This window comes from Pelobates fuscus, chromosome 1 (assembly GCF_036172605.1).
Source record: "Pelobates fuscus isolate aPelFus1 chromosome 1, aPelFus1.pri, whole genome shotgun sequence".
Lineage (NCBI taxonomy): Eukaryota > Metazoa > Chordata > Amphibia > Anura > Pelobatidae > Pelobates > Pelobates fuscus.
Genome location: NC_086317.1, coordinates 406,476,601 through 406,764,958, shown reverse-complemented (window position 1 = coordinate 406,764,958; position 288,358 = coordinate 406,476,601). Strand labels below are relative to the sequence as shown.

At 41.7% G+C, this 288,358-nt stretch overlaps 3 protein-coding genes across 6 annotated transcripts; 2 read left to right on the top strand and 1 right to left on the bottom strand.

Annotated features, from left to right (window-relative positions):
* Positions 1–70,690: 70,690 nt before the first annotated feature.
* On the bottom strand, positions 70,691–94,293 carry LOC134596788 (sentrin-specific protease 1-like). 2 transcript variants are annotated; one of them, XM_063444790.1, is made up of 18 exons: positions 94,198–94,293; positions 91,526–91,574; positions 91,198–91,301; positions 83,755–83,827; positions 80,308–80,485; positions 78,767–78,929; positions 77,993–78,090; positions 77,652–77,905; positions 76,756–76,813; positions 76,276–76,314; positions 76,109–76,193; positions 75,390–75,524; positions 73,220–73,351; positions 72,840–73,040; positions 72,590–72,669; positions 72,068–72,152; positions 71,897–71,992; positions 70,691–71,302 (listed from the first exon to the last, which is right to left on the bottom strand). In XM_063444790.1, exons 2-18 carry the CDS (start codon positions 91,527–91,529, stop codon positions 71,240–71,242), a joined length of 1,848 nt encoding a protein of 615 aa, XP_063300860.1. In that variant the 5' UTR covers positions 91,530–91,574; positions 94,198–94,293; the 3' UTR covers positions 70,691–71,239. The 2 variants fall into 2 exon arrangements, with proteins under 2 accessions (XP_063300860.1, XP_063300861.1); XM_063444791.1 differs by having other exon boundaries at positions 91,198–91,298.
* A 21,201-nt stretch (positions 94,294–115,494) lies between these two features.
* Positions 115,495–218,916, top strand: PFKM (phosphofructokinase, muscle). 2 transcript variants are annotated; one of them, XM_063428165.1, is made up of 24 exons: positions 115,495–115,630; positions 131,073–131,126; positions 149,676–149,774; positions 163,081–163,154; positions 163,259–163,336; positions 175,059–175,248; positions 176,955–177,120; positions 181,369–181,413; positions 182,107–182,215; positions 182,622–182,717; positions 184,037–184,129; positions 186,051–186,176; positions 188,814–188,878; positions 191,748–191,811; positions 193,496–193,642; positions 199,920–199,990; positions 200,395–200,482; positions 201,602–201,754; positions 203,136–203,300; positions 206,616–206,677; positions 206,941–207,052; positions 216,263–216,362; positions 216,450–216,555; positions 218,140–218,916. In XM_063428165.1, exons 1-24 carry the CDS (start codon positions 115,507–115,509, stop codon positions 218,282–218,284), a joined length of 2,532 nt encoding a protein of 843 aa, XP_063284235.1. In that variant the 5' UTR covers positions 115,495–115,506; the 3' UTR covers positions 218,285–218,916. The 2 variants fall into 2 exon arrangements, with proteins under 2 accessions (XP_063284235.1, XP_063284237.1); XM_063428167.1 differs by lacking the exon at positions 115,495–115,630 and adding an exon at positions 129,062–129,169.
* A 32,156-nt stretch (positions 218,917–251,072) lies between these two features.
* Positions 251,073–282,584, top strand: LARP4 (La ribonucleoprotein 4). 2 transcript variants are annotated; one of them, XM_063428143.1, is made up of 16 exons: positions 251,073–251,282; positions 256,430–256,574; positions 260,889–261,050; positions 262,785–262,872; positions 264,163–264,299; positions 266,473–266,576; positions 267,117–267,227; positions 268,031–268,084; positions 268,656–268,868; positions 271,007–271,110; positions 276,184–276,411; positions 276,847–276,895; positions 277,311–277,469; positions 278,928–279,052; positions 279,598–279,763; positions 281,786–282,584. In XM_063428143.1, the coding sequence occupies exons 1-16, from the start codon at positions 251,265–251,267 to the stop codon at positions 282,119–282,121; spliced, it is 2,199 nt and encodes a 732-aa protein (XP_063284213.1). In that variant the 5' UTR covers positions 251,073–251,264; the 3' UTR covers positions 282,122–282,584. The 2 variants fall into 2 exon arrangements, with proteins under 2 accessions (XP_063284213.1, XP_063284220.1); XM_063428150.1 differs by lacking the exon at positions 251,073–251,282 and adding an exon at positions 256,143–256,195.
* Positions 282,585–288,358: the final 5,774 nt, after the last annotated feature.

The window sequence follows — 288,358 nt, the reverse complement described above, 5'->3', positions numbered from 1 at the left end:
AGCGTGGGAAAATTCCAAAGAACTTTCCCACGCTTGTAAAATGACAAAGATCACTCTGATTGGCTTAAACCCACCAATCAGAGTGTTCTTAGGCTAATTGCAGGGCGGGGCAAGGCTTTATAAGCCTTGCCCCGCCCTGCGGAGCTCAGTCTGCGCGGAGCCCTCCATGGGAATGAGGGGAAACCTACTGTCCTCCCCTCAGGTAATTTTACTTTACAGGTTAGCAATTTTATTCCCCCCTCACTATTTTTTAGGGTGAGGGGGGTAGGTAGGGGCATTTTTTATTTGGGTGGGGGGTGGGTGACTAGGGGCTTGGGCACCCCTAGTCACCATGATGGGGGGGGGGGAATTTACTTAGTGCCCCCACCCGCCGCCCAGGGGTGGGGGCCGGGGGGGCAGTAGGTCTCCCCCCCCTTATTACTATGATGGCCCCCACCCGCCGCCCAGGGGTGGGGGCCGGGGGGGGGAGGACAGTAGGTCCCCCCCCCTCTTATTACTATGATGGCCCCCACCCGCCGCCCAGGGGTGGGGGCCGGGGGGGAGGACAGTAGGTCCCCCCCCTACTACTATTATGGCCCCCACCCGCCGCCCAGGGGTGGGGGCCTGGGGGGAGAGGACAGTAGGTCCCCCCCCCCAATTACTATTATGTCCCCCACCCGCCGGCCAGGGGTGGGGGACGGGGGGGGAGGACAGTAGGTCCCCCCCCCACTACTATTATGGCCCCCACCCGCCGCCCAGGGATGGGGGCCGGGGGGGGAGGACAGTAGGTCCCCCCCCTCTTATTACCATTATGGCCCCCACCCGCCGGCCAGGGGTGGGGGCCGGGGGGGAGGACAGTAGGTCCCCCCCCCCTACTACTATTATGGGCCCCACCCGCCGCCCAGGGGTGGGGGCCGGGGGGGAGGACAGTAGGTCCCCCCCCTTTATTACCATTATGGCCCCCACCCGCCGCCCAGGGGTGGGGGCCGGGGGGGAGGACAGTAGGTCCCCCCCCTCATTATCTTTATGGACCCCACCCACCGCTCAGGGGTGGGGGCCGGGAGGGGGGACAATAGGTCTCCCTCCCTTATTTTACTTTACGGCCCCCACCCGCCATTTAGGGGTGGGGGGCAATATTTTTTATTTAATTTTCCCACGCTTGTAAAATGACACAGAGCACTGTGATTGGATGGCTTGAAATCCATCCAATCACAGTGCTCTGTGTCATTTTACAAGCGTGGGAAAGTTCTTTGGAATTTTCCCACGCTTGTAAAATGACACAGAGCACTGTGATTGGATGGCTTGAAATCCATCCAATCACAGTGCTCTGTGTCATTTTACAAGCGTGGGAAAGTTCTTTGGAATTTTCCCACGCTTGTAAAATGACACAGAGCACTGTGATTGGATGGATTTCAAGCCATCCAATCACAGTGCTCTGTGTCATTTTACAAGCGTGGGAAAGTTCTTTGGAATTTTCCCACGCTTATAAAATGACACAGAGCACTGTGATTGGATGGCTTGAAATCCATCCAATCACAGTGCTCTGTGTCATTTTACAAGCGTGGGAAAATTCCAAAGAACTTTCCCACGCTTGTAAAATGACACAGAACACTGTGATTGGATGGATTTCAAGCCATCCAATCACAGTGCTCTGTGTCATTTTACAAGCGTGGGAAAATTCCAAAGAACTTTCCCACGCTTGTAAAATGACACAGAGCCCTGTGATTGGATGGCTTGAAATCCATCCAATCACAGTGCTCTGTGTCATTTTACAAGCGTGGGAAAATTCCAAAGAACTTTCCCACGCTTGTAAAATGACACAGAGCACTGTGATTGGATGGATTTCAAGCCATCCAATCACAGTGCTCTGTGTCATTTTACAAGCGTGGGAAAATTCCAAAGAACTTTCCCACGCTTGTAAAATGACACAGAGCACTGTGATTGGATGGATTTCAAGCCATCCAATCACAGTGCTCTGTGTCATTTTACAAGCGTGGGAAAATTCCAAAGAACTTTCCCACGCTTGTAAAATGACAAAGATCACTCTGATTGGCTTAAACCCACCAATCAGAGTGTTCTTAGGCTAATTGCAGGGCGGGGCAAGGCTTTATAAGCCTTGCCCCGCCCTGCGGAGCTCAGTCTGCGCGGAGCCCTCCATGGGTGAAGATGGATTATTTTTTTGTGCGCTCGGGTTTTTTCTTTTTCGTCTGGTTTTTTTTTTTTTGCGCTCGGGTTTTTTATTTAATTTTAGTTCGACGGCTATGATGGTTTTTTATTTGGCCTTTTTTGGGGCTGAAAAATGAAGATTTTAGAAAAAAGAAGACGTCGAATGGTAAGTTTAATTTTACTTTACAGGTTAGCAATTTTATTCCCCCCTCACTATTTTTTAGGGTGAGGGGGGTAGGTAGGGGCATTTTTTATTTGGGTGGGGGGTGGGTGACTAGGGGCTTGGGCACCCCTAGTCACCATGATGGGGGGGGGGGAATTTACTTAGTGCCCCCACCCGCCGCCCAGGGGTGGGGGCCGGGGGGGCAGTAGGTCTCCCCCCCTTATTACTATGATGGCCCCCACCCGCCGCCCAGGGGTGGGGGCCGGGGGGGGAGGACAGTAGGTCCCCCCCCCTCTTATTACTATGATGGCCCCCACCCGCCGCCCAGGGGTGGGGGCCGGGGGGGAGGACAGTAGGTCCCCCCCCCTACTACTATTATGGCCCCCACCCGCCGCCCAGGGGTGGGGGCCTGGGGGGAGAGGACAGTAGGTCCCCCCCCCCAATTACTATTATGTCCCCCACCCGCCGGCCAGGGGTGGGGGACGGGGGGGGAGGACAGTAGGTCCCCCCCCCACTACTATTATGGCCCCCACCCGCCGCCCAGGGATGGGGGCCGGGGGGGGAGGACAGTAGGTCCCCCCCCTCTTATTACCATTATGGCCCCCACCCGCCGGCCAGGGGTGGGGGCCGGGGGGGAGGACAGTAGGTCCCCCCCCCCACTACTATTATGGGCCCCACCCGCCGCCCAGGGGTGGGGGCCGGGGGGGAGGACAGTAGGTCCCCCCCCCTTTATTACCATTATGGCCCCCACCCGCCGCCCAGGGGTGGGGGCCGGGGGGGAGGACAGTAGGTCCCCCCCCTCATTATCTTTATGGACCCCACCCACCGCTCAGGGGTGGGGGCCGGGAGGGGGGACAATAGGTCTCCCTCCCTTATTTTACTTTACGGCCCCCACCCGCCATTTAGGGGTGGGGGGCAATATTTTTTATTTTTTTTTCTACAGTGAGCAGCCACAGGCTGCTCACTGCTTACTAGACATGCCCCTACTCGCGGTATAGCGAGTAGGGGCATATTATTTACTAATACCAAGTCATTTTTACTTGGTGTTAGTAAATTTGGCTGAAAGACCAATTTAGGTCTTTCAGCCTTTTAGTAGATAGCTCCCTGATACCGTGGGAATTAGGGAGTTATCTACTAAGCGGCTGTAAGATGCAGCCACAGCAATGAATAGGATCGGAGTTTCATTCATTTGAATGAAATTCCGATCCGAACAAAGTACCGAATTGCATCCTAACACCAATGGAGAAACAGTGCTCATTCTGTTAGGATGCAATTCGGCAGTTTTGCCGGCGTTCTGTCTAAGTGACAGGACGTTCGGCAATACTGACAGCAGGGGCGTATTAGCCGCGAGGCAAACAAGGCATTTGCCTTGGGCGGCATTTTCCAGGGGGCGGCAAAAAACGCCGCCCCCAAATGCCCAGGGCAAATGCCTTGTTAGCCTTGCGGCTAACTGGGCTGCCGGTCGGGCTGCTGGGCTGGTTGCTGGGCAGGCGGCTGGCGAGGGAGCTCTTCCTCTGAGCTGTCTGCTCAGCTCCCTCGCGCGCCGCACAGTGAGGCTGGGAGGCGGAGCCGGAATATGACGTCATCTTCCGGCTCCCAGCCTCACTCTGCGGCGCGCGAGGGAGCTGAGCAGACAGCTCAGAGGAAGAGCTCCCTCGCCAGCCGCCTGCCCAGCAACCAGCCCAGCAGCCCGACCGGCAGCCCCACTAGACCCCAGGGAGGTAAAGAAACCCCCCCCCAGCATTCCCAAAGGTAAGGAGGCTGGGGGGGTAGATTAAATTAATTATATTATATATATTATATATATATATTATTATTATATATATATATATTATATTATTATATATTTATTATTATATATTATATATATATATATATTATATTATATATATATATATTATATTATATATATATATTATATTATATATTATATATTATATTATATATTATATATATTATATATATTATATTATTTATATATTATTTATTATTATTATATATTATATATTATATTATTATTATATATATATATATATATATTATATTATATATATTATATTATTTATATATTATTTATTATTATATATATATTATATTATATTATATATTATATATATTATATTATTTATATATTATTTATTATTATATATTATTATTATATTATATATATTTATTATATTATTTATATTATATTATTTATATATTATTTATTATTATATTATATATTTTATATTATATTATATATTATTATTATATTATATAATATTATTATTAAATATTTATATATTACATTATATTATACATTACATTATATTATATTATATTATATATTATATTATATATTATATTATATATCAGAGAGTGTGTGTGTCTGACAGAGAGTGTGTGTGTCTGACAGAGAGTGTGTGTGTCTGCTAGTGAGTGTGTATGTGTCTGCTAGTGAGTGTGTATGTGTCTGCTAGTGAGTGTGTGTGTCTGTTAGCTAGTGTATGCGTATCTGTCAGTGAATTTGTGTGTGTATTTAGAAGACGGGGGGAGGGGAAGTGTTGGGTGGGGGTGTCGCGCGGGGGAGGGGGCGCCTGAGTTTTGTCCTGCCTAGGGCAGCACAAAACCAGGATACACCACTGACTGACAGGAAGCATTGTGGGAACAGGGAGGAAAGCTAGGGATCATGGGAAAATTGCTCTGACCAGCGGAAATGAAGCACACTTTGCTCCTCCGCTGGTCAGAGCTGGTCAAGCGGAGGAATCCTCCATAAGACAGAGTCCCTACTTTGTCTTATGATTTTAAAGAAAACTAAAGAAGACAGGAAGAAAAGAATAACAGATCCCGAGAGAGGGGGAGGAGAGGAAGAGATTGAGGAAAGGTAAGTTCGGCATGACAGTGCCGCTTTAATTCTGTCAAGAGCAATAATTCATTTTCAGGAATAATTTATTAACAAAGACTTGAAGGGCATGAGTACACAATGTTATTTATTTAACAATGATATGGCCTACACAGATTATTTGTTCTATCTGTAACTCTGTTGAGATTTGTTTCATTTGAATACTTTCCTTCTCTTAATTCTTCATTCGAAAATAAAACATTTAGTACTAAATATATCAATTTAATAAACATGATGAACAAACCTTACTACAAAAACTGCATATAGTAAGGAAACTTAAAACTCGGCATGGCTGTTAATGCCGCTTCATAAATCAAAGGGTAAATGTTTATACTGTCCATATTATTGGACTGTTACCTGTGCATTCCAGATTGATTCTTCATTTGCCATTCCGTTTGAATCCATCATTTTGCCTTGAATTTTAAGATTTTTTCTCTACACATGGAATTGAAATACATTTTCAGTATTTACCAATAGTAATACAAGACAATATGTTTTATTAAGAAGAAAACACAGACAGGGTTTTGCACTGAAATGAGAATTCAAAGTGAATATCAAGTTTAATTCCAAGGTAGCCGAAGTAGAAGCATAGCTGACTTAGAGAATAGTTTCCATGTCAGTTAGTTTGGCCGTACACTTGAAATTCACTTTGAATTCTCACTTTAGTAAGTAACTCTGTGTTTCACATTTCTCTATAAGAGAAAAGAGACTTCAAAATGTTGAAACTTATACCTTCAAATTGCTGTGAATCTGTCTAAATGTCCCTTAGACTTGACCAGGAACGATTTTATAACAGTACTGAATATTTTGGAAACCTTATTATATCAAGGACTCTGCTATCTATCATAAAAGCACACTATTATGCACTGTTTAATCTAATTAACTACATTATTTAAACCAGGGCTCAATTAATCTCTGGTTTTAACCCCTTAATGACACAACTTCTGGAATAAAAGGGAATCATGACGGAATATATCCGTCGTCTGTCCTTAAGGGGTTAAGCTCTGATAGTGACGTTGTTTATGTTATCCTTTTGATTCTGCCCTCCTAGACTGAACACAGTGATCTGTGCATGGTCCCACCCCACTAAAAAAAAAACAGTAAATTTCAGGAAGGAGAGAAGAGAGGACTGGAGCCAGAATGGCCAATTCATAAATGCATGACATATATACAAAACCAGAATGTGTGTATGTATGTGTGTGTGTGTGTGTGTGTGTGTGTGTGTGTGTACATATAAACAATTTGTGCTATATTTAACAAGTCAAGTCGTTTTTTTTTTTTTTTTTTTTGGAATGAGGAAGGGTTGGGGGTTGCTTGAGAATTCTGTGCCTACAGGTGTAATTCTGTCAAGAGCAATAATTCCTTTTCAGGAATGATTTATTAATAAAGACTTGAAGGGCATGAGTATACAATGTTATTTATGTTACAATTGTATGGCCTACACAGATTATTTGTTTTATCTTTATCTCTGTTGAGATTTGTTTCATTTGAATACTTTCCTTCTCTAAATTCTTCATTTCGAAAATAAAACATTTAGTACTAAATATATCAATTTAATAAACATGATGAAGAAACCTTACTACAAAAACTGCATGTAGTAAGGAAACTTAAAACTCAGCATGCCTGTTAATGCCGCTTCATAAATCAAAGGGTAAATGTTTATACTTTCCATATTATTAGACTATTACCTTTACTGCCTCAATTAATTCTTCGTACAGCCTTTGTTTCGGATTCATCATTTTGTTTTGAATTCCAAAATCGGCTGCCTACACATGAAATTGAAATACATTTTCAGGATATGTCAATAGTAATACAAGACAATATTTGTAATAAGTAGAAAACACAGACAGGGTTTTTAACTGAAATGAGAAATCAAAGTGAATATCAAGTTTAAGTCCAAAGTAGCCAAAGTAGAAGCATAGCTGACTTAGAGAATTGTTTCCATGTCAGTTAGTTTGGCCGTACACTTGAAATTCACATTGAATTCTCACTTTAGTAAGTAAATCTGACCGTGTTTCACATTTCTCTATATGAGAAAAGAGACTTTAAAATGTTAAAACTTCTATCCCCAAGTTGCTGTGAATCTGTGTAAATGTCCGTTAGACATGGCCAGGAACGTTTTTATAACGGTACTGAATATTTTGGAAACCTTATTATATCAAGGACTGTGACATCCATTATAAAATAACCGTATTCCGAATCTTTAATCTAATTAACTATATTATTTTAACCAGGGCTCAATTAATCTCTGGTTTTAAGCTCTGATAGTGATGTAGTCTACGTTATCTTTTTGATTCTGCACTCCTAGACTGAACACAGCAATCTGTGCATGGTCCCACCCCCCCCTAACAAAACACAGTGATTTCCAGGAAGGAAAGAAGAGAAGACTGGAGCCAGAATGGCCAATTCATAAATGCATGACAGATATAAAAAAACAGAATGTGTGTATGTGTGTGTGTTTGTGTGTGTATACATTTAAACAATGTTTGTGATATTTAACAAGTCAAGTCTTTTTTTTTTTTTTTTTTTGGAACATGGGAGGGTTGGGGGTTGCTTGGAAATTCTGTGCCTACAGGTGCTCTTCCAGTTAATTCTGTCTAGAGCAGTAATTCATTTTCAGGAATAATTTATTAACAAAGACTTGAAGGGCATGAGAATACAATGCTATTTATATTACAATTATATGGCCTACACAGATTATTTGTTCTATCTGTATTTCTGTTGAGATTTGTTTCATTTGAATACTTTCCTTCTCTAAATTCTTCATTCGAAAATAAAACATTTAGTACTAAATATATCAATTTAATAAACATGATGAACAAACCTTACTACAAAAACTGCATGTAGTAAGGAAACTTAAAACTCTGCATGGCTGTTAATGCCGCTTCATAAATCAAAGGGTAAATGTTTATACTTTCCATATTATTAGACTGTTACCTGTGCATTCCAGATTGATTCTTTATTTGCCATTCCGTTTGAATCCATCATTTTGCCTTGAATTTTAAGATTTTTTCTCTACACATGGAATTGAAACACATTTTCAGTATTTTCCAATAGTAATACAAGACAATATGTTTTATTAAGAAGAAAACACAGACAGGGTTTTGCACTGAAATTAGAATTCAAAGTGAATATCAAGTTTAATTCCAAAGTAGCCGAAGTAGAAGCATTGCTGACTTAGAGAATAGTTTCCATGTCAGTTAGTTTGGCCGTACACTTGAAATTCACTTTGAATTCTCACTTTAGTAAGTAACTCTGCGTGTGTTTCACATTTCTCTATAAGAGAAAAGAGACTTCAAAATGTTGAAACGTATGCCTTCAAATTGCTGTGAATCTGTCTAAATGTCCCTTAGACTTGACCAGGAACGATTTTATAACAGTACTGAATATTTTGGAAACCTTATTATATCAAGGACTCTGCTATCTATCATAAAAGCACACTATTATGCACTGTTTAATCTAATTAACTACATTATTTAAACCAGGGCTCAATTAATCTCTGGTTTTAAGCTCTGATAGTGACGTTGTTTACGTTATCCTTTTGATTCTGCCCTCCTAGACTGAACACAGTGATCTGTGCATGGTCCCACCCCCACTAAAAAAAACCAGTAAATTTCAGGAAGGAGAGAAGAGAGGACTGGAGCCAGAATGGCCAATTCATAAATGCATGACATATATACAAAACCAGAATGTGTGTATGTACCGTATATACTCGAGTATAAGCCGACCCGAATATAAGCCAAGGCCCCTAATTTTACCCCCAAAAATTGGGAAAACGTATTGACTCGAGTATAAGACTAGGGTGGGAAATGAAGCAGCTACTGGTAAATTTCTAAATAAAATTAGATCCTAAAAAAATTATATTAACTGAATATTTATTTACAGCGTGTGTATATAATGAATGCAGTGTGTATATGAATGCAGTGTGTACGAGTGCAGTGTGTATATAATGAATGGAGTGCAGTGTGTGTATATGAGTGCAGTGTGTGTATAATGAATGCAGTGCAGTGTGTGTATGAGTGCAGTGTGTGTATGAATGCAGTGTATGTATGAGTGCAGTGTGTATGTATGAGTGCAGTGTGTGTATATGAGTGCAGTGTGTGTATATGAGTGCAGTGTGTGTGTGTGTATGAATGCAGTGTGTGTATGAATGCAGTGTGTATATAATGAATGCAGTGCAGTGTGTGTATGAGTGCAGTGTGTATGCAGTGTGTGTATGAGTGTAGTGTGTGTATATGAGTGCAGTGTGTATATGAGTGTGTATAATGAATGCAGTGCAGTGTGTGTATATGAGTGCAGTGTGTGTATATGAGTGCAGTGTGTATATGAGTGCAGTGTGTATATGAGTGCAGTGTGTATATAATGAATGATGAATGCAGTGTGTATGTGTGAGTGCAGTGTGTGTGTATGAGTGCAGTGTGTATGCAGTGTGTGTATAATGAATGCAGTGCAGTGTGTGTATGAGTGCAGTGTGTATGAATGCAGTGTGTATATAATGAATGCAGTGCAGTGTGTGTGTATGAATGCAGTGTGTGTATGGGTGAGTGCAGTGTGTGTGTGTGTGTGTGTGTGTGTGTGTGTGTGTGTGCAGAGCATTGGTGGGGGTTGGGCATTTTATTAATTATTATTTAATTATTATCTTAATATTTTTTTTTTTGTTATTTTTTTTTAGGTAATTATTTTTTTATTTTATTATTAATTGTATTATTTTTTTTAGTTATTATTATTTTAATATTTTTTTTCTTATTATTTGTTTTATTAATATTTTTATTTTTTCGTCCCCCCTCCCTGCCTGTTAGCTGGCCAGGGAGGGGGGCTCTCACTCCCTGGTGGTCCAGTGGATGGGCTGTAGGAGGGGGGCTGGCAGGAAGCTGTAACTTACCTTCACCGCAGCTCCTGTCAGCTCCCTTCTCTCTCCTCCGTCCGTGCAGCTCCCAGGTCAGCTTCCTCTGCAACTCTCGCGGCCGCGCGGAGCGTTGCCACGGTAACCCGTGGCAACGCTCTGACCCCGCGGCTCTCGCGAGAGTTGCAGAGGAAGCCGACCTGGGAGCTGCACGGACGGAGGAGAGAGAAGGGAGCTGACAGGAGCTGCGGTGTAAGTTACAGCTCTGCCAGCACCCCTCTCCCCCCAGTCCTTATTATGGCAATGAAAATTGCCATAATACAGACACTCACTCGAGTATAAGACGAGTGGGAGTTTTTCAGCACAAAAAATGTGCTGAAAAACTCGTCTTATACTCGAGTATATACGGTATGTGTGTGTGTACATATAAACAATTTGTGCTATATTTAACAAGTCAAGTCTTTTTTTTTTTTTTTGGAATGAGGAAGGGTTGGGGGTTGCTTGAGAATTCTGTGCCTACAGGTGGTAATTCTGTCAAGAGCAATAATTCCTTTTCAGGAATGATTTATTATTAAAGACTTGAAGGGCATGAGTATACAATGTTATTTATGTTACAATTGTATGGCCTACACAGATTATTTGTTTTATCTGTATCTCTGTTGAGATTTGTTTCATTTGAATACTTTCCTTCTCTAAATTCTTCATTTCGAAAATAAAACATTTAGTACTAAATATATCAATTTAATAAACATGATGAAGAAACCTTACTACAAAAACTGCATGTAGTAAGGAAACTTAAAACTCAGCATGCCTGTTAATGCCGCTTCATAAATTAAAGGGTAAATGTTTATACTTTCCATTTTATTAGACTATTACCTTTACTGCCTCAATTAATTCTTCGTACAGCCTTTGTTTCGGATTCATCATTTTGTTTTGAATTCCAAAATCGGCTGCCTACACATGGAATTGAAATACATTTTCAGGATATGTCAATAGTAATACAAGACAATATTTGTAATAAGTAGAAAACACAGACAGGGTTTTTAACTGAAATGAGAAATCAAAGTGAATATCAAGTTTAAGTCCAAAGTAGCCAAAGTAGAAGCATAGCTGACATAGAGAATAGTTACCATGTCAGTTAGTTTGGCCGTACACTTGAAATTCACTTGGATTTCTCACTATAATATATTACCCTTAAGGGTGCTTCACACTTATATATAAATGAGAGAAGAGATGTTAGAAAGTTGAAACTTCTAACCTCCAAACCCAACATTCACTTTCCAAAGAAGTCAGGGACGCTAATATAAAAGAATGTAGGCCTCAATTACCTTTTAACATCTACACTATGATTACAGTGTTATCTAATTCCAATTAATAAATAACGGTAACTCCATGAAACAAACACTCCAAGCATCATTCAGATTTGTTTCATTTGAATCCTTTCCTTCTCTAACTTCTTCATTTGAAGATAAAAATATTTAGTATTAAATATATCAAGTTAATAAAGAGGATGAACTGCATGTAGAAAGAAAAGGCAAAACTCGGCATTGCTGTTAATGCCGCTGTGTAAATCAAAGGGTAAATGTTTATACTGTCCATATTATTAGACTGTTACCTGTGCATTCCAAATTGATTCTTCACTTGCCATTCCTCTTGGATCCATCATTTTGTCCTGATATCCAAGATATTTTCTCTACAAATGGAATCGAAATACATTATCAGGATATTCCAATAGTAATACAAGACAATATTTGTATTAAGTAGAAAACACAGACAGGGTTTTTCACTGAAATGAGAATTCAAAGTGAATATCAAGTTTAATTCCAAAGTAGCCGAAGTAGAAGCATAGCTGACTTAGAGAATAGTTTCCATGTCAGTTAGTTTGGCCGTACACTTGAAATTCACATTGAATTCTCACTTTAGTAAGTAACTCTGACTGTGTTTCACATTTCTCTATATGAGAAAAAAAGACTTTAAAATGTTGAAACTTCTATCCTCAAGTTGCTGTGAATCTGTGTAAATGTCCATTAGACATGACCAGGAACGTTTTTATAACGGTACTGAATATTTTGGAAATCTTATTATATCAAGGACTGTGCCATTCATAATAAAATCACCGTATTCCGAACCATTTAATCTAATTACCGTATATACTCGAGTATAAGCCGACCCGAATATAAGCCGAGGCCCCTAATTTTACCCCCCAAAACTGGGAAAACTTATTGACTCGAGTATAAGACTAGGGTGGGAAATGCAGCAGCTACTGGTAAATTTCTAAATAAAATTAGATCATAAAAAAAATACCGTATATTAATAGAATATTTATTTACAGTGTGTGTATATAATGAATGCAGTGTGTGCGTATGAGTGCAGTGTGTGCGTATGAGTGCAGTGTGTGTATGAATGCAGTGTGTGTGCGTATGAGTGCAGTGCGTGCGTATGAGTGCAGTGCGTGTGTGTATGAGTGCAGTGTGTGTATGAGTGCAGTGTGTGTATGAATGCAGTGTGTGTATGAGTGCAGTGTGTGTATGAGTGCAGTGTGTGTATGAATGCAGTGGGTGTATGAATGCAGTGTGTGTATGAATGCAGTGTGTGTGTATGAGTGCAGTGTGTGTATGAATTCAGTGTGTGTGTGAGTGCAGTGTGTGTATGAATGCAGTGTGTGTGTATGAGTGCAGTGTGTGTATGAGTGCAGTGTGTGTATGAGTGCAGTGTGAGTGTGTGTGATGCAGTGTGTGTTTGTGTATGTGTTGGGGGGTGGGCATTTTGATTATTGTTATTTTATTATTTTAATCTTTTTTTTGTTATATTATTTATTTTATTAATTATTATTTTTTTGTTAGATTGTTATTTTTTTTTATTATAATTTTTTTATTTTATTATTATAATATATTTTTTTTTTTCGTCCCCCCTCCCTGCTTGCTACATGGCAGGGAGGGGGGCTCTCCTTCCCTGGTGGTCCAGCATTGGTAGTTCAGTGGGGGGGGAGAGGGGGGCTGGCAGAGAGCTTACTTACCTCTCCTGCAGCTTCTGTCAGCTCTATCCTCCTCCGCGCCATCCGGTCAGCTCTTCTGTCAGCTCCCACTGTAAGTCTCGCGAGAGCCGCGGCTCTCGCGAGATTTACACTGGGAGCTGACCGAGGTGCTGAACGGACGGCGCGGAGGAGGAGAGAGCTGACAGGAGCTGCAGGACAGGTAAGTTACAGCTCTGCCAGCCCCCACAGCCCCCAGTCTGTATTATGGCAATGCAAATTGCCATAATACAGACTATTGACTCGAGTATAAGCCGAGTTATTTTTTTTCAGCACAAAAAATGTGCTGAAAAACTCGGCTTATACTCGAGTATATACGGTAACTACATTATTTAAACCAGGGCTCAATTTATCTCTGGTTTTCAGCTCTGATAGTGATGTTGTCTACTTTATCCTTTTGATTCTGCCCTCCTAGACTGAACACAACGATCTGTGCATGGTCGTCCCCCCCCCTCCCCCTAACAAAACACAGTGATTTCCAGGAAGGAAAGAAGATAAGACTGGAGCCAGAATGGCCAATTCATAAAAGCATGACAGATTTACAAAACCAGAATGTGTGTGTGTTTGTGTGTGTATACATTTAAACTATTTTTGTTATATTTAACAGGTCAAGTCTTTATTTTATTTTATTTTTTTGGAATGAGGGAGGGTTGGGGGTTGTTAGAGAATTCTGTGCCTACAGGTGCTCTGCCAGTTAATTCTGTCAAGAACAATAATTCATTTTCAGGAATAATTTATTAATAAAGACTAGAAGGGCATGAGTACACAATGTTATTTATATTACAATTATATGGCCTACACAGAGTATTTGTTCTGTCTGTATCTCTGTTGAGATTTGTTTCATTTGAATACTTTCCTTCTCTAAATTCTTCATTCGAAAATAAAACATTTAGTACTAAATATATCAATTTAATAAACATGATGAAGAAACCTTACTCCAAAAACTGCATGTAGTAAGGAAACTTAAAACTCGGCATGGCTGTTAATGCCGCTTCATAAATCAAAGGGTAAATGTTTATACTGTCCATATTATTAGACTGTTACCTGTGCATTCCAGATTGATTCTTCATTTGCCATTCCGTTTGAATCCATCATTTTGTCTTGATTTCTAAGATTTTTTCTCTACACATGGAATTGAAATAATTTCAGTAAATTCCATTAGTAATACAAGACAATATGTTTTATTAAGAAGAAAACACAGACAGGGTTTTTCAATGAAATTAGAATTCAAAGTGAATATCAAGTTTAATTCCAAAGTAGCCGAGGTAGAAGCATAGCTGACGTAGAGAATAGTTTCCATGTCAGTTAGTTTGGCCGTACACTTGAAATTCACTTTGAATTCTCACTTTAGTAAGTAACTCTGCGTGTGTTTCACATTTCACTATAAGAGAAAAGAGACTTCAAAATGTTGAAACTTTTACCCTCACGTTGCTGTGAACCGGTCTAAATGTCCGTTAGACATGCCCAGGAACATTTTTATAACAGTACTGAATATTTTGGAAACCTTATTATATCAAGGACTCTGCCATCTATCATGACAAAGCACTCTATTACGCACCGTTTAATCTAATTTACTACATTATTTAAACCAGGGCTCAATTAATCTCTGGTTTTCAGCTCCGATAGTGACGTTGTCTAGGTTATCTTTTTGATTCTACCCTCCTAGACTGAACACAGCAATCTGTGCATGGTCCCACTCCCCCTAACAAAACACAGTAAATTTAAGGGAAGGAGAGAAGAGAGGACAGGAGCCAGAATGGCCAATTCATAAATGCATGACATATATACAAAACCAGAATGTTTGTGTGTGTGTGTGTGTGTGTGTGTATACATTTAAACAATTTTTGTTATATTTAACAAGTCAAGTCTTTATTTATTTTTTAGTTTGGAATGAGGGAGGGTTGGGGTTGATTGAGAATTCTGTGTCTACAGGTGCTCTGCAGTTAATTCTGTCAAGAGCAGTCATTCATTTTCAGGAATAAATTATTAATAAAGACTTGAAGGGCATGAGTACACAATGTTATTTATATTAAAATTATATGGCCTACACAGATTATTTGTTCTATCTGGGTCTCTGTAGAGATTTGTTTCATTTGAATACTTTCCTTCTTTAAATTCTTCATTCGAGAATAAAACATTTAGTACTAAATATATCAATTTAATAAACATGATGAACAAACCTTACTACAAAAACTGCATGTAGTAAGGAAACTTAAAACTCGGCATGGCTGTTAATGCCGCTTCATAAATCAAAGGGTAAATGTTTATACTGTCCATATTATTAGACTGTTACCCGTGCATTCCAGATTGATTCTTCATTTGCCATTCCTTTTGAATCCTTCATTTTGTCTTCATTTCTAAGATTTTTTCTCTACACATGGAATTGAAATACATTTTCAGTATTTACCAATAGTAATACAAGACAACATGTTTTATTAAGAAGAAAACACAGACAGGGTTTTTCTCTGAAATTAAAATTCAAAGTGAATATCAAGTTTAATTCCAAAGTAGCCGAAGTAGAAGCATAGCTGACTTAGAGAATAGTTTCCATGTCACTTAGTTTGGCCGTACACTTGAAATTCACTTTGAATTCTCACTTTAGTAAGTAACTCTGCGTGTGTTTCACATTTCACTATAAGAGAAAAGAGACTTCAAAATGTTGAAACTTATACCCTCAAGTTGCTGTGAATCTGTCTAAATGTCCGTTAGACATGGCCAGGAACATTTTTATTACGGTACTGAATATTTTGGAAACTTTATTATATGGACTCTGCCATCTATCATGACAAAGCCCCCTATTACGCACCGTTTAATCTAATTTACTACATTATTTAAACCAGGGCTCAATTAATCTCTGGTTTTAAGCTCTGATAGTGACGTTGCCTACGTTTTCCTTTTGATTCTGCCTTCCTAGACTGAACACAGCAATCTGTGCATGGTCCCACTCCCCACTAACAAAACACAATAATTTCCAGGAAGGAGAGAAGAGAGGACTGGAGCCAGAATGGCCAATTCATAAATGCATGACATATATACAAAACCAGAATGTGTGTATGTGCGTGTGTATACATTTAAACAATTTTGTTATGTTTGTCAAGTCTTTATTTTTTTTTTAGTTTGGAATGAGGGAGGGTTGGGGATTGCTAGAGAATTCTGTTCATACAGGTGCTCTTCCAGTTAATTCTGTCAAGAGCAATAATTCATTTTCAGGAATAATTTATTAACAAAGACTTGAGGGCATGAGTACACAATGTTATGTTTTTAACAATTATATGGCCTACACAGATTATTTGTTCTATCTGTAACTCTGTTGAGATTTGTTTCATTTGAATACTTTCCTTCTCTAAATTCTTCATTCAAAAATAAAACATTTAGTACTAAATATATAAATTTAATAAACATGATGAACAAACCTTACTCCAAAAACTGCATATAGTAAGGAAACTTAAAACTCGGCATGGCTGTTAATGCCGCTTCATAAATCAAAGGGTAAATGTTTATACTGTCCATATTATTAGACTGTTACCTGTGCATTCCAGATTGATTCTTCATTTGCAATTCCTTTTGAATCCATCATTTTGTCTTGATTTCTAAGATTTTTTCTCTACACATGGAATTGAAATAGTTTTAGTAAATTCCATTAGTAATACAAGACAATACGTTTTATTAAGAATAAAACACAGACAGGGTTTTTCAATGAAATTAGAATTCAAAGTGAATATCAAGTTTAATTCCAAAGTAGCCGAGGTAGAAGCATAGCTGACGTAGAGAATAGTTTCCATGTCAGTTAGTTTGGCCGTACACTTGAAATTCACTTTGAATTCTCACTTTAGTAAGTAACTCTGCGTGTGTTTCTCATTTCACTATAAGAGAAAAGAGACTTCAAAATGTTGAAACTTTTACCCTCACGTTGCTGTGAATCTGTCTAAATGTCCGTTAGACATGGCCAGGAACATTTTTATAACAGTACTGAATATTTTGGAAACCTTATTATATCAAGGACTCTGCCATCTATCATGACAAAGCACTCTATTACGCACCGTTTAATCTAATTTACTACATTATTTAAACCAGGGCTCAATTAATCTCTGGTTTTCAGCTCCGATAGTGACGTTGTCTAGGTTATCTTTTTGATTCTACCCTCCTAGACTGAACACAGCAATCTGTGCATGGTCCCACTCCCCCTAACAAAACACAGTAAATTTAAGGGAAGGAGAGAAGAGAGGACTGGAGCCAGAATGGCCAATTCATAAATGCATGACATATATACAAAACCAGAATGTTTGTATGTGTGTGTGTATACATTTAAACAATTTTGTTATGTTTGTCAAGTCTTTATTTTTTTTTAGTTTGGAATGAGGGAGGGTTGGGGATTGCTAGAGAATTCTGTTCATACAGGTGCTCTTCCAGTTAATTCTGTCAAGAGCAATAATTCATTTTCAGGAATAATTTATTAACAAAGACTTGAAGGGCATGAGTACACAATGTTATGTTTTTAACAATTATATGGCCTACACAGATTATTTGTTCTATCTGTATCTCTGTTGAGATTTGTTTCATTTTAATACTTTCCTTCTCTTAATTCTTCATTCAGAAATAAAACATTTAGTACTAAATATATCAATTTAATTAACATGATGAACAAACCTTACTACAAAAACTGCATATAGTAAGGAAACTTAAAACTCGGCATGGCTGTTAATGCCGCTTCATAAATCAAAGGGTAAATGTTTATACTGTCCATATTATTAGACTGTTACCTGTGCATTCCAGATTGATTCTTTATTTGCCATTCCTTTTGAATCCATCATTTTGTAATGATTTCTAAGATTTTTTCTCTACACATGGAATTGAAATACATTTTCAGGATATTCCAATAGTAATACAAGACAATATGTTTTATTAAGAAGAAAACACAGACAGGGTTTTTCACTGAAATGAGAATTCAAAGTGAATATCAAGTTTAATTCCAAAGTAGCCGAAGTAGAAGCATAGCTGACTTAGAGAATAGTTTCCATGTCAGTTAGTTTGGCCGTACACTTGATATTCACTTTGAATTCTCACTTTAGTAAGTAACTCTGCGTGTGTTTCACATTTCACTATAAGAGAAAAGAGACTTCAAAATGTTGAAACGTATGCCTTCAAATTGCTGTGAATCTGTCTAAATGTCCCTTAGACTTGACCAGGAACGATTTTATAACAGTACTGAATATTTTGGAAACCTTATTATATCAAGGACTCTGCTATCTAATCTAAAAGCACACTATTATGCACTGTTTAATCTAATTAACTACATTATTTAAACCAGGGCTCAATTAATCTCTGGTTTTAAGCTCTGATAGTGACGTTGTTTACGTTATCCTTTTGATTCTGCCCTCCTAGACTGAACACAGTGATCTGTGCATGGTCCCACCCCCACTAACAAAAACCAGTAAATTTCAGTAAGGAGAGAAGAGAGGACTGGAGCCAGAATGGCCAAGTCATAAATGCATGACAGATATACAAAACCAGAATGTGTGTATGTATGTGTGTGTGTGTGTGTACATATAAACAATTTGTGCTATATTTAACAAGTCAAGTCTTTTTTATTTTATTTTTGGAATGAGGAAGGGTTGGGGGTTGCTTGAGAATTCTGTGCCTACAGGTGGTAATTCTGTCAAGAGCAATAATTCCTTTTCAGGAATAATTTATTAATAAAGACTTGAAGGGCATGAGTATACAATGTTATCTATGTTACAATTGTATGGCCTACACAGATTATTTGTTCTATCTGTATCTCTGTTGAGATTTGTTTCATTTGAATACTTTCCTTCTCTAAATTCTTCATTTCGAAAATAAAACATTTAGTACTAAATATATCAATTTAATAAACATGATGAAGAAACCTTACTACAAAAACTGCATGTAGTAAGGATACTTAAAACTCAGCATGCCTGTTAATGCCGCTTCATAAATCAAAGGGTAAATGTTTATACTTTCCATATTATTAGACTATTACCTTTACTGCCTCAATTAATTCTTCGTGCAGCCTTTGTTTCGGATTCATCATTTTGTTTTGAATTCCAAAATCGGCTGCCTACACATGGAATCGAAATACATTATCAGGATATTCCAATAGTAATACAGGACAATATTTTTTATTAAGAAGAAAACACAGACAGGGTTTTTCACTGAAATGAGAAATCAAAGTGAATATCAAGTTTAATTCCAAAGTAGCCGAAGTAGAAGCATAGCTGACTTAGAGAATTGTTTCCATGTCACTTAGTTTGGCCGTACACTTGAAATTCACTTTGAATTCTCACTATAATATATTACCCTTAAGGGTGCTTCACATATATATGAGAGAAGAGATGTTAGAAAGTTGAAACTTCTAACCGCCAAACTCAACATTCACTTTCCAAAGAAGTCAGGGACGCTAATATAAAAGGATCTAGGCCTCAATTACCTTTTAACATCTACACTATGATTACAGTGTTATCTAATTCCAATTAATAAATAACGGTAACTCCATGAAACAAACACTCCAAGCATCATTCAGATTTGTTTAATGTGAATCCTTTCCTTCTCTAACTTCTACATTTGAAGATAAAAACATTTAGTATTAAATATATCAAGTTAATAAAGATGATGAAGAAGTCTTACTACAAGAACTGCATTTAGAAAGAAAATGTAAAACTCGGCATGGCTGTTAATGCCGCTTCATAAATCAAAGGGTAAATGTTTATACTGTCCATATTATTAGACTGTTACCTGTGCATTCCAGATTGATTCTTTATTTGCCATTCCTTTTGAATCCATCATTTCGTAATGATTTCTAAGATTTTTTCTCTACACATGGAATTGAAATACATTTTCAGTATATTCCAATAGTAATACAAGCCAATTTCTTTTATTAAGAAAAAAACACAGACAGGGTTTTTCACTGGAATGAGAATTCAAAGTGAATATCAAATTTAATTCCAAAGTAGCCGAAGTAGAAGCATAGCTGACTTAGAGAATAGTTTCCATGTCAGTTAGTTTGGCCGTACACTTGAAATTCACTTTGAATTCTCACTTTAGTAAGTAACTCTGAGTGTGTTTCACATTTTTCTATAAGAGAAAAGAGACTTTAAAATGTAGAAACTTTTACCCTCACGTTGCTGTGAATCTGTCTAAATGTCCGTTAGACATGGCCAGGAACATTTTTATAACAGTACTGAATATTTTGGAAACCTTATTATATGGACTCTGCTATCTATCATGACAAAGCACTCTATTACGCACCGTTTAATCTAATTTACTACATTATTTAAACCAGGACTCAATTAATCTCTGGTTTTCAGCTCTGATAGTGATGTAGTCTACGTTATCCTTTTGATTCTGCCCTCCTAGACTGGACACAACGATCTGTGCATGGTCCTGCCTCCCCTAACAAACACAGTGATTTCCAGGAAGGAAAGAAGAGAAGACTGGAGCCAGAAGAGCCAATTCATAAATGCATGACAGATATAAAAAAAAACAGAATGTGTGTATGTGTGTATGTGTGTGTGTGCGTATACATTTAAACAATTTTTGTGATATTTAACAAGTCAAGTCTTTTTGGGGTTTTTTTGGAACATGGGAGGGTAGGGGTTGCTTGGAAATTCTGTGCCTACAGGTGCTCTTCCAGTTAATTCTGTCTAGAGCAGTAATTCATTTTCAGGAATAATTTATTAATAAAGACTTGAAGGGCATGAGTACACAATGTTATTTATATTACAATTATATGGCCTACACCGATTATTTGTTCTATCCATATATCGGTTGAGATTTGTTACATTTGAATCCTTTCTTTCTTTTAATTTCTTTATTCGAAAATAAAACATTTAGTATTAAATATATCAATTTAATAAAGATTATCAAGAAACCTTACTACAAGAACTGCCTGTAGAAAGAAAACATAAATCTCGGCATGGCTGTTAATGCCGCTTTGTAAATCAAAGGGTAAATGTTTATACTTCCCATATTATTAAACTATTACCTTTACTGACTCAATTAATTCTTCGTGTAGCTTTTGTTTCGGATTCTTCATTTTGCCTTGAATTATGAAATTGGCTACCTACACATGGAATTGAAATACATTTTCAGGAAATGTCAATAGTAATACAAGACAATATTTGTAATAAGTAGAAAACATTTTGATTAACTGAAATGAGAAATCAAAGTGAATATCAAGTTTAATTCCAAAGTAGCCAAAGTAAAAGCATAGCTGACTTAGAGAATTGTTTCCATGTCACTTAGTTTGATCTTACACTTGAAATTCACTTTTAATTCTCACTATAATAAATAACCCTTAAAGCGGCACTGTCATGCCAAATTCCGTTTTTTTTTTAACCCCCCTCCCGCCTCAACTACATCCAATCGACCCCCTAGTCACCCACAAATGCCCCTATGCCCCCACATTACCTATTTTTTATTCTTTATTTTCTGCCCCGATCTATATTCAGGGCGCCGCCATCTTTGTGTGGGTAGGTGAAGTCCCTGTGGGACACGTCATCTACCCACACTAGATAGCTCTGAGATTCCCGCACATGCCCAGTGAAACACCTGGACATGCGAACGGGAATTTCATCTATTCATTCATTCATCAGACAGACGAATGAATGAATAGAAAAAATCAGACGAACAAACTAACACTGTGTATCAGTGTTCGTTTGTTTGTTCGGTTTATTACAAGGAGGGAGCTACCGGCACGCAGATCCCTCCTTGCAATATGTAAAGACAGAAGCGGCAGGGAGCAGTGCTCCCCACCACTTCATAAGCCCCCCAGGTCCCCTCCTCACTCTATGGGGGTCAATATGACCCCCATAATAGCACAAGGGAGATTAAAATCTCCCCAATGCCCCTACTCGCTATATCGCGAGTAGGGGCTTGTCCACTAAACAGTGAGCAGCCTGTGGCTGCTCACTGTAAAAAAAAAAAAGGGTAATAAGGGGGGGACGGGGGACCTACTGTCCTCCCCCGCCGGCCCCCACCCCTAGACGGCGGGTGGGGGCCATAATGGGAATGAGGGGAAACCTACTGTCCTCCCCTCAGGCCCCCACCCCTGGGCGGCGGGTGGGGGCCATAATAGTAATAGGGGGGGGGGACCTACTGTCCTCCACCCCCCGGCCCCCACCCCTGGGCGGCGGGTGGGGGCCATAATAGTAATAGGGGGGGACCTACTGTCCTCCCCCCCGGCCCCCACCCCTGGGCGGCGGGTGGGGGCCATAACAGTAATAAGGGGGGGGACCTATTGTCCTCCAGCCCCCGACCCCCACCCCTGGGCGGTGGGTGGGGGCCCTAATGGTAAAAGGGGGGGGACCTACTGTCCTCCCCCCCGGCCCCCACCCCTGGGCGGCGGGTGGGGGCCATAATAGTAATAAGGGGGGGGACCTACTGTCCTCCAGCCCCCGACCCCCACCCCTGGGCGGCGGGTGGGGGCCCTAATGGTAAAAGGGGGGGGGACCTACTGTCCTCCCCCCGGCCCCCACCCCTGGGCGGCGGGTGGGGGCCATAACGATAATGGGGGGGACCTACTGTCCTCCCCCCGCCCCCACCCCTGGGCGGTGGGTGGGGGCACTAAGTAAATTCCCCCCCCCCATCAAGGTGACTAGGGGTGCCCAAGCCCCTAGTCCCCCACCCCCCACCCAAATAAAAAATGCCCCTACCTACCCCCCTCACCCTAAAAAATTGTGAGGGGGGAATAAAATTGCTAACCTGTAAAGTAAAATTAAACTTACCATTCGACGTCTTCTTTTTTCTAAAATCTTCATTTTCAGCCCCAAAAAAGGCCAAATAAAAAACCATCATAGCCGTCGAACTAAAAATAAAATAAAAAACCCGAGCGCAAAAAAAAAAAACAGACGAAAAAAAAAAAAAATCCCGAGCGCACAAAAAAATAATCCATCTTCACCCATGGAGGGCTCCGCGCAGACTGAGCTCCGCAGGGCGGGGCAAGGCTTATAAAGCCTTGCCCCGCCCTGCAATTAGCCTAAGAACACTCTGATTGGTGGGTTTAAGCCAATCAGAGTGCTCTTTGTCATTTTACAAGCGTGGGAAAGTTCTTTGGAATTTTCCCACGCTTGTAAAATGACACAGAGCACTGTGATTGGATGGCCTGAAATCCATCCAATCACAGTGCTCTGTGTCATTTTACAAGCGTGGGAAAGTTCTTTGGAATTTTGGGGGCCGGGGGGGGGGAGGACAGTAGGTCCCCCCCTACTACTATTATGGCCCCCACCCACCCCCCAGGGGTGGGGGCCGGGGGGGGGAGGACAGTAGGTCCCCCCCCCTCTTATTACCATTATGGCCCCCACCCGCCGGCCAGGGGTGGGGGCCGGGGGGGAGGACAGTAGGTCCCCCCCTACTACTATTATGGCCCCCACCCGCCGCCCAGGGGTGGGGGCCGGGGGGGGAGGACAGTAGGTTCCCCCCCCCTTTATTACCATTATGGCCCCCACCCGCCGCCCAGGGGTGGGGGCCGGGGGGGAGGACAGTAGGTCGTCCCCCCCTCATTATCTTTATGGCCCCCACCCACCGCTCAGAGGTGGGGGCCGGGGGGTGGGACAATAGGTCTCCCTCCCTTATTTTACTTTACAGCCCCCACCCGTCGTTTAGGGGTGGGGGGCAATATTTTTTTTATTTTTACAGTGAGCAGCCACAGGCTGCTCACTGCTTACTAGACATGCCCCTACTCGCGGTATAGCGAGTAGGGGCATATTATTTACTAATACTAATACTACCAATTTAGGTCTTTCAGCCTTTTAGTAGATAGCTCCCTGATACCGTGGGAATTAGGGAGTTATCTACTAAGCGGCTGCAAGATGCAGCCACAGCAATGAATAGGATCGGAGTTTCATTCATTTGAATGAAATTCCGATCCGAACAAAGTACCGAATTGCATCCTAACACCAATGGAGAAACAGTGCTCATTCTGTTAGGATGCAATTCGGCAGTTTTGCCGGCGTTCTGTCTAAGTGACAGGACGTTCGGCAATACTGACACGAAGCATTGTGGGAACTGGGAGGAAAGCTAGGGATCATGGGAAAATTGGTCTGACCAGCGGAAATGAAGCACACTTTGCTCCTCCGCTGGTCAGAGCTGGTCAAGCGGAGGAATCCTCCATAAGACAGAGTCCCAACTTTGTCTTATGATTTTAAAGAAAACTAAAGAAGACAGGAAGAAAAGAATAACAGATCCCGAGAGAGGGGGAGAAGAGGAAGAGATTGAGGAAAGGTAAGTTCGGCATGACAGTGCCGCTTTAAGGGTGCTTCACATTTATATGAGAGAAGAGATGTTAGAAAGTTGAAACTTCTAACCTCCAAACCCAACATACACTTTCCAAAGAAGTCAGGGACGCTAATATAAAAGGATCTAGGCCTCAATTACCTTTTAACATCTACACTATGATTACAGTGTTATCTAATTCCAATTAATAAATAACGGTAACTCCATGAAACAAACACTCCAAGCATCATTCAGATTTGTTTCATTTGAATCCTTTCCTTCTCTAACTTCTTCATTTGAAGATAAAAACATTTAGTATTAAATATATCAAGTTAATAAAGAGGATGAAGAAGTCTTACTACAAGAATTGCATTTAGAAATAAAATGTAAAACTCGGCATGGCTGTTAATGCCACTTCATAAATCAAAGGGTAAATGTTTATACTGTCCATATTATTAGACTGTTACCTGTGTATTCCAAAATGATTCTTCACTTGGCGTTCCTTTTGGATCCACCATTTTGTCCTGATATCCAATATATTTTCTCTACACATGGAATTGAAATACATTTTCAGGATATTCCAATAGTAATACAAGACAATATGTTTTATTAAGAAGAAAACACAGACAGGGTTTTTCACTGAAATTAGAAATCAAAGTGAATATCAAGTTTATTCCAAAGTAGCCGAAGTAGAAGCATAGCTGACTTAGAGAATTGTTTCCATGTCAGTTAGTTTGGCCGTACACTTGAAATTCACTTTGAATTCTCACTTTAGTAAGTAACTCTGAGTGTGTTTCACATTTCTCTATAAGAGAAAATAGACTTCAAAATGTTAAAACTTCTATCCCCAAGTTGCTGTGAATCTGTGTAAATGTCCATTAGACATGGCCAGGAACGTTTTTATAACGGTACTGAATATTTTGGAAACCTTCTTATATCAAGGACTCTGCCATCCATCATAAAAGCACCCTATTACGCAACGTTTACTCTAATTAACTACATTATTTAAACCAGGGCTCAATTAATCTCTGGTTTTCAGCTGATAGTGATGTTGTCTAGGTTATCTTTTTGATTCTGCCCTCCTAGACTGAACACAGCAATCTGTGCATGGTCCTGCCCCCCCTAGCAAAACACAGTGATTTCCGGGAAGGAGAGAAGAGAGGACTGGAGCCAGAAGATCCAATTCATAAATGCATGACAGAGATACAAAACCAGAATGTGTGTGTGTGTGTGTGTGTTTGTGTGTGTGTATATGCATTTAAACATTTTTTGTTATATTTAACAAGTCAAGTCTTTTTTTTTTTTGAATGAGGAAGGGTTGGGGGTTGCTTGAGAATTCTGTGCCTACAGGTGCTCTTCCAGTTAATTCTGTATAGAGCAGTAATTCATTTTCAGGATAATTTATTAATAAAGACTTGAAGGGCATGAGAATACAATGCTATTTATATTACAATTATATGGCCTACACAGATTATTTGTTCTATCTGTATCTCTGTTGAGATTTGTTTCATTTGAATACTTTCCTTCTCTTAATTCTTCATTCGAACATAAAACATTTAGTACTAAATATATAAATTTAATAAACATGATGAACAAACCTTACTACAAAAACTGCATGTAGTAAGGAAACATAAAACTCGGCATGGCTGTTAATGCCACTTCATAAATCAAAGGGTAAATGTTTATACTGTCCATCTTATTAGACTGTTACCTGTGCATTCCAGATTGATTCTTCATTTGCCATTCCGTTTGAATCCATCATTTTGTCTTGATTGCTAAGATTTTTTCTCTACACATGGAATTGAAATAATTTCAGTAAATTCCAATAGTAATACAAGACAATACGTTTTATTAAGAAGAAAACACAGACAGGGTTTTTCAATGAAATGAGAATTCAAAGTGAATATCAAGTTTAATTCCAAAGTAGCCGAAGTAGAAGCATAGCTGACTTAGAGAATAGTTTCCATGCCAGTTAGTTTGGCCGTACACTTGAAATTCACTTTGAATTCTCACTTTAGTAAGTAACTCTGCGTGTGTTTCACATTTTTCTATAAGAGAAAAGAGACTTCAAAATGTTGAAACTTTTACCCTCACGTTGCTGTGAATCTGTCTAAATGTCCGTTAGACATGGCCAGGAACATTTTTATAACAGTACTGAATATTTTGGAAACCTTATTATATCAAGGACTCTGCCATCTATCATGACAAAGCACTCTATTACGCACCGTTTAATCTAATTAACTACATTATTTAAACCAGGACTCAATTAATCTCCGGTTTTCAGCTCCGATAGTGACGTTGTCTAGGTAATCTTTTTGATTCTGCCCTCCTAGACTGAACACAGCAATCTGTGCATGGTCCCACTCCCCCTAACAAAACACAGTAAATTTAAGGGAAGGAGAGAAGAGAGGACTGGAGCCAGAATGGCCAATTCATAAATGCATGACATATATACAAAACCAGAATGTGTGTGTATACATTTAAACAATTGTTGTTATATTTAACAAGTCAAATCTTTATTTATTTTTTAGTTTGGAATGAGGAGGGTTGGGGTTGATTGAGAAATCTGTGCCTACAGGTGCTCTTCCAGTTAATTCTGTCAAGAGCAGCCATTCATTTTCAGGAATAATTTATTAATAAAGACTTGAAGGGCATGAGTGCACAATGTTATTTATATTAAAATTATATGGCCTACGCAGATTATTTGTTCTATCTGTATCTCTGTAGAGATTTGTTTCATTTGAATACTTTCCTTCTTTAAATTCTTCATTCGAGAATAAAACATTAGTACTAAATATATCAATTTAATAAACATGATGAACAAACCTTACTACAAAAACTGCATGTAGTAAGGAAACTTAAAACTTAAAACTTCACAGAGGGGGAAAAGGGGGATACACACAGGGGGAATGAACTGCACAGGGGGGGGGGATTCACACAGGGGGAGGGGGCTGCACATAGAGAATGAAAGGGGGCTGCACAGAGAGGGGGAAGGGGGCTGCACAGAGGGGGGAAATGGGGATTCACACGGGGGAATTAACTGCACAGAGGAGGGAAATGGGGATTCACACAGGGGGAGGGTGCTGCATACAGAGGGGGCTGCACAAAGGGTGGATTAACTGCACAGAGGGGGGGAAACATGAATTCACACAGGGGGGGATGAACTGCACAGAGGAGGGAAAGGGGGAAATTAACTGCACACAGGGGGGGAAGGGGGCTGCACAGAGAGGGGAAAGGGGGCTGCACAGAGAGGGGAAAGGGGGCTGCAAAAAGGGGGGAGTGGACTGCACAAAGGGGTGACTGAACTGCACAGAGGGGGGAAAGGGGAATTCACACAGGGGGAGGGGGCTGCACACAGAGAGGGAAAGGGGCTGCACGGAGAGGGAAAAGGGGGGTACACAGAGGGGGTAAGGGGCTGAAAACAGGAGGAAGGGGTTGCACAAAGAGGGATGGGCAGCACACAAGAGTGCCAAGGGGACAAGAGTGCCAAGTGTATTTTGAGATTAAGATTAATACATTGTTTTATCTGCATTTTCTGCTTTGGGGGCTGTCTTACATCTGCTGAAGCCTGCTGCTGAAGCCTGCTATTCCGGCTATGTGATGGCGATGTCATCGAGATCACATGATTTTCTAGGACCTGGGATGTCAGGCAAGTTCCCTCCTACACGACCTTAAGGACAGCATTGAACACCCGCCGTCCTTAAGGAGTTAATAGAGACTTAAGGAACATAGGTATGCAATATTAGATTTTTTATTACAGATTTCTTTTTTTCTATCTGTACCTCTGAATTTGTTTTCATTTGCATCCTTTCCTCCTCTAACTTTTTCATCTGAAAATAAAAACATTTAGTATGAACCCCTCTATGCCGTCCCCATTTAAATGGGCTTTAAAGCCGTTGCGGTGGCATGGAACGCCTTAACGACTTTCAGCCCCAGGAGGTAAGATTTACTTACCTCCGCCGCAATCCTCTTCGGCAGGACTGCCTGACAGTCCAGGCAGCCCTCCCACGGCAAATCATGGCCCCCTATAGCTGGCTGTGGATCTGGCAGCAGGGGGACTGTCTGAGCTGTCAGACAGTCCCCGTGCTGGTGGGAAGTATAACATAAATTAATTAAACATGTTTAAAATTAGTTAAAAGTATTTATATATATATATATATATATAAAATACATATATATTATATCTTATATCTTACATATATGTAACGTCATACGTAGTGTATTTTAATGTTAATATAAGCACATATATTGGTATTAAAATACACTTAGAATGAAGTTACATATATATAAGATATATATTATATATATAAAATACATATATATATATTTTATATCTATATATATATATCTATATATAAAATACAAATAACCGCAAATATATATATATATATATATATATATAGATAAATATATATATAATTACATACATGATTACATAAGTATACACGTAGAATTTAAATGCATATATATGTATATATATTAGAATTCTAAGTGTATATTTAAGTAATCTTTTAACATAATTGTGATTTAATTAATTCAAATTTGATTGACGTGTCTGACTACCCAGGCAGAAAGTGCAGAGAATGTAATTCGCAATAACTATATTTAACCCTGTAACTTTCCAAGACACCATAAAACCTGTACATGGGGGGTACTGTTTTACTCGGGAGACTTTGCTTAACACAAATGTTTGTGTTTCAAAATGATAAATTGTATTACAATGATGATATTTTCAGTAAAAGTGACATTTTTTGCATTTTTCACACACAAACGGCACTTTTACTGACAATATTATTGTTGTAATATGTTTTACTGTTTTGAAACACTGTTGTTTGTGTTCAGTGAAGTCTCCCAAGTATAACAGTACCCCCCATGTACAGGGTTTTATGGTGTTTTGGAAAGTTAGAGAGTTAAATATAAGGCTTGTATTTCATTTTTTTCACATTAAAATTTGCCAGTTTGGTAATGTTGCCATTGAGACCATATGGTAGCCCAGGAATGAGAATTACCTGCATGATTGCATACCATTTGCAAAAGTAGACAACCTAAAGTATTGCAAATGGGGTATGTCCAGTAATTTTTAGTAGCCACTTTAGTAGTCACAAACACTGGTCAAATATTAGTTTTTTGCTTTTTACACACAAAAACAAATATGAACGCTAACTTTGGCCAGTGTTTGTGACTAAGTGGCTACTAAAAAGACTGGACATACCCCACTTGCAATACCTTGGGTTGTGTACTTTTGTAAATGGTATGCTATCATGGGGTAATTCTCATTCCTGGGCTACCACATGGTCTCAAAGGCAACATTACTAATCTGACAAATTTTAATGTGAAAAAAAAGAAAAATTGAATGTGCTATATTTGGCCCTGTAACATTCCAAAACACCATAAAACCTGATAATGGGGGGTACTGTTCTACTCGTAAGACATTGCTGAATACAAATATGTGCATTTTATTGCAGTAAAAGCGAATTGGATCATGACATTTACCGCTAAAATGTCAGACGGACCTACAGGTTTTTTTTTCAAATCTTAATTTCTCACCGTTTTTTTTCTTATTTTATTCATGATAAAATGTGTTTCATATATGAATAGTTCATGAGAAATTAAAGCCCTGGTTCTCCTGAACAAAATGATATATAATAAGTGTGGGTGCACTTAATGTGAAAGAGGTGAATTACGGTTAAACAGACATATTGACTCTATTGACTCCGTCCTGAAGGGGTTAAATATATTAATTTAATAAAAATGATCAAGAAACTGCGTGTAGTAAGAAAACTTAAAACTCGGCATGGCTGTTAATGCCGCTTCATAAATCAAAGGGTAAATGTTTACACTTTGCACATTATTAAACTGTTACCTTTATTTTCAACATTAGTTCTTCATGTAGCGTTGGATTGCAAGCCATCGTTTTGTCCTGATTTGCAGATTTTTTTCCCTACACATGGAAATGAAATACATTTTCAGGATATGCCTATAGTAATACAAGACAATAGTTTTTATTACAAAGAAAACAGACAAGGTCAAGTTAAGGGGGTTGGCCTCCTCAAACGTGTTTCTTAACATGATAGTGTCAAGAATACACATTTGTATTCCTGACACTATATTGGTCTTTTAATAAATCTGCTCACTCCCTTGCCACTTGACTTTATTCTTATTTATCTTTTCTTCCTAGTGTCTGATCTCAAAACATTTTCTTCTGCTCTGCCCATGATGTATGTGGGATCGATTTTCCTCATGGATTTTAGGTAAATTTGAATGGCAACTGAAACAGAACCTTAATTTAAGCTCTGGCCTATGGTTTAGTAAATTTTGATATCTTACAATGGCCCCAATTTAATATTTTAAGATTTTCAAATGATTTTTGTAAATATATATATAAGTATCCAATATATATTATATATAAAAATATATATATAAGTATATATAAAACATATTTATAGATAGTATAGAAAGAAAGTAGAGAGAGTGTTTCAGGTCGCTGAGGGATTGTGGGGTTGTGGGGGGGTAACCCCTAAACGTAAAAGTACAAGGATGCCAAAAGGGGGAGATGAAAGTATCTAGCTAAGGTCCCCTTAAGGTTCTGGTACTATTAGAGCAACCCTATGTAGTCTTAGTAGATAATAAAATAAAATATAACTTTTTATTTGATTTGTTAAAATTACTTTATGTGAAAAGATACTAAAAAAGAGGGGAACGAAAAAAGGAGAAAATGATTGCTTAGGCCGTGTTACCCCTGTTGGGTGGTAGCACCCGTAGCACAGGGATTTAGGGGGTACAAATATAGAGAAGCTAAAGAGAATGGTATCAATTTACCCAATAATCCCTCAACTCCCATCACCCTGTGCCACCATGCCGTGGCAGCAAAAACTCCTTCCCCTCTACAGAGAAAACAGTAGCCGACCTGTCTAGGTGGCTACCTATCTAAATGTTTGTAAAATCATAAAGCAGGGTGGCTACACTTGTACTTTTTCCTTTTTCTTTAGTTTAAAAATATTTATGTTAAAATAATCATGGTAAAAATATTAAACCATTAAACCATTTAAAATATTAAACCATCAGCTTATCAAAAATATTAAATATGATCAAAAACACCGTACTGGTCATTGCCAACTTTTATAGTCTTGACTACTATATAGTCATATATATATGGAAGATACATGTGATATCTTCCATATATATATATATATATATATATATATATATATATATATATATATATATATATATATACTACTTCTGCTCATTACTTTTTAAGAATAATTTATTTTCCTGACACCCAATCCACTTTAATAATTACATTACATTTTTAAATATCAATCATCAAGTTTGAGTTCATAAATAAAATAAGTCTACTTACTTTCAGGAATTTCAATACAAAACAGGAAAATGAAAATATTCAAGTTATTCGAATTAAATTCTGCACCAGTGAGTAGAGAACTTTTCTCAAAGCCTCCAAATACACTAGTAAAGGCATTTGGTTTGAGCTGTGAATATGTATGCAAGGTTGGTGACATCACAAATGCAGCATGACATCACTAGATAATTAGATATCCCTACACCTTAGCCTCAATTTAATATGCTTTACAAATGATTCAATAAATACTGTTAGAAAAACTCTCCAAATGTTGTATCTAGGAAAATTAAACTCGCTCAAACTCTCATCACTCCTGGGTGCCAGCAATGACCATAGTACACATCAATCCCAATACAAAGAAAGAAGTTACTTGCACTCTTCCCAAATCCCTATGCATATTTAAACAAATAGAGGTTATTTAGTTTCTCCTATGGCCATGAGAGACTTTAGCCCACCTGCCACGTAAAAAAAAATACCCCTTTCTGTCTCATTAGATATTTCTTTGCCAGAAGCTCAATGAAAAGGCAAGGTGAAAGGTTAGCGTAGGACCCACCTGAGAGGTTCACCTTGACTTCTTTCTTTGTATTGGGATTGATGTGTACTATGGTCATTGCTGGCGCCCAGGAGTGATGAGAGTTTGAGCATGTTTAATTATTCATGTTTGACAGTTTTATTATTGCTTTTCAGCATTTGGCTACGTTTTTAGGTAGGCAGATATTTGACAAACTGTGATCATAGTTGGAATTAGTTATGATAACACATTTTTTGATATCATATTTGATTGCCATTTGTATGGTCTTATTTACGGCACAGAGTTCGGCTGACTGCTTTTGGGACCAATATTGTATCCTATAGATACATTAGTGTAATCACCTATCCAGGCGATTCCGATACCTGCAACTAATTTCCGTTCATTAGCAACGGTGTGGTGATATGAACAACCATCAATGTATACCCAGGGTAGTGGTCGACAGTATTCTTTGTCATAAACTTTATAAGGGGATAGCAATTGCTGTTCTAGGAAATCATTTCCCGTGCCATTAAAATCTAGAGATGGAGCAATACAGTCATGTAAGTCTGCTAAACCTTGGGCAACTGGGCTCACTCAAAACTTGCGACATCTGTGGCATTGTGCTGTGTGCTAAAACTGCACATTTTAGAGTGTCCTTTTATTGTGGCCAGCCTCAGGCACACCTTCGCAATATCATGCTGTCTAATCAGCATCTTGATATGCCACACCTGTGAGGTGGATGGATTATCTCAGCAAACGAGAAGTGCTCACTAACACAGATTTAGACAGATTTGTGAACAATATTTGAGAGAAATGGGCCTTTTGTGTACCTAGAAAAAGTCTTAGATGTTTAAGTTGAGCACATGAAAAATGGGGGCAAGAAAGTGTTGCATTTAAAATTTTGTTCAGTGTATTTATAACGTACTTCTAGCGGCAATCCCTGTAAGGATAGAGTACATGCAGTAATCCGACTTTCACTCTGCAAATATTGTACAGGTTGTTGAGCAGTTTTAACAATAATTTTCTCACCTTGGATGTAGCTACAAAAATGTTGTATTGCCCAAACAGTCGACAATAATGCTTTCTCACACGTGTTGATTTTAACTTCAACAGTTGCCAAAGTTTTTCTAGCATATGCAATAACTTTGTTTAGACTGTCCTGCTTCTGATACAGAACAGCACTTATGCTCAAATTAGTACATACTGTCTCCAGAAAGAAGGGTTTACCCCCATCTGGGTATGTTAAACAGGGTGCCTGAGTGAGCTTCCTCCTCAGTTCACTTACTGCTTGGTACTGAGGCTCCCCCAAGTTGTTTCCTTTTTAAGCAGGTGTTTAAGCAAGTGATTTTGTTATTTCTGCATAGTTATCTATGAATTTACGGGAATAGTTAGTCATGCCAAGGAATGAGCTTAATTCCTTGGTATTAGTTGGTGTTTTAGCTTTCAGTACAGCTTCAACATTCTTCTAATGCAGATTTAATCCTTTAGAAGTTACATCATGTCCAAGGAAATTGACTCTGGTATGACACCATTGTGCCTTCTGTTAAGACAATTTAATCCCTGCCTGCCTTAACTGAGTGAGAACATGTCTAATTTCTATGATATGCTTAGCAAGACATCGTCTACATATGATAAAGTTCCTCTCTCGAATGCATCAGGCATTGCTTTATGCATGAACCCTGCAAATTCATGACCAGAGTTTATTTAACCCAAAGACATACGGGTCCAGGTACACTGCTGTTTTCCAAATGTGAAGGCCAGTTTGTATTGGTGTTGTACTGGTACAACAAAGGGGCTGGGGAAAGAAAGAGATACACCAGGGGGATTAAAAGAGACACAAGATGGTGCAAGACATACTAAAGTGGGGATAAACTACACTAAAGAGGGTAAGAAAATCAAAAGGGGGGGTTACAAGACACAGGTAAAGACGCATTTATTTTTGCTAACGGGGGGAAGGGCGGCAAAATGTATCTTTGCCTGTGTAGCCAAAAATCCTTGCACCAGCCCTGAGTATGTCTGTGTGTGTGTCAGTATGTCTGTGTGTGTGTGTGTGTGTGTATGTGTGTCAGTATGCCTGTAACGGTGTGTCTGCAGAGAGTGTGTGCGTATGCCTGTCAGTGAGTGTGTGTTTGTCAGTGTGTGTCAAATCAGCAAGTGTGTGTGTACCTGTCAGTGAGTGTGTCTGTTTAGGTGACTGCCCCCCCCCCTTTAAATCACATGGGAAAGGTGTTTTTACTCTCCTTTTGGTGCAATGGGCCACTTGACTGGATTTGCCCCCCAGGCCTAAGGCTGCCAGCCCTCCCCTGGACTCCGGTTATCTTTACACTTTAGGTTCTAAAGATCTTTTTAGCAAAAGTAATTGTTTAAAATGTTCCAAACTCCATAATTATCTTAAATTTAATTTTTGACCAAGACATTAATTGCATGCTTTAGAGACCTTATAGGTAAATACTACACATTGAATCAAATGTCCATGTAATTTTAACTCACGGAGTTTAACCCACGGAGTTTAACTCACGGAGTTAAGAGGTAATGAAGTCAGCAGCGAAGTAATAGCGGGTGGAGGAGTTTGAACCTTGCGGCAACAGAAGGAAAGAGGAGTGTGCCTCGCGGCGAAGCCAATACGCTGTGAAATAAATACTTCTAATAACAAGGCGACGCGAGGTCAGAAAATTAAACAAACAGGAGGAGGCGACTGATCCGCGGAATTGTAAGTTTGCGATTTCCTCTGGGAGAAACTCTGCCAGAGTGTAAAGTCTCTGGTACCCTTATCATTAAGGTGTACATTTCGAAATAACAAATATAGGAAGCAAAAGCAAAGAAAAAGAAAAAGAAAAGAAAACAGACTATATAGATACCTGGAAAAATCGTCACAAGGCTTAAGGGTTAAATGTTAAAGTTGAAGTAACATTGATATAAAAAGGAAAACGAAAAGGGGGAGAAAAGGGGAAAAAAAAGAAAGGAGAAGATGTAAGGAAAATGGAAAGAAAGGCAAGAAAGAGAGAAGAGAAGAAAAAAGCGGGAAGAAGAGAAAAAACAGAACCAATTAACAAATGGCTACTAAAAAAAACAAACAAAAAACAAGAATTTAAAACAACTGCAAAAAAAGACAAAAAAGAACAAAAACAAGATAAAAGTCTCTCAATATATTTTTCATCAAAAATTTTTAAAGAAAAAGCAAATGTATCTACTAGAGAATATCTTTCGAAGATGTTGCAGAAATAGAAATGAGAAAAGAAAAAGAAGTAATGGTTGATCTACTAAATGCTAGTTTACAAGATATATTACTGGAGATCAAAAATAAATCTCTACTAATACAGCAGAAATTAAACAAGAAATTAAAAGTGAAAGCAATCAATTATCAAACAAAATTCAGCATGTGGAAGAACAACATAGAGATCTGGAATTTCAATTCAAATCCATAAAAGAAGAAAATTTAAAGTTGACAAAGAAGCTATCCTATATGGACTCCAAAATAAATGACTTAAAAGATCGCTCCAGAAGGAGCAATTTAAGATTTCGTAAACGTGAAAAAAATCTAAACAAGAAGATTTAAGATGGATTATGAAAGAATATGTTACAGCATTGGGCATACCTTTTAATGATAAAGAAGTATTAATAGAAAGATGCCACAGAATTCACAAACCACAAAGTATTGCAACGGAACAGCCCAAAGGCGTTATTGCAAGTTTTTATTCTTATGAAGTTAAAGAAAGTATACTCAAGGCTAACAGAGATAAAATCATTAAAGAAGGACGATATTCAACGATAATTGTTCTTCCAGATGTTCTATTTAGTACTAGAAAAAGAACTTTTGCACCAATTATTTCGATTCTAAAAAAACACAATTTGAAATTTAAATGTGGTTTCCCATTTTAGAAGATAATCATCCACGATGGTCCCTTGAATTCCTTTGAATCAACCGAACAAGCAGAAGAATGGTTAAATACCAATAATTATACTTAGACTCTGCATCTCAACAAATGAAGAAAGGAAGAAGATGAGTGAAGGGGAGAGAGGAGAGAAAATAATGTTAAGAGTAAATATAAGTTTTTCTTTTATAGGGGAAAATGGTTAGTTATACTGGAATAAATACGTTTTTTTTTCTATACTATTATACATATTCCGACTACTAAATGATATAAAGCTGTATATCTATACTGCCTAATAGTGACAGCTAGATTCTGTTTACCTTAGGTAAACACAGATGCCCTCGAAGGCACAGATCAGTTAAATACCAGCAGCAGTATAAATTTTTACTCTGGTAGGTAAACGGGAATTTAGGATTTTGATAATGAGACAGCTATCTCTACCTCTATAGACTCAGTATAAGAGTCTTAGGATATACTGTTCAGACCTCAGACTGATTTTACCTACTGATCCCCTACCACTGATTCACCTACCTTTCTTAACACATTAGTGCATTTCTCTTGTCTATTTATACCTCTCAGTACTTTTTTAGGACTCTATTGTACATATCTCGAGTAGCCATTCATAGAGCTTGAGCACTGTTTAGCTGAGGGCTTCCCCCGGCACTCATCACAACTGGGATAATACGGTATAACTTATTTTTATAGTGACACCCTTTCCTTACATTGTTGCAACTCAGCTCTAGTGCTACTACTATTTGTATTTGTATTTCTTCTGGCTTATAATATTGTTCACTGTATATATGTATATATTGTGTGATTTTTTTTTACTTAGCAATATGTAGACGGATTTTTTCATTTGTTCTAGTGCCGTTATATTGCCACCTTCTGGCCATATGATAACCTATTTTACAGACTGCTTTAATAAAAGTTACGCTTTATCTATATACTTATAGGCTAAGATACTCTGTTCCTTTCCCCTTAAGTTAATTACTCTTGGGTTCATGCCCTACCCTCTTAGCCTACAGAACTCATTCTGATTCTCCCACTCCCTCTCTCTTTCTTTTTGATTGAAATATTGAGATTGAGATTATATATCAAGACGTCGACATTGAAACTAGGTTATCTGATTGTTGTATGTAAGACCGAGAATATTGTATATACTTTTATATTTACCTGCCAAATAGAAATCCTATGGCCCTATTCTTAAAAATAATGGAAAGAGTTCAAAAAATAAGTAGAGGTACATTCATTATAGCCGGGGATTTTAAAACATCCCAAACACTTCCAACAATGGAGAAATATGTTATCAAACGATCAATTAAGTTAAATATTATTTGTAGAAGGTTCATATTATTTGATGCTTGGCGAACCATACATCCAGAAGGTAGAGATTATATGTGTGACGAACTGAGCCTCGTCATGTGTGCTTGGAGGGGCCTGCTGGCCAACCTCTTACCAAAAGACTATGGGCCCTTTAAAAACTATGTGAACAGACTTGGTTTGTGGGATTTTATATTTGGTTCGGAAACTGAACAGCCACACAAGACCATGCTGGAGCTTGTTAAGCCTTATTGCTACTTTGCAGCAATTTCCACTGCAGTGTTCTAAGTGTTTGTCTGGGTGGCCGCAATTCCTATGGAGGCCATCTTGTTCGCATGAAAGCAGGCAGCGGTGTTTGGGCATGAATCTCATGGTACTGAAAACGGACACAGAAACTCCCGAACAACACTGGACTTCCAGCATCGCCTGCGTTCGGTTCTACAACACTTAGAAAGGCGCTGTTCGGTGGAAACGTTCCCACAAACAAGGGGATCAGGCTCCAGGGTAAGACTATTGACTCTGTTTGGTAGTTTGTTCATTTTTAAACTACCGAACGCAAGCCCTGATTCTCTGAAACTGTTTTGGGCATGGGACCATGTGGGCAGTCGGTCAAATTATGACTTCCAGAAAATTCCTGAACCCCTAGACTGATCTCGGTGATTTTGTGTGTTTTAAGGTATTTGGGTTTTTTTGTAAAAATGTGTGGTTTTTGTGCCTGGAGATAATTGAGTTTAATTCAGTGCTTGACTCAATTATCTCCCAGGCATAGGGGAGGGATTGACCTATTTTGTATGGGAGTGTCCTGGACCTGAGAGCCAATGTAATTGTGTATATGTTTTTACTGTAGTCTACTTTCAGGTCCAGGGGGGAGAGTCCCTTGCATGGGGACCTGCATACAAGGCCAGTTGTGGCTGCCATTAAACAAATTAGTTTTACCCTTCATGAAGTCTAGGCTAATGTTTGGGGGATTGGAGAGCCATATTCACTCTGGGGATTGATATAATCACTATACTCCCTTGGTTTACGATTGCTCTTGTAAGAGCAGCCTGCTTTGCTTTCTGGACTAGGAGAGGTCTACCCACTGGTCTTGGGTCCAGGGTGGGTGGAGGACAGCGAGACCCCAACCAAGCTGTGGCGGTTTATGGCATTTACGGTCGTTATGGTGTTCAGTGTGGTGCTTATGGTACTCAAAGATTACTAGGAAGCGGCGATTGACAGAGGTACCCAGTCGGGGTGCCAGGTGGTCCGTTACAATACGCATCTGTCCAAGGTGCATAGCTCATATTCAAGAATTGATATGTGTTTGGTTAAGGCAAAAGATATTTGCAATATTCATAATATCCAAATTAAAGATAATACATGGTTTGATCATAGTTATATTATAGTGGAAATAGGCAAACCTCCAGTAGTGGGTAGATTTACATGGAGGTTAGATGATGCAATAATCAAAATAAAAAAAAATAAAAAAGAGGAATTGATCATTGAAGATGAAAACACTACACCTGATTTAGCTGATTCCACAATTGGCAGTTGATGAAGCCCTGTGTTGGCGAAACGCGTTTTGGTAGTTTTTAATATTCTTTAATGTATATTATTAAAGGAATATTGGCCCCTTAATTTCTCATATGCATTTACCTTTTGTGATATTATTTTTTATATTATTTTTATTTTTTCATTTTTTACTTTATTTTATTATTTTAACCTGGTCATCAAGAATATAAGAGTATTCACTCACAAAAGAATCCTAGGTGGCGATTATACCACCCATGCTATCATAGTGAGCAGTACATCCTGCTCACCTAAATTTGAGTACAATACCTTTTATATCTAACCCTTATATTAATTTCATACAGAGAGCACTATTTCTGTTTTACTTCTCTCTCTATGCCGAGAAACCTTCACTTCTAGTAACTTATCATCAATTACCACCTATATCCTACCAGTTGGGGATCAATGCCACTGAATGCCAGTTACACCTTAGCTTGTACTAGCTCTCCAATAGGTGAGTAGGAATACTACTGCTGTTAAGTTCCCTTTTGCTTGCCTGATACAAATTACACTATTGGAGTTTCTTCTTTCATTTGCATGCTTAAACCGGACCTAGAAAATCCCCCTACCTCAGGACTCTTATAAATACAGATCCATATCATACCTAAGTACCTCAAACAAGTTGGACTTTCATTTATATGTCTTAAACTTGGACTATTGTATATCTCAATTTGACTTCTGTATGTAAGTATATTATTGGTATTATACTATTTTATTGTTTTTACTGTGGCACAACCTAATTTTACTTTTTATTGTCTACCATTTCCTTTGACGGTCTGTGAGGGAACCCTTAGGTTGCTGCCTACTCTCATCTTATCTTATCTTCTAGTTGGCCACTAAGGGCTGATCCATCAGTTGTTTGTCCACTCTAATCCTTGCTCTACTTTCTTTTTCTCATATATCTATCTAAAAATGTTTTGTCCCCTTTTTTTACTGATTGCGCTATTTTCTCTTCTGTGTGTGATTTGGAAGCTCCCTTAACTTGCTAAGTCTATTTCTTCCTAAACTTATAGATCTGTCTATCTTCCTAACTCTGGGCTTTTTTTTTTTTTTTTTTTTAAATCTTTATTTTTGCAATGGCAGATCGTATGGTAAAGTAACATTTTTAGGCTTATGCAAAAGCCATATGATAGTACATATGTCAATTATAACTCTGGGCTTTTTTTATAATTACTAAATGCTAGCTTTTTTTTTTTACTATTTTGGCCACATCTGCAGAGTACTGTGGCGGAACCAGCCACCTATTTGGATTATGTACTGTTCTTTTAAATCAGGGACTTATCTGGTTCAACAATTGGGGTCCACTGAACAAGTTATAGCTATATTGTTCGTATACCGAACAAACTCCCGTTGGACCACGCAGGGCAGTCGTGTGCTGCCAATTGATCCTATTCACCTTCTTCACACTTAGAAACCGCAAGGTTCTAGGCGGTTGGCAGGGTGGCCGTTGTTCGCATGACCGAACACGTGGCGGTGGCCATCTTTAGCCATGACCATATACAGTTCTGTTTGTTTGTTGAGTGCATGGAACTATAATCAGACACTCGATGGCGCAAACTCTGCTGGTTCTTCCACCTCTACGTGTGTTCGGTTCCATTCACCTGAGTAGAGCGGCATTTGTGGAGAACAAACTTCCGAACGAGGGGCACACAATCAACTGATATACAAACTGTTACATTCATTATTTTATTGTGTTTCGTACTCCCGAAAGAGACCGGCCGTACAGCCTGATTTCATGGAACTCTTTTGGGCAGGCACCTTGTGTGCAGTCGGTCTAAACTATAACCCAGTGGCGTTTCGGCTACGTTCGTGGGATCTAAGTGCTTTCGGGATATGCTGGGCACTCAGATCTAGGCTACCTGGGGATATAGCACTTGAGGGGGTACCATTTTGTTAAAGGGGTGTTTTGGGGTGTTTATTAATGTACTTGTACTGGACCTGAGAGGTAATGTAATTATGTTGTGTACTTTGTTACTGTCCCCTCTCAGGTCCAGTGGGGAATGCCCCTGGAATGTGTTACAGTAAACCCCTTACATGGGCACACACATAAAAGGCTGTGTGTGGCTCCCATTAAACAGTTGACTCCCAGAACTGTGCTGAACTGCACTTTCTTTGATGGTTTACAGACTACCAGCGGAGATATCGGTTTTTAGTATTGAAGCTCCTCTACCAGTAGCACAGTGGTTTCTTAAATGTTATGCTTTTACTGACAAGCCGAAAGCAATTTTATGTTGCCCTACAGTAGTGCAACTTTTAAATAATCCCATTTCTCCCGGACTCCATTTAAACTGCTCAAGTCTGATAATGACTCCTTTACACATACAGGAATATCCCGCTTAACGCTGTAGACAGGTTCCAACCGCTATGAGTTCTAAGCAAAACAGCACTAAACGGGGCAGTTTAACACGGGGAAGATAGGGATAAGGAAACGACTTTGAAAAAATGACACAACACCAATAGAATTTAAAAAAAAATTTACTTGCTGTGAGATGCTGTGCTGTCTTTCGCCACTTAATTTTCTCTCTGTTAATTAGCGCTTACTCTTTTTTTCTGTTGTACATGAATAGCAATGCCTCCAAATTACTCTGTGAAATATAATTTCAACTAATGATCTCAGTAGTCTGCCTCCAAATTGTGTAAAAATAATATTTTTGAATTTGTTTTCAAAATTAACTTGTTTTTATTAATATCAGAAATCTATATTTTGGGACTTTTCCCCCTTGATTGATTTAAAGCGAAGAATTACCCACTATTTTAACTCTTCTAGACCCTGGAGTATGTTTATTAGTGGATTTGTATTTCACACATTAATCACAAACGATTATAAAAATATAATTTATTGTGGGGCAGAGCCAGCCATTGAACGAAGCAGATGTCGCACATGTCAGGAGCTCCCGAGAAATATTTGACTTTTCGCAGCCTAATTGCTACTAAAAAGCTTCTGACCCCCTTGCGAACTATATTACCACTATGGGGAAGAAATCCAAACTCCGCAGGAATGAAGCGACTCCCACCTCTCAAGCTATCGGGGCCCTGCTCCGCGTTACAACTTCGCAGAGGCCTGCTAAGATGGCGCCCGCACGGGAAGACTCGGACCTCGCCTCGGAAGACAGTGATCACGATGATTCCAGTTACTACGCTGATCGAGGGGAGCTCAGTAAAAGTTCACCCCTCCGTGACCGCGATTCGAAGCCCGCGAGGCGAGTAAAGTTGCCCAACTAGACCACGCTCCCGCCAGTAAAGCGGATATTCAAAACATGATGGCAGAGTTGAAGGCCTACTTCTCAGCCGATATAGCGCTGGTGTGAGAAGATATGGGAGTCATGACAGCGCGCTTGCGGGCGCTAGAGGAGGCTGACGCTGCCACGACAAGCAAACAGGAGGCTCTGCAAGCTGAGGTGGACACACTGAAGCAAGCCAACCATACTATGGAAGGATGGCTTTGTGTGCTGGAGGATGCTAGGCGGAAACGTAATATGCGGGTCCGTGGCATCCCCGAGAACATCGGGGAGGACGAAGTACCTCATTATCTCCGCAGAATGTGGAGCTCTATGCTCCCAACAGCTAAAGCCAAGACCATACACCTGGACTACCTGTTCCGAGTCCCGAAATCACCTAAAGCTCCAGCTGGGGTTCCAAGGGATTTACTGTTGTGTTTTCAATCGCTCCAATGTAAGCAGCTTATCTCAGCCACGACAAGAACTGCAGCCACTTACCATTTTGAAGGCTCGGACCTGGCCTTCTTCGCAGACCTTTCAAGGTCCACAATGACCTGGAGGCACTCACTACAACCAGCAACCAGTGACTAAGCTGTTAAGAGAGAAGGAGAAGGTACCGCTGGGGACCGGGTCGCAAACTGACCATATTACACGCGGAGAAGAGATTGCAGTTAACACACCTCTCGGAAGCTGGACGCATCTTCAGGGAACTGGACTTACCAGCACCAGATCTCACCCAGAGGTCAGTGGCAATAGCCTCACGGGCGTCCTCCGCTCCAGCATGGGACGTTAATACCATCCAGCCCTTCTACCCCAAGCCGAATCGGGTAGCGCGGACGCAGATGTCTTCAGGCACTTGAACACTGCAAGGCGCTAAAGCGAAAACCTTAGACTTTATACTGTTGTTGTAGTCTATAACAGCAATGTAGAATTTAGCCACTAAACTATATGTCAGGTTTGATTTTTATTTTATTTATTTTATTTTTATGCTCTCCCTGCTGATTTAGGCTAGATGACATGGCCTTACCCCTATTGGAAGCCGTGACACACATCCGCACAGTTGCCCATTAAGCCTTAGCATTATTGTTAAAGTTTTTTGTTTTTTTTGTTATGTGTTTCTTGATTTACATAGTTACATAGCTGAAAAGAGACTTGCGTCCATCAAGTTCAGACTTCCTCACATATGTTTTTTGCTGTTGATTTGCGTTCCTGCAGTTGAGCACTGACGGTAATTGTTAAATACTAGGCTGTTTATCACTGTACTTAAAAGCACTCTCTCGAGAATCCAACACCCCCCAGAAGGCAACGATTGTAGATCACTAGTTAAAGCTGATATATACTAAAAAGTGCAAGTAGCCTTCAACAAGCTCAGCCAGACGGGAATTTCTATATAAATGTATAAGCACAAACGTTCTAAATGAGTCTGCCATTATTCATGCATGCACTTTGAAAATGTAGCTCAATATGCTTTATTTCTCTGTATAATTATATGTATGCTACAATAAAAAATATAATAAAAAATAAAATTAAAATAAAAAATATAATTTATTGTGACAAGTAATTCATAATAATAATATGTAATATGCATGACAATAATCAGTGAATTATTTATTTATTTATAAAATATTTTACCAGGAAAGATACATTGAGATTTCTCTCGTTTTCAAGTATGTCCTGGGTCCACAAATATTAAGGTATAACAGTAGTCTAAAATATAACAATAATTTTGGCAACAATAACCACAATAAAGATAATTCCTAGAAAACTCTTAGATATTATCCACCAGTAGGGTTAATATCTTAGCAAATATTAGTACAGATTTTCAAGACACATGATAATCAATAGCTTAATAGCAACATAAAGTTAGATTAATATCCAAAGGAGTTACATGCAAAAGTTACAGATAATTACTCTAGAATTTAATCAACAGTTATTTTAACAATCATACATAAAAACATAGAATGTGATGGCAGATAAGAACTATTCGGCCCATCTAGTCTGCCCAATTTTCTAAATACTCTCATTAGTCCCAGGCCTTATTTTATAACTAGGATAGCCTTATGCCTATCCCATGCATGCTTAAACTCCTTCACTGTGTAAACCTCTGCCACTTCAGCTGAAAGGCTATTCCATGCATCCACTACCCTCCCAGTAAATTAACCCATTCAGGACCATCAGCGGTAAAACGTGCGTTTGGACCGCTGACGGTCCTGAACCGTCATAGCGAAAAACTGGCTGCGGGAAGCGATCAAAGATCGCTCCTGCCGGTATAATCCTGTAACTATCTGCCAGACATCCCAGGCAGATAGTAACCACCAATTGCGGCGTGTGAGCGATCCGCGATCGCTCACAATTGGCTGCTGTTAAAGTGGGTGTTACAAACACTCACTTTGACAGTGATCTCTGCCCCTCTCTCCTCTGTAGCGTTTTGTGAGGCGAGAGAGACAGAGATCATGATAGTTTGTTGCAGCAGTGTTCAGTAACCATCAGAAAGTATCAGTATTTTATTAAAAAAATCACCTTTTTACCCCTTCCCTGCCAGATCTGTTACAGCAGAGCATTTGTACTGTCTGTATTTTTTTTTTTGCCCTTAAAAAGTTAAATTCGTTTTAAAAATCTGTGTCTTGGTCTGTCTTGGTCTGTCTTAGTCAGTCAGTTTCCTTCCTCCAAATCTCCATTAGAGTTTTGTGACAGGAGTTAGTTTAGGGATTGCTGTTTAGCCTGTTTTAGTAAAAAAAAGGCATATGCCTTCTTGGCGTCAGACTCTGACGCCACTGACACTGCGTCAGATTTTGACCCAGGTCAGTTTTCTGACACGTCTAATCAAGACGACATGTCATTTGTGTGTGAGCCGGTGTTCTATCAGATCTCTATACCTTGTCAGAATGGTATACCGGAAGTGACGCAGCCGCACCGGAAGTGACGAGGCCGCACCGGAATTGACGTTTCGGAGCTGGAGGAGGAGGAGCGCCTGCGCAGAAAAACAGGTAGGTGAAAATTTCACACAGATCGGGAGCGAAGGACACCTAATGCGCATGCGCGAAACCCACACTGCGCCTGCGCAAGTAGCTACAAGGGAGGGGGGATGGAGGGGATTTAACGTGCCAGTGCGCACGCGCGCCGAAGTACTCCCGCCGGGCACAGACAGCGCACCAGCGGGCAGGGAGATCGATTCAGCCGAACATTCATCCGATCTCCCTGCCCCACACTGCGCACGCGCCCACCAAGCCAGGACAGCCTCGGACACCGCGCATGCGCACTAAGGGGGTATAGAAATCTGATGGCCATATCTTCTAAGAAATCTCCTACCCCCTGAGTGCGCATGCGCGGTGTCTGCACTGTATCCTGACATCTCTCAGGTAAGCCTCGCTCACAACACTCTCAGCCATCAGGGGGGACTGTGCTGTATGGAGGGGGTGTATGTACAGTATTGGGGGGGGTCTGTACAGTGGTGGGGGGGGTCTGTACAGTGGTGGGGGGGGTCTTTACAGTGTGGGGGGGTCTGGACAGTATGGGGGGGTCTGGACAGTATGGGGGGGTCTGGACAGTATGGGGGGGTCTGGACAGTATTGGGGGGGTCTGGACAGTATTTGGGGGGTTCTGTACTGTATGGGGGGTCTGGACAGTATGAGGGGGGTCTGGACAGTATGGGGGGGGGGTCTGGACAGTATGGGGGGGTTCTGTACTGTATGGGGGGTCTGGACAGTATTGGGGGGGTCTGGACAGTATTGGGGGGTCTGGACAGTATTGGCGGGGTCTGGACAGTATTGGCGGGGTCTGTACAGTATGGGGGGGACTGTACAGTATGGGGGGGTCTGGACAGTATGGGGGGGGTCTGGACAGTATGGGGGGGTCTGGACAGTATTGGCGGGGTCTGTACAGTATGGGGGGGACTGTACAGTATGAGGGGGGTCTGGACAGTATGGGGGGGTTCTGTACTGTATGGGGGGGTCTGGACAGTATTGGGGGGGTCTGGACAGTATTGGGGGGTCTGGACAGTATTGGCGGGGTCTGGACAGTATTGGCGGGGTCTGTACAGTATGGGGGGGACTGTACAGTATGGGGGGGTCTGGACAGTATGGGGGGGGTCTGGACAGTATGGGGGGGTCTGGACAGTATTGGCGGGGTCTGTACAGTATGGGGGGGACTGTACAGTATGAGCGGGGTCTGGACAGTATGGGGGGGGTCTGGACAGTATGGGGGGGTTCTGTACTGTATGGGGGGGTCTGGACAGTATTGGGGGGGTCTGGACAGTATTGGGGGGGTTCTGTACTGTATGGGGGGGTCTGGACAGTATGAGGGGGGTCTGGACAGTATGGGTGGGGTCTGGACAGTATTGGGGGGTCTGGACAGTATTGGCGGGGTCTGGACAGTATTGGCGGGGTCTGTACAGTATGGGGGGGGGTCTGGACAGTATGGGGGGGGGGTCTGGACAGTATGGGGGGGTCTGGACAGTATTGGCGGGGTCTGTACAGTATGGGGGGGACTGTACAGTATGGGGGGGGTCTGGACAGTATGTGCAGTATTGGGCGGTCTGTGATGTATATTGGGGCGGTCTGTGCTGTGTATTAGGGGGCTGTGCGTTAGATGTGGGAGGCAGTGTATTAGGGTGCTGTGTGTTAGATGTGGGGATTGTGCGTTAGATGTGGGGGGTGGGCAGTATGTGGGGCCTGTGTGTTAGATGTGTACAGCCCTGGTTTGACTACCAAATATTTTGTTTCAGAGATCTCAGACGCCATGGCCTGCTTTTTGCTACGAAAGCCCAGCCATCTAGTCACTCACCAGGGGTGGATGAGAAACTGCACCCCAGCCAGAGGGACTGCCCCACATCTGCAACCAAATCCGTCTGTCACTGAATTCTGTAATCTCCGTGTCTTTGTGCATGTATAGTACTCCCAATTCTTATATTTAATACGGTGTGTCTCTCACAATCTTTGTGTCTGTCTGCTGTAAATATGTGGCACGCAAGTCTGCATGCACTGTGTCTGTTTTGCCATTTTACTCTAACCATTATATTTTTGTGTGTGTCACAACTCTGACAAGCATGTTCTCCTATGGGGCACGAAGTACATAAAGAGGAATGAAGAAGTCCCCGTTTGAGGCTCGCGTCCAGGGTGGATTATTGAAGTGCCATCTGACACGTGACAAGTTTCTCCTGTTTGCACGGCGACTTCAACACTGTGTACTGTGATCAGAGGTAGGTAACCTTAGACAGTTCAGATGCTGTGAATTACATCTTTGCCAGCAGGTGTAGTCCAAAACATCTGGAATACCGAATGCGTATGAATGAAAAGTATGGTGTGTGTGTGTGTGTGTGTGTGTGAATGGTCAGTAACAAGGGTTGAAGCCTTGACGTGGCGTTACTGCTCACATGTGTATTCATGTGCCAATTCAACCAATGTGAGTCACTGTAATACTGATAAGGTAACCAAAAGTACTGTGATTGTGGAGAATTAAACGCCTGTATCACCTACACACCGCTTACACTGTGACCTTATCTCCTAAACACGGCTTACACTGTGACCGTATCTCCTATACACTGCTTACACTGTGACCGTATCTCCTATACACTGCTTACACTGTGACCGTATCTCCTATACACTGCTTACACTGTGACTGTATCTCCTATACACTGCTTACACTGTGACCGTATCCCATAAACACTGCTTACACTGTGAATGTTATTTTTTCAAGTTAGTTTTAGTGTTTGCGGTTTCATATATTTGTTAACCTCTGTCCTCAATCTTCTGTTCTGTGTTTTCTTACATTTGTGGGAAGAACAAGGTGATCCTCTCCATTTTACACTCCTTTACTGATGGTTCCAGTTCCAGAGACAAACCCACCACCATTAACCTCCACCTGCTCAAACAGAAGAGATTACCTTCTTCTATAGAAAACTTCCATATGGCTGCTTCGGAACGCATGCTGCAGACATGATGTAACCTTCATTTTCCAGTGGACCGTCCAGGGAAAGAGACCATTATATTATTAAGATACTGCCTTCCTAATGCCATACAGCCTTTCTTTACATGTGATTGAACTTTCTCCTTCTTGGATACCACAGTGTGACTTTTCTTAACCAGTTTCCAAATTTGACTTTTTATGTTTTCCACTATACATATAAAGTGTAAACTGCATATTAACTTTGAATAAATAAAGTATTTTGCTGACACCTTAACATGTAATTTGTGTTACTTAGCTACAAATAATACCAGCACTTGCTGCGTTCCATTGTAGGTTTCTCAGAAACTGCAATATTTAACATTGCAGGGTTAAGGGGACATTGGCACTGCACCCAAACCATTTAACCCCTTAAGGACACCTGACATATGTGACATGTCATGATTCCCTTTTATTCCAGAAGTTTGGTCCTTAAGGGGTTAAACGAGATGACGTGGGCTTTTAAAGAGCAACTTCTTACTATGCTTATTGCTATCTTTTGAAAGTCATCACATTTATAAGCAAACCTATGCATTGGCACAGTGACAAGAGGACCTATATGCACCATAAATTATCAAATGTTGTTACAAAGCCATATTTCCTAACAGTCCTGGATTGTTTGGTAGAGTCCCAGTTTCGGTTTTCTCTCCACTGTCCCACAATAATTAACAGGTTAACGTTATTACAGACAAATTACTGTAGATTTAAAAAATAAGAGTTTTAATCTTTTTAAAAGTGGCAATATAAAAAAAGTCAAACAATATTTAATTTCTAATTGAACAAAATTGAAAAAGTATGTTGTCCATTATTTACATAATAATTGCACATGTGGCCTAATATCAGATATTGTTATTGTCACCCCCCTGTCACCCCCCTCTCACCCTGTCAGACCCCCACACCCTGTCATCTCACCTCATCACCCCTTGTCACCCCCCTCTTACGGTCACCTCACCATAACCCCCTCACTCTGTCACCCTCCTCACACTATGTCACCCATCCTTACTCTGTCACCCATACTCTCACATTACATCACCCCCCCTCTTACTCTGTCATTTCCCCCCTCATCTCATCACCCTCACACTATGTCACCCTCCCCACACGGCCACCACTCCCCGTACACACGAGCACCACTCTCCACACTCTGGCACCTCCCTCCATACACACTGTCAACCATCAACACGCTGGCACCCTCCTGCTCTTTTACACTCACCCTGCCACAGTTACCCCTTTACTCACCCTGTCACCCCCCCAAAGGCAATCATTATACACACACCGTCATAAAACTTAGCTTCGCCATAAACTCAGTGCCAAAGGCCAGTCAGTACACAAACATACACATGCTCAGAGAAACATACATACAGATACAAGGATACTCACTGTCAGACACACACTCAGGTAGACAATGAAACGATGTTTACAGAGACTAGCTCTGTGTATCCAGTGCTGAAAGCTCCCCCATCAATATATCTACAGCTCCTTATACACAAAGTCAACTGCTATTTATTCTTCAATAATGGTGTTCTTCGTGGGGTCTCATGTATGAGTTTTGCCCAAGGCCTCGCCAAGTCTAGAGCCGACACTGCAGTACAGCCCTTCAGTATCCAATAGTCTCTTGTGCAGGGACTCCTCAAAGCGGTTTGCTCCTTCCCTCTGGAACTGTAAAAATAAAAAATATAGTTACAACTCACCAAATCGTAACCAGAAAGCATAATACTTATTTTATATTATTACAAACGACAATTTCAATGTTGGAGATTGGAGGCGTAGAATAGAAAGAATGGTTGAGCGCTTTCAATTTTGAATAAAAGCATGTCTGTGCTTAAAGTATGAGCAGTGTTTAGGAGATACGGTCACAGTGTAAGCAGTGTTTAGGTGATACGGTCACAGTGTAAGCAGTGTTTCGGTGATACGGTCACAGTGTAAGCAGTGTTTAGGTGATACGGTCATAGTGTAAGCAGTGTATAGGACATACGGTCACAGTGTAAGCAGTGTGTAGGTGATACAGGCGTTTAATTCTCCACAATCACAGTACTTTTGGTTACCTTATCAGTATTACAGTGACTCACATTGGTTGAATTGGCACATGAATACACATGTGAGCAGTAACGCCACGTCAAGGCTTCAACCCTTGTTACTGACCATTCACACACACACACACACACACACACCATACTTTTCATTCATACGCATTCGGTATTCCAGATGTTTTGGACTACACCTGCTGGCAAAGATGTAATTCACAGCATCTGAACTGTCTAAGGTTACCTACCTCTGATCACAGTACACAGTGTTGAAGTCGCCGTGCAAACAGGAGAAACTTGTCACGTGTCAGATGGCACTTCAATAATCCACCCTGGACGCGAGCCTCAAACGGGGACTTCTTCATTCCTCTTTATGTACTTCGTGCCCCATAGGAGAACATGCTTGTCAGAGTTGTGACACACACAAAAATATAATGGTTAGAGTAAAATGGCAAAACAGACACAGTGCATGCAGACTTGCGTGCCACATATTTACAGCAGACAGACACAAAGATTGTGAGAGACACACCGTATTAAATATAAGAATTGGGAGTACTATACATGCACAAAGACACGGAGATTACAGAATTCAGTGACAGACGGATTTGGTTGCAGATGTGGGGCAGTCCCTCTGGCTGGGGTGCAGTTTCTCATCCACCCCTGGTGAGTGACTAGATGGCTGGGCTTTCGTAGCAAAAAGCAGGCCATGGCGTCTGAGATCTCTGAAACAAAATATTTGGTAGTCAAACCAGGGCTGTACACATCTAACACACAGGCCCCACATACTGCCCACCCCCCACATCTAACGCACAATCCCCACATCTAACACACAGCACCCTAATACACTGCCTCCCACATCTAACGCACAGCCCCCTAATACACAGCACAGACCGCCCCAATATACATCACAGACCGCCCAATACTGCACATACTGTCCAGACCCCCCCATACTGTACAGTCCCCCACATACTGTACAGACCCCGCCAATACTGTCCAGACCCCCCCATACTGTCCAGACCCCCCCCCCCCATACTGTCCAGACCCCCCCCCATACTGTACAGACCCCGCCAATACTGTCCAGACCCCGCCAATACTGTCCAGACCCCCCAATACTGTCCAGACCCCACCCATACTGTCCAGACCCCCCTCATACTGTCCAGACCCCCCCATACAGTACAGAACCCCCCCAATACTGTCCAGACCCCCCCAATACTGTCCAGACCCCCCCATACAGTACAGAACCCCCCCATACTGTCCAGACCCCCCCATACTGTCCAGACCCCCCTCATACTGTACAGTCCCCCCCATACTGTACAGACCCCGCCAATACTGTCCAGACCCCCCCATACTGTCCAGACCCCCCCCATACTGTCCAGACCCCCCCATACTGTACAGTCCCCCCCATACTGTACAGACCCCGCCAATACTGTCCAGACCCCGCCAATACTGTCCAGACCCCCCAATACTGTCCAGACCCCCCCAATACTGTCCAGACCCCCCCATACAGTACAGAACCCCCCCATACTGTCCAGACCCCCCCCCCCCCCATACTGTCCAGACCCCCCATACAGTACAGAACCCCCCAAATACTGTCCAGACCCCCCCAATACTGTCCAGACCCCCCCATACTGTCCAGACCCCCCCATACTGTCCAGACCCCCCCATACTGTACAGACCCCCCCACACTGTACAGACCCCCCCCACCACTGTACAGACCCCCCCCACCACTGTACAGACCCCCCCCCCCAATACTGTACATACACCCCCTCCATACAGCACAGTCCCCCCTGATGGCTGAGAGTGTTGTGAGCGAGGCTTACCTGAGAGATGTCAGGATACAGTGCAGACACCGCGCATGCGCACTCAGGGGGTAGGAGATTTCTTAGAAGATATGGCCATCAGATTTCTATACCCCCTTAGTGCGCATGCGCGGTGTCCGAGGCTGTCCTGGCTTGGTGGGCGCGTGCGCAGTGTGGGGCAGGGAGATCGGATGAATGTTCGGCTGAATCGATCTCCCTGCCCGCTGGTGCGCTGTCTGTGCCCGGCGGGAGTACTTCGGCGCGCGTGCGCACTGGCACGTTAAATCCCCTCCATCCCCCCTCCCTTGTAGCTACTTGCGCAGGCGCAGTGTGGGTTTCGCGCATGCGCATTAGGTGTCCTTCGCTCCCGATCTGTGTGAAATTTTCACCTACCTGTTTTTCTGCGCAGGCGCTCCTCCTCCTCCAGCTCCGAAACGTCAATTCCGGTGCGGCCTCGTCACTTCCGGTGCGGCTGCGCCACTTCCGGTATACCATTCTGACAAGGTATAGAGATCTGATAGAACACCGGCTGAAGAAAGAAGCTGTGCTACCTCTGCTACGCCAAATGTGGAGGAGGACTGGGTACCTCCACAGTTAGCCGAGCCCAACTCGGATGGCTTCTCCCCAATGCAGTATGTAGAACTATTTTTAGGGGATGCCATCTGGAGGAGATTGCTTCCCAGACTAACTTGTATGCTACCCAATTTATTGATAACAATCCAGGTAGCTATACAGTCAGGGAGCATGACTGGCATCCCACAGATGTCCCAGATCTTAACAAATTCTGGGCTCTTACAATGCTCATGGGGATTATAAAGAAGCCATCGATTCGCTCATACTGGAGCACCAACCCAATAATATCTAGTCCAGTATTCTCCCAAACCATGCCTAGAGCCAGATACGAGTTACTGCTCAGATTTTTACATTTCAGTGACAATACCCTCTGTCACCCTAGAGATCACCCCCAATACGATAGGCTTCATAAAATACACCCACTGCTAGACCATTTTCAGGACAAATTTTCAGATGTTTATACCCCCCAACAAAATTTATCAATAGATGAATCGCTAATGAAATAGAAAGGGAGATTAGGGTTCGGACAATACATCCCCTCAAAGCGCTCTAGGTATGGCATAAAACTGTACAAACTGTGCGAGAGCGAAAGTGGATACACATTTGCCTTTCGTGTATATGAGGGGAAAGATGGTCAACTGGACCCTCCTGGCTGTCCTGACTCCCTGGGGACAAGTGGGAAACTTGTATGGGACCTACTAAACCCCTTGTTTAATAAAGGTTACCACCTTTATGTGGATAATTTTTATAGTAGTGTCCGTCTGTTTAAAACACTTTATGGTTTACAGACACTGGCCTGCGGCACTGCCAGAAAAAATTCCAAAGACTTTCCACGATCTCTCATAGAGGCAAAATTAAAAAAAGGCGAATGTAAAGCACTTCGCAAAGCTGAAGTGCTTGCACTAAAATTTAGGGACAGGAAGGATGTCAACATGCTAACCAGGGCCGGACTGGGAGAAATTTTTTTTTATCCCAGCGGCCCACTAAGAAGGGGGCGGGTCAGAGGAGGTGTGTTTTGTCATCACTAATGACAAGCACGCCCCCTCTCAAAGTGAGCATGTTGGTTCAATGCTCTTCCAGGGCAGACCATGCGCAGAGCTCTGCTGAAGAGCTCTAGCATGAGAAAAAAAAAACTGTATTTGTTCTGCACAGTGCAAGCAAATTTAATAACATGCTTGCACTGTGTTTCCTTGCAACTTGTCTCTGGTGTCTCTATAACTGGATACCAGGAGACAAAAATGCCAGGAAAGAGTATTGTGCATGTGTTTGGAGTCTGCTTGTGGTATTGCGTGTGTGTAGAGTGAGCTGATTGTGGTGTGGTATTGTGTAATAAGGTTAGTTTTAGACATGTTGTGCCTGTGGTGTAATGTGATGCATATGTGGCTAGGGGCTGTAGAGAATGTATGTAAAGGGGATGTAGCATGTGTGCAAACAGGCTATAGAGTGTGTGTATAGGTGATGTAGTGTTTGTAGAAAGTGTGTGTTTAGGGGTGTAGTATGTGTTTGCTTACAAGGAATCGTGTGTGTGTGTGTGTGTGTGTGTATAGGGGATTCAGAGTGTGTATGTTAAGAGTGTAGTGTGTGTGTGTGTGTGTGTATGTGTATAGGAGTCTAGTGTGTGTTTGAAGGACCCAGAATGTGTAGGAGATCTAGTGAGTGTGTGTTTTATAACGGATTCAGAGTGTATATAGGGATCTAGTGTTTATATGTGTGTAGATGATCCAGAGTTGGGTAAGGGATCTAGTGTGTGTCTGGAATGTAATGTGTTTAGGGGTGCAGTATGTGTGAGGGGTGCTGTGTGTGTGTGTGTGTGTATGTATATATATGTGTGTGTTTGGAACTATTGTGTATGTGTGTGGTGCAGTGTGTTGGGGGGGTTCTGTGTGTATGTGAGGGGTGCAGTATGTGTGCGTGATGGATGCTGTGTGTGATGGATGCTGTGTGTGAGGGTGTGGTATGTGAGGGTGCGGTAAGTGGTATGTGAGGGTGCGGTAAGTGGTGTGTGTGAGAATGCTGTGTGTGATGTGTGTAAGAATGTGGTGTGTGAGAGTGCTGTGTGTGATGTGTGTGACAGTGCTGTTTGTAATGTGTGTGAGAGTGCTGTGTATGATAGTGCTGTGTATGATGGGTGTGAGAGTGCTGTGTGTGATGGGTGTGAGAGTGCTGTGTGTGATGGGTTAGAGAGTGCTGTGTGTGAGAGTGCTGTGTGTGAGAATGCTGTGTGTGATAGTTGTGAGAGTGCTGTGTGTTATGTGGGTGAGAGTGCTGAGTGTGAGTGCTGAGTGTGATGGGTGTGAGTGCTGAGTGTGATGTGTGAGAGTGCTGTGTGTGATGGGTGTGAGAGTGCTGTGTGTGATGGGTGTGAGAGTGCCGAGTGTGATAGTGCTGTGTGTGAGAGTGCTGAATGTGATGTGTGTAAGAGTACTGTGTACGATGTGTGTGAGAGTGCTGTGTGTGATGGGTGTGAGAGTGCTGTGTATGATGTGTGAGAGTGATGTGTGTGAGAATGCTTTGTGTGATGGGTGTGAGAGTGCTGTGTGTGATGGGTTAGAGAGTGCTGTGTGTGAGTGCTGTGTGTGAGAGTGCTGTGTGTGAGAATGCTGTGTGTGATAGTTGTGAGAGTGCTGTGTGTTATGTGGGTGAGAGTGCTGAGTGTGAGAGTGCTGAGTGTGATGGGTGTGTGAGTGCTGTGTGTGAGAGTGCTGTGTGTAATGGGTGTGAGAGTGCTGTGTGTGATGGGTGTGAGAGTGCTGTGTGTGATGGGTGTGAGTGCTGTGTGTGAGAGTGCTGTGTGTGATGGGTGTGAGAGTGCTGTGTGTGATGGGTGTGAGAGTGCTGTGTGTGATGGGTGTGAGAGTGCCGAGTGTGATAGTGCTGTGTGTGAGAGTGCTGAATGTGCTGTGTGTGAGAGTGCTGAGTGTGATGTGTGTAAGAGTACTGTGTACGATGTGTGTGAGAGTGCTGTGTGTGTGTGAGAGTGCTGTGTGTGATGGGTCTGAGAGTGCTGTGTATGATGTGTGTGAGAGTGATGTGTGTGAGAATGCTTTGTGTGATGGGTGTGAGAGTGCTGTGTGATGGGTTAGAGAGTGCTGTGTGATGGGTTAGAGAGTGCTGTGTGTGAGAGTGCTGTGTGTGAGAATGCTGTGTGTGATAGTTGTGAGAGTGCTGTGTGTTATGTGGGTGAGAGTGCTGAGTGTGTGAGTGCTGAGTGTGATGGGTGTGAGAGTGCTGAGTGTGATGGGTGTGAGAGTGCTGAGTGTGCTGGGTGTGAGAGTGATGAGTGTGATGGGTGTGAGAGTGCTGAGTGTGCTGGGTGTGAGAGTGCTGAGTGTGATGGGTGTGAGAGTGCTGAGTGTGATGGGTGTGAGAGTGCTGAGTGTGAGAGTGCTGAGTGTGGTGGGTGTGAGTGCTGAGTGTGATGGGTGTGAGAGTGCTGTGTGTGCTGGGGGTGAGAGTGCTGTGGGTGAGAGTGCTGGGGGTGATGGGTGTGAGAGTGCTGGGTGTGAGAGTGCTGAGTGTGATGGGTGTGAGAGTGCTGAGTGTGATGGGTGTGAGTGATGGGTGTGAGAGTGCTGAGTGTGATGGGTGTGAGTGATGTATAAATGTTAGAATGTATTTTGTGTGTAGGGGGGGGTAAACAAATAAAATAACAGGCATTATGTCCCCCCCTCCCTTCTTACCTTTAGCCTCGGAGGGGGGGACTGGTACCTGGGACTGGGAGGCAGAGTGGCAGTGTTCCCTGGTGGTCCTCGTGGTGAGTGAACTCTAGCCTGCGGGCTAGAGCTCACTCTCGCGAGATCCGGTCGTTGCCATGGCAACGCTCCGGATCTCGCGAGAGGAACCCGGCGGAGCTGCAAGGTAGAGCTCTGCCGGTCCTCTCTCCGTGCAGGCTGTCTCCCTCCCTCTCTCTCCCCGCCGGCGGCCGCATTGGATAGCATGTGGGCCGGTGAGGGAGATCTTTGATCTCCCCACCGGCCTGACATGGAATACAGCGGGGCCGGCGCTCGGATAGTGCCGGCCCTGCATAAACCGGCAGGGGAAGTCCTGGGACCTTCCCCTGCCGGCCTCTGCCCCACGGCCATCGCGGCCCACCGGGCATTTGCCCGGTGTGCCCGATGGCCAGTCCGGGCCTGATGCTAACCACCATCCATGACGAACGCATGTCAGATATCTCTGTCCGGGGCAGAGTAGAGTCCAAACCGGTTTGCATCAGGGCGTATAATAAGTACATGGGGGTGTTGATTTGGCTGATCAGCTGATGCAGCCGTGTCTTATTTTACAAAAAACCAAAGCATGGTATAAAAAGGTGGCTATCTGATGCAAATAGCAACCCACAACTCATTTTTGCTTCTTTTTTTTTTTTTAAATAATCCAGGGAAAACCACCTTTCTCCAATTTCAGTTGCAAATAATTTCTTTAACAATTTATGGAGATGGACAAGTTCCAACAACAGTGCAAGCTGAGTCCAGGCATTTTATTTTTAAGTTACCGCCAAGTGCTAGAAAAAAACAAACCCCAGAAACGTTGCCGGGTCTGTTTTAAAAACGGGAAAAGGACAGACACCCCTTTTCACTGTCCTGACTGCCCTTCGAAACCAGGACTGTGTGTAGGAACATGTTTCAAGCTGTACCACACAGAACAGTTGTAAGAAGTGTTCCTGAATTTTTATTTTATTTTTTGTTTCTTTGGAAGGCAGCCATTTTTTGTTAGTCCGTTTCCTTCCCCCAAATCTCCAGTTAGATTCTATTTGCAGGAGTCAGTTTAAAGATTGCTGATAAATGTACATTTGCTACCTGCATATTTGGTCTAATAAGTTTTCTAGCAGTAACACATAACCAGCTGGCCAAAACCAGATGACGTGTGCATAAAAAACAGAATTAAAAAATTACCATTACACTTTCTCTGTTTTTTGGGGGGCAAAATGGTTGGGGGAAAGAAGTCAAAACACCCCATCTTGGGGGGGCGGGGCCTGACCTGCAAACAGAGCAGTCGCATGGTGGACGAGCTCCCACCACACAGGCTGTTTACAGGGAAATACCAGCAGATCTCATGCCTGGATTAAAGCCGGGGTGTGCTACCCATACTGGGGGCGCCCCGGTGAATTATCCGATACCGCACTCGAATGTTTCCCACAAGCGAGAACCCCAGGTGGCAGGCTGCGGCCCACGATGGACGGGGCAGGGGGGAGACGGCCGCTCCCCTCGCCTCAACACCAGGGGCATGGAGCCGCCGATTACCCGCTCCCCCCCCTCAGGACCGGTGGGGGTGATCCCGGTCCAGGCCGCAGGGCTTAAGCGCAAGTTGACAGCAGAGCATACAGGGCAGCCCCATGCTACACGAGCACTTAAAATGGCGGACGCCACGTGCATTCAACATTACCACACGGACAAGCATAGCATCATGGACAAACTCGAAGCCATACTCGACGCCTTCTGGGCACGAATGATGTGCAAGGAGCGACACAATGCAGTTCCAGTGAGTACACCCGTTAAAAGACCCGTACATGCCCACCGCAACCACATAGGCCCCCGCCTGATGGGCCCTAAGAGTTGGCGCCGAAGACGGAGATCCCGCCTGCCTAAACACAAACAGGCAGGATGAAGGCATACTGCGACCCTGGCCCGACTTGGCACACAAGCTCACCCCAAATCCCGCATGTGGCGGATACCCAAACCGCAACCAGCAACAAGCAAGCTACAACCACAGCTCCGATCCTGGAGAGCTATGGAGAGCTCCAGAGCACCAAACGGAGAACACACTTACCCGCAATGTCCACACCGGTTCCCGCGGTGACGAGCAGATGAGACAGCAACTGGAACCCACGACGCAGCACATTGCAGAGCCTCAGCAGGACCTTCAAACACTCCCAACACCCTTCAATGCGCTGGGTATCGGCTGACCGAGCACTCCCAGACCGGGACGCACAGCGGTATAAGTCTAGGGCCTCTACTACAATAGACGCTATCTATACCACAGTGACACCCCCTGAGCAGAGTTTTTGTACTCCTTAAAATGTATCCTGGCCTTTAACACATCACTCATTTGCTAAAGATTATTTACAATAACCTTAATAGACAGCACTGGGATTACTCAGCTTGTTTTAGTTTCTCTTGTTCTTTTCTTACTTGTCTAGATCTTCTCCTAGGCTAGCTAAGTGTTATATGCTCATTCACTCTAGACATGACTAAACAGCATGTTATATTTAACATTTACTTAATTAGCAAGCTAATGTACCGACAGTTTATATATTTATTTTGTGATTTAAGCCTCAGTCCATAACCTGTGTGCAAAGCTCGTCATTCTTATTCATTACTATTAAGTGTACCACAAGACCTGCAAATCACATTATAAGCATTAATGTACTTTTTCATGTTACTCAAAGTTTTACGCATATGTAACCTAGCATGTCATAGTATACTAAAAACAAAAATGTGCAAAGATAATATAGTCCTTTAATCTTAATGTCAGTATGCTGAGCCGATTTTTATAGTTGTTTGTATGCTTTTCCTGACAATGTTTTTTACCCACAGTCAAGCTTGTTTATATAAAAATTTGTGCAGACTTAATCTATGCCATATATCTGTCAACCACGAATGGCCGGTATCTGCTATTGTGGCACTACCAGCATATATGTCTAATTCTTCATGCACTCAAAAATAAAGAATTTAAAAAAAAAACAAAACAAAAAAAAAAACCTATCTTCTATAACCTTTGATGTCTACTTTATAAAAAATATATACTATATATACTTTCATTATGGTAACATTAACTGGGGGGTGCAAAAATATGTCAAACTGTAGATAGATCAAGCATACCTATATATCAAGTTGAAAAACTGACATGTACAAGTTCTGATTGTTGCCTTTTGACCCCCAAACAACCCAGCAACCCTATACATGGGGGGTATCACTGTACTCGGGAGATGTTGCTGAACATATTGGGGTGTTGTCTGGCAGTAACACATAACAGGATCTGTTAATTCATGCCTAAAGTGTGTGTGTGTGTGTGTGTGACAAAGAAACAAAAAAAGATTACTACCTAAAAGTTTGGCAAAGGCTGGTGGTAGAATTCAGTGCATGAAAAGTGTTAAAATACCACCATTTAAAATACCCTTGGTTGTCTACTTTTCAAAAATATATGGTTTGATGGGGGTAAAATACATTGGCTCAAATGGGACATGGGCGCAGGTTGATTACATGTCAAAATTCCAAGTTGGGAAACTGATAAGCGCACCTGCCAAACGTGACCTTTTAGCCCCCAAAGAACCCGACAGGCCTATGCATGGGGGGTATCCCTGTACTCAAGAGATGTTGCTGAACACATATTGGGGTTTTGTTTGGCAGTGACACATAACAGGATCTGTTAATTCATGCCTAAAGTACAATGTGTGTGAAAAAAACAGAAACAAATTTACTAACTCAATGTTTGACAAAGCCCGGTGGTAGAATTAGTGCATGGAAAGTGTTAAAATACCACCATGTGAAATACCCTAGGGTGTCTACTTTTCAAAAATATCTGTTTTGATGGGGGTGAAATACATTGGCCGGCTTCAAAAATGTCCCAAATAGGACATGCATGCAGGTTGACTACATGTCAAAATTCCAAGCTGGGAAACTGATATGCACACTTGCCAAATGTGGCCTTTTAGCCCCCCAACAACCCGACACACCTATACATGGGGGGTATCCCTGTACTCGTGAGATGTTGCTGAACACATATTGGGGTGTTGTTTGGTAGTGACACCTAACAGAATCTGTGAATTTATACCTGAATTGCAATGTATGTGAAAAAAAAAAAAAAAAAAAAAAAAAACTACCTATGCAAGGTTTGGCAAAGGTTTGTGGTAAAATGGCTGCATATAAAGTATCAAAATATTCTTAGATGAATACCTTGGGTTATCTAGTTTAAGAAAAATATATACATGTGGGGTGTTTTTTTTGAGATTTATGACATAACAGTGTTAACAATGTCACTATTGATACATTTGAAAAAGGTACATTTTGAAACAGCCCTATAACTTGCAAATAAAAGCAAAAAAACACGTAAACATTGGGTGTTTTTAAACTCAGGACAAAATTTTGAATCTATTTAGCAGTTTGTTTCATTCGATTTTGTAGATCAGTAAAAGATTTTTTAAGTCAAAACACGTGTTTTTTTTTAATTTTTCACCATATTTTATTATTATTTTTTTAAATTAAATTATATGACATGATAAAAATAATAATATGTAAAGAAAGCCCTTTTTGTCCTGAAAAAACCCCAATCTATAATTTGTATCGGAACAGTAAATGAGAGAGCGGAAAATTACAGCTAGACAAAAACACCACAAAAGTGTTAAAATAGCTCTGGTCCTTAACGTACAAACATCTCAAAAACAGTCCGGTCCTGAAGGGGTTAATACTTCCTGATATTATTTTTAAACCTTGTTGTGGTAGTTTTTCTTCTTTTAAATATAGTCTCCTCCGTAACTGTGTTGACTCCCTTTATGTATTTAAATGTTTCTATCATATCCCCCCGTCTCGTCTTTCCTCAAAGCTATACATGTTTAGATCTTTTAACCTTTCCTTGTGAGTTTTATCCTGTAATCCACGAACAGGATTAGTAGCACTTCTCTGAATTCTTTCCAAAGTATTACAGATACTTACAGATCTGTAAGTTACATATTTCTCCTAAACTTGGTGCTTTGGAGCTCCTAAGAAGAAATGCAGATTTTTGCAGCCTACTCAAGCCAGGAGCTCAGTGGACGGCCGCTGCTTCTTTCTCGTGCCTGAATGCAGAGCAGGGGCTATTTGAATACCATCTCTCTGGTCCCATTCCTCCTCTATGGACCAGTGGGGGTTATCCCAGTCCCCGCTGGAAGACTCTGAAGCTGTCCTCAAAGGGGCCTGTGAGTAGCTCACCGAAGCAGGTTATCCAAAATGGCCGACTCCACACCATCAGCTTCACCAATTAGTCGACGGAAGGGCACCATGAAGAGGGCTCATTACAGATCCTGCTACCGATTCTGACCCAAGCTGTCCCATGACAAAACTGAACAACCGAGGTCTGTGTCTAGGTCCTGCATCTGCCTACCTGGACCACAAGCTCCCAGGAGAGGGCTCGCCAGTGAGAGGTGAGCCTCTTTGGGAATACCGATTGCGACTTGAGGACCGGATCCGAAGGCATTGGATGCTGACGAGCTCTGGGGCTGGTGGAGCAGTCTTAGCAGTACATACCTCTAAGCTGGGACTTTGCCAACTTACACATCAGAGGCACTGAAGGTCAGAATGGGAAGAGAGAATCTCCTGAGAGGCTATTATCATGATCAATTTAACTTATGCTATTACACACATACATTGTAGACTCTCTGCTCAAACTGACTATACTAAGCAAGATCGAGGCTCTAAGCTTCTTGGAGCTCCAGTGGTTTCTGTATTTTTTGTTATCTTGACTCATTACTACTAAGATTTAAAGGATCACTATAGGGTCAGGCAAACATGTATTTCTAACCCTATGGTGTTAAAATCACCATCTAGCCCCCCTGGGCCCCTCATGCCTCCATAAATATAGCAAAATCTTACTGTATTCAAGCCAGGAGCTGTAACTTTGCATGCTGTTTGTCTATAATAATTTTTTTTTTTTTTTTTTTTTTAAAGCAGGCTGCTGACATCATCAGAAGTGGTAGCCTGATCCAATCACAGTGCTTCCCCATAGGATTGGCTGAGACTGACAAAGAGGCAGAGCCAGCATGATTCAAACACAACCGTGGCCAATCAGCATATCCTCATAGAGATGAATTGTATCAATGAGGAAAGTTCAGTGTCTGCATGCAGAGGGAGGAGACACTGAATGTGTGGATACATTTTAGGCAGCCAATTACCCAGGAAGGATCTCTAGCAGCCATCTGAGTGGCTAGGGAAGTTATCACTAGGCTGTAAAAGAGTGTTTACAGTAAAAAGCCTGCAGGTAATGATTCTAGTCCCCAGAACAAATTTAATAAGCTGTAGTTGTTCTGGTGACTATAGTGTCCCTTTAACATGGTTTTGTTTCTTTTTAGTTTTCATTATCACCTACCGATTTACTATACCCTCCAGTCTTATTGACTGGTACCTGCCCAGAAACTCAGACTAAGCATGAGGCAAGTAGCCTATGCCTCTGATTATCTGCTTTTAGTTCTCGGTGATGATATGCTTACTAGCAATGCTTGCTAACCTTGTTTGTATCATATTCTGAGCTGGATATTAACTTATGTGGCTTCAAATATTGTAACTGATATCCATGCAGTCTCGATGCACAACAAAAAAAAATAATTTTTATTTTTTTTAAAACACAGCTCAAAGCCTACAATAAATGTTATCCCAACGTTTACAAAAACAACTCATAACATCAAATGCCAACTCATGCTTTGGCATGATAGAACCTTTGCACGCAGATCTGTTTTTATTCCATTGTTTCTTCTTGTGATCTTCAGATAAAGATTTCTTCCCATCAGCCATTTGTTTACATAACTCATCAAGCCAAAATCCAAAAAGTGTTTCCTGTTTGAATAGTAAGTTACACAGGGAGTTCTTGAAGGCAGTGTGTTTCGACCAATTCCTCAGCCATATAGCCCTTCTGGCCACATTAGACAGGCCCTTAGCTTTTGCTAAGAGTTTTAGGGAAGAATCTGCACCCCACTCCCCCCCCACCCCCCGAAGGTTTCCATAAGGCTCTGGATTTCTCTTATGAGCCTGTCCTCATGTGAGGAAGCACTGGAGTCTTCAGAGGCAGAATTTTCATATGAAGAGTACAAACTTGAATCTGAAACTTCAAAAAGCTTAAGTTTTTTGTCTCAAAGGAGATTTGATAGATGGTTCTGACATAGTAACATGTCTGAGCAGACTGTATGGCCACTGACCTTATGTCCATAAAAGGTCTTGTACAAACTACTTTGAAACCAAATCAATAAAGAGCAGAATATTTTCTTAAAGCCATCAGGCAGAGGGCAGCCGATCAAAACGTGTTGTGCAAGCCCACAAGAGTGTTATAAGGGGGGAACTCATAAAATTGGCAGCTAATCAAAAACGGAAAAGGGAGGCCCTTATCAAGATACTAATCAGGGACATAAAACATCTAGAAGACAAACACACCACTGACTGCCACCTCGCGACCTACACTAATCTTGTAGCCAAACGAACCGAACTAAACACCTTATTGCAACTACACTCAAAGAGGAAGATACAATTGACTAAACACTCCTACTACTCTCAAGGAGGCAAATGTTGTAAGATGCTGGTACAATCCCTCAAGCCAGAGAGACAAACGACCTTTATACAGGGCCTACAAAAACAAGACGGGACGCTCACAAACGTTACCCGAAATTACCGCAGAATTTCAAAAATTCTACACACAACTCTATAACCTTAGGGACGCCCCACCCTCTCATGATGAGGTGCAGACATTTTACAAAAGTTACAAAAACAACTTCACACAGCGATTCCCCACAACCTCAAAACCTTTTCTGGACGATCCAATCACACACGACGAATTTATTCACACTGTTAAACATATTCCGCTAGGTAAGAGCCCAGGTCCTGATGGCTTAACCATTAAATACTATAAACTGTAAGCCCCTGTTCTAGCCACACCTTTTCTCAATGCCTTTAATTCTCTATCCCAAGGCTGGCCACTCCCCACACAAACTTTGGAGGCGACAATAGCACTCATCCCGAAGCCCGGAAAAGACCCGCTACACTGCGGTAGCTACAGACCTATTTCATTGATAAACATAGATGTCAAAATATTCACCAAAATTTTTGCATCCCGACTTAAAAACCTTCTCCCAAACATAATTTATTTAGACCAATCCGGTTTCGTTCCAGGTCGGGAAGCAAAAAATAACACTACAAAAATTTTGAATCTTGTACACTGGGCACAATGACTAGACACTCCAAGCGCTCTCCTAGCTATAGATGCCGAAAAGGCTTTCGATAGGGTAGACTGGGCATTTATGTTAACGACAATTAAGGCATTGGGATTTGGACCTAGATAGTTAGATTGGCTGGCAGCAATATACTCTACACCAACAGCTAGATTAAGGATAAACGGGCACTTATCTACACCAATCACGATAACCAATGGTACTAGACAAGGCTGTCCACTCTCTCCTCTGCTCTTCATCTTGTCTCTAGAGCCCTTTTTACAAGGAATTCGTGACAATCCAGAAATACAGGGGATAAAAATTAAAGACTCAGAATATAAAGTATCGGCCTTTGCTGATGATGTCCTCTTTTCTGTCATAAATCCCATCCAGTCCACCCCATATATAATTCAAGAAATGCAGGACTACGGGGTATTCTCCAACTTTAAAGCCAATCTCACGAAATGCGAAATACTTCCCATCCACACCACACGAGACGTAGACACTCAGCTCAGGAAAAAATGTCACTTCGTTTGGGCTCCGACCTCGATAAAATACTTAGGGATACACATCCCATGCCAGCTATCTCAAACATACCATCTCAACTTCCTTCCTCTACTAACAACTAGAAATAAAGACCTGACAAAATGGCGCAAACCACAATATGGTTGCTTGGTAGACTGAACATCTTAAAAATGAACATACTCCCACGCATTTTATATTTGCTACAAACCTTACCTATACTCATCCCTAAAAAAATTTTTGATAACCTAAAAACAATCACATCGGGGGGCGGAGCTTAGCTGCCGAGCGAGCCAGACGTCTATGGCGAGAGCTCCCGCATCTGAAGCCCTGATTCTGGGCATTACGCCCGACCACCAGATCGTGCCGGCTGCGAATCACTACCCTCCAGCTCAGGAGAGGATGCTGAACCTGGGGATACCTGACACGGGGCTCCCCGCCGCTAAAACTACCACACCGCAATCTGCGGCCTACATGGGTGGGAGTCGCGGAGAGACGGCCGCTCTCCCTGTTCTCAAGCTGAAGAGGGGACACTCGCAAATCGTTTCCCCCCCCTGCATGAACCGGAGGGGGTTATCCCGGTCCACACCAACAAGAGAGGCCAGAAACTCAGACGAACTAGCAGATGCTGGTGCACACTCCAGCAGCACAGAAAATACAAGGCCCAAAATGGCAGACAGGCCTGGTTTCACTACACGCGGTCTGAATCAACCGCAACCTAATGCAGAAAGCCCCACAGCACAACTGACAAAGCTGGAGACACAGGCACAACCTGCAACAGGCAGCACCCTTGCCACCCCACCCAGGCACACCCAAGAGTTCTTCCATCAGCTCTGCACCAACCTTTGGACAAAGTTCCGAGGCAAGGACTGGCCCTTCAGGCTAGCGGTGCAGGCGGCAGCAGCGTGGATCCGCCCGGTCACCCGACGCCAACTATGTGAGTACACACCGCGAGCCCCCAAGGCACCCTCCCGTTGGAGATGACCCCAGAGATCTAATTGGCGGGCAACGGTGACATGCCTTGCGGGCGCTAACACCCACAAGCTCACATATCAGTGCAAGATCGCTGGGCAAGCACGACCTATCCATCACTCAGCAATGCCAGAGACCACCGACCAGCGAGGCACCACCCGGCAATCAAGAACCCACGCTGGGGGCCCTGTGGCTAACCGGGATGCAGCGAAGTACCCGGCACACAATAGACACACGCAAAGAGCCGCCTCAGAGACGCCAACCCTGCTACTATCCATGGCCTACCTGTCAGTCGGTATCGGCGGATCAAAAGCGGGCTAAAACGCTCCTGACTCCACAAGCAGACCAGCTCCATCTGACAGCGATTGGATCCAGAGGCACGCTATGCATCTCCAAGCTGCAGGACTGTAGGGCTCCTCTGGCAGGCATCGGCTGAGTGAACTCTCGGACTGAGCAAGGGGGAACTTAACCCCCACCAGCTTCTCATGTACACATCGATCACAGGGAGAGCAACGCAAGTTAACTTTTTGTCTCTTATTTTATCCAGCGCTATTTCATTTGCCCTTAACTAGTTTAATTTATGACCATGTGGAAGCCTCCTGGGGACTATTACCTAATTCTTGCTTACACCGCTTTAGTGACCCAGCCTGTCTTTTACTGCTCGAATCTAAACAAATATATAGTCAGTTTATAAGCAAAGTATACCATGTTCAGCCACCCATTTGACTAGTTTGTCTCTCGTCATTTAAAATATAATCACCTTCCATGGAAGCCTCTCCCTCATGCATAATCTGCTGTTTAACCCATCTTGACATGTAATTAAACCTATAGTAATTTGTTTGTAGCTTAAGATGTTGATAAAACCTGAATTGATCTCATGTTGAGAAATATGTTAAGCCTGCCTACCATAACACTTTAAATTGTGCCATTTGTCTTAGCATGTTATACCAATTACCACAAATCGATGATGCCTTAGAGCTTGTTAAATCTATATGTGAAATGCTATGACGATGCTTGCAGCAGCTGTTGTGGCTCTGCATGTTTACTGTTACTCCACGCACAAATAAAATAAAGAATTACAAAAACAATCACATCAGCATACCTCTGGTCAGACTCCCATCCCAGAATAGCTTATTCTCTTCTCACGAATTCTAGACAAGACGGGGGTATTGGACTCACCGATATAGAGACTTACCATAAGGCTATCCACTTAATGAGAATATACGAATGGACAAGACACAAACTGACTCCACAATGGGCCTCCATAGAAGAAGCCTCCATGACGGTTCCCATCTCCACAATCCCATGGCACAAAGATGGACGTGTTCATCTATCACACAAACAACATCCAACAATCACAGCCACACTCAAAATATGGTCTAACGAAGGCATCCGGCAACGCTTACCACCATATCCCTCTCCCTTATACCCACTAACACAATCCTCTACTTCAAATAAGTATTCCACATTGGACAAAACAGCTAACCAAGACTTCCTCCTACCTACAACTACGGGACGTCACTCAAGGAGACACGATTAGGGACATAAAGACCCTCCTCCCAAACTCCACCCCTTTAAGCACCCACTATCTGTTTCTCAACCAAATTGATCACTTTGGGGACCTTGTGAGAAAAGAGACTCATATATTGGACTTTTTAAACCCACGAGTGGTATTTTATGTATAGATATATTTTATATTATTATTCTTTTTTATTCATGTGATACAATAAATTTCTTAAATATTTTTCATACCACTTGTGGCATCTCCTGCTATTTTTTTACAAAGAAGGTTTGTAGTCCTGAACTACATACGCCCTCAGACCAGAGCCGATGTGGAAGGCTCTGGGTTTGTAAGTACAAATTTTATTTTGTTTTACACCACCACTGGAACCTACAATACTGCACCATAGATGTCTGTGTTTTAATTTAGAGAAACCAGCAACAAAGGAACGACTGCCAAGAAGGGATAGGGTCGCCTTTACAGACCCTACAGGCGATTACAGTGAGCTATAATCGTTAGCTCCTGAAAGTGTGAGTGGGCATATTTTCCCTTCTTTTATACACCACGTATTCATATTAATGGTATACACTATGTGTGGTTATTTTGCCTTTTGTTTTTAAGGTACAGCATACCTCCATTAGGACAACTGTATAAAATATTCCAAGGTAGAGGTATTGCTATATATTCCGCACTGTATATCACAAATTGTATATATTAGCGCTTCACCGTCACCCTTTTATACTTCACCTTAAGATAAGTTTTTGGTGTTATAGCAGCTATTTTGCGGTGTTATACAACAATTATCCACCCATCCAAAAATAGCGCCAGTACACTCCTATTTCTTTGCAAATTGATCACTTTATCCGTGCTCTTTCATTGCTCCCGAGGGAAGCGAGAGATCTTACATCATTTGAACAACTGTGTCAGTCACACATACACTAAAGAAAAAATCTCTATCAACGATGTATCAAATTCTCCAAAAGAACCCAACCCAATCCCTCCGGCCTTCATAAACAAATGGTCGACAGAATTACCAATATCGCTCTCCAACCCCCAGTGGCAACGCATCATCACTAGAACACACACTACGTCACCGACATTAACAACACAGGAGAGTAACTACAAGAGACTAACTCGCTGGCACTATACCCCGACGAAACTTAGTCAGATGCATAAGAATTTTAAAGACGAATGCTGGCGCTGCAAACAACAACCAGCTCACTCATCACACATGTGGTGGTCCTGTCCGATTATAGCCAACTTTTGGACACGTATCCCCACTTTAACACAAACTATAATTGGCTCACAATATCCATTCGCCCCAGAATACATGCTGTTCCTTCTGCCCCTTCCGAAAAGCTCACAAAGCCCAAAAAATCTGAACCTTTCTTTGCTTACACACCTCTTAATAGCGGCCAATATCCTTATTCCACTACATTGGAAACACCCTAGAGCGCCCTCCATCAGGGAATGGATCCAAAAAGTAGAAAATATCAGACAAATGGAAGAGATTACCTCCTCTAAATCTAAAACCATGGTAAAAAACACACACACGGTTACAATGGACAACATTCATGGCTCACAGAGGCACCACTTCGACACAGTAACACGCACGGACGACCAACTTAACCACACATATGCCGACCACATTCCTAGGGTTGCTCGTTGTACATGAATGGTTGTGGACAGACACCCGATAATAGATACTTGACTCTCCTGCGTTACGTATCTGCCTTCTATGCATTAATTATTATGTATTGGTTCTCCATCTACTCACGTTTAATATGAGGAGTAGTTCACTCCACTACGATAAGGTTACCTAATCAATAAAATATTATTTATACTGTTAATGTTACTACTAATATTATTTCTATTATTATTATTTTTATTATTATGTGTCACTTCCCAAAGACCGCAAAATACTATTCCTCGCAATTGCTTCGGCACCGTGTAACACGTTGTTATTATAGTCATTTCTAATCGATTGTCAATCTGAGTGTACTCATTTGATTGTACTGTATATCACTTTTGTACCAATAAAGAAAAATTTTAAAACCCCCCCAAAAAATGTTGTGCTGTTAGTAAACTCTTTATTATTCATTTGTGCTTTTTTATCTGATGTAGCGCTTTAGATTTTTTTTTATTTATTTGCTGCATTAATGTCGTTATTCTTGCCTTTATTTCTGAGTCTTGACCTTTGACAACTGAAAGACTGTAAAGGGAGATCTGGAGCAGCATTGATACACCTTTTACATGCTTATATAGCCAGACGAAATTGTGAGTTATCAATTGTCTCCTATGGTCATTTTATACGTAGCTGTGGATCAAAATGATTAAGCAGTTTTATTATATATTCTTTATATTGGTTCTCTATATTGCACCCCTATCAGTTTTTTCTGGGATTACATCTGTTGTGATTGCCCTTAAAGTTTGAGAGTGAATTCTTCAGTACGAACAAGAAGTCATTGTGGAAAGAATGATTAAGTATTAATCGTAAATCAACATCAAGTGCACAAATGTTTTACATTTTATTTAAATAGAAAATAGGCAAGTGAATAACATGAAAAAAAGCTTCACTGTACACAATTTTGTATAGAAAAACTACATTAAATATTTCTTGAAAAGCAAAAGCAGAAAAAAAAGCAATTAGAAAAATATTTTTCTCCCCAAATATATTATTTCGCCTTTCATTTCTTTACTCTGTCAGTCTTGCTGGTCAAGTGATTGCTACAGTCAAACATCTCAGGCCACTAAATTGTGATAATTAGCAAATCAGTTAATATCCACCGCTGTCATGAGTAGTTAAAGGAAAACCATCATTAAAACGTTTGCTTTTTACATATATGAAATCATTTTTTACTGCAGCAGATGCAATTTCCACTCAATGAATGCACTTTTAACATGACGCAGACACCTGTGGTTGCGAAGCATTTAGTAAGTAGAAAGATTGAGGTTATCACGGCTATACAGAGGTGAGCTTCCCATTTCCCTGCCATCAATGATAACTTTGGAAGCTAAGTCAGAGCGAATTTCATTCATGGAGTAATCCTGAGTCAGTCAAGTGGCACATCTAACAAAGGATCACACTAAATAAACAGAGGGGGGAGGACACACACAGACCGACCAGTTTGTTGCAGTAAAAGTAGATTTTCCTTAAGAAGGGATACAAGGGAAATTACATAATATTATATTGTAATGAGTTTTCCTTTAAACCGAATTGAGGTAGGCTTAAACCATTGATAAAAAAAAAAAAAAAAAAAAAAAGCACAACCATATTAAAGAAGTACTCTTATATTACAATTATGCACTAGTACTTCAAATCTTATCCCCACCTAACCCCCCCCCCCCTACCCCAAAAAAAAAAATTCCACTATAGAAAAGACAGAAATCAGAAAGTGGTTTGTTATATCACACTTAAGTACACACTTTATAAAACAGTAGCTGGAAATATATATATTCTATTATACAAGTACAAACAGTGAATGCTCATTATCAGAGCAAATAGTGCTGGAACTTATTAACATACACCTTTGCAGTTAATGTGACTGAACTTTATAGGCGTGTCTGAAGAGAATTTACGGTTAGAATCACAGCTCAAAATGCAAATATATTTTACTCAATGAAAATCCCATCTGAAAAATTACATAAGTAGGCATTTATGTTAAATAGGTCTATTTTTAGACAGAATTTAATGTAGGAAATTACAAAAAAAAATAAAAAAAAAGTCAAAGGTTTGGCAATATAATTAACAAATATGGCAGGAAGCCATAACAGTTTTTACCATTTACATTAGTAAACGTGTTGTGTTATAAAAAAAAAAAAGCTGATGTTCCTTGGTCCATGTTCTGCTCAGTGAACGGTGATACATTTGTCACCGGTTACTTTTTGAATTCTCTTAATTCCAGAGAAATTTCAAAGCAATTTCTGATGAAGAATTTCCCAAACCATTTTCTTTCTGAAGTATGGCATGTGACGCTGCAATCAAAAAGAAAAACGGGGGGTGAATCTAATTATCTTAGCAATTATAAACTTGTTAAGAATAATGTCTTTGTCAACAGGGGTCCTCTGAAACACTGCTTGGATACAGAATATCTAACTGAACCCAGTATTATATCTGCTTTTTAGTGCCAATTATGTGGAAAAAAGCATTACATTCTAGGATGGGACATTGTCTTAAGGGAATTGACAGGAACTGAAGATGGATGCTAGGAGAAAGATGGCGAAACAAGTAAGGGAAAGCTTTAAGTAAGCAAAGACCCTTGAATGACTAGTGACATTTGGTGAAGTCAATAACACACAAAACATTTTAATAAAATAGCATTATTGGAGTGGGGATAAACATAGAAAACTGAAAATCTGTTAGACTGTATTGAAGTATTTTCATATTTGTTTTGCTGGATAATTTCCCAAAGACCAACAGGTTGGATGAAGAGAGTTAAATAGAATGGACTATACAGATACATTACTTTAATATCTATTAAGAAAAAGCAGAGTGAACAAAAAAAATAAAAACCCACACACAGCACTATAACAAAAATGGGATGACAGCAAGCAATGCTTTGGAATTACCTGGGTAAAGGTGATTGGCTTATCTTTGGTAATGTAGTCTGCATACTTGCAGGCAAACATTCCACAGTCACTCCCATTCATTTGTTGTGGGATTTCCTAAAAATGAATATTTAAGCATTTAATTTAAGCAAGCCTAAAAAAGACACAGGTATAAATGTCACAAAAGCATACCTGATTGTTCTTGCAGGACAGAGTCCAATCATTTGTGTCAAAACATACTCCCTTTTTATCTAGGCTCTCTTGTTTTAGGTAATGTCTGTATGGAGAAAAAAAAAATTGATAAACTTGCTTGAACTACACACACACACACACACTTATATAATACTTAAGGGTTTGTAGACTAATCTCCAAACTGCAAAGGATGAAAACATGCATTGCAAATTTGTTGACTATAACAGAGTGGGAGAATTTTTCTTAATTATCTATTGTTGACTACATTTTGCCTTCAACTCACTACAATTCAGAGTTTAGTAAATAAATCCAATAACCAAGCAGAAGGCCAGAATTTCACTATAGGAGATTGCAGAATTTGAAGTAGCAACTGAAAACTGGCAAGATGGAAGATTTCTACAAATCGATTTCTGGAATCATTAATAATTGCAATGTTCTATGAAAAACTTTTATTAAAAACAAAGTGAATGTAATAAGTACTTGGTTAAAATAAACAAATGTTTATAAATCAGGAGTACTTACAATAATATTCTGCAAGCTTCATTATTTAAACCACCCATGGAGTCATAATATGTGATGGACTTTTTCCTAAAATCTATCACCTGAAAGGGAAGAGAAAAATAAAATCAAAACAAAAACAAAAATGTTTGATTTCCTCCTATAGATTAGACAAACACAATTAGAAAAAGTGATATACTGAATCAATATAGAACAGTTTAACAACTAGAACGCAATATACTTTTCATTTAAATGGGTGCATCTCTTTACTTACTGCTAAACACCAATGAACTCCAAGGTGAACTGGAACCAATATAATGTTCATTGAGAATATGTCCACCTTTTTTGTCCATCTTTTAACAGCTTGATAGCCATTTTTCAACTTGGGATAAAAGAATGTGTTGAATGCATGGACCGTGGGAAAACACTTTTTCTTGCTTCTTTCAACCAAAAGATTCATATAAAAATTTATAATCTGAATGTAGAGAGTGAAAAGTGACAGATTGTACTTTATAACACTTAAACAAATTGAAAGATATAAAGCAATATAAAGAGCTGTTTAAATTAGAAAAATTTAAGCTTAGGATTTTAATTTTAGTTTGACCCCTCCCCCCAAAAACACAAAACACACTACTACACAGTTAAAATACATACCTCATCATTTAGCCAGTTCAGATTATTCAGTGTCATAATGTCCTTACGGGTAATTGCTAAACGAAAGGCTTCACTTAAAGTTTGATCTTGGCTGCCACCAAAAAATGCACGTTTTATTTCTCGATCCATTTCCTAATAAACAAAATAAGTGGTTATGGCTAAAACAGCTTTAAAAAATGGTTACATTGAATATGCCTACACACACACATCTGTTCAGAACAGTGGGAGAGGGATCTAGGCGAGGAACTGGAGGGAATAGAGTGGCAGGAGATATGGGAGGCCAACCACACAGCCTCTATATGCGTTACATTACAGGAACAAGCTGTTAAATCAATGCTAGGGTGGTACACAACTGCGGTCAAGATATACCACATGAAAGACACCAACAGATGTGTACTGAAGAGGGTGCAGTATGAAGGGAACGTATGTCCACATGTGGTGGGCATGCCCACAGATAGCACAATTGTGGCAAAAGGTTAGAGACTTGGTAACTCAGGTACTAGCCAGGGCCCCTCCCCTGGACCCGTGGATATACCTCCTAAGTAGGACCAGACAAGTGAACTAGAAACGAACAGAAACTTATACACAAAATAACCCTCGCATCTAGGAAAGCGATGGCCTCCGATTGTCTTAAACCTACCACACCATCAATAGCGGGGGTCCTTAACAGAATACGGGAAGTCCACCTAATGGACGACCTCACAGCAAGACTTAAGGGGACCCAAAAAACATTTCAGAAAATATGGGCACCATGGGAGGATAGCCCCCTGTGCTGAGGGACATCGATTTCCCCACCCCCCCACCACCCATCCTCACAAGACAGAATAACAGAGCACAATTCCCCAGCAGCCTTTTGTACCACCACCACCACCACCACCTCTCTTATCTTTCTCTATCTCACTTTTCTATTACTGTTCTTCTCCTCAAGGTTAACAAATTCAGGGGGCGGAACCAACTGAGTACTGGTATAAGAAAGAGAATAAGGAAAGAGACGCGGAATCTCAAAGTCTATGACAAATATCGCATGACACAGATCAAACAGGGACATAACCAGTGGGAAACACATCTACGTTGATGTACCGTCTCATTTCACTTGATCAGAATATAAGAAGCGCTGTTAATCTCTTAGAAAGGACAAAAATGTTGACAAGAGGTAACTTGATTGTGTAAATAACACGGACAGGAGGAATGACCCTAGCAGAGCACATTAATCAGGAGCACTCAGACATAAATCAGGGTAAATTGAAGCGTTAAAAGGTGCTGCAAGTGTTACTTTTTATCATGCTTATAATGATATAAAATATGTTTATTTTCACATATGTTCTGTACATGTAACCTCTGTCGATGAAAAATAAAGAATTAAAAAAAAAAAAGGTTACATTAAAAACCATATATTTCAAAATGACCGATACCACCAATAAACGTGAGATAACTTTGAAGATTGCTTTACAACCTAGAGTACAGTGACTAATTCAAGTAGGATTGGGCTGCGGTGAGAGTTTTGTTCTGCACTGGATGTATAAAGTGAGATTGAGATAGATACATTTTAAAGGGGGCCTGTAATCTAAAGAAGAAAACAAACAAATTCCTTTCAAGATTACCATATAGCAGCATCACAATGAGAACGTCCTCTCGCTTTGCATGTGGAAATGCAGCGTCAAGCAAAACCCCAAAGGCAGGCGCAGAGGTAACTCAGCGCTGGAATCAGGTAAGTGTTCAAAGGATTGTAATCCTTTTAAGGATGGAGCGGGGGAGGGAGGGCAAGGGACACTAAACTGTTAGGAATACATCTTCAAAGCAGAGGACACATACAGACAGAGCAATGTTTTTCTATAAAAAGGATTAGCTGCATTCAGCATCATGCTGTGTGTGATAACACTAAACATTATCGAACATTCAAGGATCTGAAGAAGGAAGTGCCTCTAGTGAACTTGACAGTCAGAGGCATGTTTTTGACAAACTGTAAATTTTGCCATTTCTCAGAAATGCAAATTTACATTTTCAGTCAAAAGTTGTCGAAGTAGAGGTTTTGGTGCTTAGAGGCACTGTAAAAGGCAAATACTAACCATGTCTTATAGCTTATTAAATACAGTAGCTGGTATATTTTCGCCACATTAGTGTGTTTAGTGCACACTGCAAATTAAGTAGGTATCTTGTTTAATAAACGTACCTCTGTTAATTCAGGAAATTCATTCTCCTCTTCCTGTATTTCTTTTTTTGGAAGCAAAGTCACAGGTATTTCCTTTTCAAGAGGCACCCTTAGGTGCAAGTCTACAGATTCTTGAACCGAATGGTCCCGCAATCGCTATGTAGATTAGAATGCAAAAACATAATTAAAATAAATATTACATTTACAGCTGCACTAAAATAAGTCCTTAGTAAAGCAATTCTGAGCCATAGAAGTCCCTGCATTCTCTAGCTGCCATGTATAAAGAGCTTTGAAAACCTGCTGCAATAGCCACTTGTATAGCTCCAGGTTTTCATTAACCCCTTAAGGACCACATTTCTGGAATTAAAGGGAATCATGACATGTCACACATGTCATGTGTCCTTAAGAGGTTAAAATACATAAATGGAGGAAATTAGTAATGTGACTAAACTCTGCAAATTGTGTGTGTGCAAAAACTTTACATATTTGCATATTTTAAAACACTATCTACTTAACATGGGTTAGTTTTAGTATCCCATGTTTCCTTAAAGCATATGAACATAGATTTTCCTGCACCATAAAGATAAGCATTTACTAAAGAGGATCATACATTAGAGTCTTTGAATTTCAGTCAAAATACTCAACCTCTTGCAAGAACTAACCCAAATTAACATTTTGCTCTGTATGCAATTAACATTCTTCCCTACTGCCTATTGTTTAGCCCCCTACACATACATTACCTCTTTCTGTAACTGTAAAGCACGTGCTTTTTCTTTTTCTATTTGTCTGCTTCTTTCTCTTGCTCTTGAATCATAGGTGCTAGAGCTAATAAACATGGAATGAACATTAGTAAGCAAAAAGAATGAGTCATCAATTTAAGAAAAGAAAAAAAAAAAGTGTTACTTACATTTCTTTTATCCAGAGTAATGCCTGGAAAATTGATTGACTAAAAAAAAGAAAAAGAAAAGAAAGAAAGAAACGTAGAATTATAAGGATATTCATTGAAAGAAAAAAAAAATGAAAAAAAAAAAAAAATGAAAGCACACAAACTTGCTTGGGGCTACCATTATATAACATGGGTCAGATTAGCACTATAAGTAATTCTTATCCAAATATACCCTTTTATATTTACACATTTAAGATTGCCATTTTAATCTTAAATTTTGCAAACATGTTATAGAGAGTTATAAAAAATAAAAAAAGGACTCCTCCACCCCTCTAGAATAGCTTTTAATACAAACTAATGCCCAGCAATATAGACGTGGTCTATTTATTTAACATAGACAATGTCTATATTGCTGGGCATTAGTATGTATTAAGAGCTAAAGTGTCAACTTTCTCTTGCACTTAAAATATACCAACGTCAGAATAAGTACTGAAAACTCACCTAGTAGATTTTTGTTCTTTGGGTACAGCATCTTCAAGGACTAAATCTGAACTTGAACCTGAAAAGTGTACAAACCAGCTTGTTTCAGACATCGTAAAAAGTAAAGAATGTACAAGCCTGAATAACTGTATGACATGGTCATGCGAGTTGATTTTAAAATTTGAAACATCAGAACGTAACTTAGTGTAACATTACAACAGTGCTTAGACTTTGTAGTCAAGACGCGTAGCCACCACATACATACCACATGCGAGGTCACCCGTCATAGGATCCCATACCGAACATGAACATCCATGAGCGACAAGGAGAGCTCATAGACGCTGTCTACTACAAACAGAGTACATACTATACCTTACACATGACGATGGGACGAAAATAAAAGATAATTCACAACACTGCTAATCTACCTACAGAGAATCATAAGGCGTAAACATGTCCTTAAACTATGTTTGTTACTACTAAAGGCCTGCGAGCATAACTTTCCTGTTATATTTTCCATAGTTGTATTATTTCAAAGGGGGGGGGAAGGAAAAAAAAAAAAAGAGGGGAAATGAAACATATTGCAACATAGTTATGGAGCTCTGCTACATGGAATGATGTTTTAGGTTCAAAATGTCCGACACCACACTTGTCTGTCGATTGTTTTTCATGACGGCCTGCGAGCCGAATTGTCATGTTATCCTACAACCAACAAATAAAGAGATTTACCAAAAAATAAAGAATTTGTAGTCAAATGGCTTTTGGAAATTGTGAGCCCTGATTACAATACAAAAAAAAAAAGTGTGTGTGTACGGTCATCTTTCAAAGAAAAAGGGGAGAGGAAAATTTAAAAACAAAGCATGTTTAAAATTTTGCATGTTCCAAAAAATAAAAAAAATAAAATAAAAACTACGTACCTTCAGATTGTGACGGACTTGTGTGATTTTGTTCCTTGCAGAGCTGTTTATTAATAGGGATTCTAGCCTCACTGTTAAGTTTAATTTCAGATGTGTTATTAAACAATGGTTCAAGAACATGAGTCGATGGCTGTATAAAACTTAGAGAGGGCTTGTATGACGTTTCTAAATCAAGGCTATAAGGTTCCAGGGAACTGAGGCTTGAAGCACCAGGTTGTTCTGAAATACTGTTGCTTGAACTCAAACACCGAGATCTGCCAAAAAAACAATACTGTTTCAATAAACATGCAATAAACATACGTTTACAAAATATGCAAGTTCTAAAGATGATTGCAACTTACGTTTCAGGAGGAAAGATAGAGGTTGTGGACAGATACGTTTTCCCAGTCACTACCTGTAGTAGTTGCCTATAAATCTCTTTTTCTTCCTCACGTACAGTCTGAAAAACAAAGACCGGAAACAAAAAAGGTGATTATGGGAATCTGTGTTTTAAAAAAATAAAAAAAAATAAAAATAAAAAAAAATCTCTTCTGTTTTTAGAGGTAGTCATATTTTTTTTTTTATCTAAGAAATGCTGCACACAAATATTTGTACGTTTGTGCCAGAGGTTGCACACCTGGCACACATGACAGCAGCAGCCCCAAATTGCATTCGGGAGTCATAGTGTGAATTCTGTACAAAAATGACATCACTCCTCAGCACGCCCTGCATGCTGGAGACAGACATTATGAGCTTCTACATTTGCAGGCAGCACTGGGATCACACCTGCAAGGGAAAGCTTCAAAGTCTCCCCCCCCTCCCCATTTAGTAACATTTGCCTTTTATATTTTTAGAATATATTTAAAACCCTCCCTTTTGTCCAACCCTAACTCCCTGCCTCCCTTCCCACACCTGGTTAAAGCTAGTGCATGCACTCTGTATTTTAAAGTTTAAAAAAAAAAAAAAAAGAAAGAAAAAAGTTAAGTGTAATACATCTGACAGGAGATAAACATGTTTGCTTAAAATGTTTACAAATCAATATTTCATGTCTTTACTCAGATGTAACCAATCCAATAGACAATTGGAAGCAAAAAGGTATTTTTAAAAATTGGACACATCACATTTTACCCATTTACCTCTTCTACGGTACTGAGATACCGTCTTTGAACTTTCTTTGGACTACGTCGACATGTGCCACTTCTTGAGGATGAACCTGCAGCGCTCTTAATAGGAAACGATTTTTCAAAAGCAGAGGAGAGACCAGAATTTGTTTTTGGAAAAACCGAGTTTGAAGGCCCACTAATAAAATAAAAATGCTTAAATTACCATAAAAAACAGACATTAAACGAACCCTGAAGTTACAGGTGTACCAGAAATGCAGTTCTTAAAAATACACCAATATTTAGTTTACCTTTACCATGAAAGTTTAGGTATTAACTGTCAGAACACAATCTACATTTTGCTTTATTATTTGACGGTCGTCAGATTGTCTACAAGTAAAGAAATGGTGAAAACATTGACTTCTGTATGACATGTATCTGAGGTTAATGTACTAGATTAGAACATAATGATTAAAGGGACACTGTACGCTCTGCACAATTACCTCAAGCGTCAGATTTTTCCGATAGGAAAGCATTGAATAATGCTTTCCTATGGGGAGGTCTAAGGCGCATGGCCATTCCCGAGCATGCGCGTTAGGTCTCCCCTGGCGGTTGAAGTTGGCGGGGGAGGAGCGTGGGCGGAGCCTGACCCAGAGTCGAGGGACATTGGCGCTTGATTCAGGTAAGTGGCTGAAGGGGTTTTAACCCCTTCAGCCCCGTGGGAGAGGGGGACCTTAAAAACCCTATAGTGCTAGGAAAAGTTTTGTTTTCCTGGTCCTACAAGATCTCTTTAAGAACAAATATTGGCCAGAAAGCACATATGGCAACTTAAAGAGTACTCAATGAATAAATTAAAATATATAAATAAAAATAGTGGAATATCAGTTAAAAGGTAAACTATAGTGTACAGATTCAAGTAAAGCTTTACTTAATCTTTCTCCAGCCACCTGACCCATATTTTTAACCTGCAAGAATGCAGACATCTACAGACTACTTTTCATCCCAATGCTTCTTATAGAGAAGCATTATGTATAACAAGTGCATGAGAAGGGTCAGCCAATCAATGAATGCAATGTTTCTTTATGAGAAGCAAAGATAAATTTGACATCTTGATGCAATGTGTAAGGACACAAAATGTCAACTACACAGTTTGACTCTGTTCTCACTCCAGAAGCACCATGTAGTGACAGCCAGTTAATATAACAGCCAGTAGAGGTTTATTTAGCCCCACAATCTAACATTGCCGCACTTCCCAAATGGCAATGTATTACACTGTGGAAGCAAAACGCATGGGGCACTACACAGAGACCACTTCATAGACATGAAGTAGTCTGGGTGCTTATAGTATCTACCAACCAAGTAAAATCTTGAGATACATGGGTGGCAGTTGCAAAGTTTGTCACCAAGCAAAAACAGTGTAGAGAATACAAATTTGAATGTGTAACTATGAGCAATTACACATAATTCCCCCCAAAAGTATCCATCACGTCTTTACCATTAGGCATAGCATGTCTAGAAAGACATGTCAAAAAGGTACAGCCACTAAACCATTCTATACAAACTGCGCATGCTTTTACCTCATAGTTTTGGCATCTGGATGGATACATCGAACTGCTCTTGGTTTCTGATTGACAGAGATTTGTGCTGGAAATATCGAAGAGCGACCATTGCCATTTTGCTTTGCTTTAACAATGTCAAATGACGGTGTGAACATTGTTGTGTCCACAGTCATCGGCTTCCCAGTTTTTGACATTTCTGAGAGGGAGACACAAAAAAGCAATATAAAAGAAAAAAATACAAAAAATATATCACAATTTAAATTCACATTAAAATGTATTCTTTTTTTCTTGCAGGTAAATATACAGTCAAAGTTCTGTTGCAAGCTGTCATTTGGTTGAACTATTTGGCAATGAATTTCACTGTAGCAGTGCGATTTGTTTGAAATTACCAGGGACCCAATTTGCTCAATTCAGTTATTTGGTTTAGTGAATAGTAACCACTAAAAGTATTTTAACAGTCAAATGCAGGAGAACCCTCGAGGTTGTAAGTTCCTGTGCCTGTAAGTTTTTGTAATTGTCCCATTTATTGTTTAATATCCCCCTCCAATAATATACTACGGAATTTGTTGGCGCTATATAAATGCCAATAATAACTAAAACATTAAGTCAGCTGAGTCTGTAAAATAACGTTGTTTGCTGAATAGACCCCTCTAACCCCTTAATGACCGGCGACGGTTCAGGACCGTCATCGGAAAAATCCCCTTGAGGACCGGTGACTGTCCTGAACCGTCACAACAGTATTATTTGCTTACCTGATCGCCGCGGTTGCCCCGGCGGCGATCGCCATTGCTCCCGGTGTGGGGAGACTGCCTGACAGCCCAGGCAGTCTCCCCTCGGCGAATTAGGACCCTAAAGCCATGTGATCACTCAGAGCGGTCACATGGCCACAATAGGTGTCCAGGTATCTGCCTGCAGGGGGACTGCCTGCAATGGGGCGAGTTGGACTCATGTAAGACTACTGAGAAGCAGATTGCAGTAGTCATGGCGAGAGAGGACAATGGCATGGACCAGCACCTGGGCCGCATCTGATGTAAAGTAGGGGCGGATGCGCGCAATGTTTTTAAGATGGAAGCGGCAGGATTTGGCAATCGACTGGACATGAGGGGTATAGGAGAGGTCGGAGTCAAAGAGAACACCTAGGCAGAAAGCCTGCATGGTGGAGCTGATGGTAGCACCATTAATGTGGAGTGAGACAAACAGGGGTAGCAACACTTGAGAAATTCTGTTTTGGATAAGTTGAACTTAAGGAAGAGGGCAGCTATCTAGTTCCAAATAGCAGAGAGGCAGTCAGAGATACTAGTCAACAGGGGCGGACAGATAGATTTGCGTGTCATTCGCATAGAAGTGATATTGGAAGTCAAAAGGAGCTGAGGCAGTATAGATTGAGAACAGTAGTGGACCAAGGACTTAACCTTGAGGGACACCAACAGAGAGGTTGGGAAGAAGAGGCAGAGAAAGAAACACTAAAAGAGTGCTGGGTGAGGTGCGAGGAGCACCAGGAGAGAGCAATAACTTGTAGACCAAGATTACGGAGGATGAGAAGAAGCGGTTTATGATCAACAGTATCAAAAGCAGCAGAAAGGTCAAGGAGAATTAGGATAGAGAAGTGACCATGATATTTTGCAGCGAGTAGATCGTTTAATACTTTGGTCGGGCCATTTCCACAGAGTGCTGAGTGCAGAAACCAGACTGATGTGGGTCGAGCAAGTCTGTCAATCTCACATACACAAGTCTTTCAAGGATCTTGGACGCAAAAGGCAGTAGGGAGATAGGCGGTAGTTGGACAAGGAGTTAGGGTCAAGGCTGGGCTTGTTTTTGGAATCGGGGTTACAGTCGCATGTTTGAAGGGTAATGGAAATATGCCAGAAGAGAGGAAGAGATTGAGAATTTTAGTGAGATGCAAAGCAAGAGAAGGAGACAGAGTACGGATGAGATGTGAGGGAATAGGATGAAGGGAGCAGGTGGTGGGGCGGGAGAACTGGAGCAGATCAGAAATCTCCTCCGCTGTAGCGGCAGAAGGAGTGAGGTTGGGGGAAATATTGTAAGAGGAGGAATAAAAATGAGAGATCTCTTCCCTGATTGTAAAGATCTTATCAATGAAGTGAGTTGAAAAGTTTGTGGCGTTTAAGTCGGTAGGAGGAGGAGCAGCAACAGGGCGAAGAAGAGAGTTAAAAGTGTGATATAGCCGTTTGGGTTGGCAGGAGCGCGTGGTTATGAGGGTATTGAAGTAATTTACTTTTGCAGAGGAAAGAGCCAAGCTGAGATGCTGTTTTTTTTTTTTTTTAATGTAGTTTTTAAAACAAACCTACTTTATGAAAATTTAAGGGTTTTTTTTTTGCGGCCCACAAACTTAAACCTTGTATATTTGGCCCGGGCTAGCCTTTGAGTTTGACATGCTTGCTTTAAGACATTTGCATACAACTAGCATTATACATATATTACTAAGTTGATGGTCACAGAAGTATAAGCTTGTGTGTGAACTACAGTTATGCCAGTTATTTGCTTGAAGTGCACATGATACTCGTATTCCCCCTCTAATCCAGCCATGGAAATAGAACTAGCTTCTTCCAGCTATGAACCAATGAATAGATAGCAATGACGTGGAGGTATGCAGTTGCATAGCAAAGCATGTTTCAAGGATATAAACAGATACAACTGTAATATGAAACACATGACTCTGGATGTCCAGGTCACAATACACCCAATTAGAAGATGTGCACTCTTAATTGACCACTCAATGCTAGCATTGAATCGGTTCCTTTTAACAGACTATAGCAAAACAACAACATTTTCACAGAAGTAGTTGCGGCCCCTTTTCCCAAGAATTTAAGATCTAGTCACACACACAAACACACACACACGCCTAAATAAAAATCAAATGCAGTCTTAAAAATATCCAGTAGTTAAAAAGTTATTGCTTTGAGTAAGTGTGCACAGTTCAATGGGGTTTGGAACTATATCCAAGGTGTCATCCCTCAATTTTGAAAGTTCTTCATAAAACATACATACAAGAACAAAAGGAGAGTACACCCCCAAAACAGGGGGGCAGGTATGTTAAAAAAAGGAAAGAAAATTTATATTGTCAGTAAAATAACTTGCTTAGAGATAAGCCTAGTGTGGTAAATAAACCTAAAACCCACAGCTAGATTGTACAAAATGTATCCAAAATACAAATACTTTATTGAATCAAAAGGATAAATTGGAGTAAAGATGGGGAGTCAGAATAGTTTTAGTGTGTATAGCAATACTAGATCCCAACCTTATTTATTGGACGCAGAAAATAGCTAAATACAATATGGCTGAGAAAAAGCCCTTGTAGTTACTGCTGAGATCAGAGGACAAAACAAAAAAAAAAAAAAAAAGGGAAAACATTTTTTTCCCCATTTCAGCATGTAACAAAAACAGCATCATCAATAATGTCACAGAGAACAGATATTCACAGAAATTCAAAAAATATAAACTTACCTTTATAGAAATTTGATTTTGGAAGGGAAGTCATTACCGGTCTCTCCAAGGGTTTATGTAGAAATGTAGTGAACTGGATAAGAAGGAAAAACAATAAAAAAATAAAAGTTTTAAATTGCCAATTTACAACAACTTTAAGCAACAGGTCTGCACAATGTAACATGTAGAAATTGAACGAAAACATATCAAAGATTATGCACACACAAATTTTTGTAGTCATTAGCAAATGAAAAGCATGGGAAGAATGTATCCTGTAAGATTACCGATATAAACACATAAATAATATCCTGGATTAAGACAATTTAAACTCTTAGCTTACTCTAGAAACTACACAGGGTTTTCCACAACTATTCTAAAAATATTTTTTAGAAATCTAGCAGAGTGGAAGCCTGATGTAAAGTAAAGTGATAGGGCAGTGAAGGGGTTAACCCTGAATAGAATATGGTAAGAAAAAGGAGGAGAGACGCTGCCGTAAAAAAAATAATGATAATTTAAAATATTACTTTTAATAGTGAAAAGATACAAGGTGATCATTATACAAAATTACTCTCAATAGACCTAAATGTACAGAAAGGAAATAGAGAGAATCTGTAAAATTTAAAAACGTATTAAATTAGAAAATGTCAGTTGGAATGTCTAGGTAGACAGATATAATGAAAAATTAGATGTCTAGCTCTAAACAGAGAGTACTGAAACTGTTGAATGAAATTAGTCACTAAAACAGTGTAACAAATGAAGATTACTATCGAATGTTGCAATTTATCAAGAGTTACAACCTAATAGTCATCAGAGCATGTAGGACCACACAGCAAAGTGTAAAAACACCAGCGAAAATAGTATACTCTGTAAAGTGCCTGTAAATATAGGCAGAGCTTTAAGACAAAAGTTTTATATAATCTCTTATTTGCAGACATTTTACTTTTTATCTAAGAGATATGAAAAATCAATAATGCTGTTCAGCAAGCTGAAAGAAAATTTAGAATAAAGGGAAAGGGATATAACAATCTATGCCTACAAGGACACCTTTCACTGAATAATTATGACACCTGCAGAAATGAAGTTAGTAATAAATGACTACTACAAGGATATATATAAGTCTCTGTGCCTTCAGGGGCACCTATCAGGTATAAGAACTAACCATGGTATTCTAAAAATAAAGAACGTCAAAAGATGGATTTAGTACTAAGGCAATGCTGCAATCATAACCAAATAGGTAAATAAAACGAACTCTCAGAAAATTATTAAAAAGGAACAGAGTTGTATTCAAAACAGCACTGTCACGCCAAAGTTATCTTTCTCCTATTGTTGCCTCTTCTCTTCCGCTCTCAGAATCTGTTCTTTTCTTTAAAACAAAAGACAAATTAGGGATTACTTTGTCTTATGTATTTTTCTTACATTTTTACCAAAGTAGGAGCTTAAGTCCGTTCCATTTCCTGTGTCAAGGAGAAGGGTGAGTACTTTCTTTGACACAGGAAGTTCAGCTAATTTAAGTTCCTCCTTTGGCAAAAAAAAAAATTCAAGTGTAGGAAAAATACATATGACAAAGTAGTCCCAACTTTGTCTTATGTTTTAAAGAAAACTAGATCAGAAATAAAGAAGAGGAACATATTCTGAGAGAGGAAGAGAAGAGGAAACAATATGAGAAAGGCGAGTACAACAGTGTGACAGTGCAGCTTTAACCCTGCAGTGTTGGCATTACTGTATCTACTAAACAGCAATGTTTTACATTACAGTGATAAAATTACATGACCATTGCACCTAGAAACCACTTCCTTAGAGATGAAGTGAAGTGGTCCAGGTGACTTTGAAATAGTACATTGCTTTTTTGTTTACCAAAGATCTAAATACACGAATCTGGGCGATATTCAATACTATAGCAAACCCTCCTAGACAGGATGCTGCAGATTCCATGTGCCAATATCGACACATTGTAAGAAATGAAAATACAATTGAATTTACAACTTGCACTTACCAACCATTTCTTCATTCTGTAACCTTGCAATACTTAGAAAGTACCTGAGCTTCTGCGTAAGCCTAAGTGTCATTTTCAATACCATACTACACCTCATTTTATGAAAAATAAAAAAAATTCAGAATTTAAAAAAAAAATTCTGAATTTACAAAAAAAAAAAATCAAGACGCAATAAGCACTAGAAGGTCGATACAGAGTATATAATATGATGGGATGTAGAGCAAACTATGTACAATCATAAATGGCATCGTAACCCACAAGATGGACTACACCGATAACGAATCGACCCACATTGTTGCTGTACATATTAATAATTATAATTGAATCCGACATAACACTGTTAACCCCTTAACGCCGTTCTATGCCGTCCCACATTAAAAAGGGCTTTAAAACCGTTGCAGCGGCATAGAACGCCGTAACGGCTTGCAGCCCCTGGAGCTCCAATTTACTTACCTCCGCTGCGATCCTCTTCTGGAGGGCTGCCTGACAGCCCAGGCAGCCTTCTCCCGGCATATGAGGCCCCCAGGGGCCATGTGATCGCTCTCAAAGAGCAATCACATGGCCCCCTATAGCTGGCTGTGGATTTGCCAGCAGGGGGACTGTCTGAAATGTCAGACAGTCCCCCTGCTGGTGGGAATAATAATAAAAAAAAAAAAAATTGAAACAATTTAATATAAAATATATATATATATATATATATATATATATATATATATATATATATATATATATATATATATATATATATATATATATATATATATATATATATATATATATATATATATATATATATATATATATATATATATATATATACATACATATACAAAATCCAGAGAACCCCTGCACTCCAACTTCAATAAGAGAAAATTTTTTACCTGGTGCTCTGGTGGCAAAACAATACAGGATACAAAATTACCGGCACTCAAGGATTGAAAGTTGCTTAAATCTTCATTTATTTCGAAGGGAACAAAATCGACGTTTCAGCTCCTCACAGGAGCTTTCATCAGGACATGTGTCCTGTGAGGAGCTGAAACGTCGATTTTGTTCCCTTCGAAATAAATGAAGATTTAAGCAACTTTCAATCCTTGAGTGCCGGTAATTTTGAGACAGACAGACAGACAGACAGACAGACAGACAGACACACACACACAGTCACACACACACACAGTCACACACACACACAGTCACACACACACACAGTCACACACACACACACAGTCACACACACACACACAGTCACACACACACACACAGTCACACACACACACACAGTCACACACACACACACAGTCACACACACACACACAGTCACACACACACACACACAGTCACACACACACACACACAGTCACACACACACACACACAGTCACACACACACACACACAGTCACACACACACACACAGTCACACACACACACACAGTCACACACACACACAGTCACACACACACACAGTCACACACACACACACAGTCACACACACACACACAGTCACACACACACACACAGTCACACACACACACACAGTCACACACACAGTCACACACACACACAGTCACACACACACACACACAGTCACACACACACACACACAGTCACACACACACACACAGTCACACACACACACACACACAGTCACACACACACACACAGTCACACACACACACACAGTCACACACACACACACACAGTCACACACACACACACAGTCACACACACACACACAGTCACACACACACACACAGTCACACACACACACACAGTCACACACACACACACAGTCACACACACACACACAGTCACACACACACACAGTCACACACACACACAGTCACACACACACACAGTCACACACACACAGTCACACACACACAGTCACACACACACAGTCACACACACACAGTCACACACACACACACAGTCACACACACACACACAGTCACACACACACACACAGTCACACACACACACACAGTCACACACACACACACAGTCACACACACACACACAGTCACACACACACACACAGTCACACACACACACACAGTCACACACACACAGTCACACACACACAGTCACACACACACACAGTCACACACACACACAGTCACACACACACACAGTCACACACACACACACAGTCACACACACACACAGTCACACACACACACACAGTCACACACACACACACAGTCACACACACACACACAGTCACACACACACACACAGTCACACACACACAGTCACACACACACACAGTCACACACACACACAGTCACACACACACACAGTCACACACACACACAGTCACACACACAGTCACACACACAGTCACACACACACAGTCACACACACACACAGTCACACACACAGTCACACACACACACAGTCACACACACACACACACGATTACATTAGTATACACGTAGAATTTAAATACCCATAAATACATATATATTAAAATACTACATGTATATTTAAGTAATCTTAACATAATTATGTGATTTGATTAATTAAAATTTGATTGACATGCCTGACACAGGGAGAAAGTGCAGAGAAGTTAATTCGCAAGCACTATACTTGGCCCTGTAACTCTCCAAGACACCATAAAACCTGTACACAAGGGTTACTGTTTTACTCGGGAGACTTCGCTAATCTCAAATATTAGTGTAAGTTGTATTACAACGATGATATTTTAAGTAAAAGTGACGTTTTTTACAGACGAACTGCACTTTTATGGACTATATTATTGTTGTAAAATATTTTACTGTTTTAAAACATTAATATTTGTGTTTAGTGAAGTCTCCCGAGAATAACAGTACCCCCCATGTACAGGTTTTATGGTGTTTTGGAAAGTTAGAGAGTCACATATAAGGCTTGCATTTCATTTTTTTGACATTGAAATTTGCCAGATTGGTAATGTTGCCATTGAGACCGTATGGTAGCCCAGGAATGAGAATTACCCCCATGATGGCATACCATTTGCAAAAGTAAAACAACCAAAGGTATTGCAAGTGGGGTATGTCCAGTCCTTCTTAGTAGCCACTTAGTCACAAACACTGGGCAAATATTAGTTTTTTGCTTTTTTCACACAAAAATAAATATGAACGCTAACTTTGGCCGGTGTTTGTGACTAAGTGGCTACTAAAAAAAATAAAAAAATAAAAAATAGACTAAACATACCCCACTTTCAATACCTTGGGTTGTCTACTTTTTCAAATGGTATGCCTCATTCCTGGGCTACCACACCGTCTCAAAGGTAACATTACTAATCTGGAAAATTTCAATTTGAAAATGGAATGTTCTATATTTGACCCTGTAAAACTTTCCAAAACACCATAAAATCTGTTAATGGGGGGTCCTGTTGTACTCTAGGGACATCGCAGATTACAAATATGTAACAGTACAGTATTATGACATTCACAGCTAAAATGTCAGAGGGAAATACAAATTAAAAAAAAAAAAACTTAATTTTCTCAAATTTTTTTACAATTTTAGTCATAATAAATTTTCCATATATGAATAGTTAATGATAAATTAAAGCCCTGTTTCTCCTGAACAAAATTATATATAATAAGTGTGGGTGCACTTAATATGACAGCGGTGAATTACGATTGAACAGACATAGCGCAAATTCCAGTTTTTGTTTACGTTTTGATCAGAACGTGCACTATTTACTCCGTCCTGAAGGGGTTAAGCATGTATTGTATTATGTTGGCCTGTCTTGGAAAAATAAAGAATAAAAAAAATTTAAAAAAAAATAGTACACTGTTCAAAAAATTTAAAAAGGAACACAAAAATAACATCCTAGATCTGAATGAATTAAATATTCTTCTGAAATACTTTGTTCTTTACATAGTTGAAAGTGCGGACAACAAAAATCACAAAAATAAAAAAATGGAAATCAAATTTTTCAACCCATGGAGGTCTGGATTTAGAGTCACACTCAAAATTAAAGTAGAAAAACACACTACAGGCTGATCCAACTTTGACGTAATGTCCTTAAAACAAGTCAAAATGAGGCTCAGTAGTGTGTGTGTGGCCTCCACGTGCCTGTATGACCTCCCTACAACGCCTGTGCATGCTCCTGATGAGGTGGCGGATGGTCTCCTGAGGGATCTCCTCCCAGACCTGGACTAAAGCATCTGCCAACTCCTGGACAGTCTGTGGTGCAATGTGACGTTGGTGGATGGAGCGAGACATGATCTCCCAGATGTGCTCAATTGGATTCAGGTCTGAGGAACCGGCGGGCCAGTCCATAGCATCAATGCCTTTGTCTTGCAGGAACTGCTGACACATTCCAGCCACATGAGGTCTAGCATTAGGAGGGACCCAGGGTAAACCACACAAGCATATGGTTTCACAAGGGGTCTGAGGATCTCATCTCGGAACCTACTGGCAGTCAGGCTACATCTGGCGAGCACATGGAAGGCTGTGCGGCCCCCCAAAGAAATGCCACCTCACACCATTACTGACCCACTGACAAGCCGGTCATGCAGGAGGATGTTGCAGGCAGCAGAACGTTCTCCACGGCGTCTCCAGACTCGTGTCACATGTGCTCAGTCTGAACCTGCTTTCATCTGTGCCAGTGGCGAATTTGCCAATCTTGGTGTTCTCTGGCAAATGCCAAACGTCCTGCACGGTGTTGGGCTGTAAGCACAACCCCCACCTGTGGACGTCGGGCCCTCATGGTGTGTTTCTGACCGTTTGAGCAAACACATGCACATTTGTGGCCTGCTGGAGGTCATTTTGCAGGGCTCTGGCAGTGCTCTTCCTGTTCCTCCTTGCACAAAGGCGGAAGTAGCGGTCCTGCTGGGTTGTTGCCCTCCTACGGCCTCCTCCACGTCTCCTGATGTACTGGCCTGTCTCCTGGTAGCGCCTCCATGCTCTGGACACTACGCTGACAGACACCTCAAACCTTCTTGCCACAGCTCGCATTGATGTGCCATCCTGGATGAGCTGCACTACCTGAGCCACTTGTGTGGGTTGTAGACTCCATCTCATGCTACCACTCGAGTGAAAGCACCACCAGCATTCAAAAGTGACCAAAACATCAGCCAGGAAGCATAGGAACTGAGAAGTGGTCTGTGGTCACCACCTGCAGAACCACTCCTTTATTGGGGGTGTCTTGCCAATTGCCTATAATTTCCACCTGTTGTCTATCCCATTTGCACAACAGCATGTGAAATTGATTGTCACTCAGTGTTGCTTCCTAAGTGGACAGTTTGATTTCACAGAAGTGTGATTGACTTGGAGTTACATTGTGTTGTTTAAGTGTTCCCTTTATTTTTTTGAGCAGTGTATTTTTATAGCACCAACATTTTCATCAGATTACGGTAAAAAGGCAAGTTGTGTATATTTATTTATTTAAGCCACAGAGCCTCTATATGTTTCTCAAGCTATCACAAACAGAAGCTAGATACATGTAAAAATTAAAGCAGGTTTAAAAGAAAAGTATTCAAACCTGGATAGCATAGGTGCAGGAAGAATCTTGTGCAGGATCTTTACAAGGTGCTTTAAATGTGGAATTTTGTTCACTTTCCCATACCATTTCTCGTATATCATCTGCTGCGGGGAAAAAAAATAAAGAATAAATGTCGACATTTTGAGAAATATATCTATGCCAGTACTAAAAACAAATACAATTATAATTAAATAAATCTGGAAAAGTAAACAATCCACAAACATAGAAAATAACTATTGCTTAACCACTTAATGACAAAAAGCATACATATGCAAGTATGTGTGTAAGCTATTCAGTTAAGGTTTAATTCTATAAAATACGAACTTACCCATATTATGCTCGTCACAACCACTGCATTACCAATATAGTTCTAAAGCCTACAATGGAGAAAAGAAAAAATTGTGTGAAAAAATAAGAAATTGCTAACACTATTTTTTTATTCATTAACATGTGCACCAATAGAGCAAGACTCTCTCCCTTTAAACACACCCCCTTATACTCCAGACTGAGTCAATCAAGTTCTCATGTCCTCTATTAAGAAAAGAGGAAATGTCAACTACTTTTTTCCTCCAACAAATACATGTGCAAAGTAAAGATAAAATTGCATTCATAGTAAAAACTACTTTCACTTCATTCAGGTCCACATCACTTCAATGAGCTGAAGTGGTTATTTGGTTTATCTTGCCAGACAGCAAAGGAACTGGGTTTTTTGTTAGAAGAGCCCCAGTTTCTGTCAAACTGCTCAAATAGTTGCTGCACTGACCAACAGTGTTATTTTATATAATTTATAGGACCACTATTGTTAATACAAATGTATTCCTACTGCTACAGTGTCAAACATTTAAAATATTGTCCTTTATTTTAAGGACATAGCTGCACTGGAAAACATCTCCAAGTGAGCTATGCTTTCTTTTGGACTACTCTAAACCTTAAATCTAAAATTCATTTTGAATTCACACTTTAGTGAATAATCCTTTACAAAAATGCAAATACACTCAACTCACAAGGTTAAAATGGAGAAACTCCAGATAGTGAGCAAACACGGATACTTAATTTCAGCATTGTGTAATAAAACGACATACAAGTATTCTAGACACATTAAAGGGTTACTCCAAGCACTATGACTACTTTGGTGATTTCAAATGGTCACGGTACTTGGGAGTCTGTATGTGCTGAGCTTTTTACCATGAAACATTGGCAAACAGAGAAAATACTCTTAATTGTTGGTTTAACCCCACCTCTAAGAACTCTAATGTTGCTCACAGATGGGGTCTGTCATAATCACAAACAGCAGTCCATCCTATCCAAAGACACTGGCAGAAGGAGTTTTTTTTTTCTACTTTTCTTTTTTGGTGGGGGAGACTCATGCTAGTATGAATCACGCTATCCACTAAAACACTGTTTTTAGTTGGAATAACCCTTATATGATGAAAATCAAAACTTACTCATGTTGTGTTCCAAACACAGAAGGCATGTTTTGAATGCTGAATAATTATGTTTGCAAAACCATTTTGTCATGGTTTCACAAAAACGTGAATGCCATGCATGCGCTTTAGCCACCCCCACAGAGTGGCGTCAGAGGAAGCGGAGGGCAGTCCATGAAGGAGAGAAATGCAGAGGTAGCTATAGTGCAAGTAATAAAACTTTTTATTCCTTACACTATAAAATCCCTTTAACATACCATCATGGGACATTATTAGTTTGTTGAAAGCGGCAGCGTCAGATTTACCATAATAGCTCAGAACGTAGTGATTAGAAGCAGCAGACACAGACAGGCATCTCAAATGGTTTCACAGCTTAACGTCACAAGACTGGACAACCAGCATTATACCCAATTCAGCACTCTGTAGTGTTATGTTGTCCTATTGGTTATTAAAAATATATATATATATATATATATATATATATATATATATATATATATATATATATATACACACCTCACTAGTGCCAGATGAAAGAGTAGTACAACACTTACATCAAATGACCTCTCCAATGATCCTTACAGCATTGCAAGCTCATTTAAGTGGTATCCTCATTAACCTATCATTCTTAAAATTTCTATTAGTTTGTTTCATTTGTTATTAAAGTCCCCTTCAAGGGGCACTATAATGAAAAAAAAATCTTATTAAAATTGGTTAAAGTGCCTGGAGTCCCCGGTGCACTGTCCATCCAATCATTGTTAAATCATTTTAGACCAGTTTAACACTGAATGAGAGCCCCTGGCTACCCACTGGATGTATGGCTTAGGCAGAGCTTTTACCAAGTCATAACTAATTTCTCTGAAAGAGGCTGAATGACTGACACTCAGCCAATCACAGACACCCATTGCTGCTCAGGCTAATACTTTCTCATTAGTTCAAGCAGCAGAGGCCGAGAACTCTCGTTTAGCATAAGAAAAAAAAGACAGTTTAATGCAGACAGTAAAGATGGTTCCAGGGGACTCCAGACACCATAACCACTTAATGGAGAAGAAGCATCATCATGACACCTACAGTGCCCCTATACTAATACAGGAAAGCACCTGGGAATAAGTTGTCACTATATCCATGCCAATAAAAATCAGATCTGATATGGCTCGCATAGCCGCACAGCATTGTGGGAGTTTCAGAGCAGCAGCTGGTGGTGGTGGTGGTGTACCCACATTCTCCCATTCCTGTCGCCATGGTGACCAGTCAGACGGTAACTATAGCACCCCTCCCGCTGCTTTTCCCATGATGCTCCGCCGGTCAGAGAGCCAGCTGGGAGTCTGGGAAGTGTAGTATTACAGCCATGGCGCCAAAGTCCAGCCCGTAGCCCGCAGCGATAGTTACTGGTCCTCCTGGCTCCCAGTCAGTGACCCGGGTACCGGCCCCAGTCACTTAGTGTGAGAGTACAGCTCCATGCTACCTACACCCCAATTACTCTCTGACTGGACTCCCCACACACAGCTTTCCGCAGCGCGCGCGTCACGGGGGGGGGGGGGAGGAACCGCGGGGGAGCTCGGGTAATAGCTCGTACCTGGCCGATATCCCTGGCGAACTTCTTCGGTGACCCGGTTCCGTTGCGTCCAAAGCCTTGGCCCGCTCTGAGGGGGTGTGGGGGGGGGGGGTCGGCAGTGGGTCCTTTAGCTATTGGCACATGCGCAGCCGGGTCAGAACTTACGGCGCATGCGCGCATCGACCAATCAGACGCGTGCGTACATTCCTACCGTCCCCTTGCGCGACACACTCGCGCGATTTAAACAAATCTTCTGGGCTGGGACGCGCGTGCGCGGCCTGAGAAAGGCGGGTTTTTTTTCCGAGGCGCTGCTTCGCCACGCCCCCCAGCCGTGACGAAGCGTGGGAAACACTGCGCGTGCGCGCTCTGTTTCCGTATGGAGTCTGCGCTTGCTTTGAGACTGTCGAACACAGGGGGGCGCTGTGAGAGCGGCCGTGTCACGTGTTGCTGTCTGGACGTGGAGTTGTAGCTCTAACGGGACCTCGCTAAATGAGACAGGGTTATTCATTGAATAATGGGTTAATGGGGGGGAGAGGGTTCAAATTTTAGATCAAAATAGTTAGATTATGGCGTATACATTTTTCATTAGACCTGCACCAGACCGGATGGTGAAATATTATTTTGATTTGATTTCATTAATAAATATACCAACTTTTTAAGACACATATGATATTATAATTTTACTACTGTTATATATCACTACCAACTTCACGCCACAAACTTTGCAACTCACTTTAACGAGAAGATTTCCACTCCATTCACTACGAACATTTCTCCTAACCACTCTCCCTTCGCTGTCCTGTGCTCATTTGCACCCACTACAACAGAATAGTTTTTTTTCTATGCCCCACCACCTGTTCCCTCGATCTTATTCCCTTGTGTCTCATACACATTTTGTCTCCTTCTCTTGCTCTGTCTCTCACCGTTCAGACATGCAACCGTAACCCCGATTCTGAAAAAGCCCAACCTTGACCCTAATTTCCCGTCCAACTACCGCCTTGCCTCGCTACTGCCGTTTGCCTCCAAGATCCTTCGGAAAGTTGTGTATGCAAGATTGACAGACTTCCTCAAACCCAACCCTCTGCTTCACCCGCTTCGATCTGGACTCTGTTAAAACAGCTTCTTCTCATCATAGTGCTCCTCCTACCTCTCTCAAGGCTCTTTCAGTATTTCTTTCTCTGGCTCTGCTTCTTATTATTATTATTGCCATTTATATAGCGCCAACAGATTCCGTAGAGCTTTACAATATTATGAGAGGGGATTTAACTATAAATAGGACAATTACAAATAAACTTACAGGAACAATAGGTTGAAGAGGACCCTGCTCAATCGAGCTTACATCTATAGGAGGTAGGGTGTAAAACACATTAGGACAGGAATTTGCAATCAAATAAGGTGGGCTGCCCTTTAGGAGAGGGCAAGAGACAGGTATCTGAGGTAGGGGTTAGTATTGGAGGCCATAAGCTTTCCTAAAGAGATGAGTTTTAAGGCACTTCTTAAAAGATGCAAGACTAGGGGAGAGTCTGATGGCGGTAGGCAGGCTATTCCATAGGAAGGGAGCCGCCCGCGAGAAGTCCTGCAAGCGCGAGTTGGCTGTACGGGTGCGGACAACGGACAGGAGGTGGTCACGGGCAGAGCAAAGAGACCGAGAAGGGACATACCTATGGCTCTGTGAGGAGATATAAGAGGGGCTAGAGTTGTTCAGTGCTTTATAGGTGTGAGTTAGTACCTTGAATTGACTCCTATAGCATACAGGAAGCCAATGTAAGGACTGGCAGATGGGTGAGGTGTGAGAGAAACGACTAGAGAGGAAAATCAATCTAGCAGCAGCGTTCATTACGGACTGTAGAGGTGCAGTACGGCTATTGGGAAGACCAATCAGGAGAGGGTTACAATAATCCATGCGGGAAATTACTAGAGCATGGAAAAGCTCCTTGGTAGTATCTGGTGCAAGAAAGGGGCGGATGCGGGCTATGTTTTTAAGATGGAATCTACAGGATTTGGCAACATGCTTGATGTGAGGCTCAAAGGTGAGACCAGAGTCAAGTATGACACCAAGACAGCGCGCTTGCAAGGATGGACTGATGTTGGTACCACAAACTTGAAGGGAGAGCGAAAGAGGAGGATCAGTATTAGGAGGAGGAAAGACAAGGAGCTCAGTTTTTGAGAGATTGAGTTTCAGAAAGCGGGAGGACATCCAGTCAGAGATGGAAGAAAGGCAAGCAGTGACACGATGCAGGACGGCAGGGGTGAGGTCCGGGGAGGAGAGATATAGCTGGGTGTCATCGGAGTACAGGTGGTAGTGGAATCCAAAAGAGGTAATAAGTTTGCCAAGAGAGGCAGTATAAAGAGAAAATAGAAGGGGACCAAGGACGGAGCCTTGGGGGACTACAACCGAGACAGGACAAGGGGAGGAGGTATCATTAGAAAAAGAGACACTGAATGAGCGTTGGGAGAGATAAGAGGAAAACCACGAGAGGACAGAGTCACAGAGACCAAGCGATTGAGGAGTTTGAAGAAGGAGAGCATGATCAATGGTGTCAAAGGCCGCTGAGAGGTCAATCCCTCTCTGTTGGTGTTCACCAAGGGTCTGTCCTTGGTCCCCTATTGTTCTCAATCTATACTGCCTCTCTTGGTAAACTCATCAGCTCCTTCGGCTTCCAGTATCATTTCTATGCAGAAGACACGCAAATTTACCTGTCCTCCCCTGATTTCTCACTACCCCTCTTGACTCTCTGACTGCCTCTCTGCTGTTTTTAACTGGATGGCTGCTCATTTCCTTAACCTGCCCAAAACAGACTTTCTGGCCTTCCCTCCCTCGAGTGTTGCTACTCCCTTGTCTGTTTACCTCCAAGTCAATGGCGCTACCATCAGCTCTATCTCGCAGGCTCGCTGCCTATGTGTTCTCTTTGACTCCAGCCTCCCTTTCCTCTGCTCATGTCCAATTAATTGCCAAATCCTGCCGCTTCCATTTCAAAAGCATAACACAGATCTGCCCCTTATTTAACGCCTGATACAACTAAGGTGCTTGTCCATGCCACTGTCCTCTCTCGCCTTGACTACTGTAATCCGCATCTAAGTGGTCTTTAGTGTTCCCAACTTGCCCCGTTACAGTCTATAATGAATGCGGCAGCAAGACTCATCTTTCTGTCCGCCAGCACCTTCCACACCACCCACCTCCATCAGTCCCTACATTGACTTCCCGTAAGATATAGGGCTCAATTTAAGATCCTGGTACTGCTTACAAATCTCTACACAATGCAGCTCTGACCTACCTATCCTCACTAATACACAAATATGTCCCGTCTAGGCCCATACGTTCTGCCAAAGGCCTATGTCTAACCTGTGTTCCTACTCCCACCTCTGATGCTTGCCTTTAAGACTTCTCTAGGGCTGCACCATTCCTACAGAATCCCCCTCCCTCTCTATTAGACTTTCAGTTAGTCTCCACTCCTTTAAAAAATGTTTGAAAACGTACTTCATCAGGAAAGCATATCAATTAAACTATCAACAGCTTTCCCTCCCCGAACCCTACATAGAAAAACATAAAAAAAACGTAATTCCTCTCCTGTAACTGTCATCAAAACACACTAAGCACTCAGTGAATACTACCATAGCAACCTATTTTTCTATCCTTACCTTTTGTGTCACTATACCCCACTTACTCTAGCATGTAAGTTCATTAAGCAGGGCTCCTCTGTTCCTGTGTGTCCAACTCGTCTGGTTACAACTACATTACTGTTAGTCCACCCACTGTATAGCGCTGCGGAATTTGTTGGCTCTTTATAAATAATATTAACATTATAGTACTGCTTTAATATACACTTAAAATATATTATTGGATGATAGTTATGCATTGTATCCCCCCATTTGTTTGTTATAATATTTTTCTCTTCTTATTGTTATTGAAAAATGTATTTAAAAAAAACTATTTCAACTATATTGGGTGATAATACTCCATGTTAGCTATGCATATTTGTTTGACTATCTGCACTAAAATGTGAAATTCACAGTTCATTCCTGATACTTCACATTATAAAGAATACGCCTCTTGTATTTTATTCTCTTTAAAGGAACACTCAATGCATCACTATAGAGCTTCTATATGGCTTTTTATCTGGGGTGCACATGGCGCTGGTCCCTAAGAGATGGAAGTTCCTGCTAGGAGCTTGTATTAAAGGGACAGTTTAGGCACCATAACAACATCATCTAAAGTAAGTTGTTTTGGTGCCAGGCGGCCCCAGGCAAACTCTTACGTCAAGGGGTTAAACCGTCATTGGTATCCAGAGTCAAGCAAAATCCCAAAAGGGAAAACATTGATTCAGGAATCGGCTAAGTAATAAAAAGTTTTGTTTTTTTATCGATTTAGCTGCTGGAGCGGGCAGAGGGACACATTATTGTATTCCTAACATGAAAGTGTTCATTTAAAAACTAAAACAAAAACGTTTATTACCCCCCTTCCCCTCTAAGGGCACAAACAAAACCCTATATTTTTATATTTAATGTGTGTATTTACCATATATTTAATGTTCATAAAACACACACACAGATTAGCCTCAACATTTAAACCACCTGTCTAATATTGTGTACTTCCCCCTTGTGATGCCAGAACACATCTGATGCATCATGGCATTGACTCCACAAGACCTCTGAATGTGTCCTGTGGTATCTAAAACTCCAAGATATTAGCAGAAGATCCTATAAAGTGGCACTGTCACTGTCTGGGAAATTTGCAAGACCCCCAACAGTGACATAGCCTCTGGGGGTCCGGTGGCTGGCGAGACACGTAAATGTGAGATTTACCTACCAGAACCTGTCCCTCATGAGTGCCGACATCTTCCTCCATCTGCTCCTCTTCAGCTGCTGGTCCTAAGTGTCAGAAGCCAACGTCACTGCTGTACTCTCACACATGTGTGGGAGGACAGCATTGGGGTCTATGGAGGATTCTGCATCCACCATAGCAAGCAATTTCCTGCGCCATGAGAAAACAAGGCGGAGAAAATGTACAAAGACAAAGTAGTCCCTACTTTGGGCTGTCAGGCTAACAATGCTGCCTTTAGCTTAGCAACTAGCGATGTGGGGTGTTGAAAGAGGCCACTGCCATAAGGGTAAACCATTGCCACGAAGGAGTGTATGCAGGGCAGATTCTAGGTCACAGACGCCTGGTGCAAGAATACTTTATGCCCCCCCAGATGGCCGTGCCTGTCTAATTAATTCCTCCTTTTTATAAGCATAACACTTTTCACTGCAGGGGCAGTAGAGGCAGAGTTTAAGGAGTTAGGGGCTGTAATAGGGCATAGGGGCTGGTATTTGGGGGATAGAAGCTGCAGTAGGGCATAGTGGCTCCGATTGGGGGTTTAAGGGCTGTATTAGGGCATATGGGCGGAAATTATGAGGTAAGGGATTTAGGAGGTGTAGTACAGAATAGGGGCTGCAATTGTGCGTTTAGGGGCTGTAGTGTGGCATAAAGGCTGCACTTGGGGGTTAGGGGCTGTAGTAAAGCATGGAGCTGCAATTGGGAGGTAGGGGCTGTAGTACGTGGGGTAGGGGATGTAATAGGGGGAGGGTAGAGGCTGTAGTAGGACATAAGGGCTGCACTTGGGGTAATATGGGCTATAATAGGATATAGAGGCTGCAACAGGGGGGTAGGTGGTTTAGGGGCTGTAGTAGGGCATATGGGCTGCCACTAGGTGGTTAGAAGCTGAGTAAAGCATTCAGGATGCAATTGGGGGGTAGGGGTTCTAGTAGGGAGGATAGTGGCTGTAGTAGGGCATAGGGGCTTTAATTTGAGGGTTATGGTCTGTAATAGGGCATAGGGGCTGTGATTGGAGGGTTAAAGTCTGTAATCGGGCATAGGGGCTGCAACTGGTGGTAGGGTCTGTTGTAGGGCATATGGGCTGCAATTGGGGGGTTAGGAGCTGTAGTGGAGGTAGGGGCTGTAGTAGGATATGGGGCTAGCACTTCAGGGTTAAGGGCTACAGTAGGGCCTAGGGACTTAAATTGGGATGTTAGAGTTGTAGTAGGGGGTTGGGGCTGTAGTAAACGGGTAGGGACTGTAGTAGGGCATAGGGGCTTCAATTGGAGTTTTAGGGGCTGTAGTAAAGCATGGGAGCTGTAATTGGGGAGGGGGTAGAGGCTGTTGTAGTGGGGTTAGGGGCTGTATTGGGGAATAGGGAGTGCAATTGGGTAGTTAGGGGCTGTAATTGGGTATAGGAGCTGCAATTGGGGCTTTAGTAGGGTGTAAAGGCTGTACTTGGGGGTTAGGGTCTCTAGAAGAGCATAGGGGCTGCAATTGTGAGGATAGGGGTTATAGTAGGCAAAGGGGCTTTAATTTGGAGGTTGGAGGCTGTAGTAAGGAGGTTAGGGGCTGTACTAGGGCAAAGGGGCTGCACTTGGGGGGATAGGGGCAAATTGAGGGTTAAGGGCTGTAGTAGGGTAAATGGACTTCAACTGGCGTGTTAGGGACTCTAGTAGGGCATAGACACTGCAATTAGGGGGTGTAAAAAACCCACTAGTTTATTTCCCCCTCCCTAAAGTTTACCTTGGGCCAGGGAGGGAGGAATCCTGTTCCCTTGTGGGATATGGGCTGCTTTGTCCCAGACGCCGATTGTGAGGAACAGGGCCTAACACAGGGTGGGGCCTAACACAGGGTGGAGCCTAGTGCTGCACTCCCCACCGATATGTCTCTATTTACAGAGCACCTGGGCACTGGGAACCCTGTTCACCCGCCTGGGATGGGCTCTGGGTGTTCGTGGTCTGCAACAATCTCTAGGTAGGTGGTACGTGTCAAAGTAACATCCACACAAATGCCAGAACATCGTTTCCCAGCAGAATATTGCCCAGTGCATAATATTGCCTCCACCAGCCTGCCTTCTTCCCATAGGGTATCCTGCTGCCATCTCTTTCCCAGGTAAATGGTGTACACGCAGCCAGTCATCAACCTAATATAAAAGGCAATGTGATTCATGAGACCAGGCAACCATCTTTCATTGGTCCATGATGCTCACATCCCCATTGACGGCGGTGTGCCTTATTAGTGAATTTTCTTTCACTAGGGGTTAACCTCCACTCAGGAGAAGAGTTATTTGGTGCTTTGTCTCTTTTGGACTTAATTGTATACACAATTCAATAACTGTTCATAGAGAGTGATCAATATATCTACTAGATGTATCACTCTTGTTGGTAATTGTAGCAGTTATTGTAAAGATACAGTTAAACCGTAGTGGTGCAATGCAAGTCTTCATACTTGTCCACGTTGTCTTACAACTGCAGTTCTATAATCAAATGGATCTTGGAAAAATCGAACAAAAGCGCCCACCGCAATTAAACACTCTTTAGTTACTGTTATTGCTGCTTTATTTAGGGCTATGAATTAATTTCAGGTTGTTTTTTTTTTTTTTAACCATTGCTAGTAGAATGGTGTTTAAATTGTTTCAACCTGGTAATTTCATCATGTAGTGATTAATGTTGGAGATGACATTTCTGTTTTTTTTTTACTTTGAAGCAGCTATCACAACAAAGTTAGGACTAATTTAACTTGTGGTCAAAACCTGAAGCTGTCAAAAGGCACAGCCTCTGCCATTAAGTTTAGACACTTCCCAGCATTCATTGCTAGTGATAGTTGTGGGAAATCTTGCATGTTGCAAAATGTGTTCTATGGAGGATCCCAGGGCATCTTACACAAACCTCTGCACTGTACTCAAACGTGTACAACTGTGATGCAGAGTCCTGGAGCATAGAATGCCAGTAGTTGAATACTGGTGCCACAAGAAACCTTGAGGGAGTCCTTCACAGAATACAATGTAAATGTAAACCCAGAGTCACTCAAAGTGTTCTGTGCATGTCCTCAATAGAAGAAACAGGGCGTGTGTTCGTACTGATACACAAAGACATTATTGGAATGGCATAGTAAGTGATTGACTGTGTTGTTATTTATTTTGACTGGTAATGGCTGCAGTTTGACGTTCTAAATCAGAACACAGACTGGGAGGGGTAGTTGGGTACACCATGCAGTATGTGCACTCATCCAGAGTTAACATCCAGTGGGATCTGCCTTTCTCCATGCACAATGCTGCTGAATCTTACTTCCTGGTTCAACTTCCATAGCTCGTGATTGGCCAGAAACTTTGAGGGACGCTGCCTAATGACATCAGATGATTGCCAGGTGAATGAGAGAGAGAGGATGAAGCCTAACTGCTGTGCAACACACAAAGATCCTACACACAGGATGGCTGATGGTATGTGAACATATAAACCTAATAAATTAGTGTTTTAAAAACAAATAAGCACACAATGATCCTAAACATAATAACTGTCTGAAAATATATAATGTAAGCATATTTAGAAGAAGTTTATGAACTATTTTATGACTAGCAGGTAAAGGGTTAACAAGGGATCAATTTGCATCAAAGTATCATGTAAATATTCAAGTTCTTGTGAGGCTTTAACCCCTTAAGGACCAAACTTCTGGAATAAAATGGAATCATGACATGTCACACATGTCATGTGTCCTTAACATGGACAATATTTGCATGTGATGAGTAAGTACTTTGACTGATCTATTGATTCTGTAGGATGACTGATTTATCATTGCAACATTGAATTACAAGTGAAATTTGGGAGTTGAAAAAGTTCCAAATGGGCTGACTTGCTTAACAACTAACTGTACTAAATTGGAAACCAAAATGCTAAACTAGGTCTGAAAGAATGGGAACAATGCTGTAATTATGGTCTATTTATAACTTGACCGTTTTTGTAGTTCCATTTACAGTTGACTATAACTATTTAGTGAATAAACCTCATTGTATAGTTGATTTTTTTTTTCTTTCTGTTTGCACTTAAATATATAATCAATATACAACAGCAGTTCTAATTTACTTGTTCCCCAAATCATATCATATTCTCTGATACACAGATGCACAATTAGGGAATTGTGAAGAATAGATAAGGAAATTAATTGAGATTTTCTTAAAACACAAATGTAAAAAGCTTTTGAATGACATTTGAACTCCTTCGCAAGCTTCAAACGCAAAAATCCAACAGGCATCACAGTGTGGTGCAGTTTGTAGAAAGTTTATTAGGATTAGAAGAACAAAAGCATATACAACGCTTCTGCAGAAAGGTTCTATACAGTTTTTGTTCTAATGATCCTAAAACCTCTACAAATTGTTCCACACTGTGATACCTGTGGATTTTTTTATTTTGAAAAATTCTAATTGACTGTGATTCCTTTCCACAGTGCTGGAGTAGTGGCAGCAGTCACTACTTGTTCACCGGAGTCCAATACTGCCTTTGGAATTGAGCCTTCACAAGCTCATGATAAATGTATTTGAGAATCACATTTCCTGAACTTGGCTACTGCTATTTGTGAGATGTCAACTTGCTATGCACTTCCTCTGGTCCATGGTCAAATGTCTTTTCTTTTCTATTTACATAAATCCCATGGTTGTATTAAATGGCACCCTAGAATGCTATTGGTAGAAACTGCTCACTTCTTATGTGTTTTTCTTTGACACTATAATCTAATGATTTGGTCAAAATGCTATGAGTTGAGTCTATGTATGTGTACTAGGGGTTTCCATCATAACTGGATGACAACCATATCTCATCTGAATGGATCACTACACATGTTTAATCTTCCTGGTATTCATTGCCCTATTTTGTTTTGTAGCACTAGTGTGTTACTCCTGTTTTTGTAATGCCTGACCTGGCTAAGATTACATTAAAGGAAAACTCCAGTGCCAGGAAAACAATCCGTTTCAGTGACTTACCTAAGGCAGCGACGATTTGCCTCGTCGCTGCTTCCTCCTCCGCGCCGCTCCTCCTTCTGACTCCGTCGGCCGGTGGGCGAGACTGATCCCGCCCACCGGCTGTGGAGACCTAATGCACATGCGCGGCAATGCAGCGCATGCGCATTAGCGCTCCCCATAGGAAAGCATTGAAAAAGATTTTCAATGCTTTCCAATGGGGAAATGAGCGACGCTGGAGGTCCTCACACAGCGTGAGGACGTCCAGCGACGCTCTAGCACAGGTTTTCTGTGGTATGATGCAGGAAGTGCCCTCTAGTGGCTGTCTAGTAGACAGTCATTAGAGGTGTAGTTAACCCTTCAAGGTAATTTATTGCAGTTTATAAAAAAAAATGCAATAATTACACTTGCAGGGTTAGGAGTAGTGGAAGTTGGCACCCAGACCACTCCAATGGGCAGTAGTGGTCTGGGTGCCTGGAGTGTCCCTTTAAGCTCAATCGTTCTAGACTACATACACTTTGACAGCGTTTTCCTAGATTTAGGTTTTTTTCTATATATATTCCTATACTGAACTGTACTTTACCTCTTGGATTGGTTCTTGTTTCTGAGGCTTGCTCCATAACCCTTACTCAACTTTATAAATGTTTGTCTAAATGCCAAAAGTCCTATGTATTTTCCTTTGTCGTGTCCTTTATGCCTCCTTAATCCTCATTCCAGCATTAATTGTTTCCTGATTAGTTTCTTAGCTATATATACATTTCAGTGATTCAGCCCTTATCCCAAATGCCTTTTGTCACTGGATTTTTAGGTGACAAGCTGCCCTTTTCCCCTGGCTGTTGGAGGAGCCTGATTGCCACCTCCTGCCTCATGACTATGGCCCTGGGTTGTATGGTCCTTTACAAACATTATTTTGGCTAATGGGTTTATATTGTGCTGCTGCTGGCCCTTTAAGAACTGCATTGTGGCTTATGGACTTGTATTGGACCATGCTGGCCCTTTAAGAACCGTCTGGGAACATATTGAGACTTTGTGTGACAATGCCCCTTTAAGACGGTGTCCCCAGTGTCCCCAAACTTAGTTAAAATATTTTGTTCATTGCTATTTTCCACTTGGTTCAGTAAATGGGGCTTACTGAACCAAGTACCACACAGGCGGACCACCCAGAAGTGGAAGCTGCAGGCAATTTACCTCCCAGGCTGGGAGCCTGCTGTAGGTAAATTGCCAACCGCTGGGTGGACGCAGTTAGTGCAAACCAACACGTGGCTGCGGCCATCTTTGTTCATTCGAACGAGGTCAGCGGTATGTGTAGCCAAATTCATGGAACTGAAATCGGCTACACATTTCACCGAACACCGCTGACCCTTACCTTCTCCTACACTGAATTTTCAGCTGCAGAGACTGTCCCGTTCGGCAGTTCAAACGCTTGTTCGAATGGGACTTAGTAATTTTTCTGCATAAAATTGACCGGCCGCACAGCCCTCATCTATGGAACTGTTTTGGGCAGGAAAATGTGCTTGCGATCGGTCATAAAGGACTTCCACCTAACTTTTTATGTACTGGAGGGATTTGTCTGATTTTTGGTTATGTTTATATTTAAAGTATGCTGATTCTGAATATGATGCATATTTTTAAAGTTACAGTATATGTATAAAAAGTGTATTTTTCCTGTCTGTGATAATTACTTCAACCCATTGTGTTCAGTAATTATATCACAGGCAGAGGGGAGGGATTGTATGTTTGTGCTGGGTGTCTTTTACAGTTTTCCTGTAAATGATTGGTTGTACTGTGTCCCACCCTGTGGGATGTCCCCTTGCATGGGGACTTGCATAAAAGCCAGTGTGTGGTCATTAAAAGTTCAGATCATCGGGGGCGGGGCTGGACCGCCAAGATGGACGGTCGCAGGAACGATCAGCTCCTGCAAATCATCATCTATGAAGCTAATACTCCATGCCTTCGGACAAATTTACCTACCTGTAGCTGCGACCCTCAATGAACAGGGGCTGCCGGATCCGAGGTGAGGCTTGCTCCCGGAGTTTAAATCCTTCGGAGGAGAGATCACTGCTGACTCCGGCGGGTCCTTCTCCGGCGGTGAGTGGGGCAGACGGCCGCTGCCCCACTATCCCGCCTAACGTGGCCCGACAGACACTCTAGATCGGGCGGATCTGGTCCTGTTACCCCCCCCTCTGGACCGGGGGGGATATCCCGGTCCCCACGGGTGACAGCCTGAACTGCCATAAAGCCCAACTACCAACCCAGCAGTGCAAGGCAAACAAAGCAGCACAAGACAAGATGGCCGATAACGCGCAGCCACGTGTGCAAGTACAAGGCGAGACGACCAAGAACAATCGGGAGCCCACGCCATAGACCCTGAACAGGTCCCTGAGCTCCCCCCAGGACAAGACAGTGGATGAGAGCAGGTGGGTGGCGGGCGGAGAGCGGATCTCCCCTGGGCACCCTCTACACTACAGCACTTATACCCACACGACGGGCCCACCAGGGCTGAAGGCCACCAGGGACATACTCCCGAAGCATCGGCCACCGGCACGGTGGACCCCACGCCAAGAACGGCGGCTTCACACCGGGACACACTGCAGCCTTCCGCAAGGACAAGACCCGGCCTCCCATAGGAGATACCCGGTCCGTGGCCAGACGATGCAGGCTTTCAAGACGGCCCAGGGCGTTGGGGAGAGCTAGCCCGAGCCCTGCCTTCCGATCACACTCTGCCCTCCAGCCCTACTGTCGAACCGAGGCAAGCGGTTCAGGGACTCCCACACCAACCTGATATGCTGGACTGTTCATGCACCCGTTAGCACACACAGCCCCGCAAGTGACTACACACACACCTGACAACATGGCAACCCCACTCGCAGGCACATCCAGCACGACGCACCATAAGGCAGATACATACTACACAAACCCCTGGCACAGCAACCCACACGGCTCCGACTGCACACAAGCACGCACGCCATCAGACTCGGGGAAACAGCACCAAATCCTAGAACACATTAGGCCCTGGAACCCGTGGCAATTTTAGCCTTCAGACAAAAGCCGACACACAGACATCCATAAAGCGATTACACACTCATACAACTATAGCCTGACCACTTAGACATCATAACGTTTAAGCTGTATGTCTGTACTCACTCATTTAACCCCTTAAGGACCAACCCTTCTGGAATAAAAGGGAATCATGACATGTCACACATGTCATGTGTCCTTAAGGGGTTAAAAGAAAAATGTGCAAGTTATATCTATGCTCCCAATGCTGTACAAAAATGCGCTTGAGGACTGCTGTTGGGGCACCACAAGTTTATGTGATACAATCAAATATGCACAATAAAAATATTAAATATAAAAAAGTTCAGATCATCTTGGACCTTCATGAAGTTTCGGCTCATGTTTGGGGGATTGGAGAACTACACTCTGGGGATTGCTATAATCATTATACTCCCCAGGGTATAATCACTAAGCTCTGCTAGGAGCTTGTTCCTGCTCTCTGGAATTCGGAGAGGTCCACCTACTGGAAGCTGGACCCTAGTCTTGGGTCCAGAGTGGGTGGAGACGGCGAGACCCCAACCAAGCTGCAGCGGTTTGTGGGGTCTGCAGTGGTTATGGTGTCAGGCAGAGTGCTTGGAGTCCTTGGAAAGCTCTAGAGCATCCATCAGCGGAAGGTACCCGGTCAGGGTGCCAGCGGTTCCGTTACAATATATATATGTATACATGGCAGATATTGAACCACTAAATTGCAAACAAAATTGCAAAGAAGTTTACACTTCTGGGGAAAAAATTAAAAAAAAAGGGTAGGGGTCAGCAAAATAGGAAAAAGAAAACTAAAGAATAGCTGGACGCATTGCATGTCCATTAACAAATATCATCAGGAGATTCTGCATTAATGACTTCTTCATCAGGAAAACCAAAGCGTTAATTTATACGCAACACATCCAGCTAGTGTTTCGTTTTCTTTTCCTTTTTTCCCTCCTTTTCCATTTTTCCACGAGTGTTATCCTTCGTGTAATTTTGCTTGCACTGCTTTTTATAAACACCTACAGAAATATTAACCCTTAGCATGGAACACATGGGTTGTACTATAACATCGGCGTGTAATATAAAGTCAAATACAAAATTGAGCCCTCCGCTCAAACTCCCACTACTCCTTGACGTGGCTTACACTTGAATGGCCATTGGAGTATTACTAAAAAAAACTCCAATAACATTTTTCTGTGTTTTTTTTTTTTATTGTATTTGAGCTGATGTGTGCTATAGTCTATGCTGGCACCCAGGAGTAGTGAGACTTTGAGGGCAGGGCTTAATTTTGTATGTTTGTATTTGCTTTTCTATTACACTGCCATATTACAGTGCTGCCGATAACCCAATCATTCCCTATTAGGGTTAATAAGTGTGTAGGGTTTCAGAAAATCTTTTTTCTTTTTCTTTTTTTTTGTATGCATTGGGGCTGATGTGTACAATAGTCGCTGCTGCCCACGAGTAATGGGAGTTTGAGCGCAGGACTTCATTTTGTGTTTTTAAATTATCTTATATTGTCTATTATCTTTTGGGGTAGCAGCACCGTTGATTTTATTTTGATTGGTGGAGCCTTTGTCTGATCAGAGAGAGAGCTGTCTGCTTTTAAATGTAAATATCTGTTTTTCTTTTACATATTTTTTTTTTTCAATTTGACAATTTTTATTATTTTCTTTAGCATGTTGCAAAGGTTTCTCAGGGGTACAGAAGAGAAATGGGATGGGACATAAATTTTTGAGTGTTTACATTCGTATCACATTATATGTACAAATATTCAAGTTATACATTGCATTATACGTATACATTGTTCATATCATGGAAGCCAGGAGAGAGGGTTGCAAACGGGGGGTTGTGAGTACCTTTGCATATCCCTCTTGACTTTTTGTTAGCCTCTCCCTTCTCCAAGGGGTACCTTTTGTTTAAGGTACTTGGCTTCATTATTAAGGCTCCCACAGGTATTTTACCCTCTGGAACTTTCAATGGTTAGCATGCCCGTATACACCCAGAGGTGTTTCTTACGAATGTATTTTGTACCTCATTGGTGATTGGGAAGGGGGGGGGGGGGGGGGGAGTTTAAAGGTGGATGAGTGGGGAGGGGGTCGGGGTGTAACTTATATACAAGTGGGTTATATATCAAGACTTCACAGCGTTATCAGCACGGTGTTGTGAGTGCTGCAGGTACCATCTAGGGTTCTAGTCTGCCAAGTGATACGATGACTTTGGATGGATGAAGAAGAAGGAGTACTTTGACCTCGATCCATAGGTCCTTTGATCACGCTAAAGCATGTTTCGACATTTTATATCCCTTTACATATCTGTACATCACTATATTTCATCCAGCTCCCGGTGCTCCTATCCTCTCTGGTGATTACTCTACCCCATCAACCGTAAGTTTCATCTTTTCCCAATAGTTATCCCATATGCTACGCGCTTCCACTGTCACCCCCTTTATCCCCATTTGTCGATAGGCCATCGATTCATATTCCCAGTTTGTCTGGATTTGCCTAAGCAGTGCAGATTTTGTGGGGGTCGTTTGTTTTTTCCATGTTCTAGCTATGAGAATGCAAGCGGCCACTATTGTATGAAATAGTAGTTTTGTATGTGCCCTGGTTAGATCTTCTGGCCATATGTACAGGAGACAGATTTCTGGTGTTAGTCTCATAGGTGCAGGCAATAGGTGCGTGAGTATTTCGCTCACCATGGTCCAATAGGGTTGGACACGTTGACAGGACCACCACATGTGAAGTAGTGAGCCCTTGTCTGCCTCGCATCTCCAACAGCGAGAGGAGGTGCCAGGGTATAAGTGTGCAAGTCTCGTTGGTACTAAGTACCATCGGTACTGTAGTTTCCGTACTTGTTCGAAGTGTATGATACAGGATGTGTTACCCTTGTGGATCGTGAAAGCCCTAGCCCATTGGTCCTCGGTGAAAGTGTATCCTAAATCTTCGTGCCAAGCATGTTTAAAGTTGTCTACCGTAAGTTTTTTGCTTTCCAACAGTGCTGCGTACACTAAGGAAAATATTTTTTTGTGTGGTGTCCCCTTGAAACACCAGGCGTCGAATCTGGATATTGTTGGCGCCTGGAGGTTGGCTGTGGTCGTTTGCAAAAGGGATTTGAGCTGTAAGTATGGGAAAATTGCTCTATTTGGTAGATTGAATTGCTCCTGTAGGTCTGGGAATTGTTTTAGGGAAGTTCCGTTATAAAGGTGGTATACCTGTGTGCATCCCGCTTTCTCCCATATGCTATGATCAAATGTCTGGTTTCTCAAATGGATGCTATACATTGTTGTGGCTAGGGATGGTATCAGTGGGCCGCTAAGGTGTACTCGGTGTGTATCCCACGTATTTAGTAGCAGCTTGGTCTGTTCTAATATGTATGGTGTGTCAGGCCGTAGTCTTTTTGGTACCCAGAACAGGTGGTGCAGTCCCGCTTTGCACGCCCAATGTGATTCTATAGTTACCCATTGGGGTATTGAAGCAGTCTTGTGTGTGGTTGCTACTGTGGAGAGGAGTGCGGCCTTGTAGTATAAATTTATGTCAGGGAGATTCATTCCCCCTTGTTGTATTGGCTTCTTGAGTACTTGGAGTGCCACTCTGGGTTTTTTATTTGCCCAGATGAATCTTGTGACGTGTTTCTGTAGGGCTAGTGTGTATTGTTTGGGGATGGGAATCTGTAGTGTTCGAAACAGATATTGCAATTTGGGGAGTAGCGACATTTTGAATGCCGCTATTCGCCCGTGCCAGGAGTGGAAGTCACTTCCCCATTGGTGAAGTGTTTGTATTATTTCATTAGGTGTGTTGACCTAGCCACCTTAATACCTAGAAACGTTATATAATCATCCCTCCAGTCGAAGTTGAAGGAGTCTTTTAGGGTCTGCAAGAGTTGACCCGGAAGATCGATGCCCAGCGCCTGTGTTTTCATTAGGTTAAGCTTGTAGTATGATACTCTATTATAGTCTTGTATACACATTAATAAGTTTGGTAGAGAAATTTGTGGTTGCGTCAACGTTAGAAGTATGTCGTCCGCAAAGAGGTTAAGGGTATATTCCCTGTCCCCTACTCGCACTCCATGAATGGATGGGTGTGCCCTTATAGCCGACGCCAAGGGCTTCAGTGCCATCACATACAACAGCGGCGAGAGGGGGCACCCCTGCCTTGTCCCATTAGTTATTTTGATTTTGTTAGATACAAACCCTGAATTTAGGACTTGGGCCGCTGGTGCCGAGTACAAGGCCCTGACCGCCGAGATGAAGCCCCCCGGGAGTCCGAAACCTACGCAGGGTCGCCTCCAGGAACCCCCATCCCAGCCGGTCAAAAGCCTTTTCTGCGTCCAAGGACAACAACACCCCCCCTCCAGAATTTGTCGCCCTGAGGCTGTACATGAGGCTAAGGACCTTTCTTGTATTATCTGCTCCCTGTCGGCCCCTCACAAACCCCACCTGGTCGTCATGTATAATATGGGGTAGTATGGGACCCAGTCTCAGTGCAAATAGTTTGGCGAGGAGTTTGACGTCCGTGTTGAGGAGCGAGATTGGTCTGAAGTTCTGTGGGCATGTCGGTTGTTTGCCTGGTTTGGGAAGAGTGATAATATGGGCAACCTGCATCTCTCCAGGTAGTGCCCCTGTTTGTACTGCTTCGTTGAACACCGCCGCTAAGTGTGGTGCTAGAACCTCCCCAAACTTATGATAATAGGAATTTGCGAAGCCGTCCGGGCCCGGGGCTTTAGCTCTCGGTAGGGTCTTAATTGTGTCTCTAACCTCCTCTGCGGTAATCGGCTTCGCCAGTGTGTCTTGTTGTTGAGCTGTCAGAGTGGGGAGCTGTACACTATCCAGATAAGCTGAAATCTCTGTATCCAATGGATTGTGTGTGGACGGGTCATGTTTGAGATTATAAAGGCCTGAGTGCCTATTGTGCAAACTCATTTCCGATGTCTATGGGGGTTAGAACTTTCCCTCCTGATCTGGTGTTTAAGTACGCTATTTTCTGTGCCAGCTGTTGTTTTTTTAACCTCGATGCCAATAGCCTCCCTGCTCTATTCCCCTGGGAGTATTGCGTTGCCCTCATTCTTCTTAAATTGTATCCCACTTTGTCAAGCGCATGTTGGCGCAGGTTGTGTCGTATCTGGGATATTTGATTTTTCAGCTGTGTGGTCGGGTTAATCTGGTTTTGGACCGTCAGGGAGTACATCTCTTTTTGCCACTCTAGCACTTTAGTATGTATTTTGCGTTTTATATGTGATGCTTGTTTTATGAGCATTCCCCTTGCTACCGCTTTATGAGCCTGCCATATAGTGTGGTGTGACAGCGAGGGGCTTGCGTTTTCCCTAAAATAGGTTTCAAGAGAGTTGTGCATCGTATTTGAAAAGGTGGTATCTGTGAGGAGGGTTTCGTTTAGGCGCCAGGGGCTTTTGTGTTTAAAATCATATTTGTCTTTTAGAATTAATTCCACGGGGGCATGGTCAGACCATACTATCTGTCCCACCTTGCTGTCTATTATCCGCTCTAAGTCCGCCCCCCCCACCAGAAACCCATCAATTCTGGAGTATGTATTATGGACTGACGAATGATAGGTATATTCTCTGTCTTCAGCATGTTTTACTCGCCATGCATCGTAATAGTGGTGCAGGTCAGTAATTTTACCAGGGCTGCACATTGTCTTTTTAGTGGCCTATATCGAGGGCTATGCTGGGAAAGGGTAGTGTCGAGAGTTGGGTTCAGGACGTGGTTTAGGTCCCCACAGATAATTGTCGTTCCCTGCTGTATGTTCGATACTTTGCCTATTATTTTATGTAGAAAGTTTCTCTGATTGGTGTTAGGAGCGTAAACATTGGCTATCGTGTATAAAACGTGGTTTATGCGCCCTACTATAATGGTATATCTACCTTCCTTGTCTATGTCTTCCAAGATTAGATCAAAGGCTACCTTTCTGCTTATGTAGGTGGATACCCCTCTAGATTTGGTAGCCGCCGTGGAGTGGAACTGGTGTGGATATAAAGAGGTTAGAGGGCGTGGGTGTGTCGTTCCCCTAAAGTGCGTCTCTTGTAAACACACGATGTCTGCGTCTTGAGCCCTGATATCCCTCTCCAGGAGATGTCTTTGTACTGGGAGGTTGAGTCCCCTCACGTTATGACTATATAACCTCATGTAAGGTTAGGTGTCAAGGGTGTCATGTAAGGGAAGTGTCTGTACATTGCAAATGGAAGTAGTTCTAAACGAGGGCTCTGCCTTCCCCAGCCATTTCGAGCCAGGCAGATCCCCTTTTTCATTCTCCTTTGGGCACCTATCGTGTAGCCCATTCCGGAGTCCAGCTCCAGGTTTGGGAATGCTGCATACCTGTTACCATATAAGTCGTTGTAAGTGGTTGGGCCACCCACTAGGCCCATGTGAGGGGTGAGGAAGGTGTCATAACAATGAAAAAAAAAATGACATAATAATTAACATCACTATTTTGCAACACAATTACAAGTGAAAACAATAATGCCAAAACAGTGGCTAGGTTCCCATGGGGGGAACCCTGGGGGTCAGAGCTAAAAGCTTCGATCCTGGTGGATGTTGCTACCGCGAGGCTGGCCCTCGCTGACTCAATAAAATTTTTTATAGACCCTATACATATTTGTCTATTCAATACATTACATTTACTTGCTAGTTCTCTATTCTCTGCAATTATGGAGGGATTTTCCGTGAGGCCTTGGGGTGGTTGAGGCGTTGTGCCCGGCGGTTTACTTTCCCAGCGTTAAATAAAGTTGGCGCTTTCTACTACATCTATCGGGGTCGATTGACGTTGAATGGCATCTCGCCCCCACCTGGCTATATCCGGACTTGTGCCAAGTGGTTCTCATTTACCGCCCCACACCCCACCCTATCGTTTCATATCTGTTATGCCTCACGGCCTGCTAAGGCTAATCCAAGGCCTCCATTAATGTAGTTAACACTGAACAAAACCATTACTTATAACACAACTATGAGTGAGAAAAAAAACTTTGCCATCTGATACTTGCGAGCTTGGGAAAGTTCTTGGTATTATGGTGCCATTTATTTCCTTGCTTTCTTCCATGTTGAGGGCAAGCGATTGTCCGGAGTTGGTTCAGATTGAGATGCAGGCAGGTTGATACCCCAGTCTTTCAGGGTTTGTAGGCCATTTTCTGGGGATATGATAGCTGTGAGAGTTCCGTTGCGGTGGACCAGCAGTTTGGTCGGGTATCCCCACCTGTATGCGATATTATTTGATCTGAGAAGTTCCGTGATCGTGCTGAAGGATTTCCTCTTCTTGAGCATCATGGCGGAGATGTCTGCGAAAACCTTGATTTTCTGATATTCTATAGGCAGGTCCGTGCGTGTGCGGCCGGCTTTGAGGACCGCTTCCTTGGCGTGGAAGTAATGCATTTTGAGCACTACATCTCTCGGGATGTCCGCAGGCAAGTATTGTGGTTTTGCAACTCTATGAATTCGGTCCAGCAACAGGACGTCTTGCGGGAGGTCTGGTACCAGGTGGCGGAACAGCCCAGTAGCAAAGGCCTGTAGATCTTGCGGGCCCACTTGTTCAGGTACATTTCTCAGCCTTAAGTTGCTGCGTCTTGCGCGATCTTCCATATTGGCAAGTTTTGCCTCATAGTCATTTAGCTTATCCCATGCTTCCTCCACTCTTATATTTAGGCGATTGTGTGCCTCTGTTTGTGCTTCCACTATGTTTTCCAGTTCCGAGGTGCGAGACCCCAGTTTTTGAATTTCGGTGCGTAGTTCCGTAAATGATCTCTGCAGTGTACCTTGCAACTTAGCCTCCATGTTGTCGAACATAGCTTGCAGGCTTTCTGCGGTTAGTACCAGGCTCCCGGCCTCCACGTGCGCGCCTTGCTCGCCATCCGTCTCGGCGCCATCTTGCGATTCCTCTGGTCTCAGGGCCCCTTTCGATTGCCCCTGTTTGCTGCTGAAAAAATGCAGTTTATCCTGCTTGTCGGATGCCCGCTAGCTTTTGTGATGGGACATGATCCAGGAAGTTCCCAACTCCGTGATTTTTCGTTGATTTGGGTCTTGTAAAGCTGTGTGAGGGCCTAAAAAGCTGCGGAGCTAGCAAAACATGCGACTGCTCGCGTTCAGATCCAGGCCACGCCCCCTTTTACATATTTTTAATACATTAGCAAGATTTTGCATAAAAAAATTGGGTTTACTTATTTATGAGTTAACCAGCCTTATACCCAATGAATTCTTCTGGATCTGCTGAACTGTTTCATAGTATGGACTTTGATTTGAATGTGAGTACCCATATTATACTACATCTATATATTTCTGTTACGTGCACTAAGAAAAGAAAAATCATTGTGAAAGTTGAAAGTGCTGTGTCACGTTCATGGCTTCTCTGTTAATAGTGCACGGAAGATGACTTGGGTTTTTTTGTTGGGTCTTTTTTTTTTTTTTTTTTTTACCCTTTCAGCTGTCGAGGCATTTAAAGTATGTCCTTTAACACATCCCGTAATGCTATGTTTTCACCAGTAGGAGGGGTTTTGATTGCAGCTGCTACCAGCTATGAGTGCTATAAATATCAAGGACCAATGAATGTAGACACAGGCTATGAGTGCTTCTGTTGAACTTGATAAGTTTTTACTCAAACTGTTCATATCAGTATCTGTGTCTGTCGGAATATATATTTTCTTCACTTTATTTCAGCTGAAGAAGAGAAAAAAAGGTGCTTTTGGTTAGTATACTTTGAATTTTTTCTCTTGGTTTATAAACTTACTAACATACCTTTTTAATTGCCTCTCTTGCAGAATGGGCCACTTATAAAGCATGATTTGCTGCTATAATCAACATTCACGCAACAGGAGGCAAACTTTGGAAATCAGTAGATAAAGACCTTGAGAACATGTGTTCGAATTTAGGAATACATGCAGTAGCTATAGCAACATTTTAGACTTTACAATTGACTGTCTTGTTGTAAATCTTAATGTTGTACTCATAAATTTGAACATTTTAAACTATTTTTCTTTTGAACCTTAATAGATTGCAATCTAACAATGTTGCAGATGTGTTTAAATATTTTAGTTACAGATGGTAATTCAGTGCATTGCCTTTGACTCTCAAATGGTTAATGCACCAAACCATATTTTAATTTATTCTTTAAAAACAAGAAAATCTCAGTTTATGTACCTTTTTAACTCTTTAAGTCTTCGTTAACTGCACTTCACATGCAATGAGCTATTATAGTGTTTTACTTTGTACAGTATGTACTCTATCATAAAATTAGTGTCTGACTGTTAAAAGGACACATCCGTAACAAAAATGAAATAGTACTTACAAATCATAAGAAATAATAAATCAAGTTATCGTTGTGCTAAAATGAAGTTTGCTATCTCCAAACTGAGAGATGCACATAATATGAAGATAATAGGGTTATAGGGGATAATATGTAAGCCGTTAATGCTTGTCAATTCATTGTATCACCACAGAATGTTGCTATTAAATGTGAATTGTGTAGTGCAGGGGTGCCCAAAAGGTATATCCCCAGATGTTGTAGAACTACAATTCTCATGATGCTTTGTGAGCTTTTAGAATGACAAATCATTATGGAAGTTGTAGTTTTAAACCATCTAGGGATCTACCTTTTGAGCACCCCTGGTGTAGTGCATACATGAATTGGGTACCTAGTAAAGGCGGTATTGTAATTTTAGCAGGACAGGGGTTAATTTGATTGTGTAAGAATGTGATACATGTCAAAGGGTTTACAATATAAATTCCTCTTCTGAAGCTGTGTGGCCCTTGGGCCCTCCCCCTCCCCCCCCCCTCACCCCCCCCCACCCCCCTGGATTTTTCAGCTTGTTCTACTATTTTTCGTATGAGATTGAACACAGTGCAATACCGTGTATGGAGAGAGACAGGGATTGGAAGCTGCATCTTATTCCAGCTTCTCTCTCCTGACTGAATCCGCAGGGGAGCAGCACATGCAGCCAGAGACAGACTACAAATCAGGGAATTGAGGCATGGGGGGGTGGGGATGACAGAGAGCCTATAGATCAGGGTAGTGAGGCATAGGGGGGGCAGCCTATAGATCAGGGTAGTGAGGCATAGGGGGGCCAGCCTATAGATCAGGGAAGTGAGGCATAGGGGGGGCAGCCTATAGATCAGGGAAGTGAGGCATAGGGGGGGCAGCCTATAGATCAGGGAAGTGAGGCATAGGGGGGGCAGCCTATAGATCAGGGAAGTGAGGCATAGGGGGGCAGCCTATAGATCAGGGAAGTGAGGCATGGGGGGCAGCCTATAGATCAGGGAAGTGAGGCATGGGGGGCAGCCTATAGATCAGGGAAGTGAGGCATGGGGGGGCGGCCTATAGATCAGGGAAGTGAGGCATGGGGGGGCGGCCTATAGATCAGGGAAGTGAGGCATGGGGGGGCAGCCTATAGATGAGGGAAGTGAGGCATGGGGGGGCGGCCTATAGATCAGGGAAGTGAGGCATGGGGGGCGGCCTATAGATCAGGGAAGTGAGGCATGGGGGGGCGGCCTATAGATCAGGGAAGTGAGGCATGGGGGGGCGGCCTATAGATGAGGGAAGTGAGGCATGGGGGGGCGGCCTATAGATGAGGGAAGTGAGGCATGGGGGGCAGCCTATAGATCAGGGAAGTGAGGCATGGGGGGCAGCCTATAGATCAGGGAAGTGAGGCATGGGGAGGTAGCCTATAGATCAGGGAAGTGAGGCATGGGGAGGCAGCCTGTAGATCAGGGAAGTGAGGCATGGGGAGGCAGCCTATAGATCAGGGAAATGAGGCATGGGGAGGTAGCCTATAGATCAGGGAAGTGAGGCATGGGGAGGTAGCCTATAGATCAGGGAAGTGAGGCATGGGGAGGCAGCCTACAGATCAGGGAAGTGAGGGATGGGGGAAGAGAGCCTACAGCATGGTTCGTCAACCTGGTCCCTACCGCCCACTAGTGGGCGTTTCAGGATTCCAGGTGGGCGGTAGGGATTTCCAGGTTGATCAGGCGGGTGCGAGCCGGCGGTACCCGTGCGACTGGGTACCGCCGTGACCATTTGCGGCTCCGGCCTGCCCGGTAAACCGCTGGGGCCGCCTTCCAAAGTGTCCATCGGGTGGCCCATGCTGTCAGGGCCACCCGATGGATGCGGATTGTGAGGGGGCCCGGTCAGCGCTGGGCGCTTTAAAAGCGCGACCGGGCCCCCTGTGATGACATCAGAGCTGGGAGGAAGTGATTCCCCGGTCACTCCTCCCAGCTAAAACTGAGAGCCGCGCGGGAGGAACACCAGGGAGTCAGAGTGGGAACTCTGACTCCCATCCACCTGAGCCACCACTGAACCCCACTGGACCCCAGGGAAAGTCACCCTCCTGCACCTTAAAGGTAGGAAACAGGAGGGTGACTTAAATATAATGTGTGTGTTTGTTTGTGTGTGTGTGTCTTTGTAGGTATGTCTTGTGTGTGTGTCTGTCTGTATGTGTCTTTGTATGTATGTCTTGTGTGTGTGTGTATGTGTCTGTCTGTGTATATATGTGTGTGTGTCTGTCTGTCTGTATGTATGTGTGTCTTGTCTTTGTATGTATGTGTCATTGTATGTGTGTCTTGTGTCTGCATGTGTGTGTGCATGTCTGTGTGTGTCTGTTTGTATGTGTGCCTGTATGTTTGTATGTATGTGTCTTGTGTGTATGTGTGCCTGTCTGTGTCTTTGTGTGTGTATGTATGTGTGTCTTGTGTGTCTGTATGTGTGCCTGTCTGTGTCTGTATGTATGTCTTGCGTGTGTCGTATGTGTGTCTGTATGTATGTCTTGTGTGTGTCGTATGTGTCTGTCTGTATGTATGTGTGTCTTGTCTTTGTATGTATGTGTCATTGTATGTGTGTCTGCATGTGTGTGTGTCTATGTATGTCTTATGTGTGTGTCTGCATGTGTGTGTGCATGTCTGTTTGTATGTGTGCCTGTCTGTTTGTATGTATATGCTGCGAGACTAAATATTTGATATCTGGTTCGATTTTCGTAAGGAACAAACGAAGGTCTCTTTCAGTGATATTCAGACGACTTCTCTGTTTGCGCATAATATGATTTCTCATTTGTGCGTCAGCTCATCTCCTCTCCCTCCTCAATTCCCCTCCCCACCTTTTTTCCCCTTTTTTCTATTTTTTTTACCGTCCTTATAGCAATGCCCAGTAGGAAGGCTGAGCTAGGTAGCCCACTTACTATAGTCCACTATAACATACAGACACACACACACAAGACACACACACAGGACACACACACAGAACACACATACAAAGACACAGACAGGCACACATACAAAGACACAAGCACACATACATGTGTGTGTGTATGTGTGCCTGTCTGTGTCTTTGTATGTGTGCCTGTCTGTGTCTTTGTGTGTGTGTCCTGTGTGTGTGTCCTGTGTGTGTGTCCTGTGTGTGTGTCCTGTATGTTATAGTGGACTATAGTAAGTGGGCTACCTAACTCAGCCTTCCTACTGGGCATTGCTATAAGGACGGTTAAAAAATAGAAAAAAGGGGAAAAAAGGTGGGGAGGGGAATTGAGGAGGGAGAGGAGATGAGCTGACGCACAAATGAGAAATCATATTATGTGCAAACAGAGAAGTCGTCTGAATATCACTGAAAGAGACCTTCGTTTGTTCCTTACGAAAATCAAACCAGATATCAAATATTTAGTCTCGCAGCATCAACCTCAAGGATCTCATTAATCACTAGTAAAGGTAATTTCAATTTACTTTATTGTTTTCTCATTAAACGTTATAAAGTTAAAAACCTTATAAACCTGCATTAAGTAGAAATAAAAAGATAAATGTACGTACATTTATTTTTTTTAAAAACACCCTCCTTTCTTAAAAATATTCCGCATTCGCGCGAAAACTGGTGGGCGGTAAGGAAATGTTTTCAACCAAAAAGATGCATTAGTGGGCGGTAGGTAGAAAAAGGTTGACTACCACTGGCCTACAGGAAGGGTCAGCAAGGAGCAGGAAGGTAAAATAGGAGAAGGAACAGAAATGAGCAGGATGGGTCAGCAAGGAGCAGGATGGGTCAGCAAGGAGCAGGAAGGTAAAGCAGCACAAACGTAAAGTAGAAGGAGCAGAAAGGGTCAGCAAGGAGCAGGAAGGGACAGAAGGAGCACAATGGTAAAGTAGGAGAAGGAACAGAAATGAGCAGGAAGGGTCAGCAATGAGCTGGAAGGTACAGAAGGATCACAAACGTAAAGTAGGAGAAGGTGCAGAAATTGGCAGGAAGGGTCTGCAAGGAGCAAGAAGGGTCTGCAAGAGGCAGCAAGGCGCAGGAAGGATCTGCAAGGAGCAGAACGGGACAGAAGGAGGACAAAGGTAAAGGAGCAGAAAGAATCAGAAGGAGCACAAAGGTAAAGTAGGAGAAGGAGAAGAAAGGGTCTGCAAGGAGCAGAAAGGTATCAGAAAGAGAAAAAAGCAGAAGGGGGAACAAAATAAGCAGAAAGTACCAGAAAGGTAAAGGAGCCAAAGGAGCCAGGGAGGAGAGAAGACCGTGTTAGAAGAAAAAGAGGACTGTGTCAAATGAAGGAGAAGAAAATGAGATTGGGGCAGGAAGGACAAGTGAAGTGAACCCTCCACTTTATTCTGGACACCACATCATAAGGCTTTGGTACCTGGGCCTGGCAGGGAAACTTTGGACCTTCTCATGTCCCCAGGTAAAAAAAAAATATCAGTGTTAATGTGTTCACTTTTATTTACTGAGTGTCAGGAAGCACAGAGTGCCACTGGGTAGGGTTGTCGCTGATTGGCTAGAGCAGTCAGCTGGTACTCTAAGCCAATCTGCAGCTCCCATGTCTGACGTCAATCTGCACTTCCTGACACTCCGTTTCAGAAGCCGAATACCACTGAGCAACGTGGAGATCTGGAGGAAGCCTTTGGGGTTAAACCATTTGAGAGCGTTTTAACCCCTTAAAGGAAAGAGAGCACCCAAGGGCTTCCTGGCATCATAGCATTTTCATTTAAATGAAGTTATTATGGTGACCAGAATGTTCCTTTAATTTGCTTAAAGGAACACTATAGTGTCAGGAATACAAACATGTATTCCTGACACCATAGTTGTGAAAACGCTTTTAACCCCTTCTTTATGTGATAATAACTATGCCCCTTCCCTTTCATGACACTGTCAAAAAGGGACCAAGCATGGATGTCATTACAATTCCTCCCCACCGGAAAAATTCCTGTGGACGCCCATGTGTGAAACGCCACACATGAGTTGCCTCTAAGTCTAGCTTCACTGTAAACTAACTGGCTAATATACCATTTGTCTGCATCTCCTTATAGATAGTGGATCCTTGTGATTTGCCAAGTGACCATTAGCAGTCAGGATACCATTGTCTGCCAGGGTAAAATCCAAAGAAATATTGATAATATCCCAGAGATTAATAATGTTGTCTATTGTATATATGCAGAATGGCGAAAGAGTACCATACAGGAGTCTAAATATGGTTAGAGCAACTTAAAGCGTTTGGAAGGAACTGTGAAATGTGCGGTATTGGGTCTCTGGTAGGAAGTGTGAGATAATATTGATAAATTGCAAAAAACTCATAGATGTAAGAATTATTGTTGTTGCAAGCCCATAACAGAAAATAAAAAACTATTTCCATCTAGATTGGTATTTGTCTCAAACACACAGGGGAGGTCACTTAGAGCTCCTATAGTTCCAAATTCCCTCCACCTAGACCAGCTCCCGGCTGGCTTTAGAACTTGAGATGAATGTAGCAGGTATAAATGTGTTGTCAAGCAAATTACTAGTGTGCTTACTAGGAGCGAAGATCTAATTTTGAGTAATTTGCCTTTTTTCTTTGTTGGAAACAGTACTCCTTGCATGGTCTGTCCATGGTGGGGTGGCCTGCTTGATTGGCAGGCATGCACACAAGCCTGACCTGCTAATTCTCTGTAATCTTTCTGTGCAGGTTTGCCCTCCCAACAGTCCCGGTGATGTAATTTGTATCCCTGGCCTGCCCCCTTTTAGCCTTCCTGCTAGGGAGTATGGTGTATACTAGAAGGGTACATGTTCTACTGCCTCTCCAAGTACTTTTACAGAATATGCTCAGTTACATGGGCCCACTTAGTGTAAGATACAAGATTGTCTGAGCTAATATATATATATAACACACACACTACTGTGCCAAAGTTTTAAATAAATGAGAAATTGTTATCCGTTAACAACAAAATGCAAATTAAAGCGGCACTGTCATGCCGAACTTACCTTTCCCCCAAATATTCCTCTTCTCTCCCTCTCTCAGGATCTGTTCTTCTTTTCTTCCTATCTGCTCTAGTTTTCTTTAAAACATAAGACAAAGTAGGGACTATTTCTCTTATGGAGGTTTCCTACGCAGTGACCAGCGGAGGAGCAAAGTGTGCTTAGTTTCCGGTGGTCACAGCAATTTTCCCATGATCCTTTGCTTTCCTATCTGTTCCCGCGATGCTTCCTGTCACTTAGAGAGGACGCCGGCAAAACTGCCGAATTGCATTCCAACAGTTTCTCCATTCGTGTTAGAACGCAATTCGGGACTTTGTAATGAATGAAACTCCGATCCTATTCATTGCTGTGGCTGCATCTTGCAGCCGCTTAGTAGATAACTCGCTGATTCCCACGGTATCAGGGAGTGATCTACTAAAAGGCTGAAAGACCTAAATTGGTGTTTCAGCCACATTTACTAATACTAAGTAAAAAAGTCCTCCCCCCTGCCCCCACCCCTGCGCGGTGGGTGGGGGTCCTAAAAAACAATAAGGAGGGGACACCTACTGTCCCCCCTGGCCCCCACCCCTGAGTGGCGGGTGAGGGCCCTAAATGAAAATCCCCCCCCCCATCAAAGGTGACTAGGGGTCCCCAAGCCCCTACTTGCCCCCCCCCCCCACCCAAATAAAAAAGCCCCTACCTACCCCCCTCACCCTAAAAAATAGTGAGGGGGGAATAAAATTACTACCCAGTAAAGTAAAATTCAACTTACTATTCAACGTCTTCTTTTTTCTAAAATCTTCATTTTTCAGCCCCAAAAAAGGCCAAATAAAAAGCCATCATACCCGTCGAACTTAAAATAAAATAAAAAAACCCGAGCGCAAAAAAAATTCCAGACGAAAAAGAAAAAACCAGATGCTCAATAAATTAATCCATCTTCACCCATGGAGGGCTCCGGGGGAAGGCTTATAAAGCCTTGCCCCGCCCTGTAATTAGTATAAGAACACTCTGATTGCTTGGTTTAAGCCAATCAGAGTGCTCTTTGTCATTTTACACAGCGTGGGAAAATTCCAAAGAACTTTCCCACGCTGTGTAAAATGACAAAGAGCACTCTGATTGGCTTAAACCCATCAATCAGAGTGTTCTTAGCCTAATTGCGGGGCAAGGCTTTATAAGCCTTCCCCCGCCCTGCGGAGCTCAGTCTGCGCGGAGCCCTCAAGGGGTGAAGATGGGTTATTTTTTTGCGCTCGGGTTTTTTCTTTTTCGTCCGTTTTTTTTTTTTTGCGCTCAGGTTTTTTATTTTATTTTAAGTTCGACGGGTATAATGAATTTTTATTTGCCTTTTTGGGGCTGAAAAATTAAGATTTCAGAAAAAAGAAGACGTCGAATGGTAAGTTTAATTTTATTTACAGGGTAGTAATTTTATTCCCCCCTCACTATTTTTTAGGGTGAGGGGGGGTAGGTAGGGGCTTTTTTATTTGGGTGGGGGGTGGGTGACTAGGTGCTTGGGAACCCCTAGTCACCTTTGATGGAGGGGGGGTTATTTGATTTAGGGCCCCCACCCGCCGCCCAGGGGTGGGGGCCGGGGGGGGGAGGACAGTAGGTGTCTCCCCCCCATCATTATCATTATGGCCCCCACCCGCCGCCCAGGGGTGGCGGCTGGGGGAGGACAGTAGGTCCCCCCCCCCTCGTTATCTTTATGGCCCCCACCCGCCGCCCAGGGGGGAGACAGTAGGTTCCCCCACCCGCCGCACAGGGGTGGGGGCCTGAGGGGGGAGGACAGTAGGTCCCCCCCATTATCGTTATGGCCACCACCCGCCACACAGGGGTGGGGACCTGGGGTAGGAGGACAGTAGGTCCCCCCCCCCATTATCGTTATGGCCACCACCCGCCGCACAGGGGTGGGGGCCTGGGGGGGGAGGACAGTAGGTCCCTCCCCTCATTATCATTATGGCCCCACCTGCCGCTCAAGGGTGGGGGCGGGGGGGAGGACAGTAGGTCCCCATCCCCCCATTGTAATTTATGGCCCCCACCCGCCTCGCAGGGGTGGGGGACGGATAGTAGGGATTTTATTTTACAGTGAGCAACCACAGGCTGCTTACTGTTTAGTAGACATGCCGCGAGTAGGGGCATTGGGGAGATTTTATTCTCCTTTATACTATTATGCAGTGGCGGATCCGGGGGGGGGGGGCAACGGGGCAATTGCCCCCCCCCCCCCCCCCCGAGATTCTCCCCTGCCGGCTAATGCAGGGCTGACATTGCCCAAGTGCCAGCCCTGCATTGTGCCTGCAGACCGGGGAGGGAGATCAGTGATCTCCCTCCCCGGTCTGCAGGCACATTACTGACAGCCGACCGGCAGGGGAGGGAGAGAGGACCCGGGAGCTGTTACCAGCAGCTCCTCCGGGTCCTCCTCTCGTGAGATTTGGAGCGTTGCCGCGGTTACCACGGCAACGCTCCAAATCTCGCGAGAGTGAACTCTAGCCCTGGAGCGCGGGCTAGAGTTCACTCCTACCACTGGAACCACCAATGAACCCACCTGGACCACCAGGGAACGAAAGATGTCCCCCCTCCTCCCAGTAAAGGTAAGAAGGGAGGGGGGACATAAATTATATATTAATTTTAATTAAATGTAAAAAAAAACACACACACATTAAAAAAAAAAAGCCCCCCCATCCTTCTTCTACACACACATTGCCCCTGCCCCCCATACACACACACACACACACACACACACACACACATTGCCCCTGCCCCCCATACACATACACACACATTGCCCCTGCCCCCCATACACACACACACACATTGCCCCTGCTCCCCATACACACACACACATTGCCCCTGCCCCCATACACACACACACACATTGCCCCTGCCCCCATACACACACACACACATTGCCCCTGCCCCCCATACACACACACATTGCCCCTGCCCCCCATACACACACACATTGCCCCTGCCCCCCATATACACACACATTGCCCCTGCCCCCCATACACGCACACACACACACATTGCCCCTGCTCCCCGCACACACACACACATTGCCCCTGCTCCCCGCACACACACACACATTGCCCCTGCTCCCCGCACACACACACACATTGCCCCTGCTCCCCATACACACACACACATTGCCCCTGCTCCCCATACACACACACACATTGCCCCTGCTCCCCATACACACACACACATTGCCCCTGCCCCCCATACACACACACACATTGCCCCTGCCCCCCATACACACACACACATTGCCCCTGCCCCCCATACACACACACACATTGCCCCTGCCCCCCATACACACACACATTGCCCCTGCCCCCCATACACACACGCATTGCCCCTGCCCCCCATACACACACGCATTGCCCCTGCCCCCCATACACACACACATTGCCCCTGACCCCCCCACACACACACATTGCCCCTGCCCCATACACACACACATTGCCCCTGCCCCCCATAAACACATTGCACCCATATACACATACACTGCCCCCCATACACACACATTGCCCCCCATACACACACACACACATTGCCCCTGCTCCCCATACACACACACACATTGCCCCTGCCCCCATACACACACACACACATTGCCCCTGCCCCCATACACACACACACACATTGCCCCTGCCCCCCATACACACACACATTGCCCCTGCCCCCCATACACACACACATTGCCCCTGCCCCCCATATACACACACATTGCCCCTGCCCCCCATACACGCACACACACACACATTGCCCCTGCTCCCCGCACACACACACACATTGCCCCTGCTCCCCGCACACACACACACATTGCCCCTGCTCCCCATACACACACACACATTGCCCCTGCTCCCCATACACACACACACATTGCCCCTGCCCCCCATACACACACACACATTGCCCCTGCCCCCCATACACACACACACATTGCCCCTGCCCCCCATACACACACGCATTGCCCCTGCCCCCCATACACACACGCATTGCCCCTGCCCCCCATACACACACACATTGCCCCTGACCCCCCCACACACACACATTGCCCCTGCCCCATACACACACACATTGCCCCTGCCCCCCATAAACACATTGCACCCATATACACATACACTGCCCCCCATACACACACATTGCCCCCACATACACACACTGCCCCCCATACACACACATTGCCCCCACATACACACACTGCCCCCCATACACACAATGCCCCCACACACATACATTGCCCCACACACACACTGTAACTGTCACACACACATACTGACCCACACACACACTGCACCCCTGACATATGAAAGTGCCGCCCTCACGTACACACTGCAACCTTCACACACACACACTGCTAATACACTGTCCCCCTCACACCTCACACACACACACACTGCACCCCTCACACATTGCACCACTCACACATACCACTGCTCCTCTGCCCTACTACAGCCCCATTTCCCAGAGGACCTCAGGTAAGTTGTCAAACAGTTCTTAAACAGTTTGACTACTTACTCTGCGAGGGGGTCTTGGCATTATTGGCACTATAACCACTACACTGAGCTGTAGTGGTTATTGTGTCTGGATTATTTATTTAAATAATCTACAAGTGCCCCTCCCGAGATTAGGCTCTGGATCCGCCACTGCTATTATGGGTGTCATATTGACCCCCATAGAGTGAGGGGGGACCTGGGGGGCTTATGAAGTGGTGGGGAGCACTGCTCCCTGCTGCTTCTGTCTTTACATATTACAAGGAGGGAGCTGCACGCCGGTAGCTCCCTCCTTGTAATAAACTGAACGAACAAACGAACACTGATACACAGTGTTTGTTTGTTCGTCTGATTTTTCTATTCATTCATTCGTCTGTCTGATGAATGAATAGATGAAATTCCCGTTCGCATGTCCAAGTGTTTCACTGGGCATGTGCGGGAATCTCAGTGCTATCTAGTGTGGGCAGATGACGTGTCCCACAGGGACTTCACCTACCCACACAAAGATGGTCGCGCCCTGAATATAGATCGGGGCAGAAAATACAGATTAATAAATAGGTAATCTGGGGGGCTTAGGGGCATTTGGGGGTGACTAGGGGGTCAATTGGATGTAGTGGAGGCAGGAGGGGGGTTAAAAAAAAAAAACGGGATTCGGCATGACAGTGTCGCTTTAAGTGGACAGAAGAAAAATCTCAATCAAATCAATATTTGTTGGGACCACCCTTTGCATTCAAAACACCATCAATTCTTCTGTGTACACTTGCATACAGTTTTGTTAGGAACTCTGTAAATAGGTTGTTCAAAACATGTTGGAGAACTAACCACAATTCTTCTTTGGATTTAATCAGCCTCAATTGCATCTATCTCTTTGTGTAATCCCAGATAGACTGGATGACCATTTAATGTCTAATTGTATTAATTTTAGATTACTATACTCTGTATACATATAGCAAGTAGCAAATATTTGGCCTTCTAAATGAAATTGACATTTGAATTGTTCAAGGGCAACATAGCAGTATCCATTACAGAATATATAATTGATTAATCATTCAGACTTTACTTTGCAATGTATCTTGGCTGTTTCTTAACTTGTACCTGACCAGCTTACTGAGTGTTTCTTTTATATTGTGTATGTTTTGGTAACAAATAACAGCCTTGATGCCGCTTAGAAATCTTTATTATCATTGGGATTTTTTTATATTCACACTCTACAAACCAAAGACTTGCCATTCAAAGTTTTTTTTTTTTTTTAGTTGCTTTCACAGCCTTTTGAAGTGCATGATGAGTTTGAGAGTTTAAACTTGTGGAATTCTTATACATCCCCTGCCAGCACAGTAACTCTACATTACAAAAAAAAAAGTTAACATATACTCCAAATTAAATGGATAAGACATAAAAACAGTTGTGATTAGGTAAGTGTGTGTATATACAGCTCTGGGGGGGGGGGGGGGGGGGGGGATTAAGAGACCACTGCAAAATTATCATATGTTTTGTTTTACTATTTAAAGGTATGTGTTTGAGTAAAATTAACATTTTCATGTTATTCTATAAACTACTGTCAACATTTCTCTCGAGTTTTAAATAAAAATATTGTAATTTTCAGCATCAATTTGCAGATTATGACAACTAGTCAAAATAAAGAAATGGCAGGGTTTTCAGAGATCAAATAATGCAAACAGAAAATGTTTATATTTATTTTTTTATAAAACACAATATTAATGTTCTAACTTAGGAAGAGTTAAGAAATCAGTATTTGTAGAAATAACCCTGACTTTTAGTGACTGTTTTTATGCCTCATGGCATGCTCTCCACCAGTTTTTTTACATTCTTGTAGAGTGACCTCATGCTACTCCCGGCACTAAAATTCAAGCAGTTCAGATTTGTTTGATGGCTTGTGCCCATCCATCTGCCTCTTAATCAAAGATAGTCTGGAGATTAGGCTGGCCATGAGAGTATCTCGATCTGGTGATCCTCAATCCTGGCTGTGTGGCATGGAACATTGTCCTGGTGGAATAAGCACTCTTCAGAGTTGTGGAACAATGTCAGAGCAGAAGGAATCCTGTTTTCATCCAAGATAACCTTGCACATGGCTTGATTCATGCATTATTCACAAAGATGAATATGACAGATTTCAGCCTTGTTGTAGCACCCCCATATTGTCACCTATCCTGCACCAAATTTAACAGTGAGCAAAAGACACTGTGGCTTGTAGGCCTCTCCAGGTCTCTATCTAATCATTAGATGACCAGATGCTGGGAAAAGCTGAAATATGGACTCATGGGAGAAGGTGACCTCACTCTAGTCCAATCCTTATGGTCTTTTGCAAACTTCAATGTGGCTCATCTTTGATTCTCATTGATGAAGGGCTTTTCTAGTTGTCTATGACTTCAGTCTTGCCCTTACGAGCCTGTTTCAAACTGTCCACACCCTGCACTTCACCCCAGTGACATCTGAATTTATCTTAAGGTCATCCCAGTCGTCCCAATCAGTAATTAGTTATTTTCGTAGGTTTGTTGTCCCCAATATCTGCTACTTGACCTTGTTCTTGTGAACTGCCATCTCTGAAATTGTGAGTATGAAGCAACCTGATGCTCACTGTATCCCTCTGCCAGTAAAGCCAGAATTTAACCCTTCTTTTCCTCACTTAAAACAGTTTTTTTTTTTTCAAATCTTCTGGAATGGATTTTGGTTCTAATTACTTTTGAAGTACTGCTAGCACTATTTTGCCATCCTTCTGGTTCTATTACAAGAGTTAGTGGTGACCACTTATGTGGATTTTACACTTTTCCACATTAAATGGTTATTGTAGGCATCAATATTGGTGTATAGATCATGCCACTGTAGTCTCAGTGCACAATTCTCTGCCATTTATGAGTTAAATCATGTTTGTTTCCATTTACGCAGCCCTAGCCACCCCATTCCCTGATTGTGACTCCTGCATGTAAAAAATATATTTGATTTTCAAATAATGTTAACTTACTTTAGAGCCCTGTAAAGAGAGCCCTATTTAGGCTTTCTCTATTGCAAGTTCTGTTTAATTAAGATTTTCTTATCCCCAGCTATGTTAATAGCTTGCTAGACCCTGCAAGAGCCTCCTGTGTGTGATTAAAGTTCAATTTAGAGATTGAGATACAATTATTTAAGGTAAATTACATCTGTTTGAAAGTGAAACCAGTGTTTTTTGTTTTTTTTATGCAGGCTCTGTCAGTCATAGCCAGGGGAGGTGTGGCTAGGGCTGCATAAACAGAAACAAATTGATTTAACTCCTAAATGACAGTGAATTGAGCTGTGAGACTGCAGGGGAATGATCTATACACTAAAACTGCTTTATTTAGCTAAAGTAATTTAGGTGACTATAGTGTTCCTTTAATAACCATGCAATAAAATACAAAAAGAACATACAGCAAAATAAAGTACAGTATCTAGTGCAAGTTGGTAGAAGAAAAAAGGAAATGCACTTGCAGTGTATAGAGCTTAAGTTAGCTCTACTTTAATGCGCCTAGGTGGTACAATCCCCGCCTGGGATATCTATGTGTTCTTTAATCCAAAAGCAAGTGCTCCAAGGAGTATGCAAAATAAACATAAAACAAATCCCAATCTTATGTAGTATATTTGGATATTGAGGTAGAATAGAAAAAAATTGGAAAAACACTCATAGTGTATGGAGCCTCTTAAAGGCTCCCAGAAAGCAGCAGAACGTGATATTAATCCTCACTTAAGGATCTTGTTGTCTGTTTGAGGATTTAATTGTGTATTATGTAGAAAATGTAGAATAAAAAATATAGTGCTCGCTGTTATAAATAAACAACAATAAAAGTATTGGAAAGGTACTCACTGCTGTGGACCAAAATAGAGGTTTTGCTTAGTCCACAGGGCTCAGGTTCACTGCCAAAGCAATATGTTTTTAGGCTCAGTAGAAAAGTCTTGTTTTAATTTCATTACATATCTATCAACATCTGAGAATTCCTTAAGGTGCTACTACCTTCTTTCATCACACACATCTTTTATTGGGCCACAACAGAGAGACTCTGGTTTGGGTTGTCTGCGCTGTCTCCAACACTTAACTAATGCGCTAGAAACCTGCCACCCCTGTATTTTAGATCTGATTAAAATCTGTATGTTTTCACTATTGATCATATTGTTTTATCCAAAGCTGCAGATAAATATACCAAGTATAGCTACTGGAAGCTGAGCTTAAGTGCATAGCTGATAATCATATGCTAATAAAATAAAAAATCGTCTCATGAATGTGCACTGTGCAATTGAAAAACATGGCAAAAATAACTAACATTGGAGGGCCTTGGTAACTAAGAAGACTCCCGCTTGAATGTGTATTTACATACACACGATATGCTTTGACTACATATAAACACAGAATATGTGGTACAGAGGATATTTAACCTTTTTAGAAAAAATAAGGAGAAAAACACCTCTACATTTAAAGTTATTTTTCTTGTTCCCTGTTGAAACAGATAACCTTGCAGATCAGGAGGAGAGTGCTCAAAGTTCCAGTAAAATGCAGACTGGTAAGAAATTTTATTCTACACTTTTTCATAACTACTGTGGTGCGGGGTTTCTTGCCCCAATAATGTTGTTGGTATTTTTTTATTTATTTTTTTACATTCTTTATTTTAACGTTTTCCAAAGTACCGGTACATATTTTTTTTTTTAATGGTATACAAGTTGCTGACAATTCTGGATACAACAGTTTACAAGTAACAATGTATAGTCCAGTCATGGTAACAGCGCCCACTGCATCCCATTATTCCAGCGGGGGTTCCCTTGGTTGTTCGGGCCCCCCCCAGGGTGAGCTTCAGGGACGACCCAAACCCGGGGGTCTGCTTTCTGTGTGACTGTGTCCCTGAAAGGGGGGGTGATAATTAAGCGTTATCGCTAATGACTGGGACCATCTCTCTGCCCCTCAAGCTGCTGGGGACTACTTTGCCTCTTGGCCTCCCATCCCGGGCCAGCCCTTTGCAGGGCAGGGGACCTTGTCCACAGTTAGCTGATGTGTGTGTGTGTGTGTTATCATGTGAGGGTTTGACTGTTCCCCCACTCCTGGCGTCTCTATCAGTGGACGAGGAGCGGTGGTGGGCGAATGCCCTTTCGTTTATGTTCGCCCCCTCCCTCCGACCCGCAGGTCACTGCGGGCCTCCCCCCCTTTCCATTGTCTCCCGTCATCTAAGTCACCGAGAGCTTCTCTCAGGCTGGGATAAAAAGGGGTATGCCAGTCTCTTGTTCGTGGGGCTTATGTTTGTGGGTCTGTTTAGTTTGGAGTCATGGATGTTGGGTTGGCATCAGAAATCTCAACAACAAAAAATGAATGGCCCCGCCTTGATACACACTAATTGCCACATGCAGATACAGTTAAACCCATACACCATTCCAGAATACACAGATCCACACTGCTGGACACACATATACACAATATCAGGCACACACATACACAGATTCCTATTATCAGACACACATTAATAAATACACAATGTCAGAAACATACAGTGTCAGACACACATACATACATACATACAGATATAGTAAGATATACAAACACAGTCAGACATATGCATACACAGATCTTGAACCTCATCCCTTCACAATAAGCAACAGAAATATATCCCCTGCCCTTACCCTCTACCCACCTAGGCAGTCCTACCTCCATGCCATAGATTGCAAACTGTTGCATGGAAGCACAGTGTGGTAGCCAGAGGGTGGCAATATGAGGAATTGCCATATCCACAGCCCCTGACCCACACCGTTCTGCATCAGAGCCATCTGCAGCTACATAGTAACCCTAGGGGTAAGTGATATCTATGATATCACATCCTCCAGCATTACTGCCTGTGAGGGAGCTGTGCAGGTTCCCATCTGACCTGAAGGCCCATGATGCTGGCCAATGTGATCTAGTTAGGGAATCAGGACCGGTGCTAGGATTTTTAGTTACACAGGCGAAGATGCATTTTGGTGCCCCCCACCCTCGTTTAAAATAAGGTTCATACAAACACAGAAATAATCATACAGAGACATACAGACACAGACAGAGACATACATGCATACAGAGACATGCAGGCATATAAAGACATACATACAGAGGCATACCGTCATACAGACACATACATATATACAGGTATACAGAGATGTAAGGAAACCAAGTTTAACCAAACCGAGTTCGGTAGTTTCCTCCCGGACGGTCAGAGCCTAAAGTAGCGAGAGTCCGGTTCGGTAGTTACAGGAACGAAATCCATACGGAATATAACAGCTGCATAAGATAATTCCCTTGTTACAGCATACGAATTCCAAATAACAGTCAGAGTCCAGGTTCAAGATACAAGCAGAACTAACGTTTATTCACACACATGGCTTTTTATGCAGGTCCCCATGCAAGGGGACATCCCACAGGGAGGAGTAACATTTATCCAATCCCGAACAGTAAAAATATAAAACACACCCAATACAAACAGGCAGTTCCCTCCCCTAGTCCTGGAGATAATCAGGTCTGATATAGTAACAACCTAATTATCTCCAGGCTGAAAATTCACTATTTTCCCCAATTTCTGGAACACCCCTTTATACCTGGGGTATCCCCACAAATACTATATCCCCTGATAGCCCCGATCCGGGTGACCAACATATCCAAATTTCACCCGGATCGGTTCAGGGGTTCGCAAAAAGTATGGAAGTCCTTTGTGACCGGTCCACTGGGGGCGGACTGCCCAAGATAGTTCCAGAGGTTCGTGTGGTTTTGCCGGTCACTTCAGAAAAAGGGAAGAAATGCATAAAAGTACCGAATGAATTCCCCTGGCTCCTAGCAGCGATTGTTCCCCTCATTCGTGTGCATATTTGTACCGAATAGCGCTCTCCTAGCTAATCGGTATCACTAGTTCCAGCGTTCGCATGATGGAGACCGGTGATTGGGAAGTCGAGTGTCCGATTTTAGTTCCAGACACTCGACGACCAAGTCCCGCTGCCTGTGTTTGGCGAAAAAAAGATGGCCGCGGTTTTCTCTGCCACGTGGCGTTCGACAGTACGAACGCTGACCGCACACATAGAGGGTGAAAGTGATGCCGGCTTTGAAGTTAAGTGAGCCAGGGGTGGTCTCTGTTCGGCAGTCCCATCTGCCGAATGAAAAGTACACAAAAAAGCAAGAACTATGCAACAAAATATCGAATAATATAGTCATTTCTTCACACTGCTCCCCTATAAGTCCATAGGTCGGCATACCCGCCTAGACCCTGTCGGGTTGGCTTGGGGATGTCCGAGAAAAGTAGCGGTTTAGGAGTCCAGTTCGGTCTGGCGTGACAGGCCATCCGCATTACCATTTTGTTTTCCGGGCCGGTACTGCATAGTAAAATTATAAGGTTGAAGGGCTAGGCTCCACCGTAATAGCCTGGGATTGTCTCCAGCTACCCGGTTAAGCCATACCAGGGGGTTGTGGTCCGTCATAAGGGTAAATGCCCGCCCATACAAATAGGGCTGTAGCTTCTTGAGTGCCCACACGAGGGCCAAGCATTCTTTTTCTACGGTGGCATAGCTGACTTCTCGGGGTAACAGTTTACGGCTGAGGTATGCCACCGGGTGTTCCATGCCGTCTGTGCCCACTTGGCTTAGCACGGCTCCCAGTCCGAACATGGAGGCATCTGTGTGTACAAGAAATTGTTTAGTGTAGTCGGGTGCTGCCAACACAGGAGCCTCACTCAATGCCGCTTTAAGCTTCTGGAAAGCGTCCGTGCACTCTGGGGTCCAGGAAACCTGTTTGGGGAGGGCCTTTTTGGTAAGGTCGGTGAGGGGTTTGGCCAGGGCGCTGTACTCTGGGACAAACTTTCTATAATAACCGGCCGTCCCTAAGAAAGCTAGTACCTGGGTTTTGGTCCTAGGTTGGGGCCAGTTCGCTATGGCCTCTACCTTCGCTGGCTCTGGACGCTGTCTACCGGAGCCCACCCTGTGGCCGAGATACTGTACCTCGGCCAGACCTACGTGACATTTGTCGGGTTTTAACGTGAGCCCTGCGAGGTGGATTCGTTGGAGTACTCTGGACACATGGCCCAGATGGTCTCCCCATGTGCGGCTGTAGACGGCAATATCGTCTAGATACGCGCATGCGAAGTCCTGAAACCCCTCCAGGAGCCTATCGGCCATCCTCTGAAAGGTAGCCGGGGCATTCTTCATCCCAAAGGGCATAACCTTGAATTGGTATAGCCCGAAAGGGGTGACGAATGCCGACTTGGGGATGGCCGCAGGCTCCAAGGGGATCTGCCAATAACCTTTGCACAGGTCCAGGGTAGTCAAGTAGTTCCCCCCCGCCATACGGTCTAAGAGCTCATCTATTCTGGGCATGGGGTAGGCGTCTGTTATGGTACGATCGTTAAGCCTCCGATAGTCTACACAGAAGCGCGTGGTACCGTCGCGCTTCGGTACTAGTACTACCGGGGAGGCCCAAGGACTTTGCGAGGGTTCTATTACCCCTAACTGTAACATATCCCTTAACTCGGTGAGCATACTCTCACGCACTGCTTCCGGGATCCGATATGGTTGTTGCCGCAGTGGCGTCTCTCCCTGGGTTTCCACGCGGTGTACCGCAGCGGAGGTATAGCCTGGGGTGGCTGAAAACATCTCTTGGTATCTCTGCAGCAGTTGCGTGGCCTCACCTTTCTCCAGGGGGTTTAAATTTTGACCCAAGCTTACTTGGTCAATAGTACAGGGAGCGGTGTCTAGTAAATCGGGGAGGGGTAGTCCCTCACTATCTTCTGTGGCGGGTGCACACACGGCGCCCACATCCTCTGTTCTCTCAAAGTATGGTTTGAGCATATTCACATGGAAGGCTTTGGTCAGCCTTTCATCTGAGCATTTGCTCACGATGTAGGTGGTCTCGCTAACCCGTTCTACTACCTTAAATGGTCCCTGCCATGCGGCTTGTAGCTTATCCTTTTTAACTGGCCTCAAAGCTAACACCTTCTGCCCTAATTCTAGTACTCTATCTTGGGCTCCCCTATCGTACCATTTCCTCTGGTCCTCCTGGGCCGTCTGCAGGTTCTCCCGAACCGATGCGGTGAGCGCCCGCAGACGGTCCCGGAACTCCAGAACATACTGGACGATAGGGACTCCCCCCTCGTCTGTATTGCCCTCCCAGTGCTCCCGTACGAGCTCCAGTGGGCCCCGAACTTTTCTCCCATACAGGAGTTCGAAGGGGGAAAACCCAGTGGAGGCCTGGGGCACCTCACGGTAGGCAAACAGAAGGTGGGGGAGGAATTTTTCCCAGTTCTTGTGGGACTCCGTAAAGGTTTTTAGCATCTGTTTTAGAGTGCCATTGAAACGTTCACAGAGCCCGTTAGTCTGGGGATGGTACGGGGCGCTGAACAGGGGTTTCACTCCACAGCTCTGCCACAATTGTTGTGTCAGGGTAGCCGTGAACTGAGTTCCCCGATCGGATAGGATCTCTTGTGGGAAACCTACTCGGGTGAAAATCTGAATAAGGGCTTCGGCCACGGTCTCGGCCTCTATATTGGTGAGGGCGACTGCCTCCGGGTACCTAGTGGCGTAGTCGACCACGGTTAGTATGAACTTTTTGCCCGACTGGCTGGGTCGGCTGAGGGGTCCTATTAAATCTACCGCTACTCGGTGAAAGGGCTGTTCTATAATGGGCAATGGGTGAAGTTTGGCCTTCCGAAGGTCTCCCCTTTTTCCCACCCTTTGGCAGACGTCGCACGTCCTGCAGTAATACTTGAGGTCCTGGGTGACCCTGGGCCAGAAGAAGGTTTGGGTTAACCTGTCTCTTGTCTTTTTAACCCCTAAATGTCCTGCTAGGGGAATGTCATGACTGAGTTTTAACAACTCAGCCCGGAATTTACGGGGTACAATTAATTGTCTTTTGATGACCTGGGTGGCCCCCTGTCCCACCCCCTCGGTCACTCTATACAGTAACCCCTTATACCACTCAAACTTTTCGTGCGGGTTGTTCCCTGGGGTAACGGCCGCTGCCTTCCTATAACCCTCTAATGTGGGGTCGGTACGCTGCTCTTGTTCAAACCCCTGGGGGGTATCCCAGAAAGGAAAGGTAGGATCGGGTAAGGGGGGTATTTCGACTCTTACCTGGTTTTCCTCAGAGTGCAGCGGAGCTTCCAGTCTGGCTTGAGCTCGGGTGGTAACTGGGTATGCCTCGGCAGGGGGGTCTCGGGCCAGTTGGGAGGTCAAGCATCCTACATCATTCCCCAACAAAACCTCGGCGGGTAGTTCTTGCATAATCCCCACCTCCAGCTGTTTGGACCCGGAACCCCAATCAACAAGGATATTAGCGGTGGGCAGTTTGTGAATAGCGCCCCCAGCCACCCTCACAGCGACTGTGCGTCCGGTGCGAGCTTGCGCTCTGATCGTGTGAGGTTGCACCACAGTCAAAGTAGCCCCAGAGTCTCTCAGAGCCCGGGCCCCCACGCCATCTACGGTAATCCATTGGCGGTGGTGGTCCCGGTTGTCACCCCCAGCTTGAACTGGGTTGACCTCGTGTAATACACTCCACTGTTCTTCTTGGTTAGGAACACCGGTTGTGCCTTCCTGTTGCACACAATGAGCAGCTGCCCTGGGTTGTTGTGGGGGTTGCCTTTCCCAGCTTCCCCGGTTTAAGCGAGGGCACTGATTCTTGTAATGCCCTGGTTGCTTGCAATAATGGCACACTGCAGGAGGACGTGGTGTGTTTGCTGGGTTCGGTGAAGGGTTACTCATGGAGGGTCTAGGAGGGGTAGGGGTTGTTGGAGCCTGGTAGTTAGGCTTAAAAGGTGGTCTGCTCACCCCTTGCTCCTTCCTCCTATTATCTTGATACTCATCCGCTAGCCTGGCGGCTTCCTCCACAGTTTTTGGTTTTCTATCTTTAACCCAGTCTTTTATGTCCTCTGCAGAGTGATTAAAAAATTGCTCCAGTAACATAAGTTGCAAAGCATCCTCCAGAGTGGTTGCTTGGCAGCCCTTCATCCAATTGCGGGCCGCCCGTTGTAGCCGAAAAGCCCATTCCGTATGGGAATCTCTCCCAGTCTTCCTCAGCTCTCTAAATTTTTTCCGGTATGCCTCCGGAGTTACAGCATATCTGGCCAACAAAATGTCTTTTACTTTTTCATAATTATGTATGTCCCCCTCAGGTACTGCTCGCAGCGCCTCGGCTGCTCTACCGGACAATTTACTGCTAATGACTGCAGCCCATTTTGTGGAGTCTAATCCCTCCAGCGCACATTGACGTTCAAAGTCTTGCAAGTAACTGTCAATTTCCATCTCATTGTCATTAAACGATTTAAAGGCTGCATAATTTACCTTCTTTGGTATCTCCCCAGTACTTCCCGGGGAGTGCAGTAAATCTCCTTGTGCCGGCCTATCCCGGTCCTCTCGTTCTTTTTGCGCTTGTCTGGCTTGTGCCATGACCTGCAAAAGCGCCTCTGTAGTTGGGTTGGGTCCCAATAGACTGACCATCCATCGGATGTCCTTTTGCATCACGGTTTCTTCCTCTTGATCCATCTCTGTATTACTGGTATTATCGCTCTGTATTAATTCCGCAATTAACGTGGCTTTTGTCTTGTTACTTGCCACTCTGCCTCGAGCTTCCAGTAAATCTTTTAGTGTGGTTCTTTTAAGTAGCTGGTACTGCTGAGCCATTCATTCCCTTGCTTGGTTTGTAACGTCCATTCGGGATTCGAATCCCTCCGCTTGCCACCAGTTGTAAGGAAACCAAGTTTAACCAAACCGAGTTCGGTAGTTTCCTCCCGGACGGTCAGAGCCTAAAGTAGCGAGAGTCCGGTTCGGTAGTTACAGGAACGAAATCCATACGGAATATAACAGCTGCATAAGATAATTCCCTTGTTACAGCATACGAATTCCAAATAACAGTCAGAGTCCAGGTTCAGGATACAAGCAGAACTAACGTTTATTCACACACATGGCTTTTTATGCAGGTCCCCATGCAAGGGGACATCCCACAGGGAGGAGTAACATTTATCCAATCCCGAACAGTAAAAATATAAAACACACCCAATACAAACAGGCAGTTCCCTCCCCTAGTCCTGGAGATAATCAGGTCTGATATAGTAACAACCTAATTATCTCCAGGCTGAAAATTCACTATTTTCCCCAATTTCTGGAACACCCCTTTATACCTGGGGTATCCCCACAAATACTATATCCCCTGATAGCCCCGATCCGGGTGACCAACATATCCAAATTTCACCCGGATCGGTTCAGGGGTTCGCAAAAAGTATGGAAGTCCTTTGTGACCGGTCCACTGGGGGCGGACTGCCCAAGATAGTTCCAGAGGTTCGTGTGGTTTTGCCGGTCACTTCAGAAAAAGGGAAGAAATGCATAAAAGTACCGAATGAATTCCCCTGGCTCCTAGCAGCGATTGTTCCCCTCATTCGTGTGCATATTTGTACCGAATAGCGCTCTCCTAGCTAATCGGTATCACTAGTTCCAGCGTTCGCATGATGGAGACCGGTGATTGGGAAGTCGAGTGTCCGATTTTAGTTCCAGACACTCGACGACCAAGTCCCGCTGCCTGTGTTTGGCGAAAAAAAGATGGCCGCGGTTTTCTCTGCCACGTGGCGTTCGACAGTACGAACGCTGACCGCACACATAGAGGGTGAAAGTGATGCCGGCTTTGAAGTTAAGTGAGCCAGGGGTGGTCTCTGTTCGGCAGTCCCATCTGCCGAATGAAAAGTACACAAAAAAGCAAGAACTATGCAACAAAATATCGAATAATATAGTCATTTCTTCACAAGAGACATACAGGCATACAGACACATACGTACAGACACATACATTTGTACATACAGAGACATACAGGCATACGGACACATACATTTGTACATACAGAGACATACAGGCATACAGAAACATACAGACACATACATTTTGTACAGAGACATACAGGCATACAGAGACATACAGGTATACAGAAACATACATACAAAGACATACAGGCATACAGAGACAGACCTACATACATACATACATACATACATACATACTTACAGAGACATACACAATTACATACTTACATCAGTTCAATCTTGTCCCCTGGATGCATGCTGTCTGGCTCCTTGGAGTCCTGTCCTGCAGCCCAGCCCCATCACAGGGCGCCAGCCGCGCTGTGTGGTACACAGGGAGCAGGGATATGATGTCATTCATATCCTCGCCCCCTCCACACAGCCTGCGGCAGACACCAGGGTAGGTGCAGTGACGTACACATGGGCCCCAGTGCGCAAATTGATCCGTTCCCCCCCCCCCCCCCCTCGCGCTTACTCTGCGCGGGCCGGGGCCGCAACACATGGCGGCGGGTACCTGGTCGCAGGGGTTGCAGGGCTGTGACCCCTGCGACCGTGGTATGTACGCCAGTGCATGCAGATGCACACACAATTAAAGGACCACTACAGACACCCAGATCACATCAGCTCAATGAAGTGGTCTGGGTGTCAGGTCCCTCTAGTTTTAACCCTGCAGCTGAAAACATAGCAGTTTCAGAGAAACTGCTATGTTTCACCGAGGGTTAATCCAGCCTCTAGTGGATGTCTCACTGACAGCCGCTAGAGGAGCTTCCGCTATTCTAAAACACTGAACGTCCATAGGAAAGCATTGAGTAATGCTTTCCTATGGGCGGTTTGAATGCGTGCGCGGCAAGAGCATTCGGAGCTGAGAGGCGGAGGGATCCCCAGCGCCAAGGGAGTCCGGCGCTAGAGAAAGGTAAGTGCTGAAGACACACACACACTCTCACGAACAGATGCATACACACCAGCTAACAGACACACATTTACTGACAGACACACTCAGCAACAGACATACATACACACTCACTTACAAAACATACACTCTCACTGACAAACACACTCACTAACAGACATCAAACAGACTCACTAATACACACACAAACACACTCAGTAAGAGACACACAGTAACACACTCACTAGCAGACACACTCACTGACACTCACTAGCAGACACACACACTGACACTCACTAGCAGACACACACACTGACACTCACTAGCAGACACACACACTGACACTAGCAGACACACTCACTGACACTAGCAGACACACTCACTGACACTAGCAGACACACTCACTGACACTAGCAGACACACTCACTGACACTAGCAGACACACTCACTGACACTAGCAGACACACTCACTGACACTCACTAGCAGACACACTCACTGACACTCACTAGCAGACACACTCACTGACACTCACTAGCAGACACACACACTGACACTCACTAGCAGACACACACACTGACACTCACTAGCAGACACACACACTGACACTCACTAGCAGACACACACACTGACACTCTCTAGCAGACACACACACTGACACTCACTAGCAGACACACTCACTGACACTCACTAGCAGACACACTCACTGACACTCACTAGCAGACACACTCACTGACACTAGCAGACACACACACTGACACTCACTAGCAGACACACTCACTGACACTCACTAGCAGACACACACACTGACACTCACTAGCAGACACACTCACTGACACTCACTAGCAGACACTAACACTCACACTAACACATGTTTTTTTTTTTAATTTAATCCCCCAGCCTCCTTACCTTGTTGGAGTGCTGAAGGGATTCCCTGGGGTCCAGTGGTGCTGCTGGGCTCCTGGGCGGGCGGGTAGACATGCTGGCAGGCGGGCACGCGCGCGCGAGGGAGCACTCTCCCATGTGTGCTTCCTCTTCAGCTACCTCGCGCACCGCGTAGGGATGCCGGCGCCGGAAGATGACGTCATCTTCCGGCTCCGGTATCAGTATGCGGCGCGCGAGGGAGCTGAAGAGGAAGCACACATGGGAGAGTGCTCCCTCGCACGCCCGCAGAACCGGGCGCTCGGCCACGCTACAATAGGTCATCGGTTGGAGGGGAGCGCAGTGCGCTTCCCTCCTTCCGGTCAGCCTGATTTTGCGCCCTAAGGCGGCCGCCTGGGCCGCCTTATGGTAGCGCCGGCCCTGTAGGGAATACATATATAACCTAGTTCCCCAACCAGACTACTAAGTACAGCAGGGTCCATGCAGACCTTTGAGCTGGACCAGGCCTTTAACCTGTACTTCCCAACAGTGTTAAAACTAGACTAAAACTAAAACAATTCAGATGACTAAAATGACTAAAACTAAATTTAAATTTGTCGCCACAATTAACACTGCTTCCCAATGGCAGACCTGTCCATGCTGGTAGTTTAATATATTAAATTGGAGTAATGTATTTAAAGTTGTTGTTTTGATTGCATTAGTCCATTTGAATGATAATGCTCATCAGAGAGAATATTTGTTCTCTGTCAAACCTGAATTTATAAACGATGAGCTAATGTTTCTTCAGTACCCAAATATAAAGGTAAAAAGCAAATGCACTATTTGCAGCATGCACCTTTTCACTGTGGTTAATGCAGGGGTAATAGTAACACAAAAGAGAAAGAAATTAGGGCTACCCTACCAAATGCAGTAGTGCATAGTTAGTGCTACAAACAATTTATTGAAGGACACAAAGTATGAACAGATATTTCGGATTTCCCCTTTATCAATGCAAAATGTCCTTGAATAAGAGTTACACATTTGCTGAAATATATAACAAAATCATATTTCAGAAACATGTCTGATACAATAACATAGTAGTAGCGGGAATAATGGAAAATTATGGACACGAGGGAGAAACTTTCAACTTTCTCTTAAATTGCAAGAGAAACAGAAGTTGATAGGAAGGAGATCAAATGAGTCTGGATATGAGAAGTAAGGCTGGATATTGAGGGTAAGTGTGAGGTTTAAGATATTGGTTCTGAGCATAATTTTTGGGTTAGATGTGACTGGATGAGGGAAGAAGTAATTACAGAGGTTGCTGAGAGAAATTCGGCTGAGTTGATTGGTCAGTCTGAGGTACAGAAGAAGTAAGTCCTAGGGTTGGAATTGGGAGGCAAAATTAGACCAGTGTAGGGTTAATAAATTCAGTGGATACCAAAAATAATATTATAATAATAACAATACATATCCATTAGTTCATATGACTATAAATAATACTTATACTTGTTTAAGATTATGTAATATACCAATCAATATAATTTATAATTTTCCCTACTTTGAAAACATCTGCTTTAGTCATGTAGAGCAGCGTTTATTTGCAATCAAAATAAAGTTAAATTAAAATGCTGCTGTATGACTTTGTAAACATGTTTCTGAAGATGAATTACTTCAAAGCTATTGCCAGCCTGGGAACTGGCCTATGTGAGTACAGAGGTCAGTTGTAGGGATGGGGGAAAGTTAATTTCCTACGACTGTTATTGTATCTGAAATGAAGAGTCCTTGTACAACTATACTTTATTTCTGTGTCCATGTGTCTCTTAAACCTATAGATTAGGGGTGGTCAAACTTCATGTTAAAATTTCAAAATATTCAAGAGAAATAAAAGAAAGTTTGTACTCGCTTATTAATTTTGTTCTCTTGATTTCTGTTTATTAGTGGAAAAGAATACAACAAAAAATGAGTCATAGCAAAAGTACAAAAGTACACAGTAGTTTGAATACTGAGGTATGCTCCTGCATAGGCAGCCTCATTTTTTTTTTTTTTATAATAAACAGGTTAGGCAAACATGTCTAAGCCTGATACAAAACAATATTTAATTGTGTCTCATTCCACCCCAGCATCTCCATTCATGTGTCTCATTCCTCCAGGGTCCCCATGTGGCTCCCCCAGTGTCCTCGTGTCTCATTTTCCCAGTGTCCCCATGTGTCTAATTACCCCCAGCACCTCCATTCATGTGTCTCATTCCCCCAGCGTCCCCATGTGTCTCATTCCTCCAGCGTCCCCATGTGTCTCATTCCCCCGGTGTCCCTATGTTTCTCAATCCTCCGGTGTCCCCATGTGTCTCCTCCCACCCAGCACTTCCATTCATGTCTCATTCCCCCAATGTCCCCATTGTGTCTCATTCCCCCAATGTCCCCATTGTGTCTCATTCCCCCAATGTCCCCATTGTGTCTCATTCCCCCAATGTCCCCATTGTGTCTCATTCCCCCAATGTCCCCATTGTGTCTCATATCCCCCCCAATGTCCCCATTGTGTCTCATATCCCCCCCAATGTCCCCATTGTGTCTCATATCCCCCCCAATGTCCCCATTGTGTCTCATATCCCCCCCAATGTCCCCATTGTGTCTCATATCCCCCCCAATGTCCCCATTGTGTCTCATATCCCCCCCAATGTCCCCATTGTGTCTCAAATCCCCCACAGCGCCCCCATTGTGTCTTAAATCCCCCCCAGGCATCCCCATGTGTCTCATTCCCCCAGCATCCCCATGTGTCTCATTTGCCCCCCAGCATCTCCATTCATGTGTCTCATTCCCCCAATGTTAACACCAGATGTGGCTAAGGTGCTGGTCCATGCCACTGTTCTCTCTCGCCTTGACTACTGCGTACTACTGTGCGTCAAACTTGTCTGTTTACAGTTACGTGTTTGTTAGTCCACCAATTGTAAAGCGCTATGGAATTTATTGTGGCTCTATAAATATTACAATAATATGTCTCATTCTCCCAGCCCTCAAAGTGTCTCATTTCCCCCCCACCCATTCATGTTTATCATTCTCCCAGCTTCCCCATGTGTCTCATTTCCTCCCAGCGTCCCCATGTGACTAATTTCCTCCCCCAGCACCTCTGTTCATGTTTTTCATTCTCCCACTTTCCTTATAGAAACATAGCATGTGACGGCAGATAAAAACCATACAGCCCATCTACTCTTCCCAATTTTCTAAATACTTTCATTAGTCCCTGGCCTTATTGTAAGTCTAGGATCACCCTATGCCTATCCCACGCATGCTTAAACTCCCTCAGAATGTTAGCCTCTATCACTGCAGTTGGAAGGCTATTCCATACATCCACTACCCTCTCAGTAAAGTTACTTGCTGAAATTATTTTTAAACCTTTGCCCCACCCTCTCTCAGAAAGCAAGAAGCTATCTACCTGTGCTAAGCCAAGAGGTGCAGGGCTTGGCTCATTGGCTGAGAGAGATCAGCTGATTCTGTCAGCCAATGAGCTGGGCCTGCATGGCCAGGCTTAGCTCAGACAAGCTAACTGAAGCTCCTAATGGAACTGGTAACAGTGCCAGTGAACCCCAGGTTAGAAGCCAAACCATTCTAAAACCGTGTGACTACTTACATTGGAGGGATGCCAGGGCACTCCTGGCACCATGACCACTACAATTCAACAAAACAAATTTGCAATCAAGAGCAAAGGGAGGTTGAAATGAACACTCCAAGCACCATAACCACTACATTTCACTTTAAACCGCACTTGCTTTTAGATTATATGTTTGTACAAGCAGGGTCCTATTTAAAGTGGCTCTGTCACTTTGCAGGTTTTCTGTTTCTCTGTTTTCCTGACACTATATACTCCTTAGGACCCCCCACATCCTCAGGGCCCACCTCCCTTGGTGTTGAAGGGGTTAAAACCCCTTCAGCTTCTTGCTTCTTTAATCCAGCGCTGGTGACCTCTTTTCCCCCGCCGACGTCAGCTCCCGAGTGGAGCCGCGTGCGCATTCAAACAGTCCATAGGTAAGCATTTCTCAATTTTCGCATCCAGCGTCGCAGAAGCGCCTCTAACGGCTGTCAAGAAGACAGCCACTAGAGTTTGGATTAACCCTGCTATGTAAACAATGGCAGTTTCTCTAAAACTGCTGTGTTTACATCTGAAGGGTTCAAATCTGGGCGACCTGGCACCCAGACCACGGTGACTATAGTGTCCCTTTAATTTACATTTAGTTTTTTTTAGTTACACATTCGATCGCATAGGAGTTACTTTTTCTTATGGGGTTTCTGATCTTTGTCAGTCTTTGGCAATGGGTGGAGCTTATGCAAAGTATCATTTCAGTAGCTAGGCTAATTTACCCACAATCCATCAGTAAAAAGATTCCCAAGGAAGAGCAATCTGCAGACATCAAGACAGAAGTGAACAAAATGGCAGCGCCCAGGTATCAAGATCCAGCACATGGAAGAAAGCATAATAAATAATGACAACTGGCAAGGGAGTAAAGTTATTAAGATACAAGGGGCATAAGGGAAAGGAAATAAAACATGACCGTGCTTTAACCCATTGCTCCTATTAACACTTGCAATAGTTTTTCTTTTATTTGCTGTTGACTCTATAGAAATGTCAGTAGTAGTAAAAACAATTAACCAGTTTGTACATGACAAGATTTTCTGAATATAAGATAGCTACGATTTTACTGGGCATAACAAAAGCAAAAGAAACAAAAGATAAAGCATTTTAATATAGTTTGCTTTATGTATTTCATCAAGAAAGCTAATTATTTTATGAGACTGCAATACCTATGAAGTTATCTATACAAGTCACTTATAGCAACAGTTTGAAGGATCTTTCATCTATTCAGTACAAGCACTGTCCACATCTAAAATCATAAATGGTAACACAATACTGAACGCTCAATGCTAATTACTACTTCTCACTCGATCTTTGAAGCAAATGGCGGGAAAATGCACCTATCAGTGACCTGCAAAATATATACTTAATATGTATATTCTGTATATATATTGCAGTACACTGCCCAGTTTTGCTCCCTTTTGGTTTGTCCGAATAGTTTTTCCAAAATTAATTGAATTTATGCTAGTAACATTTGTGAGTTTGATATGATCAGCTGAGTTAACACAATTGACCAGAGGGGGGCACATCAGTTATTCATTAAAGGGACTCTCCAGTGCCAGGAAAACATATCCATTTTCCTGGCACTGCAGGACCCTGCAGTGCCCCTCTCCCTCCCACCCTCCATCCCATGTTGCTGAAGGCCGGTGGGGGAGACCTAATGTGCATGCGTGGCAGTGGCCTCGCGCACATTAGACCTCCCTATAGGAAAGCATTATTTAATGCTTTCCTATGGGGTTCTGGCAACGCTGGAGGTCCTCATGCATAGCGTGAGGATGTCTGGCGTCGTTTAAAACACTTTTTGTGTTCTAAGAACAGGAAGTCCTCCTCTAGTGATAGACAGCCACTAGAGGAGGACTTAACCCTGCAAGGTAATTATTGCAGTTTTATAAAAACTGCAATAATTACACTTGCAGGGTTAAGGGTGGTGGGAGTTGGCACTTATACCACTCCAATGGGCAGAAGTGGTCTGGGTGCCTGGAGTGTCCCTTTAAAATACCTCTGTGTCCAAAACAATCTCCGGAAGATTGACTGTCATTAATTCGTAATCAATTAATAAAGGGATGGAGGCATATTCATTTTACTAGTTTCTAAGTATGAACTGGGCTTATAATATTTGCTGCAAACATAGGGTTTTTTCATTGCTGTTGGTAAGTTTTACTAACAAACCTTTACTCACTAAAGTGGTTATTGCTGGCAAGTAGGAGTTATTTTCCAAACAACAAAATATTAGCAATAGTAAATCAGAATTCAAAACTGATAACTCTTTAAACAAGTCCCACAGACCTTCCAACTGTCACAATTTTACCTGATTTTGTTCCCTGGTTTCCTGCTGTTGGGGACACTGAAGAATGTGTCTATAGAAAGCCTTGTTCTATAGCAAGCCTTGCTCAATGCTTAGGGCACTAGGACCATGCGGAGTGCCTTTAGCATCGTCTGCTCTAAGTGGCTCGGCCTGCATGATTGGCAGGCAGTCTGGCATGCTTGTACGCCAGGCTGACCTGATATTTTATGGGGTTTCATTTCCAGGCAGGCCTGCCAACTTTGGTTGGCATCACTGTTGAGATTCACATGACTGGCTGGTAAGGTAAAGTACAACAACCCTACACACAATGCCTACAGTAGACAAATGGCAAGGTCAGGGATTCTAGAAGTACACAATAACGAGAAGCCAATCTGGGTCAAGGAATACGGATGACAGAGTAGTCAGACAAGCCAAATCAGGAAACCAGGAAATCTCAGAATAAGAAACCCGCTATTGCAGGGGTGGGCAATCTGCGGCCCTCCAGATGTTTTGGACTACATCTCCCTTGTTGCTTTGCTAGCATTATGGCCCTAAGAGCATTATGGGAGATGTAGTCCAAAACATCTGGAGGGCCCCTGTGCTATTGAGATCACAAGGAAACCACAACATGGTACTGAACAGATGGAAATTTCAAGTAATTGTAAGTGGAGCTGGCGTTTCTTTGATAGCCGCACCCACAACATGAAGTGGGCAATTGCATTGTAGTGATGATGTCACAAAAGCAGCGGGGTTACTGCGTTTGGCGTCAGAAATGTTAGCAAAGGAGTTTGAGGATGTGTAACCGCTGAGTTGCTCACTTGGTGAAGGGGCACAAGATGAGTGACATACAGCAAGAGTATTTATCTTTACATTGGCCCACTCTCTATTACCCCGCCCATTGGCGTTACACTTCACGGGATGCCAATGTTTGGGGGAGGGGATTTGTCCTATAGAGAATAATGGAAGAAATTAAGTCCTACTTCTTACAGACTGATTTCCATGCTTATCAATACATTTTAACTGCTGCCACTGACATTTAAACATTAACTACCAAACAATATTAACCACCAAGAAAAAAGAAAAAACAGTATAATACCATATACATATGTTCAAAAATGTCTATTTAAGCATATCAAGGGCATGTGCCGTTCAAATGAACAATTTTACATAAAATAAAATGGAACTTTCTGAAGTTTATTCCTGAAGCCTTAGCCATGCCTCCTCTTTTAACCCCTTAAGGACCAAGCTTCTGGAATAAAAGGGAATCATGACGTGTCACACACGTCATGTGTCCTTAAGGGGTTAACAAAGCAATGTATGTATTAGACATATTTGTAGTACATACTTGGTTCTGCTAATGAGAGATCAGCATGGGCAGAGCTGCTGACATGACTCCACCTAATAGACACAATCACTGCCCTCATATTATCTGCCCCTTTTCCTGTTTGCACGGCATTGAAATACTCTACAAATTAGAGGACAGTGATTGGCTGTTGAGTGGTGTCAAGTCAGTAGCTCAGCTCACACTCATCTCTCATTGGCCGCACTACAATGTTTACCTCAAAATAATTCTTGTGGAAACTAAAATTTAAGCCAAGATTGATAAACTAGTCATATTTCACTAATGATAGGGGGGGGGGGGGGGGGGAATAGTGGAAAATATTAATGTGAATGTTTTCCTTGTTGATACAGCAACTTTCTGAGGGAAATACACAGCAAAGATAAATGGAAGATGGGAAAATAGGCATGTAAAATGCTTTGTGTATAAACTTTTATAATATATTGTCATGCTGTAGCATTAACTCCAAAAACGCAAGGGAGTCTAGGGAATCTAAAAGCAGTAAAAACAAATTGTGTTATATGCCTAAAATGTTCAAATGAATAGCTTCCAAGTAACTTAGGTGGAACACATAATGGAATCACATAAAATGTGGGAGAGCAAGATATTGAATACCATAGCTCTTTGGTTTTCAATTCACCACAATAAAAGTTTAGTTTACTCAGAGTATGGGAATGTACCCACAAACTACTCATTTTACGATGTTTAAGTGCAACACAATTCAATGATTTGCTTTCATATCAACCAAGTATACATCTGTTTTTAATTTGACAGTTCACAGCTGAACACAAAGTTATTGTCACCAGAATATTTGTAGACTGCATTATCTACTTGTTTACAATTCACTGTATGTTGTTCATCTAAGCAGGTTACATATCTTACTATTCCATTTTATGTTTCTACGGTGGAATTAATTTCCCTATTTAAGCACATAATTGTCATTATACTATAAAAAGAAAACAATATTTTGTCATTTGAAGTATATTCAAAATTTATAATGATGATTATTTTAATTTTTCAGTTTCCAGAAACCAAAATGATTTTGTTTGTGTCCTAATAATATGCATAGCAGTTTTGGATCACAGGGATTAAGTGTGGCTGACCGTGCACAAAAAGTAACCCACTGTGACATTTTGGCTTGCCATGCAGGGAATAGTTAAATGCTAGAGGATAGTGTGACTGTGCTTAAAACATATCGTACTTCTCAGGGCTGTGTTAGACCTCAAGCTGCAAGGAGACGGGCAGTAAGCTGGTGTACTGATGCACGGTTTTGTGTCGATTTACAGATAATACAATGCAGGGGACTGGGAAAAAGCACCAGGATGCCCAAACTCTTGGAGTTGGCAAGGCCATTGCTGTACTTACATCAGGAGGAGATGCACAAGGTAATTAATATGTGGTTTATATTCACTTCTCAATATGTGTATGTATTGCATTAACACCATAGTGCAATAGTTTGGTGTAGAGCAACTACTAATTTTCCTGGAAAAAGTACCTTATCTCATGTGTTCAGAGCAGAAGGTGTTGCTGGACGTGTGTATGGCTTCTATTGTTAAGCAGCTAATCTATTAGTAACCCAGTAGATCAGTACTTTTGCTTCCTAACTGTGTGTATAGTCTGTTTCTACCATAGGATCAGAATAGCAAGCCACAAAGCCAGAATATTAGCATGGATTATAGAATTTACTGTAAATGCATACAGTACTTTCATTTTAGAGTATTGTGATTTGTGAGTAATATTAAAAAGAAAAAGCAATAGCATGTAGACAAGGAAGTGTAAATGTTTTCTATATTGAAAACTAGTAGACAAGGCATCTATTTTCAGTGCTAGTGGAAGAGTGCATGGTCTGTGACTTTATTTGTTGTGTCTGGAGCTCTGCTTAGTTACTGTGAGAACTGCAGCCTGGTTAGGAGCATATCATATCTCCCAACACACCAGTACTTCAGAAACAAAGTTCTTTATCAACAGTGAATCGACGCATTTCAACTAATGATGACTGCAACAGTGTGAAATGTGTTTAATGTGTTAGCATGACCCAGTATGTATAGATAACTTGTAAAACATGCTATTGCTTTGTACGCTAACAGTATATACCTCTAATTCCTATGCACCTAATTTACATAGTTATATACCGTATATACTCGAGTATAAGCCGACCCGAATATAAGCCGAGGCCCCTAATTTTACCCCAAAAAACTGGGAAAACTTATTGACTCGAGTATAAGACTAGGGTGGGAAATGCAGCAGCTACTGGTAAATTTCTAAATAAAATTAGATCCTAAAAAAATTATATTAACTGAATATTTATTTACAGTGTGTGTATATAATTAATGCAGTGTGTGTGTGTGAGTGCTGTGTGTGTGTATGCAGTGTGTGTGTATGCAGTGTGTGTATGAGTGCAGTGTGTATGAGTGCAGTGTGTATATAATGAATGGAGTGCAGTGTGTGTGTGTATGAGTGCAGTGTGTGTATAATGAATGCAGTGCAGTGTGTGTGCATGAGTGCAGTGTGTGTGCATGAGTGCAGTGTGTGTGCATGAGTGCAGTGTGTGTGTATGAGTGCAGTGTGTGTGTATGAGTGCAGTGTGTGTGTATGAGTGCAGTGTGTGTGTATGAGTGCAGTGTGTGTGTATGAGTGCAGTGTGTATGAATGCAGTGTGTATGAATGCAGTGTGTGTGTGTATGAATGCAGTGTGTGTGTGTATGAATGCAGTGTGTATGTGTATGAGTGCAGTGTGTGTGTGTATGAGTGCAGTGTGTGTGTGTATGAGTGCAGTGTGTGTGTGTATGAGTGCAGTGTGTGTGTGTATGAGTGCAGTGTGTGTGTGTATGAGTGCAGTGTGTGTATAATGAATGCAGTGCAGTGTGTATATGAGTGCAGTGTGTATGTATGAGTGCAGTGTGTATGTATGAGTGCAGTATGAATACAGTGCAGTGTGTGTATATGAGTGCAGTGTGTATGAGTGCAGTGTGTGTGTGTATGAATGCAGTGTGTATATAATGAATGCAGTGCAGTGTGTGTATGTATGCAGTGTGTGTATAATGAATGCAGTGCAGTGTGTGTATATGAGTGCAGTGTGTGTGAGTGCAGTGTGTATGAATGCAGTGTGTTTATAATGAATGCAGTGCAGTGTGTGTATGTGCAGTGTGTGTATGTGCAGTGTGTGTATGTGCAGTGTGTGTGTATGAGTGCAGAGCATTGGTGGGGGGTGGGCATTTTATTAATTATTATTTAATTATTATTTTAATATTTTTTTTAAATGTTATTTTTTTTTAGGTAACTATTTTTTTTTATTTTATTATTATTTGTATTATTATTTTTATGTTATTATTTTAATTATTTTTTGTTTTATTATTAATATTTGTATTTTTTCGTCCCCCCTCCCTGCTTGTTAGCTGGCCAGGGAGGGGGGCTCTCACTCCCTGGTGGTCCAGTGGATGGGCTGTAGGAGGGGGCTGTCAGGAAGCTGTTACTTACCTTCACAGCAGCTCCTGTCAGCTCCCTTCTCTCTTCTCCGGTGCGTGCAGCTCCCAGGTCAGCTCCCTCTGCAACTCTCGCGGCCGCGCGGAGCGTTGCCACGGTAACCCGTGGCAACGCTCTGACCCCGCGGCTCTCGCGAGAGTTGCAGAGGGAGCTGACCTGGGAGCTGCACGCACCGGAGAAGAGAGAAGGGAGCTGACAGGAGCTGCTGTGAAGGTAAGTAACAGCTTCCTGACAGCCCCCGGTCCATGTCTGTATTATGGCAATGAAAATTGCCATAATACAGACAACTGACTCGAGTATAAGACGAGTTAGTGTTTTTCAGCACAAAAAATGTGCTGAAAAACTCGTCTTATACTCGAGTATATACGGTAGTTACATAGCTGAAAAGAGACTTGCGTCCATCAAGTTCAGCCTTCCTCACATATGCTTTTGCTGTTGATCCAAAAGAAGGCAAAAAACCCAGTCTGAAGCGCTTCCAATTTTGCAACAAACTAGGAAAAAATTACTTCTTGACCCCAAAATAGCAGTCAGATGTCTCCTTGGATCAAACAGCTATTACCCCACTAATTAGAAATTGTATCCCTGTATGTTATGTTTTTGCAAGTATTTATCCAATTGCAACTTAAACATCTGTATAGACTCTGACAAAACCACCTCTTCCGGCAATGAATTCCATATCCTTATTGCTCTTACTGTAAAAAAACCTTTTCTTTGCCTTAGATGAAATCTCCTTTCTTCAAGCCTAAATGTGTGACCTCGTGTCCTATGTATAGCCCTGTTTATGAATAGATTTCCAGATAATGGTTTGTACTGGCCCCGAATATATTTGTATAATGTTATCATATCCCCTCTAAGGCGCCGTTTTTCCAAACTGAAGAGATTTACATTTTTTAACCTTTCTTCATAACTAAAATGCTCCATTCCTTTTATCAATTTTGTAGCTCGTCTCTGCACTTTTTCTAGTGCCATGATATCCTTCTTTAGAACAGGTGCCCAAAATTGCACAGCATATTCAAGGTGTGGTCTTACCAGCGATTTATAAAGAGGCAAAATTATATTTTCATCTCGAGAATTTATGCCCCTATTTATACATGACAAAACCTTACTGGCCTTAGCAACGGCAGATTGACATTGCATATTGCTACCTAATTTCTTGTCTATAACAATTCCCAAATCCTTCTCGTGTGTGGTTATCCCTAGTTCACTACCATTTAGGGTGTAAATTGCTTGTGCATTCTTAACCCCGAAGTGCATAACTTTGCATTTTTCTACGTTAAATTTCATCTGCCATTTTAGTGCCCAGTCCCCCAATCTATCCAAATCCCTCTGAAGCAAGGCAATATCCTGCTCAAATTTTATTTCTTTACAAAGTTTTGTGTCATCTGCAAACACTGATACATGGCTTTCAATGCCCATTTCAAGATCATTTATAAATATGTTAAATAGAAGCGGTCCCAAAACAGAACCCTGAGGGACACCACTTACCACTTTTGTCCAGCTTGAAAATTTACCATTTATGACAACTCGCTGTACTCTATCCTTAAGCCAATGTTCTACCCAAGAACAAGAATATTCATCTAGACCAATTTCTTTTAGTTTGAAGACTAACCTATTGTGAGGAACCGTATCAAATGCCTTGGCAAAATCCAAGTAGATCACATCCACTGCAACACACTGATCTATATTTCTACTTACTTCTTCGTAGAATGCAATTAGGTTAGTTTGACATGACCTATGTTTCATAAAACCATGCTGATTATTGCTAATAACACAGTTCTTCCCAATGAATTCCTGAATATTATCCCTTAATAGCCGTTCAAATAATTTCCCTGTCACAGAAGTTAAGCTCACAGGTCTATAATTTCCAGGCAAGGATTTTGAACCCTTTTTAAATACAACATCTGCCTTCCTCCAATCCTCCGGTACAATACCTGAAACAAAAGAATCTTGAAAAATTAAATACAGAGGTTCACTTATTTCCCCACTTAGCTCCTTAAGTACTCGTGGGTGGATACCGTCAGGCCCCGGAGCTTTATTTACATTAATTTTCTTTAATAGCTGTAGCACCTTGTCTCGAGTTATCCAATCACAAGTTATCTGCAAGTTTGTTGCAGCAATCATATGCATATCTCTTGCCATAGGATCCTCATTAATATATACCGAAGAAAAATAGTTATTTAAAATTTCTGCCTTTTCCTGGTCTTCATTGACTAACAGACCCATCTCTGTTTTCAGTGTACCTACGCTTTCATTTTTTGTTTTTTTAGAATTAATGTACTTGAAAAAATGTTTGGGGTTGGTTTTGCATTCTTTGGCTATCAATTTCTCATTTTCTAGTTTAGCCACTTTAATTGCCTTTTTGCAAGTATTATTGGCTTCCTTATATCTTATATAGGATGCATCTGATTGGTCCGATTTAAATGCTTTAAAAGCCCTTTTCTTATTTTTAATCTCTTGTTTTACTTCTCTACTAAGCCACATTGGTTTTAATTTGTTTCTTTTATATTTATTACCCAATGGTACATACTGTGAAATGTACCTTTCTAATATTTGTTTGAATAGTTTCCATTTTTCTTCAGTGTTTTTATCACTAAGGCGTTTATGCCAGTCGATATGTTGTAGAGCTGCCCTAATCTTATTAAAATTGGCTTTTTTAAAATTATACGTTTTAATATACCCCACATGCTTTTGCTTTTTTGAGTTTATTTGAAAAGTTACCATATTGTGATCACTATTTCCCAAATGCTCCCCTACTTAATGTTGGTTAAAAGATTAACATTGTTTGTTATAACGAGATCCAGACAAGCATCCTTTCTAGTTGGTCCTTGTACGAGTTGTGACATAAAGATGTCATTTAACACATTCAAAAAACAGTTTTCCTAGCTGAAGTACTAGTTCCTCTATCCCAATTTATGTCCGGGTAATTAAAATCTCCAATAATTAATGTGTTCCCCCGATTTGCAGCTTCACCAATTTGCTCTAACAGCAGTTCTTCCTCATCAATATTTACATTTGGTGGTTTATAACATATCCCAACCAATAACGTATTTCCCTTTGTTTGCCCCAAGCAGATATCTACCCATAAAGCTTCCACATTTTCCTCGTCACACTCCACATGCCTAAGATTTGACTTGAACTCATGGCTGACATACAAACATACCCCACCACCCTTCTTGTTTTTCCTATCCCTCCTAAATAATGTGTACTCATTTAAGTTAACTGCCCAGTCATGTGTCTCATCCCACCATGTTTCTGTTATGCCTATTATATCGTATTGTTTAGTGTATGCTATTGCCTCTAGTTCCCCCATTTTGTTATATAGGCTCCTTGCATTCGTAAGCATACATTTAATATTACCATGAGTCATTTGTACTTTTTGTGAATCAATATTACATACCTCCTCTGTTCTGAGCTTCCCCCTCTCCCCATCTCCACCCCCATTGTTCTGAGCTAAGGCCCATCTCATTTCTATCCTATCTCCATTTTCTAGATTGCTTTGAGCCTCCCCCCCTACTACTAGTTTAAAATCTCCTCCAACCTTCTAGCCATCCTATCCCCCAGCACAGCAGACCCTCTTCCGTTTAGGTGCAATCCATCACGACTATACAGGTTGTACCCAAGCGCAAAATCGGCCCAGTGCTCTAAAAACCCAAAACCCTCTTTCCTGCACCAAGACTTTAGCCACGCATTGACCTCTCTAATCTCCCGCTGCCTTTCTGCTGTAGCGCGCGGCACAGGTAATATTTCTGAAAATATTACCTTGGAGGTCCTTTTCTTAAGCTTACTTCCTAGATCCCTGAACTCACTCTTTAGGACCTTCCATTTTCCTCTGACTTTGTCATTGGTACCAATATGGACCATGACAGCTGGGTCATCCCCAGCCCCTCCCAATAATCCCTCCACTCTGTCGGCAACATGCCGGACCCGAGCACCCGGGAGACAGCAAACTATCCGGTTGAGTCGATCAGAGTGACCGATTACCCTATCTACTCTCTTAATAATAGAGTCCCCTACCACCACAACCTGTCTAGACTTCCTTACCCTCTCAACCCCACCCGTACTAGAGGGGCTGTTCCCACGGCTGTTAGAAGGAACAGCTTCCTGCAGTACAGCTACTCCTGAGCTGATGCACCCAACATCTTCACTCAAACGGGCAAATCTGTTAGGCTGCACTAGATCAGGACTAGCTAAACCTTTCCTCTTCCCTCCCCCTCTGCTTCCTCGCCCCACTGTTACCCAGCTATGTGCCTGTTCTCCATCTGTCTCATCTCCTCCCAATCCACTACCTGCACCCACTAAACTCTGCTCAGTGAGCAGCAGACTCCTCTCAAGATTATCAATCTCCCTCAGTGTTGCAATTTGCCTCTCCAGATCTCCAATTTGAGCTTCCAGAAAAGCCACTCGCCAGTGGCGTACTGCGGGGGGGGGGGGGGGGGGGGGGGGGGGGGGGGGGGGGGGGCGGCCCGCCCCGGGTGCCACTGACTAGGGGGGTGCCATGACGTCCGGTGTCATGTGTCATGTGTCACCCCCCGGCCCCCATCATTACGCTGCGCACAGCCGCAGCACCTTTGCGGCCCGGCAGGACTTACTACATGGATGAGAAGGGGAGGAGTGTTGCGGGCCGCGGCGTCGCGCAACGTGATGACGTCGTGCGCAGCGCCGTCAGCCCGCCTTCACGGATCTTCAGCGGAAGGATCCGGGCGGTGAGGCACCCAGTCGGTCAAGGCATCAATAAAATGTAAGTAGTAATTTTATGTGATGGGGCTAAATTAATTAAAGGGGGGGGGGGTGGATAATGGATTGAATAATTAAAGGGGAGGGAGGTTTAATTAAGGGGGGTGTGTATTAATTAAGGGGGGTGTGTATTAATTAAGGGGGGTGTGTATTAATTAAGGGGGGTGTATTAATTAAGGGGGGTGTATTAATTAAGGGGGTGTATTAATTAAGGGGGGTGTATTAATTAAGGTTTGAGTGAGTATTAATTAAGGGGGGTTTATTAATTAAGGGGGTGTATTAATTAAGGGGGGAGTGAGTATTAATTAAGGGGGGTGTATTAATTAAGGGGGTGTATTAATTAAGGGGGGTGTATTAAGGGGGAGTGAGTATTAAGGGGGTGTATTAATTAAGGGGGGTGTATTGATTAATTAAGGGGGAGTATTAATTAAGGGGGGAGTGAGTATTAATTAAGGGGGGTGTATTAAGGGGGTGTGGGTTAATTAAGGGGGGTGTATTAATTAAGGGGGTGTGGATTAATTAAGGGGGGTGTATTAATTAAGGGGGGAGTGAGTATTAATTAAGCGGGTCTATTAATTAAGGGGGGTGTATTAATTAAGGGGGTGTATTAATTAAGGGGGGAGTGAGTATTTATTAATTAAGGGGGGTGTATTAATTAAGGGGGTGTATTAATTAAGGGGGTGTATTAATTAAGGGGGTGTATTAATTAAGGGGGGGTGTATTAATTAAGGGGGGGGTGTATTAATTAAGGGGGTGTATTAATTAAGGGGGGTGTATTAATTAAGGGGGGTGTATTGATTAAGGGGGGAGTATTAATTAAGGGGGGAGTGAGTATTAATTAAGGGGGTGTATTAAGGGGGTGTGGGTTAATTAAGGGGGGTGTATTAATGAAGGGGGGAGTGGATTCATTAAGGGGGGTTTATTAATTAAGGGGAGAGTGAGTATTAATTAAGGGTGGTGTATTAAGGGGGAGTGAGGATTAATTAAGGGGTGAGTGGATTAATTAAGGGGGGTTTATTAATTAAGGGGAGAGTGAGTATTAATTAAGGGTGGTGTATTAAGGGGGTGTGAGGATTAATTAAGGGGTGAGTGGATTAATTAAGGGGGGTGTATTAATTAAGGGGGTGGAGTAATTAAGGGGGGTGTATTAAGGGGGAGTGAGAATTAATTAAGGGGGTGTATTAATTAAGGGGTGTGTGGATTAATTAAGGGGGTGTATTAATTAAGGGGTGTGTGGATTAATTAAGGGGTGTGTGTTGATTAATTAAGGGGGTGTATTAATTAAGGGGGAGTGAGGATTAATTAAGGGGGAGTGAGGATTAATTAAGGGGGAGTGAGGATTAATTAAGGGGGAGTGAGGATTAATTAAGGGGGGTGAGGATTTATTAAGGGGGGTGTGGATTAATTAAGGGGGGTGTATTAATTAAGGGGGTGGAGTAATTAAGGGGGGTGTATTAAGGGGGAGTGAGAATTAATTAAGGGGGTGTATTAATTAAGGGGTGTGTGGATTAATTAAGGGGGTGTATTAATTAAGGGGTGTGTGGATTAATTAAGGGGGGTGTGTTGATTAATTAAGGGGGTGTATTAATTAAGGGGGAGTGAGGATTAATTAAGGGGGAGTGAGGATTAATTAAGGGGGGTGAGGATTTATTAAGGGGGGTGTATTAATTAAGGGGGGTGTGGATTAATTAAAGGGGGCTGTGGATTAAAGAATTAAAGGGGGAGGTTTAAATAATGGGGGTGCAGGGTTTTTTTGATTAAGGGGGTTGCAGTATTCTATTTATTAAGGGAGGATGTGCACTGCAGATTTTTGTTTTTTTGTTAAGGGGGTGTGCAGGGTTTTTATAAGGGGGTTGTGCACGTTTTTGCTTTTTTATTAAGGGGTGTGCAGGTTTTTTTTATTAAGGGGGTGTGCAGGGTTTTTATGTGTAGGGAGTGTATGAAATGTATGTGATCGGGGTGCAGGGTTTTTATATGAAGGGCGAGACAAGGGGCTTTGTAGAAAGGGGCAGGGCAGGAGTTTTCTAGAAGGTTCTCACCAGCCCCTTTCTACAAAAGCACTGGTATTGAAAATATTGAAAAAATATGTGGGTGTTTTCTTACATTTTTATTATGGGGGGGGGGGGGGGGGGTGCCACACTCGGGGTCCGCCCCGGGTGCCAAATGCTCTAGATACGCCCCTGCCACTCGCTCACACCCACCACAGAGGAATGGACCCTGGACAGATTTATCCAGGCATGCATACATGCAGCAGGATGTACACTGAGTAAAACTTGTAATCTTGCTAGCACTCATCCCCAGTTACCAAATAACACAAGTGAGCAAAAACAATATTTACCCTCCTGTTGTTTTAACTCCTACTTAAAAGAGACTACTTGAAATAGCCTACTTTCAAGCAAACTCTTGCGAGCAAGCTCTGTGAGTCAGTAGTGGGTTTATATTGGCAATACAAATCCCACACAGGTGGAAATTAAGGGGCACTCCCCCTAATTAGCTCAGCAGCAGCACTCACAAGGAGGGGTATAGAATTTGTATATGCTGCTACTGTCCTTGCCCCCCAATTTGTGTATGTTTCTATTTCAACATCCCCTTGTTTTCTCGTACTTCTGCTCCCCCTCCCCCAGCTCCAATGGTTTCTCTCCAGTACATATAGACAAACTTGTAGACTGGCCGAGCAAGGCAGCTGATTGCCTGATGTCTGTACTAACAGTCTCCCTAACACTGAAGTTCCACGCAATGGCACAGCGTTTTTTTGATTTAGATGATTGTATTACAATTGACCTGAGCTCAAAAGGACAAAGGAACGTCTGAGTTTAAAGGAGAGAATAGAAGAAGTTCTGCTATGTAGTGTCATTAAATGGTCATACTATCAGTTAAAAATAAACAAGAGGCAATCAGTGACAGGAGTAAAGAGCATGATCGAGGGGTCTGCCAGTGTATATTTAGCGTACTAGCGATGTTGAAATCCAAGGAATCCATTTAAGTTGTAGAAGAATTGTAAAGGGATCCATAACTGATTTGCCTCCATAGACAAACCCTGTGTTTTAGCCATGACGAAGGGGTTAATAGAATCAGATGCTAACATCCCTAACACCATTTATATCCAGGATTAGTATTACAAGTCTCTGGTATATTGGGTAAATGTAAGTAATACATTACTTCTACCATTGAGGCATGCATGACAATACAAGCAGATCTACTTCAACAGTACTCCCTAATCTAATGCCTCCTCAAACAGTACAACATATAGACGTTCCAAAACCTATGCCCACACAACTTCAGCAACCATCTGAAGTCTTGAGCAGAGGACTATTGGCCACTCGATTAAACTGTGTTCTGCTCTGATAAGCAACTGCAGGAGAGTTTCTGTAGCACTCCCCAGCTCTATTTGCAGTAGATGGTGCAGCTACTATGTCTGTTCAATATGAAAGCTTAAATGGGCCATGACTCATTTTAAAAACGATATAGTGATACATTTGACTATTTCTCCCTGTTGCTGTCTTTAATTAGAATTTTCATCTATATACAGACTTCTTGGTCCAAATTAACTATACCACCCGTCTGCAGGCTTGTGTCCTTTGTATAACATTTTGGCACAGCATGAACATTTGCTTTAAGTTTTTATCCGCCTCATACAGGCACCTGCCCTCTCCTGTTTTTTCTGGAGCATCTTGGGATCCTTAATCCTACTGACTGTTCCCCTGGCCTACGCTGATGACCTTGTACACATGAAAACGTTGCATTACATAATTTTATATATTTTTGTGAGTCATGTTGAGTTAGATTTTCAATTATTACTCTTGCATTTTGGAAAGTGTGGCTAGAGAAGGTTGCCAACACATTTTAAATGTCTTCCACTTCCTACTTTTTTTTTTCTTTTTAATGAATTATATTCCCCTCCACCAACTGAGCCCCTTCCTACAAGGATCACCATGGCAGCCAGTTTGGGAATACCCCATGACAATAGCACATTGACACATTAGGTTCACTTCTCAATGCTATATTTTACAACCAGTTCACTAACTTGCCAATTATGAGGACCTGAAAGTGATGGAATTTTAAATTTTAGGTCACTATAGCCAAACAAAAAACACAACTGATCTGGAGAATTTCCTGACAGTTCATACTTTAGTGAAAAACCATGAAAGATTGTGTTCTTGACTTCTGAAGTATTGCTTGTGACACTCCACATTGAGTTTGTTTGTCAGTTACTTTTACAGCATATTTGAGTCTTCTGCAGAATAGCTAACATTTGAAGTCAAGTGGTTGAAATGTGTAACTTCAGAACTGTGTATATATATTTGTATATAGCACCATGGTTTGATTTATTGTTTTCATATGTTTGTTTGTGGGGGTTCTTCCTTGCTCTGTTCTTCTCTTTTCCCATTTATATTTTATCAATTTTATACAACTTCAGTTCAAGTCCAATAACTGCAGCCATGTTAAAAGACCACTCCACAGGTACAATTATTATAAAAATAAAAATCTCTGTTTAGCAGATATACCCTCAATGAATACATGCATGTAGTCTTTTAGGGTATATCTTAAAAGAGCTTGCAAAAGATGCAGTTCTTATGAACTGCAGCCTTAGATAATCCTCCCCTTTTTCCTCAGGAGATACTTTCAATCTCTTCATGAGGAAATAACCAATTAGAGGCTTCTCATTGTGCACGCACACACACTCCTGAATGTGTATGCTCATGCATGTGTATGCACATGTTGCATTTAGATTTGAGTTTTGAGGAGAGGTATGAGTGAGGGAAGAAGCTGTGCTCAAGTAGAGCGTACCTACCACTTCCGTTAGCTTAGAGGAGCTAACAGAAGCAGGAAGACCCCTCCCTGGCTGTTTGGTGGACAGCTGGGTGTTCCATTTTTTGACAATAAAGTGCTGATTTCACACTTTTTAATGGGATATTCCTCACTCATAAAACTCTTCAGCAAGCTGAAGTTCTTTATCGGTGTGGAGTGGTCCTTTAAACTTTAATTGCTGTGATGAAAATGACTATCAATATGGAATCAACTTTAGTAACATAAAAATAAAAAAGACACCTGTACACCCGTCGCCCAATCCACCTTAGTCAAAGAGAACTGCTATTAAGTGTTGGTGCACAGGTATATTCACCCAACAAAACTCGATAAAGGTCAGCCTGGCATGGTTCCCACTTACTTTTTTGTGTGTGAGAAGGAGGGTATGTATATGCACGCATTCTGGTCATGTCCCAGAGTCAGACCATTGTGGGATTCCTTATTCTCCAAACTCTCCCGATGCATTGGTCAGACTTTACTCCCTGTAAAGTCTGGGTTGTCCTCCTAAATAGGGATTACAGTGCTGTGTCCCTTGTTTGTGCTGGGCATAAGCTTATCTATAGAGTTCCGGAAGCCTTGAGAATGTGCCAGTGCAGGACTTAAAAGGCAGACTCAAAGGCCCAGATAGATGCAAAGATGTGGTATTTAGTCATGATGGAAAAGCTGACATCGGCTATCAATGAAATCAGTGATGCCTTCCTAAAGATAAGGAATCCCTGAATGGAGAAATTTGTTCCACATGGCCTGAATCTTAATCTTCTTGTAGTGTAGGTCCCATTAAGGCACGTTAGGCAGTTGGTCAAGTCTTCTTTCCTTTTTTATCTCTTTCTCATATCTATTTCATTCTTGTTCTTTTATGCTCACTAGATAATTAGCCCAAATATTATCTTGCGTCTCTAGGACTCATTGTGAACAAATTTGGCAAATCATTTAGTAACAGTTTGCCCCCTTAACTGGTAATGAGATGAAGAGGTTCGGGTGCCTATAGTGTCCCTTTAATATATTTCTGTGCATGTCTTTATGTAAACAAGCAACTTCACTGGAACATTGCGTGTGTGTTAACTTGCTTTATTGGTTTCACAATTATAACATAACATGAGAATATTTCTGTGTTAAAAGGGCACTCTAAGTACCAGAACAACTAAAGCTCATTGTGGTTAAGATGCAAATTCATTGGTGTTGTCTTCCTGTTTAGTGTCAAACTGTTTTCAAGGTGGGGCTCTTCCGGTACTTAAAGCCTGGCCCAACTAATGTGGAAAGGACTTTGTGAATTAACCATCCAACTTTTAACTGCAATGAGAGTGCTCATGGGGTGGTACCTGTTGCTCTCAGGCTGTCATTGCAGTGGAAAGCTGAATAGCCAATTCAGAATTTCACTCTCACATTCACCAAGATGCAGCATAGGGGGCAGGTTTCAGGCACCACAAAAGCCCTGATTTTGTCAGTCAAAAACACATAAACAGTTTGTAATGGTCATGGTGCAAAGGGATTTTCATCATTGTCCCCCAGTTAGTGTCAATGACCTGTAGTGATTATGGTGCTTAGAGTGACCCTTTTAAATAAACAGCTTGGAAATTTATTAATATACATGTAATACCTTTCCACAATGGTTAATTGTCCCTGCAAATGCATTTTACAAATTATGTAAAATATATATGTATATTCCAGGAATGAATGCCGCTGTCCGTGCAGTAGTTAGAGTTGGAATTTACACTGGAGCCAAAGTCTACTTTGTACATGAGGTGTGTACCAATACCCATACCAACTCTCTGTATATTGCTGTGTTCTTGTTGAATACATATTTCAAATTAAGCAATAAACATCTTTAACTTGGATATTATATTAGGGCTACCAAGGTCTGGTTGATGGAGGCGATAACATTCGAGAGGCTACGTGGGAAAGCGTTTCAATGATGCTGCAGTTGGTAAGATTGACTTGTTTAATTATATTACATGCAAGGCTTTAAACAATAATAATATCTTAATAACGTACATTAAAAAAAACCAAAAAAAACATCCAATTCATTCTGCTTTTGTAATCCATTTATTTATTATTTGTAAATGTACTAGTTAATTGAGAAATTATTTTTTAAATTAACCGCCATTTTTTTCTGAGAATTTGTACTGTTATTTTGCAATGTTTGTTCTCAATGCTTTCGTATTATGTGAACCTATATCTTTTATTTATTATTTTTAAAGCAGTAAATCACTTTTTTTTTAGTAAGTTACACATATTTAACACAACATAGTATCAATCAAATATGCTAACAAAACAAAACAAAACACAATTGTGCTTATAATTTCTACACAATTTGTACAGTAAAAAATACCTCAAAACTGATTCATTTATTCCTGCTAACTGTAAATGTAGATAATATATCCTAGTAATATGGGCATATTATGTAGCTTTTTTATTTTTTTATTTATAGTAGTAGAGTTTGTATGTTTGTTCTTTTTAATTTTGGGCTGAATGGTAGAATGAAGCAAAACCAAAAAAGAGAGACTATTTGTGTATTTTTCAAATGTTTATGTTACAGAGGGTAATATAATTATTTTACAATTATACAATTCCTTTTCTGGGATTTAGAAAACGTAAATGGGACATTTAAACATACCTTTGATACAGCGACAAGATGCTCTCCATAGCCGTTCTACCCTCTGTGGGATCATCAGTCATGAGTATCATTTGGTGTCATCAAGTTGCTCGTGATGATGCACATGATGCATTCTAATTCCTGAATTTTTATTCTCCAGATACCTTTGTAAAAAAAAAAGTATCTCATGCCGATATCAAAATTAAGACCCATTTACAAGAAAAGTCTCTTATAATTGTCTAACAATTTTTGTTGAGTGTGTGGCATTTCTAGACCTAATAGACTTTGCATTTACATCGGAGTTTTATTTAACTGTATTAAAGACTTCCATCTCCTACACCCATGTTAAGCAGTACCTGTCTCCTTTATGCAATATAACTTATTTGTATATGTTGTTGCTAATAAAATTAATATTCATTTGCTTAATCATTCATTGCTTGTTAATTGAAGAAAGCATGTTAATCCAAGGGACTTAATAGTACTATATTGGCAAAGTACTACCAAACTGTTACTTACCCGTGCGCTATATGGTCAAAATTATGTGTTCAAATTCCCGTTTTGCACAACCTTGCCTTTTAAGTTGTATAGAAAAAGGCTTGGCAGATATGATGACAAATGTATTGTGTTAGTCCAGATCCTACATAATTAACCATCCAATATAATATTGAAAAGTTGTCACACTGTATAATTTTAATTTTATACTGGAGATTAAAATATCTTCAATAATTATTTTTTGTGCCCCTGAACGTTTCTGTAAAATGTAAAAGATTATGGTGTGTGCCAGGCACTACCTCCCACTCCTTATGGCTGCCATTACCATCTTACCCTTAAAGGACTACTATAGCATAGGAGTACAGACATGTATTCCTAATGCTTTAGTGTCTTAGTGTCTATATAGATTATTAGGCACCCCCTAATTAAAGTAATTCACGCAATTTAGATATCTTAACTCCATTGCCACTCCGGTCTCTGTCCTTCTGCTCCTCCTTCTTGACTGAGATCATAAATTTGTTTGTGATGTTGATCCTGCCATCATAACATTACCATATCTATTAAACGGTAATCGTTTAGATTGCAGGGTTAAAACAAAAGAGTCACTGCTCCAGTGCCGGAAGCTAAAGGGAGTCTGTGGTCTTCTCATCCAGTGGTTGCAGATATCACAGCTCACCCTTCCATGCACTCCAACGCTTTCTGGATAGTGTGAACATTGCTGTGGGTTACCATGGCAATGCTATGTCTTGTTGGCAAAACCAGAGCGGAGAAACAGGGATGAGTGGCAGACCGCAATCTGCAAACACCAGGGAACAAAGATTCATGTCACCACCTTCTCTAACTTACTGTAGGCAAGTGGGAAGGGGCATAAAATACCTTTATTATCTATTTATTAATATAAAAAAAAAATGAGAATATTGCTTGCATAAATTAATATCCCTGCAAACAGCTAGAATGCTGAGGAGAGCGGTCATGCTTTAGTGCCACTTTTGCATAGTCAAGCGGTCATGATTTAGTGCTACAATGGGCAAATAACCAACAAGAACTTCCAGCCAACCATTCGGGAATCTAGACTAAACAACCTACGGGACAACCACTTATGCTATAATTCTCCCCAACTGTTACAACTGGCAGAAGCTTCACCATTTACCTGCAAGATTTTCTTGTCTGGTCTATAAGGCTGTGCGGTATGTTTTATACCAAAAACAAAACAAAAAAAACCTACATAGCAACAAAATAAATGTAAAAAACAAACAAAAGGGATTTTACATTTTATTTCCCATGTGTAAAAAAGGTAAATGGCTACAAATGTTATTTTTCTAGATGCTATTGGTTGTTATGCTCATAAACATGTACAGAACTATTATAGTAACCCTAACGCATGTTACCCTACTGTTGTGTATATCTGTAAGTCCATGAGATGTAAAGAGAGCTCCTCTCCTGTAGACACCATAAGGTTGTTGGTCCTGTTCGCCTGTCAGTTTTATCTCTGTACATAGATGGTAAGTGATTGGAAAAAGAAAGTACACCATCTCTGTTATTGTGTCCTGATATGTAAATCCATAGCATTCAATTATCTGTTCCTTAGCAGGTCTTAAAATTAGGTAAATACAACCTCAGATGAACAACACACATGACATATTACACAGTGTCGTTATTTATTTAACAAAAATAAAGCCGAAATGTAGTAGAAACCATATGATATGGGAAAAACTAAGTAAACCTTATAATTCCAAACATGCCCAGATATGTCTCCTCCCAGACCTGCCCCCTGCCGTCCTGCAACGTGTCACTGCTTGCCTTTCTTCCATCTCTGACTGGATGTCCTCCCTCTTTCTGAAACTCAATCTCTCTAAAACTGAGCTCTTTGTCTTTCCTCCTCCTAATATTAATCCTCCTCTTTCGCACTCCCTTCAAGTTAGTGCTATCCACATAAGTCCATCCTTGCAAGCGCGCTGTCTTGGCATCACACTTGATTCTGGCCTCACCTTTGAACCTCACATCCAGTATGTTGCCAAATCTTGTAGATTCCATCTTAAAAACATAGCCTGCATCCGCCCCTTTCTTACGCAAGATGCTACAAAGGAGCTTGTCCATGCTCTAGTAATTTCCTGCATGGATTATTGTAACTCTCTCCTAATTGGTCTTCCCAAAAGCATATTTCCCCGCTACAGTCTTTAATTAATGCTGCTGCCAGACTGATTTTCCACTCTAGTCGGTCCTCTGCCACCTCATTCCTCTGTCAGTCCTTACATTGGCTTCCTGTAGTTTATAGGAATCAATTCAAAGTGCTAACCCATACCTTTAAAGCACTGAACAATTCTACCCCCTTTTATATCTCTTCACATATCCATAGGTATGCCCCTTCTCGGTCGCTCCACTCTGCCTGTGACCTTCTCCTGTCCGCTGCTTGAACCCGTACGGCCAACTCACTCTTGCAGGAATTCTCGCAGGCGGCTCCCTTCTTATAGAATAGCCTGCCTACCGCCATCAGACTCACCCCTAGTCATCAATTGTTTAAGAAGTGCATTAAAACCCATCTCTTTAGGAAAGCTTATGGCCTCCCAGAGTAACCTCTACCTTACATACCTGTCTCTTGCTCTCTCCTAAAGGGCAACATTATACTCTCTCTCCAGCTCTGCTTCACTCCCACCTTATTTGATTGCTATTTTCTGTCTTTGTGTTTTATACCCCACCTCCTATAGACTGTAAGCTCGTTTGAGCAGGGTCCTCTTCAACATATCGTTCCTGTAAGTGTTCTTATTTATAGTTAAATCCTCCCTCTCATAAATTGTAAAGCGCTACGGAATCTGTTGGCACTATATAAATGGCAATATTAATAATAGCTTGCAGGACCACTTTTAGCAGCAATAACTTGATGTAATAATTTTCTATATGAGTTTATCAGTCTTTCACATAGTTGTGGAGGACTTTTGGTCTAACAGGTGTCTAACTGCTCCACTTGTCGTGCCTCCTGGTCTGACAATGCACCTGTTTCAGAGAACTACATCTCTAGAGGCAAAGGGGTAATGGTAATATAACGAGTCTCTTTTGGCTGACGCACAAGTATGCACAGATATAGGGCATCATATCAAGACATATTTTAAAGAAAATACATCGACCAACTTTAATCCTGCCACACAACACTATGATTAGAAGAAAACTTAAATAGCTGGCTTGTGGTCGCAGAAAACAAAAGTCTAAACAACTGTCCAAATTTGAACTTGAGATTTGGAGGTGGTTCACAAAGTTTCCTCTACCAAATTCTCAGCCACTAGACTCATAGAAATCATAAATTCGATCCATGAGCTTCAGCTCAGCAAAACAGAATTACAACTTTGCTGGTTAAACAAAGTTACTACTGTCAAACTAAAAAGTCACGTACCTAGCTGGCATGTAAATTTAGAGCTAGCAGGATAGAGCTTAGAGCTTGATAGGGTTAATTGGCAATACATATTTCAAACACTTAAGTGGTTTGGACTCCCAGACTTCTATTTATCTGCTAACACATTTTTATATACAAACTCATCAGCCTCCATACTCATGTGAGGATTTATCTACTCCATGTTCCAAATCTCAAAAGGTTTGAGACAAGGATGCCCCATATCATCCCTTCTCTATGCTATCCAAGATAATCCAAACTTCCAGGGATATCCCTTCTCTTCCTCCATCACCTGCAAACTGGGCAAGTATGGAGCTATCCTGGCTGAGCAGGGTTGCCACAGTGAAAATGAACATTCTTCCAAAAATGCTATGTCTCTTCCACACTATACAAGTCCAGGTACCCAACAAACTCCAGAAATTTTAAACATCTTTATATCAGCTAAACATACTTGGAGGTCTCAAAAGGTAATTTTTCAGAGAGGATGGGGTTCTATGATTGCTTGCATTAAACTCTTCATGTAGAGCACAATTACAATGAGCAGACATGGAGGATTCAAGGCTGACCCCCTGGAGACTACAATCAGTCTTTATTACACTTCCAAATGAAAGACTACCACTAGCCAATTTGTTAACAACGTCTAAACTCTCTCTTCCACTCTGGGACGGAATCACGCAAGTGTTCCCCACCTACCGCATAATATCGGAGTCCATGCCCTTGGAACATCTAGAATGGTGTATGCCTAAATAATCCCTCGCACAATCGAAGAAATGTGGCTACCATTCGTTGGGAGATTTGGGTGGTAGTGATCTAATAGTCATTCAAGAGCTTAGAAAATGCAAAAGGCTACTGAAGTTGTTGTTTTTTTTTCAATATCTCCAGGTTTGCTCATTCATAAAACATAGTCCACCCATTCAGGCCTCCGACAACAAGGATCTCTCATCAGTGACACCCTTACAAACAAACATGTCTTTGCTGAAGGTGTCTCCACATGCTACAAAGCTCTCCTCCACCTGGCCAATCCTGGGAGGGCTCATTTAAATCTAGATGGGAAGGTTACCTACAATGCACTGTCACACACCGTACATTCCAACTGGAGCTCTTAAATAAAGTTATGAGATAGTATTTGGTCCCAGCCAGGATGCATCATCTATGGGACAATGTTGGAGGAGATGTGGGAGTGGGGAAACTTTGATCCACATATGGTGGGATTGCCTATTTATATCACCTTTGTGGATGCAAGTATTCAGATAAGTGTTATGTATAGTCAAGCAAGCAATTAATTAATTGTGATTCTAAAATGGCTCTGCCTAATATCTTTTCAGCTTCCCTTCCCAAACCTTTGATAAAATTGTGACATTTTTCCTGGCGGCCAAAAAAGTAATTATTTCCAAATGGAATTCATCACATATCCCCTCTTTAACCCCTTAAGGACACATGACATGTGTGACATGTCATGATTCCCTTTTATTCCAGAAGTTTGGTCCTTAAGGGGTTAAACTAAATAACATCCGTACTAAATGAAACTAAAGCCAATGTTCACTAAAGTGAATGTTTCACAGACAGAACAACTCAATGACAGCATTCACTAAGATCTGGGAACCTTGGGAGGACATGTGGACATGGGGTACATTGATGGGTTAAATCCCTGTTAGATATACCTATAAGACAAGTAGTGTATTATGTTGTATAATTCACTGAAGATGCCATGTTGCCCCCTCTTTCTTGTTCATCAAACCTATGTGAATAGTGGTAAAGTTATCTGATCTCCCTCTAAAACCATTTATCCGTAACTGTCAATGTTACGAGATTACAAGTTTCCATGTCCTTCTATTCAAATAACTTTGTGCATATGTACTCTTGTCAAAACCAGCACAATGTATGATGTTTTGATGTACTTTTCTACTATGTAAAATCTGAATTAAAAAAGTGAAAATAAAATAAGAGGGTGGCGATGTATAATAAAAAAAAAAAAATAAGGCAACGCTGAAAGACACCACAACTCAATTGAGGGCGGCGGACATTCCTTATAAATGGGGACACCCCCGCACGCTAATTGCCACCAAAAGCGGGCAAACCCACAAACTGACAACGCCAGAAGACGCACCCCAATTTCTTCAAGCTTTAGGCATTCGCCCAGAGGCAGGCGCCAGGAGCAACACGACACACCGATGGGATGTCGCCAACATAACACCGTTTACCCCTTCGGAGCCGGCGGCCCCAGCAGGACGCAGTACCACGCACCCAACCGGCACTTGATAGGGAAAAGTTCCCCGCCACAAGGAACCAACGGATATGCCGGCTGGTTCTTTTGTTTGTTTGGACTTATTGGTGTTTCTAATTTTGTTTGGACTTATTGATGTTTCCGTTACACTGCCTAGTACAATATCCACCACCGGGAATGTATAATTTTGTACATAACCTGTTTGCCAGTTCTGCATTTTTGCCCTAGTCGGCGGACGGCCCACACCTATCAGGCGAACACACGAATCGCACTATAGATTGTGTCCTCTGACCTGACTCAATCCAAGATCCACAACCCCCTCCCCCTCCGTCCCCCCCCCCCAGGACTCCGGGGTTAAGGAGCCCTAAAGCATAGTGGCCTTGTAATGTCTCTGCCCGTTAATCCGGGGACCCAAAACCAGGCACCCAGACCCAAGCTCACCTCACCAAACTACTACGTCACCTTATAGCTCATACCTGGAAGATGTAATGCCAACCAAGTCGCTACACCCACCTCAGCATAACATGTGCACACCCCGAGCCTGTATACTAGAGAGCTGGTCTTAGAGGCCGTGGCCTTCAAACGTGTACCTCAGCTTACCTGATATGGGTTGACGCTTTTAGTCTCTGAGGCAAACCAACTCACCTGTACACTATCACACTGTTGATAAATCACCACAAGGAGCTTTACCTGTCTCTACCATTTAGCAGCTGCGCAACCACATGTCTTGTACCCTGTACACTCAAAATTTTCCTATAGCACTGAGTACTACGCGTCAGAACATCTTAGCCCAGAAGATAAGGTGCTGTAGTTATGCAACCAACACTTGCCATGGCTAACTCCCCTGCCTCACATTATACAAGTGTCGCTATAGCATAAGCACTTGCAGCCTGTTCCCTTATTCATATGTCCCAGACATTGAAGATCAACTTCACACACACTAAGCTTATGTACCCAAAGTTGACTACTCTTGTATACCCTGCCTGATTGTATATACAGTGTCTACCACCCTGTTTAAAAAAAAAAAAAAAAATAAGTGCAGATTTTCATGCAGGAACGTTGTTCATGTTCATGTCTTATCAAGGCTTACCTATATTTGTAACACTGCGCTTCAAAAATAAAGAATTAAAAAAAAAAAAACATACTTATAACTACCATTGTCAGAAACCTAATTCGGGAGCCGGTCTAGACACCATCATTATCTTCTCGGCCATGCAACCAATTCTGTATGTTCTATTAACATTGTGCATTTCTAATCTATGTTTACCATTTTGTGGCATTTTGTAATAAGTTTGTTTCTTGTTCATAAACTAAAAATTCAAGCAGAATTTTTATAAAGTATTAAAAAAAAGTACAATCTGAAGGTCTTATTTTTCAAGAAAAAGTCATCTAGGTTTAATAACCTCCACCATTCTTGGCTCCATATCAATGCTATTTTTCAGTGCAAATTGTAATAAATGTTGCGTAGCAAGAAGAAAAAAAAAAAAAAAAAAAAAAAAATAAAATAAAATAAAAAAACACAAAAACATCCCCAGATAAAATGAATTAGGAAAAATGATACGGTTGTATTGTAAGGTGAATACCAGAAAATTATTTTTTTTTTTGCAACTCCATTGTGTTCATAGAGACAGAGAGCTTTTAATATTTCTCCAAAAATATCTTAAAGGTTTTGTTTCTTCACAAATGTTTAGGTTGTATGTGCCATAGAAAAGGATGCCCTGTTATAGAGAATCACTATGACATCTTGACCTTTCTTTTTAGGTTATCAATTGCAAGCAAATGGTACTTCAGTCTGAAACTATTCAATAGCCACAGAGTTACTCTCAATGTCAAAGATAAAAATAACCTGCCATTTTGGTGCCAAACAAGGTCAAAGTTCTATCTAGAGTCCAATTTCAAATGCCAAACCTAAATAGAAATGATACTCTTGACCTTTTCATTTACCACTGGGTTCCTGCAGTTCAAAATAGTGTCATAAGACATTATTTAGTCTAGAAGTCACTAGAGAACCTGAGCTTATGCATCCTTTATACATCATGTATCCTTTGCTTCTTTTAGGTACATGTGATCTTCACTGTTATTTTTACATTCTAGAGAAGTTAATTATTTGTCCAAATTGATAGAAAACATTCTAGTGTATAGAACTTCATATATTTTAAAAACATGAGTTCCCAACTACTGTGACATTTTGTTTAGATGTAAAAAATAAAATGAAAAATAACTAAGAACACAGAAAGGGAGTCCCTATTATATAATGTGGTTGTCCACTCAACCAAAAGGTTTGAGCCCTTCAAAATGAGAAACTCAAAACGTAAAGAAAGAAGTGGATATAAAAAAACAAAAAAATTGTATTACATTTCTTTTAAAAGACTAATGAACAATAATGCCTAATGTCTAAAAGAGCAAAACTCAAAAATAATAGAAAAAAATAATGATATATATATATATATATATATCTCCAAAGCTCCTGCACTCCAACTAAACAAAATAAATACCTGGTGCTCTGGTCACATAAAGTATAAATATTGAAAGAAATACTGGCACTTCAGGATATGGTAAAAAAAAAAGATAAGTTCTTCTTTATTATTACAGCTTTCATCAGGACATTCATAGGTGCCATTGATATAAAATAACTTCACCATACAACCTTCAGCACACAAACAATGTGCTGTTGCCTGGTTACTAATTTCCACCAAATATAGTAATGCCCATAATTAAACACTGATGGTTCAAGTGTCCATATTCTATAAGTAACTATAATATAACATTAGTCACTCAACAATAGAGTAGGGGCTTGAGGCAATGTCCGAGAAAGGCTGTTCCCTGAGCTAGCTCTGGCCAACAGGTTAATTACAGCACACTTTCCCTACTTATTTGCCAGCCTTCAAGGACAAAATCTATTATACATATAATGGAAAGAACATAATAAAACATGCACATGCGCTTGACGCGTGTTTCACCCTCTATGCTGGTGGTCATCGAGCACGAACAAAGCTTCCCCAGCAAGTGCTTGAAATAGCCTGCCCTTTTATCTGATAGGCTGTTAATATAATTGAGATCAGGTGTTGTTAGCCAGTGCTAGAAAGTATTAATTAACCCTAGCTATCAGGACTATGCAGTTTCCTGGTGTCTCCAGATGTGGAACACCAGAGAACTAATTCGGGATGGTGGGACAACACCCCAAAGTCGGTACTGTCCCTGGCGAAAGCAGGACACTTGTGAGGCATGCCAATTGGATGTTTCTTTTTGAGCAGCATTGGAAGCATTCAGTGTCATCATATGTAAAAAAAAAGGTCTTCAGTGAGAGTCTCCAAAAGCTTTAACTCTGACAATCATTAATGGTGTAGTTTATGCAATGTTTTATATATGTACTCTTTTATTTCTATATTTAGAAAGTTAAAAAATTAACTTCTTTTTTTTTTTTTTGCATGTTATGTAATTAAAAATTGCAGGGAAGACAAACATATTTTACACTGGAAACCCCATAACAAGTTTATCCATTACCTTACCCACAAGTGGGTGTTTCATAAAAGAAATAAATGTTTATCTGCCTAAAAATTTATTATTTTTCTAAGGGGCCTTTGTAATTATTGTACATTTTAACAAATATACCTAAATGATAATATAGGACAGGGGAAGGCAACCTTAAGCACTCTAGAAGTTGTGTACTAAATCTCCCATAAATGCTCTTACAGCCATTATACTGGCAATGCATCATGTGAGATGTAGTTCAAAAATCTGGAGTGCCAAGGTTGCCTACCCCTGATATAGGATATGAACAGCTAATTATAAACACACCTATTACTAAGTCTTCCCATGACATATAATGTGAGATTAATCATACAAAATATCTATCCTTATTGATATATGCATGTTTAAAATATGGCCAGTAATACCAGACTGCACTATGTCTTCCAATACTAATCAGCTGCAATAATTGTAGGAAATATTTGGACAGCTCTTACGTCTGCTTTCTTCACATGTCATTGTGCCAGGCAGGCAGAGATAGTAAAAGCAAACCATTGATTTATTTAAACAGAATGCTAAACATCCATGTGCTGTGCTGGCACGATCACCCTTTCTAACAAACACTGGAGAAATATTTCCCCTTAAGTTCCTTTGCTGCTCAGCTTAACAATGCTGCTATGCTATTTTAGGATGTGCTAGTAATAGTAGCAATGTGTAAATAGAATTAATATATATGTGTAGATATTTATAATGGTGTAACTCCCTATAACATTTCCATTTTAGAGCCACAATGGAATTACCAAGCATTTTACAACATAGGAAAATTACTCATTCTATAAAGTGGACCTTTGACATAGGTTTTGGAATAATAAAATGGGCAGAATGGTCTGCCAAGTAAAATAAAAGATGATCAATTAAGTAAATCATAATTTGCATTATTGCCCAGAGATTGTGGTATTTTGACATTCTGTGTCGCCCGCCATCTTTTCTGTTGGCACATGGTTAAAGCTTTGCAAATCTCTTTGTAGCAATTGTCTCATGAGAAGAATCTGTGATAACTTGTCATTTGATTATTTGTCTGTTTAAATGGATAAAATATTTTATAATATTAGACCTTTTGGAGTATAGAGTCACGGCCATTTATATTATATGCCACCCAGCCTTAGAGTTATCAAAATTCAGATGAGTGGGGGCAAAGTGCGCATCCAGAAAGGAGCTGTCTGCAAGTCTGACAACCATCACATCCAATGCAAGGTCTCTTTCTTTACAAAAATACCTAGGCCTCATTAATGTTTATTTTTATTTGACCTACTTGACCATGAAATTCGAAAATAGGCTGTGTCTCAATTTACTACGTTATGTATGTTGACACAACTACATTGCAAATAGCATCTTTATTTGATGGAGTAGAGGAAAATCTCGCATAAATAAATAAAATATAGGTTTCCAAGTTTAAATTTGTTGCTTTTAATGTATTCCTTTTGTAGGGTGGTACAGTAATTGGAAGTGCTCGATGTCAAGATTTCCGTGGAAGAGAGGGAAGACTTAAAGCCGCGTGCAACCTTGTGAAGAAAGGCATTACCAATCTATGTGTTATAGGTGGAGATGGTAGTTTGACTGGAGCTGATACTTTCCGAGCAGAGTGGAGTGGCTTGCTGGTTGATTTAGTTAAAGCAGGTAATTGGTTAAACTTTGACCATCCCTATTTTCAGTAGTTATTGACTAATTGCATTTTTGTTTCCTAAGTGTTAAATATGTTCCGCCATATATTTTTTTAAAGATTATACTGCATATTTAACCTAGGGGTTTTATTAGAGGGGCTGACCAGGGCTGGAACCCTGAGGGACCTGTTGAAAAGACCAAAGTTAGATTTTTAACACCGTTTTAATTGCTTGTCCTGAGTTCCTCTCTGCAGTGTAGGCAGTCAATATTTGAAGGTCTTTGCGAAAGTTCTGGTACTCTATAATTGCTTTGATTTGGGGGGATCATGATAAGGGTTATTGGAAAATTTTGTACAATAAAATAGTAGTAAATGTCCCACATGTAACCTCTGCAAAGACCAGAATTCAAGATCCGAAGTTAGAGGTACCCATGCAGAAGGGCAGTAAGTCTTTTCTTGGATCATATTTTAGTTTAGTTGGAGTAAAGTATGTAATAATCCTTTATAATGCCTGGGAATTTGCAGGTCGAGAGACTGTATAAAATGTTTTCTGCACTGGGATTTCGAGAGTAGAAAGCTGAAACTATTTTAATTGAATAAAAAATAAACTGTTCATAACTCAGGATTTTTACTGACATATTATGGTTTGAAAATCAATATTGTTCTGGAATTTTATCATAAAAGCTTTTATTTCCTGGAAAATGTTTTTTTTTATTTCCCATCTTCAGGATCCAGTGTAAAATTGTGGTATCTTCTCACATGACTATAGATCATTTTTTAAGAATATGAATTTAGATTTTAATTAGAATCAACGGACCGATTTGAAATGCAAATTTTGAAACCTTATATTTGAATAATATATGTGGTCTTTAAAATAACCTCAGGCCCCATTCACTCTAAATCAACTATGCGGTTTTGTTTACTGCTGCTAATAAGGCAATGTTTAATATTCTCCTGTATTTAAATATACTGGTAATCTGTTATGTTGTTAAAGCTCCTCTTAAAAAAAAAAAACCTTCAGCACATCACAACCATTTGAACCATTTTTAACGGTTATAGATGCACTTTAATTTTTTAGGTTTTTGGTTGTTTTTGTTTTTTTGCCCCTCCATTTTCCCTCGTTTTTAATATTTTGGGGAATTGACTTCAGCTTTCGTTTTATGCTTAAGATGAAGTAGGGACTGCTTTTACTTGCGTAGAGAGAAAACTTTTGTAATGGGTGTAGTTTAAACAAAATTCAGTTGCTAATGTAATTTACCCATAAACCATCAGTCAAAAGATTCTCATAAAAGGGCAAACAGCAGACTTCACAAAAAGAGGAAAAAATAATGGAGATTCAGCTCAAGGACAAAAATATAATTAAAGGCATACTTATTCAAGTAATTTTGGTGTATAGATCATGCTTCTGCTGTATCGCTGCTCAATTTTCTACCATCTAGGAGTTAAACCACTTTTGTTTCTGTTTATGCAGCCATAGCCACACCAAACCCTGTGATTGGCAGGACCTAAATGAAAACATTGTTTCATTTTTGATCAGATCTGTCAGCGCAGTGTGTTTACTTATCTCCTACTTTGTTACTTTGTGTTCCATTAAATAAAAACAATTAAAGACAAGTGGCAAGGGGTGGTAGTACATTCATTAAGATGTAGAGCAGTATTCCGTGATCTGGTATTCCTAAATTTTATGTAGTTTGAAACCACTAGTGTTGGTATTTTTTTGTAGGAAGAATAACTGCTGATGAAGCAAAGAAATCTAGTTTCCTTAATATCGTTGGCATGGTGGGATCCATTGATAATGACTTCTGTGGAACAGACATGACAATTGGTACAGATTCTGCTCTTCACAGAATCATGGAAATAGTGGATGCCATTACAACTACTGCACAAAGGTAAGGGGGAGGTGTGTGTGTGTGTGTGTGTGTCTGTCTCTCAAAACTATCTTACCACAAAAATAATGTGTAGATATATATTTAAATCCCTTTTTTTTATTTACATCTCCTTGCTTGGATTTGCTCTATGGAGACAGCTATAATAAATAATCTTTGGATGGAAGCTTATCACCAGTGGGGTACCTCAGGGATCTGTTATTGGACCCATTCTCTTTAATATTTTTATTAGTGATATTGCAGAAGGTCTTGATGGTAAGGTGTGTCTTTTTGCTGGTGATACTAAGATATGTAACAAGGTTGATGTTCCAGGAGGGATAAGCCAAATGGCAAATGATTTAGGTAAACTAGAAAAATGGTCAGAGTTGTGGCAACTGACATTTAATGTGGATAAGTGCAAGACGTCTTGGACGTAAAAACCCAAGGGCAGAGTACAGAATATTTGATAGAGTCCTAACCTCAACATCTGAGGAAAGGGATTTAGGGGTGATTATTTCTGATGACTTAAAGGTAGGCAGACAATGTAATAGAGCAGCAGGAAATGCTAGCAGAATGCTTGGTTGTATAGGGAGAGGTATTAGCAGTAGAAAGAGGGAAGAGCTCATTCCATTGTACAGAACACTGGTGAGACCTCACTTGGAGTATTGTACACAGTACTGGAGACCGTATCTTCAGAAGGATATTGATACCTTAGAGAGAGTTCAGAGAAGGGCTACTAAACTGGTTCATGGATTGCAGGATAAAACTTACCAGGAAAGGTTAAAGGATCTTAACATGTATAGCTTGGAGGAAAGACGAGACAGGGGGCATATGATAGAAACATTTAAATACATAAAGGGAATCAACACAGTAAAGGAGGAGACTATATTTAAAAGAAGAGGGGGGGCGTGGCCAGCCGAGCACCTAAGCAGACGTGTTTGCAGGGAGCTCCTGCAAAAAACCTCGAAAACAGCCCCAAAAAGCCACGAAAACCAGCAACCTCACCCTATAGCTGGAACTTTAAACCCCCCCAGGAGTGAGATGGGGCGTAAGCACCGTAGACTACTGGCATCTGAGGCTTCCACATTACCCGACATCAGACGGTCATTCGATAGGCCACAGCGGCCGGCACAGCCTAAGATGGCGCCGAACAGGCCTCAAAGCTCCAGTGAGTCGGAGGTGACCCCGGACGAAGAGGAACCAGGGACAACACAAACTCCCAGCACAGTGTACCAAAGGGAGGACTCAGACTCAGACACGTCACCCTCTACCAAAGGGGACATCAAAAGGCTCCTGCTTGAGCTCCGAGGGGTGTGGAAGAAAGATTTGGACGGAGTGCGTGGAGAAATGGGCGGCATCGTGTCCCGCTTGGGAGCGTTGGAGACCCGAGAGGCGGAGAGGGACACCAGCCTCACAGAGACCCGAGCAACCGTGGCAGAGCTCTCACAACAGCTCCAGCAACTCACACGCACCGTCACTGCCATTGAGACCAGGCACCGTAAGAAAAATATCCGCATCAGAGGGGTGCCGGAGACAGTGGGACCTGAGTCGGTGCTGGAGTTCGCCAACAAAATGGCCACGATAATGGATGTGAGGGGAGAAAGCGGATTACCGCCTATAGCCTCGGCATTTCGGATTCGGAAGGCCGCTACAGCCCCTGTGGACGCTCCCAGGGACATTATAGCAGTCACGCGGAGCGCTGCAGTGAAAGCAGCAGTACTGAACACCTCGCGGAACATACCCTCCCTCGCTGTGGAAAACTGCCGAGTGCAAATCTTCGACGACCTGCCATTTGCAGTACTGCTGGAAAGACACAGATTCATGCCGGTCACCAGGGTCCTCAGAGACCATGGAGTAAAGTACAGATGGGGCGCCTTAGGTACACTGGTGGTACCGCATGGAGACACAGTGCTGTCGCTGTCCGCGGGGGAAGACCCAACAGACCTCTTGGGGAAACTCCAACTTCCACGGCTGCTACCCGCAGAGCACCAGACGCCACAAACACGCAAACATCCCATCGAAGGAAGAGAAAACCCTGGCACAGCGATGGCGGAACGGAGACCCACTCACCGGTACCCTCCATAAGATAGGTAACCCAGAGGGGGGACCACAACCAAGGTGATGGAAAGGACTACACAGAGGCTCAGGTGGGACTTAAGCCCAGTTATCTCACACGAGACTGACTCCATAATTATTACTATTTTTATTTTCATTTTTATTTTTGTCCCCCTCGAGCTCTCTGAACTTTACCTACCCCACTGCTCTCCGGGTGGCCATACTGACTGCCTCTACCCCATAGCTGAGCAACCATAGCTTCAGAGGTGATGGAGAGTTCACCTTCAGCCCCACAATGGTTGCTCACACACTCCACCGATGTGACTATCTTCAATTCCCCATAACTGTTACCGTGTACCAACAATTTAGCCTCACTAATGTTACTGATAAGTGATTTCAAGAGGTACACCTCATCCCTATAAAACTGATAATGGGGCCCACCAATGTATATATAGTTTAATACCTAGAGCGTAGTTAACATGTTCCTCATCAAAGTGCTTATTTTAACCCCACGAATGCTGACAACATTGTGTGTATGTTAACCATACTTGAGAGGCTAATGTGTACATTGGAAAGTGTTGTTTCAACTTCGCATGAACCGCCCACCCATACTGTCAAATTGCTTAATTTAACTACCCAAGAGTATCCAACATGCCCCACTGCTGTACTTACCCCCAACCCACTAGAGTTACGAACAGGTGATACCAACGAGGCTACTGCAAGTCACCCGCGTTGCCCGCCACGGAGTACAAATAAATTCTATAAGAGTTAATACCAAAATCTACCCATATACTTACCTTGGCTCCACATGAGTCGCTAGTGTCCACTACCAGGGTGATATGCTTTTAACTATATGAGACTTCCCACCGGGATGTACCAAATGGTCACCTTAAAACTCACACAAGCGAATAGTTAGCTATGGCCCTACGAGAGTGACCAATGGGTTATATCAACTGGACCCTTATAGGCCCGCTTCAACCACGGTTATGTCGGCCCACGTAGACGCCCATAGGCCCCCACAAGCTAATAGCGCGCTGTACTATCAGGCCCGCTTGAGCAGCCGGCAAGGCAAACCAACGGGCTAAACCAGAACCCTTACGTGCCGCTGGAATGCTGCACGGCATGATGTACCTTAAAACCGTTATAGCCAATAGCATGCTGTACCAAACTGTTCACTATGAGCCCTAGTAGATTGCTATAACATACTACCTTATCTCATCGTCGCCCACACTGGAGATGCCAACATGATCATAAAAGAATGACTTATGTATAATGTTGACTTAAGTTGTGTTTACATTTTACCCTGTATTGGATGATTGTATGTTTACCACCAAAACCAGTGGAGACTTCCTCCACAACAAAAATAAAGAATTTAAAAAAAAAAAAAAAAAGAAGAAGAAAAACTACCACAACAAGAGGACATAGTCTTAAATTAGAGGGAGAAAGGTTTAAAAATAATATCAGGAAGTATTACTTTACTGAGAGGGTAGTGGATGCATGGAATAGCCTTCCAGCTGAAGTGGTAGAGGTTAACACAGTAAATGAGTTTAAACATGCATGGGATAGGCATAAGGCTTTCCTAACTATAAGATAAGGCCAGGGACTAATGAAAGTATTTAGAAAATTGGGCAGACTAGATGGGCCAAATGGTTCTTATCTGCTGTCACATTCTATGTTTCTATGTTATCTGCTTAACAAAACATGCAGATAAGCAAACGTTAGTATGCATTCATAAAACCTAACATGATGGCTCTCTGAATTGTTTCAAAACTAAATTATGCTTAGTGGTAGCAGATACGAGGTCCTTCTGACCATAGAAAGCGGAGTATGAAATTTTCAGCATTAATTAAAAAAAATATGACTTTATGAATCTAATTGACATGCAAGATGCATGCAATTGTATTCTCTGCATGGCAGCCACTATTTATTCCACAGAAATCAAACTGGTCAATCACCAAGACTTACTCCTTGCCACACAAAATGATAGTTACAGTAACTAGGTTCAAAATGTATTTACTGACTTTAAATTAATTGTTCTGCAATGCTTTTCTCCCACTTAAGAAAAGCCACATTGCAGCTGTGTTGTAATAACATCCCTAGCTTAACTGAAAATGATATAGTTTGTAAAATTAAATGGGTTTGTACTAAGAATTCAGAATTAATATATTTACAACTCATTTACTGCTATCTAACATTGTATCAAATTTTTACTTTTAGTCACCAAAGGACCTTTGTTCTAGAAGTGATGGGTCGTCACTGTGGGTAAGTTGTGTCATCCAGGTGAATGGCAGATTTCAGAAGCTCATCAATATCTGGCATATATGCAGTCTAACACCCAATGAACTGGTCACATATCTTATATTCTGTGAATCACCTGAATTCTTTGACAGTTGTATCAGATTATGCTTGTTCTATAGTTTATTTTTACAACCATGGCACATCCGCTGTGTATGTAGATAAAACTGAGAGGTAGTTATACTTTTGCAAGATATGCTAATTTAATCGAAGAAGGCATCACTTACCTGGAAATTACATCATTAAACATCACCTATAACTTGTTGTAATATTTTCTTCAGGCGATGGTCTGTATGCTTTTAAATTTATGTTAAAGATTTTGCCTTCACGATCCAATACAGTCCAGGCGAAGCTAGTGCATGCATTGCAATTAGAAGAAATTAGGTTTTTACTATTAAGTTTTTTTTTTTTTTTTTCTTCTCCTTTCTATGCATTCACTGTAGTGACTGTCGGGTACATAGGACAGAGCTTTTAACAATGATTGACAGGGAGCTAAGATAAAAGCGACCAGTTGCAGGATAAAGATTTGCAGATTTTTACATTTTAAACCTCACAAATATTTATTTTTTAAATAAAGGGGATAAGTAGACATAATAAAAAATTCCTAGAAGTGACAGTTCCCCTTTAAAAGATGATATATTTCTATTATTCTCAATCTAGGTACTTGGCATTGGTAACAGCTCTTGCATGTGGGGCAGACTGGGTTTTTATCCCAGAGTCACCACCAGAGGAAAACTGGGAGGAACATCTCTGCAGAAGATTAACTGAGGTAATCGATGCAAATTAAATATTACACGTAGAGGCTTATTCACTAGTTCAGTAGTTGTGGAGAAATTGCAAATTTACAACCTAAGTAGCTAAACTGGTATTTAATTAGTTTAGCTGAAACCTCTAATAAAAAAAGAAATAAAAAAAGTTAAAAAGTACAATTTCATTTGCAGATCATTGGCCACAACTTTTAAATTTGACCTAGAATGTAACGTTATATTTATATCTTCATATGATCACTAGGATAATGTTTGCAAATCTCAGGGGAGCTAAGTCATACATTTGTAAAAAGTTTTTTGGTTTTACATTTTGAGGTCTGTTATATGTAACCAATGCAGCGAATTTCCTGTTAAGTGCCTTGGAGCACCTTCTGCTGGTTAAGCTCCTAATTGCAGTACTGTTTTCAGACTAGAGGCCGTGGATCCAGATTAAACATCATCATTGTTGCTGAGGGAGCCATTGATGTCCATGGAAATGCTATTACTTCAGAGGATATTAAAAATGTAAGTGCCTTTAATATTATTATTCACTAGAATTGGGGATTATTTTGCTCTGAACTGCAGTTAGTCTGAATATGGGGCGATCAGGTGATGTGTCAAACTCCCGAACCCCTAGCTATAATCTAGCAAAATCATTAACCAACCAAAAAACACAATGACCTGGCATGTTCATTTTAACTCATGATTTTGAATTCCTTCAGTCACCAGCAAAAAAAAAAAGAGATTGATAGGAAAAAGAAAAAATAATGAGGAGGGGACAGTCACCACAAGTTAATTTCATTTACAGATGAAGTGAGTAATAGTGGGGGGTTTTCATAACCAAAATTCTGATGAGCTGAATTGATATATGGGCAATATTGAGCCATCCTGGATTAGTATTTTTTTTTTAATGTTGTTGAAGAAGCTTACCAAATGATTTAATATTTGTGTATAAACTTTTAAAGTGATTTAATATTATCAAAAATATTTTCATTTTGTAATATTTTACATTTTATTAATATAGTTATATGTATGTATGGTATTTTATTTTATATTTTAATATGTTGAAAAATTTATTTTAAATGTTTATCCAAAAATATTAAATTAAGGCCCAAGTCATTTATTCAACTATTATTTTGAATGGGAGAATGTCAGAAAGTTGACATTGACATGGATAAGTGCAAGATAGTGCATCTTGGGTGTAAAAGCCCATGGGTAGTGTATAGAATATTTGATGCAGACCTAACCTCAACATCTGGCTAAACAGCTGGCAAAATTCACAACTTCTGTTAAAATCATATCAAGAATATTTTTGCATAGTAACTATATAAGATGATTAGGTTGTTTTGGTAATTTGGGTTCCTTTTTAATGAACACTTGAATTTATTGTTTTATTTTTGTACCCCAAACCACACTTTAAATGCTATAAATATTTTTGTCAATATAGTGCTTAAATTTTGCTTTCTTCTAAAATTGATACTCTACAGTAAAATAGAGAATTCCAGAGAATCACAGTCATCCCTTATTAGGGTTAATTCCTGCATGCATATATGAATCCCTTTCCAGCCCCTCATCCTTGAAAATATGACGAAGCTCTGCCAGAAGATGAGGCCAATGTTTTTATTTTATTTATTTTTTAAAGCAAATATGAAACGGATACATCATGAGAATTAGCATTATAGAAAGTAGTAAAAGGGTATAATGCAAACAAATGAAATCTAGAAATATTTCTCCAACACTCAATGGTCTATTCTTTGCAACACTTAAAATACATATACTACTTTTTTTCCACCCGATTCATTTATACAATTAGTCTAATGATGTCATTTCAACATTCTTAACAGCTAGTTGTGAAACGTCTTGGCTATGATACAAGAGTTACTGTCCTCGGTCATGTTCAACGTGGTGGAACGCCCTCAGCCTTTGATAGAATTTTGGTAAGGATTATTTTTTTTTTCATTGTAATTATGGAAAATCCATACACTAATTATTATTTAAAGTATGTTTCTGTATGTACCTTGTGAAAACATGTCCTGTATGCTTTTCTACAAACAGGATTATTCACCCTGTTTCCAGAATATTGATAAAAAAAAACAATAGTAAGATCAAAAAGCAAAAATAAATTAATACTTCTCTAACCAAAGACATGGGAAATACACTCTTTAGAGTGTGTATTTCCATTGTCTTAAAAAATATTTTGTACAGAAAAAAAACTTTCTTCTTTTTCCTTATAAAATATTTAAGATGTTTTGTTTCAAAGGAGGGTTACTCCAACATCCATGCCACATCTGCTTTTTGAAATGGCCATGAAGGAAGGAATCTGGCTGTGCAGTTCTTCAGCTTGGATTACTGCACAACCACAGTTTTTTGCACTTATGTGCTGGCGGCGACTTATACCCTCAGCACACGTGAAATTGGCAGCCTTGAATTTTGTTCCAGGCTGCCTAATGTAATTTCTGTGCATGTTTTATGTCTTTCATCAGCACGCACTGCACCCTGGCAAAAGATTATGATTATGGGCAGAGCTTGTAGTGGTAGTCTTATGTCTACACTCTGCTCATGTTTTTATTTTTATTTATTTTCAAACTCCCTACCCACTAGCCCTCCTCTTGCTAGCTCAGAGAGCCCTCCATCACTCTAAACTGGTTAAATGGTCCAATCAAAAACGTTTGTTTGGAATGTGCATCATCTGCTGAGATATCAGCAGGTGGCGTGGAAAGTGCTGGGAGATTCCCCTGGCACTGGATTTCAAATAAGTAAAGCTTATTTTAAACATGTTTTAGTAGCAATTGGAGTGGCAGGGGCTAAATAAATTATGCACAATAGGGCAATAGTCATTATTCAAATAAAAATAGCCAAGCTTTGATTATAGCAATATAATTGAAGATTCCAATATCGGCTGTTTAGCCATCGTTCTTTCCATTTACATTGAATTCATTAAAATTCAGAAGTTGGAGAATAAACATGTTAATGATACCATCTAGATATTTTGTACCACTGGACTCGCAAGATATAAATCCATATATGATATTTTCCCACATCTGATTTATGTATTGATCTTTATCTTGAATATCACAGTGTTCCGTACACAGGATGTGAACTAAATAAAGACGACCAATATGGGTTTGGACCAATTTGTAGTAAATTATATATACATAATTACTATAACCCCACAAATGAATCTGTGCATTAAAATCATAATTTGTAATTATTGTTATTTGTATGGTTCTCATCCAGGAATATCTGTCCCTCCTGTCATCCCGGCAGATACTTGGAGAGATTACAGCTATGCAAAAGAAGAATCCAAACACAACTACAAATATAATTATAGTAGAATGCCCACGATAACCAGTGGAAATTGGCTTTTGGAGTCTAGTTCCTCAGAGGCTAATACAAATCACTAGTAACACAAGTAACACATTCAGCAACCCATTTGTATATGGCAAGAAAAATGGTTCAAGAGCTACATAATACTTGTGATATAATGTTACACACCGTGGTAAAATTTATATTAATAATAAGAAACAAATATGCTTTAACTTTCTTGCAGTGAATAAAATAAATTAATTTGATTGTCACATATATTCTATACCTTTTCACATGTTGTAGCAGAAACTACAAAATGTGGAACATTAATGAGTAATAGACCGTGTCTGGGATATTATCCGCTGTTGTGTCCTGTAGTTCCCACATGAGAAGTAGTAAGTCTATATGATACCAGTCTCTGATGATGACATGGTTTTATATAGCTTGGTATCAGTGTAGTAGATATTTTACATATGACCGAAGATTAAAAGGGTGTGTTGAAATTGGTTATTGGTGAAACTAATTTCTAAACTACTTTGTTATCTTTGCTAGGGAAGCAGAATGGGAGTTGAAGCTGTCATGGCGTTATTGGAAGGAACATCTGATACACCAGCCTGTGTGGTCAGTTTATCTGGTAATCAAGCAATCCGTCTGCCACTTATGGAATGTGTGCAAGTGGTATGTAATATCCATCTCTTTAGCAAATTACTTCTAAAAAAATATCATTACTATTATTGGCATGTTGTATATTTGGGTTCAACATATTCTGCAGACCTTTAGAATTATACAGTGATGATAACAGCAAGCAGTAAAACCTAAATTGCATTACCTCTAGAGTCTGTAATGTCAATATAAAGCTCACAACCATGTCAACGGTGCACATTAAGCAGCCAAATAAGTTGTATATACATTTTGCAATCAATCGATCTACATTTTCGTTTTATTCTCTGCATGCCGCTGGTGAAATTTTGTGAGTGCTCAAACACAACCAATACAGACAAAACAATCAAGGATAAATATATTTTTTACAAATGTATCTCCTTCAATTTACACACATTTCTAATCACAGGGTTAATATCTCTAAATCACAAACCACGCAAGTTGGCCTTTCTGGATCACTGGTTTGATGCTGAAAAAACTGTATGAGTTGATAGAAGACCTTACTCTTACTTGGCCTTGAACCTGGCCAAGAATGCTACTGTTTTATTAGACCTAAACATTGCACTAAAGTAGAAAGAGATTTAATATGACTTAATGAAAAGGGAAAAAAATAAATGGGGCGATCCTGGCTAGGCAGAATAACTCCCTACGTTAATTTCTATACCTCCTTCTATACCAATAGGGGTTCTCAACTGGCTCCTATTTCCTGTTCAAAAGAAGTAAAAAAAAAAATGTGGTTTTAAGTATTTAAAATTGATCCTAAGGCACTGCATGTGTCAGCCTAGAATCAAGGGTGGTCTACAGCTCCTGTGTCTCAAAACAGTGTAGCAGTGCTAATGTGTACAGATATTTGCTTACTTGGGATGAAGCAAATAGGTGGATATTGAAGACTCCATAATGTCCTCATGGGGACTCATGCACCTATTTAAGACCCTTTAACAGCACAGGCCATCCCTGTGACCATTTTTGCTCCCTGCCCATTTAGGGTCTACATACCTGCAAATGTTCCTACCTCAGCAGTCTTACCAAACACACCCCAATTTTTTACATTAAATACAGAATCCCCAGTTTGTGCCTGACAACCTAATTTGAGCTGGGAGTGAGAAAGTTGGTTAACCTGGTGATTCAAAACCAACTTCACTCCCTCCAGAAACTAGTGGAAGCATGTGATTTTGCCTAGACAAGACTTTTATAAGGACCTCCAAATATGCCACAATTTTCAGAGTGGCATTGCCGTCTTACAGGCATATTATTAACACTAGCACATGATCATGTTTGTCATGGGTTGTGTATCCCTGTGCTACGATGGTTTGGATGGTGTCCAACTTCACCACCCATCTAAAGCCGTGTTAAAGGGATACTATGGTGCCAGGAAAACAAAGCCGTTTTCCTGGCACTATAGGTTCCCACAGTGCCCCACTCCCTTGCCCCCCTTCACCCCTGTTAAAATCCCTTCAGTCACTTACCTGAATCCAGTGCTGGATCAGGCTCCGCCCACGCCACTCGCACTTGCATTAGGATTCCTTATACGAAAGCATTGTACATGGCACTTACCGTCCTATTTTCTAGCCTTGTCCCCTGTTGACACCTCTGTGGGAAAAAAAAGTATTTAAACTGGCATCTCCTATAACTGATCCAGTAGTTCCACCTTGCCCAAAAGTTGCTCTATTGGAATTTTTTCCTGACTGAATTGAATTCCACTTAGGAAACAAGATTTAGTATGCCATATGTTATTGCCCACACTTGGAACTGGCAGAACATACTCATGATGGCCTCTATAATGTCCAGCATTAACACAAACACTGCCTGGAAAAAGATATCCCATAACATAAATTATACAATCTGTTCAAATGACAAAGGTGGGCAGGTTTGATAGTTACATAGCTGAAAAGAGACTTGCGTCCATCAAGTTCAGCCTTACTCACATATGGTTTTTGCTGTTGATCCAAAAGAAGGCAAAAAACCTAGTCTGAAGTGCTTCCAATTTTGCAACAAACTAGGAAGAAATTCCTTATTGACCCCAAAATAGCAGTCAGATGTCTCCTTGGATCAAGCAGCTATTACCCCACTAATTAGAAATGATATCCCTGTATGTTATGCTTTTGCAAGTATTTATCCAATTGCAGTTTAAACATCTGTATAGACTCTGACAAAATCACCTCTTCAGGCAGAGAATTCCATATCCTTATTGCTCTTACTGTATAAAAACCTTTTCTTTGCCTTAGATGAAATCTCCTTTCTTCCAGCCTAAATGTGTGACCTCGTGTCCTATGTATTGCCCTGTTTATAAATAGATTTCCAGATAAAGGATTGTACTGGCCCCAAATATATTTGTATAATGTTATCATATGCCCTCTCAGGTGCCGTTTTTCCAAACTAAACAGATTCAAATTTTTAAGAGCTCTTCACCTTAAACTATTTGACAGGGAAAGAATAGAGGGGTTCTGATGTGATTCATGTAGAGCAAGCTCCTGCATTGGGTTTCTCTCTCTTTTATTACACACTTTCCCAATTTTTTCTTGCTTTATTTTGGCTTGTATATTTGTTGCAAAGTGTTTGCTTACTGGTTTAAAAAATAATTGTCAAGTGGTGCATGTCCCTTTAAACGTGTGTGTTCTTAACATAATCTGTATATTATATTTTGGTTCTTAACAGACAAAGGATGTGACCCAAGCAATGAATGAGAAAAGATTTGAAGATGCTATCAAATTAAGAGGAAGGTAAATGCTTATCATTATTATTTGTAAAGTGCTTAGCACTTAAAGGAACACTCCAGGCACCATAACAACTTCATATACATAAAGTAATTATGGTGCCAGGAGGCTCTCGGGAGCACTCTTACCTAAAGGGCTTAAACCATTCTCGAACAGTTTAACGCCAAAGTTGCCTTCAGCGCTGATCCTCAGGTCCCCCCAGTCGGTATCCGGCTTCTGAAATTTCAGTTTCAAGAAGCATGGAGTGCCACTGATTGGCTGAGAGTGTCACCTGACTGCTCTCAGCCAATCAGCAGTGCCCCGCAGAGCGGCAATCCGCACTTCCTAGGAAGATCTGAGGATAGGCGCTAGGGAGGCATCTTTGCTCAAGAACAGTTTAACCCCTCGAGGTAATAGTGTGTCTGTGAGCCTTCTGACAGCATAACAACTTTATTTAGATGTTGTTTTGGTGCCTTAAGTGTGTCCCCTGAGTCTAGTGTTTCCATTAGACTTATGTATCTTTTTTTTTTTTTTTTGTACCAAAGTTATATATATATTTAAAATGCCATAGTGATGCACAGTGGCAGAGGAATGTTATTCGGATACCTGATTTTCTTTTTCTATTTTAAACTTCACCTGTTACTTATAAATGTCATTGTGTCACTTTTAATTAATATGAGTTATTTTTTTTTTTTTGTCAATCTTTCTTTTATTAAAGGCATGTAAGATGGGGTACGGAAGAGAAATTGGAGGAAACGTTTGAGTGAATTACAGTATAGGGTTGATACATATATACGCAAAAATTAGATTACATTTCCAGAGTTGCGATACCTCATTTTTTAAATTTTTTGTCGTTAATTATAGCTTTCTCAAGTTATTCACAAGTAAATATGTCGGTTTAACATTTCGCTGCAGTGTTTAAATCAACAAGTGTCAACAAGTGTTATGTTTAAAACAGAGTGTTAACAGTCGTATTATGTATGTTTGCTATACATTAACATTAGCCGGTCGTTAGTTGCACAGTTTTAACATTTTAGGACTTTAAGAGTTAAGTCAGGCTGGTTGTCATAAAAAAAAAAAAAAAAAAATGTATAACATACTAGATAGGCATTTCTAGTGTGAGGTTTGTGGGCTAGGCTTATATGGTTGGTGGACAAGACCAGAATATAACGTAACATTAACCAGCCCAGCCTATGATTTGCTGCAGAAGCAATCGCTATAGCGGACCGCTGGTTAGTATAATTCTGAGTATTAGGTTATAGAGAATATTATAAAAGTAAACGGGTAACACAAAAACAACGGGTTCTCATCTGTAATTTGTAACGACAATATGAGGTATGGGACGATTAATACCGCCACCGTTTCGAGTGTCCCGGTCAGCCAATACCTTCCAGAGGCATATCACAGTCCCGTTTGGGCGCGGTTTTTATAAAGGCTGAACATATGATTCAGGATATTGGCAGGTGTGCCAGTGATATCAAAGCAAAGGATAATGCAAAAAACAGTAATTGCAGTCAGAGGATGCAAATCGCTTGCACGATAGATTCTCCTCCAATTTGCCCCTGACTGTCTGTCGCATGGTGTGGTAATCGCGATGGTCCCTTGCGTGGTGTAAGCAGTCCAGTGGGTTGCTCAGCCGATGCCTTGCGTAGGGAGGCCGTAGGGGTGCAGGTGCCACTTGTCCTCCATTGCTGGTGCTGCAGAGGTGAAGATCTGCGGTAGTTCGTGCTGTCGGTCCCCTCCGGGGACCCGTGTGTGGTCGATACCGCTCCGGTCGGTCTTATCTCCCCAAGTGGGGGTTCTGGAGCTGGTGAGTGCCGTTTGGAGAGGGGCACCGGTGTTCTGCTGCGCGGTTCCCTGGATTGTGGCTGGAGCGTGTAGGGGCTGAGGTGCGGCGTGTCGGGCGCCAGCTCCCACTCCAGGTGGGGCTATTTCGTGTGCGGCTGGGTTAGCGGTCCCGCTCTCAGGAGTGTGGGGGCAGGCACCGGTGTCTGGGCTACAGGGCTTCCTCGCCTGCTTGTGGGGATGCTGGTGCGTGTGCGGCCCAGTGATTTTTCTGGACGACTGTGGCGGGTACCAGTAATGGCGGCGTCTGCTTGCTGGGCGAATCCACGTGGCCACTATTTTCACCGCACGGTGGAAGGCTATCCCGCGGTTATGCAGTATAGTCCATAGGCCCGCACAGAGCCTATCGAAGTCCCCCAAGGGGTCCGTGGGTGGGTGGGCTTGCGTGCTCCGCTTCTTGGGCCCTTGCTGGGCGGCCATCTTAGGCTGCTCTACAGTGGCTTGGTGCTTCCGTGTGGGCCGCGTATCGGGTAGCTGAGCCTCGGTATAGTGACGAGGGACCACTGGTGCTGCGGTAGTGATCCCAGCGGGGACCGGGATATCCCCCACCGGTCCAAAGGGGGGGTTGACAGGGCCCAAGAAGGTCTATTCAGGGTGTTCGGCACCCGGCTGGAGATCGGCTGCCTCTCCTAGGCCGGAGGCCTGCTGCCCCGGTAGGTAACTCGGTCAGATTTGCGTCTATGCTGGTTCCTGCGGAGATGTTTGAGCTGCTTAACGTCTCCTCTTGGTTGCTAGTGGTCTGTGCGTGGTTTAGAGCTTTTTGCAGGTTTATATTCCCGTTATTTTTGTTATTTCACGTTTTTCTTGCAGGAGTTCCAAGCAAACACGTCTGGCCTGCTTGCGAGTCAGGCCCCGCCCCCCAATATGAGTTATTTTGTACTTTATGTCAGTTAAATTTCCAGTAATTTTATATAAAACCTGTTCTGGTTAAATGCTAACTTGTACAGATATGTTGTTGTGTTGATTGTTATGGAGATGCTAGCATCTAGCAATGCTTGTTACTCAATGTTGCATTACAAACTTTTGTGTGACTGCATTTTATGTTTTACAGGAGTTTTGAAAACAACTGGAATGTTTACAGGACATTGGCTCATATAAGGCCTCCTTCTACAAAGGTAGAATTTTGTGCTGGTCCTAAGAATCTAACTTCCGGTCTGTTTTTTTTTTGTTTGTTTTTTTATTCTTTATTTTGTCGTGACACAACGAATTACATACACAGTTTGGTACCATATGACATTGGTTTACATCATTCGACAAGGTATAACATGGTTCAGAATAATCGTTCACCTGTCATGCAGTAGGGTTACGACGATATCATTGTACCCACATTCACTTAAGCGTACTATGCGGTTGTATAGAATGGCCTACAGCACTTGATGCCTGATCCTAGCAACCCTCTTGTTGTCCTGTTGATGTAGTGTAACGTGCTTGTCCTGCCTTTGGTAGGTCCCCTGTGTTGCGACAGACTGTGCGGCTGTTACTTTTTCCATGTTTTGAATGTTTGCGTGCCTCATATGTCTGCTCCCTTGGATGTGTTACGTTGGTCAGCTATTTTGTTATGTCCAAATAGAGTCAAAGCGGTCTGGGTTTTTATGTGCTGTCGAGTCTGAATTATTTGTCTTTGTTAGTGTATTATGTTTACATATCTTTAATAGTCATTCCAGGCCTTACTGGTTTTAAACTATATATTTCCTCTACAATTCTTGTTAAATATAAAAGGTGTGTGTATATGTGTGTGTATATGTATAGGAAAAATAGAAGATTGAAGGCACTCACTGTTTTCAGTTCTGAGAACTATGAAAATCTTTACATAATGTAGCAAGCAGCCTTGGTGCTCCACAGTGGACCTATAATACATTCTTCAAATATTGTAAAGGAGTGGGCACTCGCAGGACTTTATTATGAAAAAGTTAAACTGTTTTTAATTGTGCAGCGTCAATGTTTCGGACCCACTTGTGGTCCTTTCTCGAGACTTGAGAAAGACTTAAAAACTTTTTTACTTTTTCATAATAAAGTCCTGCGAGTGCCTACTCCTTTCCAATATTTGAAGAATGTATATATGTATATTATAGATTATGTCCTGATGATTAAGAGCGTTATATCTCTTAACACTTTAACGCTTCCTCTGTTTCTGGTACCCGGCAGTACCTGTTACTTGTTATGTGTAAAGTAACATTTTTTACCTTATATCTTCCCTTTAGCGCCTAGAGATAGGTGGAAAGGTAGAGGCATCATAAGGTCAATACCTCAAACACTGGAAAGTAGGCTGTAAGAAGAAATATACAATTCCCATCTCATTTCTCAGCAATTCACTGTTTAGTAATTAGACCTCTATAGTTATTGCACATAATTACTAAACCCATCAGTTGTCTGTAAATCACACCATTAAATAAAAGATCGAGTCTCCCCTTTAACATGTACTAACGGTTTTATGTGATGCTCCATTTTCTTTTAAATATATATTAAAGCTTTGTCAATTGACATGGCAATCCAGTTCATTCTAGGCACACATTGCATTGGAGGAGTGGAAACTAAACATAGACTGACAGAGGCAAGACTGAGCTTACAGTAATGATTGACAGGGAGCCAAGATGGAGATGTTTAAATCCAGATAGAGCTAAATACATAATTGTGGGTTTCTTTTTTTTTTTTTTTTTTTTTTTAGACTGCATATTTCTTAAATGTAGGGGATACGTTAAAATTGTGTTAAAAATCTTGGGAAGTAACTGTTCCCCTTGAAACAGAAAGCACTGCACAATTTGTATTCCTTTTGTTACTTAATTGTCCCTTTTATTGCAGAGTGGTTACAATATTGCTATACTGAATGTCGGAGCCCCTGCAGCTGGAATGAATGCAGCTGTGAGATCCACAGTTAGAATTGGCATCATTCAAGGTCACAGGATGTTTGCAGTTCATGATGGATTTGAGGGTCTTGCCAAAGGACAGGTATGTGTGAATCTATTGCAGTACAAATGCAATAAGTTGCACTCTGTATTCCCTTTTTCCCCTAACTGTTTCTGTCCTAGAAGGTTTATTCTCTAAACCTTGGATTTTTCTTATACTTCACTAAATTACTTTAAGTACCAAAGCCACTATTATGATTACTGTTATTGTACTTTATTTATAAAGCACCAACACATTCTGTAGCACTGTCAGTGGTTACAATTGGTACATGTAAAATACAGTATCTCACAAAAGTGAGTACACCCCTCACATTTTTGTAAATATTTTATATCTTTTCATATGACAACACTGAAGAAATTACACTTTGCTACAATGTAAAGTAGTAAGTGTACAGCCTGTACAACATTGTAAATTTACTGTCCACTCAATATAACTCAACACACAGCCATTAATGTCTAAACCGTTGGCAACAAAAGTAGAGATGTCCAAATTGGGCCCAAAGTGTCAATATTTTGTGTGGCCACCATTATTTTCCAGTGCTGCCTTAACCCTCATGGGCATGGAGTTCACCAGAGCTTCACAAGTTGCCACTGGAGTCCTCCTCCACGACGACATCACGGAGCTGGTGGATGTTGGAGAGCTTGCGCTCCCCCACCTTCCATTTGAGGATGTCACAAGATTGCTCAATAGGGTTTAGGTCTGGAGACATGCTTGGCCAGTCCATCACCTTTACCTTCAGCTTCTTTAGCAAGGCAGTGGTCGTCTTGATGTGTTTGGGGTCGCAATCATGTTGGAATACTGCCCTGCGGCCCAGTCTCCGAAGGGAGGGGATCATGCTCTGCTTCAGTATGTCACTGTACATGTTGGCATTTATGGTTCCCTCAATAAACTGTAGCTCCCCAGTGCCGGCAGCACTCATGCAGTCCCAGACCATGACACTCCCACCACCATGCTTGACTGTAGGCAAGACACACTTGTCTTTGTACTCCTTACCTGGTTGCCGCCACACATGCTTGACACCATCTGAACCCAATAATTGGTCACTGAACATGGTTCCAGTTATTCATGTCCTTAGCCTGCTTGTCTTCAGCAATTTGACCAATTTGATGCAGTGATACAGCGATGCAGTGTGCGGCGTAGTGTCTGAGCACTGTCAGGCTGACACCCCTTCAACCTCTGCAGCAATGCTGGCAGCACTCATATGTCTATTGCCCAAAGACAACCTCTGGATATGACGCTGAGCACATGCACTCAACTTCTTTGGTCGACCATGGTGAGGCCTGTTCTGAGTGAAACCTGTCCTGTGAAACTGCTGTATGGTCTTGCCCACCATGCTGCAGCTCAGTTTCAGGGTCTTGGCAATCTTCTTATAGCATTTATGTAGAGCAACAATTCTTTTTTTCAGATCCTCAGAGAGTTTTTTACTATGAGGTGCCATGTTGAACTTTCTGTGACCAGTATGAGAGAGTGTGAGAGCGATAACACCAAATTTAACACACCTGCTCCCCATTCACAGCTGAGACCTTGTAACACTAACGAGTCACATGACACTGGGGAGGGAAAATGGCTAATTGGGTCCAAATTGGACATTTCCACTTAGGGGTGTACTCACTTTTGGTGCCAATGGTTTAGACATTAATGGCTGTGTATTTAGTTATTTTGAGGGGACAGCAAATTTACACTGTACACTTACTACTTTACATTGTAGCAGAGTGTCATTTCTTCAGTGTTGTCACATGAAAAGATATAAAATATTTACAAAAATGTGAGAGGCGTACTCACTTTTGGAGATACTGTACATCGAAGAGGCAATGCAAAATATAACAAACCAATACATGAGGACTTGATGGCCCTATTCCATTGGCATCTAGATGGATAGAAAGGGTGAGAAACATGAGGCGGAGACCGCAAAGGTGAGAAAGATGTTAAAGGGACTCTCCAGTGCCAGGAAAACAAACCGTTTTCCTGGCACTGCAGGTCCCCTCTCCCTCTCACCCCCCATCCCATGTTGCTGAAGGGGTTTAAACCCCTTCAGTGACTTACCTCTATCCAGCGCCGATGTCCCTTGGCGCTGGTTCAGGGTCCGCCCACACTCCTTCCCCACCGACGTCATCCGGCGGGGGAGACTCATTGCGCATGCGCGACTGCTTGCGGGGGAGACCTAATGCACATTAGACCTCCCCATAGGAAAGCATTGAAAAATGCTTTCAATGCTTTCCTATGGGGATTTCAGCGATGCTGGAGGTCCTCACATAGTGTGAGAACGTCCAGCGATGCTAGAGCACACTTTTCGTGTGCTATAAACAAGGAAGTGCCCTCTAGTGGCTGTCTAGTACACAGCCACTAGAGGAGGAGTTAACCCTGCAACGTAAATATTGCAGTTTATGAAAACAGCAATAATTGCACCTGCAGGGTTAAGGGTCGTGGGAGTCGGCACCCAGACGCAGGGCCGGACTGGGGATACAAAGCAGCCCTGGAAAAAAAATATATGCCAGCCCCAAAAGTCAATGCGCCATATATTGTCGCATGTAATATGTAAGGCTATGCAGGGCCGTCTTTAAGATTGATTTGGCCCTGGGCAAGAATTTGATGGGGCCCCCTGACCCCCACTCCCTGACATGCAATCACGCTCTCCACTTCCCAACGCAGTAGCGGAACCATTTTCCCATGCTTGCAGAGTCGTATTTAGCACTGAGTTGTGTTTGTGTGTTTGAATGAATGCATGTTTGTGTATGGAGTATGTTTGTGTAAATGTAGGGGTGTGTTTGTATGTGGTGTTGGTGTTTGAATGCAAGCATGCATCTATGTGTATTTTTTTTTGCTTGTTTTTTTTTTTTTTTTTTATTCTTTATTTTTGGTATGCAGGTAGTTACAACAGTGCCTGTGTCGCCACAACAGCATTAACAGGCTCGATTTTCGTAGATATATGATAGCATCATTGTGGCAAGTTGGGTATGCATACATTTTTTTTTTTTTTTTAGGTGAAAGAGGTTAAACAATAGCGTCATTCAAAGTTATGGCAGAGTAAACAGCTCATTTAGATTTTAGATATAACAGGTTTGGTACACGTTGATAAAACTTTATATCTGAGCTATACATGCTTATTTGAGTAGGTATGATACGGGTAGTAAGTTACAGGCTTATGTAAATTTATGACAGGTGTAAATTCCTTCACACTGCTTAAGATTGACCACCAGGGGGCAGCGAGTCACTGAGCTAGCCAGATTTAGCTTACATGCAGGTTTAGGCAATTTTAGATGATATCTATGCTGGTTAGCAGTAATACTATCTATTGTATTAAAATCAAGGAAAATAATATGACACACACTGAGCTGGGTGTGATGGCGGCCGCTGGAGGAGCAGGGATGGCGGCCGCTGGAGGAGCAGGGATGGCGGCCACTGGAGGAACTGTTCTGGCGGCCGCAGGGGAAGCTGTGCTGTGTCTGCTCCCCAGCGCGCTACTGAATGAGACCGGGGCCGGAATATGACGTCATATTCCGGCCCCGGTCTCATTCAGTAGCGCGCGAGGGCGGGGGAGCAGACACAGCACAGCTTCCCCTGTGGCCGCCAGAACAGTTCCTCCAGCGGCCGCCATCCCTGCTCCTCCAGCGGCCGCCATCACACCCACATGTCTGCCTGGCCCCAGGTGTCGACGGCCCACCGGGAAATTTCCCGGTATCCCGGTGGGCCAGTCCGGCCCTGCCCAGACGACTCCAATGGGCAGAAGTGGTCTGGGTGCCTAGACTGTCCCTTTAATGCAGATTAAGATGAGAGGATTTATTGGTGGAGTGGAATATGTTAGCATTTAAAGCAAGGCATACTTAGGGGAAGGCTGACAGCATGGGGTAATGTGTTCCGGAGGATTTATGCCAGTGGAGATGCCAGGTAACAAGAAGATCTTGGGATTCAACCCAAAACAATCCTAGATAATACCCCTCTACGAGGCATCACAAACACATAGTATTGTGGGTGTGTATGAGTACACAAAGAGTGCCATGGCAATAAAAGTAATGTGTTGTCTAAAAATTAGATTATAGAAAAATAGAATATTCTAGTAATGGCTAAATTTTACACTGTAGAACATAAGTGGTTAGGAATTAAAGTCCCATTATGCTCAGCAGAAGGTTTCGAATTAAGTTGGATTGGCAGCTGCCTGATAAAATAAAGCGTTGAGAAGCAGCCATCAGATGTAAAAGTCACATTTAACTATTTCCTCAAATAAAACCAAGTGGCAATGGGGGGATTATACTCATGAAGATACAAGAGGCATAAGGAAAGGTAATGATAGTGCAGCTTTACCAAACAATAATTATGATATATTCTGTAATGTACTGTTGTGGGTAAGTGATGCAATGTAACACTTATTGGTATAATTACTTTGAAAATGTATTTCTTAAACTTAAGCAAACTGAATATCTTTTTTCAATTATTAATGCAGCTTCTTGGAATATGGGAGAGGTAGGTCTATCTTAGTTTTGCATAGTTTTTCTAAATATGCAGTTTAAATAATCAAAGCATAGTACTAGCGCAGTTACTATGGTCAAACTGGACGTAATTATTATTAACTAGCCGGAGGGGAAATCATTGTGGGCATCCATGATGTTGTCCTGGCCTAGTTAATACATGATGCCACACTGTAATAGTAACCGTATCCACAGTGGTGTATTCTGGTTTTGTGCTGCCCTAGGCATGACAAAACGAAGGCACCCCCCCCCCCCCACTTCCAAATTTCTCTTCCTGACAGACACACGCCCTCACTGAAGCATACACCGACATACACTCACTTACAGATACACAGTCATTGACACACACAATGTTTAACCTACACACACTTTCACTGAAACATACACATTCACAGACATACGCAGTTACACACACACTCTCACATTCACCGACAGACACACATATACACTAACTGACAGACACACACACACTCACTGACAAGACACACATGCATACTCACTGACAGACGCGCACACACACATACCGGGACACACATATACTCACTGACAGACACACATACTCACTCATTGACAAGCATATATACACTCAGTGTCAGACACACACTGTCAGTGACACACACAGTCACTCCCTCACTCACTAACAGGCGCACACACTCTCTTAGTGACACACACACTAACACTCACTGACACACACACACTCTCACTAAACAACACACTCACAATTTCTTTTTGCTTACATTTTGGTGGATTTTCCCAGTGGTCCAGTGGGGCTGGGCTGGTGGGCGGCGAGGGAGCTCTGATCCTCCTGCTCAGCACCCTTGCGGGCCTCTCAGTGATGCCTGAGCCGGAGTGACCTCATATAGGGAAGAGTGCGCCCTCGCCGCCCACAACTTTAGGAGATGGCGGCCAGCCGGCCAGCTCTTTGGTCTCCCAGGGCAAGAGGCTGGCAAGGCATGTGGCGGGGCATTTGGGGGGTGGCTTTTTTTGGATACAACAGGGTAATCCCTAAATCCTGGACTGGTAGGGGGTACTTGAGGACTGGGTTCGGAACTCCTGACTTAATGCACAATTCTGCACAAGATGTTGTGGATTGCAACTCAAAGCCTGGCTGAGCATGATTTAAACAAACAGTCCACAACATCTCTGTATCCACAATGGTAAGTGTCCCCATCCTTAACCTATAGGCTTATGAGTGCAGCATCATATTGTGTTGCTATGGTGATTTTTAATTAAAAGGGAGGAACTGGCACTCCAAGTTTCATTGTTTGGTAATTTATTGAGGGTTAAAAAAGTAATGTTTTTTTGTTGCCCTTAATAAATTGGCAATATGTGGAACTTGGAGTAACTGGTTCTTCCTTTTCCTTTACTGCTGATGGGAGTGTGGCAGCTCTGTCCCCGTTAAGCAACCTGTTCCAGAATTTGGATGGTGCGTGTTATTTCTACCTACAGTGTTGCTATTATGGTTAAAGCCTTTTGAACATTGTGAATGCAATATTTTAAAAATGAAGGTCTGGGATTCTAACACATTATGGGTTATGTGTAAATGCTGGGTATAGTTTTAAATATGGTGTAATCAGAAGTAACATTTAACTTGTTTCTGCATTAATTATTCCTCTTTTAAAACAATGCCCCAATGTGGTGTCATAAAGTTCATATAGCTTCAGCATTTCTGTTTAATGTTTTTTTGGTTTGAATACAGTATAAAATAGTTTGCCACCAGAATCTTTTGATGATATATGGTAATGTGAGTACAGTATATGTTATAATTGTGCAAGTGGACTTGCTTATGACTTATGACTCCATTGTTTATCTTGCGTGAGGTTGTACATAATAATATAGCTTTACCTTTCTATTAGATCGAAGAGATTGGATGGGGAGGTGTTGGTGGGTGGACTGGCCAAGGAGGCTCCAGACTTGGAACTAAACGGTAATTATTTCCTGCTTGTGTATGTTTTAGTTATACAAGAATCCCTTAAACTAGACTTTTCACAGTCCAAATGATTACTGCGGCTTCTAAAATGTTGGTTCTCAACCTTGTTCACACCAAGCCACTCTTGGATGAAAAACAACTATCAAAGGCACACCTGTTTTTAACTTCCGTTAGGGGCTTATAAATATCACATTTACCTGCAGACTCACTAGAGAGGTAATGCACTGATCACATTAAACTAACTTACAACTTTTAATGACAAAATATAGCTGCGGCCCAAATTTAGCCTATTACAGCACTAAAGGGAATGTGTTCATGACACACAAATCTGCTATTTTCCTGAAACGTTAAATTCAATATATATTGTTTTAATTATAATTTTTTTTCCTTTTTAAAAATAGAGTTCTGCCAAAGAAATACTTTGAAGAAATCAGTGCAAATATAAGTGCATTTAACATTCATGGTCTAGTCATTATTGGAGGCTTTGAGGTAAGTCTTAATATGTATTTTACATCTTTCTAAAATGTCATTTTTCTTTTTTTAAACCAGTAAGAGCTCATTTCCTTCTGTAGGGCAGTGAATGAAAATACTTTAAAGAAAATTTAGTTTGAGTATACTATTCTCATTGACCACTCTAAACACATTTTGGTTACCTCTATTGTCAGTTTATCGTTTTTAATTAAAGTTGTCTCATGCCTCCTTCCAAACAACCCATTAATTCTGAAAGTAATTTTAAGGACAAGCTATTTTTTATCCTGACAAAATGCATGTTACCTTTTTAAGGAGGAAACTTGTGTTCACTGCAATAAGGCTTAAATGGTATGATTTTTTTATATTAAAAGGGAAATATTACTAACGGGCGTACAGCTTATCTTCAAGCATATCTAAATGTGCATCCATGGCGTGTTTAGCCTTCTATAGCTGCTAAACATTCTGTTGAAGCCCATACTGTCTAGACAGATAACCTCCTACATCCTCCTCCCCAGCTTTAATTCTCCCCGCCACAATAGTCAAAGAATATCAATGTATGAACATGTAATACTCCCTAGTGATGTAGTCGTTTCAGGGACAGTGTCAATGGATTCCACTGGAACATCACTGGAGCGCATGTCATCTTCCCTTGGTGCCGTATTGGTATCGCATTGCAGATTTAAGAGAAGAAAGCTGATCTCAATACACCCAGCAGGCCTATATTCTTGCTCTTTCTTAGTTCTTCCTCCCACTGTTACAGGGAACATGGATGGCAAGAACCACCTGCTGCTGAAGTAGAGAAAGAGCAATGGAATTCTGTTAAAATCTTAAATAAGAAATAGAACTCCCCCCCCCCCCCTCCAGCTCCCAGACACAAAATATGAAGCATATGTTAAAAATAGCCAGAGCTTGGATAAACACACAACTTTAAACCACACCAATTTGAGGACAATGGCACCCAAAAAATGGTGACACTCCGTGTAAATTCCTAGTTTGCTTCATGGGAAACCTAGAACTTTAATGAATAGAAAAAAGTCTCAGCAATTTCATAGTATACAGCACCATTTCTAATAAGATAATGCTGCATCTGGACTATATTTCCTATTAGCTTAAACTCATTTTTTGTTTTTTCTGTAGGCTTTTACTGGCAGCCTGGAATTAATGGAAGGACGTTCCAAATTTGAGGAGCTATGTATACCTATTGTCGTCATACCAGCAACAGTTTCAAACAATGTTCCTGGATCAGATTTCAGTGTTGGTGCTGACACTGCGCTTAACACAATCACCACTGTAAGAATATATATTCAAATTATACTTTAGTGTACTCCCCAATAGTGTATTCAAATATATTGCTCAAGACTTGAGATTGGCCTGTTGCATTTTGCTGAAAACATTTAGTGAAAATATGCAAAGGCAACATACTTCCCAAGACTTAGTGGTATGAAATAAGAGTGGAATCTGCAAGTGGGGAAACCACTGGTGCAATATGGGACACTGGCGATCCACTGCAGCAAGCGGTTGGAAAAGGGAGGATCTCAGTCTATCGATTATGGGCATTGGATAGACAGTGTCACAGGTGGCGGTCTGAAGACCGGGACCCCTATGTGCCTGATGTTGAAAATTAGAGTCTCAGGGTGGAAGTGGGCAATCAGGGTCTGGTGCAGGGTAACCACACGCCCCCTGGTGTTGAGCACCAGGGTTTGTGCAGCCACCAAGCCCTGATGCAGCTTAGCAGATGCCAGGAGCTGATATTAAGCAGATATGTATCCAGTGCTAGAAACAAGGTAAGACTAGAATAGGCACCAAACAAGACAAGACAAGACTAGAAGAACCCAGAACCGGAGCAGGACAGAAAGCAGAATCCAGAACATGTACACAATACATGAGGGAAACATTAACAGGACATGAAGAGGGCAAGACTGTACATGAGACATAACTAAGTACTATATATGTAATAAACATTGGAGATTTAGACATACATAAATGTCCAAGATGTATGCAGCCCACCACTTCGTCAAAGTACTCCAATTAAGGTGGGTTCCTATATACCTAGATATGCATGACTAAATAAACAATAATAAAAAAAAACACAGCACTTACCTGCAAAAAAGGGGCAGAAGACTTGAAGCAACTGCCTGCAGGAACCAACTGAAACAAAAAGGATTAATGGGAAAGAAACGGGTGTGGCAACATAAAACAAACATATAAAGGAATCCAGGAGAGTGGGAATTCCAGCAACAGAATAAAGGAATGAACCCAGCAAGAAGAAAACCAGACATAGAATAGAAAAACAGAAAAAAACAAGAAAAACTAAACAAGAATTGTAAAAAGAGTACTGGATACCAGAAGCCAAGGCCAGAAATATCCGCAGAATGGAACAGGACGTGACAGACAGACAGCCCTGCATCTAGCTAATCAGACTTGCTATTCAGTTTGCTATATGTTGTGGTTATTGTGTTGCATTCTGTGCAAGCAATGTATAATTCAGATATTTATATTGCATTGAAAAGAAGCAGGTAAGGTCTTTGAAATAAAGTAATTAACATCAGATGCATTCATGAAAAATTATACTTTGGCCAGGTATTTGAAGTTGGCAATAGTACAATCTGTATTATTTGTAGGTTTACTTTAATATTATTTTTCATTAGATGTTTACATTCTGCCTCCTTAGACCTGTGATCGAATTAAGCAGTCTGCTGCTGGAACAAAGAGAAGGGTCTTTATCATTGAGACCATGGGAGGATATTGTGGGTATTTGGCCACCATGGCAGGTTTCGCTGCAGGAGCTGATGCTGCTTATATTTATGAAGAACGATTTTCTATCTATGATTTGCAGGTATGGAATGCATTTAAACAAATAATTTGACTGTATGATTGCTGACCTCATGATATCAATTGGCGTCGCCTAACTTCCATTGCCTCTGAAAACAAGAAAGATGTGGATTTACAAACGGGATGAGAGAGGCATTGACTTAAAAGGACACTAGTCAGCAAAATAACTTTAGCTTAATTAAGCTGTTTTAGTGTGTAGATCAGTGGTAGTCAACCTTTTTTTACCTACCGCCCACTAGTGCATCTTTTTAGTTGAAAAAATGTCCTTACCGCCCACCAGTTTTCACGCAAATGCAGAATATTTTTTAGAAAGGAGGGTGTTTAAAAAAAAATATGTACGTACATTTATCTTTTTATTTCTACTTAATGCAGGTTTATAAGGTTTTAACTTTATAAAGTTTAATGAGAAAACAATAAAGTAAATTGAAATTACCTTTACTAGTGATTAATGAGATCCTTGAGGTTGATGCTGCGAGACTAAATATTTGATATCTGGTTCGATTTTCGTAAGGAACAAACGAAGGTCTCTTTCAGTGATATTCAGACGACTTCTCTGTTTGCGCATAATATGATTTCTCATTTGTGCGTCAGCTCATCTCCTCTCCCTCCTCAATTCTCCTCCCCACTTTTTTTTCCCTTTTTTCTATTTTTTAACCTTCCTTGTAGCAATGCCCAGTAGGAAGGCTGAGCTAGGTAGCCCACTATAACAGACAGGCACACATACAGACACACACACACACATGACACACATACAAGACACACACACATACACACACATACAGGCACACATACAGACACACACACACACAAGACACACACACATACATACACACATACAGACACACACGACACACATACAGACACACATACAGACACACATACAGACACACATACAGACACATACATGCACACACAGACATGCACACACACAAGACATACATAGACACCCACACATGCAGACACACATATATACAGACACATACAAAGACACACACACATTATATTTAAGTCACCCTCCTGTTTCCTACCTTTAAGGTGCAGGAGGGTGACTTATTTTTATTATTTCACTTTTGATAGGCTGTGTATTGCGTCATCGAAAGATAGCACTCATTTTTATTTTCAATGACTGTGTTTTTGTATGGCTTTTAAGGCTTCTGGTTATTGTCTGTCCCAAAGTGCAGGCGGACTTTTACTGCAGATGGAGGCACAGAGGTTATCTATGACAAATAAATGTTCTAAGATGTAATTTCTAGCAAAGCAGACATATCCAAGAGGTTTATATCAGAATGGCGTTGACAATATGGCTGGAATAATTCACATTTTTAGGTTGTGAAAACTTCTAGACGAGGCATGCGTTTGTGATTATTTCAAATGGAAATTCATTGGAATTTCTTAATTTAAAACAGAAACAGACACACACACACAAGACACACATACAGACACACATACGACACACACACACACAGACATACAAGACACACACACAGACATACAAGACACACACACAGACATACAAGACACACACACAGACATACAAGACACACACACAGACATACAAGACACACACACAGACATACAAGACACACACACACAAGACACATACAGACACACAGACAGGCACACATACACACATACAGACACACAAGACACACATACATACACACAGACACACAAGACACACATACATACACAAAGACACAGACAGGCACACATACACACACACAAGACACATACATACAAACAGACAGGCACACATACAAACAGACACACACACACATGCACACACACATGCAGACACACATACAATGACACATACATACAAAGACAAGACACACATACAGACATACAGATACACACACACACACACAAGACATACATACAAAGACACATACAGACAGACAGACACACACACACAAGACATACCTACAAAGACACACACACACGCATTATATTTAAGTCACCCTCCTGTTTCCTACCTTTAAGGTGCAGGAGGGTGACTTTCCCTGGGGTCCAGTGGTGGCTCAGGTGGAAGGGAGCAGGAGTTCCCACTCTGACTCCCTGGTCTTCCTCCCGCGCGGCTCTCAGTTTTAGCTGGGAGGAGTGACCGGGGAATCACTTCCTCCCAGCTCTGTGATGTCATCACAGGGGGCCCGGTCAGCGCTGGGCGCTTTAACAGCGCAACCGGGCCCCCTCACAATCCACATCCATCGGGTGGCCCTGACAGCATGGGCCACCCGATGGACCCCTCCATATGCTGCCCCGGCGGTTTGCCGCGCAGGCCGCGGCCGCAAATGGTCACGGCGGTACCCAGTCGCAGAGGTACCGCCGGCTGGCACCCGCCCGGTCGTCAAAACCTGGAAATCCCTACCGCCCACCTGGAATCCTAAAACGCCCACTAATGCTCATCACTAATCACTGCTCAATTTTCTGCCAATCAGGAGTTAAATTACTTTGTTTATACAGCCCTTGACAAGCCTCCATACCATGTGACTTACACAGCCTTCCTAAATACTATAAAGAAAAGTCTAATGTTTAAACTTCCTGTATAGCACAGTCTGTTTAATTTAGAATGTATCTTCTGCATTGTTAATAGCTTGCTAGATCTAGCAAGAGCCTCCTGTGTGTGGTTAAAGTTCAATTTACAGAAGATGAGATAAAAATGTGTAAAATAAATTATATCTGATTGAAAATAAAGCTAAACATTACTTGCATTATTTGGAAATTGTACAATGGGCTGGAGACCAAACAATAACTTGTAAAATTGTGAACATTTACTTTTCCAGGCATGTGCCGTCTTTAGGTAGTATAACCACTATCTGGACCTCATGTTAAGTTATGTATAGTATAGCACAGAACAGTATAGTTTATATTTGCAAACTGCCATACTTTCCCATGGGTTCATGTGGCTACCTGTAGTGACCATACAGAAAGTTCATAGTACTAACAACAAAGCAACACTGGAATGCTTTGGAAATTGACATTTATTTGAAGAGTGCTTTCTATTTCATGGAAGAAAAACAAAGACATAGCCATAAAGTTCTAGAATTTGTATTTGTGATAAGCAGCGATTAATGGCTGGTACACAAGCACACCTATAAAGTCTGGAATTTTGTTGGATGAGAAGGCAGAAGGTTAAATTGTCAAAAGGATGAAAGAGCAGTGTATTTCCATGTGCCTTGACTTACGAAACACTGTAGGGATGGGTGGCAACTTGATTATTATACACTAGCAATAATAATTTTGTTATTTCCAGTTTTAATGTGCTTATTAAATTTGCTCACTTTATGTCTGTAGTCACTGATTTTTGTTTTAATTACAGTTGAATGTTGAGCATCTTACAGAAAAAATGAAGACAACTGTGAAGAGAGGTTTAGTTTTAAGGTAAGCAAAATTTGCTAGTAATAGATATTTTTAGTAACAATATACTTCTCCACAAGTAGTGTTCATAGCAATTACCTTATTTTGAAATCTTATTTCCCATTCCAAATTACTTAATGGGTTACTTGTTCCTAAAGGTGAAAGGTGTTGCATAAGATTTTGCTTACAGAATAAACTATAGTTACCAAAATTATATTCTTCTTTTCGTATCTTGTATTTGTGTGTTTCCTTTATTACAATTGTTCTTTTTCTTTCTTTAACAAAAGGAATGAAAAATGCAATGAGAACTACTCTACAGATTTCATATTTAATTTGTATTCAGAGGAAGGAAAAGGTATCTTTGACTGCAGGAAAAATGTTCTGGGTCACATGCAGCAGGTAAAGCCATTTTAGATTGTGTTTATCTTTGTCTACATGTGTACGGTGTTTCATGAGCAGTGACAAAAATAATCATGTAAAGCCCTAAGAACATATTATTTTATTCCAGGTATTCCAGTTTTATATTTTTGGAAATAGGGTGCTCTTCAATGAGCGCCATCTCCACTGCCTCACTTCTTTAATCCCATGCCCTACTGGATGGATGTTGCAAGGAGGATGTTTCAACAGTTTATTCTTGTTCTGAGAACTCCTGTTTCCAATATGTTTTCTTTAGGTTTATATTTTCTGTAATTATGTGAGAACAGTTAGCAAGGTGCACCATTTTTCCCTTTAAAAGCTCGATGTATCTCTTATATAATGAAAATTTCCTGACAGAGTGAGAGATACGTTTTCACAGAGCTTCCCAACCCAGTCTTCAAAGCACACCAGCCGTCCATGTTTAGCCATTTCTCAAGTCAGTCCTGACTGGCATTCTGATGAAATTTGCACCATTGGTATGCCTTGAGGACTGGGTAGGGACCATTGATCTATAGCAGGGGTAGTCAACCTTTTTTTTTTTTTTTTTTTTTTTAGTCAATCTTTCTTTTATTGAGGTATGCAGGATGGGGTACAGAAAGTAAAAGAGGGAATGTACGAGTAATATACAGCATAGGGATAATACAACGTCAATTTCGAAAAGTTACATTTCCTGGACAATAATACCTCTGTTTTTGTATTTTTTGTGTCTGGTGAGTAGCTCAAGTTATATCTATTCGTTAATATGCAGGTGTGACTTGTCACTTCAACTAGTCAAGATGTGAGTGTGTGTTCTGTGTTACAAGAAGTGTACAGAATGTGTCGCCGCTTAGTCAATCGTAAAAGGAGATGCCTAGATAAACAGGCTACACTAATAGCGGGAGAGTACTCAAACTGTTTTGGTCGCTAGTGTCACGCAACCAATGGAGCAGGCTAAAAGCCGAACATAATACTGGCATACGAATTTAGTTAATACAGGTAGTGCTTCAAACAATGCTAAAGTCAGGCCTAGTGTCGAACGGCTAGGACATAGGCTACGTACATCACTTGTCTTAGCAGGTAGTCTAGTTAAGTAACATTTCACGCAACAAATGGAGCAGGCTAAATTCTGAACATAACATTGGCATACAAAATTTAGCTAAAACAAGTTGTGCTTCAAACATTGCTATAATCATGCCTAGTGTCTAACGGTCAGGGCATATGTTACGTACATCACCTGTCCTAGCTGATAGTCTGGGTAAATAACATTTTCTAGTGGACGGGAGCGTAAAACCTTTCAGCGGTGTGGACAGTGAGAGTCTATTAGCGTTATACAAGAAAAGGCCAGTACATATTGCTTAGGTACTACATTGCACACAATTTGTCAAATGATAATTTGCACGGTGGGGTCCGGTCTTGCCTTCGCAGTGAGGACTGCAGGAGTAACGTACATGCAGTCCATTGAGCTTAGCCTATGCCGGCTCTGAGTGCTGGATGGACGGGCCAAACATCGTGGTCGGATCGTTGCCTCTGTGAGTCGTCCTTTCCGACAGATCTTGGAAGGAAGCTTAGTCCTTGTCTGCTGCCAGTGAGGGGCTGTAGTCGTCGAGTGTGGGAGGTGCGCCAGGGCGGCCGGGTCTCCTCGTGGCCCCAGGCTCCGTGTGGGGTCTGCATCTTTGCTCCACGAACTCGGGTGCTACAAGAGGCCCAGTTCTTCCCTGTGAGGGCGCTTCGGAGAGCCCTGGTGTTTCGTCGCCGCCAGCGGCGGTTAGGCTTCCGTTGATGTGGCAGATGCTGTGGAGTTATCCTCCTGGTGACCCCCGGCCCGGGTGGGCAGTCAGTGCTCAACTTTAGCGTTAAAGGGTCTGTAGTGCCCTTAGTAGGCCCGGTCCGCCTCCGTTTCCCCGGTCCACATGCTGTGCCTCCGTATTGCACGCAGGGTGTTGCAAAGAGTCTGTCCAGCTTTTCTATGAATTGTTGGAAGATTAGATCCAGGCTTGTGGCTTGTACGGGTGTAGGTTCTGTAGGGCAAGAGGCTTCTGCGGTAGCGCTAGGCCCAGGGCCCAAGCCCGCGTGGGCAGATACCATCCGTTTAGCCATGTGTGTCGCTTCGGTGGGGACCGGGATAACCCCCGCCGGTCCATTAGGGGGGGGAACGGGGTGTCCAGCTTTGCTTTGCCGTGTTTGTCTGCAGTGGGAGAGCGTTTGTGATTATTTCAAATGGAAATTCATTGGAATTTCTTAATTTAAAACAGAAACAGACACACACACACACAAGACACACATACAGACACACATACGACACACACACACACAGACATACAAGACACACACACAGACATACAAGACACACACACACAAGACACATACAGACACACAGACAGGCACACATACACACATACAGACACACAAGACACACATACATACACACAAGACACACATACATACACAAAGACACAGACAGGCACACATACACACACACACACAAGACACATACATACAAACAGACAGGCACACATACAAACAGACACACACACACATGCACACACACATGCAGACACACATACAATGACACATACATACAAAGACAAGACACACATACAGACATACAGATACACACACAAGACATACATACAAAGACACATACAGACAGACAGACACACACACACACACACACACAAGACATACCTACAAAGACACACACACACGCATTATATTTAAGTCACCCTCCTGTTTCCTACCTTTAAGGTGCAGGAGGGTGACTTTCCCTGGGGTCCAGTGGTGGCTCAGGTGGAAGGGAGCAGGAGTTCCCACTCTGACTCCCTGGTATTCCTCCTGCGCGGCTCTCAGTTTTAGCTGGGAGGAGTGACCAGGGAATCACTTCCTCCCAGCTCTGTGATGTCATTGAGTTGCCTCTGTGAGTCGTCCTTTCCGACAGATCTTGGAAGGAAGCTTAGTCCTTGTCTGCTGCCGGTGAGGGGCTGTAGTCGTCGAGTGTGGGAGGTGCGCGAGGGCGGCCGGGTCTCCTCGTGGCCCCAGGCTCCGTGTGGGGTGTGCATCTTTGCTCCACGAACTCGGGTGCTACAAGAGGCCCAGTTCTTCCCTGTGAGGGCGCTTCGGAGAGCCCTGGTGTTTCGTCGCCGCCAGCGGCGGTTAGGCTTCCGGCGATGTGGCAGATGCTGTGGAGTTATCCTCCTGGTGACCCCCGGCCCGGGTGGGCAGTCAGTGCTCAACTTTAGCGTTAAAGGGTCTGTAGTGCCCTTAGTAGGCCCGGTCCGCCTCCGTTTCCCCGGTCCACATGCTGTGCCTCCGTATTGCACGCAGGGTGTTGCAAAGAGTCTGTCCAGCTTTTCTATGAATTGTTGGAAGATTAGATCCAGGCTTGTGGCTTGTACGGGTGTAGGTTCTGTAGGGCAAGAGGCTTCTGCGGTAGCGCTAGGCCCAGGGCCCAAGCCCGCGTGGGCAGATACCATCCGTTTAGCCATGTGTGTCGCTTCGGTGGGGACCAGGATAACCCCCGCCGGTCCATAGGGGGGGGAACGGGGTGTCCAGCTTTGCTTTGCCGTGTTTGTCTGCAGTGGGAGAGCAGCCGTCTCTCCCACCACCACCATGCTTGTAGGCCGCAAACCTGCGTGGGTCGGGTCCGGAACACAGGGCCACTTGCGTGGTGTCACCATGTCGGGCCCGATGTCCTCTATCGCTTGGGAGCACCGGGTCATCGGTTTGCTGCCTCCGGTTAACGAGAATCGGCTGAAGGTTAGTTGAAACCCGGGAGCTACAGCGACATGCGTCTGCTCCCTTCAGCGGTCAGGCCCCGCCCCCCCGTAGTCAACCTTTTAATACCTACCGCCCACATTTGTGTCTTTGTTGATGGTAAAATTTCCTTACCGCCTACCAGTGCCACAGTAACTAATTTTATAGCGCAATTGCGTTGTTTTTTTTTTTTTTTTTAAATATGTACTTAAATATGTATCTTTTTCGTTCCTTTTTTTCTCTTTTATATTCTACTTTTTTCTATGTGTATCTGTAAGGTGCTGTGTGTGAATGGGGCAGTGCGCGTGTGTGTGTGTGCGCGTGTAGGGTGCTTTCTGTGTGTGTGTGTGTGTGTGTGTGAGGGGGCAGTGCGTGTGTGAGGGGGGTAGTGCTTGTATAGGGAGAGGTATTATCAGTAGAAAGAGGGAAGTGCTCATGCCATTGTACAGAACACTGGTAAAACCTCACTTGGATTATTGTACGCAGTACTGGAGACCGTATCTTCAGAAGGATATTGATACCTTAGAGAGAGTTCAGAGAAGGGCTACTAAACTGGTTCATGGATTGCAGGATACAACTTACCAGGAAAGGTTAAAGGATCTTAACATGTATAGCTTGGAGGAAAGACGAGACAGGGGGGATATGATAGAAACATTTAAATACATAAAGGGAATCAACACAGTAAAGGAGGAGACTATATTTAAAAGAAGAAAAACTACCACAACAAGAAGACATAGTCTTAAATTAGAGGGGCAAAGGTTTAAAAATAATATCAGGAAGTATTACTTTCCGGAGAGGGTAGTGGATGCATGGAATAGCCTTCCAGCTGAAGTGGTAGAGGTTAACACAGTAAAGGAGTTTAAGCATGCGTGGGATAGGCATAAGGCTATCCTAACTATAAGATAAGGCCAGGGACTACTGAAATACTGAAAGTATTTAGAAAATTGGGCAGACTAGATGGGCCGAATGGTTCTTATCTGCCGTCACATTCTATGTTTCTATGTTGGGGGCCAGTCTGTGTGTGTGGGGGGGGCAGTGTGTATGAGGGGTGTGGTGTGTGTTTGTGTGTGAAGGGTGCATAGTGTCTATGCTGTGTGTAGGTGGGTGAGATGTGAAAATATTTCTTAATGTCTCCTCCCTTCTTACCTTTTACCAGGGAGGGGGGACATAATGCTGCAAACCCTGGTGGTCCAGTGGTGGTATATTCACTTTAGTCTGCAGCTCCTCCGGCTGTTCTCCTGCAAGCACAATATGGTAATGCGCAACAACTCTCCGACCAGCCTGCTCGCGGGAGGAACACGGAGCCTCCCACGCCCTTTCCTCCCTCTGCTGGAACGAAGTGCCAGTGGGCCATTGAAGGAGATATTCGATCTCCTCAGCAGCCCAAGAGGGCTTACAGCAAAGTTAGCTATGCATGGGCCAGCAGGGGAGATGAAAGGCCTTGGTCCGCAGTCATTGAGGCTGCTGGGCATTTTCTGCAGAACCCACCACCGCACATCTGAAATTCCAGGTTGACTACCGGTGATCTATAGCATGCATTTAATTTAGGTGCCATTAAATCCCTTTTTAAAATAAGCATTATAATATGGTACCAATTCTCTTGGCTACTGATTTTGTAAGCCCTCCCCTTCTAACCCGCCCCAGACTTTGTGGCTGTCCAATCACAGACTTCCCAATTCAGCTCAATGCAAAGTCTTTGTAATCCATGTGTTTTGGGCAATTGCTGCCTCTTGAGGTCAGCTGATTTGAGCTACTTAAAAAAAGTTACCTGTTGATTGCTTGAAAGCCAAGGGGGTGTAACTAGGTTCATTTATAAAAGAGTAAATTTCTATTGAAATCTGCACTTTTTGAAAAATGATTTAAAAAAGAGGACACACTCTTCACACACAAAGCTTTTCAGCAAGCTACAGTTGCTTTGGGGTCTGGAGTGATCTTTTAAAATCAAGACGTGCAAGAACTACAAGTTTTCAGAATTTTGTAACAGATCATCGTCAAGTAGAAATTACCTCATATGCATGCATGTTGGTTGTGCAGCAATTAGGGAATAAGACCAAAAACATCTATTCTTTAAGACTGAGTTCTAAAAAATAAACTACAGGGAAGTCCTGAATTAAGTTCATGTTGACAAATTAAATAGTTTAAGTAGCATAAATATCTGCTGGATGATGGTAAGTTGCAGGCTGGACCAGGGACCACTGCAGAGGCGGCCATTTGATCCCATTGGTAAGGATACAGTGTGTTGGGACACCACCACCTCGTAACGAGGTGTGAAAACCGCAAAGGAAACAAGCGACACGTGGCAATTTGTATGTTTGTCACTCTTATAATGCACAACTTGACATGGCCATTTCTCTTGTGGAAAGATGGGTGTGGTTGTGGTGATTGCATATCTGAGGGTTCTTCACAGCCAATTATAACAGTCTGTAGGCAGAGGAGACTGCCAGTGCTTTGTATTTTCCATAAACAGTCTGGTTTGTATTCCACCATTTTATGACACATTAGGACTATATAGCCATAGACCCATAGGCGTGCGCACGGGGTGTGCCGGGTGTGCCTAGGCACACCCTAATCCCCGTGGCGCCCGCGCTATGTGCCTCCCTCCATGGGCCTGTGAGGGAGATTAGAGATCTCCCTCACAGACCCACAGGCATGGAGGGAGGCAGGAGAGGACCCAGGGGACCCAGCTCAACCAGCAGCTCCACCGGGTTCCTCTCGCGAGGTCAGAGCGTTGCTGCGGTTACCGCGGCAACGCTCAGATCTCGCGAGAGTGAACTCTAGCCCCGCAGGATGCGGGCCTAGAGTTCACTCACCACTGGACCACGAGGGATGGATGGCAGCACGGTAAGAAGGGAGGGGGGATATTAACTAAACGGCCCCCACACCACACATTCATCACCCTTACACACACAGCACTCACACTAACCTAACCCTTACACACACAGCACTCACACTAACAGCATCCTTACACACACAGCACTCACACTAACAGCACCCTCACACACAGCACTCACACTAACAGCACCCTTACACACACAGCACTCACACTAACAGCACCTTTACACACACAGCACTCACACTAACCTAACCCTTACACACACAGCACTCACACTAACAGCATCCTTACACACACAGCACTCACACTAACAGCACCCTCACACACACAGCACTCACACTAACAGCACCCTTACACACACAGCACCCTCACACACACACTAACAGCACCCTCACACACAGCACCCTCACACACACACTAACAGCACCCTCACACACACACACACACTAACAGCACCCTTGCACACACAGCACCCTCACACACATACACACAGCACCCTTACACACACATACAGCACCCTTACACACACACACAGCACCCTTACACACACACACAGCGCCCGCACACACAGCGCCCTCACACACACAGCGCCCTCACACACACACAGCGCCCTCACACACACACAGCGCCCTCACACACACACAGCGCCCTCACACACACACAGCGCCCTCACACACACACAGCGCCCTTACACACAAAGCGCCCGCACACACACACACACAGCGCCCGCACACACATATAGCGCCTTCACACATACAGCGCCTTCACACACATCACCTTCACACACACACACAGCGCCCACACACACACACACAGCGGTATATGTGTGTGTGTGTGTGTGTATATATATATATATATATATATATATACGCGGCGTGTGTGTTTGTGCTTTAGGGTGCACACCCTTATACAATAGGCTGCACACGCCTATGCATAGACCTTCATTAAAATGCAAGCAGTCAACATGGCAACTTGAGCCTACCTGCACATTATGTTTTATATTTTCACCTGTGATTTGAAATGAACTGATCTGGTGAAAAAGATACACTTATCTGATTTGTTACATAGTGACATAGCTGAAAAGAGACTTGCGTCCATCAAGTTCAGCCTTCCTCACATATGTTTTTGCCGTTGATCCAAAAGAAGGCAAAAAACCCAGTCTGAAGCGCTTCCAATTTTGCTAGGAAAAAATACCTTCTTGACCCTAAAATAGCAGTCAGATATCTTTTTGAATCAAGCAGCTTTTACCCCACTAATTAGAAATGATATCCCTGTATGTTACGCTTTTGCAAGTATTTATCCAATTGCTGTTTAAACATCTGTATGGACTCTGATAAAACTAACTCTTTAGGCAGAGAATTCCATATTCTTATTGCTCTTACTGTAAAAAAAACTTTTCTTTGCCTTAGATGAAATCTCCTTTCTTCCAGTATAATGCGTGACTTTGTGTCCTATGTATAGCCCTGTTATGAATAGATTTCCAGATAATGGTTTGTACTGGCACCGAATATATTTGTATAATGTTATCAAATCCCTTCTGAGGCGCCGTTTTTACGAACTAAAGAGATTTACATTTTTTAACCTTTCTTCGTAACTAAAATGCTCTATTCCTTTTATCAATTCTATAGCTCGTCTCTGCACTTTTTCTCGTGGCATGATATCCTTCTATAGAACAGGTGCCCAAAATCGCACAGCACATTCAAGGTGTGGTCTTACCAGCGATTTGTGAAGAGGCAAAATTATATTTTCATCCCAAGAATTTATGCCCCTTATTTATACATGACTAAACCTTACTGGTCTTAGCAACTGCAGATTGACATTTCATATTGCTGCCTAATTTGTTGTCTATAACAATTCCTAAATCCTTCTCATGTGTGGTTATCCCTAATTCACTACCATTTAGGGTGTAAGTTGCTTGTGGATTCTTGTCCCCAAAGTGCCTAACTTTGCATTTCTCTACATTACATTTCACCTGCCATTTTAGTGCCCAGTCCCCCAATCTATCTAAATCCATCTGCAGCAAAGCAATATCCTGCTCACATTTTATTACTTTACAAAGTTTTGTGTCATCTGCAAACACTGAAACATGGCTTTCAATGCCTATTTCAAGATCATTTATAAATATGTCAAATAGAAGCGGTCTCAAAATAGAACCCTGAGAGACATCACTTTTGTCCATCACTTTTGTGATTTCTTAAACAGTGCCTACACTCTGGGATTCAATAAATTAGTTGGTGAATCATATCACTCTGTGAAAGAGAACTCCACCAACACTGTCAATGTGTACACACCACAAATATTTGGCAAAGAACATATAAGAAAAACGTATTAAAATAATGAGCTGTAATTCTCTACGTATTATCTTGTCTTTTCTGAAACTCTCGATTCAACTCAGGCTTCAAATGTTAGTGTTGCTCATCATCACATCTATTCCTATTTAGGGGAATTTCCACTCCTTGACTTGTTAATCCACAAGCAATCAGAAGGAATTTGAGCATCAGGTTGTCTCTGATGTAATGAAATAAAAATGGCATCACATTTCTTAGAAATCAGAATGAATTGCAGTCAGTCTTTCTTTTTCACCAGGTTTCCATATTATATCTACAAGCTAATGTTTTATTTTGTTTCAGGGTGGTACACCTACACCCTTTGATAGAAACTTTGGCACAAAAATGGGTGCCAAGGCTGTACTTTGGCTTACAGGAAAAATAAAAGAGTGTTCCCGGCATGGTATGTATCTCTTCTAAATCCATGATACATCAATGCATATCCTACTTTAGCATGAAGAATTATCTGGTGTTCTATCCTTTCTTGCAGGTCGTATATTTGCAAACACTGCAGACTCTGCCTGCTTGTTAGGAATGAGGAAAAGGAGCCTTGTTTTCCAGCCTTTGATGGAACTTAAAGAACAAACTGATTTTGAGTAAGTTTTTTTTTTTTATCTGATCACAAGTGCATTTCATGCCTGGCAATCAGCATAGAGAGAAGAGGAGGAATTCAATATTTTTTTTTTATTTCTCATGGTTTGCCCAGGCTTTGCCTTTCTTGAACTGCTGAAATTATGTAATTTGCAAAATATTGAATATTAATGTAAAAGTAAATGGAGCATTGCATGAAAAAAAAGTTAACACAAGTTAAAGTTAACACAAGTTAAAGTTAACACAAGTTAAAGTTAACACAAGTTAAAGTTAACACAAGTTTTCAACATTTAATTCAATGGTGCAAATTTCAGAGAAGTTGCAGATCCCCTTTGAATTATTTTTTATGATTTAGTAAGGTGTGAAAGATGGTACTTATGGTTTAGAAAGAGCTTAAAACTTGTGTTCAGGGCTTAGGTTATTGTTTAGGGCTTAGAAATTGGTTAAAGGGGTGTTTAGAGTTTTGAAAGGAGTTATATGGGTGTTTAGGGCTTGTGAGGATTAGGGGTTTGTTTGCAGTATACTTACTGTTGATTGTATTGATGCAGGAGCAGTGGTGTGGCTGCCCCCGTGATATCACATGCCCTTCTCTTCCTGTTCAGCCCTCTCACACAAATAGAGTGTGTGCCATGCAGGATGAAACAAAAACAGCTATGCATGACACATAGTATCTTTGCTACATCATCAATACACAAACAAACTACACTCTATAACCACCAGAAGTTGCATTTGTCTGATCACTGTAAAAAGATCTTGCAATTTCCAACAGAAAATACCAGCATTTGCATTGTTGGTATTTATGCAATAACATTACAAGCAAGGCAGTATGAAATACCAACTATGCTGATAATACCAGGCAGGTGGCAAGCCTAGGCAGCTCACAAAGAAGAAATGTAGCCATTGTTGATGTTGGTAACATACTCTATCTAGTCGTTCTTCACAAGATCCTTTTTCTTTGGACATCTGCAACCTTTGTAAGAAGTAACGGGATACTCTAAGTACCATAACTACTGCAGTGGTTAGTAGTGACTGTGGGGCAAAGAGTCTTTAGTTGCTTTTCTCTCTACATACTCTTTTTAGCTGTTAGCCAATAGACAAGGCTTTTCTGACACCTAAAGGCCATCCTTTATGCTTTTGCTCAGATAATCTTATAAACTTCCTCATCCACCAAACACTTACATTTTTATTCTCAATGAGACTAGGTTCCCCCTGCTTCTGTTTGAATTTCTGGAAATTTGTGCAGAATGGTTAGTTCTTTAGATTGATTTTTCTATATTGACATACAAAGTGACTTGTACAATGATTCGTGTGCGCTTTGTAAAAAAAATAATCAGTGTAAATTTTCTCTATAAAAAAATCATATTTTGTTCTGTGAAACAATGCTTGTTTCATGTCACTAAACAGAAGCAGAGTGGTTTCATTTATTGTAAGTTTTGCTACTCTGCACTATTGGTATGTTACCTCTTGTGTGGCCATCGCAAGGTGGCATAAAAATAACTCTCATGTATGCGCTACACAAATGTGAAGCAATGCCCAAATATTTCATATTGGTTTTTTTTTAATCAGTTGTAACATTTGCTTTTCTATAGACACCGTCTTCCCAAAGAGGAATGGTGGCTAAAACTTCGGCCCATCCTGAAAATCCTTGCAAAATATAACATCAGCCTGGACACATCTGAACGTGCACATTTGGAACACATTACACGCAAGAGATCTGTCGAAGCCCATATTTAAGTCTTGAAGAAAAGGCAAATTCATTTAATTTTATGAGTGAAGATTGTTTTCCCTGCATATTTATAGTTGACCTAATAATTAGAATAAACTTTGGGTTTTATTTAGTGAATATTAAAATGTATTTAATTAAGCACCAATTTGCTAAGAAACCATGTTTAGAGATCTTTGCACTTCCACTATTGTGCCCTAATTTAGCAATTTAGTTGTTTTAACTCAACCCACTATTCAGTAAATAAACCCTTTGTAGTTTTGTTGCATGCTATGGCATTCGTTTGATAAGTATTTAAGGATTATTTTTCATTGTTGACATGCTCTGGCCTGTCTTTAACACATGCAGATTTTCAGGAACCTGATAACAGTAGGTTGGCTGCCCCGTATTTTAAAGCAAAGTGATGTAGATTATTTTTTTACATCATGCTGAAGCATTTGCATCTAGATAAAAAATCAATCTAAATGCTTTTTACAACACATTACATTGTCTTGGGTGAAGCAAAATGGCTAGTTACGCCACAGTAGGTTTTAATACTAACAAACTCAGGACGAAATAAAAGAAAACCTGTGTACCATCCTTTACTGTGTCTAAACCGTTAACTTGAGGTTATAGTTCAACAAATAAAATCAGTAATTCATTTCTTGACGTGTTTGAATTGAGTCAAAACATAAAACAATGTTGTACACTGATATTGTGCCATGTAGCAAAGGCTGTAGTGGCACTATGAGTATAGCTTGAGTGATTGGGGAATTTTAAATCATTTGGACCATATTTGTTCTAGCCAATATGATGGCTATTGTGACATGGAGTGACTTGGGGTTCTCTGTGTATGCCATATATAAACTTATAATATAATACTATATAGATATAAACTATCTCTGATCACCTGAAATGAAAGCTTACTAGTCCAGTCTCATTTGCCCAAACAAAATAGTAATATCTAATGTTGTCAGCCATAAAAAGCTAGTAATGCAAAACTCAAATAACCTTGTTAATGTATGGGTCTACAGACAAGAGGAAAGCCTCTGCATATTACCACTTACCTACATATTGTATATACATGCCTTATGACCAAAGTTAGGTGGACATCCATTCTAATTATTGAGTTCAATTGTTTCAGCCTCACCCATTGCCAACAGGTTCAGAAAACCCAGCATACAGCTATGAAATCTGTTTAGACAAACATTGGAAAAGTGATGTTTTTGCCCTACTAGAGCTTCATGAGTCCACTATAAGTGCTAGGGCATTTATTGTGAAATAAAAAAGAACCTACGTGCAGTAAAAGCCCAGTCACAAAGTTATAGACCAAACCTACACATTAGGAGGTACAGATACATACTGTCACAGGGGTCATACCCCAACTTACAGGAATGGTGAATCCCACAAAGAGTGGTGCTAAGTAGCCTTATCACAAGGCCTTAGAGTGGACGGACTTAACGTAAGAAAGATAACAACAAAGTCAGTAATGGCCAAAATAAGGAATATAGAATTACAGATAAACAGAGAAACAAGCCGGGTCAGGATACCAGAATTACACAAATTCAAATACAAGCCGAGATGTATATATATATGTGTGTGTGTGTGTATGTATATATATATATATATATATATATATATATAATGCCAAAATACCAGAGTATTGCAGTATGCAATGATGCCTTTTATATTGGACTAACATAATATTTCAAACACAAGCTTTTTTTTAGTCCAATAAAAAAAAAAAAAAGTATCATTGCATACTGCAATACTCTGGTATTTTGGCATCTTGTCTACTGGACTAATACAGCTAATCCAATCTACACTACTATATTTATATATATATATATATATAGTGTGTGCCAAAGGATAGCTGCTCACCGGTCTTTAAAATTCCAATACTTTATTTAGTTCAAGTTAAAACCTGGAACTAAATAAAGTATTTAGCAGCTATCCTTTGGCACATTGTACTTTTGGAGTCCAGGCTATGGCACCCGGCATTATTGGATACTACTAAGCGTGAGTGCGAGGGAAATTGTGTGTGTGTGTGTGTGTGTGTGTATATATATATATATATATATATATATACAGAGAGAGAGAATATAAATGTGCAAAAATACATAATAACACAAGCACAATACGTTTACATACACACCTCAATTAAAAAAATTTAATAAAACTGTGACTGGCACACCAAGGCATTTTTTAAGTTCTTATTTTGGCACAGTACTGCTAAAAGGTTGCCTTTCCCTGTTCTAGAAGACTCTGTAAGCAAGCATATACAGTTGCATACTTGCATATGATACAATGTAGCAGTGAGGCTGCAATATTACGAGTACAACAATGTAATTTTAAATGTATCAACGTAGCCAAACATAGAATCATGTTGTAGCGGTTATGGCCAGCAAAGAGATGCAATCATTGATCAGCGTTATAGACTTATTCTGACACATAAAAATAACATATTTGCATCAAAAATTTCAAAAACTGTTTATTAGCTGGGATTGTACAACACTTTCCCACTTAAATACAAACACACAAAAGTTTTTATTTCTTAGGAACATATCAGAATGTTTTTGGAAACCTCGTAAAGTATAGTAGAGTGGGTGTTATATGCTATATGTGTATCCTTGTCAGGAAGGATTTTATGGGATAAAGATGTCTTATTTATTTCCTTCATTTAATGCATCATCCAAAATGTGTGATCTGTACCCTCTTTCAAGAAATCTATTTTGCATTTCTGTTAATTGTGCCTCAAATTTATCAGTTTGAGTTCTTGTGGGTCATCCTGAGGATCTCTGATACAAGCAGAGAGTTTTTTAAAAAGATCTTGAGTAACCCAAGCAGTCATATTTAACAAAAATCATCAAGTCCAAAAATCTCATTCGGTTAGGATCACATTTCAGAGAGAATCCATCTGTGGTGGGCAAGGAATTAAGGTATTTCCCATAGAACAATCCGCTATATGTTCTTAGAGAGATTTCAACCTCCAGACCAGGACCAGCAAACTGACCCTCCAAGCGGATTTGCTTGGAAATTTATGGCAGACTACTAGCGTGGAAGACATGGGAGAGGTGACCACTCTCCTGCCACCTTTTCTGGATGGCATCTGAATCAGTGTCCCTGTCCCAACCTTACCTGTGGGGATCATCCTGATCCCAAGAGAAAAACTCCCTAATAGCCAAAATCCATACTGATATATGCACTCAACCCATGAGATGGTAAAGAATGTGGTCAGGACCAAGTGCTGACACCTATTCTTTACAAGCTCAACGATCTCCTTGAAGCCTTTCTATCCAGTTGGCGGAGAAGCTGAAAGGACTGCCAACACCCCAAAGACTTGACTCACCTACTGTACACTTGAAAATCTGCTGGGTTAAAGTCTATCAATCTAGTCTGTCAGAAGGAACTCCCCATATGTCTAGCCTCACCTGAGGCCTCTGAATTTGCTGGAGGGAATACCGCTCCTGCATTGAGGATGATGGCTAGAGGAAGTCGAAACCAGGAAGGTGTCAGGGTACCTGAGGCCTCTACCTCTAAGGGAGGTAGAGACTTGATGGTTTATCCGTCCAGGCGAGCTGTTTCCTCCGTTCCTCGCGGTTCATCCAGCCACTTAAACACCGGCCGCGAGGAATCCACGTCCTTTTCTAGCAGGACGCTCAATACGTGACGTCATGACGCTATCACGAGCGACCTGTCACTCAAGTGTCCGATATCCAATCGGCACTTGTCAGAGGCGTGCTTACCATCCGGAGCCAGGGTATTTAAGCTTACTTCTCTCTTCAGCTCATTGCCCTGTCGTGGTTCTAGCTTGTCTAGTCACTCAGTGCTCTGGTATTCTAGTTTGCTCTATTTGGTTTTGACTCGGCTTGTTGTACTTCCCTGCTTCTCTGTTCTCCCTTGACCCGGCTTGTCTCTCGCTTATCTGTCTTCCCGTTCCCTCGACCTCGGCTTGTCTCTGACTATTCTCTATTACTCTCGGTACGTTAGTCCGGCCATTCTAAGGCCCGGTATACGTACCTTTCCACTCTTTGTACTCTGCGTGTTGGATCCCTGTCCCGATCCTGACATTACGACAGGGCCAATGGATCCTGCAGGTACAAACAGTCAGCTTGGTTCTTCTGATCCCAGGTTTGACGCCATGGAGCATAGGATGGATCAGATGGCTCTAGCACTACAGGCACTTTTGTCTCGTGCTAGTAACCCACCTGAGGAGACACGTACTCCTTCTATTTCTCCTGCAGTCTCAGGTCTAGAGGTAGCCACTGTAGGTGCTTCTTCCCGTATTACCCCACCAGTACGTTATGGCGGGTCACCGGAGAAGTGCCGTGGTTTTCTGAACCAGATTAGCATCCATTTCGAATTACAACCTCGATCTTATCCTACAGATAGAGCGAAGGTTGGATTTGTTATTACTTTACTCATTGAGAAAGCTCTGAGATGGGTCAATCCTTTATGGGAGAATGATAATCCACTAGTCTATAATTATAATGCCTTTGTAGCTGCGTTTAGAAGAACTTTTGACCCTCCTGGTAGAAAGGTCAATGCAGCTAGATTACTGTTGCGCCTTAGACAGGACAATCGAACACTTGTGGACTATGCACTAGAGTTCAGGTCCTTGGCGGCAGAAGTTAAGTGGAACGAACAGGCTTATATAGATGTGTTTCTGAATGGGCTATCAGATGTAATTCTTGACGAGGTCACTACTAGAGAACTCCCTGAGAATTTGGAGGATTTAATTTCTTTTATATCTCGTATTGATGAACGCATAAGAGAGAGGCAGAACACTCGAGATAGGACCCGTAGACCCTCCTTTAAACTAGCACCTACCTTTCAAAATTCTGAGTTCGAGGACTTACGTATTTCTGAACCTATGCAGATAGGCAGTACTCATCTCACAGAGAGAGAGAGACAGTACAGAAGAAGGGAGGGTTTATGTATGTATTGTGGAGTCAGAGGACATTTACGCCTAAATTGTCCTAATCGTTCGGGAAACGCTCGCACCTAAGTTTCTCTAGAGGACAGGCCTTGGGTGTTTCTACTTTGTCCTCTATTCACAACTACAAAGAGTTCAGGCTTCTGTTACCCGTTTCTTTGAGGTGGGAGAAGGGAGTAGTAAAGACTATGGCACTAATCGATTCTGGAGCTGCTGAGAGCTTTATAGATCAGGGTTTTGTTGCCAAGCATGCTATCCCATCCCAGTTAAAAGAGACACCACTGGCTGTTGAGGCCATCGATGGTAGACCGTTACTTGAGCCTGTTATTTTCCATGAGACCATACCGATTAACTTAACTGTTGGCATCCTACATAAAGAGGATATATCCTTAATGCTCATTTCTTCTCCGTCTATTCCCATAGTCCTGGGGTACTCCTGGTTGAGGAGACACAACCCTATTATTAATTGGGAGTCAGGGGAGATAGTTTCGTGGGGAGAGAATTGTCAAGAAAAATGCTTGCGGAAGGTCTTACCTCTCGGATTAACTAACACATCGACTACCTCTGACAATCCTACAGAGACACAAATTCCGCCTCAGTATCTAGATTTAAAGGCAGTATTTGACAAAAAGAAAGCCGATACCTTACCTCCTCACAGGTCCTTTGATTGCAAAATTAACCTACTCCCTGGTACCATGCCTCCCAGAGGTCATGTATATCCATTATCTACAAAAGAGAACTCAGTTCTAGAGGAGTATATTCACGAGAATTTAGACAAGGGATTCATCAGGAGGTCCTCCTCCCCTGCCGGGGCTGGATTTTTTTTTGTTAAAAAGAAAGATGGTTCTTTGAGACCTTGTATTGATTATCGAGGCTTGAATAAGATAACCATTAAAAATGCCTACCCGATTCCCTTGATCACCGAACTCTTCGATCGTTTGAAGGGCTCTACAATTTTCACCAAGTTAGACCTCAGAGGGGCATATAACTTGGTGAGAATCCAGCAGGGACATGAGTGGATGACGGCATTCAATACTCGATATGGTCACTATGAATATACTGTTATGCCTTTTGGGTTATGCAATGCGCCAGCTGTATTCCAGGATCTGATAAATGAGGTTCTTAGGGAATTTCAGCAAGAGTGCGTCATTGTATACCTAGATGATATACTCATTCATTCTAGTGAGATTGAGACTCATCACAAGCAAGTCAGGAGGGTTTTGCACAAGCTTCTCCAGCATGGCTTGTACTGTAAGTTGGAGAAATGTAGCTTTGATCAAACCCAGGTAACCTTTCTCGGCTATGTGATCTCTGGGGAGGGATTTAAGATGGATCCGGATAAGCTCCAATCCATTCTAGAGTGGCCTTTACCCAAAGGTCTTAAAGCCGTACAGAGATTTATTGGTTTTTCTAATTATTATAGGCGCTTTATTAAGGGCTATTCTTCCATTATCGCACCTATCACTAATATGACCAAACAGGGGGCTGATACTAAGAATTGGACTACTGAAGCTCTCCTTGCGTTCAAAACTCTCAAGGAGCTTTTCGCTTCCGCTCCAATTTTAGTTCACCCCGACACTTCTCTGCCTTTTCTACTTGAGGTAGACGCATCAGAGACTGGTTTAGGTGCTGTCCTATCTCAAAGGTTGGGGGTTGATAAACCATTACATCCATGTGGATTTTTCTCTAAAAAATTGACCGGTACTGAAAGCAGATATGACATTGGTGACAGAGAATTACTAGCGGTTATCAAGGCTTTGAAAGAGTGGAGACATTTATTGGAAGGTACATTACATCCTGTTACCATTCTAACTGACCACAAAAATTTGTCTTATATCGGAGAGGCTAAGCGGTTGTCCTCCAGGCAGGCTCGTTGGTCGTTGTTTCTTACCCATTTCAATTACGTTCTGACTTACAGACCTGGGTCAAAGAATTCTAAAGCCGATGCGCTATCTCGCCAATATGAGCCCTCTGCTTCAGTTGAACCACTTATGTCCTCCATTGTACCCAAATGCAATATTATTGCTAATACCAGTCTCAAAATTCATTCTCCGCTACTTGACCAGATCTTGAAGTCACAACATCTAGCTCCCGGAGACACTCCTGAGGGAAGAAACTTTGTTCCTCCTGAACTTCAACTGGAGCTCTTACAATGTTTTCACGAAAGTAAAATAGCTGGTCATCCTGGTATTCGCAAGACATACTCTTTGATATCCAAGGATTTCTGGTGGTCTTCACTTCGAAAAGATATTGAGGAGTTCGTCGCAGCTTGTGAAACTTGTGCCAAGACTAAACTACCTCATGCATCTCCATGTGGCCTCTTACACCCCTTGGACATTCCTGAGAAACCTTGGTCCTGTTTGTCCATAGACTTTATCGTTGATTTGCCTGCTTCCAAGAGACAGACTGTTATTCTCACGGTGGTGGATAGATTTACTAAGATGGCCCATTTCGTGCCATTACCTAAACTTCCGACTTCTCCTGAATTGGCGGAGATTTTTGCAAGAGAGGTTTTTCGCCTACATGGGATTCCTTCGGAGATTGTTTCTGATAGAGGCTCTCAATTTGTCTCACGTTTCTGGAGATCCTTTTGTTCTCAAATGGGCATCAAATTGAACTTCTCCTCGGCCTATCACCCTCAGTCTAACGGAGCTGCTGAACGTACCAATCAAAAGATCGAACAGTATCTGCGTTGCTTTGTTTCCGAACACCAGGACGATTGGGTCGGTCTGATTCCTTGGGCGGAGTTCGCACACAATAACCTTGTTTGCGATTCAACTCGCTCTAGCCCTTTCTTCATGAACTATGGCTTTCATCCTTCGATTTTTCCTTCGGTTTCCTCTTCTCAGGGGATACCGTCGGTTGATGATCATGTCGCCAACCTGAAGAAATTATGGGATCAGACTCGGCAAATTCTGTTACATAGTTCCTCGTTGTTCAAGAAACACGCTGACAAGCATAGAAGAGCGGCTCCTGTTTTTGTTCCTGGGGATAGGGTATGGTTAAGTACTAAGAATATTCGACTAAAAGTTCCATCTATGAAATTTGCTCCTCGCTACATAGGCCCTTACAGGGTTCTCACTCGTATCAATCCGGTTGCGTATCGCCTTGCTCTGCCACCTGCCTTACGCATTCCTAACTCTTTTCATGTTTCCTTGTTGAAACCCCTTATTTGCAACAAATTCTCCTCTAAGGTCTCCTCGCCTCGTCCTGTTCAGGTGGAGGGTCGGGAGGAGTACGAGGTCAGCTCCATCGTTGATTCCAGAATTTCAAGGGGAAAATTGCAATATCTGGTCAACTGGAGGGGATATGGTCCTGAGGAGAGGAGTTGGGTACCTCAGGAGGACGTTCATGCTTCTCGCCTTCGCAGAGCATTTCACCTCCGCTTCCCATCTCGCCCCGGTTCCTTCCGCCCGGTGGGCGTATCTGAGAGGGGGGGTACTGTCAGGGTACCTGAGGCCTCTACCTCTAAGGGAGGTAGAGACTTGATGGTTTATCCGTCCAGGCGAGCTGTTTCCTCCGTTCCTCGCGGTTCATCCAGCCACTTAAACACCGGCCGCGAGGAATCCACGTCCTTTTCTAGCAGGACGCTCAATACGTGACGTCATGACGCTATCACGAGCGACCTGTCACTCAAGTGTCCGATATCCAATCGGCACTTGTCAGAGGCGTGCTTACCATCCGGAGCCAGGGTATTTAAGCTTACTTCTCTCTTCAGCTCATTGCCCTGTCGTGGTTCTAGCTTGTCTAGTCACTCAGTGCTCTGGTATTCTAGTTTGCTCTATTTGGTTTTGACTCGGCTTGTTGTACTTCCCTGCTTCTCTGTTCTCCCTTGACCCGGCTTGTCTCTCGCTTATCTGTCTTCCCGTTCCCTCGACCTCGGCTTGTCTCTGACTATTCTCTATTACTCTCGGTACGTTAGTCCGGCCATTCTAAGGCCCGGTATACGTACCTTTCCACTCTTTGTACTCTGCGTGTTGGATCCCTGTCCCGATCCTGACAGAAGGGTCCAACAAATATGCAGCTTACTCACCCTGCCTGTTTCAAAATTGCGAACATATGCAGCAGAAGTTGGGGGAGATCCACAGATCCCTGGTGACCTACATCCATTAAAAAAAAAAAAAAAAAAAATCCATGGGGGCAAAACTCCCATGGAAAATTACATAGTTGATGCAGAGTCTGGTTTTAATCCATAAAGGGCATAAATCACCTAACATTCCTAAATTGTTTGGAATAACGTGCTTTAAAACATCAGGTATGATGTTGTATCGATCAGGTAGTGTAAGGGTTACGCCCACTTCACAGTGACAGACCAAACTCCCCGTTTAACGCACCGCAAACAACCGCAAACAGTCCATAAACATATACATAGGCAAGAAAAGGAAAAATAAAAGGAGACAGCGTAAACCGGACCTTAGAATGGCCGGACTAATAAGCTAGAGACAGAGAATGGTCAAAGGGAAAGCCGAGGTCAAGGAAGCCAGAAAATACACAATACCGTTTACACAAGCCAAGTAAGGGAAACCAGAATTCAGAATAACCAGGGAAAAGTCAAGATCAGGATACCAGGAAATCAGATTCACAATGATAAAGCACTCTCAGGAAACCAGGAACAGGAAACCACGACAGGGCAAGGTAATGGGGTGAGCTAGGGATTTAAATATCACGCGGCGGGCCGGCAGCCGCGACACCCTGTTACGTCCCCCTCATCAGGCCTTTTTTAGTCGAATGTATCACCCACTGTCAGTCCCTTCGGGATCCATCCCTCATTCATCACCTGCCTAGTGCAGCACAAAACCAGGATACACCACTTTTTTTAAATGCAAGCTATTGGGACACCAGATATGAGTGAGTGGTGGCACTGGGCAGGCCCTGAAACGCACACTCGTGAAGGAAACTGACTGCTATTATATTACAGTCAAAAAAGTAGTTTTTTTTGTTAAATGCAAGCTATTGTGACACCAGATATGAGTGGTGGCACTGGGCAAGTGGGCACAGTATACGCTGTGAGCCTGACACACACGCTGGCAGACAACTAACTGCTATTCAATCTATTACAGTCAAATTTTTTATTTTATTTTTAAATGTACACTACTGTTACACCAGATATGAGTTGCACTGGTGTGACTCTGTGCCCTGGCAGGCCCTGAAACGCACACGCATGAAGGAAACTGACTGCTATTATATTACAGTCAAAAAAGTTTATTTTTTTTTAAATGCAAGCTATTGGGACACCAGTGAGTGAGTGGTGGCCCTGGGCAGGCCCTGAAACACACACTCGTGAAGGAAACTGACTGCTATTATATTACAGTCCAAAAAGTTTTTTGGTTTTTTTTTTAAATGCAAGCTATTGTGACACCAGTGAGTGAGTGGTGGCACTGGGCAGGCCCTGAAACGCACACTCATGAAAGAAACTGACTGCTATTATATTACAGTCAAAAAAGTTTTGTTTTTTTTAAATGCAAGCTATTGGGACTCCAGTGAGTGAGTGGTGGCACTGGGCAGGCCCTGAAACGCACACTCGGGAAGGAAACTGACTGCTATTATATTACAGTCCAAAAAGTAATTTTTTTGTTAAATGCAAGCTATTGTGACACCATGTAACGAGAATATACCCCAACACGCAGGATCCAGCTAAACAGAAGACAACACAGAGGGGAAATACGTTTACCGGTCCTTAGAGTGGCCGAACTTGATGTATATAGGAGAAGTACAGAGTCAGGAACGATCCGAGGTCAAGGGCACAAAGAGACAACGTAAACTAGGACTAGCCGGGGTCTGGTACACAGTAAACAGCAAGCCGGCAAACAGAACAGACAAGGATAAAGAGTAAACAAAGTCAGAATACAAAGCCAAGGTCAAAACTAAGGAACACTACGGAACACCACAAGCGCTAAAGGGAACTGCAACAGAAACCACGATAGGGCAAGGAACTAAGGGAAAGAGGTAAGTATATATAACTAAACGTCTATTTTGATTGGTCCCTGTCATATCCACGCCCCCAAAAGGTAATTGTATGGGGAGTGTGGCATGACAGGGACCAATGGGAGGCCTTTTCTAATTCAGGCTCCCACTGTCCCTTTAAGAGCGTGCCCGAGACTCGCGGCACGCTCTTAGAGTCAGGCGGGACACGTGACCGCTTCTCGCGGTCACTGCCCGCCTTCCAGTTCCAGCCGTCGGATGAGTCGCGCGCGGCTCGTGTAGCAGCAGAGCCGCGCGCGGCTTGAACAGAGGACCCCGGCCGGCACCTGGAAAGGGTAAGTACCGCTACACACCAGATATGAGTGGTGGCACTGGGCAAGTGGGCACAGTATACGCTGTGAGCCTGACACACACGCTGGCAGACAACTAACTGCTATTCAATCTATTACAGTCAAAATTTTATTTTTATTTTTTTAAATGTACACTACTGTTACACCAGATATGCTGTGAGCCTGACACAGGCTGGCAGGCAGGCAACTGCAATTACATTACACAGAAAAAAAAAAAAAAAAAGCAGACTGATGTTCTAGCCCTAAAAAGGGCTTGTTGGGGTGCTGCCCTTACAGCAGAGATCAGATGAGTCCTTCAGGACTGTAATGGACACTGAAGCAGCTACACTGTCCCTCCTCTCACTAAGAATGCAGCTTCACAATGAATGTAAAATGGATGCTGTCCAGGAGGTGGGAGGGCCTGGGAGGGAGGGTCTGCTGCTGATTGACTGGAATGTGTCTGCTGACTGTGAGGTACAGGGTCAAAGTTTACTCAATGATGACGAATAGGGGGCGGACCGAACAGCGCATATGTTCGCCGTCCGCGGCAAACGCGAACAAGCGAGGTTCACCAGGAACTATTCGCCAGCGAACAGTTCGGGACATCACTAATCTTGAGTATTTAGATATAGACTTCCACATGTTCTTTAGACATAGCCTTAAAGGAACACTATAGGGTCAGGGAAAAAAACATGTATTCCTGACCCTATAGTGTTAGAAAACAGCCATCTAGCCCCCCTTGCATTCCCTTATCCACCCTATGCCCCTGATCTGCCTGCTTGGCTGACATAATCAGAAGTGATTATCCGAGCCAATAAGAATGCTTTAATATGATATATTACACCGTGTCATGATTTATTTAACAAAATGGAGCCAAAATAGAGTAGCCATGTGTGAAAAAAACAAGAACATCATATGATCCAATAGCTTGCTTAGAACCACCTTTAGCAGCAATAACTAATAATAATAATTTTCGTTATGTCTTTATCAGTCTCTCACATCGTTGTGGAGCAATTTTGGCCCACTTTTCTTTACAAGGTTTCTTCAGTTCATTGAGGTTTTCTAGAATTTGATTATGCACAGTCATCTTAATGTCCCACCACAGCATTTCAATTTGAGGTGAGTTATGTACTTTGGGACATTGCAACACCTTTATTACCCCCACCCTCCCCCCTCCCCCCCCCACAAAATCAACCAACTCCACAGGATTTAGGGTTAAATGGAATGCAGGGTTAAGTTAATCTCTAGTGACAGTCTTCCAGACAGCCACTAGAGGCACTTTCACTGCACTGACAAAGTAAAATTTTGTCAGGGAAGGAGCATGACCACGAGACACAGCAGTGACCACAAATTCTCTTAAGCTTGTGCACATCTCCGGAAATCACACAGATTCAAGCCATTCTTCATAATTGCTGCAATAAAACGACCTTTGGACTACCAACTACGAGTCCACACCTTGGCTTGAATGAGCGATTTGAACCCTACATTGCTACTTGATGTCCTGGAGCCAGACCCACTTCCTGTTCTACTGCAGCTGAATTAATTCTGATGGTGCAAAAGGCTGCCAGCCAAGATGAAAGACACCAGAACCCTCTCTAGCAGCAGGCCCAGCCTAAGATGGTGACTTTGGAGGCCCGGATGTTCTCAGAGGAGTAACAGAACTTGCGCAGGGTAACCCACCCCTGCAGCCTTTACAGCAGGGATCGGCTTCTGAAGTGTCAGGGAAGGGCTTCAGGGAAGTGTCTTCTGAAAACTCTGAGCCACCAAGCAAGATATTCAGAATCTGTTGAAAGATATCCAGAAACTTCAGGCAGCGGACATGGAGGTATTTAAGGCTTACGTGCAGGCGTGGATAGTGTGCGTACCTCAGAGGAGGACATTATCAATATATGGCAGGGTATGACTTCCATGAGGAACTGAATTCAAAGTATTTTATCTACATAACATATGTAACCACTACACTTTGCTGTACTAGATCATAGACCAATGCAAAATAATCTGAAAATCAGAGGCATACCAGACAAAATCACAGTGGAAGATCTTCCACACTATATGAGGCGATTAGTGGAATCCTTGTTACCTATGACTTGTGCTAAAAAGCTTTCCCTTGATGTGATATTTAATCTGCCTAAGTCACCTAGGGAGCCAACCTCCACTCACTCTCACAGGATAAGAAATCTCTCCTGACAGCACGGCAGGGCAAGACGCTTTATTCTTTCTTAAGGCTCCAACCTCACTTTCTATAAATATCTATGAAAGTCCACTTTACAGTAGCGAAGATCACACAAATCTGTAACAAGCCAACCGCAGTCACCTGGAGTGGAATATAGGTGAATGACACTACGATCCCTTATGGTGACTCACATTAGGATTGTAACCTGCATATACCTGCTATCGATTCAGGAAGTCAACATGGCCAAACGTCCCCGTAGTATTTCCTAGTTCTAGGAGCCTAAGTGTCTGCTAGGAGGTGAAGAATAAACTCCTAAACAACCAGAACGCTACCAGAGTCCCCTGAAATCCGCCACGCCATCAGATTCAGAAATCCATCAAGGATTTGCAGGTTGGGTCGACCAAACTTCAGCTAGTTGTGTGGCTTGGTTATACAGTCGGGGCTTGATACTGCTTATATACCTGGATTACATTTTGGTGATGGCTCAACCTTTTTGAAGGCTGTGGAGGTGATCCTAGAAGGAAAGTTCTTGCTACAAAGTCTCAGGACATCCTCTGATTCAGATATGGAAGGATAAGGGGGCTAGCTAAATAAAATATCTGATAGAAACTTCATTGTAAATTCAAGGAATGTGTATGACTCCCATGTGCCTGCTTTTTTGTATTGCGATCTTGGGTATTTATATGGCAATTCTTTGTACCAGGTTTTGAACTTGTTGTGAACCAGACACGGTTGTACACACTTATCATCCAAATCTACTTCCCCCATATTTTTGCTGTACTCAATAATATGCTGTTTTCCCCCAAAAACTTTATTTTCGATGTGCAATGGGTTAGATACAGGCTTGCTATGCTACAACAACAGAGCAAGCTTTTCAACAATAGACATAATAAAACCTTGTGTGACATTGAGAGATGTTGCACTTTTTTTGTAAAGATAATAAGAAACAAGATATGCAAATGCTTGGAATGCGTAACAATGACATGCTAATTATAATAATTTATTGTATTAGGTTTAAGCTAAGCGTACCACAGAAAATATTCATCAGCCTGAGAAAACGTGTAGGCTAGGTATACATGGAAACCAACACTTGTAAAATAATAAAGCAACTAGACTTGGTGATTCGCACTAATAAAAATTGCAGAACACGTTGAAGTTTGTTTTTTGTTTTGTTCATCCTTTCCCTTGACTGACACAGGCACTGTACTTTCATTATGCATTGCGGACAGCGTGTAGATACATATCTTTTTTGTCCGTGTACTGAAGGGTTTCACACTATTTTTAAAATAACTTTATTAGGGTCAGAGCCCATAATATTTTTATCTTTGTCACGTCTATCATAAAAAAAAAATTAAATAATTATTGGCTCACACACTTGCTAATTGTGATGCCAAGAGTTGCCATAAATAGGACGATTACAGGAGAGGTTGAGTTTAAGGTTTGTCAGACACAGTGGGGTGTTCTAAGCACCTCCTTGTAGATGGTGGTACTCGCTAAGTGGCGATCTATCAGAGGCTGTAAGAATGTCACCATTATCAATCGCAGATGTGTAAGTCTCAGATTCACATGTTAGAATGGTGTAACCCTCTTCCACAATAGTAACATGCCATGATGGAAAAGTGAATTTAAAAAAATAATAAATTCTCCTACCTGCCTATTTAACAACAACAACTCTATAAACCCACCCACCCCCAATCCCCACTTCCTCCCAAGAAAATGAATTCTACACCCAACAACAAAAATAAAAGTACGGATTGATTGCAGGACAAAAAGCTGTGATGAGAACAGAAAGGGTTATATATTTTTTCTTTTAATTAAACAAGCCAAAAAAAAGAAAAAAGGATTAAATAGCATGCCAATTTGATTAGATTCTCTGATAAGAGATATGGTACAGTGATCAGACTCAGCAGAAAATTAACAATGGTTAAAACTGACTACAAAGGGTCAGATTTTACTTGAAAAAGACAAAAATCTTATCCCCTAATAAACTGAGCAGTACTAATGAACTGATCACAGCAGTAACACTGTTATCAGTAGTGACAGGGGTAAAATGAGTGTTTCCCCACACACACTTTTAACACTTTAAAAGACACAGGACAATAATCTCTCTGTCTTTCTCATTTCAGATCAAAGTGAGGAAAGAGAGAGGCACAGTACAAAGATCACAACCAATGTTTGAATTCACAAACTGTGACATTGTATCTGTTATCGTAGTGACAGGGTGCAGCGATTTGCTGCTGGGGGCCATCCCCAATTTTGATCCATCATTATAAGTATGACAGGTAAGGGGGGGAGGAGAACCATTTTAACGCCACTAAAGCCCTCCATTTGTAAGGCAACCTAATACGCTCTACTTTCAGGAAGGGATTACCGTATATACTCGAGTATAAGACGAGTTTTTCAGCACATTTTTTTTTGCTGAAAACCCCCCACTCGTCTTATACTCGAGTGAGTGTCTGTATTATGGCAACTTACATTGCCATAATACAGACTGGGGGCTGGCAGAGAGCTGTAACTTACCTTTCCTGCAGCTCCCTTCTCTCTCCTGCGTTCCGGTCAGCTCCCTCTGCAAGTCTCGCGAGAGCCGCGGGGTCAGAGCTCCGCCCGGCAGTCACACCGCGAGACTTGCAGAGGGAGCTGACCGGAACGCAGGAGAGAGAAGGGAGCTGACAGGAGCTGCAGGAATGGTAAATGCTCTCTGCCAGTCCCCTCCTACACAGCCCATCCACTGGACCACCAGGGAGTCAGAGCCCCCCTCCTTGGCCAGCTAACAAGCAGGGAGGGGGGACGAAAATAAATAACACAAAAATTTAAATAATATATTTTAAAAAATATATTAAAATAATAATAATATAAAAAAAATATAATAATAATAATAATATAAAAAATAATAATAAAAATGCCCACCCCCCACCAAGGCTCTGCATCACATACACACACTGCACTCATACACACTGCATTCATACACACACTGCACTCATACATACACACACTGCATTCATTACATACACACTGTATATAAATATTCAATTAATATAATTTTTGGGGGATCTAATTTTATTTAGAAATTTACCAGTAGCTGCTGCATTTCCCACCCTAGTCTTATACTCTAGTAAATAAGTTTTCCCATTTTTGGGGGGTAAAATTAGGGGTCTCGACTTATATTCGGGTCCACCTATACTCGAGTATATACGGTAATTTAAAAGGTTTTCAAAGTTTTCAAACAACCAATACAGTACATTATTTTCTAAAACACAGGAATCCATTCAATATACAGTAAGCCGCAACATTTAGAGTTTGGAAAAAAAATCTCTAATAATGAAAAATTGGAGATTCTTTTGACAACCCTTCTCTTTTAGTTGTAATTAGTTTTTCAATGCAACACATCACACTAATGACCAGACCTATTAATGATTACCAGTTGTTAAATATATTAGTGGTTCTGGTATGTCCTGAGGCTACAACTGTTATAATTCAGGTTTAGCCAGTATTTTACCTCACCTAATCTGGTTGCCAAAACACATCAAGATGGTAACTCTTAGTCTGCACAAAAAAAAAAAAACATGAAGCAAAACCACTATTAAGTAAACAACCTGATAAGTGACAGTTAAATGTAAAATGATGTAGTTCAGCCAATATTCGATGCCTTGTGAAACCGTTTCCTTTTCTTTTTTTTTTTATAATTCTTTATTTTTCTGTGCAAGTGATTGACAAACGTGTTTAACGTGCCACAACAGCACACATACGTTTTACATCATAGACATTATCATGGCACAGGTAAGTTGCACATTTTTTCTTTTTTATAATAAACATGGCTGGCTAGTATACGTCATGAGGTACAGAAACAAAAATGGGAGATGCATTATGCTTAGCTGACTGACAGTATATTGAGTAGTTATAAGAATCGTCAGATTATACAAGCTTGGACCAAGAAGTTATATGACATGAGTATTTGTACGATTTGTTACTATAAGGGATATCTCAGAGATTGGCTGACAGAGGATTTCCTATGCATTTTCAAACAGACAAGCTCGCAGTGTTACGGTGACAATAGTAAGCTTAGAAAGACATGGTTTATCATATGCATGACATTAATGTTAACTGCACGTTTTCTAAGTTAGTGTATGTCATGAGGGATGACCAGCATAACAGTGTAGATAGAAAAAACAAAACAGCCCCCCCCCCCAAAAAAAAAATTAGAAATTTTTTTGAAAAAAAACAAAACAATAAAACATATGAGCTGGATACTCATTAGTGTGAAAGTAGTAAAAAATAAAAGTGTGTGAAAATAAAAAGAGAACGGTGGTAAAAGGTTAAAACCTGCTAATAAAACCACCAAACTAAGGCTGACGAGTGGCAAATAAGTACCCTTTCGGGTCCCAGGAGTCCACATGTGGGTGGCAGGCAAAGTATATTATGCTTGGGATAGTAGTCCCTGGAGTTGCCACATGGGTGAGGAACAGTATTCCATGTGAGTCAGCCAATGCCCCTCCGCGAGGCAGATTCTAGCTGGGTACCCGATGGTGCCGCCGGGTCTTGAGTCCCAAGTGAAAGGCCGTGCTTTTCGGTGGTCTGGAACAGGGTTCTCCATGGCTTGTCAGGTTTGGTGCAGGGCTGTGGTTTGCTTTTAGTCAGTTCCTGTCTCTGTCTTGCGGATAGTTTAGTCGGGCTCTGCTGCTTGGGCGCCGGCCATGTTTGAGCCTTCACCGTGGGTTCATGCTGCTGCGCTTTCCTGGGCTTGTGGGAGGCATTATGTAGGTTGCGCCCCCATGAGGAGACTGCTCCCTCTGATGCCGTTGCTGGTTTTGGAGTGTGTCTCCGAGGTGAGCTTTTACCCCTTTGTAGTTTACCCGGGTGGGTGTATGCACCTCTCGGCACGGCGCGTTTCGCAACTGCGACCTTCTGCTGTGTGACTGGGGTTGGTTTGTGCTGTGAGTAGTCACCTGGCTGGCTCCGGACATGCTGGTGCTGCTTACTTTCCAGTTTGCGCCAGAAGTTGTCGAAAATCCTGTCCAGCCTTGCCAGGATATCAGGGTTGTCCTCCGTGTTGTCGGGAGCCCGCTCTGCGTCCGCCATGTTGGCTGTGTCGCTGCAGGTTGTAGTAGCCACTTTGGCCTTGTCTCTATCTCCCGCTAGGTCTGCGAGGCCTCCCAGGGGTGGACCGGGATAACCCCCACCGGTCCGAGGGGGGGGGGGGATAACAGGGTTCGGGTGTGCTGTTGCGTACCATCAGACAGCTCCAGACCGGAGGATCGGCCGCCTCCTCCGTCCGGTGTGCCTTAGGCCGCATGGTTGGAGCAGTGCAGCAGATGAGCTCTTTGTACATTTTTAAACACCACAGTGGGTCCCAGGAGGGTCAGAAGTTGTATACTTCTATAAAGCCGTTTCCTCTGAGGCTGAATGCGGGTGAGAACTGTGGTTCAAGCTTGCCTAGGAGAGGAGCTCCTGCAAAACACTTCTCTCCTCCATGACAGTCAGGCCCCACCCCCCTCCTTTTCTATAATTTATTCACTCTATGATCCTGCTAACAGAGGAAAACAGTGTCAGTACTCATGTACCTAAAGCAAGAATAGACACTAATGATACCGGAGAAACTGACGGAAGCGAAGCACAGAGAGATGGACACAGGTTTCTTCAGGAAGGAAGAGATTCTTTATTGGATCACCGATCGGGACTCAGAGGGACTAGCGTCACCAAAATACCACAAGTTCTGAGTCCTGGACAATAGTGCAGGCTCCCTATATAGGCACATAACTCCTCCCATATTAAGCTCCACCCGCACATTCTCTTGACCAATCAATACAAATAAGAATTAACTTCCTGCTTGACCGCATGGCTTGTCCAGCACAATGGAGGAGGGGGAATACTACATCCTGTATTCTTGCACATGCTCCGTACACTACTGATCGTATCTTGCCTCGTGCAACCAACTGATCGATACGTCAGCATATGCACGTACACATGCCACGTGGTGATCTCGGCCTACTAAATTTATTTTTACCGAGATTCCACCACATTCCCCCCTTTGATGCCTCTTGATATTTTACAATTACTTGAGGCATCACTTAACCTGGGTTTGCATACACCTCAAGTTACCATGAACCAGACCAGACTTATCTTATGATGTGAATCTTTAACACTCATCTTCCTGCATTGGTTCTCCCTGATCTAGAGCCTTATACTTATAAATCGCCATTATCTGTGCAGCAGCCTTCCTCTCTGCTATATTTTCTATCAGGCTTTGCACAGACCTAACTACTAAGGGTATAAGACACGGCAGGAGTAGACACAACATTAAAATCAGTAGGACTCCACCTACCACTGCCTTAAGCCCTCCAAACCACTCATACCAGCTACCAAACCAACTACTTGGATTATACTCTTTCCATACCTGAGTAGGCACATGCGCTAGTTTAACCATATGGCTAGTAAGCTCAGCTATTGCTTGCCCTTCGTCATCTATTTGAAGACAGCAATTGCTCAGGTTAAACTTCCCACATACACCTCCCTCTACTGCCAAAAGGTAATCCAGGGCTAATCTATTTTGGTAGACTGCCGTCCTCATCCTGGTGTTTTTTTTTTGTCAATCTTTCTTTTATTAAGGCATATTTAAGGGGTACAGAGTAAAGAGCGGGAAATGCATAAGTGTTTCACAAGGTAGGGTCAAAACAGAGCAATCAGTGTTCACATACATTTCCAGAACCTTAATGCCTCATTTTATGTTTTTATGTGTCGATGAACGGTAAATGTTGTGTTTCTATAGGCTAAACACTAAACATATTCGATCAAGCTTAACGTTACAGTGAGAAATAAGCTGTTGTATGCGTTTGTCTTTAGGTTAAACATTAAACATATTCTACCAAACTTAACGTTACAGTAAGTATTAGACTGTTGCTTGCTTTTGTTGCAGGAGTACAATATTATTCATGTTATTCACGGTATAGGCTATTATATGCAGTCCCTCACTTTTCTTTACCTTTGTAATGAATATATCATAGTGTAACGTTATGAGTCTATATGCTAAATATTAAACGTATTCAATCAAGCTTAACGTTACAGTGAGAGGTAGGCTGTCGCATGCATTTGTCTATCGGTTAAAGACTAAGCATATTCAATCAAGCTTAACGTGACAGTGGAAAATACTGTTGTTTGCTTTTATCTATAGGTGAAACTTTAAACAGATTCAATCAAGCTTAACGTGACGGTGAAAAATAGACTGTTGCATGCTTTTGTTGCAGGTATACAATATTAACCATGTTATTCCCATCATAGGCTATTACATTTAGTCACCCTCTTTACTTTACATATGCTAAGACAATACCCCATAAAGGGATACGTACATCCTGCAGGCTCGAGTTTGCAAGAGAGAAATTAAGTAGCTAAATACAGTGGGAAATACATAATGCATGAGGATATGTTGTACTTCGTTTAGGTGCCCTTATGTATTGCAGAGCAAAATAAAGTAGAATAAAATGACAACACAGCATACGAGTAAGTCCTGCAAAAGCTGACATGAGTCTTCCCCGGGGCATGTGGCCAGACTGGCTAGCAAAACACGGTGGCGGGGTCTTCCCGATGTCGTGGTGATACTGCAGCTGTGGGCCGCCCATCTTCGGCCCGAGGCCTTAGTAGGTGCTCGTGCCTGGTCGCCATTGATCCCATCAACAGGATCGTGGGCCCAGGGTTCCGCCGGATCCCGGTGTTCTCCCTGGGGGTATGGCTGGCTATGGAGGAGTTCCTCCTGTTGAGCACCCAGCTCGGATGAAGGGCGAGCGGTCTCGTCTGCAGCGCTATCCACTTGGGCGATGCATGTTGTGGTACTGGCGTTGTGTGCTTGGTGTATCCCCGTGCTTGGGAGCTGCTCGATGGCATGTCTCAGTTTGCGTTTGTTGCCCAGGGTGGTGAGCCAGATGGTGTCTGTGGTCTGCTTCGGTCTCTGCGGTGCGGGTCTTACACACGTGGCCTCCGCCATCTTAGCTTCGGGCCTCGGCCTGCCTGGTGGCTTGTCATTGCCTCCGGGTTTCACTGTGGAGCATGGACCGGGATCACCCCCCGGTCCAGAGGGGGGGGGATCAGGACCGGGTCCGCAGAAGTGCCAGACGCTTGTTGGGCTCTGTTGGGCAGGATAGTGGAGCGGCGGCCGTCCACTCCACTCACCGCCAGGTGGGATCCCGCATGGTGCCGCGGGGGTCCCTCCTCCGGGGGACTAAAACTCCGGGAGCAAGCCTCTCCCCGACTCCGGTAGCCCTGGTGCATCAATGGTCACGGTTTTCGGTCAGTTAGTATCACTAAAATCGTCCTTTATAAGCTGTATGAGCCATGTTGTGCAGGAGCTGATCCGTCCTGCGACCGCTCAGCTCGGCGGCCCGGCCCCGCCCCCCTCATCCTGGTGTTATGCTTCGCTAGAAGATTGAGCGCTTGTGATGTTTCGTTAGTAATAATCTCAACCACCGCCTGTAATCTTATAATACGGTTGAGCATATAAATAGGGGTTCTGTAACCAAAGGTACCATCCTCTGCCCACGTGGCTGGCCCATAATAATCTATGATACGCTGGGGAGGCCATTCATCATCTTCCCAGGCGCCTATCTCTATGGGTCCCCTTTTCTTCCTATGATTCACATCATACACTTTAACACCTAAAGTCTCACCTGTTTCAATCGGTAACAAGAAGAAGGATGGTTTGAGCATACCCAACACACATGCCCCTTCCCAGTCCTGTGGCAACTCCGAATAGGCTTTCTTACCACAGATCCAGTACAAATTTGCTGGGGCTCTCCAGGTAGATGTGATGGATAAATCAAACCACACATCCTTTAAATTGGCGTATCTAGCAAACGGGTTAGATGGTTCTGAGACATTTGAAGCCGACCACCAAGTTGTATTCTTTGTATCATCATCATAAGCTTTTTGCCCTAGACAAGTTAATTCTCCTACAGAAGTATTATACATTATTCCTTTCCTTGCTATGCAAACATAACCTATGATGGAGGTCTTTAATCTCCACTCAGATTTACCTCTAACACTCATATGATAATCGGCTTGTGTAGATATTAATTGGTCAACTGCCTCAGAACCGGACATTACCTCCTTTGCTTCCCAAGGCCATTGGTCTCCCATGTTAGTACCTCCACACACATAGCAGTTGGTAACATTAAGACTACCGGCAATACTTTCGGCTAAATCAATAAACAGGTTTTTAGCATTATGGGGGATCTTATTATCTATACTCATCTCTTCATAAAAGGAATGGTATACTTGATGAGTTTGGGAGGATACCGTATCAGTCTCTATCCCTATAAACAATACTGTCCCAGGATCTAAACCCGTCCCATATATTTGAAACCCAAATAAATTGCCATATTTGTCTAAGAACTTATCGGGGTTATTTATAAGTATATGGATGGGATTACATTCCATAGACTTACAATATGGGCTGGTAGGCAACTTAGTCACTATCATGTCTTTGTCTACTGTCTGTCCCCAAGTCGCCCACCCCACACAAGACCAATATGGGCAAAAGTTATAGTCTTTATTCGGGCATCTAGGACTAACATATTTATTTTTACTACTGGGACAAATATATTTATCATTAGACCCATACGTCCTCTCCCATCTAAGATCCCCACATACATTCCACGGCTTTCTACCACTTGATATCGCCTTACACGCATCAAATAGCAGAACACCCGAAGAATGTACGGATTCTAACACCGTCTTATTAATTAGGGTCCCCTGAGGATCTCCATTCCTGAGAGTCAACCAAATTGTACGGGGTTGATACTCTGGACTGAAGCACTTAGGTTCTCCTACTCCTAAATGGCACACACTATAGTCTATATTTAAGTATCTACATCTCGATACATCTCCTTTACACTCGTATTGTGAATGCCAAATTAGGGTTTGGGAAATATGGTTACCTGTTCTCGTAGTCTTAATGCATACCTCACAGCTAGGAGTGTCGGTACCTCCACCTTCCTGAATATAAAAACACACATAAATAAACACTATCAAAAACACATCTTTCGCCGTCATCCTCAGTCTTCGTCCGTGCGAAGGCACCTCAGCTTCCAGGATGTAAGGGCTGCAAGGAATGGAGTTCTGCTCGTCTTCACAGGAGTCCCTTCGAGACTTTCCCTGGCTTATAAACTATATGTCGGTAAGCGGACAGGCTTTATTATGGCCGTCTAAAAACACTCACTTCACCAAATCCCTGTAACAACAAAATTTGTAATCCACAATAGTTCCTCGTTACTCCGACTGAGTAGTGCGTTTTAACCGGATCTTGCAGGGATTCTCTGGATCTGCTGTAACTTGCCAAGAATCGACTGCTGCTGGTTTAACCCTGGAGTGATGTATCCACGGAGTCACTTCGGCTACTTTTATCGCTGTAGGGGTAGACAAAAGAACAACATAAGGACCTCTCCACTTGGGCCCTAACGGTACATTATTCCACTCTTTAAACCACACTTGATCTCCTGGATGATAACTATGAACAGGGGGATAAATATTCACAGGTAATCTATCTTGTACCCATTTCTGTACCTCCTCCATAGTCTTACCCAACTCTACAACCTGCTGCCGGGTAATTCCTTCTCCCAACTGACTCAAATCCCCCCTTAAGTTACCAAGTACGGGAGGTGGTCGCCCATACATGATTTCAAAAGGAGAGAGGCCCATCCTTCTGGTAGGGGTACTGCGGATTCGCAATAGAGCTATGGGTAAGAGAACGTTCCACTTAAGTTGGGTTTCCTGACACATTTTAGCCAACTGGTTCTTAATAGTTCTATTCATTCTCTCTACCTTACCAGAACTCTGGGGTCTATATGCAGTATGAAGCCTCCACTTTATACCAAGCATATGAGTCAGTTGTTGTAGGCACTGATGAACAAAAGCTGGACCATTGTCCGATCCTATAGAACAGGGTAGTCCATATCGGGGTATTATTTCTCGTAGCAGGAATCTCACAACTTCTCCTGCTTTCTCTGTACGAGTAGGACATGCTTCTACCCAGCCTGAATAGGTGCACACAATTACCAGCAGGTAACGATGTCCACCCGATTTAGGCATCACTGTAAAGTCTATTTGTAGATCGGACATGGGGAGTCCCCCCATAAACTGGACTCCTGGTGGCTTTACTGGTCCTTGTCTTGCATTATTTTTAGCACACGTTTCACATCTTCGTACAATAGCCTGAGTCAAGTTGGACAATCTTGGTATGTAGAAATGTTTCCTGAGAGATTCCTCTGTACTGTCTCTCCCAGAATGTGTCCCGTTATGATAATTTTGGACAATTTCTACCGCTAGTGATGCTGGTATGACTATTCTTCCATCTTCTAGCTGATACCACTTGTTCTCCAAATACTTTCCCGGTTCAGTCTTTAACCACTCCTCTTCTTGAGCTGTATAAACTGGAGTCCATTGAGACAGTGGAGTTGGTATAAGAGCAGCTATATGCCCCACATACTCCTGTCTTCCTGATTCAGCAGCACGCTTAGCTGCACTATCTGCCATCCGATTTCCCTTGGTTACATCACCATCTCCTCTCAGATGCGCTCGACAATGTATGATACCGACTTCTTTCGGCTCCCACACTGCTTCCAATAGTTGTAGGATTTCAGCTGCGTATTTGATTTCTTTGCCTTCTGAATTCAGTAGTCCTCTTTCTTTATACAAAGCTCCGTGGGCATGAGTGGTTAAAAACGCATATTTGGAGTCCGTGTAGATGTTCACTCTTAAACCTTCAGCCAATTGTAACGCTCGTGTCAGTGCTATCAATTCTGCCTTTTGTGCTGATGTTCCTTTCGCCAGTGGCCGAGCTTCTATCACCTTGTCTATTGTTGTTACTGCATATCCTGCATAGCGGATCCCTTCTTTCACATAACTACTGCCGTCGGTATAATATTGAACATCGGGGTTCTGGATGGGAAAATCACGAAGATCTGGTCTACTTGAGAATACTTCATCCATTACTTCCAAACAATCATGTTGACTTTTAGTAGGTTGTGGCAAAAGGGTAGCTGGATTTAAGGTATTTACAGTCTCTAAATGCACTCTTGGGTTTTCACACAACATTGCTTGATACTTGGTCATACGGCTGTTACTAAACCAATGATTTCCTTTGTAATCCAACAACGTCTGTACTGCATGTGGGACTCGTACATAAAGTTCTTGACCCAGAGTGAGTTTATCGGCTTCAGCTACTAGCAGGGCGGCTGCAGCTACGGCTCTTAGACAAGGTGGAAGTCCGCTGGCCACTGCATCCAATTGCTTAGACATGTAGGCAACAGGTCTTTGCCATGATCCCAAGTACTGTGTCAATACTCCCACAGCCATTCTTCTTTGCTCGTGTACATATAAGTAGAATGGTCGTGTGTGATCAGGTAGACCTAATGCTGGGGCACTCATCAAAGCCTTCTTCACATCTTCAAATGCCGTTTGCTGTTCTTGAGTCCATAAGAAGGGGTCGTGCTCTGTACCTTTGATAGCTGCATACAGAGGTTTTGCCAGTATCGCGTAGCTGGGAATCCATATCCTACAGAAGCCTGCTGCCCCCAAGAATTCTCGCACTTGTCTTCTATTCTTGGGTATCGGTATTTGGCAGACAGCTTCTTTTCTCTCTGGCCCCATAATTCTTTGACCTTCAGAGATATGGAATCCCAGATATTTGACAGTCGGCAAACACAACTGAGCCTTCTTTCTAGACACCTTGTATCCTGCCTTCCAGAGAATGTGTAGTAGATCGTGCGTTGCTTGCTGACAGATTTCTTTTGTAACTGCTGCTATCAACAAGTCATCTACATATTGTAACAATACACACTCTCCTGGGATGGACTCGAAATCCAGTAGATCTTGACTTAGGGCTGAACCAAATAGGGTAGGTGAATTTTTAAACCCTTGGGGCAGTCTTGTCCAAGTCATTTGGCGTTTTGAGCCCGTTACAGCGTTCTCCCATTGGAAAGCGAAAATACATTGACTTTCTGCGGCAATTCGGAGGCAAAAGAAGGCATCTTTGAGGTCTAAGACTGTAAAGTAAGTAGCCCCGCCCGGAATTAAAGCAAGCAGGTTATATGGATTGGGTACAACTGGATGTATACTAACAACCGCATCATTGACTGCTCTCAAGTCCTGCACAGGTCGATACTCATCTGTACCGGGCTTTTGAACAGGCAGCAATGGGGTGTTCCAGGGGGAAGTACAGAATTTTAGGATACCATACCGTATGAACTTATCCAGATAGGATTGGATGTTCTTCTTAGCCTTCTGCGGGATGTGGTATTGTCTTAGGCTCACTGGATAAACCCCAAGTTTTAGTTCAATTTTTATAGGTGGAATATTGCGGGCCAGTCCTGGTGGGTTGTTCTCTGCCCAAACTCCTGGTATGTTAAATAATGTCTCATCACTCCTAGGGTTTTGGCTAGTCAACGCTGTATAAAGTCGCCACTCTTCTTCCTTTGGTACGGATAATGTCATGATACCTGAAGGTCCATTAAACTTTAAGGATGTTGTTCCATTTGGTAGGAACGTAATCTGCGCTTGTAATTTTGATAGCATATCACGTCCCAGCAATTGGACTGGACATTCAGGCATATAAAGGAATTGATGTTTTACTACGTGGCCTCCCAATGTACAGAGTCGACTTTTAAGAACCGGTTTTTCAGCACTTCTTCCAGTTGCTCCTATCACAGTAATAGTCCTTCCAGATGGAGGAGCAACTAGATTAGTCACCACTGAATGTTCAGCACCAGTGTCGATCATGAACGCACTCCTTTTTCCCCCTATTGATACATCGACCATAGGCTCCGCTCGACCAAGGGGGATGGAGCCCGGTCGGTATCAATAGTCCTCCATGACCGTGTCAGCCAATCCTACAAAGTCCCTGCCTTCTCTATCGCGGGACCTTTGCGCTGCTGGAAAATACCTGTCTTCCCTAACACTTCCTCTGTTCCCATTGCTCCCTCTATTACCATTACTCCCTCCGGGGCCTCCTCTACCTCTCGCTCTGCCTCTAAAGTTTCCATAACCTATCCTAGGTCTGTCTTTCTCACACTGTTCTCTTCGAGGACACTCATTTCTCCAATGCCCTTCTTCCCTACAGTATGCGCACTGATTTCTACTTAGAGGTTCCTCATTCCATCTACTATCGCCTCTATCTGGGCCCCGTCTATCTACGCCTGCGATCGCTACCGCTAGCATGTCTGCCTTTCTACGCATCTTGCGCTCTTCCTCTTTCTTACTTTCTGTTTCCCTATTCATGTATACCTTATTCGCTACCTCCATTAGTTGGGTGATGGACATACCTGCAAACCCTTCTAACTTTTGTAGCTTGCGCTTAATATCTCCGTAAGCTTGGCTGACAAAGGCGGAGTTCACCATTCGGGAATTGTCTGCGTCTTCCGGATTAAAGGGGGTATACAAGCGGTATGCCTCCAATAATCGGTCATAAAAGACACTGGGCGCTTCATCACTTTTCTGAATCACCTCAACTGTCTTCGACATGTTAATGGCTTTCTTTCCTCCGGCTTTCATGCCAGCAATTATAGCGTCTCTATAGGCTCTGAGTTGAACCATATCAGCACCATTTACATTCCAATCGGGATCGGTGTTGGGAATGCTGATGGATTGGCTTGGTTTAAAGTACGGGCTTTATCCTCTAGTGCTTTAATGGCCGCTTGATTAATTCTTGTCCTTTCCTCATTGTTGAATAAAGTCATTAATAACTGCTGGCAATCAGCCCATGTCGGGTTATGTGTCTGTACTATTGAGGTGAACAGATCAGTCATAGCTTGTGGTTTCTCAGTATACGAGGAATTGTGGGTCTTCCAATTTAAGAGATCGGTTGTCGTGAATGGGACATATACAAAGACTGGGTCAGCATGTGCCATTTGGCCTGCGGCATCGATATAGGCTGACCCAGGATTCAGACGAAGAGGCATCTGATAGTGTTTTAATTGTTGGGCACCGGTCAACTGTCGGGTCTGTATGGGGCTACGTGGAGGGGCGTCAGTCATAGGTTCCAGTCGGGGAGAAATAGGGTATGGGGATGTGGGAGCTTGGTTTTGGGAAAAGGTTGTAAATAAAACACTTCGAGCCGAGCTAGATGAAGCTTGACCGGAAGTCTGAAGTGGCGCCAAATCAGGATATTCGTTTTTAATGGGGGTTCGTTCTGATTCCGGAAGGGGAGATTTAGTACGAGGGGGGGTGGATCCTGTACTGGAGGAGGAAGCGGAAGTGGATGGGGGTAATGAGGGGAGGGTTGCAGGACTTCCTGCATTTGCGTCACTTCCTCTTAACGGAAAGTAAGGGGGCGGCAAAGGGATCTCGGACTCAGGGGGCGTGTCCAAAATGGGCCTAACACCAGTCCTAGTGGACGAACAAGTCCTAGCTACCATGAGGCGACATTGCTCCTCGTGGCATGTCTGGAGCCATTTTGGCGAGTCATTTACGGCCTGTCTCCAACAATCAATATAAGGAAACTGGCCGTAAAGTCCAGGCCTACCCGATACAGCCACGTGTAAGCGCTGTACCAGAGTTGGATCCAAACTGCCACGTGGCGGCCATGCCGCAACCAAAGTAGGCCACTCCCTAGTACACAAAGTGACCAAACGTACAGGAGACATTTTAACCCCAAAATCACAAGTTTTGAATCCCTTTTTAAAATTCTTCACCATACAACCTAAGGGATCCGGAATCGTTGACTGCGACGCACCCATACTTAACAATGGAACGTCGTCGACAACGAATACTATACACGCGTACTATTCAACAGTCACACCCGTTTCCTCTGGCAACAGCACCACGTGGTACAGTTACCAAGTGAAACGTACACAATAACACAATAAACACTCAGGGAATTCCCGTACACACACAGCTGTTACACCAGTCACTAAATAATCAATATTATGCCCTTTGGCGTAACTATACAGTCACCCACGCTATAATTCTCTATATACGAATTACCCGTCTATAACACACCCCAGTAACATCGTCTTTTACAAATAGCGGTTACAGTACGGTTAGCATAGGTCAAAGCACAAGTTAAGGTCACAATACAATTATTAGTGGTTATGGTGTTAAACATGCAATGGACGACAATGATTAGTACTTATATACAGTGTCAGTAAATATACAGGGTTATGGTACCGTGCACTATGATACAGCAACACACTATTAACACTCTCGCTAGACGGCTGAGCTCGCGCTATCTAACAAGATATACACTTTACTAAACAATCTTTATCACATTTACAATTCCCAACTAAACTATTGGCCAGTACCTTGAATGGACTACCTAAAAACAATCTACATACGTTTTGGTTAGCCACACTGCCCAATCACCATATATAGCGAGCTAGAGGACCGAATTTACACAGACGCCTCTTAGTCGCACTATCAAAAGTCTAGTGGGTTCCAAATTTACACGCCTTCCCACTTAGCCCAGATAGGTTGAGAGCTAGCGAACCGAATTTACACAGACGCCGCTTAGTCTCCCGGTCCCTCCGACCTAGCGAACAAAATATACACCCTAGAACGCTAGTCTAGACAAGACACCGGTGTCCGGCTAGGGCTATTTACACCAGAGCCCCGCCTGACTAACAGAATCAAACGGTCTGACTAAAGAGCGTTCGATCGAGCGGTGCGCCTTCGCTCCTTCCCTCCGACAGAGGGGGCAGATACACAGATTCAAACCCCTTTGGGCCTACCGCACAATCGGTATACCCCTAGTGGGTTCTGCCGTCTAAAACAGCAGTTGTCTTACCTCCTCGTTCCTGAACCTGAGTTCACACTCATCGACGGGGACACCCCAGCACTTCTCACGTAGAGGCCGATGATCTCCTGGACAACAGACCAGTGGCGCCGAGACGAAGGGAGGTCCACGCAGAAGTTCAGGGGTGCAGCCGTAGAGAACGTGGGCAAAGATAGACCGTCTCACGCCTCTGCCTCTCAGCTACCGTTGAACGATGAGCTTCCCGGCCAATGCACCAAATTATACCGGAGAAACTGACGGAAGCGAAGCACAGAGAGATGGACACAGGTTTCTTCAGGAAGGAAGAGATTCTTTATTGGATCACCGATCGGGACTCAGAGGGACTAGCGTCACCAAAATACCACAAGTTCTGAGTCCCGGACAATAGTGCAGGCTCCCTATATAGGCACATAACTCCTCCCATATTAAGCTCCACCCGCACATTCTCTTGACCAATCAATACAAATAAGAATTAACTTCCTGCTTGACCGCATGGCTTGTCCAGCACAATGGAGGAGGGGGAATACTACATCCTGTATTCTTGCACATGCTCCGTACACTACTGATCGTATCTTGCCTCGTGCAACCAACTGATCGATACGTCAGCATATGCACGTACACATGCCACGTGGTGATCTCGGCCTACTAAATTTATTTTTACCGAGATTCCACCACACTAATACATTCCCAGTGCTTTCAAAACCAGGGTTATTCCCTATAATTTGAAGTTTTGGAATTCAATGGTGCTGCCATTTTCTTCTGGCTAATTATTATGATGTTATTATTTATCTAGCGCCAAATAATTTCGGAGCGCTTTATAGCGGGTGGACGAACAGACATGTAGTTGTAACCAGACGAGTTGGACACACAGGAACAGAGGGATTGAGGGCCCTGCTCAATGAGCTTACATGCTAGAAGGAGTGGGGTAAAGTGACACAAAAGACTTCAACACCAGCAGACAATGTCACACGACACTGTACAGCACTGAGGTCTAAGGAGAATCCAGCGAGAATGCAGGATACTTCATAGAAACAGCTAATATCTCTGCAGCCGTCACTGATGACAACTGGGAGATTAAAACTTCTACGCAACTGTAGTTCAGCCCACTGTATAGTAATGTCAGGCATAGGAAAAATACTGCGACAAAATATTTCCTAGGATTGCTACAATGCCTTCCTATGGGGTAGTCCTAATACAATTGCAGCGCTCACCGCAAATGTGCATTAGTTCCCTGATGTCAGCTGACGTTGGGAGAGGAGGAGCTGAGGCAGAGCCTGACCCAGCGCTGAGGAACAACCCTTTCTGCGCTGTGGTGGAGGAGGGGGTGGCACTCTAGTGCTAGGAATACAACTTTGTATTTCTAGCACTATAGTTTCCCTTTACACATATGATCTTAAAAACTACACATTTTCTGATGGGATTCTTCCTAGCCATTCTTCTGTGTTATCAGTATCAATTCCATCCAAACTAAATGCCAATGACAGGCAGGTGAGCGGATTGGCATTATGTCAGTAGTAATATGGACATGTTGTCATCAGTATTTTGCTGCAACATGACAAAATGAAAGCACACAGAGTGCAGCTCATAGTTAGGGCATATTGCTAATTATTGTGTTTTGGTGAACCATAATGCATGCTTACCAACACTTTAAATTTTGGAGTATGAGTGGGGGTGTGACTTACTGATCATTTATGCAACAGGTATGTAAATCATAATGAATCTTATTTACACAGACCGATTTAAAAGCAACTTATTGCAGTTTAAAGACACATTACTGTGAGTGTTATTGCTGTGGAACTCTGTCATTTCCCCGGACACACCAACACTATGCTGCAAAATTTGTTGGAGCTTTCATAAATAATAATATGGACCTCCAAGGGGAAGAAAAGGACATAAGGTAAAAAAAAGGAGACACGGGGATTTGGGTTCAAAAAAGGGACTGCCCTCCTAAATAGGGTCACTTGGGAGGTATGATAAAGATATAGACCACATTAAATACACAGCTGCTTGGTGTACTATGGTCATGGTATAGGATGGAAACCAGGTGTGAAGCCTCATTGGTTCATTTATCTCTCTCTGCTGCAATAATTAATATTCTTACATCCTTTTTAGATTAACACATAGCACTGCTGGGGCGTTTAATATTCCCAGGTGCACCATTGGGCCATGTACCTACAAGGTGCCACCTGCAGTATGCAGCATTCATATGCTGCAAACTGGGCAATGGACGGAATCAAGGCATGATCCCAAAGGTACTGTGATAAAGAACATGAATGCTGTATACAGGGAGGCCCTCCCCATGTGCTGGCTCTCAGCATGCAGACGTGGTGTGTGGTCAGGAGGACATGGTGGAGCTCTCCCACCCCGGATATAGGAGTCCCATGGCAGTATTTGGAGGGTTGGTAGCTGTGTGTGTGTTTCCATCCCCCCTCCCTCCCTCTCAGAGCTGCTAGACCAGCTGCGCAGGAACCTATTTACTAAAGCTCTCCCATTCCCTGACAGCAGTCGGAGCTGATTCCTCCCCTTAGGGTGAGTGGTGCCCCCGCCTGCGGTAAAATGGCGGCTCGCGCCGTGACCTCGCTCGGACGCACGTGCTGTGATGGCGCCGCGCGCTGACCCCGGAAGTCGTTGGTGAGAGTCGCGTTGCGGGGAAGGAGCAGGAGGAAGGGAAAGGTGGGAGGTGGAGGAGGGGACGCCGGAAGAGGCCGGGCTCTCGCGCCGCAGCTCGGGGAGGGTGCAGGGGGGATTGGCCTGTGTGACAAGCAGTGCGGGGCCCGCCGCTGTCACTCACTCGTCCTTCCTCCCTCGCTCTCCAGGCCCCGGAGTGCCCTCCGTGTGTCCGTGTCACCCCGCCAGCCGTCCCAGCCGCGCCCGGGCCCCGCTCGCTCACCGTGCCGGGTGTAGGATGCTCTTGTTCGTGGAGGTGAGAGAGTGCTGAGAGAGGGCGGGAGCGGCCAGGCAGGAGGCCCCGGCCGCCATGTGACTGAGGCCGGCCTGACACAGCAATCCGTCCTGGGCCCCGGGGGGAGGGGGGCAGGCGGGGTATATCGGGGGGATATACGGGGACTCTGTGCGGCTAGGGATCCGTGTGGGGGGCTGTGTGTGGCCCGGGCCGGCATGGCAGTGGGTTGGGGGGGATGGGTCCGCAGTGACCTTTTGTCAGAGCTGATCCAGGCAGGGTGAAGGTTATCAGTGGGTAGAGGGGGGCACGCTAAGCTGGTGGCCCGCTCGCCCTCTCTGGTGGCCGCAGTGGGGGTGTGCGCTCGCAGTGCCATATGGAGCCTGCAGCCATGTGCCGGCCAGGGAGCGCTATAAATAACTCCTCCATGCCAGGCCCCAGCTGGAGCTCTGCTGCTGGCCTACTTTACTGCCAGCTTTCCTCTCCGGCAACTTGCACTAACCAGTGCTCACTCCTCAGGTGTCACATCGAACTACCCGTGTGCAATGCTATTTATTAACCTGATTCGATTATACAGGAACCTTGCACTTAACTGCGTATATCTATAATAATAACCAGTAATAATAGCATGTGGTCCCCCAGCTTGTGTGCGTGTGACTTTCAGGTGGTGTTTAAGAAGCCAGCCAGCAGTGTTATCAGATTCTGAATTTAGAATGTCACAACTCTTTTTTTTTTTTTGGGTTGTTTTAAAGTAGTTAGGCTGGTGTGTACCCAGCTGGTTTTAGTAGTAGTGCTCCTCCTCCACACGCTTTAAGCAACAAGTAATGGACACTTCCTGATAGCCCTACAGCAAGCCAAGGACACTGCTGCACACTTTCATCCATTTTGTTTCAAAAGCTTGCATGCTTTCTTGGCTTAAGCTTTTCTGGTGGGTTCAGGTTACTAAGTTAACCAAATGACTACTGGAAGTTCCGTGTGTATTTTTATTTTTTCCTTTTCATGAATTTCTTAATCGAGTCATTTCTGAAAGTGGGAGTGAACATCTTTCTATAAGCATAAGTAGTATTCAGCCATTAATTGAAATGATTATTCAGACATGCAAAAAAAAGGTATAAAGGGTCGTGTTTTTAGAATAAATCCTTGCCTTGTAATTGCATTTAGGCAGTTTTCATTTAACACTTTTTTTTTTTTTTTTTTTTTTTTTTTATAACGAATGTTGCAGTTTATTTTTGATTAAGAGTTTCTATTTCTTAGATTCAGTTTATTTACATTTTGGTAGTTTTAGAGATTCTTGTGTTTTCTTTTTGTACAAAATCAAATTACCTGACGCAACAAATAATTCACTCTTTAGAGTTCACGTATACTGTTGTGGATACGGTTTGTTTGTTGTATTGGACTGGGCTGTTTCCCGGTATGGCAACCCACTGTTTTTGAGTGCATGTAAACAGGCCAGATTACTTCAGTGCAGATGAGTCACATGCTGTACAGCACATGTAGATTGCGTTAGAACATTTATTTGAAATTGGTTTTAACATGTCCTGCTATAATTGAGTATTTGATGGAGTCTATTAATTTTCACTGTTTATTGCAACTTGATAGATGTTACTAAACAAAATGTTAATTTTATATTTACATATCTATTCATTTCTCAAGAACATCCCTATGATGTAAAACGATCACCTGCCAAGCGTGAAAAATGCTCTATAATCTTTACGTTTAAAAAGTGAAAACAAATGTGGCTAAATTTATGATTTTGAATCCAAGGTCATTACTGTTGATTTTATAACTAGAGTTCCGTGGGTTTGGGGAAGTAATAGTGTTGGGAATACCCTTTTAACAACAAGGCTATCTTTAGTATTACTTTTTTTTTTTTTTTGCCCTCCTTTTTTCGAATGATTTTCTTGGAATATTTGTGTAATAACTAATCTAAAAATCACATTGAATCTGTTGTAGGAACAATTGGTGTTCTATGGCCGTTATCAGTTCTTACAGGTCTTTCTGTGCAGATTAATATGTTTATCAATATAAGAATCTTTTTCTTGACCTGTCGGTCATTGATAGCTGCTACTCTGATGAGTTACATAGGTTTTGTCCTTGACTCTTATAGATGTTCACACAGGTGTCCCAGACTGTAGCTTACTGGTTGACTAGGCCTGTGTTTGCTCCCATAAGCTCAATGAATTCTAGATCTAATTAATGGCTGTCTTAGTTTGCTCCACCCACTCGGTGTTGATAGTGATTTTGTATGACTGTTTTTTTGTTTGTTTGTTTTTTGTTTATGTAAGGTTCATAATATGGATAAATGGTAGCTATATACACTTCTTATTGCATCAAAGCACAGAAGGCTTACGTTCTAATACTCGATGTGCAGGTCCGTAATTTTGCGTTTGCTTTACATGCTAGGGATTGCCTTTTAAAAAAGGTTGTCTTAGAAATCCCTAATGTTTTTTTTTGAACTACAGCTTCCTTGGTACTTTATCATTCTAGACACTGGTGTTTTCATCATGGGAGTTGTAGTTCTACAACATCTAGTTATCTACCAATTGGGCTCTCCTTGATTAAACTCTTAACATTGGAAGTTTCAGCTAGTATGTGATTTGTGACCACTTCCTGTGCAAAGATTAATGATGCTGAAGTTGTAAAGGTTAACACATTGAAGGAGTTTAAGCATGTGTGGGTTAGGCATAAGGTTATTTTAGCTATAAGATAATGCCAGGGACTAATGAAAGTATTTTGGAAATTGGGCAGACTAGATGGGCCAAATGGTTTTTATCTGCCGTCACATTTTATGTTTCCAAGTCACATTGTTGTTTCTTCAACTTTATTCAATAAAGTACTAATTTCTGACACACTGCAGAGTGAACAAACTTTGATATAGTGTGACCATTTGTTTTACTACCCCTTTTTGCTAGTATTATTATGCAACACTTCTCACAATAGCATTAGTAATTTATAAAAATATATGTATATAGCTATATCGGCTTTAGTACTATTCAGTGCTTGTTTATACCTGTATATCTTATTAAACCAGATAATGTCAGCACTAAATGCAAATATGAGCATTGATCAGTTATGCTACATTCTAGCAGAAACTGGTTTAATCCCACAAAATATTTTTGGATTACGTCCCTTTTTAAATATACAATAGGTGTTCTCTATAAAGAACAATTCTAGGTCACAGTTCAAGAATTAAAGCAATTGGCAAAACTATTGCATAATTGTTCCACATTTTGAACTTTGCCTGCCCCCCCCCCCCCCCCCCCCCCCATACCGCTCTTTGTAAATGACCCCCAATGTAGAGAACTTAAAGGTTAACCATGTTTGCTTTGAACATGTCTGTTACATTGGAGGGAATTAATTGTAGATTTGTTAAAAAAAAAAATTTTTTCCCCCTATGATAAACTGCATAAAGGTGTATAGGGGCACATAAATATTTAAGCTTGCATGTTTTATGCGTGTACAACTTGTGACGTTGCATCACTTGCAAATTGCCTTCAAAATCGTCTATTACAGCAATTCCCTCTTTAGATGCTAGCTTTGCAGTATTGGTGGTGGTGATATGATGTTGGTGACTATTTTTAACCACTGTTCTGAGATGCTATTTACAGTACCTGCTCAGTAATGAGCATTAAGGAAAATGTGATTTATGTGTAGCTTATTGTGAGCCATAATCCATTTTGCCCTCATGATTTAAATTTTTAAATCTATGTGGGTAGAATAAAGTTAGTTTTTGTTTCTCTTATGCTATACTGTTCCTATACTCACAGTTAGACCCGGAGTTCATGATCTGCTTGTAAATTAAGTGTTGTATGACTTAATATCATGAGTTCTTTAGCACGCTTAGTGCTTAAAGGTTAATTTGAGGGTGGCTTGTTTACTTATTTTTATATATAAAAAACAAAAGTTTAATCACTACAGAACATTTTCGTTTTGACACAGAATAGGTCTTCTTGGTTGAGTGCACCATCCCAGAAGTCCATATCTGTAATCTGAAAGTTATACTTTAAGATTAGCAATGTCAATTTTGTGTAAGTATGAAAGAGGCTGAGCATGTAAAGAGACAATTGTCTAATGAATACCATCCAAAAAAAAAGCAGATGTGGCAATGTAATGTCTAGAGTTAGATTATTGCTATAATTCTGTGTTTTGTGTACTCTATTCTGAGATATGTATATTTTATCATTGGTTAATAAAAATTTCACAATTTACCGTTGGTAGTTTAAAAATTTTACCCTCACTGCCTGCTTTCTTAGTCACCCAATATTTTTTTCTCCCCATATGACTCAGAAGGCCCATAATGTTTCACTTTCAAAGCTTTAGATAATTTTTTTTAATAATTTTTATAATATTCGATTCAAAATATAGGTGCATCTGTCACGCCTTTCAGTGGGCGGGTACACTTTTCAGGTGGACATGATGATTATGGGTGTTGCCAGCAGTTGTTGTCCTCTTTGAAGGCCAATCTGTCCCATTACATACCTACCAAGGTTGGGAGGTATGATATTATGTAGTTCAGATGTGTGTATGCGTAGTGAGACTGCAGGTACATGGTTTATACATTATAGCTACTAAGCTGCAGTTGTTTTAGTGCTTGGTGTCCTTTTAAGTTTATTTGGTATGCACCCAGCGAAGCTCTCAGCGCTGTCTTCTTCTGTACACCCTCCGTCACAGGGCAATTGCTCAGTCCAGTTACAGCCATCTCAGAGAAGATTGTGATTGGATACATTTTTGCCATCTCCGAGCACATGCACACGAACCAGTCGGAGGAGGAAGGGAGTGCTCCAATTTCTTGGGAGGATGGAGGGGATATCTAGCTTTCCCTTGCAAGTAGGGAAAAATTTTACGTCTATCAGCAGCATGAAGTGATGCACTGACTACACTTTTCTTTATGCACAGAATTGACAGGCCGGTTCAGAGTTCTGGGATCCCTATATCATGTGTGTTGGGAATGCAACTTGCCTCCAGCACACAATTGCATATGTGCAGTTTTTGTAAGCTGAAACATTGCACATACATACTCCTACTGCCATGACCACCTAAAATCACTTAAGTGGTCATTGCCATTTAAGCTCATGTGTTTTGGAGAGAAGTCGGTATAATTCTAACTCGAACAGTTTTATTTTTGTCCCTCTGTATAACATTCATAGTAAACTATTCCCATTTTTTTCCAGGTTGCATCTAAAGGTGCTGGTTTGAATCCTAATGCAAAAGTATGGCAGGAAATACCCCAAGGAACTGCTGCAGTAGCTCAAACAGTAAATGGCAGTGATGAGTCTTGGGATGATGCATCAGCCGCAACAGGAACTGACCGTGAAGGTAATGATCAATATGTTGTATATGTACAGATATAAACTTGTTACTGGGAAGTTCTAATTGTTGCAGTCTCTTTCATAAGTAGTGCTCATGTCCATGCACAGATTGGTACAAATAGTTGTTTTTTTGATTTTGAGGAGGTAGTTTGCTTGGACCCTAACTTTTTTTTTTTTTTTTAAACTTCACCACAATGGTTCTTTTAAATGAGAAATTCCAACATACAGGTTTTCTATCATCCTGTAAACGGTTTTATAAATGTTTATAACATTAGTTTGTCTTCAAAGGGACACTCCAGGCACCCAGACCACTTCTGCCCGTTGGCGTGGTCTAGTTGCCAACTCCCATCATCCTTAACCCTGCAAGTGTAATTATTAGTTTTTATAAACTGCAATAATTACCTTGCAGTGTTAAGTCCTCCTCTAGTGGCTGTCTATCATGCAGCCACTAGAGGGACGTCCTGCTTCTAAAAACAGTGTTTTAAACTACGCTGGACATCCTCGCGCTACGCATGAGGATCTCCAGCGTCGCCAGAATCCCCTTAGGAAAGCATTGAATAATGCTTTCCTGTGGGATGGTCTAATCCACGCATGCACATTGGGTCTTCCCTGCCAGCCGACGTGGTCAATCTGCATTGGATTCAGGTAAGTCACTGACGGGGTTTTAACCCCTTAAGCAACATGGGGTGGGAGGGAGGGGGACACTGCATGATTCTACAGTGGCACTGGAGAGCCCCTTTAACTTTGTTGTGCGAGAGCTTCTCCGCTCCTGAATATTTTTTTTATTTTTTGTAATGTGAGTGTGGATGTTTGGCTTTCAAACCCTATTGTATCTGATTATCTCACATTTTGTTATTCCTCTTTACTTAACGAATCCAGCTCTACAGAGCTTGTTTATGTAAATTGCAAATCCTGCTTCTTAACAGTCAGACAGCTTGGCAATGCTTTCCATATCCTTTTGGCTTCTCTTCTTGCAAGCAACACTATTTGAAATTTGAGAAATAGATGTTCAGTTCCCGTCTGACTCTGGCTTCCTATAGCTACAGTTAAAACAATTGTGCTTTTGATCACGTTTGTGATAGAGTTCAATTACCATGATTTCATCACTAAAATGCAGTGTGTGTGTAATATATTTTATATGTATATTTGTACATATACACACTTTTTAAAAAAGAAAATTTAAATCTAGAAAAACATTAATTTTGATATGTACACTTAAGGGGGAGGCTTGATATGGAAAAATAAATAAATTTAAAAAATCTTGGCCAATTCACATGACACTTAACTGAATTCTCGCAATTTTAAATACCAATGGCAAAACAAGGAAAATTAGCTTAGACCATGGCTAAGTGGAGAATTTTTCATTATCTACTATTTTTGGTTCAGTTTTGCCGTAACTTGCAAAAAATCTAGTGAATACTCCTGACAATATATCTGTTAAATGTCACCAGCAAAACTTTGCTTCCAGTTTATCTGTATTATAATGGGAACTGCTGTTTCCGAGCTAATGGCACCCAGAGAGGAACTGATCCCAAAATAACAACAGTTCTTAAAACTCCTTAAGTGTATCGACAGAAAATCCTGGCCAAATACAAACATTTACGTGGTGTGTGTGTGTGACCTCATCACTTATGTTCAGTGTCCAGGGGAGTGAAGCTGAAGTGCTCCTTTTGTGAGTGCAGTCATCTTCGTTCCTCACCTCATCCACCAGGAGCTCGTTTCACTGCTGTACTCTTTGGTCATGCAGAAAAGCCAGTAGCATCCTCCCTGAACAAAAATGCAGGAAGCATGTGATGCGATGCATCTTTCCTATAGCTGTCACCTGCAATGGCTGTGGGAATTGACAAAATTTGATGGCAGAACCTCTTCCTTTTGTCAGCCTGGACTTTGGCCAAATGGTAAAGTAGTTCCTTGTGTTAGTTCATCCATTCATTATGTATGAGATTCCAACGCAGTCAACATGAGTAATATTTTTGCTATATTCAGAGTTTCTAGTTCCCTTTTAGTTTGTATTCCCTAGCTAGAAAACTTAAACTTGCTCTATATGTGAAGCACACCGTTCTTCAAATTGCTTTCTGCAGTGTGTGCTTAATACATTTGGTAGAGATTGCATCTTGAGCTATGACACTTTAGATTTTAAGACTTGTTGGTTATTGCCTCTTCAGTTTACTTCACTTTTTAAATGCTTCTGTACGTCCAACCAGGAGTCTTGAAAAATGGGTAGTTGAGGGTGGATTAAAAAAAAAAAAAGGAAAAAAAAACAAAAACTCAACATCTTAATATCTCAATAATTGGAAATAGTGTATTTTCTTTGATTTAAATTTGTTTAAAGAAAAAAAAAGCTTTTGGTGGTTAAATCCACTGAAGATAATTTTCTATGTAACACACAGATTTTCTACTGCAGTTTAATGAAAAGCTTTTACAAGACAGATGCTCTGGGCAGCTGCCTGCCTCTTCAGTTTAGCTACTGAGCTTAACCAGGAACTAACAGGACCGGTTGTCTGACAGCCTGGGGATTGTAACAAGGTTAATTTATGAAAGTGCCAATTTCTATTGAACTGTACATTTTCTGTAAAATTTAAAAAATGAGAGCACAATCTTTACACATAACTGAAGTATTTTAGGTGTTAAGACTATAAAAAAACAAAACAAAAATAAAAACAGCAACATTTAGGCCAGTAAGGTTTTGTTGTGTATAAATAGCACAAATCCTAAATACACCACTGGGGGTAATAGTTGGCTTGTTGCAAAATTGGAAGCACGTCAGACTAGGTTTTTTGTCTTCTTTTGGATCAACAGGGAGATCATGCTCTGCTTCAGTATGTCACAGTACATGTTGGCATTCATGATTTCCCTCCATGAACTGTAGCTCCTCAGTGTCAGCAGCACTTATGCAGACCCAGACCATGACACTCGAACCACCATGCTTGACTGTAGGCAAGACACACTTGTCATTGTACTCCTTACCTGGTTGCCGCCACACACGCTTGACACCACCTGAACCAAATAGGTTTATCTTTGTCTCATCAGAACAGAGGAAATGATTCCAGTAATCCGTGTCCTTAGTCTGCTTGTCTTCGGCAAACTGTTTACGGGCTTTCTTGTGCATCATCCTTGAAGAGGCTTCCTTCTGGGTCGACAGCCATGGAGACCAATTTGATGCAGTGTGCGGCATATGGTCTGAGCACGGACAGGCTGATCCCCCACCCCTTCAACCACTGCAGCAATGCTGGCAGCACTCATACGTATTTACCAAAGTCAAGCTCTGGACACTGAGCATGTGCACTCAACTTCTTTGGTCGACCATGGCGAGGCCTGTTCTAAGTGGAAACTGTTCTGTGAAACCATTGTGTGGTCTTGCCCACCGTGCTGCAGCTCCGTTTCAGGGTTTTGGCTATCTTCTTATAGCCTAGGCCATTTTTTTTTTTTTGTAGAGCAACAATTATTTTTTTTATTTTTTCCTCCCCAGATCCTCCGTTCTTTACCATGAGGTACAATCTTGAACTTCCAGTGACTCCAATTTGGAAATTTCCACTTTGGGTTATACTCTCTTTTGTTGCCAACGGTTTAGACAGTAATGGCTGTGTGTGGAGTTATTTTGAGGGGGCAGCAGTTACTGTTATACAGGCTGTACACTTACTACTTTACATTGTTGCAATGTCATTTCTTCAGTGTTGTCACCTAAAAAGATATAATAAAATATTTACAAAAATGTGAGGTGTGTACTCACTTTTGTGAGATACTCTATTAATTGAGCTGTCCAGACGGTTTCTTTTATTGGAGAGTTTGGGTTTTTTTTTTGTTTAATTAAAGGACCACTTGTAGATTATGAATGTCCAGTTTTCTGGATATGAAAGAGTTGCTAGTTATACATGTATGTGAATGTGTAATGCGTGTTTGATACGTTGATGCACTCTAAGCTGCTTGCATGGATGGGGCAGTAAGACCAATAATGGAGCTCTGCCTGGCTCCTCTTCAGCCTCTTGCATAATAAAATGGTAATTTCTGTGATATCCATCAAACATTCGATCTTGAAAGTGCAACAATAGTAGATGAATGCTGGGCTAACGATTCCCAGTGGATGTGCATTTTATTGATTAGGCTTTAAGTGTCCCTGTTTAAGGTATGTGAGCATGGCTAATTGTAAGTGATATTGAAAATGTTGCCTGGATTCTAACTCCTAAGCAAATATGCCAAGACCTGCTGTAAATTGCCACATCGCTTTAGTTTTACAGTAAAGGAACGAATACTTTCCTTTTAACTGATTGCTATAATTCTTAATGTAACAAATATATATATATATCTTTTTTTGATCATGTAGGTAATTTAGAAAATCTAAGTGATACATCCAAACAGTTTGAAGTCATGTATTCCCCTACTTGTGAGACTAGCAGAAATGGTCTTAACGTGGAAGAGGCAACTGCAAATGGAATGGATTTAATGGTACCAGACGAACTTGGATATCAAGTGTTTGAAGTTTCAGGTGAGTTAATGTATACTTCTATTAACTGCAAGTTCTGAATTCCAAAAGATGTGTTCTGGCAGAGCATTTAAAATATTTTCTAGTACAGTCACTTTTTTTGATAGACAAGAACAAGCACAAGACAAAAACAATTTGTTGCTGACATTTTATGCAAGTCCTTTCCCTATTTTTTAGTCTTTCAGCCATTGTGTTCAAAAGACTATATTCCTTTTTTAACTGCAGCATATTTAATAGCACTTTCAAATAACCCTCCAGAAACTGACCTAGTTCACTGCACCAAATAAGCATTTTACATATGATTTCATCAGGGCTTAAAATGCCAAGTCCTTTGCCACTAACCAGGCTATTAAAAGTTACAACTGCAAGCCTGGTGGGTCCCTGTTACTCACTTGGTGTGAATTTTTACTCTTTGGGGCTGAATTTTTACTCTCTAGTGGCGAGTGGAAATTTTGAGCCCATATCTTTACAGGAAAGGATTTATACAGAAATTGATCTTTATCGTTGTATAGATAAGAATTACTGACGTGATAGAATTTCATGTATACTTTTATTAGGTCAATCACTAGCAATTGCTGTTTTTTTTTTTTTTTTTTTTTGTATCGGTATCAGCCGATAATCACGGGCAATACAGACAATGAATAAGTGGTCCGGCGCGTCCATAAGGCGGCACAAGCAGCCGCCTTATAGCACACCGGCCTGGGGTGGGGGCTAGGTCAGAGTGACTGGCAAGAAGTGGGCGCACAGCGCTCCCTCCTGCCAGGCACTCTGTGTAGCGTGGCAGAGCAGTGCGCACCGCGGTACAGGAACTTGTTTCCTGTACCCGGCCGAACTGAAAGGAAGTGCTCAGTGAGAGCACTTCCTGTCAGTCTGGCCGGGTACAGGGTAAATAATCTCCTGTATCGCAGTGCGCACTGCTGCGCTCTGCCACGCTACCAGGAGGCCGAGGGGAGAGAGGGGGTGGTAGAACACGGTGGGGTTGGTAAGGAACGCATTAAGAGTTTTAGCAATGCACGTTAGGTTATGCGTTTAGTACAATTGTATACCTTTTTTTTTTTTTGCGCTCTTTATTTGGTATTGATCTAACTATTAACAAGATAATATGCCTGTGCCAGATTTGTGCAAAAGTTTACCTGTAGAGATTTGTTGCCTGATTACCTGCATACACACTAGCTGAGGAGTCTGCTCGGCGATATCTTTGAAGGTAATTAAAGTTAGGATTTGTTCATTTTGGTAGTGCCTGGCAGCACACTGTAAATTTAGGGTTACAGTGAGGGTTAAGTTGGGGTTTAGGCTTAATTTCGCATAACCCCCTATTCTTATTTTAACAATGTGATATTAAATGTAATTCTATATATGTAACACTAACTGTAAACAAACTTTTAACAAATCTCCAAATTTAAATAATGCCCTAACTTAAACACTAACCTTCTCACTAATTTGTAACTCTTGTGCTGTGTTGCATCCTTTAACTAAACCTCACCAAAACACTACTTTTACAAACATTGGTGGTGTCCTTGTGGTGCTACTTATGTCATGTCCCAATCTTTGTTACAAAAGTGTTTTGTTTTTTTTCTCTCAAATATTTTATTAGCACGAATGATGAAATTACAACAATACAACTTGCTTACATTCATAATTTGAGTAGGGCTGACTGATATTAAACAATATTCAGTCAAGCACAGTGTCATACATCTTGACTCAAAAGTATATTTCTCTTTTTATTTTTTTTATAAGGTGATGGAAATTCAACCGTTTCAGAGGGTGTTTCTGGAGAAGACTTGAAAGAATGTCTCAAGAAGCAACTTGAGTTCTGTTTCTCAAGGTAGGTTGTCTGTAAGACTTGCTAGGTCATTGTTTTCACGCGCTTGTCCTTGTTGATAAACTGGAATTGCTGTTTTTTTGTTTGTTTTTTTAAACATCAGAAACAATATGGGCTCAACCTCCTTCAGCTAAGAGAAGAATCACTAGATACCCCCTCCCCAATAAGCATACAGTTGTTTTTCGTGTTTTGCTTCAGATGAGAAACGGATCACATGGGGGAGGTTTTTTTGTTCGTTTGTTCTTGGAAATGTAAAGGTGTTGTAAAGATTGTGGCACCATTATAATTTCAGTTATGTTTAAAGGAACACTATAGTCACCTAAATTACTTTAGCTAAATAAAGCAGTTTTAGTGTGTAGATCATTCCCTTGCAATTTCACTGCTCAATTCACTGTCATTTAGGAGTTAAATCCCTTTTTCTGTTTATGCAGCCCTAGCCACACCTCCCCTGGCTATGATTGACAGAGCCTGCATGACAAAAAAAACTGGTTTCACTTTCAGACAGATGTAGTTTACCTTAAATAATTGTATCTCAATCTCTAAATTGAACTTTAATCACATACAGGAGGCTCTTGCAGGGTCTAGCAAGCTATTAACATAGCAGGGGATAAGAAAATCTTAATTAAACAGAACTTGCAATAAAGAGCCTAAATAGGGCTATCTTTACAGGAAGTGTTTATGGAAGGCTGTGCAAGTCACATGCAGGGAGGTGTGATTAGGGTTCATAAACAAAGGGATTTAACTCCTAAATGGCAGAGGATTGAGCAGTGAGGCTGCAGGGGCATGTTCTATACACCAAAACTGCTTCGTTAAGCTAAAGTTGTTCAGGTGACTAGTGTCCCTTGAAGGTTCCTATCAAATCCCCCTGTATATGTGAAGCAGCAAATGTCCTGTTGTACCACTTATTCTCATATATTGATAAAAGATTTAATATTAACGTTAATCCCCTTTCCCATGAAGTAACTATTAAGAATCTTGCATGGAAGTGGGCATATTTAGGCACCTTTTTCTGAAATGGAGGATGACTAGGCAGACACTTGACTCAAATTCAGAGCATCACAATTATGTAGATATGCAACGTGTTTGAAGGCATTTTAAATAGCGTTTCGTGAGGTTTAGCTGATCACTTCTTGCATATGATTGGCCATAATTCCAGCATGTTTCCTGATTTTGCTTATTTAACTGTTGGAACTGGTTTACTGGTGTTGTGTTTCTGTGACTATTTTGTGCAAACTTTAATTTCTTAATTTAGTACTGGCTAGATAACATGTAGTCTTTTAAACTTTCTTTCAGAGAGAATCTTTCAAAGGATCTTTATTTGATGTCACAAATGGACAGTGATCAGTTTGTACCTATTTGGACGATTGCAAACATGGAAGGAATCAAGAAACTTACAACTGACATGGATCTCATTCTAGAAGTATTGCGTTGTAAGTATGAACACTTTAATTATTTCACCTGGCATTTGGGTACAGATGCTTATCTGCTCCAATGCTTTCTAAACATGAAGTGTTCATGGAGAATAAAGTGTTTAAAAAATTCTATAGTTACAGAATATGCCTATTCATTTTTGTAAACCTGCTTGAGCGTTGTATCTTTTTATGACACCAACATGTATGTATTGCAAAGAGAAAATCTTTATGAAATACTCATGTTGAGTGATCAAATTTTCAACGCAAATCCCCCCCCCCCCCACCTCTTGAGACCGTTGTAGGAAACGTCATCTTCTGCATTGCGAAAGTTGCTTAATGGAGGATGCAGCTGTCATGCAGGATTCTGTAGTCATTTGTGACTTGCATGCGTAAAAGTAACACACAAGTTCCTAGTGGATAATGCCACAGGAGCTGATTTAAAGATGGTGCACCTGCAAGGCAGAACTTTTGAATATATATCTCCCATCCTCACCCCAGCTTCCTCCTGAGCCACCACACAGTGAATGGGAAATATGCAAAGGTGACAGACCTTTTTAAACTCCACAGAAACTGATGCCGAACAATGATTTGAAAACACTTCCAAGAAAACAACCCTACTCCTATCAGACCTTTTCATTTTGGTAGGGGGCGTTGGCTTAGGCCCTTTCAACTAATTTTTCTTTACAGAAGTATCACAGAGCAAGTCTGGACCACATTGTATTAAAGTATGCATGCCACATTTAAGCCCCCTATACTATCCCTCAGTTCTGTGCTTAGGAATTCAAAGCTGCATTTTACATGTTCCTTTTGTTTTGAGATCAATTTTTATATATCTATATCTCTACCTCTGTCAAGTATCCAACATGTAATATGAAAAAATACATTTATTGAAGATAGAAGAAACATTGTACGTAGGAAAATAATTTCTCAGTCCCTTTCAAAGTAGGCTTCTTGAGACCTCACACAGTTCTCCCAGCTTCTATTCCACTGTTCAAAACACTCAGCAAAATCCATTTGTTGGAATCGCCATCAACTGTTTAGTTGTATTTACCGAAATCTCTTCCCTTTAAAGTTATTTTAGCTTTGGGAAACAGAAGTAGCAGGGCAGCAAATATTTAAACAGGTTCTCAACCATTTTTTAAGAGTTTATTACACTTTATTTGCACTGCACTCATTGCATCTTTGCCGAAAGCCTTCTCTATCATCCATATAGTTTCTGCCGAGGAATGTTCAAGCTTAACACAAAATTTGATGCAGATTTGTTGATGTGCTTGCTCGGTCATACAGCCTCTCGGTACACATGCTCACTCAACGACTTCCAGCACCCACAGTGTAAAAGTACAATACTGTGAAGTCGCCATTGTACACACGTTTGGCTGCAAGGTTACATCGCACAAACCATTCTTGTTTAGATTAACAATGGCTGGATTTTTTTCTAGTCATACAGTGTGTGTATGTCATTTATTTGTGGGACACAAAAGGCCGTAAGCTGTCAGAAATATATAGGAAATATACGTAAGTTAGAGGGCTCACTTAATTAATTGGTTCAGAAAAGTGATCTGAAAACTTTGAAGTGGAGGATGAGGTACGTGCTGCTGCTGATCAAGATATGGTTACTGGTTAGAGGTCTAGTTCCTAACACAACTCCAGGCTCCCGCTTTTTATATATGCCTGTATATGTTGTAACTTGTTACCTCAATTATAAATTGGATATTTTGCACATTTGTGGATATCACCACAGTTACCAATCTAGTGTGTATGTGTGTATAATATATATGTGTGTGTGTGTATAATATATATGTGTGTGTGTGTATATATGTGTGTGTGTGTGTGTATATATGTGTGTGTGTGTGTGTGTGTGTATATATATATATATATATATATATATATATATCTATATATATATATATATATATATATATATATATAGATTATTATGTGCGTTACCCACAATGTAGTGCCTTGGTTATTTTTGGGGGGGGTTTCATTATTGGTATCAGGGATTTGAAATTTTTATCATTTAATATAAAGTTGATGCATTTTTTTTTTTTTTATATTAAATGTAACCGTCTAATGTATCTGATTTGTGAATGCTATAAATACATATAGACACGTGTGTGTGTGTGTATGAGAGAAGTGTACATTTGTTTATACTGGTTAAAAATTACATTCATCCTATTTAATTTTTTAGCTACTCCTGTGGTGCAGGTTGATGAAAAAGGCGAGAAAGTGAGACCAAATCACAAACGATGTATCATCATCCTTCGTGAGATCCCTGAAACTACTCCTGTGGAGGTATTTCTCAATTTTGTTCATTTTTTTCTGTGATTGTGTCTTTTATTTTTGCAATGCAAATGTAGCAACTTGGTGTTATACACACACATACACACACACACACACACACACAGCTGCTGCAGTTTTATAAATGATTTACCTGATTACACACTATATCCGTGTATATACAAGTGCTCCTCAGAAAGGTGTGGAAGATATATTAAATGATAACATGTAGCGTTACAATGTCACAGCTGGACACTATGGCAGCCCATCTCTGCTTGAAAAACCTGTGGGTGGCCTTTGTGTTTCAAATACTCTCCTATACAAGCTGATGCTCTTTAAATTTTATCCTAGCCTTGAAATTGGTTTGGGTGACATGAAGAAAGATGGGTGCTTATCATTCACCATCATCTAATGATTAGTTTATTTCTATATTATGATGTTTTAGGAGCACAAAATATTGTGTTGTGCAGGATAGTTCATGCTTTGCTCAGAAAAGTTTTACATTCCCATTGACAAAAAAAATAATTGAATTAACCAATTATGTTTTTGTTTCAGGAGGTTAAAGCACTATTTAATAATGAAAATTGTCCCAAAGTAATAAGTTGCGAATTTGCTCATAATAACAACTGGTATGTTACATTCCAGTCTGATACTGATGCGCAACAGGTGAGACCAATTTAATTTTTTCCTGGGATAGTTTAAAGGCTGGTTTATGTTTAAGGCTTGATGGTTGTGGATTTGTGTAAGTCTGTAATCTCAGCTCTGTAAATGAAAGGGAATGTTTTAGAGGAATTTTCAGATTTAAGGGACACTTTAGGTATCTTTAACTGTGCTCACTCCATCTATTATGGTGTGTGGATATTCCCTTTTACCTTCCACATAGTTATTGTAAGTAGTGTAGCTATTTACACAATTCACTGCAGATATATATCTATATCTATCTCTCTTTTCTCTGTTAGGCTAAAAGTCTAGATTTCCTTCTTTGACTGTAATTATTGTCATTTATATACCGTCAACCTATTTCTTTGCGCTGTACAATATTGTAAGAGGTGGATTTAGGGATTTAACAAATTATACTACTACAAAACTTTCCAGGAACAATAGGTTGAAGAGGACCCTGCTCAAACGGGCTTACAGTCTAGAGTGTAGTAGTTATGGTGCTTGGAGTGTTCCTTTAAGGTGATATGTGCACATTTAGCATCTAGGGTGGACCCAATGTATATGCACCTTTTGCCAACAGACTAGAAAAATCTTAACTAAACTATTTAAATGTAACAAATTCCAGCACAACATGATTATAAATTGTTCACTAAAGTAATACTGAACGTGGAACACACGTAAATGTTTTTTTTTTTTTTTTTTTTTTCTTTCTTACAAAATAAAAATAAGTAGGCATCAAAACATGCCATCAGAATTAAATCAGCTGGGTCTTTTAAAAGTTATGCGTTTTAAAACTATTTCTTCTTCAGGCTTTCAGATATCTACGAGAAGAAGTTAAAACATTTCAGGACAAGCCAATCATGGTAAGGTTTTTTATTTTTAATGTAACTTTTTTATCATGACACCCGCTTTGAGTGGATGCTGTCAAAAAGGATCATGTTGCAACAGATTGTTGTAAATAAGTTCATATTTTCAGAGCCCTTGCTACCCTGCATCTTGAATTATTACCTTGGTTTTTATTTTATTTTCCATTATTATCAGACATATTTATTTTTTATCATTTAAAATTGTAAGTAAATATATTTGTAGAATTGGCAATTCTTTAATGTAAAAGCTCTCTCAACAGTATAGGAATCGTTTCTCATAGCATAGGCTATTGTGCTTAGAGTACTGTGAGGCATATGAGTGTATTGCCTGCTGCTTCTACTTTCATTCTAACAGCAGATAAAGCACGTGCTTTTAGCCTTCGCATAACTGCTTTAACTTGAGAAGATTGCAGCTTGTATTACACTCTCGGTAGTTCTTGTAACTGAAAGATAGCTGTCTGGATACGTCCTTGTAGTTTTTAACAGGCCAGTCAGTTCTCCAATTAGACACATTTGAAAGTATGAATGTTTGATAGCAGTCTAAAACTGGTGCTTATGTTCTCAACAGGCGAGGATAAAAGCCATCAACACATTCTTCGCAAAGAATGGATATCGAGCAGTGGATTCCAGCGTGTACTCTCAACCAGTTCAGACACAAGCACAGTTTGCCTCTCCACTGTTTATGCAGCCTGTATATAGTCCACATCAACAGTACTCCATTTATAACATTGTGCCTCAGACATGGTCTCCAAACCCAGCACCTTACTTTGAAACACCACTGGTAAGTGTTTTATTTTGTTACAGTCTTATGTTTTCAATGAGTACAAACTGTCCCTTACAGGGACAATCACTTGTAAGACAAAAATTAAGAGTAGCATTAGAGTAATCAGGTCCAGAGAAAGGGCATAATGTACACTGACTTAACTGCCAACATCTTTTGACGAAAACACAGTGTGAAAGTGAAAAGAGCTAGTGGGGAAAAATGATGGAGGAAAGAAAAAGGAATGTTGCTCCATATATATTAAAGAATGTTTTTGGATTTCTTTGGTTCTCAAGTTATGGACTACTCTTTCTATGAGTAATTACCAATGTTTGAGCAGTGCTAAAAACTAGCAGTCCCTTGTTTACAGACAACTCCAATTTTTTTTTTTTTTTGTAATTTGTCTTTCCATTTTAAACAACCTTGCTTGCTATATCATTTTCCAACCGAGATATAGGAGTAGAGAAGAATCAAGTATTCTGGAAATTCCATTGTATATGACCTTTAAACTTCTGTAGCATTGTAAATATTTTTTTTATGAATTTACTCGGATTAGTCTGTGTCAAAGATGTGGATTCAAATATCTTGTTTCATGATCAACCTTATGTAAAACATTTTGCTGAAACCCCAAGAATAGCTAAACACTATAGATGAAGGATTGGATTTCGAAATGCCTGCATAAATGTGGTTTTGTCTGTTCCCCAGCTTCATCTTTTCTTTTCTTGGTGTTCATGCACTGTATTTTGCATTGTTCTCGTTGTCTTCTGAAGTCCAAAGGGCAGCTCAGGCTTGGACCCTCATGTTTATTACTAAGAGGGATTTCTGCCTTATTTTATTGACTAGCCCGAAAGCTGAAAGAGACTGCTGTTGCATCTCACTTACTAGCCTGAAAACCAAAATGTATGTTTGTTGCTCCGCTATCTCAATTGCACAGATGGACGTGCTTGCATTTGTGTATTGGGCTTAATTTGTGCCTTGTTTGTGGTAAGCCATATCTATAGGAAATTGCAACAGATTAACATTTAATTATTTTATGTTAAAGAGCATGATTCCCTTTTTTTCCTCTCCTCTCATATTTATCTGCTAAAATGGCCTATAAGTTACTTTAGGCTGTAGGAGGTGCTGAGCATTTTCAGTCCTTTTGCATAGATGCAAATTGACAGAGTGGGTATGAGAGAAATTGGTTTCTCTGCAGTGTGTGACAACGTGCTTAGTCATGGGGGAAATGTCTTATGTTTACTAGCACAAGCAATTTAGTCTCTTTATCAAGGAAAGGCACTGCAAACAGGTCTATGCTTGCCTCTGGCTTCTATGCAGCTACACTGCCCCTTATTATAACGCAGTGTAGTACGTATATCGTCACAGTACTGCAATTATTAAAGTATAGTACTCAAAGTTCTGAAATGTCATTCAGTTATGTATGTTCGTGTCCCTTCTTCAAATGTCTTCTGTTCTAATGTGAAAATCATATACAAATATGACTCCCATGCATCCTTGCTTTAACTGTGCAGTGCCTCCCTAGTTATATATTTTCAAGCCTCACCCTTTTTAAAGGTTGTGGATTGGCATTGCCAAAGCTCCCATCATCAATGTTTGTCCTTAGAGCTAGAGTTGTGTGATTCGCTACCAGTGCTAGTCTTGATAATTACATGCCTTCACATCTCCCTGGAAACACTGTAATATTGAGGCAAAAGTCCAATGCACTACCCCTCCTTTGGTTTATAGGTTAAGGCATTGTCCTCTGGCCACACCTTATTCTGTTAGGTGTTGAACTCATTCACAGTATGAGATTTATTCTCTTTAAGATTGATATAGTGCTTTTGCTGCTGTACTTTTGTACTACAACCTGTTTTAAGGTTTTTTTTGGAGGGTGAGGGTGTGGATGGGGTTAATACTTTACTTTACTACTGTCATCTTTAAAACCTGAAAATAAATTGTCAAAGCAAACGTTCTTGTGCAGTGATGGCTACCCTTTGACACATTGTCTGTTTTGGACTATGAGTACTCTTATCAGCCTGCCAATTGTGAAAAGTAGTCGGCAAAACAGCAATTCTAGAAGCTTGCAGACAATAGCGGTTATGAATGTTTAGTATTTCTGTTTAATGTACAAAGCCTGAATGTTTTGGGATTATTTATTTATTTTTTTCCCCTTCCTGCAGGCACCATTCCCCAACAGTGGGTTTGTGAATGGTTTTAATTCATCAGGATCTTACAAATCAGGAGCTGGATCTTTAAGTATAGGTCGACCATTCCATAGAAACCGGTAAGTCTGTCTCAACTCCCTTCCTTTATGGCAATCACTCGGCAATATATGTGTGGTTGCATTTCAGTAATGAATTATGAATTTGTTTTTATGAACACATCTTTTTGGCATTTCCTTCCTTTTTGATAAGTTACTATTTGAGTTTGAGGAAACCGTTTCTGCGTCCTGTGGTGTTTGTAAGAACTTGCTATATATCTACAAATGGAGGTTTAAACTCTCAATTCTCTCAACAAAAGGAATGAGTTTTTAGCAGTTACTATTACTAAAGCGCCAACAAGTTCCGTAGCACTGTACAATGGGCGGACTAACATGTAATTGTAACCAGACAAGTTTGATGCACAGGAACAGAGGGATTGAGGGCCCTGCTCAATGAGTGTGCATGCTAGAGGGAGTGGGGTAGAAACGTAGGGTACTTAGGGTAGTATTCATGCCATTGTGCAAAATTGTATGGTAAAAGCTTTCTGGAATTGTTGCTTTAGATGTTCGTTGTTAATGACTGGGTAAGTTATAAGGTCATGCAAGGTTAAAGGCATAGTTAAAATATCCTATCCCAGGCACAGCGCTAGCGGTGCTCTAATTCCCAGTGTCTGCATTAATTTCTGCTGGCGTGGGTAGAACTTGCTGCTGTGTGTAGCTTACTGTGCCAGCACTTTTTAACTAGTGTTCTGAATGTGTGCAATTTCTATTTAATCGGTTGGATCTCTTTTTTTGCTTTTGTTCTTTTATTATTTTTTTTCTTCCAGTGTCTTTTTAGAGCTTGTCTAATTTCTGTTTTATCAGCTAGAATACATCTTTAACTATCTCTACCACTGCAATTGTTGCAATCCAACCAGTACTATGAATTAAAAGTGGCAACATTTAATATCTGTTAAATATGTGAAGATGTTCACACTTTAGTGTCGCTCAGTCAAGAGACGTCTATATACTGGTACAGGCTTCTCATGGCTTTTGTTTAGTGTAGGTATGTGTCCAAATAACTTGAAAGCACTTCCTGTGCAGGATTTCCTGAAATCCTTTGCTGACAGGCACAAAGTTCTTCCCATTACAGCAGTATCTTATTAAAGCTTAAGTCATTAAAACATGACATTTATATTTGAAGAAATTGCAACCGGTGTGGGGAGGGAGATCATATTCAACATTAGCATTAAGCATTACTTCTATAAAACTAAAGTTCATAAGCATGCTTTGGGATGTTTGATACTTGCAAACCTTTCTTATCAAAACTGTAGATGAAAGCTTCATAGGCTAGGGAGCAGGTGGATGGGTATATTTCTAAATCTTCAAAAGGTGGTCAGCCCTCCTGGGACTTTCCAATTAAAACTTAGTATGTCAATGTTTTGTATTAAAATATAAATTCTCATCCGGACAGACAAAAAAAATCATTACAAATCCCCCACACACAATCGTGAGCGCTGCTTAGGTGCAGTGTGTACCACAACCTGATCATATATACACACACACGAATATCTACAACAACAAAAAACTAATAGTGTAATAAAATCAGGTGGGTTCTTAAAGGCTATTCAATGTTGCACTCACAGAAAAATGAATGATAAAAGGCCTTAAGCTCCTTCAATATGGTATTTCTTCCCTCTTCTTGCTCTAAACCATGCATAGGGAGAGAGAAGAATGGACACATAGAGTAGGTCTTCTTATATCTAAAATTAAGTTTATTGAATCTACTTACAAGATAGCTAAAAGAATAGACATATCACCATAACCACTGGGTCCTCCCTCAGGACAGGATCCTCAGTCCGAACAGCATACAAATAAAAAAATGGTGATCTATTCAAACACTTCTAATATTAAACAAATAAAAAAAAATGATATAATGGGGTGGAGCCTGACCGGGGAGCTGAACAAACACAATATCTGTGAGCTCCCGAGCCTGGACCTGATTTTTGGCAAAAAACGAGGGATCCCCGCTCAATCCTGAACCCCTACTTACCTCACATTGCAACCCAAATGCTGAGGAACGGGTGGATACCTCACACACTCAGCCAGCTGGGCTACCGGTTCAGAGACTCGGGGCCTACACCACGCAGGGCAGAGGAGAGACGGCCGCTCTCCCATCCCACCAAAGCAAGCAGCACCCGAAGTATTGGGCTTACCCCCGGTCCCAATAATCGAAACCAGTGAGCCTACACGGAAAGCAACAGATGGCAACAGCCTAAACCGTACACTAATCCAGCAGACCAATAGCTGCACTAAAATGGCGGACGCACAGCCTGATAAGAGCCATGCGGCACCAGAGTCCCAACACTCCACCTGCGAACCACTAGATACTCGCTTGAACAAACTGTTTGCAAACTTCTGGGCAAAGGTGGAAGCACGCCAAGCTGCTGCAAGGACACGAATGCAGGCAAGCGGGAGCACACAGAGAAATCAAGGGAGCGACTGCTGGAGAGGACCCGGGAAGCCCTTGGGCAAAAACCCGAAAACGCAGACTGCTACTCCTCTCACAAGCCCATCCGGGCCGCGGGCCCTGAAGGGCAAAGCCCCAAAGCATCTCCCATACAGGCGGAGGCCTGGGCGCCGCAGGTGGCGCAACTCCGTCGCAGCCTTCAGATCTACCCCATCAGGGAGGGACCCGGCCTCAACATGCCCCAGGGTCTGTGGTGATCTGATGCTGGCCCCACAAAAAGCCTGGAGCTAGAGGGTTGCCCCTGTATACCCCTGGCTGTCTGCCGACACCCAGACCTACCCGACGCTGCCGCCACAGTTACCCCCTCTCAGGAATAGGATGACTTGTGGGCAGGCAGGCGGGCGGCCGGCTTCCTCACGAACACCAAAGGTTGCTATGCAGCCAACCTTCCCAAACACCCATTAGGACATGAGCATTCACAGACCTGTGAACTGGAAAAAAGCTGAGGTACCACCAACATGCCACAGAGGTAAAGCACAGAGACATTCCATGCACTTACAGACCAGACACCTGAAAACCTCCGGGCAAGATGTGTGCAAATATTTACAGTATGCCTCTAATCATTATGTGCCTCCTATTGATGTTTTCAATTACTGTGTGCCTACTAACCACTGCTTGGGTGAAAGAGATATGTCTCTCATGGTAAATTGCATGCACTGTTGATTTCTACAACTATGTACTGTCTGGTAGAGCTTCATCTAGATGCTCATCTTGTTTAATTTGCTAAGCAACCTCTATGTCTTGGATTGTCTTAGATTACTGTCATGGCAATATAACTACAATCTAATGTGCAACTAGTTGAGTTAAACGCAATTTTAACCTAGCATGTTATACCATAAAGCGACACCTATTAACTTGTTATCTTTACGTAACTAAAAAAAAAAATACATTGTCTATCTACCCCCCACTGCAACTAATGTCTAGATATCAGCATATGGAATGCCTTTGGGGTACCATGTGTATGCCTGTAACCACTATACGCACTGCAAAAATAAAGAATTGGGAAAAAAAAATGATATAATACAATATTAAACCCTACGTGTTTCTTCCATATGCATGGACTTCCTCAGGGTCACAGTAATCCGTCTGTATTCATAGAAATCCAAGTGAGGGTTTATATCTCCCACTTTGTCCCTCCTCCTGGGCACTGTCAGCCAATTTGCCTTGATCAGACTGGTTGCCAAGGTGACAAAGGAGCTTGGACTGTGGCGAACTCTTGTGTGCAATAAGAACCTAACTTTCATTTAAATCCACCTTCCTGGTGGTTGGTTGCCCTTGTGCCTACAGTTGCTGTTACTGCTTTCAGAGCTACCCAATCTAGCAGTTAACAGTGAGAAAATAATTTCCTCCGTCAGGGGAGGTAAGTGTCAACATGTGTATTGGCACATATTCCCAAAGTGTAAAATTAGAAGTGACGAGGGCATTTCTATGAACAGTGCTGGTTTGTCACACTGCTTCTCATAATCATACACAAGCAATACAAATAGGTGAAAGCACTCAAATTGGTTATGTTTACCTCACTGTATATTGCGATGCTTCTTAACTGAATCTCCATCCTAAAACCTAATATGAAGAAAACCATTCATAGTGTTAATGTGTGATATATTTAAGACTCTCAATTAGGTAACTCACCTCATCGTGGTCTAAGATTGTTTGCTTAAACATAGCCTAGTGTAGCAAACCTCATCTGAAGTGCTTATTTTTATTTAACACATTTTAAGCACTTTAGAAGTGTAAACGGTGCTCACTGGTGTTTACTGTAATAACACATCCTCTCTGGAATTCCTCCCGATTAGGAACTCTGAACAGAAATCACACCCTTTCCACCATCCACATCCTTACAGTAGTGTGATTTCTGTTCAAAGTGCCTAAATGGGAGGAATATCAGAGAGGATTTGTTACGTGCCAAGTTTGAGCCAACTTTAGGCTCATAAAGATGGGATTTACTGAGTCTTAATTTCTCACATGTATACATTTACCCTCTGTGGATTTCTTCTTTTTATTTGCTATTGAGATTTAGTTAAGTGTAACAAAAAGTCAGAAACTCTGTTCACTTTTGTAAACTGAACATGCCCTAAAACCTACTGTACATAAGGATCTTCATTGGAAAAGTTTCTGGACTGTCATAATGTTGAAACAGGGTGATCCAATGACTTTCCATCACTGTAATGGTTTTGACAAATGTGCAGTCATGCTATAGACTTAACTTCCTTATTATTTATACTTAATATAGTAAAAATTGCAGCACTGATTAGTGGCCCAGTGATGAGAGATCGTGCTTGATGGGCAAGTGGGCTAGCACTAAAATACTGTGTTTATTGCATTTTTGTTTTAAATTTTTCCATGTCAGACCCAGTGATGTTATAAATTGTGTTCTGGCATTGGAACCATTTAATCCCTTGCACCAGAGTATGAAATGTGTGGCCTTCCCTATGATTGCAAGATTATGAGATCTGAGGGCCTGTGTCCATTTTATGTGTGTCAAATTTGAGTTGAAAGTTGTACAACTTGTAGATAGGACACGTCAATGACAAAACGTAATATGTTGGACAGAATCTTTACAAAATATCTAATATGTAACAACATATTTATTGCAGTATAAACAAATCTTGCTTGTTTTCTAATCTGCAGTATATCGTTTTTCTTAGTGTTAAGCCTCAGTTTCGAACATCCACAAATGCCTCGGAACGGACGACGGAGAATAGTACACCAACTCCAGTACCTTTAACAGATGTACCTATAAATAGACTCAACACCAGGGCTTTCCCATCTGAACGAAATACCACATTAGGACACCAAGATCATGTTTTTTCTCCAAAGGAGGCACAGTCATCACCAATAGAACAGAATGGTATAGATGGAGCTATTCGGGGAAGGTATGCGCTGCAAATAACTACATTAGAATATTAGCAAAGATAACTTGAGAACACACTAACAATAACGTTGAAATAAACAATTTGCATGAAGGACTAAAACCTTGTGTAAAAGAGCAAAGAAAGGAGGATTTAGGGGGGGGGGGGGTACCGTTATCAAGTGTTTTTTTTTGTGTGTTTTTTTTTATTTATTTGACACGTTTGCAAATGGAAATCTTGATAAGACATGTTCACTGGAAACTACAGATTGAGAGACCTCATTAAGATAAAGTGTTTAAGAATGGCTAATATTGTATATTCTTGCATGTGTTGATTTTTTGATATGTGGTAGCAAAATAAGTTTCTGCTGTAGTTTAAGTTGCTGTCCTTTTTTGAGAATTTCATAAATGGCAGTGGGTGTGTAATGTGTGTGTTTTTTTTTTTTTTGTTTTTTTTTAGGAAAAATGTTTTTCGTGGTAGAAGACGAAGGGAAGATGATCGGATTTCGGTACGCAGGTTTTCAGTTTGCTACAGTTGTAATGTACTTCTTTTTGAAAGGGGTTAAGAATATGATTTAGTACCGTTAATGCATTTCATCTGTTGGTTACAAATGATCATAGCTAAGCAACTGAGCATCCGTTTGTAATGTATCTCTCCCAGTACCCAGTGATGATCAAGTATCGCGCTTAGAGGGAACAGGGTCAGCATTCAGGTGTCTGGACCTGTCTTTAACCTGGTTTTCTTTTTTCTTCTTATTTCTATCTTGAACTTTCTTTTCTTGCTGTAATCTCGTTCAGACCTTGTCTGCTTGATCTTCTCAATGATCGCAAGATTATGAGATCTGAGGGTAATAAATGCCATTAAGCAGCTTAAGAAGTTAATTTGGCTTACTATTTTAACCATCGTGATCTGTTGTATTCCAGCGACCCTTAACAACAATGGAAGAAATAACCCCAGCACCAAAGTTTGACTTATTAGCCTCTAACTTCCCTCCTTTGCCTGGAAGTATAGCTAGCACACCAGGAGAGCCTGTCCTTGAAAGCAGAATGGCTGATGTTGTCAAAGGAATTTGCAAAGAAAAAGTAAGTTTTTTATATTTGTGTATCTACTATTGGTCCAAGTTTCTCGAGTTAGTGGCATCACACTTTTACAATATGGCGTTAATGCTTCTGTTAAGCTGCTATATAGTCTTTTGCTGCGCTCATTAGACCCCTCCATCGGAAAGCATTGAATCAATGCTTTTCTATGGGGAAAAAAATCTGATGACGGAGGTCCTCATGCAGAGCGTGAGGACGACGTCCAGCTTCAGATAACGGACCAAAAGTCTGTTTCAATTCAGCAAGCCCTCTAGTGGCTGTCTGGTAGACAGTGTTCCTGTCATTTTAGCCCTGCATAGTAAAACATTGCTGTTTATCCCCCAATAGAAACAATGCTAGATCTGCTAAACACTCCTAGTGGCTGTCTTCCTGACAGCCACTATAGGCGCTTCCACTGTGGGAAAAGTCTCAGTGTTCTCAAACACCATCACCTCTGAATGCTTCTCATAGAGATCATTCGGTTGGAGTGCAGCACTCTCAAAAATGCGTTTGTTTTTTTTTGGGTTTTTTTTTTCCATATCCCAAGTTGTCCTCTATGAGCTGCGCTGGAAAGAAAAGGTAACTTTTTATTTTTGTTTTGGTAGGTTGATTTTTTTATTTTAGGTTACTCAGACCCCTTTTGTTCAAAATTAAAATGTAAGAAAATCCCATACCTCTGTTAACTGAGCAACTCCCCAATGTTTGTGTCCATTTAACATGCACCCTTGCATCTTCTAATAGTACACTAAAGGTTTGGAACAACTAGCCAGGTCTCAACAATTACTTGCTACTGCAAGTCTGAAGGATCCATGACACACTAACTAACAAGGGGTGATTTGCCAAAAATGTTCACTCTTAAATGGTTAGTGGTGTGTGTGGGGGTGGGTGTGTTTTTTTTTTTTTTTTACTTTCTTAAATGCCCTGTGATGATCAAGTATCGCGCTTGGAGGGAAAAGGACTTGCAGTCATACTTCTGAGATTCTCACTTTCTGACTGTTATTTTTGCTCATTTCTTCTTTCCCAATTTCTCTTTATTCTTTCTGTTTCTACTCTGGCTATGTCTGTATTGTCCTTCCAATGATTGCAAAGATTATGAGATCTGAGGGCATTTGCTTGCTGTGTATGTATAGGGCAGGAGTTAATTTATGTCTCAAATGTTGGGGGTAGTGGCAAAAATGCTTAGGAAAGAGCGCAAACATTGTAATAAATGCAAATATTGATGCAATAAACAAACAAGATCCCCGCCCTCCTCCCAAGAAAGTTATATATTTTCTTAGATTTATTTTTTATTTTTTCCTTTCTATGCTTTAAGACAAAACCGCTGTCCTATTTGCTCTTTTTTTTTTTTTTTTTTTTTTATGTCCAGTTCATCCATCACTCTCGTTCCTGCAATGTATTTGCATGAGGAGATGAGCTTCTTGAGCTGTAGTGCGCAAAATGTTCATTCTGTTTTTGTGCCCATAGGAAAATAAAGATTTGCCTGTAAATTTAACACATGCTCAGGAAGAACCATCTAAAATCACGATTCAGCAGCCTGTAAGATGTACAACACCCCTTACAACAGAGGAAACTCCTATTCCCACTCCCAGGTAAGAACAGCTGTTACTCTTGTTTTTTGTTTGTTTTTAATAATGAACAAACTGCAGGAAGAAGAAGATAAGTAATGCAATAGTGTTTGAGGATGAATAACTAAAAACTGTCCAGACATGGCTCCCTCATTCTTTTCTCCTCTATATTAGTTTGAAATTTTGTCCTGTGATGATCAAGTATCGCGCTTAGAGGGAAAAGGGACTTGCAATCATAAGTCTGAGCTTTTCTTTTTCTGCTTCAGTTTTTTTTTTTTTTTTTTTACTACTTCCACTCTTCTACTGGTTCATACTTTTAATCTATCCTTTTATCTTTTCTGTTTCTGCTCAGACATTTTGTGTTGCCCCTCCAATGAAAGCAAAGATTATGAGATCTGAGGACTTTACAGATTTTGCTTTTCTGGTCATTTTGTCAGTTTCATTATCAGGGCAAATATATTTTTTCATTTATTGGAAAACAAAACGTGTGAATATATTGAGATGGTATTTATTTTTACATATATTTTTATTGAAGAAAAATGAACTTTTTAAATTAACTTTATAAACAGCAGCACAGTTCTACATGACAAGAAACCTACAGAAATATCATGTCATAAGGATGTTGCAAGCCAAACCTCTGCAGTGTTACCTGTATCTACTCCTACTTCAGTAAAACCAACTAAATCGAACACAGCAGCGTCTACAGTTTGTGTCTCACCTGCATTAAATGCACAGGTAAGCAACTTCATTTTCGGTTATTAATTTAATATTTCCAGTAAGGATCGACCAATATTGGTTTTATTTTGTTTTGGGGTTTTTTGAGCCGATATTGATACTGGTAATCTGAACTTTTAGGCCGGTAGCCAATAAATTACTGATACCGATATATTCTGTGCATTAACAGTTTTCAAAAAAGAAACCATTTCTACACAAATCTACTGTTTACTGAAAATGTTTACAATTTATTTTTTTTTTGTTTGCAGATCTTTTTATATTAAGTGGTAAAGGCACAACATTTACATGCCAGTCAGATATTTTGTTTTCAAGAATATTTAGTATTCCCCTCCCTTCCCTGTCCATTAGTGTTCCTTTCCCCTCCATTCCCTGTCCCTTAGTGGTCCCCTTACTTTAGTGTGTATCCCCTCTCTCTTCTCCCCCTCGACCCCACCTCCCCCAAACCTGGAAGGGTCTCTCTCAGTTAATACTTCCTGTCAGTCCAGCCGGGTACAGGAAACTAAAGCTCCTGTACCGTGGTCTGCTCTGCTCAACCATGCTACACTAAGTGACTGGTAGGAGGGAGCGCTGTCTTCCTGCCGGTCTCTCTATTTTTTTTTTTTATGATGGTTTTTTTTTTGTGTGTGGCCCTGAGCTGGTGCGCCCTAAGACTGCCGCCTTATGGACGCGCGGGCCCTGCGTCCGCTGGGCCATTGCCGCCTCTCACATTATCTGCAATATCAATAGTGGCCGGTACCTATATTTGCCAAAATCCGGAATATCGGCCGTCTCGATTATCGGTCTATCACTAATTTACAGTGTATGATACCTTTGCTGTTTATAACACAACGCATGCATTCAGCCAAAACCACAATCCACTTTAACAATGCAATTCTTTCCATCTAAATGTTTCACTCTAGAGCCGGGGTAGGCAACCTTTCGCACTTCAGATGTTTTCGACTACACCTACCATGATGCTTTACACCATTATGTGAGATGTAGTCCACAACACCTGGAGTGCTGAAGGTTGCCTACCCCTGCTCTGGACACTGCAACATCTGGTTGCACTGCTTAGCTACACATCTGGGACAGTGCATTTTGACAGCAGTAGTTGACCCGGGTAGGGAGAATGTGGGGAGTGCTGCAGATGCCGGGTGCTCATAAAAAGTTATTTTGTTTCCCACATAGCCTAAGCTTCCAATGAAACAGTTTGTTAGTGGTCCAATTACAACAATCTTTCATGATCTGTTGAAAGCAAGTTTTTTGCTAAATGTATGAGTGGCGGTCATAACACATGAGTAGATGTCTTTTTCAATACTCCCTGTCTTGTGAGAGTTTATTAAACCCCACAAAAATTGTCCCCAATCTAGCTCATTTCCTCCTAATCCTATAGGGCAGCACAACCTTAGCTTCTCCGTGTCTGGTTGTATTTTCTACATAATGTAGCTTTATTTTCTTAAATGCCCTGTGATGATCAAGTATCGCGCTTAGAGGGAAAAGGGGCTTGCAGTCATAAGTCTGAGCCTTTCACTTCCTACCTTGGTTTTCTTTCTTCTCCTTCCACCTGTTTCTTCAATTCTTCTATTTCTCTTTATCCTTTGTTTCAGCTCAGGCTGTGTTTGCATAGTTCCTCCAATGATTGCAAGATTATGAGATCTGAGGGCTTTTGGGCACACAAACTCTAGGAATTGCATCTGGACATGCACGATTAACCAAGCTCTGAATTACAGGAAAATTGAGGCTAAAATACCCAATCTGGAAGAAAAAATGTTTGCTAGTCGCAGCTTGGGCTATTTTAGGCTGGCTTTATTTTTAATCAATCATGACACTGTGTATTATGTCATGTGGTTGTGGTCATCTGAGGTTTTGTTTACTTAGTTGTAAGACCTGCTAAGTAATAGATCATGCCCTGATATGTAAAACCATAAAATTCAGAGGTTGAACTTTCTCCCCCCCCCCCCCCCCCCAAACCTCCTGTGTGTATATCTGTATATTTATTTATACTGAATTGTTTTTTTTTCTCTATTACTTTTATGTCTCAAGGAGCCCAGGAAGTTAAGTTATGCAGAAGTATGTCAGAAACCCCCAAAGGAGCAAACGCCTGCTCCTGCCCAGCCACTTCGTGAACTACGTTCAAACATTGCACCCACTGCCAAAAATGAAGAAACCTCTGCTCCTGAGAAGAGTCTTGAAAAGCCCCATGAGAAGCTTGAAGGAAAGGTAAAAGATTCTCCAGGGCATCGAAACAATGGGACACCCAGAGGTGGTGCAGGTAAAATCAGGGAACAGAGACGCCAGTTTGGGCGCAGGTCTTCACCTCAGGGAGCAACACGACGTAATGGCAAGGAGCAATATGTGCCACCAAGATCACCAAAGTAAAAAAAGTAAAAAAATGACTTTCTGCTTATTTAAAACCTTAAAACTGGACTGATGTCTGCAATGGAAGCAACTATCTTTCTGAATTGTTTGGCACCTGAAAGGATTTACGTTTAGAAAAAGAAAAAATGGGCATAACAAATGGAAATCCTAAATTCATCTCCAATATATTTGGGTTGTTTGTTTTTGTTAATCAGTTTTTTTTTTTTTTTTTTTTTTTTGGACACTTGCAGTTATACAAGAACATTTAATTCTGGGGACTCTGGATATATATTTTGTTTTTGTTTTTTGTTTTGTTTTACTTAACATTTTAAGTTGCAGATATTACCTTCCTGATTTCAGATTCAGGGTTGTGAGATAAATCTAGGAATCCCTCAGTATAAAATGAGGGTAAGAGAAAATATTTTTTTGAAAAGTAGATCTGAAAAAAAAATTAAAAAAAAAATAAAAACGAAAAAAAATTAAACTTGGGGGAAAATATTTTTTTTTTTAATCTGTTTAAGGCTTTACTGGTATTATATGTATGCCATTTTGGCCTTTAAGTAAAAACCATGGTTGTGATATGTGGTCATAGTGTCAAGTATATGTGACCAGATACTGTCTTGTCACTAATTATTACACTGAATGTAATGCTATTTTTTTGCTAAACTTGACAATTGATTTGTCTTATGACCTGTATGAAAATTTCTTCCTGAGCTTTTATTGCAGATTTGATAAGCTGTTTTATAAGTCAGGAAAAAATAACGCCTTTAAAAGGTGTCAGAGGGTTCACTAAATAGCATGTGATTCAGTAAACCATGTATTGGCTTTTATTTCAGATTATTTACTAATGTAACCATTTTCCCCCATGTTATGCATGGTTTTCATGCTCCTAATTGCTGATAATCTATAAATGCAAACTGTATGTCTTGTTTAACAAAGGGCTATGCATAACGGACTTATGATTTCAAATGGCTTTCGTTGAAATGATGGTAAACTGATTTATACTGTATCAGTTGACATACAAGCAAATTGCTATATATGTATATATGCTGATGCAAATATTTTTTTATTTTAATTTTCCCCCACCTCTAACCCATTCAAGTTTAGACACCGCAATGCCCAAATATGTACATTGTTTTATTTTTGAAAACTTTTTTTTTTTCTCTCTCTCTCTCTCTGAGTAAAGGCAAACTTCATGAAGGTCAAACATAATGTTCAAAGTTTAGTGACAGCATTGTGGGTTATGGTTTGGGGGATTTTTTTTTTTTTTTTTTTTTTCCCTATCTGCACCTTTTAGTAAACATTTGCTTTGTGTCACAACTTCCTGCAACCTGTTCATTCTTTGTAACAGTCAATGCAATTTGATCACGTTTGTACGGTAGTGCTTTTAATATTCCATTTTATGATATTTTGGTGACATCTTCACTGCCTTACTAAAAAACAGGCTCTTGTCGACAATTGCCTGCATTGTACGTTGTGACTCATTGCTGGTACCTAAACCAGTGATGGCTCTCCTTGGAACACTTAATTGTGTTTTTAATTTCCCATGATGCCTTGCAGGCTCAACGTCAAGAGTAATGTAGTTTACAAACATTTTGGGATGCCAAGGCTGGTCATCAGTGGCTCAGGCCATCTTACTGTGAATTTAAAGGTACAGCTATGCTTTGCCATAAAACACAGTCTACTTCTCTGGCAAATGCTTGGTAAAGGTGTAAACTAACTTATCAAATTTTATTATAGGCCCTGTCAATATGTCAGATGCAATGCATTAACCATTTTCATTTTGGAAAAAAAAATACTTGAGTATTTCTAACCGTTGTACATTGTATTTTTTTTTTTTTGTAGATGTAAATTAAATTTTCATTAATTGTGACTTACACAAATCCTATAATGTAAGGTGATATGTGAATTGGGAAGGATGCCTTGTGTTTTACAGTTGTGTGTAGCTTTTTCAGCAAACTAAAAGTCCTGTATAGAAAATGCCTATAAAATAAGTGTTGGCTTTTTCAGCGTAAGCTCTGTCTACATAAGCATCTTTCCATAACTAAGGTATTTATTTGAATTATTGGTGCAAGGTGTACTTGCCTCTGTAGGTATTTCTTTTGTGACTTGGGGCTATCAAAATATACTTAAGGCTGTGAAATCATTTAGATTAGTGTATAAACGTCTGCAAATGCAGTATGTTGCATGAGAAGCACACGGCCTGCCGAGGCTGGCTGCTAAAGTTATCTTATTCTCCAAATATATCCTCAGGCAAAATCGGATATCATTTACCATTCTGTTTCTTTTGTGATCCTGTAATTGAAGCATTGAGTCCGCTTCTAGTGAAATTGGACACCCATGCTAAAACTGCAGCTCACGTTTTACATTGCAATCACAATATTTCCAATCTATAAATAGATGTTCATTAGCATGTTCCAGAACTTACATATATATTTTTTTTTAATGTAGGCCATAATTTCTGGAAGCTTGTAAATGTGCTTTCAATTTTGTTCTCTTTTACAGATTAGTGTTCCTGCCAGTATGGATGTAAACTTTAGAATACGCTACAAAGTTACAAGTTTCTGAAATGCATCTAACATGGTGTGTTACTACATTCCTTTGTGTGCTCTAAACCAGGCTTGTGCGCTTCTAATATATTATACAAAGTTCAGGGCATAATCTTTTTCATCAGTTATGAAGTTCATTCACATATAGTTACTTCAGCAAACTTCATCAGGGCAAAAAAAAGGAAAATAATAAAGTCAAATCAAACGTATATGCAAACAGTGTCCATTTGTGCAACACACCATTGTCTGTGGAGGAAAAATGCACTAAGTTATGGAAACATTTGTTTTTATACAAAATTTTGTTTGTAATTATCAAATCCATATATTCTTTTTATCACACCAGTGTGCAGATTTCCGAATTGTGGCTTTTTGTTTTTGTACTTTCTGCTGTTCAGTCTTCCTTTACTATGGTACCATAGAGATGTCAGCTTTGTCTTTTCTAAATGTGCTCTGAATATGGGTGATAAAAGTAAAACAAGAAAAAAAATAGTTTGATTTATATTGTTAATCTGACATTTGATATTGAACTTGGTTTACCTGAAATACACATACATAGTAATAGACCTTTGGGCTCTTATTAAACAGATTGTTAAACCTGACCTGTATTGTATTCTCAACAGTCCTACTCTTTAGGCTATGCTACAATCATATTTACATCCTCCAGCTGGCATTTCTAACCTACCTTGGCATTTCATGCGTGTGAGTGCCTGTGTGTATATTGGTGTTTGGTTATATGTGTATACAACATACATGTTTTACAATATACACACATTCACTCTCTCTACACAATGTAAACATGCTTACTATTTTCTTTTCATTGCATTGTTCTAGTTTATTCCGTTGTCCTAACTCAAAATTGTGAAGTAGGGTCATGCTTTAAATGTTAAATACATGTATCTGAATTATTCTGGACATTGCCAAGGTGCTATAAAATTACTGAAATAACACAGAATTAGACAAATAAAGCTGATTCAAAGGGTATGATGTGTCTAATGTAATTCTTTTGTGTGGTTTTTTTTTTTGGAACTTTTGTTTAATGCATTCAGTCACAGTTCAAAATATTGCTGTTATGGCAAATATAAAGGTTCTGTCTTAGATATGGCAGGCATAGAAATTGTCTAAAGTAATTAAGTGTGGTTTTCTTTTTGGTACTTTTAATGTATTCAGTCCCAGTTCAAAATATTAAAATATTGCTGTGTTATGGCAAATATAAAGCCACTGTCTTAGATATGGCAGGCATATAGATGAGTTATTGCTGAAGAGCACTGATTGTACACATTGCACTTTACTGGATGTTTTTTAAAAGAACGCCACAGTGACACTTGATGTGTTTTTGCAGTGTTAGGCACATGTACAAGATGTGAATTTTTTTTTTCCTTGAGTGCATGTAGTGAATTGAAGTACTTAAAGGAGACCTTTGAGAGTCCTTAGATTTGAGAAAGACAGAAGACTTGATGTGGCGTAAATGGCAAATCAGCATAAAGATTGTAGGGTATATTACAGCCCAAAGCAGAATCATGTTGCTTGGTTTACTGTAATCTGTGGCTTTTAGGGAATAAGTATTTGAAGATTGTTGGTTTAAAAATAGGTTCTTTAGAGAGAACATACAAAAAAATGAATAAAATAAAAATGAACATTGAAACCACAATATTTTATTACATGCTAATGACTTCAATGCAATGTTAAAAAAACATGTTATTGTTGACATTGTCTGCCATTGTAAATCATTGCTGGTATCTAAACCAGTGTTGGTTTCCAATGGAACCCAAAAAAAAAGCGCACTCCACACTGCAAATGACTAAAAAAAAAATGTTTAGTAGATACATTTAAATAAATGTTTATTGTAGGTTTAGCTTAAGAGCTTACAAAAATGGGACACACTCAGAGCATGTCTGCCACTTCCATTAACTCAGGGGAACGAACAGAAGCAAACCTCCAAGGCTGTTTTTCATTATTCTACAAGAGCCTTTCAAATGTCCTCACATAAAGCACTTCAGCAGGTTTATGGGCTAGTAGTCATTTAATTATTGTGGGGGTACAAATCTCATGAGGCTGTGAAGGCTCTAAGTCAACAATGTAGTTTACAAACTTTGAATTAGGACTGGAAACATTGTAAGATAATTCTAATGTGCTTTTAATATAAAATAAACATGTACATAAGTGAGTTTGTATGAAATGGGCAGTGCCACATGTATTTAATCTAGAATCAGAATGTATTGCTTTGAGGAAATGCAATGTTCTTGTTTCAATAACCTAAAGAAATTAGACAAGGTTCTCCTGACTCCCTTTGTTGGCATTTGCTTATATCAACTGTAACCGACAAAGGGATTACAATTTTATGGCAAGACAGGAGGCTTCATATTTGTTTCTTTCTTTACTCAACCTCCCAGCAGCAAAGAAATAGTTAATGATGTAAAAACATTTAACCAATCAGAGTGTACAAGCATAGAATAGTGTCCTCAAGCTCCTCCCAATTCCTCTTTCTTTGCTGCTTGCCTCCCAGGTGAGTCTATTCCAATTATATTGCTCTACTATAGGCTAATTATACATTTTATTTGTATATATTGTTGCCTATATTTTTATAGTGCTATTCAACACTCCTTATATTTACTTTTTCATACATGTTCTCACGTGTTTTATCCACTTAAGTTTTCACATAGCTCTGAACACTAATGGTCAGTTAAACTATTTTCATAATTAGTACACCTTTAACAGGCTACCTCATTATTATTCAGTTTTCACATTTTAACGACCTCTGCTCAAATCAGGAATAGGAAGTTCGTCAAAGCGAATTAACTGTCTCTGGCCACGTTACTCTTAGAGACCACGGACCAACCACAAATCGTTTCCTTTGGGCGGACTCTATTTCCCATATAGCCGCAGCTAGGTTTCCCGCCTTTTCTTACCTCCACCGCGTCTGCTCACAAAAAAGACACGGCGGCCATTTTGCAACGGTTAGTTTCGTCCGTTCGGATTTGTGTTCAACTACGCGAACAGCTCAAACTGCCTCACGAATCACCAGACCAGTAAGTAACTATTAAATGAACTATTCAGAATGTATTTTTTGTGTGTTTTCGGTTAGAGCCTTATATTTATTTTAGCCCATGTTCTATTTCTGTCACAGAACTACTGAAAGACTTCTGCCATACTACTAATAAAGGAGGGCTTTTGTGGGTGACCACCACTTCATGCTTTATACTGTGTGAATTATTCTGTTTGAATTTATTGCATACTCTGCTCCAATTTATTTTTGGGTGACCCCCAATTTCTATTATATTTAAAAAACAAAACAAAAAAAAGTGTTTATTCACTATATTATATCACAATATATGAGATCTGGTCTTGAGTATTTACAGTGGCTACTCTCATATTTTCCAACTAATTGTGCAGTGGCCTTAATCTATTAGTGTTACAACACTCATATATATTTTATGATTTCTGCTTTTACACTTTGACAATATATCTATTTTATCAAAAATATTTGGGTGACCCCCAACTCCAGTGATTATCATTATTATCAATTGTGGTTTATTCCACTTAATGTAAATTGGTGGCCAACCCACTAACTGCTATACTTGCGGCATTTAAAGTTACTATTTATAAAGTGGGTGACCCCTACTAATTGTATAAATCCGTGATTTGTTTACACATTATCAGACCAAACATGTCTGACCAAGATGAGCCCGTTATCTCGCAAGAACTGCACACA

Coding starts and splice junctions, on each gene's coding strand:
- PFKM (XM_063428165.1), top strand. CDS start 115,507: ATGAGTGCTTCTGTTGAACTTGATAAGTTTTTACTCAAACTGTTCATA. Junction 184,130..186,050: donor CAGCCTTTGATAGAATTTTG/GTAAGGATTATT, acceptor TATCTTTGCTAG/GGAAGCAGAATGGGAGTTGA. Junction 200,483..201,601: donor TCATTATTGGAGGCTTTGAG/GTAAGTCTTAAT, acceptor TTTTTTCTGTAG/GCTTTTACTGGCAGCCTGGA.
- LARP4 (XM_063428143.1), top strand. Junction 256,575..260,888: donor AACAGGAACTGACCGTGAAG/GTAATGATCAAT, acceptor TTGATCATGTAG/GTAATTTAGAAAATCTAAGT. Junction 268,085..268,655: donor TTCAGGACAAGCCAATCATG/GTAAGGTTTTTT, acceptor TGTTCTCAACAG/GCGAGGATAAAAGCCATCAA.
- LOC134596788 (XM_063444790.1), bottom strand. Junction 76,814..77,651: donor AAGTCCGTCACAATCTGAAG/GTACGTAGTTTT, acceptor TACACTTTTCAG/GTTCAAGTTCAGATTTAGTC. Junction 75,525..76,108: donor CTTTACAGTTACAGAAAGAG/GTAATGTATGTG, acceptor TAATCTACATAG/CGATTGCGGGACCATTCGGT.